Raw genomic sequence first — 288,358 nt, forward strand, 5'->3', positions numbered from 1 at the left:
AGACAATCTTTTATGTTGTTATTTTTCTTCGAATCAAATCAAATCAAACTTTATTTATAAAGCACTTTTCATACAAAAAATATAACACAAATTGCTTTACATTAAAACACAACAAAATATAAAAACAGACAATTTAAAAATAAATAAATAAAAATAAATAAATAAATAGGGCCCCACTCCCCGTACCTCCTTTCACACCTCCCACCCCCTAACTGATGGCAATAGACAAATAGAATTTTTTTTTCAAATTTTCGTCATCTACTGCATTTTATTGAAACAAAAAATAGTGATTCTAAACCCATTTGATGCGTCTCTGACACAGGCTGGGGTTTGATCAGCCTCGGTTCACTGTAGGGTTTCTGACTAGAGATCCACAGCACCCTGTGTGTTCAGGAAACCACACTGATGATGTGTTCAATGTCAAACAATGGCAGATGAACATGTTTTATCTGAAACATTAACTGTTTAATGATCTGCATGTTCAAAACATTATTTTTTATAATTACAATACAACTGTAGCCAGACTGGTCATTGACAATATTTATTTTACTCTTTAACTGTTCTTTTTAAAAAAAAAATTAAAATAAAATACTTAAAAATGGCCATTCATATTATTTAAATATAATTTTCATTCAACAATATGCAAATGTGTTTTTTATTATAAGGAAGTGAAGTGTGAGTGTGTGAGTCAGAAAGACCTCAGTGAGTTCATCTTCAGCATCAACCATGTTCTCTGCAGCTCTGATGCTGCTGCTGACAGCTGGATCCTGTGAGGAGATTTCAGTGGATTCACAGCAATAATCAGATCAGAAACATTTCAGATTCAGATGAATGATGGAGATGATGTTGGTTTGTGTTTCCACAGGTGTGGACAGTATTGATCTCATCCAGCCAGACTCAAAGGTTGTTCAGACTGGACAGTCTTTGACCATCAGCTGTCAGGTTTCTGGATATTCACTGACTGATGGTTATGCAACAGGCTGGATCAGACAGCGAGAAGGAAAACCAATGGACTGGATTTTTTATCAATGGGGGAGTAGTAGTGGGAGCTTCCATCAAAATGATGCTCTGAAAAACAAGTTCAGCTACAGCAGAGACACTTCTGCAGGAACAGTGACAATAACAGGACAGAATCTGCAGCCTGAAGACACAGCTGTGTATTACTGTGTGAGACGCCCCACAGTGATACAAACAAACACAAACCTGGACAAAAACTCAGCAGCTATAATGACGGAAAGTTTACTAATGTCTATTTGAACAGATAAAGACAGTTCAATATTTGTGCACAAATTGACATGAAACACACATTTGTTTACATACAGTAAGCAACAAAAAACACAACTACATGTGAACAATAAAGACAAATTCTAGTGGAATTCTCTGAGATACTAAAGAACCTAATCCTGCTGTAACTGTGACTGCAGAAAGAAAGAAAAGTGGAAAACAACTTGAATCCAAAAACACGACTATAGAGGAATAAACATCCAACTTCTTCACAATTTTAACAAAATATTTAAAGTAAAATCTGAAAAAAACTTCAACACTTCAAAAAATGTCAGATGCTACTGGATCATGTGAGTCTCGTTGAAAAAAATGACAAGTGCTGTATTTTTATGAACTCTGACAGTTGATATATTTATTTCTAAAACACATGTTCATCTTTTTCAGGTGTAAAGTGTGAACAGCTGACACAGCCAGCCTCTGTGAGTCTGCAGCCAGGTGAGAGGCTGACCATCAGCCTCTCAGGTCTCTTATTCTGTGAGCAGCTACTACACAGGTTGGATCAGACAGCCTGTAGGGAAAGGACTGGAATGGATTGGGATGAAACACACTGGAGCTTCTTTGTTTTTTTTTTTTTTTTTTTTTAACTTGTCCTGTCCAACAGCTAGGCAGGCAGATGAGAGCTGAGGGCCTCTTGTGTTGGACATATTTTACTTTAACAAGAGGGGTTATTAATCTTCAGACAAACCAAAGGTATGTCTGGATAAACCCCTTTTGTAATTGAGGCCAAACTTTATTAATTTCAACCATGTTTGATAATTTCTGGTGTTGGACCGGACGGAAAAGGAAAGACGGGAAGAAGAGAGGGATGTTAGAGAGAGAGAGGGGGGGGGGGTGATAGTGAGAGGGGGGGTGGGGGGGATAAGACCATGAAGCAGCATAGAGCAGACAGGTTTACTGGTTGTTTATCATTACGGTAAGGTTAAAATGTAGTACAAAAAGGGCGGGGCCTGTCCACACACACACTGAAATGTTATCAACATACCTGCTAGCTGCAAAAATGTCCACATGTCAACATGTACACAAAACAGATAGTGTTCACACACGCATACCTATGCCTTTAAACCAACTAGTGTGAAATCTTTCATTCATTCAATCATGCAAACTATTAGTGCAAAGGTGAGCTAACACCTGTGCTCAGGTGAGTGTTTATGTTCTTCTAAAATGGATGGTGGAATGTGAAAAGAAGGAAGAGGAGCGCCCAGCCACCCCCACACCCAGACCCCTGCCGCAGCAGCAGCGGCAGCCGGAATCCCCCCAACGCCACACGGGAACGGCAGGGAACAACCGCCCCACAGGCGACAAAGACCGCCACCCGGGCCAGGGGCAGCAGGACCGCCGCGAGGCCCCCAGAGCCAGAGAGCAGGGAGGCGCGGAGGGAAAGAGAGCGCCGCCCCAGCCCAACCAGGAAAGCAGCCCCCCCCAACGCAGGGCCCCACCGGAGAAGGACGCCCACAGCCCCAGACGAGCACCCCACCACCACCAGGAGTTCCGGGCATCCCCCCGCCCCAACCCCAGGTACGAGCCAGGACCCCCCAAGGGAGACCCTCTCCGCGCTCCATGCAGCCACCCACCCGGCCCACGGTTGGTCCAGGAAGGAGCAAGGCAGGGGCCCGCCGCCCCCGCCCAGGAGGGGGGAACCCCGGGGAAAAAAGGGGGCCCACAAGGGGTGTTGTAAATATGGACCGACCAGGCTTGGCAACTATTGGAAGTTTGGCGGGGCCCAGCGCTCAGGGGCAAGGACCAGGACCCACCCCCCAGGGACACGAACACCCCCGGCTCAGGTGTAATGTGAACCCCCCCACCGCGCGGAGAGAGCACCGCCCGGCCCAGGAAGCCGGCACCCAGGGGACACGGCCGCCGTCGCCAAGGGGCCCGCACCCCCCACCAGGGAAGGGGCAGGGGACAGATGGACCCAGGTCCCACCTTCCTTGCAAAACGTGTGTGCGTGTATGAGTGTTTGAGAGGGTGTGTGTGTGAGCTTCTTACTACAAAGATTCACTGAAGAACAAGTTCAGCATTGATTTGGACTCTTCCAACAACAGAGTGACTCTAAATGGACAGAGCATGCAGCCTGAAGACTGTGCCGTGTATTTATGTGCCAGAAGGTCACAGTGACACAAACCATCAGCAGACCTGAACAAAAACCCCTCAGAGCCTGAAAACTTGTAACATAAATTCAGACTGAGCCGCCGCATCCTGACTCCGCTCTGCAGTGTTTTCTTCTTTTGAAGCCCGCGGTGCAGCTGTGTTTGTTAAGGAGAAGAACATAGTCGTAGGCAGTTGTCGCTCTTTTTCTATGGGTTTTAGAGAAACTCCAAATTGCAAGATGATTTGCACGTACGTAATGTAAATTTGAAAAGCTGTTTTACATACGTGTACATATTAAACTGCAACGTTATTGACGCACATGTAGAGAAGAAGCGGAGTGACTTTTTAGCCAATCAGAATGCAGAACACAATGCACGATCCAATCCGTGAAGTAGCGAAACTTTGAAAAGTAAACCGTGTTTTAGCAAGGGATCACTGTACAGACCAAAGGTATGGACATACGTTCTCATGCAAATGAATGGGAAGGAAGGTGTGTCCAAACTTTTGGTCTGTACTGTAAGTCTTAATGAATCTTTTTGTTTGTCTGAAAAACTGATAACAATAAAACAGCCGTTTTTTACAGTTCATTTCCAGAAAAGGTTTCCTGACAAAAACCTAAACTTGTAAGAATCCTGGTAGATTATAAAATCTTAATCTGATCATCTTCTGTACTTTACTCAACTCACTATTTCTTTTCTTAAATTTCCTAAAGAAAATATAGACATTCTGCAAAAAAATATTAGAGTTAGCTTATCTTTGTTTTTGGCATACACTAATTTAAACGATAAAGAAATGAAATATCATAAAAAATGTGACAGGAATTCAATAGAAGATATCACCTACTGCAGTAATCATTTCAGGAACAGCATTTATGTGAAATGATCTCTTCTTAAATGAATTCATAAAAGTTTCTTTTTATAAATAAAAAAAGTGAAATAATTTAATTAGATCAGAAAAAAGTCTTTTCTGATTCAAATGTGAATTCTGATGGAGCTGAATGTCTTCTGTGAGGTGGAGTCAATGCAAACATGGACGTCTTCCTCCTCTATTTATCTGACAGCAGAGATGACAGCAGAGACACTGAACTCAGTTGAACATGATGGACTGTAGGACAGGACTGCTGCTTTTAACTCTCTGTTATGCAGGTGAACATCATCATGCAGATATTGTAGATTTCTGATGTTTTCCTTTTTTAAATCCAGTTTTCTGATTTTCCTTCCCAGTTGTTGATGGACAGACTCTGACTGAGTCTGAATCTGTGGTTAAAAGACCTGGAGAATCCCACAGACTGACCTGTTCAGCCTCTGGATTCACTTTCAGCAGCTATCGCATGAGCTGGATCAGACAGGCTCCTGGAAAAGGACTGGAGTGGATCGCTTATATTAGCACCTACAGTGATCCAATTTATTACTCCCAGTCAGTCCAGGGGCGGTTTTCCATTTCCAGAGATGATTCCAGCAGTAAAGTTTATTTACAGATGAACAGTTTAAGGATGGAGGACACAGCAGTTTATTACTGTGCCAGAACAGACACAGTGAGAGACATTTTGGGGACGGTCCCACAAAAAGTACTTCCTCTTTTATCTGTTTAAATCATCTCATCAATGTCAGACAGATGTTGTTTTTCTGCACAATTCTGCTGAGGCATATTTGGTTTCCCTGTTTTTTTCCTTCCCTGTTTTTGACTTTCAGCTAGAAGCACCAGAATAAAATGAAGTAGAGTTAATGAATTGATTTTCTTGGAAATTTTTGTTCATGTGTGGTATAAAAATGGAAAAATTATAGTTTTAGCAGTCTTATTTTATGCAAATTTCTTTCATAAAAAACTGTGATAAAATTTAGTCAAATCTGATACAAAAAATATTTAGAATGATTTGTTCAATAAATTCCATGAACCTACTTGATCACCTTTACACAAAACAACAGAAAAAGATCAGATTGTGTTCATTTTGAATTATATATGTTTTTTCTAAATTCTTCATCTTATTGACAATTTCTCAAATTTACAGATGACAGAAAGGAACACGTTTTTTAAAGTTGATTACATTTACTTGTTACAGTAATCCTCCACATTTTGTTACTATATCAGAATACTGCAACTGACTTAATTGATCAAAATTGGCACTTTTTGTTAAAACCTATTTAATAAATTGTGTTTATTTGTAAATATTTAACAACGCAAAAGTAAAAGTAAAGCTGATGTAAGATCTAAAAGCTTCAGAACTTGAAACAAGGAATTAAAAAAAGTGACAAATTATTAAGATTTAAATGATTATTTTAAACAAATATTTAATATTGAGGTTACGTTTTTGTCTTAATATAACCATTTGTATTTCAATATAATATAAATTATCAGAGAGCAGACGGCTGATCTGCAGATGCACGGTTTATTCACCAAAATTCAGATGTTTGATCTTCTGCTCCACATGTAAATGTTGATCTGATCTGTCATTTCACTGAAATTTCATTTCCTGACAGCCCCATGTACTGTAAACAAATCAGGCTCTTACATCACCATTCATATTAAAAAGATGAATGTTGTCAGCCAAGTAGAAGCTCCAAATCAGTCATCTTCATCATCATCCTCATCATGTTCTCTGTAGTTCTGCTGCTGCTTCTGGCTGCTGGATCCTGTGAGTTTGACTGAGACAAAGACACTGTTCACTGTTGTTCCACCATTAACCATTAAACTGTTTGTCCTCTTCAGGTGTAAAGTGTGAACAGCTGACACAGCCAGCCTCTGTGAGTCTGCAGCCAGGTCAGAGGCTGACCATCACCTGTCAGGTCTCTTATTCTGTGAGCAGCTACTGGACAGCTTGGATCAGACAGACTGCAGGGAAAGGACTGGAGTGGATTGGGATGAAATACACTGGAGCCTCTTACTACAAAGATTCACTGAAGAACAAGTTCAGCATTGATTTAGACTCTTCCAACAACAGAGTGACTCTAAATGGACAGAACATGCAGCCTGAAGACTCTGCTGTGTATTTCTGTGCCAGAGTCACAGTAACACAAACCATCAGCAGACCTGAACAAAAACCTCTCAGAGCCTGAAAACTCAACATGAATCCACCAGAGGAGGCGCTCTAACACTACTGGATATTTGTTCAGTAAAGGAGAAGATAGTCACAACTTTTATTTGTTTTTGAAGGATGAAATAAATGAAATGTAGTCTGACAATTGTCGAAATTTAAAGAAAATGCTTTATGTAATCTTTAATTTAACATTTGAGTGGACATATAAATTGATTTTTGGTAAATAATGACTATCATTAGAATTGCAAAGGCAAATGCATGAGACTTGGTTTGTGGAACTATAACTTAAAAACAAAGTTACGCTAATTTGACAAAAAATCAATACACATAGACTTAACAAAACTGGACTCTAAAAACCTGAAATTAGGGGAAACATGACTAGTAAACTTTTATTCCAAATATTTTGTTACATTAAAAAAAACCAAGACAGGGCTAATATTTTCTTTTTTTGAGAATATGTGAAGAAATTGGTTTTTATCATTATCATTGTTCAAATGTAGTTGTTTAAATATATTTTAAATGTTAACCTAGATTGACCTTTTTACCTTTTAAAAATACAGTTCTGTGTTTGTTTATCTGCTTCTCTTCCCCAGGATGACACACGACACACTGTCCTTAGCTGATGAGGAATACTGTTTGAACTGAGAATCTTCCCAAATGGTTCATTACATGACTCCCCTTCTCTCTGTTTGGAAATTGTAACCTCCTACTTGAATTCTCACTAAAAGGAGCACTGGGAGAAGCAGACCTTTGAGAAGAGAAGTTACTTGTGCATAAGTAACTTTGATTCTTGTTGTGGTTTGTGGTTTCTTATTGTGTTTTTCTTCAATGTCTAGATGCATTTATCTGACAGAATAGAAACAAGATTTTTCTGTCTGTACAAAAAAAAAAAATTGTTTTCCATTAATAGCATGTTAACAATAAAATGTAACAAAACAGTTTCCTGTGGATTAATTCTTTTATAGCTTCCAGTTATGATCTAACTATACTTGTGGTAAATGTGTCCTGGCCTTTTGTTATAAGTCAGAATCAAAGATTTACAGCTTCTCATTAAAGAGTCATTTCCTCCCTGTCTGTGCCTTTGGGACACCAGCTGAGGCCAAACCACTGAAAGAAAGACTCAACTTTGCAGATGCATAAGATCTTTGTTTCACTGCTCAGTTTGCATGTCAGCAGATGCTCGTGTCTGTTCACATGTTCTGCATATGTTCATCAATTGAAACAAGGTTTTAACATCGTGTATTAAAAAGAAAAGAGTAATTGTTGCAGATTTGTAGATTTGACTGATGTTTGAGTTCCACCTCAAAATATCTATAATAGAAATGTTTTACAGGTTACAACTGACAACTGGTTACACACCAAGAACAGGTTGATGATGCTGCAATGCTCTACTTATCGTTGCCAATGCTTCACTAATGTTGTTACTGAAGCGATAGACTGAAACAAATTAATATTATCATTGAGATGTTGTTGTTTCTCTTTTGGCTTTTCCCATCAGGGGTCGCCACAGCGAGCAAGTTGCATGGTAAGTTTGGCAATGTTTTAACGCTGGATGCCCTTCCTGATGCAACCTTCTCAAAGCAACCAGGCTTGGGACCAGCATAGAAGTAGAGAAGGGAAGAGGGAGCAGCCCGGATTCGAACCCTGGTTTCACGGACGGAAGGCGCCGCAAACCAGCACGAGCTAAACCGGCTCTAATATTATCATTGAGAACATGTGACAAATAATTGAAAGCAAACTCAAGCACAAACAACATTGGAAGACTTAACAATAACTCTATATAGATTTAAAAATAGGTTAAAATTAAAAAAGAAATAAAAATGTGTGTGAACAATGTCAAAAATATATTTTTGCTTCAGTTGTCATTGGAACTGTAGAAAAGTTATTCTTGCTGCTTGATTCTAAATCAAAAGTTATTTATATATATATATTATATATGGGTTATTTCTGTCCAGTCCAGGCTCCTCCCACAATCCACAAACCTAATGCATAGGTTGATTAAGGACTCTAAAATGTCTCTTAGGTTTGATTTAATTTATCAATTTATTGTGTGAAAGTGTGTGAGGTTTTGTTTCTGTGTTGCCCTGCGATGGACTAACAGCTGTCCAGATCTGGGGTGTCAAACTCATTTTGGTTTGGGGGCCACATTCCACCCGTCTGATCTCAAGTGGGCCGGACCAGTACCATAAAAGCAAAAATAACCCATGGTCAGCTTGTTATACCACTGTCATTCAAGTGTGCAAAACACAATAAAATGTCAAAGAATCTTTTCCTGGTTGGCTGCTTAAGTTTTGTGGCAACACCTGCCTTCTTCCTGACCTTTAATGGGGCACCATCAGTGACCAGACTGGCATCACGTGACCACTTCACACCAACATTGTCCACTGCAGTAACTAGAGAGCTGACTGTCATCAGCTGTTGTTGTGTCCATAAACTCAGCAAACTCTGCTGTGACAGTCACTTCAACACCTCTAATAAATATGCACAGTTGTATATACCTGTGATGTCAGTGCTTTCATCATTAGCGACCAAAAAAGCAAAAAAATGACTGGATTCCTTCATTTGGCCGCCCAAATCAGAGATGTTGTATCTGGCATTGTAATACTTGATAGACTTATGTTGGCAAAGGTCGACGTTTTTTTGGAGCACAAGACTTCTGCATGTATTTTTTCATAAACGTACCATCTGAAAATGGATTGGATGTTTGCACCAACCTATTTGCAATAAGACAAAAAAAGACGTGTTGATGACATACCAAGCATGCAGTTTTTACATTCAGCTCCATGATCAAATAAAAATGTCAATTTTTCCCAGAAAGCTTGGCACTCCACTTCAAAATTTTTTTTTGTGACAACATTTCGGTCATTAGGCTGTCACTACTGATCATTCTTATAGCAATGTAACAGCGGTGAGGCTAGCAGGGGAATCAAACTGAATCTTACCCAAAGACAGAGCTGTTTGGTTTCGCAATTGGCACGTGCAGAGATATGCTGTTTCACATGTTTTCCTTTTTCTTTGGTCCCCCTAGTGGCGGAGTTGTGCATTTCGGATATTTCTTTATGGACTTGCTTTGAATTTGCTTTTTTTTAAAAAAAAAAAAAAAACATCCTAAGAATCTGCTCTTCCTGAGTTGGCCGGATTAAACCATCTTGGTGACCGAATACGGCCTGCGGGCCGTATGTTTGACACCCCTGGTCCAGATTGTACCCCACCTTCAGAGGTTGGCTAAGCTCCAGCAACCCCGTGACCCCGTATTGGAACAAGCAGATGTAGAAAAATGATGGATGGACAAAAAAGTCCTTTAAAAAAATAATGATTTCTAAATAACAGCATCTGGGAAAAAAATGTTTACATATAAAAAACACAATATCCATAACTGTTTCTTAAAATCTTAGTATGAAATGACAATCTTGTTTTATATTAAAATAAAATTTATTTTATGAGGTCATTAAAAAATAAAACCTATTGGTTGATTTTACTGTATTTAATTCATTGAAATGTGAATGTTTCAGATCTCTATAACTGTGGGTTGATAACCTTCTGAACTGTTGTTTTTAACAGATAAACAGGTTTTTACTTTGATTTTCATCGTAAAGCTTTTGTAGCCCAAAAGAAAAAAAACTGACAAAATCATGAAAAGTTGTTAAAATCTGATGCTGCACAAAATGCCAAACTTTTAAAACATTTTGTAAAATTTAAACCCTATTTATGTGACATTTTATTCTTCTGGTAAATGTGTATCATTTGTTACACTTTAAAATTTTTATAAGGAGTTAAATAATGAGGATATCTTACATATTTTCACATGCAAGAACCTGTTGGGACCAGTGTTTACTTTCAGAGAGCTGTGTAGTTTTTCCTTTTAAGTAACTAGATGCTTGAATTTACATAAAAGGTCTTCCTTTTAGATTATTTTCTTTATGCAAAGTAAACTTGTAGAGCTTTTTTATATAAGCTTCAAATGTTTCCATTAGCAGCAGAGGAAGAGTTACTCCCATCAGATATTGTTCATCTTCATCATCATGTTCTCTGTAGCTCCTCTGCTGCTGCTTCTGGCTGCTGGATCCTGTGAGTTTGACTGAGACAAAGACACTGTTCACTGTTGTTACACCATTAACCATTAAACTGTTTGTTGTCTTCAGGTGTAAAGTGTGAGCAGCTGACACAGCCAGCCTCTGAGAGTCTGCAGCCAGGTGAGAGGCTGACCATCACCTGTCAGGTCTCTTATTCTGTGAGCAGCTACTACACAGCTTGGATCAGACAGCCTGCAGGGAAAGGACTGGAGTGGATTGGTAGCGAATGTGTTGGATGCACTAAATACTACAAAGATTCACTGAAGAACAAGTTCAGTATGACCTTGGACTCTTCCAACAAGAGAGTGACTCTAAATGGACAGAACATGCAGCCTGAAGACTCTGCTGTGTATTTCTGTGCCAGAGATCCACAGTAACACAAACCATCAGCAGACCTGAACAAAAACCCCTCAGAGACTGAAAGCTTGTAACATGAATCCACCAGAGGAGGCGCTCTAACACTACCAAAGGTTTTTTGCTTTACTTCCAATACTAAAAAATTCTAGTCTTGGAAATACTGAATCCACAAATGAGTATTTTCTATAAAATAAAGTCAAATCTGTCCAGATCATATAAAATAAATTCAAACTTATTCATGAGGCACTTTTCATTAATACAAGAAATATTATACAGAATAAAAACATCTAAAAAAAATGGTATGAGGATCTGTCCACACCAGGGGACCCCCCCCCCCCCCCCTTCCATTCAAAGCAGCCAGATTCCACTGCAACAACACTGTTCACTGAAAAGGCTGAGTCACTGGTGTGGAGTGAATCAGGTTTGGAGTATTTTTTTTTTACTTTTGTTGTTGTTGTTTTTTTTTCCTTCAGATTTTACTGAAATAAATAAAAGCAAAGTACACATGGAATCACAATAAGTGAATAACAAATGATCTAAAAAAATATCATAGAGAAGATTCCACAAAATTCCAAATAGGAATATATTTAATTACTTTAATTGTCAGGACACTTTTTTTATTAAAAATGTCCTAAATTTCTACAATTGTTTATTACATTTATTAAAGTAACATTCTTTTGCTGTGGCCCAATTTCCTAATTTAATTTCAATGTTAAAACAATACCACATGCTTTTGTCATTTCATCTAGTACAAATTAAAATAAAATGTAAACAAAGTGAGAATAAGAGTACATTGTATGTCTAGTACTATTTCTATTTGGTTTATACTTTAATTTTCCTAAAACATTTAAAGATTATTTTAAATATACAAAAGCTTCATTATTTATACTGTGATAAATTCTGTTGGATTATTTGAAAAGAATGTTAAATATTAAAATGATTGTCTATTGTCTTTTACTCAGCTCAGTATTTACTGTATCATGTTGAAACAGAATAAAAACAGTAAAATATATTATGAAAATAAATTCTATGTTTATGAATAATATCTATTGAAACAACAAAGAAATAGTAATAAAATATGATGAAAAAAGTGTGACAGGAATTCAACAAAGGACGTCACAGCAGAATCATGAAAATTTAAGTATAGAGCTCAAACAATGTTCAAATATCCAAATATTCAAGAAAAGCTATAAGGAAATTCTGATTTAATGATGTAAAGATAAGGGAAGTTAAGAATCAACAGGTGTTTGAAAAATTCCAAATACATGTGAACTGGCTGACGAGACTGTGGCAGACCCAGATGCTGAAACCCGGAAGGAATACTTGGCAGGCGAGGCAGACGAGTAGTAAAGGATTTAATGGAGGAATGACAGGGTTCCAAGAGAGGATGTTTTGTGGATGGTTGGAGGGTCTTGGCGGCGAACACCGTGTTTCCAGAAGGATGTCCAGAGGGGCGACGAGGAGGGACCAGAGCGAAGGTGAGTCGGAGTCCAGAACGTGACAGGCGTGATCGTGATCCTAGGCAGGCAGAGACGAGACAAGGTTAGGCGAGGCAGATAATGCATGGACTAGAATAGCGAGCAAGGCCAGAGAGTGCACCGTGGAGTACAACGAACTAGCGTCGAGTAAGGGTCCTGGGGCCTCATTTATAAACGTTGCGTACGCACAAAAGAAGGCGTACGCCACTCTCTACGCAATAGTTGAGATTTATAAAAAGCAAACTTGACGGGAAAATGTGCGGTCCTTCACGCAAGCTCTGACCCAGGCGTACGCACAAAAACGGGTGAAATGAGAAACGGCGACACCGTCGGCAGATGGAAGAAACACGTGAAAGTGACAGTGTGTGCCAAATCGTGCTGGCATGTGCTGTGCTACACAATGTGGCACAGCTTAAAAACGTGCCTCTACCCCCTGGCGCTGATTGCTGTGTTGGCCCTGACCCTGAACCCCATCCCCACGCATTTGAGCCATTTGCTGCTGCTGTGCGCCAGCGTTTGGAAGTGATGCGTCGCTTATAAAGAAAAAGAGGTGTGGAAAATATTATTTATTTAAGAATTCCCTCATCGTGCAGTTTATTTCAGTCAGTGCGGTCTTGATTTCGCCCAACTCCTTGGCCACCTCTCTGATTGAACTACTGACTTCCCTCTGCATTTCAAGGACTGCATCGGTGAGGACGCGCCCACTGCTGGAGGGTTGAGAGCCGCGTGCCGTGGAGACGCTGGGGCCAGACGGCTGCTCAGCTGCAGCATCGTAACCACTGGCCCCGCTGGAACACCCAGCAACTAAAATAAAATTGTTCTATATTAATAATCTGTAATTGTGTAGCCTGCATACATGTGACTTGACTGCATTCATTTTAATTATTTCTCTTACCTGTGTCACCCTGACCCTGGCGCGTCGGCGTCCCCTCCGTCTCAGTCAGGTGACTGAGGCGGAGGAGGACGCCGATAAGGGGGACTTAATAGGGATTCCCCAATAATAGCGGTCAGTTTCTCATCAAGAGGGGTCAGCTCCGGTCCCCACCCCACCCCCCCCACGTGGCGGACACACTCTGCCGATGCAGCGCTAGACGTTTTTTTGCCTCGACTTTGATGTCCGATCATATCTTTCATTTCTTTTTTATTTCGGCCACGGTCCGAGGTTGTGAGGCTACAGCATTTACGGCGTCTGCCACCGTTTGCCGCTCACGTGCCTTTTTGGCATCAGTAATGCCCACACTGTTCCCTCCAAACAACGTTTTCTCCTCTTTTCCACCTCGCCAACGATAACTTCTACTTCACATTGAGTGAAGTTACGTTTTTTTGATTCCCTCTCTGTGTTTGCCATGATTTAGCAAGCCATGAATATTAATTTGTGGGCGTTTCACGGACTATTTATGGGCAACTATGGGCGTGTCATGTAGCCGCAAAAAGCTGCGCTGCATTTAGAATCGGTTGTGATTTATAAAGGGAAAGATGCGTAGGATGTGCGTGCGCACGGTTTAATAAATCCGAATATTTCTGTGCGTACGCACGTCCTATGTTTCATCCGTACGCCACTTCTGACGCAAATCCTACGCAAAGTTTTATAAATGAGGCCCCTGGTTCTCCTTAAGAGTCCCCCGGCTGATGAAGATGATGAAGCGCAGCTGGAGTCCTCAGGTGAACCTGATGAGGAGGCGGGGCCAGCAGGGGGTACCATGACATTGATTGTGGTGAAATATTCGAAGTGATATGGTGCCTCTGTCAGACTCCTCCCCCCTTCCTCTCCGCTTGGTTCCTGATTCAGCCCAGCTGCGACCACTTACCTCATCGCCTCTTCTGCCTTCTTAAGGAGCTCCAGGATCATCATTCCTCGCCAGTCCGTTGCCCCTGATGGAACCCATTGCCACAAGTGGTCGCCTGAAGCTGTCTCAGCCGAGAACCTTTTTTCCTGCCTTCACTCCTCGGTTACACCTCGAGCCTCTGCCATTTCCTCTCTCCCTCCGGACCTCCGCCGACGACAACTCACTCTGTAAGTCTGCGAAGGGATGCACCAGTGACGCCACCGAAGACTACGTTCCGCATTGTGGAAGCCACATATCCTGCTCTCCCTCCATTGCAGACCTCCCTATTAAATCCTCCTGCCTGCCACTCTCGTCCTCGTCTGTGTTTCTTCCGGTGTTCAGCGTCTGGGTCGAAAAGTGTTCTGTAGCCATGACACAAAGCTCTTTTATTTACAACCAATGAGTTTTATATTGTGTCATTTGTAATACTGACTACTAAGATGTTTAAAGTGCAATCAATAAGCTATTGATTTTCTTTAATTGATCTCAAATGTGTTGCAATAATTACTGGTTTAATGTGATGCGTTCTAATGATAATCAATGATACCGTTACTGAAATCATGAATGTTTTCTGAAGATAATCAATCATTGCTAGGCTCTGGATTTTGTAACTTGAACAGAATTTATCTAATCAAAACTGGATTACAAAAACTAAAAACTACAAAAGGAATGAACTAAGGGGTGGGATTATATAATTCCTCTAACTCCTTTTTAAGCGATAAATTAAACTCTACTCGACTTTAGTTATTGATCACTGTTTTTTAATTTAGTAAATGTGATTTAAGTGTCCTTTTTTGTTTGTTTTATTTTCTGTTTTTTTAATCTGTGCATTTCATAATTTCTGTATTGACTTTGATATGTATAAATTGTTTATTGCTTTGACTTCAATATTTGAAATAAATCAATAAATTAAATCAAATCAAACAATATATTCTTAACTAAACTTAAGTTTATGAATAAAAAAGTTAAATCATTTTATTAGACATGACAGTATTTTATTCAAATGTGAATTCTGATGGAGCTGAATGTCTTCTGTGAGGTGGAGTCAATGCAAACATGGACGTCTTCCTCCTCTATTTATCTGACAGCAGAGATGACAGCAGAGACACTGAACTCAGTTGAACATGATGGACTGTAGGACAGGACTGCTGCTTTTAACTCTCTGTTATGCAGGTGAACATCATCATGCAGATATTGTAGATTTATGATGTTTTCCTTTTTTAAATCCAGATTTCTGATTTTCCTTCCCAGTTGTTGATGGACAGACTCTGACTGAGTCTGAATCTGTGGTTAAAAGACCTGGAGAATCCCACAGACTGACCTGTTCAGCCTCTGGATTCACTTTCAGCAGCTATTACATGGCCTGGGTGAGACAGGCTCCTGGAAAAGGACTGGAATGGATTGCTTGGATCAACACTGGCAGCAGCAGCATGTACTACTCAGAGTCAGTGAAAAACCGCTTCACCATCTCCAGAGACAACAGCAGACAGCAGCTGTATCTGCAGATGAACAGTCTGAGAGCTGAGGATTCTGCTGTTTATTACTGCGCCAGAAGAGACACAGTGACTCAAGAGACAGAAACTCTGTACAAAAACACCACATGAAGAATATACCTCTTATCATTTTTTTAATATTATCCTACAGAACAGAGAATGCAAAGAAGGGAAAATTGATATTTTGCTAAGTCCCTTTGAATGGAACAAAATAACAGCTTTAGGAAAAATTAGACATTTTTTGGTCAAATTTTTACGTTTTTGTTGGTATTTTAGTTTGCAGATTTTTACGATTGCTTATACTTTGGCACTTATACTTTGAAGCTATTAAAGGGAGTCGCTGTCCGATGTTCAGTTTGGAAGGAGTTATTGTTTTTCCACTTTAGTTAATTTTTTTCTCCAGCCCTTTTTTGGAGCCAACTTTCACATTATCATTTACTCTAACTTACTCTAGCTGTTTTTTAATCATATTGTGTTATATTTTACTATTTTTACGTTTTTAATGTGATTTTATACATGAAATATTTTATCTTAGCAGCACCACAGTAATTTTTTTAGAAATTCTTTATAATGACTGTTTGAATTTAACTGAATAAACGAAATGTTTTTATTTTCACTCAGTTTTTCAAATCTAAAACCTTTTATGTGTTTGGACATTAAAAATGTGTTTGGACATTAAAAATCTCTCTATATATCTATATATAACTATAAGACTATAAAAAAAACTATAAAACTATAAAAAATTAATCGACTGCAGTTTTAGTAAACTGTTGAACCATAAAGTAGTGATTCTAAACATATTTGATGCCTCTCGGACACAGGCTGGGGTTTGATCAGCCTCAGTTCACTGTAGGGTTTCTGTTTAGTGACCAACAGCATCCTGTGTGTTCAGGAAACCACAATGATGATGTGTTCAAGGTCAAACAATGACAGATTAACATGTTTCACCCGAAACATTAACTGTTTAATGATCTGCATGTTCAAAACATTCGTTTTTTATAATTACAATACAACTGTAGCTAGACTGGTTATTGAAAATATTTTATTTTTCTTTTTTAAAATTCATTGAAACAAAAGTGGCTATTCACATTATTTACATACAATTTTCATTTAACAAATGAAAATTGCAAATGCAAATGTGTTTTTTATTATAAGGAAGTGAAGTGTGAGTGTTTGAGTCAGAAAGACCTCAGTGAGTTCATCTTCAGCATCAACCATGTTCTCTGCAGCTCTGATGCTGCTGCTGACAGCTGGATCCTGTGAGGAGATTTCAGTGGATTCACAGCAATAATCAGATCAGAAACATTTCAGATTCAGATGAATGATGGAGATGATGTTGGTTTGTGTTTCCACAGGTGTGGACAGTATTGATCTCATCCAGCCAGACTCAAAGGTTGTTCAGCCTGGACAGTCTTTGAACATCAGCTGTCAGGTTTCTGGATATTCACTGACTGATGGCAGCTATGCAACAGGCTGGATCAGACAGCGAGAAGGAAAACCAATGTATTGGATTTTTTATCAATGGGGTGGTGGGAGCTTCTATCAATATGATGCTCTGAAAAACAAGTTCAGCCACAGCAGAGACACTTCTGCAGGAACAGTGACAATAACAGGACAGAATCTGCAGCCTGAAGACACAGCTGTGTATTACTGTGTGAGACGCCCCACAGTGATACAAACAAACACAAACCTGGACAAAAACTCAGCAGCTATAAAAACCAAACAAGTTGTGTTTGTGAACAATAATTTAATAGATATTTGTTATTGCTTTAAAAAAATACAGATAGAATTAATAAATGTTTTATGTTCAATAAAAGCAAAGATGTTTTGTACAAAAAGAAAAATAAATCCAGAATGAAAAAGTAAACAATACATACAAGTAATTTTAATCTTTTTAACACGATAAATTTTGTTTTGTACAGTACATCATCATTGGCTATTAAAAGTTTTTTTCACCATCAGTTTCATTTCCTGTTATAAGTTTTTGCATTGAAGCTTTTAAACGGAGGAAAACCTAAGAAGATTTACAAGTAGTTAGTTTTTACCATGAATATTAATAAAGACAGACAGAAAACAAGAGTAGGTTAAATGCTAATAACTAATACATAGAAACAAGTTTTTCAAAGAACAAATTGATCTTGACACATTCTTGAATCCCAAAAGGTGACACACAGGTAAACATTATTTTGTACCGGCAGAAATATTTTCTTACCAACAGCTAAGGGTTTGGTCTACAGGACAGCACAGAAACACTCATCCTGCCGACACAGGAGCAAAGCCTGAGCACCAGAGGAATAGAGATCCAGATCTACCACACCAGATAAGACCCAAAGTGTAGGCTGTGTAAAGAGAAAACTAAACCAATCCAACACAAAACTGCAGGGTGTAAGATGCTGGCAGAGAAAGCATATGGAGCTTCCCAACAAAGTGACTGGAATAGTATATAGAAACATGTGTGCAGAATATGAACTGGAAACCCCAAGATCAAAGTGGGAAACACCTCCTAAAGTGGTGGAGAATGAGAGAGCAAAGATCCTTCCAGTCACAGACTGCATGGTAATGGTGAACCAGCAGACATTTTAGCGGTGGATAAAGAACAGAGGAAAGCCGTTGTGGATGATGTGGTAATAACAAATCAATTCAATTCAATTATTTTTTTATAGTCCAATATGACAACACAGTTGTCTCAACATGCTTCAGGTATAAAATAAAACAGCTGATTACTTAAGCAATCTAAACAGACAAAGCTAAACTGGGCATCGCTGCCCTAAAACCCTCCTTCTTGGTAAGAAATGACTCCTAAAAAAACAGATTTTAAAAAAAGAAATAACCTCAGGGATGTCGACAAGGAGGGCTCCTCTTCCAGGATGGACAGGTGAAGTTACCAAGAGATGGTAAAATCAGGAAGAAGGAACATGAGAAACTGCAGAAAAAAAGGGCCTCAGGGAAGAACTGGTGTCAAATGTTGTCTTTCTTCTATTAAAAGCAACAATTGTTTTTTTTTTAAAAAAGTTATTTTTACATGTCTTTAAATTTCATAAAATAATTAATTTGGCTTCCTGCAGCCAACTAATAAACAGTGTTGTGGGTAATGAATCACAAAGCAATGAATCACTGTAATAGTATTACTTTTGTCGGTAACGAATTACAGTTCAGATTAAATAAACAAAACAAAGGAATTTGTGTAATATATGGAATATTGAATGTTTTGAGTACAGTAAAATATCTTTTAAAATGACAAATGTGTAAAAAATTAAATAAAATAATGTTTATATATGATTTATAAAAACATATTGTGGGTGTTAACAATACCAGACAAATTCCTAGAATAACTTTTTATCATGAAGTTTTTTTTTGAGAAAGTTGTGATCTGAAATAAGAGAAATCATTTGAGCTCATCAGAATATTTTAAGGAGGAGTTTATGCAAACGGACATTTTCAGTTTCTTCTTATATAAAGCAAAGTTCAGTGATTCAATCTGACAAAGAAGCTGCAGACAGAACAAAGACAAATGACTTCAACAATGATCAGACCTGTTTGTTTGCTTGTTTTTCTCTTTTTCTTTTGTGTCTTACCTGGTAAGAAATTGTGCTGAACAAGCAAAATGGTAGAAAGGTCTTCTAACTGCATTAATGTGCTGCTTGTTGCTCTGCAGGTATCAGGGGTCAAACACTTACTGAATCTGAATCAGTGGTTAAAAGACCTGGAGAACCCCACAAACTGACTTGTACATATTCAGGTTTTAGTGGCACTCCCGATATAGCTTGGATCAGACAGCCTGCAGGAAAAGGACTGGAATGGATTGCTTATATCAGCTCTGGCAGCAGCATCTACTACTCAGAGTCAGTGAAAAACCGCTTCACCATCTCCAGAGACAACAGCAGAAAGCAGGTGTATCTGCAGATGAACAGTCTGAGAGCTGAGGATTCTGCTGTTTATTACTGCGCTAGAGACACACAGTGACTCAAGAGACAGAAACTCTGTACAAAAACACCACATGGAGTTCAGTTCAATTGGATTTATCCTTTTCCGTTTTTTTAGAGTGATATCAGTTCTAAACGAGAGCAAACTTTTATATTTCATTTTATTATTCACCATGATATGTATTTTATTATATTATATTATATACAATTTTACTTCACAATATACTTTCTGTGTGGATTTATTTACATGAAACATTTTACAGCAAAAACTGGAGAGTTGAAATATCGGGGTTAAACAAACCAAAGTTTATTACCACTCTTAAAGTGTTATTTTAACACATTGCGATTCAAATGGTGTTTAGTTGGAGTCATGTATCAGAGTTTGCCAAACCAAGCTCATTAACACTGCAGAGAGTTCCTGTTTGCGCCTCAACACCATTAAGGCCCCTGGGCTTCCGCCTAGTAAAACCTGTGCAAAGAAAGTACAAGGTGCTGAGAATTTTCCTTGTGAAGATGAAGTAATTATTGTTGTTAACAAGGGTTTTAACGTCTTCAAAGAACGTTAATGCCGCAGGGACATTGATGCATTTTGGACATGCGACCGGTACAGACTGGATACCTACACCTGCCTTTCATTGCAACTGTGATCAGATTTGTTGAAGAATACACTGAAAAAAAAGACCTGTTGGATTGACATAAAAAAATCATGGACAGCGGTTGCGCGCAAAAAAATCATGTTGAACCAATATAATTATTGCTCATAATAAAATCATGTTCTACTGTAATGAATGCTTCTTTGTTTCTGCACCTAATAATTTTACATAAACAAACAAGATTTTATTATGTCATTTACCATAATTTTTTCAAACATTTAAAACGCTATTATTTGTTTGAAATCACCTACATAGTTCATTTAATTTATAAATTATTTTAATAAAATTTAAATAGAAAAATAAAATTGCAATTGCAGATTATTATTTAAAGCAAATACTTTCTTGTGCATTATGAAAATCCAATGAACATATGACACTGAACACAAATTTCAGATTTAACTTTTTTATTATCTAAACTTGAAAAATATGTTTACAGTGTAGCATAAAATGACAAATCACAATAAATTGGGCTTGCCATTTTTATTAAACAGAAGATAACAGAGCCAAAGCAAACAGCTGGAATCCCTTCTTAGGAAAAAGTTAAACTATTTAAAGGTAATTTTATTCAAAGAGTCGGATCTTTAAGCCTGAAACCTTAGACACCACTTTGCCTTACAACTCTAATACAGTTTTTTTTTGGATTACCTCAAAGGTGTGTGACGGAATGTCCAAGGGAGAGAACCCAAGAGCAGGAAGAACGACCCAAATCCAATAGTTCACTCGAAGGGGCTTTAATGCCAGAGAACCATAACGCCAGAGCGTAGAACGAAGATGCTCCGACACAGAAACAAGATCAGACACTGCATAAATAGACAAACCAATCAACATAATACACAACACCTGTGACCAGCGGGAGAGCTCAAGAAGGGAAGGGCCTCCAGGAGATCATAGCAGGAGCAAAGCCACGGGCCCCATGACAAGGTGTTTCTGAGATGAGGATGGTAATCAGATTTGTGCTGTAAATAAGGCCAAAAAAGCCTTGGCATCTGCCACTCAGACACTTGGTGGGACGACCACCACAGCCTGGGAGATGTGGACCACGAGAATGTCCTCTTCCTCACCACTGCCAGTTTCCATTAGGAGGGAAATTCCCCCCGTGGTGTCCTCGATTGCCTCCTGGATTGCTGCATGGTCTTCATTCTGAAGAACACAGAAGATATTTGTGTGCACAGTTCACATTTGAAGTTTAGTTAAAGCGTCTAGATTACACAACTCACCTATACTTTGAATAAACCCCTGAACTTGCTTATATTGGCGAGAAGTTCAGCAGTCTGAAATACAAAGAGTCAAAAAATTTTAAATTCACATGAAAACTTTGGAAAAATACAATTCTTACTCTTGGCTCATCAATAAATGTTATAGTTACTGTGTTAACAAAATCATTATATCCTTAGTGTCATGTTAACAGAGGTAGTGGGATAACTGATCAACCATCAATTTCATTATTTATTATGTATGTATCTCTCTGCATAAAAGGTGCGTGTAAAGAGTAGGGCTGGCAATCTTGGTTACCTCCCGATTCGATGACAATCCAGGAGACAATAATTCCAATAATATATAGTAAATGCATGGTGACCCACCTGACTCAGTGAAGACTGGAGCATGGACCCCAGCATGATCAGGGAGGAGCAGTTGGAAGTGTTGTGTGATGAGCTCTGTAATCAGGACGGAGGTTTATTAGTTAAATTTCAAATATATATAGAGAGTGAGACTTCCACAGCTTTGTTGTATCATTTTAATAACTAAACATGCATTGGTTTGAAATAAATAGCTGCAAAAATATTCTGAAGAAATTAGACCAGAAAGAACATTAGACACCTCCTCCCCCCACAGGATTCAAACCAGGCTTATGAGAACCCGCGAATTTTGAAATGGAAACTGCAAAACTAAACTAGCAGATCGGGAGTGGATAATCCCCCCCACCCATAAAGGATTCCCATATTAATTTATCACAAATGGGAGGAATATGTGAAGTAGGATTACAGACATTATTATAAGGCTGTAAACTTTTTACTACATATTATACACTTGTTCCAAAAGGACATGAATATTTTCACTCAATTAAACTCTCAAAGCTAAAATAAAAAATATGTTCAGCATCATAGAATGAAAACAAAGCTCTGATTGAAACCAAAGATTTATGTAAACTGGACACACCAAACGCATTCTGTGCACGAGACGCGCACGGAGAATGATTGACAGCTGACTGAGACAGAAGTGCGGTGCTGTTTGCTGGTCAAATAATGCTGTCCTTAAACTAGCTCATGGTGGAACGGTATGGAAAAACTAAATAATGACAATAGTAATGATAGCTTCTCACATTTTCCTTCAATTTCGGTCTCCACAACGCAGAATATAGCAAAAAGAAATCCACTTAGTGACGATGAAAATTCCCCTGGCAGAGTTTCTGCCTGTGGAAAAAAAAAAAGCCGTGCCCACAAGCGCCCACTGCCCTCTGTCAAAAGCGAATTCCTACGGCATAACTACTCACCACTCTTCCCCGTACATCATTTGAAATCACCGCGTTTACAGCTGAATCTGCCTGCGACGTGAAAGTACAATTTACCGCGCACACACACCTCCCCCTACCTGCCGTCCGAGGGCTGCGGCCAGCAGGGACAAAAGTGGCGCGCAGAGCCTTAACTTTGATAACTACGACAAAAGTGGATTACAAAGCTCTTCCCCGTGGAAAAAAATAACACTAATGATACATTTACGCCTTCCACTTTCTTAAATTAATTTGTTAGAGTAAATTAACTTACCTTTTTTAAGTTCCTCCAGCCAGAGCAGGTGCTTGTAGCTTCTCTAAAATGGCTGACTGCAAAGTTTCCCCTCCTGGAATTCTTCTTCACCGATGGGGTTTACTGATCCAAAATTAAGGGGCAAAGGATCAAGCATAACTATTTCATGTTTTGTCAACATGATTTAAATATATAAAAGTAACACAGCAAGAAATGATGTGTGATTTTCAAGATTATATTATGTTTCGAAGGTAAACATAATTTGTTCATATTAAACAAACATGTTTACTATTTGTAAATTGAACAACCCCACTTTTCCCGTTTTTTCAGTGTAGAGGAATGCATGAATAATGGATGTAATGCCTCCGCGTCCCCCCCAGGGAGGCACACCCTATAGTTTCAGGACATACAAAGTGAATGATCCTTTATTTAATTGATTTATACTTTTTATAAAGGATCATTCACCCCCTCTGCCTCGCCAGACAGCGCGGCCTCTCGGCTGTCCTCCGGGCCCGCCTCACAAGGCAGCGCGGTCTCTTGGACGCCCTCTCACCTCGCTGGACTTCGTGGCATCCCGACCATCCTCCAAACGCTTCTTATCTGCCCCGCCAGTGTGCCAAGCCTCCATGGACTCCGTTACCCATAGAAGGTCTTCCTCTGGGTCCCCTCCTCCCTTCCTTGGGTTGACTTTCTGGAATCTCAGAGTGGTTCCTTTAGGTGGGTTACTGTCATGGTTTGGGTTTTTGCCTTAGTTTTTGCTTCCATTTTGTTTCTGTCATTATGAGTTCTGCTTCCTGTTTTTTTTAAAGCTTTTCTTCATGTCATGGTTTTGAGTTTTACTTCCCTGGTCCCTGACCATTTTGACCTGTGTCTGGTCAGTCCTGTTTGAATATAAGTCTTGTCTCTGCCTTCCTCTGTGCTGGTCCATACTGTCTTCTGCCCCCGTTACCTCTTTGCCTGGTTAGCCCACAGTTTGTTTTGTTTTGTTATCCCTACTCAGCAGCGCTTTTTATTCATGAGAAATAAACCCCTTTGCCTTTGAACCGTATGACTCCCGTCTCTGCATTTTGGGTTCTTCATCAAGCCTTGTACCTGATAGTAGGGGTTAAATCTTTTTCGACTTTAATCTCGACATTTCAACTTTTTTTCCTGTGAGGAACAAAAAAAATAAATTCCGTCGTACATCTGTGCTGTGCTGCTGAAGGTATTTTTCAGTGTTGTCAGTGTCACTTTGCAACAAAATACATGGCAAAAATATATTTTTACATGTGGGACACAATTTTAAGTCTAAAGACTCCATTTTCTGCTTGTAATAGTTGGAAGTCACATGATCTAGATGACCCGTGAAACTAAACTGGTGAACACTGTTTTATTTTACTCCTATGTGTTTTAAAAATGCATTTTACAAGCAAAATGCATACATTTATATTTTATGTGTTATTTAGATCTATGGACAATGATTTAAGCTAGCATTTATCAATAAGTTTATATTTATGCATCGTTTAGGACTGAAAGACATGGGCTGTCACTTTATTTTTTTAGTTTTGGAAAGTTACTTAAATTGAATTTTATAAAGCAACCTTGCCTTAATCAATCCCTACAACACATTGTAAAGGTAACTAAATATTAGAATCTAACTCTGGTAGGTCTATCGGTGTTGCTCTTTAGCTTCAGATTGTCTCGGCTGGTAAACCGTGAGTTAAGGAGGTAAGTCTTGATTGTCATGTTAGCAGTGCCAACATGGCCACCCGCTTTTATTTTTCTCTTTTTATTTCTTGTTCTTTTATGGAAGGCTCATCCTAACATATACCAGACTAGGTGTTTACATAGTTGAATGTGTATATTACATGGCTCACACACTACATTCTGGAATCCACGACATGCGTTTTAAATGTTTCAATACTCTGTAGTGTATAGTGTATGGTTGATATCGGTTTATTGTGTTCAAATGACTTTTTAATTTTACCTTGAAATGTTTAAGTTGTATCCTATTAAATGCTTATTATTGGTACTGTCATTATGTTTCCTCTTTTTTGTATGGCTCAGTAAATTACTGCTTCACGTTGTCTACCGTCAACAGCAGAAATATGTAAAGGTGGATGATGTTGAAGGACAGTTTGGTTTCAATGCAATTTCATGAAAAAAAGGTTTTTAAACTTTCGATTGATTGAATTTATTTTGTGTAAGTGGTTTAATCCAAATTAGTTTAATCATTTGTGAAGTGAGAATAATGCTGGCTTAAAAAGGTGCTCTCCGATATGTCATCTTTTCCAGTCATGGAGAGGTTTTGCCTGCCCCCTGACGCAAAAGTAGTATAAAAAGATGCAACAGGGACAAAAGTTGACAAATACATTTTCCATGACCTTGTCAGCCAAGGCAGCATAGTTTTAACAGTTTTCCCAAGTGCTCGTGAGAAATGTAAAAGGGTCAGTCAGGAAGCGATTCAGTGTCAAATGGTGGAACCTGTATTTTTTCCCCTCAAATCTATCAGTCTAAAGAACAAAACATTTGTAGTATAATGTGGAACAACTTTTAGAATACAACAGCAATGCAAATAAGTTTGGTGTTTGTGAACAAAGGTGTCTATATTTTTTATTTCTGGAACTATTTTTTTTGTCCTAGAGTTTACTGATTGCTCCTTGTCCTCTCCATCTAAATGGTCTGACTCGAGCTTTAGTTCAAGTGCAATTGCATCAACTACACCTCTAAATGAGATCCCGAGGATAAAAATCAAGAGTCGAAGGAAAAATCAATGCAGTTTCTGCAAATAAGGTTGCAACAAAGCTCAATTATTGTTAACATTTGTTATTTCCCCCCTAATTACAATATTTGTCTTCCCTAACCCTTGTGCTATCCTAGGCACTTTACCGTTGGGAGTTGGGTCATCTAGACCCACTAGACAGTACTCTGAACCTTTTTTCTTCAATGATTTGTGATCTTCACTTGTGTCCATGGATTACATGAAATCTTTCCACCTTTATCCACCTTTATCATGGTAGGGAGAACACGTCAATGTAAGGGTGGGGTCATCTAAGATAGCACAAGGGTTAAATTGATCGAAGCTGTACTTGGAATAACTTCAGGTGGTGAGGAGATCCTTGAAGAATATCACACATCACAGGCCCTTATAGATTCTACCAGAAGACAGCTGGTCAATATAATAGTGGCCCACATGATTGATATACACGGGTGCCAAGTTTGTGTATACTACAAAAAAACAATAATTGAAATTGTTTAGCTATTATATTAGTAATCCTGATTGAATCTCGTCCCAGACATCTCCCCACCAAAGCTGTTAGAAAAGAATATGTTTTTGGGATCATGACACCTTTTCCATCCCTTAAAGACCCATACTCTGACAAAGGCTACGTATGTATAATCATTATTGTTTGTCGAGATAGTATTTATCTTTTGTATTGTTGGGTTCTGGGTGGACATTTGAATTTCTGATATTCATACAACACATTAAGTGTTAATGTATTTCCATTTCAGGAACACCTCCGTAATGCTGCAAGCAATACAGGATACATTTCTTGGCGACTTAAGACAATCCAGAGAAAGATTCAACAAGAATCTACACCTTTAAATAGCTTCACTGGTCTTTCTCAAGGAGGAGGTAATATATATGCAAACTGGTTACCATAAGAGCTAGCGTAGTAGAAGAGAACAAAGAGAGGTTTAGGTTTGGATGCTGTCACCTCTTTCACAGAAGTATTTTGTATGTCTGACATAAAGAAACAACCTTCTACTAACTAGATTTGTTAAATATATTATTGCACTTGCTGTAATTAGATTATTATTTTTCATTTTTCTATCTGATCAGCAACTAGGGCTTCATTTCTTTAAAGTGTGCATGTTCTTTTATTGAGGGGGGCCTAAATTCCAGAGATCTGTTGTAGTTGAGGAGCAGCTGAATGAAGATGGTTGTCAGGAGTCAATGTATTTGCTCAACCATGTGTGATGAGTGTGATGAATAGGAGACGCCCACCAATTAGGAGGCTGTATATGACATACCCGAGTTAATCGGGAGATTGTGATTTAAAAGCCCTCCTACTCCCCTTTCTGATCTGACCTCTTGTGTTTGCAATACATTGAGTCATCAGGAAGTGGGAACGGGAGTTGGCAGCCAGGTGAGCCAGGCTTTCAATGCTCAGATCGGGACAGGGAGTGGGAACTTACGAGTAGACTAGTTCACATTTCCCTGTACACAAGCAGTTGACTGGGGTTTTGCACATGTACGGCGTGGCGACTAGGGATGTTAAAAAAAATCGATTCGGTAATATATCGCGGTAGTTCATTTGGCGATACTTGCATCGATTCAAAATGTGTCAGGACGATATTTATTTAATTATTTCTGAGCATCTTGCAGTGTCTGTCTCTTGTTTTCCACTTCAACCTCCGACCACTAGTTGGCAGCAGAGCACACAGAGCCTCTTTGAGCAGCTCTCGTCGTCGGCATGCCCGTCTCGAGAGACAATGGTGTAGCTCCTTGTTGAATCTACCTGCACCGCCGGGAATGGCTGTGCAGTCCGATTCTGGAATGGTAGTCCCTGCCACACTTGGTACGGGTGAAGGATGATGGCTCTTGCAGCTGCTGCTGCTTCCTCCTGGTTCTTTTCTGTACAGCATTCTTGTTCCGCTTGGTCTCTGCATCTGTTGTATCCTGCCTGACTGCAAGTCTCCAGATTGGACAACGTATGCTTGACTTTCCCATTTGTTGGGGTTAATGGAGCACCGCCTCATGTCCTTCTTGCAGACGTCTTTGAAGCGCAGTTTTGGACGCCCTCTTGTTCTATAGCCTTTAACTAGTTCGCCGTAGAGGAGGTCTTTAGGAATGCGGCCTGCATCCATTTTCATGACATAGCCAAGTCACCTCAGACATCTCTCACTCAGTGCTGCGTGCATGCTGTTTATGTTGGCTCGTTCCAGCAAAACTCCTTGCAGGCGACTGACAAGCTGCTGAAGGCCGCCTTCAGTGTGTGATGTTAAGGCTGCGTCATCAGTAAAGAGCAACTCACGGATGAGTACTTCTGTGACTTTAGTCTTGGCACGAAGACGGGCTAAACTATAGAGCTTGCCTTCTGACCTGGTGTGGATGAAGACACTCTTGCTACAATCCTTGAAGGCATGTTGAAGGAGCATGGAGAAGAAGATGCCGAAAAGTGTAGGCTTAAGGACACAGCCCTGCTTTACTTACAGGGAAGGCCTCAGATGTTGCACCACTGTAGCAGACCGTGCTGTGCATGTTCTCGTGGAAGGACATGACCACTGCAAACAGGTTGGGGGGCAACCCCGAGCAGCTCTAAACCACAGAAAACAACAGGAACACCTCGACAAGAGGCAGCTTTTTCGTTGTTATAAGACACGAACTACTTAGTTTTTACTTGGGATGGTAACCGAACTGATACTCTGAGCTATGTTGCTGCCATTAACATAAAAAAACGCAGATTGCAGTGCTTTTTTGACTGCAGCTGCACAGCAGCCAAAATGCTATCGGCAAAGCAGGCCAAAATTCTGCAGAATCTCCAAGCAATAGATTCTAGTTAAATTACCCGACAGATCAGACTGATGTGTACAATGCTCTGAAAAAAGGCCAACATCGTGGTGATGACTGTTACTAGTATACTCCGTGTGTGAGAAATCAGGGATGCAACGGTGTGCTCTCCTTCACCCTGCCATCCTATCTCATCATCACACTTTATTTTTTCTGGAAAGAATTTGTGTTTTTTTTACCCCCTTTATTTTTGAAGCATCATTCAGGCTCCTGAACTGTTTAAAAGTACTGGAGAAGCTACATTAAGCAATATTGAAAACAAACAGCACTTTATTAACTTAATCATACTTTTAGAACCTTATTGTTATGGCACATTCATTCCATTTTATTTTTTATACTGAAATATATTTTGTTGTGGAAATCAGACAATGTTGACTGTTCCCTTTCTATATTATAAGTTACCAAAATAAAAGCACTATGGATTTGCCTAGGTAAAAGCAACTTATATATGAAATACAGTTGCAGAGCTTAACACTGTGGTCATTAAATAAACTGAATGTGACAATTCTATTACAATGGAAGACTTATTAAAATTCAGGTAGAGTTTTTTCTAAGTCATACTTTATAAAAAAAAGAAAGAAAATGTGTTCCGGTACAATATCTTGATACGTATCGTATCCTGGGGCGCCCATCGGGATACATATTGTATCGTCAGACTCTTACATATACACACCCCTAGTGGCGACAGTAGGCTGCAAGCATGTCGTGGACTGTTGCACCTAGATCCGGGCAGCTGGCTGGCCGACAGATGGACAACCGCTGCGGTATGGGGTGTTGTACTTTAAGGTCATAAATGAAAATGCAAAATGTTTATTTGCATTGGAAAATGCACGGGTTATCCGAAAATCCTCATTCTCATCCTCAATCCTATTCTCTCAGAGCTCTTCTCTGCTCTCTAGCTAACACAGCTCCGCGGTCTGTGCTTACAGATCCAGTCTGTCGTCACATCTGTTTTCTTTTCACGCCATTACTGTGGCAGCTCCCGAGAGGCGAGCTGGCCAGACAGTGGCCTGAAAGCAGCGCCAGCCTGCCCCGGGCCCCGGGGAAGACCCAGGACACGCTGGAGAGACTGTGTCTCTCGGCTGGCCTGGGAACGCCTTGGGGTCCCCCCAGAGTAGCTGGAGGAAGTGGCTGGGGCGAGGGAAGTCTGGGCATCTCTGCTTAGACTGCTGCCCCCGCGACCCGGTCCCGGATAAGCGGAGAAAGATGGATGGATGGGTTCTGAAAAAAGCCATAAAATTATAGTAATACACAACATGATTACATTTAATATTTTAAAAGGCTGTTTAAAATAATGGACAGGTTTTTAAAATAAAATGAAACATATTGAGTAATATAATGGCTAATCTGTGTACAGGTTTTTCCCAATTTCATGATCTTTTTATATATTTATGATAGATTTATTGGTTGATTGTGTATTTGCAGAGGGTCATATTTCTTTATTTATTTATGTCAATTATAATTAACAGTTTGGGACTCCATAGGATACAGGCTGGGGTTTGATCAAGGTTTTTGGTACACAAAGATAATTAAACATTAAGGTTTATTAAAAAAAAAAGTATTTTCCAAAAGCTTCTTCGAGTTAAATATATCCTGCTTACTAGGCAGTGGCCCCCCCTCCTATGGTTGCCGTATGGAGTGGGCCCCCCCTCTTTCGGTTTTATTTGCACCTTAGACATGTAGGGCCCTTGGTAGGGGGGGGGGGGTGCTTGGACATCACTGCCAGCAAGCAGCAGATGTCCTCCTAGCACCCTACCCGCCAATTTTAACCGCACCTTAGACATTTAGGGCCCCTTGGTGGGGAGGGTGAGGGGACATCACTGTGAGTAATCAGGAGATGTCCCCTTAGTGCCCTACCCGCCAATTTTAACTGCACCCCCCTTAGTACACACACCCCTCCCCCCTCAATATATACATCCCAACATAAACACACACAAATGCACACACACACCCTCTTAAACACACATACACGCACACACATTTTGCAAGGAAGGTGGGACCTAGGACCATCTGTCCCCTGCCTCTTCCCTGGTGGGGGGTACGGGCCCCTTTGCAACGGCAGCCGTGTCCCCGGGGTGCCGGCTTCCTGGGCCCGGCGGTGCTCTCTCCGCGCGGTGGGGGGGTTCACATTACATCTGAGCCAGGGGTGTTGATGTCCCTGGGGGGTGGGTTCTGGTCCTTGCTCCTGAGCGCTGGGCCCCGCCAAATTTCCAACTGTGGCCGAGCCTGGTCGGGCCATATTTACAACACCCCTTGTGGGCCCTCTTTTTTTCCCCGGGGTTCCCCCCTCCTGGGCGGGGGCGGCGGGCCCCTGCCTTGCTCCTCCCTGGACCAACCATGGGCCGGGCGGATGGCTGCCTGGAGTGCGGAGCGGGTCTCCCTTGGGGGGTCCTGGCTCGTACCTGGGGTTGGGGCGGGGGGATACCCAGAACTCCTGGGTGGTGGTGGGGTGCTCGTCTGGGGCTGTGGGCGTCCTTCTCTGGTGGGGCCCTGCGTTGGGTTCTCCCGGCGCGGCGGGGGGGCTGTTCTCCTGGTTGGGCTGGGGCAGCCATCTCTTTCTCTCCGTGCCTCCCTGCTCTCTGGCTCTGGGGGCCTTGCGGCGGTCCTGCTGGCCCTGGCCTGGGTGGCGGGCTTGGTCGCCCGGGCGGCGGTTGTTCCCTGCCGGTTTCCGTGTGGCGTTGGGGGGATTCCGGCTGCCGCTGCTGCTGCGGTGGGGTCTTGGGGTGGGGATGGCTGGGCGCTCTCCCTCCTTCTTTACACATTCCACCATCCATTTTATAAGAACATGAGCACTCACCTGAGCACGGGTGTTGGCTCACCTTTGCACTGGCGGTTTGCGTGACTGAATGACTGAAATGTTTCACACTAGTTGGTTTTAAGGCATAAGTATGCGTGTGAGCACTATCTGTTTTGTGTACATGTCGACAGATGGACATTTTTGCAGTTAGCAGGTGTGTTTGACACTTGGGTGTGTGTGTGGACAGGCTCCGCCCTTTTTGTACTGCATTTGAGCCTTACCATGGTGATTAACAACCAGTAAACTTGTTGCTTTATTCTGCTTCATGGTCTTATCCCCCTTCCCCTCCTACTATCACCCTCCTTCCCCCCCTCTCTCTAACGTCCCTCTCTCTTCTTCCCCTCTTTCCTTTTCCGTCCGGTCCAACACCAAAGATCTTCAAACATGTTTGAAATTAATAAAGTTTGGCCTCAATTACAAAAGGGGTTTATTCAGACATACCTTTGGTTTGTCTGAAGATTAATAACCCCTCTTGTTAAAGTAAAATATGTACAACACAAGAGGCCCTCAGCTCTCATCTGTCTGCCCAGCTGTTGGACAGGACAAGTTAGAAAAAAAATAAATAAATAAATATATATCCTGCTTAGATCTCATATTTTGGATTAATCGATTCTATTGCTCAAAAAAAAAAAAATGCTAATTTCTCATTCCCATAACTTCATTGTGTGACTCATCAGTTTTATTCCTCTGTAGTTTTCCCAACTCTTCATGTCTACCTTCTGTTTAAAAATGGGCACCAGAACACTTATCCACTATTCATTAGACAGCCTCTCATAGTCAAAGATCTTATTAAACAGTCCAGTCAGAAATTCTGCTGCCACTTTTCTTATTACTTTCATACCTTTATAGGTATGTTCTACAAAACCAACTGTATTCCCATTCTTTATCCTCTTCCACCATAAGGGGGCACAATCCAATGCTTTTTATGTGTCAGTCCCATGCCGAGGGTTGTGTCTGACATTAAACCAAAGCCAAATCAGTTATGTCAATCACAAACCCATTTCTAATTTAATTTTAGGAACAAAGGAGACGTGCAGAGCTGTAGAAACAGAGGAAGCTGATGAGTCAAACAATGAAGTTATGGGAAAGAGTAGAAGAAGAGAGGTAGAGGTCAGAAATGAGCATTTGTGAGCAGCAGCATTGATGCATGCGGTGAAGAAATCCATGTTTCACGTTTCATTTCATCTCAGAGACTTTCTTAATTCAATGGGAGGGTGGTTGGTGTTAGTGATGAGGACAAAGGATTAGATGGAGGCAAATGATTGTTATGACTCCTAAAAGACGCAACCAAAAGAAAAAGAAGAATGAATTTACCTTTATCTAAAGTTTTTTTTTCCATTATTATTTTTTTATGTCCTGTGGTGAAATTAGATGGTCTGACAAAAAAAACAAACTAACATGTCAGTAATTTTGATATTTGGTTAATTGCTCGCAAAAGTGCACTGATGCAAAATTACACATAATTCTGTTAAAATTTAAAGCACTTTGTTGTCTTGATGAGAATTTAAGATTTATTAAAGGTCAGAAAAACTATTAAATAGCTTCATGGCATATGTCGCCAACTCGCAACGCTCCATAAAATCTAGGACTCCAGTTAATTTAGCTTCATCTTGAACAGAAAAACAGTGAAGAAAATGTTTTATATAATTGAAATCCGAGTTATGCATAAGGAGGTCAAAGTTTTATCTAGTGAGAAAACTTAGAAACATAACCTAAAAAACACTTTTATTTTACACATTTCCTGACATACTAACATTAACATTCCCTAACTGCAGTTACAGCAAACATAAAAAACATTCAACAGAATCAAAAGATGCATTACAGTTTAGAAAAGAGGACATTTCAGTGCCTTGCAGGGTGGAGTTTTTGTTCAGGGTTGTGTCACCGTGTGGTATAACGGCCACAGTGAAAAACACCATGACAAAAACCTCCAGCCTTTATAAGTCATATGTGACATTTAAATCTACTATTTAAAAAACCACAAACAAAAACAAACATGTAAACAAAATCCTGCATTCAATAAAAGACATTTTACAGGTAAAAATGTATTTATCAGATAGACATAAAATAAACAGCAGTGATGTCAGGAATATAACACCAAGTGTTATATTAAGTAAATATTAAAAAGTAAACATTTTAGGGTCAAAACATAATTTATCAGCATTTTAAGACGTACAGTTTTTTCATTTATTTTAGAATAAAACTGTCTAATATTTGCATCTGTTTTTCTTAAGTTCGTTCTTTTATTAATTTTCTTTAAAATACATTTCCTTGTTTAAGTACAAATGTGTTTTTTTGCAGTCACTCACTTAAAAAATAATTAAGTATAAAATATATTAATTCATTAAAGTCATATCAACCCAAAAAGTCCAAAAGTCCCATCAAGTTTTGTGGGCAGGTTTTTGTAGGACTGTTTCTCACAGTGTATCCTGGGGGGGCCACAGTGATAAATGGCAATACAAAAACCTCTTCTGCTTTCAACTGAAGTCTAAAGCCTTTTTAAATTTCAACCAAATATAAAAATAAAAAGTTTTCATATTTCTGGAACTCCACAGAAATTCACTATTTAACCTTTTTGTTTTACTCTATTTCTCAGTTTTTCTTTCACTACAATAAAAAACATTTACAAGAACTAAGTTTTATTCTCTATTATTAGTTTATACCAACATTATTTCTCATTTTATTTAAATTATATCATAACTTTGTAGCAGAAAAATACTGAGGGATTTGTTACACATAGAAAAAAAGAAACAAATGTATCTAAACACTTTCTTAACAACTCTAAATGTAAAAATTATGTTTTTTTATGTGCAATATTTGTGAGTCACTTTGGGGAAAAATATTTGATAAATGTTCAAAGATCAAAATGTAAAATTAAAGGTATGTTATAATTCTAATAAAAAAGAATCATGCAGCGATCAACAGCATGAGGTTTTTGTAAGGGACTGAGTCACAGTGGAAACTATGGGAACCACAGTGATCCATGCAATGACAAAAACCTACATTTACTGAAAAAGGAAATTGTTTGTATAGAACTACACATAATGACACAAATATGATTCAGAAAAATGTTTATCATAAAGAAGAAAAACCTGTGTAATAATATCAATAAATAAATAAATAAAAATGAATAACATTTTTGGAAGTAATAAGAAAATCAGCTGTATGTTTTTGTATTTTTAAATAAACTAAAGATGATTTTTTACCAAAGTTTTACAATAGAAATTTTAACAATTTTATAGTGAAAACAAAGAACAAACACAAGAAAAAAAAACTAATAATGTAAATGTTGCCTTCTTTGCTTATCAGAAAACCTGGATGAGGTTTTTGTTAGAGCATGTGTCACTGTGGATGGGATGGCAGCCACAGTGTGAAATGGTAATACAAAAACCTAAGCTGAGCTGAAAACCCAAACACTTATTCTGAAAAACAGAACCAGATAAAGAATTATCTGAACATTGAAATAGAATGACATTTGTACAGATCACATGTTTAAATGATTACTAAAAGTCACAGGTTTAGTAATTGGTTTTAGTTTTTAGGGAAATGGTCAAATAAAATAAAAACTCAATGCCAACTATTTCCTATTTTAAAATAATTTTACTGACTTTTATTTTTCTTATGTCTATTAGATATAAATAATATTTCAGTTTATTCCAATTTACTGACAATTTACTGTAAGTCCCTTTGGAAGAGGTCAAACATAATTGGAAATTAAAAATACTGAATAATATGTTTCAAGAAACAGTTTTAAAGAAGAATATTTTGAAAAGAAAATAAACAATTAACAAACAAGAAAAAATGCAGATATGTTTTTGTATGACCATGTATGACTTTGTTGGGTCTTCCCTAATTAAATATCAAGTCCATGTATTAAAAAAAAAAACAGGAGCCCAAACTCATCACAGGCTTTAGGAAAGATTTTCAAATGACCAAAACATTATACATTGTGTTAAAAAACAAACAAAAAAAAAAACAGTTTGGTCATGTTAATAACCTCTGGACAAACAGTTGACTGACTTAACTTTGTTATTTTTTTTTTCTATTGTCCCAAAAACATGTATTTGGTATTATATTGTGAGGAAAAATGTCACTTTTTTCTTACCCTCATACAAATGTGACAAAAATATAATACAACAAATAAACTTTCAAAGTCTTTTCATAAAGTGTATGTACAGTTTTTCACATAGTAACTTATATATCTCATCTCTGTATAAAATAAATAATGTAACAAACAGGAACACCACAGAAACAGATGTTTCCTCATCCTGTTAAGAAACTGAATTTTTGGACTGAAAGACAGAAGCTTAAAAAGAAATGAGTGAAAATGTTGCACGTCGAGGTAGATACATAACATTTTTAATTGATTTAACTGATTTTTAGCATAGAATTAGTTGTAGTTTAGTAGCATTCTTTAACACAGCAAGATGAATACACAAAAAAGAACAACACAAGATTAAAATGTAATAATAATAATAATAAATTGGATTTATCAGCCCTTGTTCAGATGCTTAAAGCGCTTACAATGTATCTCCATTATTCACACTCATTCATACTTGGTGATGGTAAACTGCTGATGTAGCCACAGCTGCCCTGGGGCAGATTGACAGGAGGGTGGCTGCCATTATGCGCCTATGGCCCCTTCTGACCATCACTGGGACATTGATACACATTCACACACCAGTGGAGCAACGCTGGAGGCAGGAGGGTGAAGTGTCTTGTTAAAAAACACAACAACGGTTGACTGGGAATAGCGAGGATTGAACCACTGATCCTTTGATCATTGACCAGCCTGCTCATCCACCTGAGCAACTGCCTCCCCCTACTACAATGTACTAATAGTAACAGCATTGGTGAAGGAAATTATATCTATACATTTCTGTGTCCATTGCCTAACAAGTTATTGTAGTAACACAAAAAGAGAAAACATTTAACTTTATGTAAAATTAGATGCTTAGATTTCCAACATATAATTAAAGCTGTCAAATGTGTGTTTTACTCCTAAACAACCAGATGAATGTATTGCTTGTATATATTCAGAAATACATGCATAGGAATAGCAACAACATTGTCATGGTCCCATGGAATATTCAGACCGACCCAAACGCTGGAACCCAGAAGAACACTTGGAGACGGGAGGTAAGTTAAGGTGGTTTAATTCACAGGAGGTGAGTATAGAACTAGATTCTTGATGCGGCGTGGCGGCTGACTGGAGGTTTGTGGCAGGATGAACCAGAGAGCGTGACTTCGGCTGAGTCCGAGGAGAAGGATGAGGAGCGAGAGCAGAGGACGGCGACCCGAGGTTCCCTTGTGATGAAGACGGTTCCTGAGAGCGGAGCAGAGAGGAACAGTTAGCGAGGCTGAGATCAGACAAGGTACAAAGCATGAGCTGGCCAGACATAAACACCGTGGGAGTAACAACGAACTGGCACCGAAGAAAGGTCCTGGATCTCCTTAAGAAGGCGGGGAAGATGATGAGGTAAGTGGAACCAGCTGGTCGCATCCAAGGCAGAGCAGGAAGGGGGGAGGAGGCAGGTAGCTGACCGAGGCACCATGTCAGTACCCCCCCCTCAACGACCGCCACCAGGCGGTCCAGGACGACGGTCCGGGTGGCCACGGAAGAAGTCGTCGATCAGGGAACGGTCCAGAATCATAGAGCGGGAGATCCATGAGCGCTCTTCCGGACCGTACCCCAACCAGTCCACGAGAAACTGGAAGCCCCTACCACGGCGCCGGACGTCCAGCACACGACTGACCGTAAAGGCAGGCGCACCGTCAATGACCCGGGCGGGCGGAGGGGAAGAGGACGGCGGGCACAAAGGGCTATCGCTGACAGGTTTGATCTGGGAAACGTGGAATGAGGGGTGAACTTTCAGAGCAGCAGGCAGGCGCAGGCGGACACAGGAGGGATTGATGATGCGATCAATCACGTAAGGGCCGATGTATCTGGGAGCCAGCTTACGTGATGACGCCTGAATGGAGATGTTGCGAGACGATAGCCAAACCTTCTGCCCAGGACGGTAATCGGGACTCACCACCCTGTGACGATTAGCGATCTGGCAGTTGCTCTCCCTGGTGCGCAGGAGAGCAGCCCTGGCCTGACGCCAAATGTCCTGGCACCGTTGAAGATGGAGCTGAACCGAGGGCACTGCCAGATCGAATTCCTGAGAAGGAAACAGAGGTGGTGAGTACCCCAATGAGGCTTCGAAGGGAGATAAGCCAGTTGCGGAAGAGGGGTGAATGTTGTGGGCGTACTCAACCCAGATGAGAAACTTGGACCAGTCCGACTCGTTCTGAGCTGCCAAGCACCTGAGAGCCGCCTCCAGCTCTTGGTTAACCCTTTCAGCTTGCCCATTGGACTGGGGATGGTAACCTGAGCTGAGACTGACCGTGGCCCCGAGGGCAGAACAGAACGATTTCCACACTTGGGACGTGAATTGGGGTCCACGGTCAGACACGATGTCACAGGGAATTCCATGGTAGCGAAATACGTGATGGATCAGGATCTCTGCGGTGTCTGTGGCGGAGGGAAGCTGGGCCAAGGGAACAAAATGAACGACTTTGGAAAAACGATCAATGATCGTCAGAATAACAGTGTGCCCTTGGGAAGGAGGCAACCCAGTAACGAAATCCAGAGCGATGTGCGACCAAGGCCGACTGGGTATCGGCAGAGGCCGCAGTAGACCCGAGGGGGGTGAATTAGAGTTCTTAGAGCGGGCACAGATGGTACAAGCTGCCACGTACTCACGAACGTCTTTTTCCAGGGAGGGCCAGAAAAACCTTCGACGAAGCAAATTGATAGTCCGGTGAACCCCTCCATGACAGGCGGTCCGGGAAGCATGCCCCCAAGTGAGCACCTCGGACCTGAGAGAGTCAGGCACATACAAAGTTCCAGGCGGACAGGTAACGTGATTAGGTATCTCACCCTGGGCTTGCTGGATCTTGTTCTCAATCTCCCAGGTGAGAGTACCTATAAAACAGGATTTAGGGAGGATAGCAGAGTCAGAGGGGGTCTCAGAGATTGTGTATTTCCTGGACAAGGCGTCTGGCTTGATGTTGCGGCTGCCTGGACGGTAGGTGATATTGAAATTAAACCGGTCAAAGAACAGGCACCAGCGGGCCTGACATGAATTCAGTCTTTTTGCACTGCGTAGATATACAAGATTCTTATGGTCTGTCCATACAATAAAGGGAAGCTCTGCCCCCTCCAGCCAGTGGCGCCACTCATCCAAAGCCAATTTGATGGCCAGAAGTTCTCGGTTGCCCACATCATAATTCCGCTCCGCACAGGACTCAGTTTGCGGAAAAAATAAGCGCAGGGCTTTAACTTGCCGGAGGATTCTTCACGCTGAGACAGAACGGCGCCAACCCCAGAATCGGAGGCATCCACTTCTACAATGAACTGTTTCGTGATACCGGTTGAATGAGGATGGGAGCTGTGACAAAAAGTTCTTTGAGTTTTCTGAACGCCATATCGGCAGCTGGGGTCCAGACATAGGGTTGTTTAATAGATGTAAGCTGCGTGAGGGGTGCTGCTATGCTGCTGTAGTTACGGATAAACCGCCTGTAAAAGTTTGCGAAACCCAGAAATTGTTGTAGCTTCTTACGGGTCTGTGGAGTTTCCCATTGACTAACCGCTTCAATTTTGGCTGGATCTGGTCGTATGTTGCCAGCTTCAATGATAAACCCCAGAAAAGGAACGGAGGAGGTATGAAATTCGCATTTCTCAGCTTTTACGAATAGTTGGTTTTCTAACAGACGTTCTAGGACGAGACGAACGTGATGCTCATGTTGAGTTAGGTTAGAAGAATAAATCAAGATATCATCAAGATAAACAAAAGCAAACCTATTAAGGAAGTCGCGAAGGACATCATTAACAAGCCGTTGAAAAACAGCGGGAGCATTAGTGAGGCCGAACGGCATGACCAAATATTCATAGTGGCCCAGGGGTGTGTTGAAAGCCGTTTTCCATTCATCTCCCTCACGAATGCGAACCAAATGATAAGCGTTTCTCAGGTCTAACTTAGAGAAGATGGTAGCCTGCTGGACAGAGTCAAAAACCGAATCAATTAATGGGAGAGAATATTTATCCTTAACCGTAATCTGGTTCAACTCACGATAGTCGATGCAGGGCCTCAGGGTTTTGTCTTTTTTCTCCACAAAAAAGAAACCTGCACCGATCGGAGAAGTGGAGGGACGGATGTGACCAAGAGACAAAGCCTCCTGAATGTATTTTTCCATAGCGCCTTTCTCGGGTACGGATAAATTGAATAATTTGCCCTTAGGAAGAGGAGCGCAGTTCAGAAGTTCAATGGCGCAATCATACGGCCTATGGGGGGGTAAAGCACTGGCTTTAAATTTACAAAACACAGCTTTAAGGTCGTGGTAGCACGAGGGCACCTTGGACAGGTCGATTTCTTTAGCTGAAGTGGGAGTAGGGGCAATAGCAGACGGAATAGCAGAGTGAAGGCAATTTGCCATGCAATAAGTACTCCAGTTGGCGATGCGGGGAGCAGTCCAGTCAATTTGAGGGTTGTGAATTTGAAGCCAGGAAAATCCCATAATTATGGGAGTCTGAGAGCAACGAGTGACAAAAAACTGGTGGTATTCTCTGTGATTACCGGAAGTAAGAATGAGGACCGGTTTAGTACGTGATGTGATACGGGTAAGTTGTTTGCCACCTAACCCAGCAACATTAATGGGGGAATCGAGGGGTTCTACAGGTAACGAGAGATGTTTAACCAGATCTAAGTCGATGAGACTATGTTCGGCGCCAGCATCTATAAGTGCATTCAAATCGTGGACTTGATTTTGATGAGCTACTTTGACAGGTACAAACAAGAACTTGGTTTTCTTGACATGAATAACGTTATCCCCCCGTGGCCTGTCATCTAACGGGGGGGTTCTGGAGTTTAAACGTTGTCTGCACTGGGAAACAAGATGACCGGGATGACCACAATAAAAGCATAACCCTTCTTCACGCCGTTTCTGTCGTTCTTCAGCAGTGAGTTTAGAATGACCTACTTGCATTGGTTCGTCTGGTGCGGTAGCTGATGGCTCGTGAGCAGGTAGCGGGACCACATGGTTGGATGAAACAGGGTTTTGAAAAAGGCCCGGAGGTCTAATGCTCCGTTCAGCGTGACGTTCTCGTACCCGGATATCAGATCTGAGGGCTGCGGAGACAAGCTCTTCAAGATTGTTAGCCTCTGGTTGTGAACATAAATGATCCTTAATTTTTTCACTCAGGGATTGGTAGAAAATCCCTTTTAGAGCAGGATCTGGCCAGCCAGCCTCTACAGCTAATATACGGAAGTCAATAAGATGTTCACTTACCGAACGGTTGCCTTGTTTTAGATTGAGCAACCGTCGGGTGGCTTCCTCCTGCTTACGAGGCTGGTCAAATACTAGACGGAACTCTTCTATGAACCGGTCGAAGGGAAGATGAGAGATTGGATGAGCAGCCAAAAAAGCTTGGGCCCACTGGAGTGCTTTGTTTCTGAGAGAATTCACAATTAAAGCAATTCTGCTTTGATCCGTTTGGTAGTGTCTGGGCGCCTGCTGGAATATGAGCTGGCATTGTAGGAGAAACCCTCCGCAGGCCGTGACGTCACCGCTGAATGGTTCCGGTTGAAGGCGGAAGTTTTCTGGAGTGACGGCGGAAGCGGAAGTGAAACTGTTGCCGGAAGCGGGAGCTTGAGTTGTGACTGAGACAGTAGATGCCTGTCCTGTTAGTTCCGTGAGTGTATGGGTAATACAATCGAGACGGCGAAAAAAATCTTGCTGAGCTGCGGACATTTGAGCGAGAGCGTCCGCTTGGCGGCTCAGAAGATTACCTTGGAGGGTAACGTCGTGGCGAAGTCCTTCCGAGTCAGCTGGGTCGGGAATTTGGCCAGTTCGTTCTGTCATGGTCCCATGGAATATTCAGACCGACCCAAACGCTGGAACCCAGAAGAACACTTGGAGACGGGAGGTAAGTTAAGGTGGTTTAATTCACAGGAGGTGAGTATAGAACTAGATTCTTGATGCGGCGTGGCGGCTGACTGGAGGTTTGTGGCAGGATGAATCAGAGAGCGTGACTTCGGCTGAGTCCGAGGAGAAGGATGAGGAGCGAGAGCAGAGGACGGCGACCCGAGGTTCCCTTGTGATGAAGACGGTTCCTGAGAGCGGAGCAGAGAGGAACAGTTAGCGAGGCTGAGATCAGACAAGGTACAAAGCATGAGCTGGCCAGACATAAGCACCGTGGGAGTAACAACGAACTGGCACCGAAGAAAGGTCCTGGATCTCCTTAAGAAGGCGGGGAAGATGATGAGGTAAGTGGGACCAGCTGGTCGCATCCAAGGCAGAGCAGGAAGGGGGGAGGAGGCAGGTAGCTGACCGAGGCACCATGTCAAACATTTGACACACAGACTTAAACTCCTTTTCCTGCTGAGTTTTATAAAATAATTCTGGGAACAACTGGCACCAACATTTTATAAAACGGTCACATCTATCAATGAAAGCCAATCACTACCACCTAACATGAACTCAGCCAACATAATCCTTCTTCTAAAACCAGACAAAGATCCCAATAGTCCTTCAAGCTATCGCCCAATTTCTCTAATCAATGCAGATGTAAAAATTATCTGCAAAGCACTAACACAGAGAATAGAAAAAATCACTCCTCACATAATTGATTTCAACCAAACTGGATTCATCAAAGGCAGACACTCGGATGACAATCTCCGAAGACTTGTTAATATAATAGACTTTGCCACCATTAAAAAGCAGGAAATGACCATATGGATGCTGAAAAAACTTTTGACAGAGTAAACTGGAAGTTCCTTATTGCTGCCCTCCATAAATTTGGTTTTGGAGAATCATTCATCAAATGGATAAAAATATTATATCACAACCCCAATGCATCAGTTAGAACTAATAAACAGACTTCCAACAGATTTTTTCTTGGAAGAGGAACCAGACAGGGTTGCCCACTCTCTCCTTCTCTTTTTGCTATATTTATTGAGCCTCTAGCAGCAGCAATAAGACAGAATGAGAGCATTATAGGAATAAAAACCAAACACAGCCATCATAAAATTAGTCTCTATGCAGATGACATATTACTGTTTTAAGTGATTTACATTCTGTAAATGAAACAGCAACAATCATTGATGAATTCTCCTCTATATCAGACTATTCCATTAATTGGAATAAGTCTGTTTTATTACCACTGAACAGTAATGCAGAGCAAAGACTCACAAAACCAGTTAAATCAGGAAATATCAAATATCTAGGTATCAACTTTTCCCCAAAACTATCAGAACTGGTGCAGCTAAACCACACCCCATTACTGAAAGACATACAGGACGATCTAACACGCTGGACCAACCTGCCTCTGTCCCTTATGGGCAAGGTAGCCACGGTAAAAATGAAAATCTTACCCAAAGTTAATTATCTATTCTCAATGATTCCCACACAACCGCCATTAAAATGGTTCAAAACATTAGACTCATCCATATCAAACTTTTTATGGAACAATAAACCTGCAAGAATCAGTCTAAAAACTTTAAAATCTGCAACAAGCTGTGGAGGATTAGAATTACCTAACTTCCACAATTACTTTCTTGCAAATAGATTACAATACATCTTAAAATGGTTAAAAAATAATCCAGAAACCAACTCATGGTTAGACTTGGAACAGGCGTTATGTGGAAAGATCAACCTGTCAGATCTTCCATTTATTAGCCAAACGGTAAAAAACAGGATTGTTTCAAAAGTATTAATATAAATGCCACTTTAACAGCCTGGTGGGAATTTCTCAAAATATCAAAATCATCAATTCAACCATGCAAAATGACACCCATCTGGAACAACCCAGACATCCTTATAAACAAAAACATGATCCACTTCCCATCTTGGCAAGCAGGGGGCATAAAACAACTAGAGCACATAATTATTGATAGAAGATTCATAGCTCCCCAGGAACTTCAAGACAAACATGGAATAAATAACTTCTTGGAATATCAGCAACTTAAATCAATTATTACTAAAAAGTTTAAATACAGAGACAACGATTTAAAACCACCAGATGTAGTTACCACTCTGATTAATTTCTCAATGAATAAAACTCTCTCCAAAATATACAAACTTTTATGTAATTTAGATAATAATACTTCACTTCCAATAACAAAATGGGATGCAGATTTGAGCATCAGCACAGATGGAAACTTCTGGTCAGAACTTTGTCTAAACACATTTAAACTGACAAAAAGTCCAAATCTGCAGCTAATCCATTTCAAAACTCTTCACAGAATTTACTACACTGGACAGAGGATGTTCAAGATGGGTCTCAGCAACTCAGACATTTGTCAGCACTGTGACAGTAATCTACCCGACAGTTACATGCACGCACTGTGGTTCTGCACACATGTCCAGGCTCTCTGGCAGCAGGTATGTGCCGATCTATCAGTCTGGCTTAAAGTTTCAATCACGGCTTCACCGTCACTTTGTGTGCTTGGTGAAATGAGTGCCATTGATGTAGAAGGAGGATTAGGCTCTATCATTTTCATAAATCTTTGTTTTGCTGTAAAAACGATTTTAATAAATTGGAAAAACAAGAAAAATATAAATATAAGTCAACACAGAAATCTGCTGCTTGATCATATCAGCTTGGAAAAGATGTCAGCCCAAAGTTCAAGTAACTTTGAAAGAATTCAGTCTCTGGTCTCCCATAGCTAACTCCATGACTTAGGGGGTGGGGGGGCCTGGTCGTCACTGCTCCTTGCCCTACTGCCGTGGTTCGGGGTGGGGGTCGGGGCCTCCGGTGCCTGGTGGGGGCTCCGTTGGTCGGGGGGTCGGGTCCGGTGCCGGGATGGGGCGGGCTGGGACCCTGCGTGGTCCTCTGGGCTTGGGTGTGGGGGTGCGTGGTGGGGGGGTGGGGTGGTGGTCTGGCTTGGCTTGGGGGGGTGGTCCCTTTGCCTGTGCTGGGGGTGGTTGGCGGGGGGCCTGCTCGGGGGGGGGGGGCAGCGGCCCTGGATGGGATGCCCATCTGCACCTGGGGCTGGGATCGCCCCTTCCCTGGCTCTGGGACGGGGCGGGACAACCCTCTCGGGGCCCCCGGTCTCTCTGGGTGTCATCAGCTTCAGCTGCGGGGTCTGGGGTGGGGTGGGGTGGGGGTGCTTGTCGGCCCTGTCCTGTGGGGGGGCGTTCTGGGGGGGAGGGGGGGCCCGCTATTGGTACAGGGCGGGGGAGGGGTTGACGGGTCGGGGTCTCCGCTGAGGCAATCGGCGGTTGGCTGCCTTGGTCCCGTCGAGGCCTGACCAGAGCTCTTCTAGGGCCGGCGTTTGGGGGTGGGGCGGGGGGATGCCCGGAACAGACGTGGAAGTCAGACGCGGAAGTCAGACACATCACGAGTTCAAAAATCGGAACTTTTGCAGTCAGCAATCTCGCTACGCTGGACCCCGGTGGTGGAACTCATTACACCGGGCAGCAGAGATTACACCTCTCCTTATATTTTAGAAAAGGTAACAGGTAATAGGTAACATGAGCAGACCCAAACGCTGAAACCGAAAACGACAGACACTGGAAGTGGTGAGAATGGACTTAATCTTTGACAAGACTTTGCTAGTTTGGAGCCTAGTGGCGAAGAAGTCACCAGAGCAGTAGAGGACAGATGCAGAGGAGGATTCTTGGAGCCGAGCTGGAGCGCCGTTTAGGAGGTAACAGGAGCTTGATTTGCGAGGAACGGGCTTAATGGCAGAATGGAGTTAGAGTGCTGGAATTTCAAGGAGCTGGAATACGGACTTGAGGTTGATTGACTTGTGGCTGGACACAGGTCGGCGTGGATGGATGGGAGAATTCTGTAGGCAGATTGAGAGCTTGGATCAGGCAAGAGCAGGGAATGAACAAGAGCGTGAATAATCAAAACAAGAGCTTAGGGAAGACCAAGTAAGCACCATAGAGGGCAAACGAACTGGCGATGAGTACTGGTCCGGAGTCACCTTAAATACAGGTGCAGGTGATGAGGTGAATGCCGACAGCTGGGTCCAATCAAGGAGGAAGTAGAGAAGGGCGGGGGGGCTGGAGAGGTCTCCCGGGGGTACCATGACACCCTAATTTTATTCTTGTCATTATTTTTCTCTCGAGTCACAGCCCTTCAAACAGTGTCACAGAGACGGAAACAAAACAGAAGGGGCCATCATTCAGACACAGCCCCCCCTGCAGGAGTAAACTTCACTCAGACATGGAGACGTGATTACCAACGCTTTTATAGAACTCTTCAAAAGAAATAAATCTGATCTCTAAATATCATCCATGTCTTTCATGCAATGTGAATGAATCACACAGACACCGTTCCATATAGCCATCAGGCTGAAAACATTTGACACTAGCTCCTCCCACACGTGTCTGGGGCGTCAAGCTATTATTACAGTTTTGGACTGGCATTGAGTAGTGAATATGTCGCGCGGTAAAAGAGAGGCGGGTGACGTGAATGTGAACGTAACATTAGAGTATATTTTAGAGCAGAATCCAAATTCTTCCACTACCCCGATGGCTTCACCTTACCCCTAGATTAGCCCACCAAACAGAGAGTTATAGAAAAAGAGTGTCTTTAAATCTGGACGTTACTCCCACTCGATGACGTCATCGATAGTTGCTGGTCGACTATGCTAGATCGGAGCTGCTTGCGCTCAGAAATACATAACTAAATCCTTCCTTGTCCCATCAGGGGTCACCACAGCGAATCAGCCACTACACCGCGGAAGATTTGCATTGTAATCTTGGCAATGTTTTACGCCGGATGCCCTTCCTGATGCAACCCTCTCAAATCAACCGGGCTTGGGACCGGCACAAGCTAAACCGGCTCCCAGAAATACATAACTAAATAAGTTTTATAATTGTAAAAAGCCATGCTATAACTGGCCCAACTCATGACTCCACCACCTCCTTGCTGTCTTAGCAGCATCGTTGGGATATGGTGGCCATCCCCCAACCACCCAATACTTCATCCATTTGGACCATCTAGGGTTGCACAGCACTCATCAGTTAACAAGACTGTTTGAAAATGAGTCTTCATGTACGTCTGGGCCCACTGCAGCTGTTTCTGCTTGTAAGTGTTGATCAGGGGAGGGTGAATAGAGGGTTTATGTATAAATGCAAGCCTTTGGAGGATCCTACACCTTGATGTTGGTGGGACTCCAGAGACACCAGCAGCTTCATATATGTGCTTGCTGTTTTGTAATAGTATTTTAGCATCTACTGTAATTTCCGGACTATAAGCCGCTACTTTTTTCCTGCGCTTACAGCCCTGCGGCTTATTCAGTGACACGGCTAATTTATGGATTTAATTGGCGGCCGCCATGTACGTATTTTCGGACTCAGTGAAAGGTTTGAATTCTCTATCTACCAAAAAGCACAAGTCATTTGTTTTTCAACACACCTCTAAACAGTCAAACAGCATGGACGTCACTTCAGGTCTTAGACACTTCAGTCATGGTTCAACAAAACGAAACACACATGCCCGGCCGCATCCCAGAATCCTTTGGTGCCATTAGACCCAACGTGCACGTGATCGCTGCTACAATATGATGAAGCTTTCAAGTTAAAAGCAATCGTTAAAAGCAGCGTGAAAAAATCCACCATCACCAATGGGTTTGGAAAAGCTGGTCAGCTGCGTGAAGGAGAGAACAGCGCATGGAGTGAATTTACCTCTGAGTCACAGTGACTCGGCTGGCTGCACGTAAATATGTGGGAATAACATCAGCCTTTATTTTGTCGGGACACGACTGGAAACACAAATCGACGTGATCGTTTTCATGGTTTCTAAGGACTGAGCGGAATTTTGCATTGAAAAGCTCACACCGACCCACAGCCGCCATGTGAGCTGGAGACATGTTATGCTGCTAGTTCACATAGAGCTGCGGGGCCGATGGCAGTCTGATGGCTCCCACACGTAACAACGTATCCGCCCCTCATCCACAAAACGTTCAGTATTAAGTCCTATTGCTCTGCACAGAAACGATTTGCTCCGTCCAGCGCAGAATGGGGACGAAGCGTACTTCCCTGGCCAGGGGTGTCGGAGAAAATAGGAAGGGGAGACAAGGAGCGCGCGGGGCGAGCGCGGAGCGCAGAGGCGTCCGCGGAGCAACAGTGTTTGTTGTGGAAGGAAACTTCTGACGCACACGCTGCGCTGAGGCACTGGTATCGCGCTGAGGCGCGCGCTTTTCAGTCCCCGCTGCTTTATTTTACTGGTGTGTTTTTTTAACCAGCCCTGTTACTCCCATAACGCTGCCGCGACACAAGCGGAAGGAGAGCTGTTCCCGTTCACCCCTCCATGCACTGCTGATACTTGCTCATTCTTAAACACGTACAACAGTGTGGCGAGCCGGTTGTTGGCCCCGCCTTTAGCCCCTAAGACTCATGGGAAATGGGGAATCGCGGATATAAATTTCCTCATCATAACTGAGGGATGTAATGTTGACTATATGGTTACTGTTTTTAATTTTATGTATGATACCTAGATTGTCAATAAGTAAAAAAAAACTAAAAAACTAAAATAAAATAAAATAAAAACATAACTGAGGAACTTGTGAACAGAACAGAGGTCCATGCTGTTTTGCAGATGTAGGTGTTCTCAAAGACATGAGGCTGAGGCAAAGCTGACTCCACCCACAGTGTGCTAATGAATCATACTTACTCTGGGAGTCAGGATGTGATTTGTCATGAGGACAATGTTGCCTGATACATGCGGCTTGTACTCCGACGCGGCTTGTGTGTGTATAAAAGTAGTTAAACACGTGAAAATGGGTGGGTGCGGCTAGTATTCGGGTGCGTTTATAGTCTGGAATTTATGGTACTCTCTTAATGGGATGCATTTGTCTGACTGAAACTTTCCTCAGCCTTCCTTTATCTGCATCAACTTGTATCAAATCCACTTCTTGTGAAAAATGATTAACGTAAAAAATAGCAAGATTTAAGTACTATTGATTTGGACTTCATGAAGCAATGGTCCTTTAGTCTATGGTTCATGTCTCCATATTGTCTATTCATTTCTAATATCCCAATGGTATGGTATCCCAATTATGGATACCATAATTGGCCATTGTTACTTATACCATGGTCCAGGTAAATACTCAATTCTGATTGGCTGCTAGTAATAATCCACAGGGATAATACACACCTAAAAAAGAAGTTCCGGTCACATAGCTTAAATTTTCAAAATCACTGTGCTGGATTCTTTAAAACAAACCTTTACGCGCCTCACAGCCTAACAAGAAGTCTGCTTTGTGTGAAAAAAGCAATCGTTCAAAACGTTCAGAAAAGAACGAAAAAAGGTTCTGAACAATCCAATAACTCAAAAAACCGAGACACAAATTTGATTTGATTGAACATTTTAGGAAAGATTAAGGAAGAGCTTGAGTCAGCTGGAGTCATGAAAATGCGGCACACCAAGTATCAAACAGTCAAACAGGAAAAAAAAACTATTTAAGCTTGAAAAGACAACAAGATCGAAGTACCAAGTACCAGTAATGCTTGGGACAATTGACTGCATCTGATTTTGTTGCCAAACTTTGGAGTTTTTTTGCACAAGTGAACGACCCTGAGAGTATTTCGGGCAGGCAACTCGAGCAAATGTGACCCAGTCCACTTGGATATGTGGTCCTGAATCCGATACCTATCAGATCTTTTGAAATGCAACCTCCGTCTAAACGGCCAGGCCACATGTTTCCGATCCGTATGTCATTGATACGCTACAAACGACATAATTATGCATTAAAGTAGGCAGGAACGAGAACATAAACATTAACCATGGTGGACGATGCTGCTGAGACCAGTCAGTGGAAGGGAAGCGAGGTCACCAATTTGATTAATATTTGAGGTGACAGCTCTATTCAGGCCAAACTCGAAATGGCTGAGTGTGGTGTTGAACCTTTACCGCGATTACTTTGTTTCCTTTCCGACCGTGGTCAGAAGTGCGGGGAACAGAAGGCGGATTCTCCTACGGGGTTCACTTCCCTGTTCGGACCCTCAGATTCTCCAGAGCGGGTTAATAAAGAGTCAATGGCATTTATTCTGGGGGAAACCTTCTTTTATTATCATCCTCCTTCCTCCGTAACACACAACATGAATGCGCACCCCCACTTCTGGGTCATTTCAACCGTTCGCATTTAATTGGAAATGTGAATGGCCTTTTAATAAAATCTAATTAAAAAAAAAAAATCTGAATTGAGCACTAAGCCCTGCAGTGTGAACGTAGCCTTAGAGAAGCATCTAAAGCAGTGATCAATTGTCTTGGGGGGACAGACCAGCTAACACCCACTGTTCTTCATATCATAGTTTGGACATTTTTCTGCTCAATAGTTCTGCACAGACGTTACAGCATGATATTAACTATATCAGGTCTATCTGGTGTGAGTCCACACAGAAGGAAGTAGAGTTGACAGTGAGACCCACAAAGAGGAAGTGTGCTTCAACTGTTTCCATGGAGATCTAATTTTATGTGACTGAGACAGGAAAGACAGTTCTCACGGGATTAGGGTATTAAATAGAAGAATGTGGACATTTTTCGCAGTAAACATTTTTATTTTCATTGATGTTAACAAACTTAATATTTTATCATCCAAATGTAGAATATCACTGTGACAGCTATATTGACTATTGAGGGACACCAGTTACATAAGTTCTGGTAAGTCATGATCTAGAATATTTAGTTTTCAAAAATGTATTTATTAATAAATCTATGTATTTGTTAATTCAATTTACTGCAATAACAAAATTAAGATCTCCAGTTTAATATTGGTGATGGTTTAAAGTTTTCTGACAAAGTATTATCATTAACTGTAAGACAAAGGTGTGAGAGACATTTTTGTACTGAAGTGTTGTTGAAATTTATCACTGTGACTATTACTTTGACTACTGGGGAAAAGGAACAACGGTGACTGTAACACCAGGTAAAAATCAAAGATTTTGATACATATTTTGAATTTGTGACTTTTTAACTTTGTATTTTAGAACATTTAGAACTCAGAGGGCACAAGAATTAGTTTAAAAAAAACTGTAGATCTCAAGTATTACTGATCCCGTCTGATAGAATCTGTCAAAACAGGTATACATTTTTCTTAAAACTATGAATTTAACCTTGTTAAAAGACATCTTCTGAGAAATATTGGTATTAATGATGGATTAGAAGTTATTGTATGTCAGATATGTTGGGATGTTACACTGTGACAATGCTTTTGACTACTGGGGTAAAGGCACAACAGTCACGGTTACTTCAGGTAAAAAACAATTATTTTCTACTGATCAGATTGAAATTGAAAAACTGCATTTAACTTTTTTTAATAACAGTTAATTTTTGTACTAAACTACTAACTGGTCAATGATAGACCTGAACAATAATGTGTCTTGGGTCTGTAGAAAACTGAACAGGTTTTAGCATGGAGTAGTTGATAGTTTGTTTTACCGTGACTACGCTTTTGACTACTGGGGTAAAGGCACCACGGTCACCGTCACTTCAGGTAAGACCAATAATCATTTATGATTTAACATTAGTAGTTTAACAATATTTTGCTTTTAAATGTTTGTCTCCACAAACAACTGGCTGTCAATAGGTCAAAAAATATATTTTTATTACTTAAGCGTTTGTGAACATTTACAGTGTTCTTCTGAATCAAAAATGAATATTTAGCAGGGTTTTTTTGGGGGGGCTTTGAATTCTCTACAAATTAAAGTTTCCAAAGAGAAAATCAGTAAAACATAGCAAAGAGGTTTTTGTTGGGGAAGTCACAGACTTGTTTTACTGTGATAACTGGGCTTTTGACTATTGGGGAAAAGGCACAACGGTGACGGTTTCTGCAGGTAAGATTTTTCTGTTTTCTTTAGAATGTGGATTAGGATTAATTTAAATTGTAAAAGTTATTTTATGATTTGTTCTAAAGCTTGTAAATATTTCAATTTTTAGAGAATGTTTTTGCCTAAAATCGAATTTATTGATGTTTTTAAAGTGTGTAAAAGTTTACTTTAAAAAGAGTAGCAGTGCGAATGAGAATGAATCGTAGTCACAATGAGTTTCTACACTAAGAGTCCAGTAGATTCAGCACTATGTAGCTGGTATGCTTTTGACTATTGGGGAAAAGGCACAGTGGTAACAATAACATCAGGTAAGACCTTTTCTTTTATAAATATAAAACATTATGTACTTTAAAAATGTAATATCAAATTGTGTAAAATTGCCCGTTTTTTCCCGAAAATAAAATCTTTTTTTACTGTGATTTAAAATATAGTACAATTTACATTGGTATAAAAGTTTTAATTAAGATCCATAACAATATTTTACTGTTGATTTGAATTGTTTAGATTTTAATTTTTAGAATAATGATAGTTTAGTCTTAAAGAAACTATTCAGTCATTATTGGTAGTGACCTTTTTACACTGAGAGTCAAGCAGATTGAGCACTGTGTTACTACGGAGCTTTTGACTATTGGGGAAAAGGTACAATGGTGACTGTTTCTTCAGGTAAGATCTATTTAAAATGTGCTGCCAGCCCAATATTACACTTTATAATTCTGATTTATTTGATTTTGTATATTTTTGTTTTAAAGAGTTTTAGAGTAAACAGATTCTGAGTATTCTTATTGTCATACAGAAATGAATTTCTGCTTAAAATGATACACACTAAATTTTTTAATGCATTTTAGAGAAAGAGATAGATTTTTCTTAAAATATGATTTTAATGATTGATGAATGCTGCAGTCACCATTAGTAGAGTTGCCTTTTTACTCTGAGAGTCAAGCAGATTGAGCACTGTGTTACTATGAAGCTTTTGACTATTGGGGAAAAGGTACAATGGTGAGATCTGTGTTTCATTTATTACAGAAGTCAAATTAATTAACGTTGAATATTTTACAAGATTTTGATTAAAGATCTTTTCATGGAAGTTTGAGAAACAACAGCAACAAAATATTCTTTAATCTGTATTCAGAGTGAATTAAAAGTGTTAATACAACTCAGGAATAATAACGTAATACATGTCATGAATTGTTGGAGGTATTTTAGGAGGGTGAAATTGTATACAAGAAAAAAGTAGTGTTATTTTAAAGGGGATTTAAAAATATTTAGTTTTTTTTTTGTTTCCATTTGGTCTGCGTGCTGTGCAAAGTCAAATAAATTAATGTAAAAATTCATTTTTATAAGGTTTTGATTAAAATTCTTTTCTTGTTAGTTTTAGAAACAACAATAATAAACGTTTTTTGGTCAGTGTTCAGAGTAAATTACTTGTGTTAATACTAAATGTTGTGAATTGTTGGGAGATTTTTTAGGAGGGTGAAATTACAAAAAAGAAAAAGGGTTCGTTTTTTCCCCCAAACAGGATTTAAAACTATTTTGTTGTTTCTTTGTTTCAGTTTGGTCTGTGTGCTTTGAACAAATTAGATAAATAAAAAAAATGTGTTTCTCTGTCTTGATAGATTAGGAATTGTATATTTTGTTGTTTTAATTCTTCATTCCTTTGTTTTCTTCAGCCACTCCTACTCAGGCTCCAACGGCCGTGATTGGTCTGATGCCATGCGGCCCTCAAAGTAGAGACACGGTCACTCTTGGCTGTCTTGCCACTGGTTTCACCCCCTCTTCATTGACTTTCTCGTGGACTCAGGGCGGCAACAATTTGGAAAATATCACACAGTACCCTTCAATGCTGAAAAATGACAAATATTTTGGAATCAGTCAGGTTCAAGTCAGCCGACAGGACTGGGACGCCAAAAAGACTTTCAAGTGTGTTGCCAATCATGTAGGAGAGAGAACAACGTCTCCTATTACTAAGCCAGGTAATTTTGTTTTATAAGTCGCTATCAGCTTTTGTTAAATAGAGTTACAATTAATGAATACATTTTTACATTTTTATAAAATGTTATGAACAAATTACTGAAAGAAAATTGACAAGTTTTAGAGAAATATTTAAAGGATTAAGATTATAAATGTGAAGAAACAACTGAAGGTTTTGGCAACACTCTTAATGTGAATTCTTTGCTTTCGGTATAATTTAGACCTTAAGAAATAAAAGCTTTAGTAAATGATGTATTAATATTTTAATATTCTTTTATCAAACACATTTTTCAAAGTAATATAGAATTTTGACCATAATTAGAGATAAATAAACCTAGTCTCTCTTTCTCTAGTCATTTTAACTTCCATAAATTTGTTTAATAATTAGCTTTAATTACTGCATCATTACTATATTTTTTATATATATTGATTTTTCAGGACTTATTTGATCATATTCTTGCAACAAACCATTTTCTATAAATGTAAAAATTATTACAGAAATGTAATGAAAGAAAGTAAAAAATGTGTAATTTTTTGTGCAAAAAACTTTAATTGAAAAGAAAAATTGAAATTTCTTTTTGCAAAATTATAGCAAAAAAAAAAAAAAAAAAAAACGGGGAATTCAAAAAGACATTCAGTGTCTGTATTTCCCTTCACAGATAAGCAGTTTGTTTCTGTGTTTTAATGTCTTTGAATAATATTCCTCATAACTGTGACCTTTGTTTCTGTTTCACTGTTTGCTGTTAATTAACATTATTAACAATGACTTTAAATATATGTTTGCTTTCCAGTCATTGTCAGTATATATGCAGAAGTCAGAATCAATGCTCTCCCATGATTTACAAAGTCTCACATTAAAGTCACAACAAAATCATAATAATATAATTAATTTAAAGAGCATCATAATTATCAGTTTGCTGAAAGTCGTGATTAATATTTTTAAAAATCTTCAATATTATAAAAAAAACTGTCATTTTCTGATCATCTGCATATATATTTGCACAAAAAAGTTCTTTGCTTCTGCAAAAATCTGTTTGTGTCTGTGTTTGTTTTTTCAGATGTCCTGTTTAGGTCGCCCAATCTCACAACAAGTTTTTTCCTTGATGAAGAAAAGCAACAGGCTTCTTTCTACTGCTTTGCCAAAGATTTTTCTCCTAGGACCCATGAGATCATTTGGCAGAAAGTTGGCAGTGAAAAAGCCAGCATCCTTGATGAGACCAGTGTTTTCTCAGAGGGAAGAAATGACACAAATGGAGCTAAGCTGTATTCTGCAGCAAGTTTGCTCACAGTAAACCCCACTGAGCTGACTTCTGGAGCAACATTTACATGTGTGTTCAAGGGGAAAGGTGTGAACAATACTGACGTGTTGGAAAAGGCTAATGCCACCTACAAGGAAGAATCTTCTGGAGGTAAGTGGAACATCCAGCTGCAATGATTGAACATCTAGGTTCTGATCGATAACTTTTCATTTGTCCTTCATTCAGGAAGTGCAGGATGTACTCAGGCAGCTGTAGACTTAAAAATCATTGGCCCTACATACAGGGACATTCTTGTAAAACAAAGTGGAAAAATAACATGCCAAATTCAAGTAAATAACGGTCGGCTTGAAAAGATTTTTTGGGAGAATCAAGATAACGTAGAAATGGCTGGAACTGTAAAGACTGAAGGGTTAAAAAAGAAGGAGGAGCTTGTGCTTGACATCACATATGATGAATGGCATCAGGGAGTCGAACGCTACTGTGTTGTCCAACATAAAGACATTCTTTTCCCATTCAAGATCCAATACAAGAGACAAAACAGTACGATCACTTCTTCTACATTTTGACATTCACACATGTTTTGAATCCTTTACAGTCAGAACAAATGATGACAGTTGTGTCAGTCAGTTGTTTATTTCCTCTGTTTTCTGGTACTTGCAGGCGGACCTGTTCAGCGTCCTTCAGTGTTTATGTTGCCTCCTGTAGAACATGCTAAAAACAAAGAGGTGACCCTGACTTGCTCTGTGAAAGACTTCTTCCCTGAGGAGGTATTCGTAGCTTGGCTTGTTGATGATGATGTAGTAGACTCAAAGTACAAGACCAGTACCACCAGTCCAGTAGAGAAAGAAGGATCTTACTTGGTTTACAGCCAGTTAACCCTCACAGATGATCAGTGGAAACAGTCTGGTGTGGTGTACAGCTGTGCTGTTTACCACGAGTCCATTACCAACTCCACCAGATCCATTGTCAGATCCATTGGTTTCAGCACAGCTGATAAAAACAACCTGGTCAACCTCAACCTGAACATCTCTGAAAAGTGCAAGGCGTAGTAGATGTTGTTTGTTGTTGTCTACTTTTTCTTTCCTGTTTGTACTTTGTGATGAGTCATTGTGTTGTGTTTGATTGCAGATTAAAAACTAAAAAAAAAACACAGTTCATGTTTGTTGTCTGTTGTTGTTAAAAGTATAAAAGTTTGACCTTCTATGAAGTCACAGTGCTGTGATGTGAGACACTGTTACACTAGTGTACATTTTGAACACACTGATCTTTCAGCATCACACTTTACTCTCCAGAACACCACAATCTTCCTGAATACAACAATATTGTGTTTTTCTTATTTTCCAGCAGAGTGTTAACAAAGCTTGTGTGTGTCTGTGTGCCTGTGTGTCTTCTACTGGGTCTTGCACCCCCAACTAGACAAATCCTCTAACTCTGGTCTCTCAGTTACTGAACAGACTCACTCTGTGAGTTTACTGACTAACAAGCCAAGTCATGCAAACCAAACCAAGAATGACGTTTCTCAAGAACAAGTCAGGATCATTAGCTGACTGAATGAAGGAGAAAACACTGATCAGGATCATGTAAACACATGCAGGACAGTTGAAGATGATGGGACATTCACAGTAGAGACACTAACTGATGCCATTCCAGATTAAAGCCACTTTGCTCTTTGGGACAGGACAGGTTCTAGTGTTGACTTAGAAAAGGAGCATTCTAGAAATACTGGGAACAGTCTGTGAAGTGTGGATGATCCCAACAGTTCATTGATTTGTTACTTTGCAGTCCCACCAGAGTTTCTGAATGAAACTGTTTGCTCCTGCAAAGAGGAGATGGAAGCAGAGGAAGATCACATGGCAAACACAGCTCTGACCTTCATCTTCCTCTTCATCATGACTTTGTTGTTCTCTGTTGGAACCACATTGTCAAAGGTAAATGCTTCATTTGTTTATAACAGGCTCAGAGTTTTTTTTTGCTCAAAGAGAAAAAAAACTTATTTAAAGATATTTAAAAGAGGTTAAATTATTACAAAGTCAGCATTAAAAAATATTTTTGGTGTTAAAGTATATTCAATAAAACTTAATGTAGAAAATAAACATTTTATGAACTATATTTCCAACATTTATTACTTATATACCTAGCATGATGAGATTGTTTTCTCTAAAGCATCAGGAAATAAAAAATCATGTTTCAGCTTCAGAAGTTTTTATAAATATGTCAACATCATTCCTGAGGCTGAAAACTCAACAAAAGCTAAATAAAAAAATCACGTTAGATATTAGTCTCAAAAATATTTTATTATTTTTGAAGGAAGGAATATGACATACATGATAAATACATGGTAAAAACCGGATAAATATATTTATTTCTCATTTTCATTTTAAAAACGATTTTATTAAAAGTAATAAAATAGTAATTTTTAATGCTATCCTTTCACTTTTTGTTACATTTTTTAATCAGCAATTTAAAATTAGAGACAAAGATGTAATTCACAGCTAAAGATTGTTGAACAAAATTTTTTAGTATCATCATTAAAACGTTTTTTTTTTCTCCTTTTACAGATCAAATGAAAAAAAGGATCAGAAAGATCTTTACAATTTTTTTCCACCATTTTCTTTTCTTCATTGTTTTTCTTTTAAACTGATTTAATCCTGTAAGTAATCTCTTTTTTTATTTTAACTTTTAAGTCTTTGTATCTTTTCCTGATTTAAATAAAATAGTAAAAAATGATTTATTTGCTCCTCCATCTTTTTCTGGTGTTTCATTTTTGTGAAGTTCTTCATGTTTATGCATTTGTAGATAGATTTATAGACAAATGTTGTCAGTGTTTGGTTGATTTCATGTAACATTTTGTGTTTTATCTTTTCTGAAGTTTCATCAAACCACCAACAGCTGGAGTCAGCGGTCCATTACTCAGTTTGCAAATTTTACAGTCGATAACTTTTTCAGTCTAGAATTACTTGACAGTTGAAGTCAAACCTTTGACAAAGCTCATGTAAATGAAGATGAGATATTTGCATCTTCTCTGTTTCTGTTCCTGGCATAACCACACCTCACACCTGCAGTCTGCCATGCTCTGCTGCTCTTTCTGTCCTTTCACTTCTGTCTTTCTGGACTTTTTTGGGAGCTGGGTGTTGAACAAAGCTTCCTCTAACTGAATAACCGGATCTCTCTGTCCTGTCGAGCTCAACGTCTGTGAAACTGACTTTCAGTTGTGTTTTTGCAAACCTCTTTAACACCAAACTGTGTAAAAGTACAACTATGCCGTAAACATAAACACAAAAAAATTACACTTAGAACTGAGACTACAAACTAAAACATGAAGGTTAGTATGAATGAGTTTAAATCAGCTTTTAAATAATCAGTGCTGAAATTCAGAAGGACAAATGCAAAAACATGTCATCTCTTTTCTATCACAGAGCTGCGCGTTGTTTCTCCAAACATCAGCCTGTTTCCTGTTTGGGAAGGTGAATTTGGAGTCTCACAGGTCAGACTCATCTGCACCCTGAACGGTTACTTTCCCAAAAACCTGAGTGTGGAGTGGCAGCAGAACAAGCAGCAGCTGACACAGATCCAGCCCACAGAAAGACATCTGCAGAGTGTGGAGGGGGGAGAGAAGACCTACAGTCTGACCTCTGAGATTGAGCCAAACATGGAAGAGTGGACAAGAGGCTCCAATTTTACCTGCAAGTTCATTCACAAGGAGAACAAGGATGAAAAGACAACAAGTATTTGTCACAGTAAGTGTGAGGAAACACTTGAATCACTATTTTGATCAGTGTTATCAGAAGGTCATTGATATTTGTGAACAAACTCATGATTCCTGCAGTCTTTGGATCCAATCCTCCTTCCATTCATGTGGAGATTCCCAGCTTCAAGACAGTGATGATGACCAACTCTGATGTGAAAGCTAGATGCTTCATCCACAATGTTGATGCTAAGCTGGTCTGGCTGATGGACGGGGAACAACCATCCACTGACAGAGTGAATGAATTCTCAAACAAAACCACTTTAATCAGTGAACTGACAGTTCCATCCAGCAGCTGGAAAAACCTGAAACTTCTGAAATGTAAAGTTCAGCATCACTGCTTTTCTGCTGAGAAGACTGTAGAGATTTCAGGTGAGAAGATCAACTATCATCTGTGTTGTGTAACCAACTTCCTATTTGAAGTACATTGCAGATTACTCGTTACTTTTTTCAGTTAAATCTCTCTTTACAATTTTAACATGTCAGAAATGTAAAGTGTCATTTCACTACTTTCTTACTTTAAAGTCACTTTGATCATAAATCCTATCCAGAACACAACAATATTAAATGACATATTTAGCACTAAACATTTTCAATTTTGTTGAGGGGCGGCATGGTGGAATAAAAACTTCTATGAATAAAGTTTATTTTTGGTAAAGTGGAGCTAAGATCCTAGAGCAAGAAAATATGACAGGTTTAACCACAAACAATTCCAGAATGTCAAAAATACTGTAGATGTAACGTGAATAATTGGTTATTTTACTGATTATTCTGGGTGTTTTATGGTAGATTGGCAGGATTTTTAAAATACAATCCATATCCTTTATATTAGACTATTTATAACTTAACTCTTAATCCAGAAAGTCTAACAAAGTGAACTTGTGACTTTTCAAAGTGTCTATCAATAAATCTTTAATGTTCAAGCTTTGGCTTTACTGAACTATTTCTACCCATTTGAGCTCACTATTTTATGACTGAAACACAATCAGATAACTGGTTAAAAGGTGACTCAATAATGTCTTCTGGTTTACTAGAACACCTCACTTAAATGTTAGTTGTAAACCAGTGATGGAAAAAATCCACTAGTTAGTCACAGTGGTTCTAAATCTTCACAGCTTAACTGGTTAACTGGTGCCCAAAAAGGCTGACGAAAATGTTTTTTAATAAAAACAGGTTCAAAATTCTACACTTGTGTTGAAACAACAAAAAGACTGACAATTACTGGTTTAGTGAAAAAACAGGAACATTTATTAATGATTACAAAGAATGAAGAAAGTATTTGGGTCTACGAAGCCAAACAGGAGATTTGGCTCAATAATTTCATTCTAAAAAACCCAAAGTTACTTAGAACTGATGACTGTTAGCAGCTGTTTTTAATCTATTAAAGCCTCATAGTTTCTATCATCCTTCAGGTTCTGCAGTTTCAGCTCCTCATGTGGACATCAGGAGATCTCTGTCAGACCTGCAGACAGAAAACAATGATGTGAAGCTGCACTGTGACCTTTCACAGCTCTCCTCACAGCACCTCTATGTCACACTTCAGTCCAAAGGAGCTGACATTTCTGACAAACAGTATGTTGATCTTCCTGAAGCTCCAGCCTCACATACAGTCAGTGTCAGCTTCTCTGTTCCTCACATCGACTGGAAGAGTGACCAGAGTTTCACCTGCAAAGTCCATCAAGGCTTTTCCAGCCAGTCTTTTGAGTCCAAAGCTATCAGTGTTTTTGGTGAGAATGGTTCTTTTCTAGAAAAAGCAGAAATCTAACAAAAGTCTTCACTGACTGAATCCTTCATGTGTTTTTCTCTACATTCTAATCAGTGGATCCATCAGTAGAAGTCCTTCAGGTCTCCAGTAAAGAGTCAGGACAACACAAACTCCTGTGTTCTGCATCAGGCTTTAATCCACAAATTAGTTGGTTTTCTGACTCAGAGTCCAAATCAGCATCAAGCACAGACATCAGCATGGATACAAATGGACGTGTGACTGTAATCAGTCGACTGGATGTTCTTCAGACAGAGTGGAAAACAGGGAAGACCTTCACCTGTGAAGTGGTTGACAGGTTTCTAAATAAACGTGACAGAAAGGACATCAGCCTCTGTTCAGGTAAAAACAGAACTGATTTGGAAATGATCAATAAATATTAAAGAATGGACTTTTACTTTTGTCTCCTTCACTCTTTTTAGACCTTAATCCTCCAACTGTGAGGATTGTGGAACCAAGTGCTGCTGAACTCTCCGTGTCTGACATTCTCACACTAACCTGCTTAGTTTCTGGTTATTTCCCATCTAACATCTCGGTGCATTGGAAGGAGAATGGTCAGAAAGTCTCATCTTCTCGTTACATTAACAGTCCTTCATTCAAGGATCCAGACAGCAGCTCTTATTCAATGAGCAGCAGACTGAATGTGTCTCAAACTAATGACAAGAAGTCAACTTATACTTGTGTTGTGAGACATGAATCCTCCAACAGTCCATTTGAAAGCAGTATAAAGGATGTTTTTGGTGAGATTACAGTTCATTTTCAGAATGAACATTCCTAAAAACTCCATTGGTTTCCTCCAAACATTTGATTCTGACCTGTTTCCTCAGCCTCAGTGACCCACAGTGAACCATCAGCCGTCCTGCTCCAGGGTTCAAATGAACTTGTGTGTCTGGTCTTTGGCTTCAGCCCTGCATCCATTAACATCACCTGGATTGCTGATGGAAGCACAGAGCTGTAGAACTACAATAATAGTCATCCCCACAGAGGCCCGGATGGAAAGTTCAGCATCCAAAGCTTCCTCCGTCTGTCTCCAGTTGACTCCTTACCCGGGGTGACCATCACCTGCAGGGTGACACATGGAAACACCACTCTGTCTGTGAATGTCTCCAAAACAGGTCACACTGATGCTCTGTCTTCACCTCTATTAAAAACTACATCCGTCACATGACTTTTGTGGTGGAATCTCTTTGTTCCACTGTAAGAATCAAAGCAACAATGAAGTAACAGATGTGCTTCTGCTTCTTTCACAGACACGGTGGAACTCTGTCATTTCTTTGATGACATCCTGCATGCTGATGTGAGCCAAGACACAGTCATGCAAGCTTGGGGCATGGCTATTTTCTTCCTCCTTTTATTCTTCATCTCCATCATCTTTTCTGCTGTCACCACAGCTTTAAAGGTAAAAATCATCAGCAGTCATTCTGTTCTAGTCTTGTATGAATGTGACTCTAATGAATTTATTAAACAATGAAACATGTTTTTCATCACAGTCTCCAGATGTTTGAAACAATATCTGTGTTTTTCTTTTCAGATTAAATGAAGATGTGAAAGAGACAGATCTCTTTTTCTGCAGGCATCTCAGGATTTTTGATGACATTTGACCTGTTTTTATTCAGTTTCAAAGATTTTATATCTTACATGTATTTTTCTATGTGCTTTATTGTTATGATGAAAGATGACTCAATATTACTTGAATCTCTTTTTTTTCAATTTTGTATTCATTGTCGCTTGTAAAACAAACAAACAAATAAATAAATAAACTTTAAAGAGTTGTCTCATAAATTTATCTTATTTATAAATTTTAAAGATAAATAATATCACACTAAATGTTGCTAATAACATTTAAAGACAATTATCACAGTTAGTATTAACAGTCATAGACAGTCATTTCTTTTTTACATGAAACACCTTTATGTAAGAACAGAATAAGGTGCAAGTTTCAATATTTTCACAAGTCGGAGACAAAAATCCGGAGAAGCTTTTGTATCTGGACACATTTTCATGAAAGGTAAATCTTTGAATCCTTGGTAATTTTTCAGCACATTTTTATGTGAGAATACTACACAATGTAAATAAATTACCATTTTTATGATATCCACATAATTTATATCTGAAGATTTGTGTTTGAGAATAATTATTAAACTAGTTTAGGTTTTGAGATAAGACCACAAGATTCTTGTGTTGTATTTTTCTCATAAAATGGCTTCTTTAAAACACATTTTGAAGACTTTTTTACACAAAAATCCAATCATATAAACAATTGTTGATGATTCTTGAATAGATGCTAAACTATCACCTAGAGAAAGGTCAATCTATTTCAAACAGCAAATATTGAATCATTACCTTTAAAAAAGTTTATAAGAATAAATCCTAATAGAAACCGTTCAGTCATCCATCCATTTTATTTCTTTTTGGAGTCACTGTGTTGCTGCACCCAATTCCAGCTGCTACTGGGTGAAGGTGGGGTACAGCCTGGACAGGTCCATCACAGTTTATGCCAAAGTTTTACAAGAACATTTTATATGACCTAAATGTTTTATAGATTCTTATTTTAATTTTTTTTTTTTTTTACATGAGATTGGAATGAGTCTATACAGTAAATTCAGAAGAATTAAATAAAGACAATCACATTTTTAGACATTGTAATAATAAATTTCACCTTTTATTTTACACAAAAAAGAAATACTTTGATGCACTTTTCTGCTGATTTGAATTAAACATGTTAATAAGTAAACAAAATAAATATCACAATAACAACAATTGACTTTAAACTCCAAAGTTGGAAATAATAAATTGTTGAATACGGTAATCTGAATTGTCAATAGATGTTGTACTTTCTCTTCCTGTAACACCAGGGGGCAGCAGTGTTCTTTCTTCAACACTAACTTGCATTACAGCAGTTGTTCATTTAACTGTCAAATACAATCTTAACCTAATTCAGTTCCTATTTATTCACTGATTTTTTTATTTAAATTTTTTTATTTTATTTTATGTTATTTTAAACAAACTCCCAAATATAAATATTTTTTAACCATTTGGTATTTTCCCTTTTTTTTTGCATTTGTTTAAGTTGAATCAGGATGTGGGAGGAGTTTACTTAAAATATGCCAAGACGCAGATTTGAATGCATATTTAACGAGCATCAATGTTTTTCTAAGCAGACAGTCAACATGGCTCACAGAGAAATCCCTTTGTTTGTGTTTGTTCTGCTTGTTTTGAGCAGTGCTGAAGTTTGGAGCATTACAGCAGTTAAAACACCTGGAGAGTCCCACAGACTCACCTGTACAACATCTGGATTTGACTTTAGAGGCTCAGTGTGGAACTGGATCAGACAGACTCCTGGGAAAGGACTGGAGTGGATCTCTTTGGTGCACACATCCAGCAGCCCTATCTATTACTCAGAGTCAGTGAAGAACAGATTTACCATCTCCAGAGATGACTCCAGCAGTAAAGTCTATCTGCAGATGAGCAATCTGAAGGCAGAAGACACAGCTATGTATTACTGTGCAGAAGAGACACACTGACTGAAGTGTTTGAAGAGTCACACACAAACTATTTCCTCTGTTTACAACTGAAACAGGAGCTGGAGAGTGTCTGTGTTGGTTTAAAAATCACAAACTACAAATGATTGTCAGGAATGGGAGGTGAAGGACTCAAAGAGTAGATCAGGGTTGACTAAAACTTTAATTAATAGGCTTAAAAGAAAAATTAAGCTGACAAAATCAAACTGAAACTCATATAAATGAATGAAGAAACTAAAGGTGACCTGACCAGGATGTACTAAAAACTTTATTAGATGAATTCTGATTATTACAAACAGAAACAGCTCAATAAATGAAAACTTGGTGCAGACAGTGACAGCCTAAAAGTCAAGATTTTGATCCAATCGTTGATTTTTTGGGGTTTGTGATTCATTTCAATCATTAATTGTAGTTAATACAGTAAAATCTCACACTGATTTAAAAAACACAAAGAAATGATGAAATGCATAGATAAAAAACAAACAAAAAAACAAAGACACACTTCAGTCACATTTGCTTAATTAAATATATTTATTATTAACTTAGGTTAAGTAGAGCTTGATTTATTGCTTAAAAAAGATTGGGAAGAATTGAGTTTATATAATCCCAACCTTACTTTTTAAATTGTAGTAATCCGGCTTGATCAGATAGATTCTCTGATTTCTAAGCTTTTATTAACTTTCATGGCTAGCGGGGAAAACAGACCCAGATGCTGGAACCCGGAAGAACACACAGGTGAGTAAGATGGTGAGTTAAGAGTTTTACTATTCAGTTCTTGGTTTTTGTAGATGTTTGGGCGGAGTTGTAACGTTCGAGGGGATCCCACGATGATTATGGAACGTGTCTGCGGCCCATGGCGTCACTGGTGGATTATCTTGAATCGGCAGCGGTTCGTGGTGTGGCTTGAATCGGCAGAGGCTCGTTGGCATGACCGGAGGAATTCTGAGGCTTGGTTCCAGAAGCAAAGATGATTCAGGCGACCACTTGTAAAAATGGAATCCTGAGGATAGACAGAGAACAAAGACTTAGGCAAGAGCTTGAAAACAGTAGCTGCGAGCAAGGTGACCATACTAAGCACCATAGAGTAGCAACGATCTGGCGATGGATACTTTGAAGGCAGGCGGGTGATGAGGTGAGTGGAAGCAGCTGTGAATAGTCAGGAGCCAAGCAGAGAGAGGGGAGGGGGAGGAGTCTGACAGAGGCACCATGACATTAACTTTAGTAAAGTAACATTTATATGTTGTGGCCCAATCTCCACTTCTCAAAGTTTAAAAATAATTAAAAATGAAATAAAAATGCAAAGTTAGTAAAGATGAACTGAGTCATTGTCTTTACATTTGCATTTTCCTAAAAATCAAAAGAGTTTACCAGTTACGTTGTAAAAAATTCTGGTAGATTAAAAAGAAATCCTAATCCGATCATCCTCTGACTTTTATTCAACTCACTATTTCTTTTCTTGTATCACTAAAGAAGATAAAGATGTTCATAAAAAAATATAATTACAGTTAGATTTTCTTTTTTTTTCTATATATCACCCACTGCAGTAATCATTTCTGGAACAGCATTGATGTGAAATGATTTGTTTTTAACTGAACTCATAGAAGTTTCTTTTTATAAATATAAAAGTGAAATCATTTAATTAGATCAGAAAAAGTCTTTTCTGATTCAGATGTGAATTCTGATGGAGCTGAATGTCTTCTGTGAGGTGGAGTCAATGCAAACATGGACGTCTTCCTCCTCTATTTATCTGACAGCAGAGATGACAGCAGAGACACTGAACTCAGTTGAACATGATGGACTGTAGGACAGGACTACTGCTTTTAACTCTCTGTTATGCAGGTGAACATCATCATGCAGATATTGTAGATTTCTGATGTTTTCCTTTTTTAAATCTAGCTTTCTGATTTTCCTTCCCAGTTGTTGATGGACAGACTCTGACTGAGTCTGAATCTGAGGTTAAAAGTCCTGGAGAATCCCACAGACTGACCTGTTCAGCCTCTGGATTCCCTTTCAGCAGCTATCGCATGGCCTGGATCAGACAGGCTCCTGGAAAAGGACTGGAGTGGATCGCTTGGATCAACACAGGCAGCAGCAGCATCTTCTACTCAGAGTCAGTGAAAAACCGCTTCACCATCTCCAGAGACAACAGCAGACAGGAGGTGTATCTGCAGATGAACATTCTGAGAGCTGAGGATTCTGCTGTTTATTACTGCGCTAGATACACACAGTGACTCAAGAGACAGAAACTCTGTACAAAAACACCAAATACAGCAATAAATGACAAAAGCTTCAGGAAAAATTAGATTTGTTGTTATTTTTTTGTCTTCATCAATATTTTACTGTTTTGTCGGTATTTTAGTTTGCAAATTTTTATTTCATTGCTTATACTTTAGAATGAGCTGTTAAATGGAGGGGCTGACTAATTTTCATTTTGGGTGTTTTTTTTGTTTCCCTATAATTAATTTATTTTGTTCAGGCCTTTTTTTGGGCCATACCTATTCTAAACAAGAACAAAGTTTTAGTTTTAGCTATTTTTTTTATCATATTGTGTAAGATTTTACAGTCTTAATGTTTTGTGTGTGATTTTATCTACAAAAATTTTTTTATCTTAGCAGCACCAAATTTTTTTTATGACTTTTTAAATTTAACTGGTAAAAATGAAATATTTTTATTTTCACTCAATTTTTCAAATCTAAAACCCATGTGTTTGGACAATAAAAAAAACTGGAGAACCTGGAGAATCCCACAGACTGACCTGTTCAGCCTCTGGATTCACTTTTAGCGACCATCCCATGAACTGGATCAGACAGGCTCCTGGAAAAGGACTGGAGTGGATCGCTTATATTAGCACCTCCAGTTCTCCAATTTCTTACTGCCAGTCAGTCCAGGGACGGTTTTCCATTACCAGAGATGATTCCAGCAGTAAACTTTATCTACAGATGAACAGTTTAAGGATCAAGGACACAGCAGTTTATTAATGTTATTACAGTGAGAGACATTTTAGGGACGGTCGTACAAAAAGTTCCTTTCTCTTTTATATGTTTAAAAAAAAGTATCTCATGAATGTTAGACAAATGTTTATAGGCTTATTTTGAATAATTCTGTTGAGACATATTTGGTCTTTGTTTTTTAAGGAAATTTCTATCGCTCTTTTTGAATGAAAACAGCTGAATATACCAGAAAAGATGAAGCAATGATGATAACTGCTACTGACAAGGGCTTTATATCTTTTTAGTCCAGGATATTCCAGAATATTAAACTAATTGTTTTCGATTTCTTACGTATATTTTTTTTTTTTATGCAGACATTTTAAATGCATGTGACATTCAAAAAACATTTTTTAAATTGTATTACTAAAATAAAAATTATGACAATGTTTAGCAAGGTAAAGTTTTTGCATCACTTCCGGTGATGCAAAAACTTGATCCCACATCACCCTCAAGACCCCACATCACTTGAGGGTCTTCCCTTTCTGTTAAACTTGAACTTAAAGATAAAGTGCAACTTTAATTCTTACTACTGGATGTGATGCAAACACTTTGCCTTGCTAAACGTTGTTGTAATTTTTATTTTAGTAATACAATTCAAAAAAAGGTTTTTGGACTGTACTGTATTAAAAATGCCCACATAAAAAAAAAACAGTAATAAATAAATGTAAAAAATCATATACGATCTGTTTTATTTCACGTCCCTTTTTTTTGCTGTAATTCCGGTCATCTGCACCCGGATTTGCTATATATGTTGATTTGTTCTGGGATATTGTTGTTGTATCTTAAATGTAAGTGTGTCTTGAATCTCTCGACCACCGTACTTTCCCTATATAAAAAAAATTGAAAATTCTTGATCAAAACGTGCACTCCTTGGTAAACTCTACTAAAATGGTGTTTATTTTTGTCAATTGCTACAAGATAAAAATGTTTTTAAATAAAAATATAAATGAAAATATTGTTATCTGAAAATAGCAATGAAGAAATTAAAACATTAGCAAACTGTGATACAAGAAAGAAAAAGAGGTGATAAACAGATGATCTGACAAAGATGAATTCAACCCATATTTAGAATATACTGAGAATATTTAACTAACAGAAATACTTAGGAGTAGAGAAATGTTTAAAATCAATAAGATGCATTTCAAGGTTGATCACTATTCCCTCACATATGGATGTTTACCATAAGGGCTGGGCCGGCAGACACATTAATCCACACATACATAAAGTATTAGTTTGTTATTATAAGCATTAAGGTTCAATAGAAAACAAAATCTTAGTTTAAAAGTCTCAAATTTCTTTGGTGCTTGCTGCACAAATTTGACCATAAACAGGATTGCAGCTTTTTTGCAGTTAAAAGATAAACATGTAAATGCAGAAACCAAAACAATTTAAATTGTCTTGAGAATTTATTTTTCAAATAGATCATTTTAGGCTTTTATTTTGTAGGATGTTGATGTATCCTGCCACATGCAAAAACAACATCCAACTTTTTTATGCAAATAAAAAAAAGGCCCTAATATTCAATAAAGGCTTGATGTGAAGCCAACAGCTGCATGTGGAAAACCTCAGATCAACATCTTCATCATGTTGTCTGTAGTTTTGTTGCTGCTGGCTGCTGAGTTTGGTGAGTGTCACTGTAACAAAATGAATATGTATATTTATTCAGATTTTTAATGGTTGATAGATGTATTTGTATTAAAACAATTCCCTCCTCTTTAGGTGTAAAGTGTGAACAGCTGACACAGCCAGCCTCTGTGAGTCTGCAGCCAGGTGAGAGGCTGACCATCACCTGTCAGGTCTCTTATTCTGTGAGCAGCTACAGGACAGCTTGGATCAGACAGCCTGCAGGGAAAGGACTGGAGTGGATTGGGATGAGATACACTGGAGACTCTTACTACAAAGATTCACTGAAGAACAAGTTCAGCATTGATTTGGACTCTTCCAACAACAGAGTGACTCTAAATGGACAGAACATGCAGCCTGAAGACTCTGCTGTGTATTTCTGTGCCAGAGAGTCACAGTGACACAAACCATCAGCAGACCTGAACAAAAACCCCTCAGAGCCTGAAAACTTGTAACATGAATCCACCAGAGGAGGCGCTCTAACACAATCAATAATCGTCAATCCATTTGTTTTTGTTTTTGTTTTTAAAGACTTGGAACATTTATTTTTCAAATTAGTCTTTTTATCAAATTAAGTCAAATCAAATTAAATTAAACTTTAAAAGCACATATCATGTATACTTCAGTGCTTTACAGAACAAAAGCATCAATTAATCTTGATAACCAAAAAAAAAAGACCTTCACTCTCACACAATGCTTTAAACGCCATGACCCCCACACTTCCAACATTGTTACATTAAATGACACATGAATAAAGACACAAAATCTGGTTTGATGATGAGTGATGCATTAATGGTACGGGGATCTGTCCACACCAGAGACCCACCATCTTCTATTCAAAGCAACCAGCCAGATTTCACTCCAGCAACACTCCTTCTTCCTCTTTTGGCTTCTCCCATCAGGGGTTGCCACAGTGAACAAGTCGCATGGTAAACTTGGCAATGTTTTTACGCCGGATGCCCTTCCTGATGCAACCTTTTCAAACCGGGCTTGGAACCGGCATAGAGGTAGAGAAGGGAACAGGGAGCAGCCCGGAGTCAAACCCTGGTTTCACGGACGGAAGGTGCCGCAAACCAGCACGAGCTAAACCGGCTCCCTTCACTCCAGCAACACTGTTCACTGAAAAGGCTGAGTGACTGGTGTGGAGAACAAGGGTGACATTGAAAAGTTAAAAACAAAGGTAAATGTAAGTAAAAAGACATAAGACATTTGTAAAATCATTAAAAAAAAAAAAGATATAAAAGATCTCATAAAAAAACGTTATCCTGGATAAAATGCGCAATATAAAAAAAAAAAAAACATCTGACAACACCTGAAAAAAATTGAGCATAATTAGGAATAGGTTTCATAGACTCAAAATTCAGGAAACCAGGAACTAAAACTATAATAAACTTAAACATGAGCAAATTATCAAACTAAGGAGAACCAAAACTGATGACAAATACATGAACAGATCAAACTTAAACCTGCTGTAACTATGACTGCAGCAACAGAGAAAACAAATCAATAAATAAATAACTTGATTTTTTTTCAGTGACTTAGGGCTGCATGGTTGTGTAGTGGTTAGTACGCTCACCACACAACAAGCAGACACTGGTAGAGACACATAAAGGTCTCAGGTGGGACCTCAATGTGTGGAGCTTGCATGTTCTCCTTTGCATGTGTGGGTTTTCTTCCCACAGTCTAAAAACATGCTTCATAGATCAATTGGTCTCTCTAAGTGTCCCTTGGTGTTTGTGTGACTCTGTGACAGGCTCTGGTGACCCCCAAAAGGCAGATAGTGGGCTAAATGTGTTCATCCACACTTATCAAACATTTAGTTTAATAATAAACAATAAATCAACAATTATTTGAAACTAGATAATTATTTAATTTATGAACTAATAAATGATCTTTGATGTATTTCACTGGAGAGGAAGTAATAGTGTACTGATGCTGACATCCTTGTAATATCCGAAACACAAGTCTGTTTTAGAACTATTAGTTTTCAACGACAAAAATCTTTTAATGTAGTTTCCCCCAAAAAGGAGGAGGTGTAGCTTTCTACCTAAAAAAAAACTTTACATCCCAACATTTTGAATTTCTAGCACTAAAGCTTGAAATCTTCAGGGGTCAGCCCCTCACAATAATGGGCATAGATCTCCCTTAGCTTATAGTGAGACTCTCACCTCACTTTAAGACCAGATTTCAGAAATAAATTTGACTGAGCTTTTTTGGTGATAGTTTTAACTTTGACTGGTTGTCTGTCCTTTTTGATGCCTTAAAGTTTGTTTGTGATTTTTATAATCTCTCCCAACTAATGGACAGTCCTTACCATGACCATCACCACACAACTAGAAAAATTGTAACATGAATCCACCAGAGGAGGCGCTCTAACACTACCAGTGACAAAGACCATCTCAATGAAAAATGCAATTTCAATTTATGATCTTTATGATTACAAATGTATGACTGAACAAAGAAAACAATGATGAAATTTGATTGATTAAAAAGTTTAGCTTCACATATTACGGTAAAGAGATACATTAAAAACAAAAAAACAAAAATCTGTGATGACTTTCTGTCAAACGTAATCAAAATATAACCCCACCAAATTCTAAATAATTGCTACTGAAGAAAATGGTTATTTTTACACAAAATGACAGAAGTTTTTGTGATTGTTTTGAATCAGAATTTTTCTCAGAATTTTTAAATCAGAAATTTTTAAAGTCTTTACTGAATCTCATTTCTGTCAACAATGTTCAAAAACTAATTTAAAGGCTGATCTGCAGCTATGGGTTGTTTATGTCATTTATTTCACTTTTGTGTTTTTCATTGACTTGTCATATTTTGGATATTCTGGATTTTAGTTGCCATTCCTTTTCTGTCCTTTCTTTTACAGTTGCTAATGTCCACAAGACCAGTTTCTCTTCAGTGTTTTCTACTTTACTTTAAAACAAGGAAAATATATTAAAAATAAACAAAAAATATTTAAGGGTAAAATAATTGAAAACAGAAAAATACACGAAAAACCAACATCCAAAAATAAAAAAGATTGTGAATACAGAAACTTGAATAACTCAACATAAGTTTTTATTTGAGAGGAAGAGGAGGAGCTGAGGCAAACACAATCTGCCTCCATGTTTCCTTGTGCATTAAAGAGGGTAAGACTCTGAAAATCACTGACAGACTCTCTAGACTGGACACAGAGAAATGACTGCAGCTACAATGAATAAACTTGACTTTGTGGTTACTTTTCTTATTCTGGTCTTTAACTGGACAGGTAGGAAAAATATTTTATAGACTGATGGAAAGAGAAATGATTAGACTGCATTAAGTAAAGAGTTTTGTGTCTGCAGGTACTGAAAGTCAAACACTGACTGAATCTGAATCAGCGGTTAAAAGACCTGGAGAATCCGAAAAACTGACTTGTACATATTCAGGGTTTAGTGGTGTTCCCTATATAGCTTGGATCAGACAGGCTGCAGGAAAACAACTGGAATGGATTGCTTATATCAACCCTGGCAGCAGTGGCATCTACTACTCAGAGTCAGTGAAAAACCGCTTCACAATCTCCAGAGACAACAGCAGAAAGCAGGTGTATCTGCAGATGAACAGTCTGAGAGCTGAGGATTCTGCTGTTTATTACTGCGCTAGAGACACACAGTGACTCAAGAGACAGAAACTCTGTACAAAAACACCACATAAAGCAATTAGCTCTCATCCGTTCTTTTAAATATTATTTTACATAACAGTGAATGCAAAAAAAGGAAAAGTGATATTTTCAAAAACACTTTAAAAGGAGTAAAATAAAAACAGATTTGGAAAAGTAAGACTTGTTGTTTTTTCTTTTTCTTTGTTAAACGTTTAATTTTTTTTTTTTAGCGTGCAGTTTTTTATTTAATATTTTAAACTTTTTGTGAGTTGGTTAAGGAGAGGCGCTGACTTTGACATTTAGTTTGGGTGGATTTGTCATTTTCCTAATTTAGTCAATTTATTTTGGCCAGGCCTTTTGTTGGAGCCATATCTATTTTAAACAAGAACAACATTTTATAACATCCATATTTAATTTACTCTAACTTACTCTAGCTTTATTTCATCATATTGTGTTAGATTTTACAATTTTTACGTTTTGTCTGTAATGTTATACATGAAATATTTTAGTATAGCAGCAGCAAAGTAAGAGTCATTTTTTAAAATGACTGTGAATTTAACTGGCAAAATGAAATGTTTTTATTTTCACTCAGTTCTTTAAATCTAAAACCTCTTATATGTTTTAAAATAAAAAAAATCTCTATGTTCAGAGAAGTAAAAAAGCTAAAAGACAAACTTAAATGTTGCTATTTTACTTCATTAACTTCATTTTTAGTAAACTGTTGAACCATAAAGTAGTGATTCTAAACACATTTGATGCGTCTCGTACACAGACTGGGGTTTGATCAGCCTCTGTTCTCTGTAGGGTTTCTGTTTAGAGACCCACAGCACCCTGTGTGTTCAGGAAACAACACTAAAAATGTGTTTAACCCTTGTGCTATCTTAGATGACTCCACCCTTACATTGATGTGTTCTCCCTACCATGACAAAGGTGGATAAAGGTGGAAAGATTTCATGTAATCCATGGACACCAGTGAAGATCACAAATCATTGAAGAAAAAAGGTTCAGAGCACTGTCTAGTGGATCTAGATGACCCAGCTCCCAACGTTAAAGTGCCTTGGATAGTACAAGGGTTAAAGTCACACATGTCAAATGAACAAGTCTCACCTGAAACATTAACTGTTTTTTGATGTGCATGTTCAAAATATTCTTTTTATAATGACAATACAACTGTAGCCAGACTGGTCATTGACAATATTTATTTTGCTCTTTAAAAGTCATTTTTAAATTAAAATAAAATAATTAAAAATGGCAATTCACATTATTTAAATATAATTTTCATTTAACATTATGTAAATGTGTTTTTGATTATAAGGAAGTGAAGTGTGAGTGTGTGAGTCAGAAAGCCCTTAGTGAGTTCATCTTCAGCATCAACCATGTTCTCTGCAGCTCTGATGCTGCTGCTGACAGCTGGATCCTGTGAGGAGATTTCAGTGGATTCACAACAAAAATCAGATCAGAAACATTTCAGATTCAGATGAATGATGGAGATGATGTTGGTTTGTGTTTCCACAGGTGTGGACAGTATTGATCTCATCCAGCCAGACTCAAAGGTTGTTCAGACTGGACAGTCTTTGAACATCAGCTGTCAGGTTTCTGGATATTCACTGACTGATGGCAGCTATGCAACAGGCTGGATCAGACAGCGAGAAGGAAAATCAATGGACTGGATTTCTCATCAGTGGGGGAGTAGTAGTGGAACCTTAAGACAAAATGATGCTCTGAAAAACAAGTTCAGCACAGCAGAGACACTTCTGCAGGAACAGTGACAATAACAGGACAGAATCTGCAGCCTGAAGACACAGCTGTGTATTACTGTGTGAGATACCCCACAGTGATACAAACAAACACAAACCTGGACAAAAACTCAGCAGCTATAAAAACCTAACAAATTGTATGTCTAATAAAAAAAAAAAAAATTAGAAATTTGCAATTTTCTGTTTAAAAATACAAACATAATTGACATTTGACAATCATACAATAACAGCCTAGTTTGTCCCAAAAAGAAAGAAAATCGAAATATAAAAATATAATAAAATAGGTCATCACTATCTTTGATTTAAAAAAAATATATTTCTTTACAAAATATGATTTCCCAACAGGTGTGTTTATCACCAACAGTTTCTGTTCATTCTAAGAAGTTCTTTCTGTGAAGTTTCTGTTCTGCTCAGTGAGACACAAAATCTGAAAACAAGTTTTTTATTTTGATGTGATTTCATGAAATTTTTGATTGTGAGAATATCCGGTCAGACTAAAGTCAAATCCAGAACTTTGAAACAAATTAACTTTAAAACAACTTTTATCATCTCTGCCACTGGCCTCTCTTGGTTCATATCTTTTTCCAATCAAATATTTCCATCCATCTTCTGAACTTGCTGAATCTCTTTTGGGGTCACAAGATAAAATAATTCTTTTTTATGAATGTTTCAAAACGACTCTGTGGTGGTTAGAGTAAAAGTGATCAAACTGTTATTAAAAAAAAAGAGAAAGAAGGAGGAGTCAATACAAAACTCTTCTAATCTCTTTTAATATGTTTGGTGTCTCACTGTAAGGCTCACAGGTTTTATTCTTTTTTTTTGCTCATTTTACTTCTGAGGAGCCGAGGATTCTGCTTTTTATTATTCCGTTCAATACACACAGAGATTCCAGAGAGAGAAACTCTGTAAAAACACCACAGAAAAACAAAACAGCTACCGTTGCCTTAAAAGACATTTTTATTGGTATAGCTCTCATAAAATATAAATTGTTAATTGTTTCAAAGTCTCATAAAAGCTGCTGCTTAAATGTTGCCTGAAATGGTCCCGCAACTTATTTAGTAGCCAAATGATAAACATGTAAATGCAGAGACCAACACTTTTGTCTCATTTTGCGCTTTTATTTTGTAGGATATTCAAGTAGGCTGGAACCTTCAATTTGCAAATACAACATCCTGCTTTTTATGCAAAGCACGATTTCCTCACATCTATATCTATAAACTCTGTATGTGTTGCTTTCAGCTTCTTGTAAAAACATCAGATTATCATCTTCATCATGTTGTCTGTAGTTTTGTTGCTGCTGGCTGCTGGATCCTGTGAGTCTCGTTGAAGAAAAGCTAACTGCTGTATTTTGAATTTACTCTAACTTATCTAGATTTAGATGAATTCTAAATACAGTGTTTTTCATCTTCCTCAGGTGTAAAGTGTGAACAGCTGACACAGCCAGCTTCTGTGAGTCTGCAGCCAGGTCAGAGGCTGACCATCACCTGTCAGGTCTCTTATTCTCTGGGCTACTACACAGCTTGGATCAGACAGCCTGCAGGGAAAGGACTGGAGTGGATTGGAATGAGATACACTGGAGGCTCTCACTACAAAGATTCACTGAAGAACAAGTTCAGCATTGATTTGGACTCTTCCAACAACAGAGTGACTCTAAATGGACAGAACATGCAGCCTGAAGACTCTGCTGTGTATTTCTGTGCCAGAAGGACACAGTGACACAAACCATCAGCAGACCTGAACAAAAACCCCTCAGAGCCTGAAAACTTGTAACATGAATCCACCAGAGGAGGCGCTCTAACACTGCCAATGATTTTTTGCTTTAGTTCTTATACTAACTACACTGTTTTAAATAAAGTCAAACCAATTCAAACTATATAAAATAAAATCAATCTTTATTTATGAGGCACTTTTCCTAAATACATGAAGTTTCATACAGAATAAAAACTCAAAGAACGATTAGAAAGACATTTATGATACCCTTAAAACCACAACCCACCTCCCACATTGTTAAAGATAAACTGGCATATGACAAAGAAAAGGATAAGAAATCTGGTTTTGATGCTGAGTGATGACATCATGTTATGAGGATCTGTCCACACCAGAGACCCCCCCCCCTCTTCCATTCAAAGCAACCAGCCAGATTCCACTGCAGCAACACTGTTCATTGAAAAGGCTGAGTCAGTTGTGTTGAGTTAAAAAAGCTAAAATAAAAAAAAATAAAAAACCCAAGTAAAAAGAAATAAATAAAAGCACGTACACATGTACACTAGAGCTTTATGGCCATTTTACAATTAATTTTTTTATTACGACTTTTAGGTCTTAAATTTACGAGAAAAACAGTCAACTGTTAAATCTGAGCCAAGCTTGAAGACGACGCTAAAGTTGGCTTCCGATTCACAGCTTCAGATTTGCGAGGGCACTCAGTCGTAGCTTGAAGATGAGAGATGTGGAGAGTTTTGTGAAGCTTTATTTCTGAATAGTTTCAAAAACAAAGAAATTCTGAACCTTTTGGTGACTCAAAATCAGATTATTATCAGTGTAGCTGACTCTCCGGGGTTCGGTGTCAATAAAGAGGAGTTTAATTTGTAAAATAAGGAACTCAGAGATACATTTGGGTAAAAAGGACCGCAACTTTATTTTCCTTTTTATTCACATACACAGAAGTCCATTTGTCACATGATGTCATGAACCTTTTATGCACAGAAGACCAATGCAGAAGTAAACAGTGTTACATACGCCCCCTCCTCCAGATGAAACGTCCCATTTCAACATAAAACAACAAAGATAAAAATCTTCTGTTATAAAAGCAAAAGGACATTGAAAATACCAAAAAGTGCTCCTCCTCAGACAGAATTGTCACACAGACTTAGAAATTTCTTATTTGGTGGAGGTAGAATGATTGAGGTGGACAGCTTCACGTCTTCATTATTGGGCTGCAGAGATCCTGCAAACCACCCATCAATGAATAAAATATTAATAATTCATAAATCAAACAAATGAGCTTGCAAACATTTGGAACGTTATCAATCAACATTCAGCTCACCTGTTCAAAGAAGTTTAGTCGGTCTGCTCTGCTGCTGCGTGGCGTTCACTTGCTGCACTATGCTAACCTCGACTTTAATCTAGTAAATTTATGAGTTTGTTTCTCGTAATTTTACTTTTTTTTGGTGGATCTTAAACTTTGTTGTACACAATAAGTTAATAACAAATGATCTAAAACAATTATCACATGGTTTCTTTTTGTTGGGTTTATATTTGCTTTTTCCTAAAACGAATTTAAATTTTAAAAATACAAAAGCTTTATCATTTGTTCTGTGACAAATTCTGGTGGATTAACTGAAAGAAGTCTTAAATTTGATCATCCATCGTCTTTTACTCAGCTCATGTTTACTGTATTATTATTATTATTAAAGTTTAAAAAACAGAAAAGAAAAGTGGAATAAAAATATTATTATGAATAATAATTAATTATTATTTTATAAAGTATTTTCTTATTCAAATGTGAATTTTGATGGAGCTGAATGTCTTCTGTGAGGTGGAGTCAATGCAAACATGGACGTCTTCCTCCTCTATTTATCTGACAGCAGAGATGACAGCAGAGACACTGAACTCAGTTGAACATGATGGACTGTAGGACAGGACTGCTGCTTTTAACTCTCTGTTATGCAGGTGAACATCATCATGCAGACATAGTACATTTCTGATGTTTTCCTTTTTTTAAACCCAGATTTCTGATTTTCCTTCCCAGTTGTTCATGGACAGACTCTGACTGAGTCTGAATCTGCGGTTAAAAGACCCGGAGAATCCCACAGACTGACCTGTTCAGCCTCTGGATTCTCTTTCAGTGGCTATCACATGGGCTGGATCAGACAGGCTCCTGGAAAAGGACTGGAATGGATCGCTTGGATCAGCACTAGCAGCGGCAGCATCTACTACTCAGAGTCAGTGAAAAACCGCTTCACCATCTCCAGAGACAACAGCAGACAGCAGCTGTATCTGCAGATGAACAGTCTGAGAGCTGAGGATTCTGCTGTTTATTATTGCGCGAGAGACACAGTGACTCAAGAGACTGAAACTCTGTACAAAAACACCACATGAAGAAAATTGCTTTCATTTGTTGCTTTAAATATTATTTTAAAGAACAGTAAATAAAAAAAAGTTAAAATCGATATTTTACAAAACATTTTAAAAGGAGTAAAATAACAACAGCTTCATGAAAAGAGAGATGTGTTTTTTTTATTTATCAAATTTTTCCTTTTTGGTTGTTTTTTTTAGTATGCAGGTTTTATTTCATTGTTTTTACCAGGGGTTCTCAAAGTGTGGCCCGGAGGCTACAAGAAGCCCGTGGGAAGATCTATTGTGGCTTTTATGCACCCTATATCTAGGGGTGTGGGGGCATAACATAAAGATGAATTAAATAAGAAAAATGACCCAATAATGCAATAAGTAAGCCCTAACAAAACCCACCTAATTTAATAAAGCTGCCAAAACCAATTTCCGTACAAATAAGGGTTTATTGTCTTACATGTAAAGGTGACAAAAGGAAAGAAAAAGGAGCATCAAACGTCAGGGTGAACACAGGCCAAAATAATAAACAAAACAGAACTAACTCAAATGTCAAATACTCTATCTGACCTTCCAGAAACCAAAGTAAAAATAAATGACAGAGTCTGACCTGTCTCCCTGAACCTCAACCAAAACAGGAGAAAAACAGTCAAACAAAATGGCAGTTCACCCCTACTGCTCTACAAATAATAACAAAAAAATCCTGATACAAATCACCAATAAGCTAAGCTTCACCAAGAGAGTCTACACAGCCGAAAGGCCTCACACAGATTGGTCGATGGTCAATCTGTACAGACAGCCAAAAACTCCAGCTAAAGATTTCTTTCTTCCCCTCCCCCCATGGGGCAGTGGAGATGTCAGGGTTTTAAAGTCTCATCCTCCAATCATGTGCCGCCATCAATCATCCTCCCTCCAATCCTGAGCAGCAGCACCAGTCACTTGTCCTCCAATCATGGGCAGCCACAAGGCCTTAGTGCAGCAATCCAGGTCACCTGAAAAAAAAGAACAGAACCTACACACACACGACAAGTACTTTCAACCCCTACACAAACTTTCCATAAACAAAACATTAAATGCAAATAAAAAACATACACACATACGACAAGGGTCGTAACACCCTCCCCCTGAACCCCCCCCCTCTACAAAAGAAGTTATCCTATGAATATGCATGAGAGAGAGCGTCAGCCAGGAGATTGTCAGAACCTCTTTTATGAAGGATCTCAATGTTAAAATCCTGCACTAACAAAGACCATTGCATAAGCCGTTGGTTTGCATTCTGGACAGGAAAACTAGGGGGGTTGTGGTCAGTGTAAACAGCAACAGGAAGTGAACTGGAACCAAGATATACCTCAAAGTATTGGAGTGCTAATAGCAGAGACAGTGCCTCCTTCTCAATGGTGCTGTAACAAACCTAATGTTTATTGAATTTGTTTGAGAAATAACAGAGAGGATGGTCAATACCATCATCGTCCTCTTGCAACAAAACAGCTCCTGCTCCAGAGGCACTGGCATCAACCTCCAACTTAAAAGGGCGTTCAAAGTCAGGGGCTGCCAGAACTGGGGCGCAGCTTAGACGAGCTGTCACAGTTTTAAATACATATTGACATTGAGCTGACCAAACAAACGGGATTTTTGTACTGGTTAAACTAGTTAAAGGGCTTACAATGTCTGAAAAATTACAACAAAAACCACGATAGTAGCCAGCCATCCCCAAAAAACTACGAAGTTGTGGCTTTGCGATTTTGGGGGTCAGGAAAACTAACAATGGCATGTACCCTGTATGTGAGAGCACGGAGATGTCCCTGACCAACCTCTTTACCAAGGTAAAACACTGTGGCTTTTCCAAAGTCACATTTAGCCAAATTAAGGGTTAGCGAGGCCTTACACAATCGATCAAAAACTTCCCTTAAGGTGGCCATGTGAGATTCCCATGTAGGTGAAAATACAACGAGATCATCTAGATACACCTCACAGTCACTTACACCTGAAAGAACAGTGTGCATGAGGCACTGAAACGTTGCAGGAGTATTTTTAAGACCAAATGGCATAACTGTATATTGCAAAAACTGATCTGGAGTAACAAATGCAGAGATCTCAGATGCACGAGAGGTTAACAGAACTTGCCAATAACCTTTTAACAAATCCAATTTTGTGACATATTTGGCAGAACCAACCCGGTCAACACAATCTTCCATGCGTGGTAATGGATACGAATCAGTTTTGGTGACCTTGTTCACTTTTCGAAAGTCTTGAAAAACAGAGCCAGAAATAGGGAGAAACACAAGAACTTTGTCTCCAGCCTGAAATTTTCTAGACACAGCTTTTTTGTCAAATTACTTTTTCATTTTTTCCTGAGACACTGAAAGCGCATCACACGCCAGCTGACGAGCATGGTGCAACCGCTCTCTAAAAGAGCTGACATAGTCCAAAACATTTGTTCGTGGATCACAACAATCTGACACAAGTCTGTCCTTCAGTAACTTGATGGTACCCCGAACAGCATGACCAAAAACAAGCTCTGAAGGGCTGAATCCAGTGGATTCATGTTTGCTCTCACGAGATGTCAGCATCAGAAAAGGAAGCCCCTCATCCCATTCCTTTTGAGATTCTAAACAAAATTTTTTAATCATAGACTTCATGGTCTGATGAAAGCGTTCTATGGCTCCTTGTGACTGGGGATGATATGCACTTGACATTCGATGTGTAATGGAGAGCGCTTTGAGGACTTGACTGAAGATGCAAGATGTGAAGTTCGAGCCCTGGTCAGTTTGGATAACCTTTGGCAAGCCAAACGTAGAAAAGAAATTCACAAGGGCTTTCACAATGGTTTTTGCTTTGAGTGTGCTCAAAGGTATTGCTTCAGGATAGCGTGTTGCAGCACACATTAAAGTTAGGATGTACCGATGTCCTGACTTGGTTTTGGGTAAGGGACCAACACAATCTAGTATAAGATGTTAAAAGGGTTCCCCAATCACAGGAATAGGGTGCAGGGGAGCAGGTGGAATGCTTTGATTAGGTTTACCACTCATCTGACACACATGACATGACCAGCAATATGTAAATGCATCAGACTTCAAACCCGGCCAAAAGAAATGACGAAGAATAAGACTAGTCGTTTTTTTAATACCTAAATAATCTGCGGAACCATCATGAGCTAAACTAAGAATTTGACCGAAATTTCTGTGGAACTACCACTTGTTCAACAACATTCCAACTGAGGGAAACCAGGTACACACCAACAGACCATTTTTAATGTGATATGGAAACTTTCTCCCGCTAGAGTTAACAGCAGTAAAACAGTGTGCTAAAGAAAGATCATTTGTTTGAGCTTGCATAAATTCTTCCTTGTCGACAGAAAAAGTTAGTGCAGCGTCCACAAATGACAAGCTATCATTCACATTGTTCTTAGGTTTTTCCCCATTTGATTTAACCATTTGATTTTTGTCATTTTTGCACAAGAAGGTATCGGCCAAATTAAGAACATCACCCAACTTTAGCACCTGTGCACGTGTAACAACACAAGAAGGGAAAACAAATGAGTTGTCAATTATGCCAAATGTCTGATTAGGCCCTGTGTCACGCAGAATTGTGACTGGAACAACATCTTTTTCTGATTCGGTGAGGGAAACCATGCCTTTGAATATGAAAGGTTTGAAAGCCTCACATGTCTCATCTGTGCAACCAGTTGAGTTAGATGAGAGTGCAGGAATAGCTTGAACAAAACTGACACTTTTAGGCATCTCTAGGTTTTTCCCCTGTTCCTTCCTGGCAAGGACAGGACAATTAGAAATAACATGTCCTTTTTCATGACAGTAAAAACACTCACGGCTGTCAGGAGGCATAGTTCCCATGTGCGGCGCAACTTTGGGCCAGGCTTTTGGCTTCCTAACGGCAGCTGAAGAACTGTTAACACGTGTGGGGGGAAACACAGATCGATGAGTCAACACAAATTCATCTGCCAGTACAGCAGCACTGGTCAAAGATGTGACTTTCTGCTCATTCAACTAAATAACAATTCTTTCAGGAAGGCAAGATTTAAATTCCTCCAGCAGCACCAATTCCCGAAGCTGAGCAAAATCCTCCACTTTAAATGCAGCACACCATCTATCAAAAAGGACGCTCTTCTCCCTCGCAAATTCCACATATGTCTGGGTGGCTGATTTTCCACATGCTCTGAACCTTTGTCTGTATGCTTCTGGGACCAATTCATATGCTCTCAATACAGTGGACTTCACAACATCATAATCTAAACTTTCATCAATGGACAAAGTGGCACAAACATCCTGGGCTTTGCCTGTGAGTTTGCATTGTAATAGTAAACTCCACACGTTCCTTGGCCATCCTAATGTAGTGGCAATGCGCTCAAATGCGTTGAAATAAGAGTCAACCTCAGTTTCCCTGAAGGAAGGAACGAGAGCAATGTGTTTACTCACGTCAAACTGAGGTGAAGCACCAGGAGATGTCGGAATCGCAGAGGCATTGGAAAGAACAGGTGGGTCTTTTCCCAGCTCCAGGGCACGCACACGCAGGTGCATAAGCTCAACTTCACGGGATTTAGATTCAAGATCGAATTCCATCATCCGAAGGATGAGTTTGAGATCTTCTGTGTGGATCACCGCGTGAAGAAGCGGGATTGGGTCATAGAAAACACCTGAATGGGTCACAGGAGCATCTACCCCTGCCTTCTTTACATCATCATCCCCCCCTTTATATCAGGCTTGCGTGTCGCAGTCGGAACGTAAATATCAAAGTACTTGGCAACAATTAACGAATCTGCTTTAGTGCAGTCATCCAATTTATGCAGCTGTGGGTCAAGAACAAAGTCATCCAAGTTGAAAGCCATGACTACCAACAAAGACCACCACCAGAAAACAAGCAAATGAATGATATACTCAAATGGATATTCAGATCCTGGACCTCTCGCACCCCAAGCGAGAATCATACACCTAGACACAAACTCTCCATATAAAAAAACATTAAATACAAATAAAAAACATACACAAATACGACAAAGGTCATAACAGTGGCCCTCAATAAAAGAGAGCCAGAGCAGGTTCCTTTTAGGAAAAATGTTGTGTTGGTGAGGACAAAAGCCGCTTTCAATCTAAGTGGACAAATTCTTACTTTATTGTACCTCATGTACTGGACAAAGTCATGTGCCTTATTTGCAAGCAGGTTAATGTAAATGCAATGCTCAAATAATTCAATAGAAATCGTCACTATATTACAAATCATCACATCTATAACAAATTTACCGCAGAGGACCGTAACAGTAAGCTCCAACAGTACAACGAGGCTATGGTACACACCAAATTTTTCTAAACATTTTCAAACATTTCTAAATCCAGTGAAGCTGTGACAGATGCTAGCTATGCTGTGACTTTGGAAATGGCCCTGTGTAGCAAACCCTTAAGTGAGGGGGATTTTGTAAAAGAATGTATGCTGAAAGTAGCTGACATTGTTTTTCAGAAGCAAAAGAAAAAGTTTGAAGAAATGAGTCTGTCAAATGATACAATTACTAGACGAGTAGATCTGGGCAGTAACCTCCGACTGCAACTGGGAAAACATGGAGGGCCTTGTTAATTGTACAGATGACACTTGGTCATTAAAGTTTTTAAAAACAACTTTTTCTGTTTAACCATTTTCCCCCCCAAAAAAATTGGCACCCAGTCTATTTTAGAGTTCCTAATTCGGCCTCCGCAACAAAAAACTTCGACAACCTTTAGTTTCTACTTTCTGTGGGCTGCTTAAGGAGAGGCACTGACTGTAAAAATATAACTACTTCAATAAAATTAAGGGCAGCAAAACCATAGAATGGCTTTTTAATGTAGCAAAAATCTGCATCTCTACAAAGTGTTACAAAAATGTCTAAAAACATTTTATTTCTGCTTTGTAATGCACATGTATTTGTTGATTTAAAGCTGTTTAATTTATTGTGATGAAACTTGGAATAAACTTCTGATTTAACTATCGCTGCATAATTTTCTGTATTTTTTAATCATCCTTTCATTCATCTTTCCATTTCAATTCAATTTTATTTGTATAGCCCAAATTCACAACAACAGTCGTCTCAATGGGCTTCGTGTCGGTAATTGTAAGGTAAACACACAATCAAAAAGGATCATAAACACATATAATTCAATAGGATAGTACTAAACTTTAACTAAACCGACTAAACTAAACTGGCATCCCTGCCCTTAGGAAAAAGTCCTAAAAAAAACGGATTCCGGAAAACACAAAAAAGCCTCAGGGGTTCCCACATGAAGAAGGGATCCTCCCCCAGGAAGGACAGGAGATTTAACAGAACTCATAGAGAAGAATTAACTTATCTAACGCTACAACTACAGATTTAAAATCCTGGTCAAATAAAACCCCTAGGTTTTTAACTTTGGAGATGGAGGCTATACTTACAACATCCAGGGAGACAATCCGATCAGACAGAGCATCTCTGAGGTTTTAGGACCCAGTATAATTACCTTAGTTTTTTCTAGGTTCAGAAGGAGTTAATTAATTGTCATCCAGCTTTTGATATCTCTGATGCAGGCATTCAGTTTCTTTATATGGTCAGTTTCTTCAGGTTTAATAGATAAATACAACTGCGTGTCATCTGCATAACAGTGAAAATGAATGCTGTTTCTGGATTATGTTTCCTAAGGGTAGCATATAAAGCATAAACAGGATGGGTCCCAAAACGGAGCCCTGTGGCACTCCATAGTTAACTCGAGTGCAATTAGAGGACTGTCCATTTACATTAAAAAACTGGTACCTATCAGATAAATAGGATTTAAACCACTGGAGGGCAGATCCTCTGATCCCTATGTCCTTCTCTAATCTATGGAGTAAAATACTGTGGTTGATAGTGTCAAAGGCTGCATTGAGGTCTAACAGGACAGGGATAAAGAGTAGTCCCTTTTCTGAGGCCAGTAATAGGTCATTAGAGGCTCTAACTAGTGCAGTTTCCACTCTGTGGTGAAGTCTAAACCCTGACTGCCGCTTGTGGGTGAAGGCAGAGGGCATCCTGGAAAGGTCGCCAGTCTGTCGCAGGGTAGTATAATCGTTGTGCAAATGTTTTAAGTGGAGGCCCCAATCGTTTTTTCATGCCTCTCTCCCTGAACTGTATTTAATTTTCTTTTCCGTATCTTTTTTTCTTTTTAATTGCGGCAAATCATATTAATCAAATCAAAATCAAATCAGATTGTGGAAATAATTTCAATAAAGGTATTTGTTAACACTGGTATGTCAGTAAATGGTTTTTACTCATCAAGTATTAAACTTTCCCACTTATGATTTCAATGATTTTTTAACAGAAGATTACTTTAACATTAAAAACAAATACACATATTTAATACTGTTTAATGATAAATGTTCGTTGATGTATTTTTATGTAAAAGAAGCATAAAGAGAACAGACAGCTGATCTGCAGATAAACTGTTTTTTTCCCCAAATTCAGCTGTTCGTTCTTCTGCTCCACATGTAAATGTTGATTTGATCTGTCCTTTCACTAAACTGTCATTTCCTGAGACCCAGCGTATGCAAATCAGGCTCTTACATCACCATTCATCTTAAAAAGACCTGATCTCATGTTGTCAGCCAAGTAGAAGCTCCAATCAGTCATCTTCATCATCTTCCTCATCATGTTCTCTGTAGTTTTGCTGCTGTTTCTGGCTGCTGGATCCTGTGAGTTTGACTGAGACAAAGACACTGTTCACTCTTGTTACACCATTAACCATTAAACTGTTTATTCTCTTCAGGTGTAAAGTGTGAACAGCTGACACAGCCAGCCTCTGAGAGTCTGCAGCCAGGTCAGAGGCTGACCATCACCTGTCAGGTCTCTTATTCTGTGAGCAGCTACTGGACAGGTTGGATCAGACAGCCTGCAGGGAAAGGACTGGAGTGGATTGGGATAAAATACACTGGAGGCTCTCACTACAAAGATTCACTGAAGAACAAGTTCAGCATTGATTTGGACTCTTCCAACAACAGAGTGACTCTAAAGGGACAGAACATGCAGGCTGAAGACTCTGCTGTGTATTTCTGTGCCAGAGATCCACAGTGACACAAACCATCAGCAGACCTGAACAAAAACCCCTCAGAGCCTGAAAACTTGTAACATGAATCCACCAGAGGAGGCGCTCTAACACTACCAATGATTTTTTGCTTTACTTCCAATACTAATAAATACTACACTGTCTTAAAGCCTTGGAAATATTGATTCAACAAATGAGTCTTTTTTACTAAATTAAGTCAAATCAAACATAAAATCAAACTTTTTTTATGAGACAATTTTCCTAAATACATGAAGGATCAGAAATCTGGCTTGATGCTGAGTGATGACATCATGTTAAGGATCTTTCCACACCAAAGAACCCCCCCCCCCTTCCATTCAAAGCAACCAGCCAGATTCCACTGCAGCATCACTTTTCATTGAATAGGCTGAGTGACTGGGGTGCAGTAAATTATGATATTTTCAGGCGTAAAGTTTTTCTCCCGTAAATTTAACAAAGAAAAAACACAAAAGTTGTCTGTTTATCAGAGCCTACTTGACGATAAAAGATGTGGAGAGTTTTGTGAAGCTTTATTTCCAAATAGTTTCAAAAACAACGAAATTCTGAACTCTTTGATGTCTCAAAATCAGATCATTGTCAGTGTAGCTGACCTTCCGGGGTTCTGTGTCGTTGAAGTGGAGTTTAATTTGTAAAAAAGGAACTCAGAGACACGTTAGGGTGAAAAGGACCACAACTTTATTTTCCTTTTCATTCACATACACAGAAGTCCATTTGTCACCTGATGTCATGAACCTTTTATGCACAGAAGACCAATGCAGAAGTAAACAGTGTTACATACGCCCCCTCCTCCAGATGAAACGTCCCGTTTCAACATAAAACAACAAAGATAAAAATCTTCTGTTATAAAAGCAAAAGGACGTTGAAAATACCAAAAAATCCACCTCCTCAGACGGAATTGTCACACAGACTTAGAGATCTTTTATTTGGTGGAGGAAGAATGATTGAAGTGGACAGCTTCTTTATCATCGGGCTGCAGAGATCCTGCAAACCACAAATTAATAAATAAAACATTAATAATTCATAAATCAAACAAATGATGCTGCTGCGTGGCGTTCACTTGCTGCACCGTATGTTCACTTCTATTTCACTCTAGTAAGAGTTTGCTTCTCGTAATTTTACGTCTTTAAATTTGTACTTTTTTACTCTGTCGTACACATGGAATCACAATAAGGGAATAACAAATGATGTAAAAAAGATTATTCAAAAATTATTATTTTTTAAAGCTTTTAAAATTGTTCATCAGATTTATTAAACTATCATTCTTTTGCTGTGACCAAATTTCTTATTCTAATTTAAGTGTTACAACAATACCACATGCTTTGTCGTTTTGTCTAGTACTTATGAATACATTCTTAAATTTAAGAAAATGAAAACAAATTGAGGAAAGAGTACTTCTATTTCTATTTAATGGGTAAATATTTGTTCATTCATTTTCTACTGTTTTATCCCTTTTAGGGTCACTGGGCTGCTGGAGCCTATCCTGTCCACTTGTTGGCAAAGGCAGTGGACATCCAGGACTGTTCACCAGTCTGTCGCAGGGCCACAATTACACACCCATTCACTTTCACACCTAAGGACAATTTAGATTACCCAATTAACCTATGAAGCATGTTTTTGGATGGTGGGAGGAAGCTGGAGAGAACCCACACATGCACGGGGAGAACATGCAAACTCCACACAGAAATTATGTTCTGATTCAGGTCCCCCATCCAGGAATTGGACCAGAGGCCTTCTTGCTGTGAGGCAAGAACGCTAACCACTGCACCACCATGTGGCCCGTGCAATATCTGTTGTGAAGTCATGAAATCACACGGTGAATCTTTTAAGACAAACTTTATTAATCCAGTCATTGCAGAACATGTCGGCAATAAAGGCAAAACACTTCCTCCTTTCTCATTTTTCCTTCTTCTCCTCTTTATATCTTACATCTCCCCCTAGTTGCAACATAAAAACACAACAAACTTGTAACAATTTTAAATACAAACACTTTAGTCTAGTCTATTACACACCCCTACACACCCATGGAAGGTGTAGAGTGACCAATTGACCTATGAAGCATGTTTTTTGTCAGTGGGAGTAAACCAGAGTCCCCCATCCCCACTGGGAGAACATGCAAACTCCTGAACTAGGGGCTGTCTTGCCGTGGGGCACAAGTGCGAACCACTGCACCACCGTGCAGCAATCTATAAATAATCTATAAATTTATAAATAATCATTTATGCTTTGACAAATACTGGTGGATTCTCTGAAAAAAATCTTAAATCTGATCATCTATTGTCTTGTACTCAGTTCATTATTTACTGTATTATGTTGACTGAAAAAGAATGAAAAGTTTAGTAAAAATATTACATAAATGACTACTATCGGAGGGAGAGTCCGTCCGATAGTCGAACCTCGGATTCAGGAACAATAGTGTGGTTTCCGTCCTGGTCGTGGAACAGTGGACCAGCTCTACACCCTATCTAGGGTGCTGGAGGGATTGTGGGAGTTCGCTCATCCAGTCCATATGTGTTTTGTGGATCTGGAGAGGGCTAAGGGCTGTCCGGTCTCTGTATGAAGCCGGCAGTAAGTCAGATCTGTTCCCGGTCCATGTTGGACTCCGGCAGGGCTTCCCTTTATCACCGGTTCTGTTCATAGTTTTTATGGACAGGATTTCCTCTCTGCTTTTTGCAGATGATGTTGTCCTGTTGGCTTCATCGAGCCAGGACCTCCAGCGTGCATTGGGGCGGTTTGCGGCCGAGTGTATAGCGGCTGGGATGAGGGTCAGCACCGCTATATCCGAGGCCATGGTTCTTGACCGGAGAAAGGTAGCTTGCCATCTCTAGGTGGGTGGAGTATCCTTACCCCAGGTGGAGAAGTTTAAATATCTGGGGGTCTTGTTCACAAGTGAGATAAGACCGGAGCGTGAGATTGACAGGCGGATCGGAGCGGCGTCCGTACTTATTGGATCGCTGTATCGGTCCGTTGTGGTGAAGAGAGAGCTGAGCCGAAAAGCAAAGCCCTCAATTTACCGGTCGATTTTTGTTCCAATACTCACCTATGGTCATGAGCTATGGGTCATGACCGAAAGAACGAGGTCCCCAATACAAGCGGCTGAAATGAGCTTCCTCCGTAGGGTGGCTGGGCGCTCCCTTAGAGATAGGGTGAGAAACTCGGCCACCCGCGGAGAGCTCGGAGTAGAACCGCTTCTCCTCCACATCGAAAGGAGCCACTTGAGGTGGCTCGGCATCTAGTCCGAATGCCTCCTGGACGCCTCCCTGGAGAGGTGTTCCGGGCATGTCCCACTGGGCGGAGGCCCCGGGGAAGACCCAGGACACGCTGGAGAGACTACGTCTTTCGGCTGGCCTGGGAACGCCTCGGGGTTCCCCCAGAGGAGCTAGAGGAAGTGGCTGGGGTGAGGGAAGTCTGGGCATCTCTGCTTACACTGCTGCCCCCGCCACCCGGTCCCGGATAAGCGGAGGAAGATGGATGGATGGATGAAATGATTATGTAATATGATTTATGAATAATACCTATTTAAACAACAAAGAAATATTAATAAAGATATGATGAAAAACATGTGACAGGAATTCCACAAATGAAGTCACCTACAGCAGCGGTCCCCAACCTTCATAACACCATGGACCCGTATGACGTCAACCAAAGTTTTTACTGACCAGACTTTAAGATGCGGCGGACGATTATTGTAGCAAGACTACGATGAAGGAGAAACAGAGACGTGGCAAGATGAACTCTGAGCTTTTATTTTGACACGCAGGACATTGTACATCATAAAGGTCTCATCATCCTCTCCCCTGCCCACACTCATGGTGCAAAAATGAAGTACTGTCTATTAAATGTAGCTTTCTATTTTTTGGAAGTCGAAGGCTCCTCTTTTGTCTCCTGGCTGGGTGTTTTCCCCTTGGCAAAAAAACTTTCCAAAGACGTTTCATTTTTACTCATTTTGCTGGTTCCTGGGTTTTATTTTAGGGGTAACCTATCACGTGACAGAGAAGAGCGCCTTGACCTGTGACATAGACAGATGTAACAGAGAATCGAGCAATTTTTCAACATCTTTTAGATTCTGAAATAAATAAAACAATAATGTAAGTTATTTTTTCTTTCTGTGCGGCCCGGTTCCACATGACCCACGGATCGGTCTCGGTCCACGGCACGGGGGTTGGGGACCGCTGACCTATTGCATAATCATGAAACAATCTATTTTTAACTAAACTTAAGGTTAAAAAAAAGAGAAAAGAAAAGTGAAATATTTTTATTAGACCTGAAAGAAGTATTTTGTGATTCAAATGTGAATTCTGATGGAGCTGAATGTCTTCTGTGAGGTGGAGTCAATGCAAACATGGACGTCTTCCTCCTCTATTTATCTGACAGCAGAGATGACAGCAGAGACACTGAACTCAGTTGAACATGATGGACTGTAGGACAGGACTGCTGCTTTTAACTCTTTGTTATGCAGGTGAACATCATCATGCATACATTGTAGATTTCTGATGTATTCCTTTTTTAAATCCGGTTTTCTGATTTTCCTTCCCAGTTGTTGATGGACAGACTCTGACTGAGTCTGAATCTGAGGTTAAAAGACCTGGAGAATCCCACAGACTGACCTGTTCAGCCTCTGGATTCAGTTTCAGCAGCTATCCCATGGCCTGGATCAGACAGGCTCCTGGAAAAGGTTTGGAATGGATCGCTTGGATCCACACTGGCAGCAGCAGCATCTACTACTCAGAGTCAGTGAAAAACCGCTTCACGATCTCCAGAGACGACAGCAGACAGCAGGTGTATCTGCAGATGAACAATCTGAGAGCTGAGGATTCTGCTGTTTATTACTGCGCAAGATACACAGTGACTCAAGAGACAGAAACTCTGTACAAAAACACCACATAAAGCAAATAGCTCTCATCCGTTGTTTTAAATAGTATTTGACAGACCTGTGAATGCTAAAAAGGAGAATTGATATTTTGCAGAAACCCTTTTAAAGGAGTAAAATAACAACAGTTTTTTTTTCCTTGTCAAATTTTTTCTTCATTGTTGGTATTTTAGTTTGCAGGTTTTTAGTTGTTGCTTATACTTTCAATGGAGCAGTTAAAGGGAGTCGCTGACCGATTTTTAGTGTGGCAGGATTTGCCGTTTACCTATTTAATTTATTTTGTCTAGCCTTTTTTGGGCCATATCTACAGAAGAGGATTGGGGCCATGGAGAAAGAAAAAAAAAAGGGCATAGAAAATTCTGACTTTAATCTCAGAATTCTGAGTTTAAACTCAGAATTCTGACTTTAAACTCAGAATTCTGACTTTAAACTCAGAATTTTGACTTTAAAGTCAACACGAACATGTGAGCCATATCCTTCAGCACTGCAGAGGCCGAGGAGCTGCAGGAGTGAAACCAACAAAATTGACGTCTGTAAGTGTCTTTTTGCGTGCTCAAGGCTTACCGGAGGAAGTCATTTCGCTAATGGAAGAACAGAAGGTAAGTAAAACAAAGAAAATGTTTTAAACTGGATCTTGTAAATGAACGGGCAACAGGCTATGCAAGCATTTTGCTTCAGCCATGCAGGGCTTTGCATGCATAGCTAGTGCTAAAACCAGGGCTTTGTCTAGATATGTTTAGCACCACCATTGACGTGCCCGTTTGTATCAACAACTACCTTATAATCTCATTTTTTTTGCCTTTAGTCAGAAAATACTCTCTACATATGCCTAAAAGATTGTCGTGTTTTACTCCTATGCATGATGATTGATACATACCAATCTTTACACTAACCCTCCAACACAATAACATTCAGTATTCAGATGCCTTCTCTTCGTGTGAAACGTTCTCTCTTTTTATTATCTCATTGCCAAACAAACACTCTGCATACGATGGTACCCCGTCACTGAATCATACCCTTTCATAACATTTCATAAAGTCTTGATGTCATGTTGTCAGCCAAGTAGAAGCTCCAATCAGTCATCTTCATCATCATCCTCATCATGTTCTCTGTAGTTATGCTGCTGCTTCTGGCTGCTGGATCCTGTGAGTTTGACTGAGACAAAAACACTGTTCACTCTTGTTACACCATTAACCATTAAACTGTTTGTCCTCTTCAGGTGTAAAGTGTGAACAGCTGGCACAGCCAGCCTCTGTGAGTCTGCAGCCAGGTCAGAGGCTGACCATCACCTGTCAGGTCTCTTATTCTGTGAGCAGCTACTACACAGCTTGGATCAGACAGCATGCAGGGAAAGGACTAGAGTGGATTGGTAGCGAACGTGTTGGACAAACGAAATACTACAAAGATTCACTGAAGAACAAGTTTAGCATTGATTTGGACTCTTCCAACAACAGAGTGACTCTAAATGGACAGAACATGCAGCCTGAAGACACTGCTGTGTATTTCTGTGCCAGAGATCCAGAGGCGCTCTAACACTACTGGATAATTGTTCAGTAAAGGAGAAGATACTCAACTTTTACTTGTGTTTAACCCTTGTGCTATCTTAGATGACCCCACCCTTACATTGATGTGTTCTCCCTACCATGACAATGGTGGATGAAGGTGGAAAGATTTCATGTGATCCATGGAAACCAGTGAAGAACACAAATCATTGAAGAAAAAAGGTTCAACACACTGTCTAGTGGGTCTAGATGACCCAACTCCCAACGTTAAATTTCCTAGGATAGCAAAAGGGTTAAAGGATGAAATAAATGTAATCTAGTTGACATGATCTGATCAAGGTGGACCCAGATGCTGCAACCCGGAAGGAAGAGGCAGGTAGATGGAAGGTATGTAACAGGTTTTAATTTGAAGGAGCCAGTGGATCCAGGAGGGGAGAGGGGCGTGGAGCTTGACGAGGAGTCTTCGGCCAACGGTTAGCACGTGAGTCAATGGCGTGACTAGTGTTCTCGACGGTGGCGAGAATAGAGTCTTTGGACAGCGGCGTGGCTGGAGTTCTTGACTGTGGCGTGGCTGGAGTTCTTGTGGAGCGTGGAGGGTTTTAGCTTCTGCTCGAGGTGGATTAGGACTCTGTTGCTCTCGTGGAAAAACGGCAGACCTGAAGCACAGCAAAAACATGATAAGCGAGGCAAAACATGACATAGAGGGCCAGGTGTAGCATGAGGTGAGGTAAGCACCATCAGGGTTAACGGACTGGCAAAGAATGCTTGAGGTGGGTCTCCTTAAATGACGGGTGCGTAGATGAGGAGAGTAGAAACACCTGCGAGTCCTGAGCAGAGTTGGGAGGGGGAGGAGTCTGACAAGCCACCATGACACTAGTCTGACAGTTATCAACATTTAAACAAAAGGCTTTTTGTAATCATCCATTTAACATTTGAGTGGACATATAAATTGATTTTGGTAAATAATGACTGTCATTACAATTGCAAAGACAAATGCATAAGACTTGGTTTGTGGAGCTAAAACTCAAAAACAAAGTTAACCTAATTTGACTAAAAATCAATACACAGACATAACAAAACTGGACTGTAAAAACCTGAAATGAGGGGAAACATGACTGGTAAACTTTTATTCCAAGTATGTTGTTGCATTTCATGAAAAACCCTCAGACAGGGCTAATATTTTCTGCTTTTAAAAACATGTGAAGTATTAAATGTATTTTAAATATTAACCTAAATTATGTCATGGCGTCGTAGACGTAACAGACCCAGATTCTGAAACCCCGGAAGTCACTCACTGCGAGTATGAACTTGAAAAGGTTTATTTTACCAATGGTAAATACAGTTTCTGAGGAAATGTGGAAGTTATTTCCTCCGTGGAAATATCTTGAAGTTCTTTGAGCTGATGAGGGTGAGGGGGGCGACGCGTGGACGCGACGCATGGACGCATCGGACCGTGGAGCCAGAGGGAGCGAGGTTTGGACGCTGAGAACAGCGGGACCAGCTTGAGGTGAGGACGCCGAGGACGACAGGATCAGCGTGGAGCGTGGAACCAGCGTGACCAATGGATGAAAACCTGAAGGTGAATACAAGGCGAGGTAAGTAACATGAACTAAAAAACATGCGCTAAGACTTAAAGGCCAGGCATAAGCATCGGAGTGAGTATAACGGACTGGCGCCGGATACTGGTGAGAAGCTCCCTTATGAAGGCCGGCAGGGTGATGAGAAGATGAAGATCAGCTGGTTCCAATCAGTGGTGAAGAAGAGCTGTGGGAGGGGGAGGTGAACTGCCAGGCACCATGACAAATTGACCTGTTTACCTTTTTTATAATACCGTTCTGTGTTTGTTTATCTGCATCTCACCCTCGGCTAGGATGAGGGGGTTTTACAACACACTGTCCTTAGCTGATGAAGAATACTTTTTGAACTGAGAATCTTCCCAAATGGTTCATTATATGACACCCCCTAATGAACTTTATTCTCTGTTTGGAATTTGTAACCTCCTACTTGAATTCTTACTAAAAGGAGCACTGTAAGAAGCAGACCTTTGAGAAGAGAAGTTACTTGTGCATAAGTAACTTAGATTCTTGTTGTGGTTTCTTATTGTGTTTTTTTTTTTAATGTCTAGATGCATTTATCTGACAGAATAGAAACAAGATTATTCTGTCTGTACTAAATATTATCCATTTTATTTTGTTTTCAGTGGTACATTGGCCTTCAATCTCAAGTTTTAGTCTTTAAAGGTATTTATCGAACTGGAAGATTCCCATTAATAGCATGTTAACAATATCATGTAACAAAAAGTTTTCCTGTGGATTACTTTTTTCAAAGCTTCCAGTTATGATCTAACTATACTTGTGGTAAATGTGTCGTGGTCTTTTGTTTTAAGTCAGCATCAAAGATTTTCAGCTTCTCATGAAAGAGTCATTTCCTCCCTGTCTGTGCCTTTGGGACACCAGCTGAGACCAAATCACTGAAAGAAAGACTAAACTGATGCAAAAGATCTCTGTTTCACTGCTCAGTTTGCATGTCAGCAGATGCTCGTGTCTGTTCACATGTTCTGCATATGTGCATCAATTGAAACAAGGTTTTAACATTGTGTATTAAAAGAAAAGAGTAATTGTTGCAGATTTTTTGACTGTAATGTTTGAGTTCCACCTCAAAAAACCTACAATAGAAATGTTAGACAGGTTACAACTGAACACACCAAGAACAGGTTGATGATGCTGAAATGCTCTACTCATCATTGCTAATGCTTCACTAATTTTTGCCAAAACGATAGAAACAAATTAATATTATAATTGAAAACATGTGACAAACAATTGAAAGCAAACTAAAGCACAGACAGCATTGGAAGGCTAAAAAATAACTCAATATAATTTAAAAAAATAGGAAAAACTCATGGAGAAAATAAAATGTGTGTGGACAATGTCAGAAGTATATGTTTTGCATCCGTTGTCATTGGAACTGTAGACAAGTTATTCTTGCTGCTTGATTCTAAATCAAAAGTTACTGGGGCTGCACTATCGCTTCAAAAAAGTCTTGGTTCAAATCCCAGCAGGGTTGTTTCTGTGTGCAGTTTGCATGTTCTGTGTCTGTGGGTTATTTTTGTCCAGTCAAGGCTCTTCCCACAATCCAAAAACATACATACATTCATTGGTTGATTGGGGACTCTAAAATGTCTCATAGTTTCGAATGTAAGTGTGTGAGGTTTTGTTTCTGTGTTGCCCTGCGATGGACTAACAGCTGTCCAGATCTGGGGTGTCAAACTCATTTAGGTTCGGGGGCCACATTCTGATCGTCTGATCTCAAGTGGGCCGAACCAGTACCATAAAAGCAAAAATAACCCATGGTCAGCTTGTTATACCACTGTCATTCAAGTGTGCAAAACACAATCAAATGTCCAAGAATCTTTTCCTGGTTGGCTGCTTGAATTTTGTGGCAACATCTGCCTTCTTCCTGACCTTTAATGGGGCGCCATCAGTGACCAGACTGGCATCACGTGACCAGTTCACACCAACATTGTCCAGTGCAGTAACTAGAGAGCTGACTGTCATCAGCTGTTTTTGTGTCCATAAACTCAGCAAACTCCGTCACTTCAATACCTCTAATAAATATGCACAGTTGCATATATCTGTGATGTCGGTGCTTTCATCATTAGTGACCAAAAATGCAATAAATGACTGGATTCCTTCATTTGGCCGCCCAAATCAGAGATGTTGTATATGGCATTGTAATACTTGATAGACTTATGTTGGCAAAGGTCGACGTTTTTTTGGAGCAAAAGACTTCTGCATGTATTTTTTCATAAACTTACCATCTGAAAATGGATTGGATGTTTGCACTAAGCTATTTGCAATAAGACAAAAAAAGACGTGTTGATGACATACCAAGCATGCAGTTTTTACATTCAGCTCCATGAACAAATAAAACTGTCCATTTTTCCCGGAAAGCTTGGCACTCCACTTCAACATTTTTTTTGACAACATTTCGGTCATTAGGCTGTCACTACTGATCATTCTTATAGCAATGTAACAGCGGTGAAGCTAGCAGGGAATCAAACTGAATCTTACCCAAAGACAGATCTGTTTGGTTTCGCAATTGGCACGTGCAGAGATATGCCGTTTCACATGTTTTCCTTTATCTTTGGTCCCCCTAGTGGCGGAGTTGTGCATTTCGGTTATTTCTTTAAAACAAAATCATAACCCGCCACAGGAATGGACTTGAAATTTGCTTTTTTTTTAAAAAACACCCTTAGAATTTCTACTCATGAGTTGGCCGGATTAAACCATCTTGGTGACCGAACACTGCCTGCGGGCCGTATGTTTGACATACCTGGTCGAGATTGTACCCCACCTTCAGAGGTTGGCTAAGCTCCAGCAACCCCATGACCCCGTATGGGAACAAGCAGATATAGAAAAATGATAGATGGACAAAAAAGTCTTTTGAAAAAAATAATGATTTCTAAATAACAGCATCTGGGTAAAAAATGTTTACATATAAACTACATAATATGCATAACTGTTTCTTAAAATCCTAGTATGAAATGACATTGTTTTATATCAATATAGCCTTTATTTTATGAGGTCATTAAAAAATAAAACCTATTGGTTGATTTTACTGTATTTAATTCTGTAACGGAGTGGCCAGGAGAGAAACCCAGAAGCAGGAAGGACATGACACAAATCCTCAGTTAGAGTAGGATTTAATACAGGACCAAACTAGAGAAGGTACGAAGACGCTCAGGCACCAAACACAGAACAAGCCACACTTTAAATACAGGCATAATCACTAACTCAGTGCAGCTGTGACTCACACAGGAGGACTCAGCGAGGGGGAGGACATTCAGGAGAAAAATCAGACTGCCAGACAAAACAACAAACAGACATTTTCATGACATAACCCCACCCTCTAAGTCCGGCTACCAGACGGACGACGAGGTTGGTCAGGATGGTCCCGATGGAAACAGGCGTGACGATCCGGGACCCATTGACGATCCGCAGGACCGTAACCCTCCCAGTCGACAAGGTATTGTATGCCCCGACCCACTCGTCTGGAAGCAAGTAGGGCTTTGATCGTGTAGACTGGACCAACATCCACGAAGCGAGGAGCCGGAGGGGGCACTGGAGCAGGTTGAAGAGGGGAGTCTCTAGCTGGCTTTAACTTGCTGACATGGAAAACTGGGTGGATTCGCAGAGAGTGAGGCAATTCCAGTCTAACAGCCACAGGATTTATTATTTGGGTGATAGAGTATGGACCGATGTAGCGGGGAAGCAGCTTCTTGGTTCCTCCTTTCAAAGGAACATCCGCTGAGGAAAGCCACACTTTGTCTCCCACCTTATAGGCTGGAGCAGCAGACCTCTGACGGTTTGCGACAACCGTGAGCCTCTCCTGGTTCCGTAGAAGCTCAAGTCGGTACTTGCTCCAAGTACGACAACAGCGTCTCACGAATGCAGCCGGTCCCGAAGAAGAGGCTACTTGTTCCTGGTGAGGAAATAGAGGTTGTTGATACCAGTAGGCTGCTTGAAAAGGCGAGTACCTGGAGGAATAGCTCAGGGAGTTGTGGGAATACTCAGCCCAGGGAAGCTGAGACGACCAAGGCCTGGGATTCTTGAGACACATAACTCGTAAGGTCGTCTCTAGGTCTTGATTATACCGCTCTACCTGGACATTGGTCTGGGGGTGGAATCCAGAGCTTGGGCTGACCTTGATCCCCAGGAGATTGCAGAACTCCTTCCAAAACGCTGCTATGAACTGTTGACCACGATCAGAGGTAATGTTTAGTGGTGAGTCCAAAAGGCATGACTAAGTACTCGAAATGACCACTGGGAGTGTTAAAAGCTGTTTTCCACTCATCCCCCTCTCGTATGCGAACCAGATGGTATGCATTCCTGAGGTCCAGTTTTGTGAAGACTTGGGACCCACTCAACAGATCAAACGCGGTCTGTAAAAGAGGAAGAGGATAAGTGTTCCGGGTGGTGATGCTATTTAAACCCCTGTAGTCGATGCAAGGCTGCAGGCCTCCATCTTGCTTGGCCACAAAGAAGAACCCAGCTCCAGCCGGAAAGGAGGAGGGTCGAATGATTCCAGCCTGCAAACTCTCCTGCAGATACTCCTTCATAGCCCTGCGTTCAGGTGGAGACAGAGGGTAGATGTGTCCTTTAGGTGGATGTGTTCCTGGTAGGAGGTCAATAGAACAATCGTATGGACGATGGGGAGGCAGAGACTTATCTCGGACTTTACAGAATACTGCATTCAGGTCATGATATACAGAGGGTATAATACTAAGATCTGGTGGATCAGGAGCATGTTGACTACAAACAGAACGCACAGTAGCAGCAGAAAGACAGTTCAACAAACAAAAAGAGCTCCACGACAATACCCGCCCAGAAGACCAGTCAATATGAGGGGCATGTTTGCATAACCAGGGAAAACCTAAAATAACAGTGGGTTTTAAGTCCTCTACAACATAGAACCTCACAAGTTCAGTGTGGTTTCCAGACACAGACACTTTAATGTTCACAATGCGTGAAGTGACCCTGTGAATGACTGAACCATTCAATGCATGAATTTCCAAGGCTGGAGACAAAGTCTCAACAGGAATCATGAGTGTTCTCACCACTTCCTGAGAGATTAAGTCTCCATCAGAACCAGAGTCAATTAATGTCTCAAAATCCTCCTGTACTCCAGCGTGTTCAACCAAAACCTTGGTATGTGGCCTTGAAGGTGGTGAAAAAGAGGAGATACAGCTCACCAGTTCTGCCTTTTCTCTGGAGTTCTTCGAACAGCTTTGCAGGAAATGTCCGGGAGCCCCGCAATACAGACAAAGCTGCTCCCTTATACGCCTCTGGCGCTCTGCCGGAGTGAGTCGACCAGACCTCAGCAGTATAGGCTTGGGGGGAAAGTAAACACCTGACGTGGAGCACCAATGCTGGAATGAAGTGGGGAATCACCCAGGCGATGCGGTGAACAGGAGCCTGAGCCGCTACGTTGCTCCAGGCCCCGCTCTCTCATCCTCCGATCAATGCGCACAGCCAGGTTGATCAGCTCCTCCAGGTCCTCTGGAACCTCCCTCGCTGCCAACTCGTCCTTGAGCACGCTGGAGAGACCTTGAACAAAAACATCCACCAGCGCATCGTCAGACCAGCGGGTGCTGGCAGCTAGAACCCGAAACTCCACAGCGTAATCTCAGACGCTGCAGGCTCCTTGCTGGAGACGGAGGGGCTCAGAAGCGGCAGCTCAGTGAGGTGTGGTCGGGTTGAACACCGTGAGGAGTTGGGTAGAGAAAGCTCGAAACGTGCGAAACAGTTCAGTTCCACGGTCCCACTCTGCCAACCCCCATCGCTTGGCTCGTCCAGTAAGAAAACTCAGAGCGAAAGCCACCTTGCTCTGCTCGGAGGGGAATTCACTTGGGTTGAAGTCAAACTGGAGGCGACAGGAAGTGAGGAACGCCCGGCAGTCCTCAGCTGTCCCATCAAAAGGCTGTGGTGAACCCAACCGGATCATCCGAGATGGAAAAGGAGACTGAATATGGGGAGCCTGCTCCAAATGTGACAGCCGGTCATGAAGCTGCTGAATGCTGGAAACGCAGTCACTCAGATCACAGGGGAAGACAGACATCTACTCAGCGGCAGGCCGTGGTGAGTCTCCCAATTGTGGTCCTTCTGCTGGGTTTGACATGGCCTGAACGTAATGTAACGGAGTGGCCAGGGAAGAAACCCAGAAGCAGGAAGGACATGACAAAAATCCTCAGTTAGAGTAGGATTTAATACAGGACCAAACTAGAGAAGATACGAAGACGCTCAGGCACCAAACACAGAACAAGCCACACTTTAAATACAGGCATAATCACTAACTCAGTGCAGCTGTGACTCACACAGGAGGACTCAGGGAGGGGGAGGACATTCAGGAGAAAATCAGACTGCCAGACAAAACAACAAACAGACATTTTCATGACAAATTCATTGAAATGTGAATGTTTTAGATCTCTATAACTGTGGGTTGATACCCTTCTGAACTGTTTTTTTTTAACAGATAAACAGGTTTTTACTTTGATTTTCATCGTAAAGCTTTTGCAGCCCAAAAGAAAAAAAACTGACAAAATCGTGAAAAATTGTTAAAATCTGATGCTGCACAAAATGCTAAAATTTTAAAACATTTTGTAAAAATTGAAACCCTATTTATGTGACATTTTATTCTTCTGGGAAATGTGTATCATCTGTTACACTTTACAATTTTTATAAGGAGTTAAATAATGAGGATGTCTTACATATTTTCACATGCAAGAGACAAAAACACTGTTCACTCTTGTTCCACCATTAACCATTAAACTGTTTGTCCTCTTCAGGTGTAAAGTGTGAACAGCTGATACAGCCAGCCTCTGTGAGTCTGCAGCCAGGTGAGAGGCTGACCATCACCTGTCAGGTCTCTTATTCTCTGAGCAGCTACTGGACAGGCTGGATCAGACAGCCTGCAGGGAAAGGACTGGAGTGGATTGGTAGCGAATGTGTTGGATGCACTAAATACTACAAAGATTCACTGAAGAAACAAGTTCAGTATGACCTTGGACTCTTCCAACAACAGAGTGACTCTAAATGGACAGAACATGCAGCCTGAAGACTCTGCAGTGTATTTCTGTACCAGAAGGACACAGTAGCTGCGTTTACATGGGCAAAAGTAATCGGAAAGAATGCCTGATCGGAAAGAAAAGGCGTCATGTAAACGCGCCGTTCGGAATACTCTGCCCCGATCAGACTCATTCGGATCAGAATTTCTTTCCGATCGAGATAGGTGGGTTATACCGATCGTTTATCCGATCGTAGAGCATGTAAACGGTCATTCCGATCTTGTGTCACTGTTGCTCTGGTTCACGTCATGCATAGACGGTGTTTCGCTGAGAGAAAGCCTTGGAGCTCATACGGGACCGACCAGCTGCTCTGCGGACGCCCCGTGAAAAGCACCGCTCCGCTCTCGCCCCGCTGGGTCTCTGCCTCTCCCTCCTTCACGAGGGGTATGCAGGGCAGCAGCGCTTTGGACCAAGTGAGCAGAGGAGCCAGATAACTTTGTGTGTGAAGGGAGGGAGGGATGCTTAGTTACGTGTGCGTTTTATTGTTTGTTATGTGTGGGAGAATTCAGACTGCGAGCCGTCCCGCCACTCTGGGTTAGCGGCTGCAGGACTCAGGAGGAACCGTGTTTGGGGCGGTGTGTGAACGTCTCAGAGCAGAAATAAATGTTGCTCCGACCTTTAGAAGCTGTCCCGGCAAAATAAAGGCCGATGTTATTCCCACATATTTACGTGCAGCCAAGATGTAGATTGCCGTGTCTCTCGCACGGTCCTGGATTTTGTGTCCTCAAGCAAGGCTAATGTTGTTAGCGCGTGTTTACAGCCTGTCCTAACTCTTCCAGCTCCGTTCTTCAACATAAAAAGCAATGACCACACGGATTAAAAAAACGATGAGCGAGCAGGCGCTTCATACTATTCATAACATTAATAAAAGCACGTTTGGAAGATCGCCTCGTGTTACGGAGCTGCTGCACAAAAGTCTGTGGCAGCGGTCTGTTTACAACGAGGCGCATCTCTTCTTCCGGGTTTTTTTTTACCACTACTGCGCATGCCCAAACGATTTATTCCGACCAAAGGCGTGAGCCATGGGAACGCTTGTTCTAATCGGAAAAAGGTTTTCTGATCCCATGTGCACGGGTGAATTTTAACCCGACCATTGATCCGATCAAGATATTCTGCCCATGTAACCGCGGCTAGTGACACAAACCATCAGCAGACCTGAACAAAAACCCCTCAGAGACTGAAAGCTTGTAACATGAATCCACCAGAGGAGGCGCTCTAACACTACCAAAGATTTTTTGCTTTAGTTCCAATACTAAAAAATACTAGTCTTGGAAATATTGAATCAACAAATGAGTATTTTCTATAAAATAAAGTCAAATCTATTCTGATCATATAAAATAAATTCAAACTTATTTATGAGGCACTTTTCATTAATACAAGATATTATACAGAATAAAAACATCTAAAAACAAAAAAACAGAAATCTGGCTTGATGCTGAGTGATGACGTCATGGTATGGGGATCTATCCACACCAGGGACCCCCCTTCTTCCATTCAAAGCATCCAGCCAAATTCCACTGCAACAACACTGTTCACTGAAAAGGCTGAGTCACTGGGGTGGAGTGACTCAGGTATGGAATATTTTTTTTTTTCTTTTGTTGTTGTGTTTTTTTTCTCTTCAGTTTTTACTGAAATAAATAAAAGCACACACGGAATCACAATAAGTGAATAAAAAATGATCTAAAAAAAATATCCTACAGAAGATTCCACAAAATTCCAAATAGGAATATATTTAATTACTTTAATACTCAGCACACTTTTTTTATTAAAAATGTTCTAAATTTCTACAATTGTTTATTACATTCATTAAAGTAACATATTGCTGTGGCCTAATTTCCTAATTTAATTTCAAGGTTAAAACAATACCACATGCTTCGTCATTTCATCTAGTACAAATTAAAAGAAAATGTAAACAACGTGAAAATAAGAGTACATTGTACATCTAGTACTATTTCTATTGGGTTTATACTTTAATTTTCCTAAAACCTTTAAAGATTATTTTAAATATACAAAAGCTTTAATATTTATGCTGTGACAAATTCTGTTGGATTATTTGAAAAGAATGTTAAATCTGATCGTCCATTGTCTTTTACTCTGCTCAATATTTACCGTATCATGTTGAAACAGAATAAAAAGCTCGGTAAAATATGTTACGAAAAGAATTTCTATGTTTATGAATAATATCTATTGAAACAACAAAGAAATAGTAATAAAATATGATGAAAAAAGTGTGACAGGAATTCAACAAAGGACGTCACAGCAAAATCATGAAAATTTAAGTATAGAGCTCAAACAATCACTCAAACAATCAATTCAAAGTGATATGGTGCCTCTGTCAGACTCCTCCCCCCTTCCTCTCTGCTTGGTTCCTGATTCAGCCCAGCTGCGACCACTTACCTCATCGCCTCTTCTGCCTTCTTAAGGAGCTCCATGATCATCATTCCTCGCCAGTCCGTTGCCCTTGATGGAACCCATTGCCACAAATGGTCGCCTGAAGCTGTCTCAGCCGAGAACCTTTCTCCTGCCTTAACTCCTCGGTTACACCTCAAGCCTCTGCCATTTCCTCTCTCCCTCCGGACCTCCGCCGACGACAACTCACTCTGTAAAGGCCCGTTCACACTGGGACGAATTTCGTTTAACGCCTCGTGACTAAACAAAGGGCACCACTGTGAGTGTGCACACCGACGCGAAAAAACGCCACGCGTCAAAGCGTCAAAAAAAAAACCCGCCTCGGGTTCGTTTTTTTTTTTCGACGCGTCGCGTCGAAATCTATTCGACCAATGAGAATGCCGCTTTTGCACACGTGTCTGGAGCTTCTGAGGTTACAGTAAAACACAACTTGGGGGCGCTCAAACACAAAACTGCCTTGCTGAGCACACATACCAGCGAAGAAGATAGACGCCAAGTAGCGTCTACACTGCCGCGAAGAAATAATGACGGACATTCTAAAATATCCCCGAACCAAGCACCAGTTGGAGCTACTGGTGCTTGAAATATTCATGTTTTCTTTGTATTATTCTGACTAGCGAGTAAATACTTGCTCTCTTCTTCTGAGTGAAAAGCGACTTTAAGAAGCCTAAAGTTGCGCAGCGCCACCTTGTGTACAGGAGTATTTCTGTTTACATTAAGCGCCATCTAATGTCAGGGAATGAAATTGCATGTTCACTCGGCTCATCGCCAGCGAAAATCGCCTGGGTGTGAACACAAAAAACGTGGCGAAAAACGCTGGCGAATAACGCCTGGCGAATATTCGTCCCGGTGTGTACGGGCCTTAAGCCTGCGAAGGGATGCACCAGTGACGCCACCGAAGACTACGTTCCGCATTGTGGAAGCCACGCGTCCTGCTCTCCCTCCATTGCAGACCTCCTTATTAAATCCTCTTACCTGCCACTCTCGTCCTCCTCTGTGTTTCTTCCGGGTTTCTTCTGCGTCGAAAAGTGTTCTGTAGCCATGACACAAAGCTCTTTTATTTACAACCAATGAGTTTTATATTGTGTCGTTTGTAATACCGACTACTGAGATGTTTAAACGGCAGTCAATCTTTAATTGATCTCAAATGTGTTGCAATAATTACTGGTTTGATGTGATAATATGTTCGAATGATAATCAATGATTATTACATAATGGTTACTGTTACTGAAATCATGAATAAATGTTTTCTGAAGATAATCAATCATTACTAGGCTTTGGATTTTGTAACCTGAACAGAATGTATCTAATCAGAACCGGATTACAAAAACTAAAAACTATAAAAGGAATGAACTCAGTAGGGGTGGTAAATAATTCCTCCTACTCCTTCTCAAGCGATAAATTAAACTCTACTTGACTTTAGTTATTGATCACTAGTTTTTTAATTAAGCAAATGTGAGTTAAGTGTCTTTTTTTGTTTTTATTTTCTGTTTTATTAATCTATGCATTTCATAATTTCTGTGTTGACTTTGATAAATATGTGTAAATGATTTATTGCTTTGACTTCAATATTTGAAATAAATCAATAAATTAAATCAAACAAATCAAACTATATATTCTTAACTAAACTTAAAGTTTATGAATAAAAAAAATTAAATAATTTTATTAAAAAAGTATGAAACTTGAAAGTATTTTTTTATTCAAATGTGAAATCTGATGGAGCTGAATATCTTCTGTGAGGTGGAGTCAATGCAAACATGGACGTCTTCCTCCTCTATTTATCTGACAGCAGAGATGACAGCAGAGACACTGAACTCAGTTGAACATGATGGACTGTAGGACAGGACTGCTGCTTTTAACTCTCTGTTATGCAGGTGAACATCATCATGCAGATATTGTAGATTTCTGATGTTTTCCTTTTTTGTAAATCCAGACTTCTGATTTTCCTTCCCAGTTGTTGATGGACAGACTCTGACTGAGTCTGAATCAGTGGTTAAAAGACCTGGAGAATCCCACAGACTGACCTGTTCAGCCTCTGGATTCACTTTCAGCAGCTATAACATGAACTGGATCAGACAGGCTCCTGGAAAAGGACTGGAGTGGATCGCTTATATTAGCACCTACAGTGATCCAATTTATTACTCCCAGTCAGTCCAGGGACGGTTTTCCATTTCCAGAGATGATTCCAGCAGTAAAGTTTATCTACAGATGAACAGTTTAAGGATGGAGGACACAGCAGTTTATTACTGTGCCAGAACAGACACAGTGAGAGACATTTTGGGGACGGTCGTACAAAAAGTACTTCCTCTTTTATCTGTTAAAATCATCTCATCAATGTCAGACAGATGTTTTTTTGTACAATTCTGCTGAGGCATATTTGGTTTCCCTGTTTTTTTCCTTCCCTGTTTTTGACTCTCAGCTAGAAGCACCAGAATAAAATGAAGTAGAGTTAATGAATTGATTTTCTTGGTTATTTTTGTTCATGTGTGGTATAAAAATGGAAAAATTATAGTTTTAACAGTCATACTTTATGCAAATTTCTTTCATAAAAAACCTTATTAAAATTTAGGCAAATATAATACAAAAAATACCTAGAATGATTTGTTCAATAAATTCCATGAACCTACTTGTTCAGGTTTACACAAAACAACAGAAAAACATCAGATTGCGTTCATTTTGAATTATATATGTTTTTCTAAATTCTTCATCTTATTGATTCTAATCTAATTTTTCAGATTTACAGATGACAGAAAGCAACATGTTAACATATGAATATGTGAAGAAATTGTTTTTTATTAATATCATTGTTCAAATGTAGTTGTTTAAATATATTTTAAATGTTAACCTAGATTGACCTTTTTACCTTTTTAGAATAACGTTCTGTGTTTGTTTATCTGCTTCTCATCCTCAGGTAGGATGAGGGGGTTTTACGACACACTGTCCTTAGCTGATGAAGAATACTGTTTGAACTGAGAATCCTCCCAAATGGTTCATTATATGACTCCCCCTAATGAACTTTACTCTCTGTTTGGAAATTGTAACCTCCTACTTGAATTCTTACTAAAAGCAGCACTGGGAGAAGCAGACCTTTGAGAAGAGAAGTTACTTGTGCATAAGTAACTTAGATTCTTGTTGTGGTTTGTGGTTTCTTATTGTTTTTCTTTAATGTCTAGATGCATTTATCTGACAGAATAGAAACAAGATTTTTCTATCTGTACAAAAAAAAAATATTTTGTTTTCCATTAATAGGATGTTAACAATAAAATGTGACAAAACAGTTTCCTGTGGATTACTTTTTTCAAAGTTTCCAGTTATGATCTAAATATATTTGTGGTAAATGTGTCGTGGTCTTTTGTTTTAAGTCAGCATTAAAGATTTTCAGCTTCTCATGAGAGAGTCATTTCCTCCCTGTCTGTGCCGTTGGGACACCAGCTGAGACCAAATCACTAAAAGAAAGACTAAACTTTGCAAATGCAAAAGATCTCTGTTTCACTGCTCAGTTTGCATGTCAGCAGATGCTCATGTCTGTTCACATGTTCTGCATATGTGCATCAATTGAAACAAGGTTTTAACATTGTGTATTAAAGGAAAAGAGTGATTGCTGCAGATTTGTAGATTTGACTGTGATGTTTTAATTCCACTGTAAAAAAGTTATTCTTGCTGCTTGATTCTAAATCTAAAGTTACAGGGGCTGCACTATCGCTTCAAAAAGGTCTTGGTTCAAATCCCAGCAGGGTGCTTTCTGTGTGCAGTTTGCATGTTCTCTGTCTGTGGGTTATTTTTGTACAGTCCAGGCTCCTCCCACAATCCACAAACATAATGCATAGGTTGATTGCGGACTCTAAAATGTCTCTTAGGTTTGATTTAATTTATTAATTTATTGTGTGAAAGTGTGAGAGGTTTTGTTTCTGTGTTGCCCTGCGATGGACTTAAAAACTGTCCAGATCTGGGGTGTCAAACTCATTTTGGTTCGGGGGCCACATTCCACCCGTCTGATCTCAAGTGGGCCGCCGAACCAGTACCATAAAAGCAAAAATAACCCATGGTCAGCTTGTTATACCACTGTCATTCAAGTGTGCAAAACACAATAAAATGTCCAAGAATCTTTTCCTGGTTGGCTGCTTGAATTTTGTGGCAACACCTGCCTTCTTCCTGACCTTTAATGGGGCGCCATCAGTGACCAGGCATCACGTGACCAGTTCACACCAACATTGTCCAGTGCAGTAACTAGAGAGGTGACTGTCATCAGCTGTTGTTGTGTCCATCAACTCAACAAACTCCGCTGTGACAGTCACTTCAACACCTCTAATAAATATGCACAGTTGCATATATCTGTGATGTCGGTGCTTTCATCAATAGTGACCGAAAATGCAATAAATGACTGGATTCCTTCATTTGGCCGCCCAAATCAGAGATGTTGTATCTGCAATTGTAATATTTGACAGACTTAGGTTGACAAAAGTTGACTGCTTTTTGGGGAAAAAGACTTCTGCATGTATTTTTTCATAAACCTACCATCTGAAAATGGATTGGATGTTTGCACCAACTTATTTGTAATAAGGCAAAAAAAGACGTGTTGATGACATACCAAGCATGCAGTTTTTACATTCAGCTCCATGAACTGTCCATTTTTCTCGGAAAGCTTGGCACTCCACTTCAACATTTTTTTTGTGTGACAACATTTCGGTCATTAGGCTGTCACTACTGATCATTCTAATAGCAATGTAACAGCGGTGAGGCTAGCAGGGAATCAAACTGAATCTTACCCAAAGACAGATCTGTTAAGTTTTGCAATTGGCACGTGCAGAGATATGCTTTTCCTTTGGTCCCCCTAGTGGCGGAATTGTGAATTTTGGTTATTTCTTTAAAACAAAATCATAACCCGCCACAGGAATGGACTTGAAATTTGAAAAAAAAAAAAAAAAAAAAAAAAACTAGAATTTCTGCTCTTCCTGAGTTGGCCGGATTAAACCATCTTGGTGACCGAATACAGCCTGCGGGCCGTATGTTTGACACCCCTGGTCCAGATTGTACCCCACCTTCAGAGGCTGGCTAAGCTCCAGCAACCCCGTGACCCTGTATGGGAACAAGCAGATATAAAAAAATGATATATGGACAAAAAAGTCCTTTAAAAAAATAATGATTTCTAAATAACAGCATCTGGGTAAAAAATGTGTTTACGTATAAAATACACAATATGCATAACTGTTTCTTAAAATGCTTGTATAAAATGGCAATCTTATTTTATATTAAAATAACATTTATTTTATGAGGTCAATTAAAGGAAACCTATTCGTTGATTTTATTGTATTTTATTTACTGACATGTGAACATTTTGGATCTCTATACTTGTAGGTTGATAACCTGAACTGTTGTTTTAACAGATAAACAGGTTTTTACTTTGATTTTCACCATAAAGCTTTTCTGGCCCTAAAGAAAAATACTAAAAAAACCATGAAGTATTGTTAATATCTGATGCTGCACAAAATACCAAACGTTTAAAATGTTTTGTAAAATTGAAACCCTATTTATGTGGCATTTTATTATTCTGGGAAATGTGTATCATCTGTTACACTTTACTAATTGTATATGGAGTTAAATAATGAGAGTAACTTATATATTTTTTACATGCAAGAACCTGTTGGGATCAGTGTGTACTTTCAGAGAGCTGTGTAGTTTTTCCTTTTAAGTAACTGAATGCTTGAATTTACATAACGGTCTACCTCTTAGAATATTTTCTTTATGCAAAGTAAACTTGTAGACCTTTTTTATATAGGCTTCAAATGTTTCCATTAGCAGCAGAGGAAGAGTTACTCCCATCAGATATTGTTCATCTTCACCATCATGTTTCCTGTAGCTCCTCTGCTACTGCTTCTGGCTGCTGGATCCTGTGAGTTTGACTGAGACAAAGACACTGTTCACTGTTGTTCCACCATTAACCATTAAACTGTTTGTCCTCTTCAGGTGTAAAGTGTGAACAGCTGACACAGCCAGCCTCTGTTAGTCTGCAGCCAGGTGAGAGGCTGACCATCACCTGTCAGGTCTCTTATTCTCTGGGCAGCTACTACACAGGTTGGATCAGACAGCCTGCAGGGAAAGGACTGGAGTGGATTGGTAGCGAATGTGTTGGATGCACTAAATACTACAAAGATTCACTGAAGAACAAGTTCAGTATGACCTTGGACTCTTCCAACAAGAGAGTGACTCTAAAGGGACAGAACATGCAGCCTGAAGACTCTGCAGTGTATTTCTGTGCCAGAGATCCACAGTGACACAAACCATCAGCAGACCTGAACAAAAACCCCTCAGAGCCTGAAAACTTGTAACATGAATCCACCAGAGGAGGCGCTCTAACACTACCAAAGATTTTTTGCTTTAGTTCCAATACCAATAAATAATATTTTGTTCCAAAGTCTTGGAAATATTGAATCAACAAATGAGTATTTTCTATAAAATAAAGTCAAATTCCTCCAACTCCTTTTCAAGCAATAAATTGACTTTAGTTATTGATCACTAGTTTTTGTAATTAAGCAAATGTGATTTAAGTGTCTTATTTTGTTTGTTTATTTTCTGTTTTTTTAATCTATGCATTTCATAATTTCTGTATTGACTTTGATAAATATGTGTAAATTATTTATTGCTTTGAATTCAATATTTGAAATAAATCAATAAATTAAATCAAATAAACCAAACTATATATTCTTAACTAAACTTGTGAACTAAACTTAACTAAAAAAGTGAAATAATTTATTAAGATCAGAAGAAAGTATTTTCTGATTCAAATGTGAATTCTGATGGAGCTGAATGTCTTCTGTGAGGTGGAGTCAATGCAAACATGGACGTCTTCCTCCTCTATTTATCTGACAGCAGAGATGACAGCAGAGACACTGAACTCAGTTGAACATGATGGACTGTAGGACAGGACTGCTGCTTTTAACTCTCTGTTATGCAGGTGAACATCATCATGCAGATATTGTAGATTTCTGATGTTTTCCTTTTTTGTAAATCCAGATTTCTGATTTTCCTTCCCAGTTGTTGATGGACAGACTCTGACTGAGTCTGAATCTGAGGTTAAAAGACCTGGAGAATCCCACAGACTGACCTGTTCAGCCTCTGGATTCACTTTCAGCAGCTATTACATGGCCTGGATCAGACAGGCTCCTGGAAAAGGACTGGAATGGATCGCTTATATCAGCTCTGGCAGCAGCAGCATCTACTATTCAGAGTCAGTGAAAAACCGCTTCATCATCTCCAGAGACAACAGCAGACAGCAGCTGTATCTGCAGATGAACAGTCTGAGAGCTGAGGATTCTGCTGTTTATTACTGCGCTAGAGACACACAGTGACTCAAGAGACAGAAACTCTGTACAAAAACACAACATAAAGATAATAGATCTCATCATGTTTTTAATATTATCCTATAGAACAGTGAATGCAAAGAGAGGAAAATTGATATTTTGCTAAGTCCCTTTGAACGGAACAAAATAACAGCTTTAGGAAAAATTAGGCATTTTTTTTGTCAAATTTTTACTTTTTTGTTGGTATTTTAGTTTGCAGATTTTTACGATTGCTAAAACTTTGGCACTTATACTTTGAAGCTGTTAAAGGGAGTCGCTGACCGATGTTCAGTTTGGAAAGAGTTGTTGTTTTCCCACTTTAGTTAATTTTTTTCTCCAGCCCTTTTTTGGAGCCAACTTTCATATTATCATTTACTCTAACTTACTCTAGCTGTATTTTATCATATTGTGTTATATTTTACTATTTTTACGTTTTTAATGTGATTTTATACATGAAATATTTTATCTTAGCAGCACCAAAGTAATTTTGTTAGAAATTCTTTATAATGACTGTTTAAATTTAACTGAATAAATGAAATGTTTTTATTTTCACTCAGTTTTTCAAATCTAAAACCTTTTATGTGTTTGGACATGAAAAATGTATTTGGACATTAAAAATCTCTCTATATCTATATATAACTATAAGACTATAAAAACTATAAAACTATAAAAAATTCATCGACTGCACTTTTAGTAAACTGTTGAACCATAAAGTAGTTTTTCTAAACATATTTGTCTCGGACACAGGCTGGGGTTTGATCAGCCTCAGTTCACTGTAGGGTTTCTGTTTAGAGACCCACATCACATTGTGTTCAGGAAACAACACTGATGATGTGTTTAAGATCAAACAATGACAGATGAACATGTTTCACCTGAAACATTGACTGTTTAATGATCTGCATGTTCAAAACATTCGTTTTTATAATTACAACACAACTGTAGCCAGACTGGTTATTGAAAATATTTTCTTTTTCTTTTTTAAAATTCATTGAATCAAAAGTGGCTATTCACATTATTTACATACAATTTTCATTTAACATTATGCAAATGTGTTTTTGATTATAAGGAAGTGAAGTGTGAGTGTTTGAGTCAGAAAGACCTCAGTGAGTTCATCTTCAGCATCAACCATGTTCTCTGCAGCTCTGATGCTGCTGCTGACAGCTGGATCCTGTGAGGAGATTTCAGTGGATTCACAGCAATAATCAGATCAGAAACATTTCAGATTCAGATGAATGATGGAGATGATGTTGGTTTGTGTTTCCACAGGTGTGGACAGTATTGATCTCATCCAACCAGACTCAAAGGTTGTTCAGCCTGGACAGTCTTTGACCATCAGCTGTCAGGTTTCTGGATATTCACTGACTGATAGCAGCTATGCAACAGGCTGGATCAGACAGCGAGAAGGAAAACCAATGGACTGGATTTCTCATCAGTGGGGAGGTGGAACTTTAAGACAAAATGATGCTCTGAAAAACAAGTTCAGCTACAGCAGAGACACTTCTGCAGGAACAGTGACAATAACAGGACAGAATCTGCAGCCTGAAGACACAGCTGTGTATTACTGTGTGAGACGCCCCACAGTGATACAAACAAACACAAACCTGGACAAAAACTCAGCAGCTATAAAAACCAAACAAGTTGTGTTTGTGAACAATAATTTAATAGATATTTGTTATTGCTTTAAAAAAATACAGATAGAATTAATAAACGTTTTATGTTCAATAAAAACAAAGGTGTTTTGTACAAAAAGAAAAATAAATCCAAAATGAAAAAGTAAACAATACATACAAGTAATTTTAATCTTATCAACACGATAAATTTTGTTTTGTACAGTACATCATCATTGGCTATTAAAAGTTTTTTTCACCATCAGTTTCGTTTCGTGTTATAAGTTTTTGCATTGAAGCTTCTAAACGGAGGTAAACCTAAGAAGATTTACAAGTAGTTAGTTTTTACCATGAATATTAATAAAGACAGACAGAAAACAAGAGTAGATTAAATGCTAATAACTAATACATAGAAACAAGTTTTTCAAAGAATAAATTGATCTTGACACACTCTTGAATCCCAAAAGGTGACACACAGGTAAACATTATTTTGTACCGGCAGAAATATTTTCTTACCAATAGCTGAGGGTTTGGTCTACAGGACAGCACAGAAACACTCATCCTGCCGACACAGGAGCAAAGCCTGAGCACCAGAGGAATAGAGATCCAGATCTACCACACCAGATAAGACCCAAAAGTGTAGGCTGTGTAAAGAGAAAACTAAATCAATCCAGCACAGAACTGCAGGGTGTAAGATGCTGGCAGAGAAAGCATATAGAGCTTCCCAACCAAGTGACTGGAATAGTATACAGGAACATGTGTGCAGAATATGAACTGGAAACCCCAAGATCAAAGTGGGAAACACCTCCTAAAGTGATGGAGAATGAGAGAGCAAAGATCCTTCCAGTCACAGACTGCATGGTAATGGTGAACCAGCAGACATTGTAGCGGTGGATGAAGAACAGAGGAAAGCCGTTGTGGATGATGTGGTAATAACCAATCAATTCAATTAAATTATTTTTTTATAGTCCAATATGACAACACAGTTGTCTCAACATGCTTCAGTTATAAAATACAACAGCTGATAGTTTAACCAATCTAAACAGACAAAGCTAAACTGGGCATCGCTGCCCTTAAACCCTCCTTGGTAAGAAATGACTCCTACAAAAACAGATTTTAAAAAAAGAAATAACCTCAGGGATGTCGACAAGAAGGAGGGATCCTCTTCCAGGATAGACAGGCGATGTTACCAAGAGATGGTAAAATCAGGAAGAAGGAACATGAGAAACTGCAGAAAAAAAGGCCTCAGGGAAGAACTGGTGTCAAATGTTGTCTTTCTTCCATTAAAAGCAACAATTGTTTTTTAAAAAAAGTTATTTTTACATGTCTTTAAATTTCATAAAATAATTAATTTGGCTTCCTGCAGCCAACTAATAAACAGTGTTGTGGGTAATGAATCACAAAGCAATGAATCACTGTAATTGAATTACTTTTGTCGGTAACGAATTACAGTTCAGATTAAATAAACAAAACAAAGGAATTTGTGTAATATATGGAATATTGAATGTTTTGAGTTCAGTGAAATATCTTTTAAAGTGACACATGTGTAAAAAAATAAATAAAATAATGTTTATATATGATTTATAAAAACATGTTGTGGGTGTTAACAATACCAGACAAATTCCTAGAATAACTTTTTATCATGAAGTTTATTTTTGAGAAAGTTGTGATCTGAAATCTAAGAAATAATTTGAGCTCATCCGAATATTTTAAGGAGGAGTTTATGCAAAATGGACTTTTTCAGTTTCTTCTTATATGAAGCAAAGTTCAGTGATTCAATCTGACAAAGAAGCTGCAGACAGAACAAAGACAAATGACTTCAACAATGATCAAACCTGCTTGTTTGCTTGTTTTTCTCTTTTTCTTTTGTGTCTTACCTGGTAAGAAATTGTGCTGAACAAACAAAATGGTAGAAAGTTCTTCTAACTGCATTAATGTGCTGCTTGTTGTTCTGCAGGTATCAGGGGTCAAACACTGACTGAATCTGAATCAGCGGTTAAGAGACCTGGAGAATCCCACAAACTGACTTGTACATATTCAGGGTTTAGTAGTGATCAGCATATAGCTTGGATCAGACAGCCTGCAGGAAAAGGACTGGAATGGTTTGCTTATATCAGCTCTGGCAGCAGCAGCATCTACTACTCAGACTCAGTGAAAAACCGCTTCACCATCTCCAGAGACAACAGCAGAAAGCAGGTGTATCTGCAGATGAACAGTCTGAGAGCTGAGGATTCTGCTGTTTATTACTGCGCTAGAGACACAGTGACTCAAGAGACAGAAACTCTGTACAAAAACACCACATGGAGATCAGTTGAATTGGATTTATCCTTTTCCTTTTTTTTTGGAGTGATATCAGTTCTAAACAAGAGCAAACTTTTATATTTCGTTTTATTATTCATTATGAAATGTATTTTATTTTTATTATATTATATACAATTTTACTTCACAATATACTTTCTGTGTGAATTTATTTACATGAAACATTTTACAGCAAAAACTGGAGAGTTGAAATTTCGGGTTTAAACAAACCAAAGTTTATTACCACTCTTAAGGTGTTATTTTAACACATTGTGATTCAAATGGTGTTTAGTTGGAGTCATGTATCAGAGTTTGCCAAACCAAGCTCATTAACACTGCAGAGAGTTCCTGTTTGCGCCTCAACACCATTAAGGCCCCTGGGCTTCCGCCTAGTAAAACCTGTGCAAAGAAAGTACAAGGTGCTGAGAATTTTCCATGTGAAGATGAAGATGAAGTAATTATTGTTGTTAACAAGGGTTTTAACGTCTTCAAAGAACGTTAATGCCGCAGGGACATTGATGCATTTTGGACATGCGACTGGTACAGACTGGATACCTACACCTGCCTTTCATTGCAACTGTGATCAGATTTGTTAAAGAATAGAGAAATGCATGAATAATGGATGTAATGCCTCCGCGTCCCCCCCAGGGAGGCGCACCCTATAGTTTCAGGACATACAAAGTGAATGATCCTTTACTTAATTGATTTATACTTTTTATAAAGGATCATTCACCCTTTCTGCCTCGCCAGACAGCGCGGCCTCTCGGCTGTCCTCCGGGCCTGCCTCAAAAGGCAGCACAGTCTCTTGGACGCCCTCCTGCCTCGCTGGACTTCGCGGCAATTCGACCGTCCTCCAAACGCTTCTTATCTGCTCTGCCAGTGTGCTAAGCCTCCATGGACTCCGTTATCCATAGAAGGTCCTCCTCTGGGTCCCCTCCTCCCTTCCTTGGGTTGACTTTATGGAATCTCAGAGCGGTTCCTTTAGGGTGGGCTACTGTCATGGTTTGGGTTTTTGCCTTAGTTTTTGCTTCCATTTTGTTTCTGTCATTATAAGTTCTGCTTCCTGTTTTTTTAAAGCTTTCCTTCATGTCATGGTTTTGAGTTTTACTTCCCTGGTCCCTGACCATTTTTAGCTGTGTCTGGTCAGTCCTGTTTGAATATAAGTCTTGTCTCTGCCTTCCTCTGTGCTGGTCTATACTGTCTTCTGCCCCCTTTGCCTGGTTAGCCCACAGTTTGTTTTGTTTTGTTTCCCTGCTCAGCAGCGCTTTTTATTTATGAGAAATAAACCCCTTTGCTTTTGAACCGTGTGACTCCCGTCTCTGCATTTTGGGTTCTTCATCAAACATTTCAACTTTTTTTCCCGTGAGGAACAAAAAATTCCGTCGTACATCTTTGCTGTAATGCTGAAGGAATTTTTCAGTGTTGTCAGTGTCACTTTGCAACAACATACTACATAGCAAAAATAAATTTTTACATGTGGGACACAATTTTAATTCTAAAGACTCCATTTTCTGCTTGTAATAGTTGGAAGTCACATGATCTAGATCAGTGTTTTTCAACCAGTGTGCCGCGGCACACTAGTGTGCCGTGGGAGATGGTCAAGTGTGCCGTGGAAAATTGCCCTCATTAACTGATCTAAAAACATTAACCATCTCCAGGAAATCAGCTCTTTGTTCATCCAAACAGGTCCTGATAAAACACTGAGTAGTTAAGAATATGAAAGATCATAAAATACTTTTTTCTTTGTGTTTAATTGATTCTATTAAAGACATTTTGATAAGAATGACGGCTCCGCGTTTTACCTGCAGCTTTAACTTTTTTCTGAAAAGTCCCGCAGCTCTTACTGTCTCCACGACTCCACCAGTCATTCTTGAAGGATTAATCACATGTCAGCAGTCTGACCAATCAGTAGTGTTAAAAGTCTTCACTTACTTGTTCCAATTTAGCTCATAACTCACTCATTTCCAACAAAAACACCAGCTAAAGCTCGTCTTTAGCGGTGGAGCTTTCCACAGAATCCGGGATCAGACCGTGCAACAGGTGAACAAAACCATGAAGCTCAGAGACGCAAGTCTTTCTGCCGTTTTGTCGCAGTATTCACACTACATCTCCAATGATGCATTGGCTTCCTCAGCGTACAATGAGTCATCCTTGTTACACGGATTGAAACCACAACGAACATACAGTTTGTATGTAACTTAGCTTTTATTACATCTTTTCGAAAAAACATCTGCAACTTCCTGCTTTTTCTGCCACAATTATCACAAAAATGCACGTCAGATTGCCGGGGGGGGGGGGGGGGGGGGGTGTAGATCAAAACAGACTATGAGTTTCTGCTTTTTTTTTTTTTTTTTGGGATGCTGGTGTGCCGCGGGATTTTTGTCAAGGTCAAAGTGTGCCGTGGCTCAAAAAAGGTTGAATAACACTGATCTAGATGACCCGTGAAACTAAACTGGTGAACACTTTTATTTTACTCCTAGGTGTTTTAAAAATGTATTTTACAAGCAAAATGTATACATTTATATTTTATGTTTTATTTAGATCTATGGACAATGATTTAAGCTAGCATTTATCAATAAGTTTATATTTATGCATCGTTTAGGACTGAAAGACGGGCTGTCACTTTATTTTTGGAAAGTTACTTAATTGAATTTTATAAAGCAGCCTTGCTGTCATGACTTGTCAAAGCTAGACAGACCCAGACGCTGAAACCCAGAAGGAAGACAGGAGGTGAGTGAAGGTAAATAATAGATTTAATTTTTCCAGCGGATGAATTTGTCCTGTTGTGGCGGGGAATGGCAGGAACGGCAACTCCAGATGAGAGGGTGGATCTTGACGTGGCTGGAGGTTCGACTGTGGCCCGTGGCGTGGCTGGAGGTTCGGCTGAGGCTAGAGCTGTGGCCTGATGTATGGAGCGTTGAGAGGAGGTAGGTAACTCCGGGGATAACTCCGCTTGGGCTGAAGCTGAAGCTGGCGTCCACTCGTGGGATATGTAGGTCCTGGACATAGAAAGACTAGAGTTTAGACGAGGGTAAAGATACGTAACAGGAAAACTTGAAAGAGACCAGACAAGCACCATCAGGGGCAACGAACTAGCGTTGAATTCTGGTCCTGGCGCTCCTTAAGAAGGTCTGGCAGGTTGATGAGATGAGTGAACGCAGCTGGGACGAATCAGTGGCCAAGCAGAGAGGGGAGGGGGAAGATAGCTGACAGAGGCACCATGACACTTGCTTTAATCAATCCCTACAACACATTATAAAGATAACTAAATATTAGAATCTAACTCCGGTAGGTCTATTGGTGTTGCTCTTCAGCTTCAGATTGTCTCGGCTGGTAAACCTTGAGTGACGGAGGTAAGTCTTGATTGCCATGTTAGCAGTGCCAACATGGCCACCCGCTTTTATTTTTCTCTGTTTATTTCTTGTTCTTTTATGGAAGGCTCGTCCTAACATATACCAGACCAGGTGTTTACATAGTTGAATGTGCATATTACCTGGCTCACACACTATATTCTGGAATCCACAACATGCGTTTTAAATGTTTCAATACTCTGTAGTGTATAGTGTATGGTTGATATCGGTTTATTGTGTTCAAATGACTTTTTAATTTTACCTTGAATTGTTTAAGTTGTATCCTATTAAATGCTTATTATCGGTACTGTCATTATGTTTCCTATTTTTTGTATGGCTCAGTAAATTACTGCTTCACGTTGACTGCAGTCAACAGCAGAAATATGTAAAGGTGGAGGATGTTGAAGGACAGTTTGGTTTCAATGCAATTTCATGAAAAAAAAGGTTTTTAAACTTTCGATTGATTGAATTTATTTTGCGTAAGTGGTTTAATCCAAATGAGTTTAATCATTTGTGAAGTGAGAATAATGCTGGCTTAAAAAGGTGCTCTACGATATGTCATCTTTTCCAGTCATGGAGAGGTTTTGCCTGCCACCTGACGCAAAAGTAGAATAAAAAGATGCAACAGGGACAAAAGTTGACAGAGACATTTTCCATGACCTTGTCAGCCAAGGCAGCATAGTTTTAACAGTTTCCCCAAGTGCTGGTGAGAAATGTAAAAGGGTCAGTCAGGAAGCAATTCAGTGTCAAATGGTGGAAACTGTATTTTTTCCCCTCACATTTATCAGTCTAAAGAACAACACATTTGTAGTATAATGTGGAATGACTTTTAGAATACAACAGCAATGCAACTAAGTGTGCTGCTTGTGAACAATAGTATCTATATTTTTTATTTCTGGAATTCATTTTTTTGTCCTAGAGTTTACTGATATCTCCTTGTCCTCTCCATCTAAATGGTCTGACTCGAGCTTTAGTTCAAGTGCAATTGCATCAACTACACCTGTAGATGAGATCCCGAGGAAAAAATCAAGACTTGAAGGAACAATCAATGCAGTTTCTGCAAAAAAGGTTGCAACAAAGCTCAATTATTGTTAACATTTGTTATTTCTCGCCTAATTAGAACATTTGTCTTCCCTAAGTTGATCGAAGCTGTACTTGGAATCAGTTCAGGTGGTGAGGAAGTCCATGAAGAATATCACACATCACAGACTCTTAAATATTCTACCAGAATACCAGAAGATAACTGGTCAACATAATAGTGGCCCACATGATTGATAAGCACGGGTTCCCAGTTTATGTACACTACAAAAAAATAATAATTGAAATTGTTTAGCTATTATATTAGTAATCCTGATTGAATCTCTTCCCAGACATCTCCCCAACAAAGCGGTTAGAGAAGAATATGTTTTTGGGATCATGACACTGTTTCCATCCCTTAAAGACCCATACTCTGAGAAAGGCTACGTATGTATAATCATTATTGTTTGTCGAGATAGTATTTATGTTTTGTGTTGTTGGGTTCTAGGTGGACATTTTAATTTCTGATATTCAGACAACGCATAAAGTGTTAATGTATTTCCATTTCAGGAACACTTCTATGATGCTGCAAGCAATACAGGATACATTTCTTGGCATCTTAAGACAATCCAGAGAAAGATTCAACAAGAATCTACTCCTTTAAATAGCCTCACTGGTCTTTCTAAAGGAGGAGGTAATACATCTGCAAACTGGTTACCATAAGAGCTAGCGTAGTAGAAGAGAGCAAAGAGAGGTTTAGGTCTGGATGCTGTCACCTCTTTCACAGAAGTAGTTTGTATGTCTGAAATAAAGAAACAACTTTCTACTAACTAGATTTGTTAAATATTTTTTTGGACTTGCTGTAATTATATTATTATTTTCATTTACCTATCTGATCGGCTTAATTTCTTTAAAGTGTGTGTGTTCTTATCTGTAAGGGGCCCTAAATTCCAGAGATCTGTTGTAGTTGAGGAGCAGCTGGATGGAGATGCTTGTCAGGAGTCAATGTATTTGCTCAACCATGTGTGATGAGTGTGATGAGTAGAACACGCCCACTAAATAGGAGGCTGCATATGACACACCCAAATTAATCTGGAGATGGTTCTTTAAAAGCTCTCCTACTCCTCTTTCTGATATGACCTCTTGTTGTTGCAATACATTGAGTCATCAGGAAGTGGGAACGGGAGTTGGCAGGCAGAACAGCCAGGCTTTCAATGCTCAGATCGGGACAGTCTCGTTCCCAGGTCCCTGTACACGAGCAGTCGGCTGGGTTTTTGCGCAGGTGTGGCGACTAGGTATATTAAAAAAAATCGATTCGGCAATCACAATAGTTCATTTGCCGATACTTGCATTGATTCAAAATGCTATCAGGACGATATTTATTTAATTATTTCTGGGCATCCTTTAGTGTCTGTCTCTTGTTTTCCACTTCAACCTCCGTCCACTGGTTGGCAGCAGAGCACACAGAGCCTCTTTGAGCAGCTCTCGTCGTCGGCATGCCCGTCTCGAGAGACTATGGTGTAGCTCCTTGTTGAATCTACCTGCACTGCTGGGAATTGCTCGGATTTCAAAATCAATATTATCCAAAGTAGCTTTGTTTTTATTTCACATTGCTGTTTTTCACAATGACTTGTTTTATTTCATGATAAGCTGTTTCAGCAGAATAAGTCTGTCTGTCAATAAGTGAAAGTGGGTGGGATCTAAACGCACATTGGCTAATCCCCTGAAATCGACTTGTGGTCTTAGATACCCGCTCTGTGGTGTGCTAGTTAAAAAAAATATGACATGTTTCTGCAACATCCTCACGGCTTTGCTGACATTAGAGGATCAAATAGAGACAAACGATCTGTCTGCTGTGGAAGATGCAAACATAGACGCCTTTTTTTGTAGTTTGAGGGTTCGTGTGGACCACAGAGCAGCTTTCTTTAAGCTCGTCATCCACGTCTTAAAGTTCCCGTTAAAATACTCCAGATTCGCTTTCTCTATGCAGGATTGCTAGATAGTGTCCCAGTTTTGCAGGCCAAAAGTCATCTGAAATCGTCAGACCCAACAAAAAAAAATGCCCAATCCTTCTATGACCGCGGACCATAGGGGGTCATAAATGAAAATGCAAAATGGTTTTTTGCATTGGAAAATGCACGGTTTATCCCAAAATTCTTTGAAAAAATGCTACATTTCTCCTTCCCATAACTTCATTCTGTGACTCATCAGTTTTATTCCTCTGTAGTTTTCTCAACTCTTCATGTCTACCTTCTGTTTAAAAATGGGCACCAGAACACTTCTCCTCTATTGATTAGACATCCTCTGATAGTCAAAAATCATGTTTAACAGTCCAGTCAGAAATTCTGCTGCCACTTCTCTTATTACTTTCATACCTTTTCAGGTATGTTTTTCAAGAGCAACTGTATTCGTTGCATTTTTGTTGTGCTGTTGTACAAAGTGTGACTGTACAATGACAATAAAGCTTTATCTTATCTTATCTTATCTTATTTATTCCCATTCTTGATCCTTTTCCACCACAAGGGGGCACAATCCAATGCTTTTTATGTGTCAGTCCCATGCAGAGGGGTTGTGTCTGACATTAAACCAAAGCCAAATCAGTTATGTCAATCACAAACCCATTTCTAATTTAATTTTAGGAACAACGGAGAATCAAAGGAAGCTGATGAGTCAAACAATAAAAGTTATGGGAAAGACTAGAAGAAGAGAGGCATATCCATCCATGGTTCACGTTTCATTTCTCCACTAATAGACTTTCTTAGTTCAATGAAAGGGTGGTTGGTGTTAGTGAGGAGGACAAAGGATTATATGGAGGCAAATAATTGTTATGACTCCTAAATGAAGTAACCAAAGAAAAAAAAAAAAAAATTACCTTTATCTAAAGTTTTTTTCCATTATTATTATTATTATTTTTTGATGTACTGCAGTGAAATTAGATGGTCTGACCAAAAAAACAAACAAACAAACATGTCAATAATTTTGATATTTGAATAATTGTTCACGCTGACGCAAAATTACATTTAAATCTGTTAAAACTTAAAGCACTTTGTTGTCTTGATGATAATTTAAGATTTATTAAAGGTCATAAAAACTATTAAATAGCTTCATGGCGTGTGTCGCTAATTCACAACATTCCATAAAATGTTGGACTCCATTTAATTTAGCTTAATCTTGGACAGAAAAACAGTGAAGAAAATGTTTTATATGATTGAAATCCGGGTCATGTATATAGAGGGTAAAGTTTTAACTGGTAAGAAAGATTAGAAACATTAACTAAAAAACACTTTTATTTTACACATTTCCTGACATACTAACATTAACATTCCCTAACTGCAGTTACAGCAAACATAAAAAACATTCAGCAGAATCAAAAGATGCATTACAGTTTAGAAAAGAGGACATTTCAGTGCCTTGCAGGGTGGAGTTTTTGTTCAGGGTTGTGTCACCGCGTGGTATAACGGCCACAGTGAAAAACGCCATGACAAAAACCTCCTGCCTTTATAAGTCATGTGTAACATTTAAATCTATTATTTAAAAAAGCACAAACAAAAACAAACATGTAAACAAAATCCTGCATTCAATAAAAAACATTTTACAGGTAAAAATGTATTTGTCAGATAGACATAAAATAAACAGCAGTGATGTCAGGAATACAACACCAAGTGTTATATTAAGCAGTGATGAAAGTCAGGCAAGGAAAAAATCCCTGAACTTTTCTTTGAGCGATATGGCGGGCACAGAGCGAAATTTTGGAAAAATACGTGGTCTTAGATGCATTCTGGTGCATTCTGGCAACTAGTTATTCACTTCTTTATCAAGAAACTAAGACTAATTGGAGCATCATGATTTGTCATTCAAACCCCTAGTTTGACTCTCCATTAAGGACTTGCTGGTCCTAAAAAAGAATTTGGAAAATTGCTCAAAGTAACACAATCCTACAATCTACGCTTTTCCTTAAAGCTGCAAAACATACAATTGCTAAAATATAGTAACATCAAAGCCCCAAATGGCAAAAAGAACACCAGTAACTATTATATTCTATGAAAATACCTCAGTTATTTATACATTATTTCTGCTTTAGAAATGACTGATGTACAACATCCACTTGCACTGTTTTCTCAAACTATAACTACATCAAAATATGGGATCTGCTTTAAACTATAATTCTATAACATAATACATCAATTCTTTAACACCAATACTAAGTAATCTGGGAAATATCAAAACAAACATACAAACTAAACTAAACATTGTAAACATTATTTTTTAAGGGAGTGTGGGTCCAAACCATCAAATACTTATAATTAATGTCAACTATACTGAACTAAATCATGGTAATTAGGAAATACAAATAAATTAGAGAAATGTATTCAAAATAAAAACTGAAACTCAAAACTAAAATTGAAATTATTTCAAAATGTGGTTTTGAGATTATTTTACACAAAAAAGTATTTGACCTACACTACCTTAAAAATCTTTTTTTTTTTTTCCAGCCAAGACCACTTCAATTTGTTTTTTATCGTCTTCTCACAACTGAGGTCGTGACCACGCTCAATAATGACGATGCCTGCCATTATTTTAACACAAATTTGATCGCAAACTCTTCAGATGTGTTTGTGAAAATTTAGCGTGGGTCCGCCAGTTTTGGTCTCTAGGGAAGCGAGTCACGCTGACCACGTGGTGCAGACAGAGCCAATCAGACCCGTCGACGCATCCGAAAGCAACTAAAACGTCCCGTCATTGGTCAATTAGGCCGGGAAGACGAGAGATGGCCACGACCATAGAGGAAGCGATCTGCGGAGAAATATAGAAAATAAAGCTAAAATTAGCTGATTTCAGACCTTTTTTTGATCCGGAAAGCGATTTGTCCGTAGAGATCAGGTCTTTATTTCCCGGAAAGTACGTTCGGTTTGCTCAAAAACCCGGATTTCCGGGAATTCCCGGAAGACTTTCATCACTGATTAAGTCAATATTAAAAAGTAAACATTTAGTGTCAAAACATAATTAGCATTTTAAGACGTAGAGTTTTCTCATTTATTTTAGAATAAAACTGTCTAATATTTGCATCTGTATTGCTTAAGTTTGTTCTTTTCTTGATTTTCTTTAAAATACATTTCCTTGTTTAAGTACAAATGTGTTTTTTTGCAGTCACTCACTTAAATAACTAAGTATAAAATATATTAATTCATTAAAGGCATATCAACCCAAAAAGTCCGAAATTCCCATCAGGTTTTGTGGGCAGGTTTTTGTAGGACTGTTTCTCACAGTGTATCCTGGGGGGCCACAGTGATAAATGGCAATACAAAAACCTCTTCTGTTTTCAACTGAAGTCTAAAGCCTTTTTAAATTTCAAACAAATATAAAAATAAAAAGTTTTCATATTTCTGGAACTCCACAGAAATTCACTATTTAACCTTTTTTGTTTTCCTTTTTTTTCTTCTCACTTTACTGTTTTACTTTTCTCAGTTTTTTCTTTCACTACAATAAAAAACATTTGCAAGAATCAAGTCTTAGTTTAGTTTTAGTTTATACCACATTTATTTCTCATTGTATTTAAATTATACCATAACTTTTTAGCAGAAAAATACTGAGGGATTTGTTACACACAAAAAAATAAACACATTTATCTAAATATTTTCTTAAAAGCGCTAAAGATAAAAATTATGTGTTTTTTGTGCCATATTTGTGAGTCACTTTGGGGAAAAATATTTGATGAATGTTCAAAGATCAAAATGTAAAAGTAAAGGTATCCAAGATGTGTTATGATTCTAATAAAAAAGAGTCATGTAGCGATCAACAGCGTGAGGTTTTTGTAAGAGGCTGAGTCACAGTGGAAACTATGGGAACCACAGTGATCCATGCAATGACAAAAACCTACATTTTCTGAAAAACGACATTCTATGTATAAAACTACACATTATGACACTAATATGATTCAAAAAATGTTTATCATAAAGATGAACAAACCTGTGTAATAATATAAATAGGAAATTAAAATAAATAACAATTTTGGAAGTATTAAGAAAATCAGCTGTATCTTTTTGTATTTTTAAATAAACTAAAGATGATTTTTTTTTTTACCACAGTTTTACAATAGAAATTGTACAATTTTATAGCGAAAATAAAGAACAAACACAAGAAAAAAAACTAAAAATGTAAGTGTTTGCCTGTTCTGCTTATCAGAAAACCTGGATGAGGTTTTTGTTAGAGCATGTGTCACTGTGGATGGGATGGCAGCCACAGTGTGAAATGGTAATACAAAAACCTAAGCTGAGCTGAAAACGCAAACACTTATTCTGAAAAACAGAAACAGTTAGAGAATTACCTGAACATTAAAATAAAGTGACATTTGGACAGATCACATATTTAAATGATTACTTAAAGTCACAGGTTTAAGAATTTTTTTTAGTTTTTATGGAAATGCTCAAATAAAATATAAATGCAACGCCAACTATTTCCTTCAGTAGTAGCTAAATAAAATAGCTTCACTTTAGATGTGCTGTTCAGCTTTTATTACAAAGGGACCTCAGGTTCAGAGGTTGAAGAGCACTATTGTACATTTTTATAAGTATTCTGCTGTAATTTCGAACAGAAGCAACATCCAAGATAATATCAGTTTTACTTTTTATTCAACTGTTGACGTAAAACTTTTTTAAAATAATTTTACTGACTTTTATTTTTTTTATGTCTATCAGATTTAAATAATATTTCAGTTTATTCCAATTTACTGACAATTTACTTTAAGTCCCTTTGGAAGAGGTAAAAAATAATTGGAAATTAAAAATACAGAATAATATGTGTCAAGAAACAGTTTTAAAGAAAAATATTTTGAAAAGAAAATAAATTAACAAAAAAATAAATTACAGATATGTTTTTGTATGACCATGTATGACTGTGTTGGGTCTAAGATTAAATCCAATCTAAGATTAAATCCAACATCAAGTCCATGTATTAAAAAAAAAAAAAAACAGGAGCCCAAACTCATCACGGGCTTTAGGAAAGATTTTCAATTGACCAAAACATTATACAATGTATTAAAAAAAAGAGTCTGGTCATGTTAATATCCTCTGGACAAACAGTTGAATAACTTAACTTTGTTATTTTTTTCTCTATTGTTCCAAAAACATGTATTTGGTATTACAGTAAACCCTTGTTTTTTGCGGGGGTTATGTTCCAAAAAGACCCCTTGATAGGCAAAATCCGTGAAGTAGAAACCTTTATTTTTTTTACTATTATTATACAATTTAATACTCTATTTTACATGGAAAAGAAACCATTTTACAGGCTCAAGGATTTGCTTCACAAATAAAATAACTTTAGAAACGTTTTTTTTTCAACAAATAACTTCTGTTCTGTACTGTCAAATAATAATTTTAATCATCAATGTGAACAGAAGACTTCAAATCGCGGAGATTAGCCCCGCCCACTGCGATCCGAGTAATTGGATTAAACGGGAGAAAATTTAAAATGATTGAGAAACATACAAAGTAAAGTGGGACAAATAGTGACTCAGGTGTATTTCACTGTTCTCCAGACTTAGCGACTGAGCCGCTGCAATCTGACTCTGCTCTGCAGTGTTTTCTCCTTTTGAAGCCCACGGTGCAGGTGTGTTTGTTGGGGAGAAGAACATAGTGATTGACAGTTGAAGTCGCTCTATTTCTATGGGTTTTAGAGAAACTCGAAATTGCAAGAGAGTTTGCACTTACGTGTTGTAAATTTGGCACGCTGTTTTACGTACGTGTACATGTTAAACTGCAACGTTATTGACGCACAGGTAGAGATAAAGCGGAGTGACTTTTTAGCCAATCAGAATGCAGAACACAATTCACAATGCAAATCCGTGAAGTAGCAAAACCGTGAAAAGTAAACCGTGTTATAGCGAGGGATCACTGTATATTGTGAGGAAAAATGTCACTTTTTTCTTACCCTCATACAAATGTGACAAAAATATGATACAACAAATAAACTTTCAAAGTCTTTTCATAAAATGTATGCACAGTTTTTCACATATTAACTTATAGATCTCAACTCTGTATAACATAAATAATGTAACAAACAGGAACACCACAGAAACAGATGTTTCCTCATCCTGTTAAGAAACGGAATTTTTGGACTGAAGGACAGAAGCTTCAAAAGAAATGAGTGAAACTGTTGCACGTCAAGGCAGATACATAACATTTTTAATGGATTTAACCGATTTCTAGCATAAAATTTGTTGTAGTTTGACTTAGTAGCTTTTTTTAACACAGCAAGATGAATACACGAAAAAGAACAACACCAGATCAAAAATGTAATAATAATAATAATAAATTGGATTTATCAGCACTTGTTCAGATGCTTAAAGCGCTTACAATGTATCTCCATTATTCACACTCATTCATACTTGGTGATGGTAAACTGCTGATGAAGCCACAGCTGCCCTGGGGCAGACTGACAGGAGGGTGGCTGCCGTTACGCACATGTGGCCCCTCTGACCATCACTGGGACATTCATACACATTTACACACCAGTGGAGCAACGCTGGAGGCAGGAGGGTGAAGTGTCTTGTTAAAAAAAACAATGACGGTTGACTGGGAATAGCGAGGATCAAACCACCGATCCTTTGATCATTGACGAGCCTGCTCAACCACCTGAGCCACTGCCTCCCCCTACTACAAATGTACTAATAGGAACAGCATTGGTGAAGGAAATAATGTCTATACGATTCTGTGTGCATTGCCTAACAAGTTATTGTAGTAACACAAAAAGAGAAAGCATTTAACTTTATGTAAAAGTAACACTAAGATTTCCAACATATAATTAAAGCTGTCAAATGTGTGTTTTACTCCTAGACAACCAGGTCAGAAACACATGCATGGGAATAGCAACACCATTTGACACACAGACATAAACCCCTTTGCTATAGGTGATTTGTGTTATTTCTTGGCTAATAACCAAATTCCTACTGTTGTTTACCTTCAATGACTACCCTCAGCATTGACCTTATACCAGAGATGTTAGTAAAACGTGATTTGGTAAAAAATATTTAACTCTTCATGCTAGACGCAATTTGAGCGTCAGGCAGCAGCGTGTTTTGAGTGCCACACTGTGGTTTGGAAGTCAGACGCGAAAGTCAGAGACATCACAAGTTCAAAAATCGGAAATTTGGCAGTCAGCAATCTCGCTATGGCGGACCCCAGTGGTGGAACTCATTACACTGGGCAGCAGAGCTTACGCCTCGCCCTATTTTTTAGAAAAGGTCCCCCATGTCATGCTTGGTGGTAACATGAGCAGACCCAAATGCTGAAACCCAAAACGACAGACACTGGAAGTGGCGAGAATGGATTTAATCTTTGACAAGACATTGATAGCTTGGAGCCTAGTGGCGAAGAAGTCACCAGAGCAGTAGAGGACAGATACAGAGCAGGGTTTTCGGAGCCGAGCTGGAGCGTCGTCTAGGAGGTAAGTGGAGCTTGATTTGCGAGGAACGGGCTTGATGGCACAATGGAGTTAGAGCGCTGGAATTTCGAGGAGCTGGAATACGGACTTGAGGTTGATGGACTTGTGGCTGGACCCAGGTCGGCGTGGATGGATGCGAGAATTCTGTAGGCAGATCGAGAACTTGGATCAGGCAAGAGCAGGGAATAAACAAGATCATGAGTAATCAAAACGAGAGCTTAGGGAAGACCAAGTAAGCACCATAGAGGGCAAACGAACTGGCGATGAGTACTGGTACAGAGTCGTCTTAAATACAGGTGCAGGGGATGAGGTGAATGCCGACAGCTGGGTCCAATCAAGGAGGAAGTGGAGAAGGGGGGGCAGGAGAGGTCTTCCGGGGGTACCATGACAGTACCCCGCCCTCAACGACCACCCCCAGGTGGTCCAGGATGACGGTCAGGGTGGGCCCAGTAAAAGTCATCGATGAAGGAGGGGTCGACAATGAGCGAGCGAGAGACACACGAATGCTCTTCGGGGCCATACCCCTCCAGTCCACCAAAAAGTGGAAACCCCGACCTCACCGTCGAATGTCCAGAATGCGACTAACCGTGAAAGCGGGGCCACCATCAATGATACGGGCGGGAGGTGACATCGGAAGGCGGGCAAAGGGGACTGTCACTGACTGGCTTAATCTGGGAGACGTGGAACGAAGGGGGAATCTTGAGTGCCGCAGGGAGACGAAGGCGAACGCAGGTGGGATTGATGATCTTTTCAATTTCATAGGGGCCAATGAACCGGGGTGCAAGTTTGCGATGTGTCCGAATTGGAATGTTCCTGGAGGAGAGCCATACCTTTTCAACAGGTTGCTACGTGGGTCCTACCACCCTGTGATGATTGGCGACTCTACAGTTCATGTCCTTAGTACAGAGGAGTGCGTCGCTGGTCTGCCTCCAGATGCGCCTGCATCGGTGAACTGCCACGTAAACTTCCTGAAACGGTAACAAGGGTGGTAGGTACCCAAGGCTTGCTTCGAATGGTGAGATTCCTGTGGCGGAAGATGGAAGAGAGTTGTGAGCATATTCAATCCAGACCAAGTAGGTAGACCAATCAGAAGCGTTCTGGGCAGCGACACATTAAAGAGCAGCTTCCAGTTCTTGGTTGGCCCTTTCCGCCTGTCCATAACTGCATGTGGTAACCTGAGGACAGACTAGTGGTAGCCCCCAACGCAGAACAGAAAGCCTTCCAGACCTGCGAAATGAATTGAGGTCCCCTGTCGGATACAATGTCTGTGGGAATTCCATGGTACTTGAAGACTTGGTTGACAAGGATGTTGGCAGTTTCAGATGTGGTGGGGAGTTCAGGCAGGGGAAATAAAATGAACTGAATTGGAGAACCGATGTACTACAGTGAGTATAACTGTATTGTTATGAGAGGGTGGTAGGCCAGTAAAAAAGTCCAAGGCGATATGCGCCCAGGGTCTACTAGGGGTGGACAAAGGGTGAAGTAGACCAGACGGTGGCGAGGTGCACGACTTAGAACAGGCGCATGTATAGCAGGCTCAAACGTATTCATGCACATCTTTGTCCATCTTTGGTGCATGATTAGGTTCCTCATCCTGGGCTTGTAATACGCGGGTCTCAATTTCCCAGGTGAGGGTACCAATAAGACAGGTGGCGGGTATGATGGGAGAGCTGGAGTCACTCTCGTCGGTGCAACATTTTTGGGACAGGGCGTCAGGCTTGATGTTACGACTGCCAGGTCGATAAGTAATTGTCAAGTCGAACCAATCAAAGAACAGGCACCAACATGCTTGGCAGGAGTTAAGTCTCTTGGCGGAACGTAAATATGCCAAGTTCTTATGATCGGTCCAAACTATTAAGGGGTGAGTAGCTCCCTCCAACCGATACCGCCATTCTTCCAGGGCTAGATTTATGGCTAGCAGTTTGCGGTTACCGATGTCATAATTCTGTTTCTAGACAATTTCTTTCCATTCATCACCATCCTTGATGTGGATGAGGTGATACGCATTTCTAAGGTTGAGCTTGGAAAAAATGCGTGCCCCCTGGACAGAGTCAAAAACGACATTTAACAACGGCAAGGAGTATTTATCCTTAATGGTGATCTGATTGAGCTCTCGATAGTACACAGAGGGACGAAGGAAGTCAATAGCACAATCGTAGGGTCTATGGAGTGGTAATGAGTTGGCTTTGATTTTACTAAACGCGGAGATCATGATAGCAAGTAGGGACCTTAGATAAATCAAGTTCTTCAGGAGGACGGGATGACGGGTTAATGGATGGAACAGCCGATTGGAGACAGTTGGCCATACAAAAGAACCTCCAGTTAACAATTAGTTAACATTGTGTCCAAAACAATTAACAATGTGTCCAGTCTAATTGCGGGTTATGTAATCTAAGCCAAGGGAAACCTAAAACAATGGGATTCTGGGGAGCATTGGTGATGAACAATTGGAGGTGCTCATGATGATTACCAGAAATAAGGAGATGGATGGGCTTAGTACGATGAGTTATCTGGGAGAGAAGTTGACCGCCCAGCCCAGCAGTTTTGACCGCGGTTTCCAATGGCTCAATAGGAATGGATAGTTGGCTGACGAGATCCTGACCCTGTCCCTGCGGCCTGTCTTCTAGCGAGGGGTTCTGCAGTTTAAACGTAGTGGATATTGAGAGACGAAGTGGTCTTGTTCCCACAATCTTCCCTCCCTCCTTCTCTGACATCTTCCTCCGGGGTTAGCTTGGAGCGCCCAATCTGCATAGGTTCCTCAGGAGTCTTCCTGGAGGTGTCTTGCACTGAGGTGGAAGGAAGAGCATTAGATGGAATTGGCAGGTCTCTGTAATTAGTAGGTGGCTTACGTGAGACATATGTTTTCTCCGTATGTCGTTCACTTAGACGGGCGTCCGAGTGGAGTGCTGCAGAGACTAGGTCTTCAAAGGTTAGAGCTTCAGGTTGGGAACAGAGGTGATCCTTAATAGCTTCATTCAATGATTGGTAAAAAATTCCCTTTAGTGCTTTGTCCGGCCACCCTGCTTCAATAGCCAGGATGCTGAAATCAATGATGTGGTCGCTTACTGAGCGGTTACGTTGTTTTAAACTCAGTAATTTGGATGTGGCTTCATCCTCACGACGTGGTTGATCAAAAAAGCAATTTGAATTCTTCTAGTAATTTGTGAAAATTCAAATGACAAATAAGATTGGTGGTTAAATAAGCTTGAGCCCATTGCTTATCTTTGTTGCGTAGAGAGTTTACAATGAGCGTGATCTTGCTGTGATCTGACTGATAATAATTTGGTGCTTGTTGGAAAATGAGTTGACATTGTAACAAACATCCTGCACAATGCTCCACCTCACCGTGGAAGGGTTCAGGTTGTAACCGGAAGTTCTCTGATGACGCGGCGGATGTAGCGGCCACCATGTTGCCTTGGTGCGGATGAGGTGAGGTACTTATGGGAGTGGCAGTCACATGACTAGTAAGGTCCAACAAGGCCTGGGAGATAATGTCCATCAAACAAGGAACAAATCCTGTTGTGCTGTAGCCTTCCGAGAAACAGCGTCTGGATGGCCCAAAAGTGGCCCAAAAGAACTCCTTGTTGGGAAACGGCGAAGCAAAGCCCTTCCGGGTCAGCTGGGTCTGGAGTTTGGCCAGTTCGTTCTGTCATGTTCAGTGGTAACGTGAGCAGACCCAAACGCTGAAACCCAAAACGACAGAAACTGGAAGTGGCGAGAATGGATTTAATCTTTGACAAGACTTTGATAGCTTGGAACATAGTGACAAAGAAGTCACCGGAGCAATAGAGGACAGATGCAGAGGAGGATTTTCAGAGCCGAGTTGGAGCGGCGTCTAGGAGGTAAGAGAAGCTTGATTTGTGAGGAATGGGCTTGATGGGAGAATGGAGTTAGAGCGCTGGAATTTCGAGGAGCTGGAATACGGACTTGAGGTTGATGGACTTGTGGCTGGACCCAGGTCGGCGTGGATGGATGCGAGAATTCTGTAGGCAGATCGAGAACTTGGATCAGGCAAGAGCAGGGAATAAACAAGAGCATGAATAATCAAAACGAGAGCTTAGGGAAGACCAAGTAAGCACCATAGAGGGCAAACGAACTGGCGATGAGTACTGGTCCGAAGTCGTCTTAAATACAGGTAAATGCAGTCGATGCAGTGAATGCCGACAGCTGGGTGCAATCAAGGAGGAAGTGGAGAAGGGGGGGGGGCATGAGAGGTCTCTCGGAGGTACCATGACACCCTAACTTTATTCTTGTTATTATTTTTCTCTCGACTTAATGCGGACAGTGAGCCTTATTGGATAAGGCACATTCATTCCATTTTTTTTCTTATATTGAAATATATTTTGTTGTGGAAATCAGACAATGTTGACTGTTCCCTTTCTATATTTTAATTTACCAAAATAAAAGTACTATGAATTTGCCTGGGTAAAAGCAACATATATATGAAATACAGTTGCAGAGCTTCACACTGTGATCATTAAATAACTAAAAGTGACAATTCTATTACAACGGAAGACATATTGAAATTCAGGACTAGTTTTTTCTAAGTCGTACTTTTTAAAAAAAAGAAAGAAAATGTGTTCCGGTACAATATCGGGATACGGATTGTATCGTGCGACGCATATCTGGATACCTATTGTATTGCCAGACTATTGCCGATACACACCCCTAGTGGCTGCAAGTGTGTCGTGGACTGTTGCATCTAGATCCGGGCAGCTGGCTGGCCGACAGACGGACAACCGCTGTGGTATAGGGCGTTTCACTTTACGGTCGAACAGGAATAATAATATTCGGGGCGTACTGACCTAACTAGTCTTTAATTAACATACTCGTTGGTAGTCACTTTTACCAACATGCATCACACATATCCCATAATGCAGCTTGACCAATCCGCGTGTCACTGTAACCAGGATGCATTCAAATACAACACGATAAGTGTATTTCAAAAATATTTTTTTTTGGGGAAAGAATTATTATTATTATTTTTTACCAACGTAATGTCACAGGCTCTGTATCATCATGTGTTTGAAAACAAACAAAAGCTCAATTTTTTTAATATTACTTTTCTTTACTGTAATATAATCAACTGCGTTTTGCGTAAATTATCGTAACAAAAAGTAGGGATTCTAAACACATGAGAAAGCAGTAAAAGCATACTGGGATACTATGGAGTCCCAAACTGTTCACAAATAAATAAATAAATATGACCCTCTGCAAATACACAATTATCCAATAAATCTCTCATAAATATATAAAAAGATCAGGAAATTGTGAAAAACCTGCACACAGATTTTAAATTATGTTTAATTTTGCTTTAAAAACCTGTCCATCATTTTAACACATCTTTTTAAAATATTAATTTTAAACATGTTGTATATTATTATAATTCTATAGCTTTTTTCAGAACCTCGGATTTTAAAATCAATATTATCCAAAGTAGGTTTGTTTTGTATTTCACATTGCTGATTTTCACAATGACTTGTTTATTTCATGATGAGCTGTTTCAGCAGAATAAGTCTGTCTGTCAATCAGTGAAAGTGGGTGGGATCTAAACGCACATTGGCTAATCCCCTGAAATCGACTTGTGGTCTTAGATACCCGCTCTGTGGTGTGCTAGTTAAAAAAAAGATGACATGTTTCTGCAACATCCTCACGGCTTTGCTGACATTAGAGGATCAAATAGAGACAAACGATCTGTGTGCTGCGGAAGATGCAAACATAGACGACTTTTTTTGTAATTTGAGGGTTCGTGTGGACCACAGAGCAGCTTTCTTTAAGCGCGTCATCCACATCTTAAAGTTCCCGTTGAAATACTCCAGACTCGCGTTCTCTATGCAGGATTGCTAGATAGTTTTGCAGGCCAAAAGTCATCTGAAATCGTCAGACCCAACAAAAAAAATGCCCGATCCTTCTATGACCGCGGACCATAGGGAGTCATAAATGAAAAAGCAAAATGGTTTTTTGCATTGGAAAATGCAGGGATTATCCCAAAATCCTTTGAAAAAATGCTAAATTTCTCCTTCCCATAACTTCATTCTGTGACTCATCCGTTTTATTCTTCTGTAGTTTTCTCAACTCTTCATGTCTACCTTCTGTTTAAAATGGGCACCAGAACACTTCTCCTCTATTGATTAGACATCCTCTGATAGTCAAAAATCATGTTTAACAGTCCAGTCAGAAATTCTGCTGCCACTTCTCTTATTACTTTCATACCTTTTCAGGTATGTTTTTCAGGAGCAACTGTATTCGTTGCAATTTTGTTGTGCTGTTGTACCAACTGTGACTGTACAATGACAATAAAGCTTTATCTTATCTTATCTTATCTTATCTTATCTTATCTTATCTTATCTTATCTTATCTTATCTTATCTTATCTTATCTTATCTTATCTTATCTTATTTATTCCCATTCTTTATCATTTTCCACCACAAGGGGGCACAATCCAATGCTTTTTCTGTGTCAGTCCCATGCAGAGGGGTGTGTCTGACTTTAAACCAAAGCCAAATCAGTTATGTCAATCACAAATTTATTTCTAATTTAATTTTAGGAAAAAAGGAGAAACCGAGGAAGCTGATGAGTCAAACAATGAAGTTATGGGAAAGACTAGAAGAAGAGAGGCTGATCCATCCATGGTTCACGTTTCATTTCTCCACTAATAGACTTTCTTAGTTCAATGAGAGGGTGGTTGGTGTTAATGAGGAGGACAAAGGATTAGATGGAGGCAAATGATTGAGAAAAAAAGAAAAGAAAAAAAGAAAAGAAAAAAGAAAAAAAAGCAAAAGATTACCTTTATCTAAAGTTTTTTTCCATTATTATTATTATTATTATTATTAATATTATTTTTTGATGTCCTGCGGTGAAATTAAATGGTCTGACCAAAAAAAAAAAAGCAAACATGTCAGTAATTTTGATATTTGGTTAATTGTTTGCACTGATGCAAAATTACATTTAAATCTGTTAAAACTTAAAGCACTTTGTTGTCTTGATGATAATTTAAGATTTATTAAAGGTCAGAAAAACCATTAAATAGCTTCATGGCGTATGTCGCTTATTCACAACGTTCCATAAGATGTAGGACTCCATTTAATTTAGCTTAATCCTGGACAGAAAAATATATGATTATATGATTGAAATCCGGGTCATGTATAAAGAGGATAAAGTTTTAAATGGTAAGAAAGATTAGAAACATTTACTAAAAAATACTTTTATTTTACACATTTCCTGACATACTAACATTAACATTCCCTAACTGCAGTTACAGCAAACATAAAAAACATTCAACAGAATCAAAAGATGTATTACAGTTTAGAAAAGAGGACATTTCAGTGACTTGCAGGGTGGAGTTTTTGTTCAGGGTTGTGTCACCGTGTGGTATAGCGGCCACAGTGAAAAACGCCATGACAAAAACCTCCTGCCTTTGTAAGTCATGTGTAACATTTAAATCTATTATTTAAAAAAGCACAAACAAAAACAAACATGTAAACAAAATCCTGCATTGAAAAAGAAACATTTTACAGGTAAAAATGTATTTATCAGATAGACATAAAATAAACAGCAGTGATGTCAGGAATATAACACCAAGTGTTATATTAAGTAAATATTAAAAAGTAAACATTTTAGTGTCAAAACATAATTTATTAGCATTTTAAGACGTAGAGTTTTCTCATTTATTTTAAAATAAAACTGTCTAATATTTGCATCTGTTTTGCTTAAGTTCGTTCTTTTATAAATTTTCTTTAAAATACATTTTCTTGTTTAAGTACAAATGTGTTTTATTTGCAGTCACTCGCTTAAAAAATAATTAAGTATAAAATATATTAATTCATTAAAGGCAGATTAACCCAAAAAGTCCAAAGGTCCCATCACGTTTTGTGGGCAGGTTTTTGTAGGACTGTTTCTCACAGTGTATCCTGGGGTAGCCACAGTGATAAATGGCAATACAAAAACCTCCTCTGCTTTCAACTGAAGTCTAAAGCCTTTTTAAATTTCAAACAAATATAAAAATAAAAAGATTTCATATTTCTGGAACTCCACAGAAATTCACTATTTAACCTTTTTGTTTTACTTTATTTCTCAGTTTTTTCTTTCACTATAATAAAAAAAAAAACATTTAAGAGAACCTAGTCTTATTCTCTGTTATTAGTTTACAGTATACCACATTTATTTCTCATTCTATTTCAATTATACCATAACATTGTAGCAGAAAAATACTGAGGGATTTGTTACAGACAGAACAAAAGAAACAATTTCATGTAAACATTTTCTTAAAAGCGCTAAAGATAAAAATTATGTTTTTTTTATGTGCCATATTTGTGAGACACTTTGGGGAAAAACATTTGATGAATGTTTAAAGATCAAAATGTAAAAGTAAAGGTATCCAAGATGTGTTATAATTCTAATAAAAAAGAATCATGCAGCGATCAACAGCGTGAGGTTTTTGTAAGGGGCTGAGTCACAGTGGATACTATGGGAACCACAGTGATCCATGCAATGACAAAAACCTACATTTTCTGAAAAACGACATTCTATGTATAAAACTACACATTATGACACTAATATGATTCAAAAAATGTTTATCATAAAGATGAACAAACCTGTGTAATAATATAAATAGGAAATTAAAATAAATAACAATTTTGGAAGTATTAAGAAAATCAGCTGTATCTTTTTGTATTTTTAAATAAACTAAAGATGATTTTTTTTACCACAGATTTACAATAGAAATTGTACAATTTTATAGCGAAAATAAAGAACAAACACAAGAAAAAAAACTAAAAATGTAAATGTTTGCCTGTTCTGCTTATCAGAAAACCTGGATGAGGTTTTTGTTAGAGCATGTGTCACTGTGGATGGGATGGCAACCACAGTGTGAAATGGTAATACAAAAACCTAAGCTGAGCTGAACACCCAAACACTTATTCTGAAAAACAGAAACAGTTAGAGAATTACCTGAACATTAAAATAAAGTGACATTTGGACAGATCACATATTTAAATGATTACTTAAAGTCACAGGTTTAAGATTTTTTTTTAGTTTTTATGGAAATGCTCAAATAAAATATAAATGCAACGCCAACTATTTCCTTCAGTAGTAGCTAAATAAAATAGCTTCACTTTAGATGTGCTGTTCAGCTTTTATTACAAAGGGACCTCAGGTTCAGAGGTTGAAGAGCACAATTGTACATTTTTATAAGTATTCTGCTGTAATTTCGAACAGAAGCAACATCCAAGATAATATCAGTTTTACTTTTTATTCAACTGTTGACGTAAAACTTTTTTAAAATAATTTTACTGACTTTTATTTTTTTTATGTCTATCAGATTTAAATAATATTTCAGTTTATTCCAATTTACTGACAATTTATTTTAAGTCCCTTTGGAAGAGGTAAAAAATAATTGGAAATTAAAAATACAGAATAATATGTGTCAAGAAACAGTTTTAAAGAAAAATATTTTGAAAAGAAAATAAATTAACAAAAAAATAAATCACAGATATGTTTTTGTATGACCATGTATGAATGTGTTGGGTCTAAGATTAAATCCAATCTAAGATTAAATCCAACATCAAGTCCATGTATTAAAAAAAAAAAAAAACAGGAGCCCAAACTCATCACGGGCTTTAGGAAAGATTTTCAATTGACCAAAACATTATACAATGTATTAAAAAAAGAGTCTGGTCATGTTAATATCCTCTGGACAAACAGTTGAATAACTTAACTTTGTTATTTTTTTCTCTATTGTTCCAAAAACATGTATTTGGTATTACAGTAAACCCTTGTTTTTTGCGGGGGTTATGTTCCAAGAAGACCCCGTGATAGGCAAAATCCGTGAAGTAGAAACCTTTATTTTTTTTACTATTATTATACAATTTAATACTCTATTTTACATGGAAAAGAAAGAACAAACCATTTTACAGGCTCAAGGATTTGCTTCACAAATAAAATAACTTTAGAAACGTTTTTTTTTCAACAAATAACTTCTGTTCTGTACTGTCAAATAATAATTTTAATCATCAATGTGAACAGAAGACTTCAAATCGCGGAGATTAGCCCCGCCCACTGCGATCCGAGTAATTGGATTAAACGGGAGAAAATTTAAAATGATTGAGAAACATACAAAGTAAAGTGGGACAAATAGTGACTCAGGTGTATTTCACTGTTCTCCAGACTTAGCGACTGAGCCGCTGCAATCTGACTCTGCTCTGCAGTGTTTTCTCCTTTTGAAGCCCACGGTGCAGGTGTGTTTGTTGGGGAGAAGAACATAGTGATTGACAGTTGAAGTCGCTCTATTTCTATGGGTTTTAGAGAAACTCGAAATTGCAAGAGAGTTTGCACTTACGTGTTGTAAATTTGGCACGCTGTTTTACGTACGTGTACATGTTAAACTGCAACGTTATTGACGCACAGGTAGAGATAAAGCTGAGTGACTTTTTAGCCAATCAGAATGCAGAACACAATTCACAATGCAAATCCGTGAAGTAGCAAAACCGTGAAAAGTAAACCGTGTTAAAGCGAGGGATCACTGTATATTGTGAGGAAAAATGTCACTTTTTTCTTACCCTCATACAAATGTGACAAAAATATGATACAACAAATAAACTTTCAAAGTCTTTTCATAAAATGTATGCACAGTTTTTCACATATTAACTTATAGATCTCAACTCTGTATAACATAAATAATGTAACAAACAGGAACACCACAGAAACAGATGTTTCCTCACCCTTTTAAGAAACAGAATTTTTGGACTGAAGGACAGAAGCTTCAAAAGAAATGAGTGAAACTGTTGCACGTCAAGGCAGATACATAACATTTTTAATGGATTTAACCGATTTCTAGCATAAAATTTGTTTTAGTTTGACTTAGTAGCTTTTTTAACACAGCAAGATGAATACATGAAAAAGAACAACACCAGATCAAAAATGTAATAATAATAATAATAAATTGGATTTATCAGCACTTGTTCAGATGCTTAAAGCGCTTACAATGTATCTCCATTATTCACACTCATTCATACTTGGTGATGGTAAACTGCTGATGAAGCCACAGCTGCCCTGGGGCAGACTGACAGGAGGGTGGCTGCCGTTACGCACATGTGGCCCCTCTGACCATCACTGGGACATTCATACACATTTACACACCAGTGGAGCAACGCTGGAGGCAGGAGGGTGAAGTGTCTTGTTAAAAAAAACAATGACGGTTGACTGGGAATAGCGAGGATCAAACCACCGATCCTTTGATCATTGACGAGCCTGCTCAACCACCTGAGCCACTGCCTCCCCCTACTACAAATGTACTAATAGGAACAGCATTGGTGAAGGAAATAATGTCTATACGATTCTGTGTGCATTGCCTAACAAGTTATTGTAGTAACACAAAAAGAGAAAGCATTTAACTTTATGTAAAAGTAACACTAAGATTTCCAACATATAATTAAAGCTGTCAAATGTGTGTTTTACTCCTAGACAACCAGGTCAGAAACACATGCATGGGAATAGCAACACCATTTGACACACAGACATAAACCCCTTTGCTATAGGTGATTTGTGTTTTTTCTTGGCTAATAACCAAATTCCTACTGTTGTTTACCTTCAATGACTACCCTCAGCATTGACCTTATACCAGAGATGTTAGTAAAACGTGATTTGGTAAAAAATATTTAACTCTTCATGCTAGACGCAATTTGAGCGTCAGGCAGCAACGTGTTTTGAGTGCCACACTGTGGTTTGGAAGTCAGACGCGAAAGTCAGAGACATCACAAGTTCAAAAATTGGAAATTTGGCAGTCAGCAATCTCGCTATGGCGGACCCCGGTGGTGGAACTCATTACACTGGGCAGCAGAGCTTACGCCTCGCCCTATTTTTTTAGAAAAGGTCCCCCATGTCATGCTTGGTGGTAACATGAGCAGACCCAAATGCTGAAACCCAAAACGACAGACACTGGAAGTGGCGAGAATGGATTTAATCTTTGACAAGACTTTGATAGCTTGGAGCCTAGTGGCGAAGAAGTCACCAGAGGAGTAGAGGACAGATACAGAGCAGGGTTTTCGGAGCCGAGCTGGAGCGGCGTCTAGGAGGTAAGTGGAGCTTGATTTGCGAGGAACGGGCTTGATGGCAGAATGGAGTTAGAGCGCTGGAATTTCGAGGAGCTGGAATACGGACTTGAGGTTGATGGACTTGTGGCTGGACCCAGGTGGATGTATGCGAGATGGATGGATGCGAGAATTCTGTAGGCAGATTGAGAACTTGGATCAGGCAAGAGCAGGGAATAAACAAGATCATGAGTAATCAAAACGAGAGCTTAGGGAAGACCAAGTAAGCACCATAGAGGGCAAACGAACTGGCGATGAGTACTGGTACAGAGTCGTCTTAAATACAGGTGCAGGGGATGAGGTGAATGCCGACAGCTGGGTCCAATCAAGGAGGAAGTGGAGAAGGGGGGGGCATGAGAGGTCTCTCGGGGGTACCATGACACCCTAACTTTATTCTTGTTATTATTTTTCCCTTGACTTAATGCGGACAGTGAGCCTTCAAACAGTCACAGAGACGGAAACAAAACAGAAGGGGCCATCATTCAGACACAGCCCCCCCTGCTGGAGTAAACCTCAGTCAGACATGGAAACATGATTACCAACACTTTTATAGAACTCTTCAAAAGAAATAAATCTGATCTCTAAATATCATTTATATCTTTCATTTAATGTGAATGAATCACACAGACACTGTTCCATATAGCGATCAGGCTGAAAACATTTGACACTAGCTCCTCCCACACATGTCTGGGGCGTCAAGCTATTATTACAGTTTTGGACTGGCGTTGAATAGTGAATATGTCGCGCGGTAACAGAGAGGCAGATGACGTGAACGTGAACGTAACATTAGAGTATATTTTAGAGCAGAATCCGAATTCTTCCACGACCCCTATGGCTTCACCTTCCCCCCAGATTTAGCCCACCAAACAGAGAGTTATAGAAAAAGAGTGTCTTTAAATCTGGACGTTACTCCCACTCGATGACGTCATTGATAGTTGCTGGTCGGCTATGCTAAAGCGGAGCTGCTTGTGCTCAGAAATACATGACTAAATCAGTTTTATAATTGTAAAAAGCCAGGCTAAAACTGGCCCAAATCATGACTCCACCACCTCCTTGCTGTCTTTGCAGCCTTGTTGGGTCATGGTGGCCATCCCCCAACCACCCAATACTTCATCCATTTGGACCATCCAGGGTTGCACAGCACTCATCAGTTAACAAGACTGCTTGAAAATGATTCTTCATGTACGTCTGGGCCCACTGCAGTTGTTTCTGCTTGTCACTGTTAATCAGGGGAGGGCGAATAGAAGGTTTATGTATAAATGCAAGCCTTTGGGGGATCCTACACCTTGATGTTGGTGGGACTCCAGAGACACCAGCAGCTTCAAATATGTGCTTGTTGTTTTGTAATAGTATTTTAGCATCTACTCTCTTAATGGGATTCGTCTGACTGAAACCTTCCTCAGCCTTCCTTTATCTGCATCAACTTGTATCAAATCCACTTCTTGTGAAAAATGATTAACGTAAAAAATAGCAAGATTTAAGTACTATTGATTTGGACTTCATGAAGCAATGGTCCTCTAGTCTATGGTTCATGTCTCCATATTTTCTATTAATTTCTGATATCCCAATGGTATGGTATCCCAATTATGGATACCATAATTGGCCATTGTTACTTATACCATGGTCCAGGTAAATACTCAATTGTGATTGGCTGCTGGGTGTGGATTAAAAAGTGATAATCCACAGTGATAATACACACTTTAAGGAGAGCTGGAAAACAGGCAGGGGTGGAGATCTCTATGTTTGGGACAATTGACTGCATCTGATTTTGTTGCCAAACTTTGGAGTTATTTTTCAAAAGGGGACGACCCTGGGAGTATTTCGGGCAGGCAACTCGAGCAAATGTGACCCAGTCCACTTGGGTATGTGGTCCTGAATCCGATACGTATCAGATCTTTTGAAATGCAACCTCCGTCTAAACGGCCAGGACACATGTTTTCGACCCGTGTATCATTGATACGCTACAAACGACATAATTATGCATTGAAGTAGGCAGAAACGAGAACATAAACATTAACCATGGTGGACGATGCTGCTGAGACCAGTCAGTGGAAGGGAAGCGAGGTCACCAATTTGATTAATAATTGAGGTGACAGCTCTATTCAGGCCAAACTCGAAATGGCTGAGCGTGGTGTTGAACCTTTCCTGCAATTACTTTGTCTCCTTTCCGACCATGGTCAGAAGCACGGGGAACAAAAGGCGGATTCACCTACGGGGTTCACCTCCCTGTTCAGATTCTCCAGAGCGGGTTAATAAAGAGTCAATGGCATTTATTCGGGGGGAAACCTTCTTTTATTATCATTCTCCTTCCTCTGTAACACACAACATGAATGCGCACCCCCACTTCTGGGTCATTTCAAAAGTTTGCATTTAATTGTAAATGTGAACTGCCTTGTAATAAAATCTAATTTAAAAAAAAAAATCGGAATTGAGCATTAAGCCCTGCAGTGTGAACATAGCCTTTGAGAAGCATCCACAGCAGTGATCAATTGTCTTGGGGGGACAGACCAGCTAACACCCACTGTTCTTCATATCATAGTTTGGACATTTTTCTGCTCAATAGTTTTGCACAGACGTTACAGCATGATATTAACTATATCAGGTCTATCTGGTGTGAGTCCACACAGAAGGAAGTAGAGTTGACAGTGTGACCCACAAAGAGGAAGTGTGCTCCAACTGTTACCATGGAGATCTAATTTTATGTGACTGAGACAGGAAAGACAGTTCTCAAGGGATTAGGGTATTAAATAGAAGAATGTGGACATTTTTCGCAGTAAACATTTTTACTCTCATTGATGTTAAGAAACAATATTTTATCATCAGAATGTAGAATATCACTGTGAAAGCTATATTGACTATTGAGGGACACCAGTTACATAAGTTCTGGTAAGTCATGATCTAGAATATTTAGTTTTCAAAAATGTATTTATTAATAAATGTATGTATTTGTTTATTCAATTTACTGCAATAACAAAATTAAGATCTCCAGTTTAATATTGGTGATGGTTTAAGGTTTTCTGACAAAGTATTATCATTAACTGTAATGCAAAGGTGTGAGAGACATTTTTGTACTGAAGTGTTGTTGAAATTAATCACTGTGACTACTACGGCTACGGCTACTTTGACTACTGGGGAAAAGGAACAACGGTGACTGTAACATCAGGTGAAAATCAAAGATTTTGATACATATTTTGAATTTGTGACTTTTTAACTTTGTATTTTAGAATATTTAGAACTCAGAGGGCACAAGAATTAGTTTAAAAAAAAACCTGTAGATCTCAAGTATTACTGATCACCTCTGAAAGAATCTGTCAAAACAGGTATACATTTTTCTTAAAACTATAAATTTAACCTTGTTAAAAGACATCTTCTGGACAATATTGGTATTATTGATGCATTAGAAGTTATTGTATGTCAGATATGTTGGGATGTTACACTGTGACATTGCTTTTGACTACTGGGGTAAAGGCACAACAGTCACGGTTACTTCAGGTAAAAAAACAATTATTTTCTACTGATCAGATTGAAATTGAAAAACTGCATTTTACTTTTTTTAATAACAGTTAATTTTTGTACTAAATTACTTACTGGTCAATGATAGACCTGAACAATAATGTGTCTTGGGTCTGTAGAAAGCTGAAGAGGTTTTAGCATGGAGTAGTTAATAGTTTGTTTTACTGTGACTACGCTTTTGACTACTGGGGTAAAGGCACCACGGTCACCGTCACTTCAGGTAAGACCAATAATCATTTACGATTTAACATTAGTAGTTTAACAATATTTTGTTTTTAAATGTTTGTCTCCACAAACAACTGGCTGTCAATAGGTCAAAAAATATATTTTTATTACTTAAGCGTTTGTAAACATTTACAGTTTTCTTCTGAATCAAAGATGAATATTTAGCAGGGTTTTTTGGGGGGGCTTTGAATTATCTACAAATCAAAGTTTCCAAAGAGAAAATCAGGATAAAATAGTAAAGAGGTTTTTTTTGGGGAAGTCACAGACTTGTTTTACTGTGACAACTGGGCTTTTGACTATTGGGGAAAAGGCACAACGGTGACGGTTTCTGCAGGTAAGATTGTTCTGTTTTCTTTAGAATGTGGATTAGGATTAATTTAAATTGTAAAAGTTATTTTATGATTTGTTGTAACGCTTGTAAATATTTCAATTTTTAGAGAATAATTTTACCTAAAATCGAATTTAGTGATGTTTTTAAAGTGTGTAAAAGTTTACTTTAAAGACAGTAGCAGTGAGAATAAGAATAAATCATAGTCAGAATGAGTTTTTACACTAAGAGTCCAGTAGATTCAGCACTGTGTGGCTGGTATGCTTTTGACTATTGGGGAAAAGGCACAGTGGTAACAGTGACACCAGGTAAGATCTTTTATTTTAAAAAATATAAAACATTATGTACTTTAAAAATGTAAAATCAAATTATGTTAAATTGCCAGTTTTTTCCCCCAGAATAAACTCTTTCTTTATTGTGATTTCAAATATAGTACAATTTACATTGGTATAAAAGTTTTCATTAAGATCCATAACAATATTTTACTGTTGATTTGAATTGTTTAGATTTAAATTTTTAGAATAATGATGGTTTAGTCTTAAAGAAACTATTCAGTCATCATTGGTAGTGACCGTTTTTACACTGAGAGTCAAGCAGATTGAGCACTGTGTTACTACGGAGCTTTTGACTATTGGGGAAAAGGTACAATGGTGACTGTTTCTTCAGGTAAGATCTGTTTAAAATGTGCTGCCAGCCCAATATTACATTTTATAATTCTGATTTATTTAATTCTGTATATTTTTGTTTTAAAGAGTTTTAGAGTAAACAGATTATTCTGAGTATTTTTATTGTCATACAGAAATGAATTCCTGTTTAAAATGATACACACTACATTTTTTAATGCATTTTAGAGAAAGAGATAGATTTTTCTTAAAATAGGATTTTAATGATTGATGAATGCTGCAGTCACCATTAGTAGAGTTGCCTTTTTACTCTGAGGGTCAAGCAGATTGAGCACTTTGTTACAACGATTCTTTTGACTATTGGGGAAAAGGTACAATGGTGACTGTTTCTTAAGGTAAGATCAGTGTTTCATTTATTACAGAAGTCAAATTAATTAACGTAAAATATTTTAAAAGATTTTGATTAAAGATCTTTTCATGGAAGTTTGAGAAACAACAGCAACAAAATATTCTTTAATCTGTATTCAGAGTGAATTAAAAGTGTTAATACAACTCAGGAATAATAACGTAATACATGTCATGAATTGTTGGAGGTATTTTAGGAGGGTGAAATTGCATACAAGAAAAAAGTAGTGTTATTTTAAAGGGGATTTAAAAATATTTAGTTTTTTTTTGTTTCCATTTGGTCTGCGTGCTGTGCAAAGTCAAATTAATTAATGTAAAAATTCATTTTTATAAGGTTTTGATTAAAATTCTTTTCTTGTCAGTTTTAGAAACAACAATAATAAACGTTTCTTTGGTCAGTGTTCAGAGTAAATTACTAGTGTTAATACTAAATGTTGTGAATTGTTGGAGATTTTTTAGGAGGGTGAAATTACAAAAAAAAAATGGTTCGTTTTTTTCCCCAAACAGGATTTAAAACTATTTTGTTGTTTCTTTGTTTCAGTTTGGTCTGCGTGCTGTGAACAAATTAGATCAATAAAAAAATGTCTTTCTCTGTCTTGATAGATTAGGAATTGTATATTTTGTTGTTTTAATTCTTCATTCCTTTGTCTCCTTCAGACACTCCTGCTCAGGCTCCAACGCACGTGATTGGTCTGATGCCATGCGGCCCTCAAAGTAGAGACACGGTCACTCTTGGCTGTCTTGCCACCGGTTTCACCCCCTCTTCATTGACTTTCTCGTGGACTCAGGGCTCCAACAATTTGGAAAACATCACCCAGTACCCTTCAATACTGAAAAATGACAAATATTGGGGAATCAGTCAGGTTCAAGTCAGCCGACAGGACTGGGACGCCAAAAAGACTTTCAAGTGTGTTGCCAATCATGTTGGAGACCAAACAACGTCTCCTATTACTAAGCCAGGTAATTTTGTTTTATAAGTCGCTATCAGCTTTTGTTAAATAGAGTTACAATTAATGAATAAATCTTTACATTTTTATAAAATGTTATGAACAAATTACTGAAAGAAAATTGACAAGTTTTAGAGAAATATTTAAAGGATTAAGATTATAAATGTGAAGAAACAACTGAAGGTTTAGGCAACACTCTTAATGTGAATTCTTTGCTTTTGGTATAATTTAGACCTTAAGAAATAAAAGCTTTAGTAAATGATGTATTAATATTTTAATATTCTTTTATCAAACACATTTTTCAAAGTAATATAGAATTTTGACCATAATTAGAGATAAATAAACCTAGTCTCTCTTTTAATGCATTAGTCATTTTAACTTCTATAAATTTGTATAATAATTATCTTTAATTACTGCATCATTACTATATTTTTTATATATATTGATTTTTCAGGACTTATTTGATTATATTCTTGCCACAAACCATTTTCTATAAATGTAAAAAGTATTACAGAAATGTAATGAAAGAAAGTACAAATGTGTATTTTTTTGTGCAAAAAACTTTTATTTAAAAAAAAAATCGAAATTTCTTTTTGCAAAATTGTAGCAAAAAAAAAAAAAACGGAATTCAAAAAGACATTCGGTGTCTGTATTTCCCTTCACAGATAAGCAGTTTGTTTCTGTGTTTTTATGTCTTTGAATAATCTTCCTCATAACTGTGACCTTTGTTTCTGTTTCACTGTTTGCTGTTAATTAACATTATTAACAATTATTTTAAATATATGTTTGCTTTCCAGTCATTGTCAGTATATATGCAGAAGTCAGTACCATGATTTACAAAGCCTCACATTAAAGTAACAACAAAATCATTATAATATAATTTATTTAAAGAGCATCATAATTATCAGTTTCCTGAAAGTCTTTATTAATATTTTTAAAAATCATCAATATTATAAAAACTGTCATTTTCTGAGCTTCTGCATATATATTTGCACAAAAAAGTTCTTTGCTTCTGCAAAAATCTGTTTGTGTGTGTGTTTGTTTTTCAGATGTGCTGTTTAGGTCGCCCAATCTCACAACAAGTTTTTTCCTTGATGAGGAAAAGCAACAGGCTTCTTTCTACTGCTTTGCCAAAGATTTTTCTCCTAGGACCCATGAGATCATTTGGCAGAAAGTTGGCAGCGAAAAAGCCAGCATCCTTGATGAGACCAGTGTTTTCTCAGAGGGAAGAAATGACACAAATGGAGCTAAGCTGTATTCTGCAGCAAGTTTGCTCACAGTAAACCCCACTGAGCTGACTTCTGGAGCAACATTTACATGTGTGTTCAAGGGGAAAGGTGTGAACAATACTGACGTGTTGGAAAAGGCTAATGCCACCTACAAGGAAGAATCTTCTGGAGGTAAGTGGAACATCCAGCTGCAATGATTGAACATCTAGGTTCTGATCGATAACTTTTCATTTGTCCTTCATTCAGGAAGTGCAGGATGTATTCAGGCAGCTGTAGACATAAATATCATTGGCCCTACATACAGGGACATTCTTGTAAAGCAAAGTGGAAAAATAACATGCCAAATTCAAGTAAATAACGGTCAGCTTGAAAAGATTTTTTGGGAGAATCAAGATAACGTAGAAATGGCTGGAACTGTAAAGACTGAAGGGTTAAAAAAGAAGGAGGAGCTTGTGCTTGACATCACATATGATGAATGGCATCAGGGAGTCGAACGCTACTGTGTTGTCCAACATAAAGACATTCTTTTCCCATTCAAGATCCAATACAAGAGACAAAACAGTACGATCACTTCTTCTACATTTTGACATTCACAGATGTTTTGAATCCTTTACAGTCAGAACAAATGATGACAGTTGTGTCAGTCAGTTGTTTATTTCCTCTGTTTTCTGGTACTTGCAGGCGGACCTGTTCAGCGTCCTTCAGTGTTTATGTTGCCTCCTGTAGAACATGCTAAAAACAAAGAGGTGACCCTGACTTGCTCTGTGAAAGACTTCTTCCCTGAGGAGGTTTACGTAGCTTGGCTTGTTGATGATGATGTAGTAGACTCAAAGTACAAGACCAGTACCACCAGTCCAGTAGAGAAAGAAGGATCTTACTTGGTTTACAGCCAGTTAACCCTCACAGATGATCAGTGGAAACAGTCTGGTGTGGTGTACAGCTGTGCTGTTTACCACGAGTCCATTACCAACTCCACCAGATCCATTGTCAGATCCATTGGTTTCAGCACAGCTGATAAAAACAACCTGGTCAACCTCAACCTGAACATCTCTGAAAAGTGCAAGGCGTAGTAGATGTTGTTTGTTGTTGTCTACTTTTTCTTTCTTGTTTGTACTTTGTGATGAGTCATTGTGTTGTGTTTAATTGCAGATTAAAAACAAAAAAAAAACACAGTTCATGTTTGTTGTTTGCTCTTCCTGTTGAGGTTCAAATTACATTTTGACTTTCTATGAAGTCACAGTGCTGTGATGTGAGACACTGTTACACTAGTGTACATTTTGAACACACTGATCTTTCAGCATCACACTTTACTCTCCAGAACACCACAATCTTCCTGATTACAACAATATTGTGTTTGTCTTATTTTCAGAAGAGTGTTAACAAAGCATGTGTGTGTCTGTGTGCCTGTGTGTCTTCTATTGGGTCTTGCACCCCTAACAAGACAAATCCTGTAACTCTGGTCTCTTAGTTACTGAACAGACTCACTCTGTGAGTTTACTGACTAACAAGCCAAGTCATGCAAACCAAACCAAGAATGATGTTTCTCAAGAACAAGTCAGGATCATTAGCTGACTGAATGAAGGAGAAAACACTGATCAGGATCATGTAAACACATGCAGGACAGTTGAAGATGATGGGACATTCACAGTAGAGACACTAACTGATGCCATTCCAGATTAAAGCCACTTTGCTCTTTGGGACAGGACAGGTTCTAGTGTTGACTTAGAAAAGGAGCATTCTAGAAATACTGGGAACAGTCTGTGAAGTGTGGATGATCCCAACAGTTCATTGATTTGTTACTTTGCAGTCCCTCCAGAGTTTCTGAATGAAACTGTTTGCTCCTGCAAAGAGGAGATGGAAGCAGAGGAAGATCACATGGCAAACACAGCCCTGACCTTCATCTTCCTTTTCATCATGACTTTGTTGTTCAGTGTTGGAACCACATTGTCAAAGGTAAATGCTTCATTTGTTTACAATGGGCTCTGATTTCAGCTGAAAGAGAAAAATAACTTTTTAAAGAGAATTGAAAGAGGTTAAATTATTACAAAGTCAGCATTAAACTATATTTTTAGGAGTTGAAGTATAAAAAGTATAAAGATACACGTTTTAAGAACTTTATTTACAACATTTATTATTTATATGCTTAGCATGATGAGATTGTTTTCTCTAAAGGATCAGGAAATAAAAAATCATGTTTCAGCTTCAGAGGGTTTTTAGAAATATGTCAACATCATTCATGAGGCTGAAAACTCAACAAAAGCCAAATAAAAAAAATCACAATAGATATTTGTCTAAAAGTATTTTTTTCTGAGATTATTTTTAAAGCAAGGAATATGACATACATGATAAATGCATGATAAATATATATTTATTTCACATTTTTGTTTAATTTTTTGATCAGCCTTTTATAATTCGAGACAAAGATGAAATTCACACATAAACATTGTTGAACAGAACTTGTATTATTATCATTAAAAAAAATTCTCTCTTTTTACAGATCAAATGAAAAAAGGATCAGAAAGATCTTTACAATTTTTTCCACCATTTTTCCTTTTCTTTATTTTTTCTCTTAAACTGATTTCATCCTGTAAGTAATCCCTTTTTTTTAAATTTTGAACTTTAAATCTTTGTATCTTTTCCTGATTTAAATAAAAAAGTGAAAATAAGAATTTATTTGCTCCTCCATCTTTTTCTGGTGTTTCATTTTTGTGAAGTTCTTCATGTTTATGCATTTGTAGATAGATTTATACACAAATGCTGTCAGTGTTTGGTTGATGTCATGTAACATTTTATGTTTTATCTTTTCTGAAGTTTTCATCAAACCACCAACAGCTGGAATCAGCGGTCCATTACTCAGTGTGCAAATTTTACAGTCGATAACTTTTTCAGTCTAGAATTACTTGACGGTTGAAGTCAAACCTTTGACAAAGCTTATGTAAATGAAGATGCGATATTTCCATCTTCTCTGTTTCTGTTCCTGGCATAACCACACCTCACACCTGCAGTCTGCCATGCTCTGCTGCTCTTTCTGTCCTTTCACTTCTGTCTTTCTGGACTTTTTTGGGAGCTGGGTGTTGAACAAAGCTTCCTCTAACTGAATAACCGGATCACTCTGTCCTGTCGAGCTCAACGTCTGTGAAACTGACTTTCAGTGGCGTTTTTGCAAACCTCTTCAACACCAAACTGTGTAAAAGTACAACTATGCCGTAAACATAAACACTAAAAAATGACAATTAGAACTGAGACTACAAACTAAAACATGAAGGTTAGTATGAATGAGCTTAAATCAGCTTTTAAATAATCAGTGCTGAAATTCAGAAGGACAAATGCAAAAACATGTCATCTCTTTTCTATCACAGAGCTGCGCGTTGTTTCTCCAAACATCAGCCTGTTTCCTGTCTGGGAAGGTGAATTTGGAGTCTCACAGGTCAGACTCATCTGCACCCTGAACGGTTACTTTCCCAAAAACCTGAGTGTGGAGTGGCAGCAGAACAAGCAGCAGCTGACACAGATCCAGCCCACAGAAAGACATCTGCAGAGTGTGGAGGGGGGAGAGAAGACCTACAGTCTGACCTCTGAGATTGAGCCAAACATGGAAGAGTGGACAAGAGGCTCCAATTTTACCTGCAAGTTCATTCACAAGGAGAACAAAGATGAAAAGACAACAAGTATTTGTCACAGTAAGTGTGAGGAAACACTTGAATCACTATTTTGATCAGTGTTATCAGAAGGTCATTGATATTTGATTCCTGCAGTCTTTGGATTCAATCCTCCTTCCATTCATGTGGAGATTCCCAGCTTCAAGACAGTGATGATGACCAACTCTGATGTGAAAGCTAGATGCTTCATCCACAATGTTGCTGCTAAGCTGGTCTGGCTGATGGACGGGGAACAACCATCCACTGACAGAGTGAATGAATTCTCAAACAAAACCACTTTAATCAGTGAACTGACAGTTCCATCCAGCAGCTGGAAAAACCTGAAACTTCTGAAATGTAAAGTTCAGCATCACTGCTTTTCTGCTGAGAAGACTGTAGAGATTTCAGGTGAGAAGATCAACTATCATCTGTGTTGTAACTTCCTATTTGAAGTACATTACAGATTACTCATTACTTTTTGTCAGTTACAATTTTAACATGTCAGAAATGTAAAGTGTCATTTCACTACTTTCTTACTTTAAAGTCACTTTGATCATAAAACCTATTGTAGCAGAATACAACAATATTAAATGACATATTTAGCACTGAAAATTTTCAATTTTGTTGAGGGGCGACATGGTGGAATAAAAACTTCTATTAATAAAGTTTATTTTTGGTAAAGTGGAGCTAAGATCCTAAAGCAAGAAAATATGACAGGTTTAACCACAAACAATCCCACAATGTCAAAAGTATGGTAGATGTAACGTGAATAATTGGTTATTTTAGTGATTATTCTGGGTGTTTTTATGGTAGATTGGCAGGATTTTTATAAAACACAAAATCCATATCCTTTATATTAGACTATTTATAGCTTAACTCTTAATCCAGAAAGTCTAACAAAGTTAACTTGTGACTTTCCAAAGTGTCTATCAATAAATCTTTAATGTTCAAGCTTTGGCTTTACTGAACTATTTCTACCCATTTGAGCTCACTATTTTATGACTGAAACACGATCAGACAACTAGTTAAAAAGTGACTCAATAATGTCTTCTGGTTTACTAGAACACCTCACTTAAATGTTAGTTGTAAACCAGTGAGGGAAAAAATCCACTAGTTAGTCACAGTGGTTCAAAATCTTCACAGCTTAACTGGTCAATTGGTGCCCAAAAAGGCTGAAGAAAATGTTTTCTCATAAAAACAGGTTCAAATTTCTCCACTTTTGTTGAAACAACAAAAAGACTGACAGCTACTGGTTCAGTGAAAAAACAGGACTAGAAACATTTATTAATGATTACAAAGAATGAAGAAAGTGTTTGGGTCTACGAAGCCAAACAGGAGATTTGGCTCAATAATTTCATTCTAAAAAACCCAAAGTTACTTAGAACTGATGACTGTTAGCAGCTGTTTTTAATCTATTAAAGCCTCATAGTTTCTATCATCCTTCAGGTTCTGCAGTTTCAGCTCCTCATGTGGACATCAGGAGATCTCTGTCAGACCTGCCGACAGAAAACAATGATGTGAAGCTGCACTGTGACCTTTCACAGCTCTCCTCACAGCACCTCTATGTCACACTTCAGTCCAAAGGAGCTGACATTTCTGACAAACAGTATGTTGATCTTCCTGAAGCTCCAGCCTCACATACAGTCAGTGTCAGCTTCTCTGTTCCTCACATCTACTGGAAGAGTGACCAGAGTTTCACCTGCAAAGTCCATCAAGGCTTTTCCAGCCAGTCTTTTGAGTCCAAAGCTATCAGTGTTTTTGGTGAGAATGGTTCTTTTCTAGAAAAAGGAGAAATCTAACAAATGTCTTCACTGACTGAATCCTTCATGTGTTTTTCTCTACATTCTAATCAGTGGATCCATCAGTGGAAGTCCTTCAGGTCTCCAGTAAAGAGTCAGGACAACAGAAACTCCTGTGTTCTGCATCAGGCTTTAATCCACAAATTAGTTGGTTTTCTGACTCAGAGTCCAAATCAGCATCAAGCACAGACATCAGCATGGATACAAATGGACGTGTGACTGTAATCAGTCGACTGGAGGTTCTTCAGACAGAGTGGAAAACAGGGAAGACCTTCACCTGTGAAGTCTTTGACAGGTTTCTACATAAACGTGACAGAAAGGACATCAGCCTCTGTTCAGGTAAAAACAGAACTGATTTGGAAATGATCAATAAATATTAAAGAATGGACTTTTACTTTTGTCTCCTTCACTCTTTTTAGACCTTAATCCTCCAACTGTGAGGATTGTGGAACCAAGTGCTGCTGAACTCTCCGTGTCTGACATTCTCACACTAACCTGCTTAGTTTCTGGTTATTTCCCATCTAACATCTCGGTGCATTGGAAGGAGAATGGTCAGAAAGTCTCATCTTCTCGTTACATTAACAGTCCTTCATTCAAGGATCCAGACAGCAGCTCTTATTCAATGAGCAGCAGACTGAATGTGTCTCAAACTAATGACAAGAAGTCAACTTATACTTGTGTTGTGAGACATGAATCCTCCAACAGTCCATTTGAAAGCAGTATAAAGGATGTTTTTGGTGAGATTACAGTTCATTTTCAGAATGAACATTCCTAAAAACTCCATTGGTTTCCTCCAAACATTTGATTCTGACCTGTTTCCTCAGCCTCAGTGACCCACAGTGAACCATCAGCCGTCCTGCTCCAGGGTTCAAATGAACTTGTGTGTCTGGTCTTTGGCTTCAGCCCTGCATCCATTAACATCACCTGGATTGCTGATGGAAGCACAGAGCTGTGGAACTACAATAATAGTCATCCCCACAGAGGCCCGGATGGAAAGTTCAGCATCCAAAGCTTCCTCCGTCTGTCTCCAGTTGACTCCTTACCCGGGGTGACCATCACCTGCAGGGTGACACATGGAAACACCACTCTGTCTGTGAATGTCTCCAAAACAGGTCACACTGATGCTCTGTCTTCACATCTATTAAAAACTACATCCGTCACATCACTTTTGTGGTGGAATCTCTTTGTTCCACTGTAAGAATCAAAGCAACAATGAAGTAACAGATGTGCTTCTGCTTCTTTCACAGACACGTTGGAACTCTGTCATTTCTTTGATGACATCCTGCATGCTGATGTGAGCCAAGACACAGTCATGCAAGCTTGGGGCATGGCCATTTTCTTCCTCCTTTTATTCTTCATCTCCATCATCTTTTCTGCTGTCACCACAGCTTTAAAGGTCAAAATCATCAACAGTCATTCTGTTCTTGTCTTAAATTTAACTCGTCTTATTTTCTAAAGTTTTGTGACTTTAATGCATTTATTAATAAATGAAACATGTTTTTCATCACAGACTCCAGATGTTTAAAACATTATCTGTGTTTTTCTTTTCAGATTAAATGAAGATGTGAAAGAGACAGATCTCTTTTTCTTCAGGCATCTCAGGATTTTTGATGACATTTGACCTGTTTTTATTCATTTTTAAAGATTTTATATCTTATTTGTCTGTTTTTCTTTGCTTTATTGTTATTATGAAAGATGACTCAATATTACTTGAATCTCTTTTTTTAAATTTTGTATTCAATTTCGCTTGTAAAATAAATAAACAAATAAATAAAGTATAGAGAACTGTCTTATAAATTTAACTTCTTTATAATTTCGAAGATAAATAACATCACAATAAATGTTGCTAATAATATTAAAAGACAATTAATACAGTTAGTATTAACAGTCATAGAAAGTCATTTCTTTATTACATGAAACACCTTTATGTAAGAACAGAATAAGGTGCAAGTTTCAATATTTTCACAAGTGGGAGACAAAAATACAGAGAAGCTTTTGTATCTGGATACATTTTAATGAAATGTAAATCTTTGAATCTTTGGTAATTTTCAGCACATTTCTATGTGAGAATACTACACAATGTAAATAAATTACAATTTTTATGATATCCACATAATTTAAATCTGGATATTTATTTGGAGAAATATCACAATAACAACAATTGACTTTAAATTCCAAATCCAGTTCGAAATAACAAAATGGTAAATAATCTGAATTGTCAACAGATGTTGTACTCTCTCTTCCTGTAACACCAGGGGGCAGCAGTGTTGTTTCTTCAACACAAACTTGCATTAGATGTTCATTTACCTGTCAGTCAAATCCAATTTACTTTCTTTTCTTTTTTTTTACTGATTATTTTATTTTATGTTATTTTAAATCTACGACGGAGTATTAAGGCCACCAAAAAAAAAAGTAAAATTACGAGATTTTATCTCGTAAATTTAGGAGATAAAAACTCGTAAATTTACGACTTTTTATCTCATAAATTTACGACTTAAAATCTCATAGATTTACGAGAAAAAAGTCGTAGATTAAGGAAAAAACACCGAAGTTGTCCGTTTATCGGAACCTAGCGTGAAGATGAAGTATGTGGAGCCTTTTGTGAAGCTTCATTTCTGGATTATTATAGGTTTAAAACAAAGAGATTCTGAGTCTTTTGGCGACTCAAAATCAGAATATTTCCCGTTTTAGCAGTCTTTCCGGGGTTCAGTGTCAGTAAAGCGGAGTTTAATATGTAAAATAAGGAGCTCAGAGACACGTTTGGGTGTAGACAATCGCTGCAGCCTTTATTCTCCTTTTCATTCACATATCCTGAAGTTCATTTGTCTCATTACGTCATGAACCTGTCATCCCAACACCAATGCTGAAGTAAACAGTGTTACATACGCCCACTCCTGCAGATGAAATGTCCCGTTTCAGCATAAAACAATAAAGAGGAATGAAAATAGTGTTTTATATTAGTTTTGGAATGTTGAAAATGCCAAAAAAAGTGCTCCTCCTTTTGTGTGACGGAAGCGTCACACAGACGTAGAGTCTTGTCTTTGGTGGAGGAAGAAAGGATTCAAGCGAACAGCTGCAGGGACACCGACGACGGCTTCATCGGGCTGCAGAGATCCTGCAAACCAACCATCAATAAATAAAACTTTAATGAATCGTAAATCAAACAAATGAGCTTCCAGACATTTGGAACGTTATCAATAAACATTCAGCTCACCTGTTCAACAAAGTTTAGTCGGTCTGCTCTGCTGCTGCACGGCGTTCACCTGCTGCTCTGCATGCTAACTTCCACTGTAATCTCCTAAAATTACGACTTTGTATCTCCTAAATTTACGAGTTTTTATCTCCTAAATTTACGAGATAAAATCTCGTAATTTTACTTTTTTTTTTTTGCTGGCTCTAAATTTTTTTTTTTTTTGGTGGCCCTAATACTCCGTCGTATAAATCAAATCCACAATAAAAATATTTTTTATCATTTAATATTTTCCCTTTTTTTTGCATTTGTTTAAGTTGAATCAGGATGTGGGAGGAGTTTACTTAAAATATGCCAAGAAGCAGATTTGAATTCATATTTAAGGAGCATCAATGTTTTTCTAAGCAGACAGTTAACATGGCTCACAGAGAAATACCTTTGTGTTTGTTCTGCTTGGTTTGAGCAGTGCTGAATGTTGGAGCATAACAGAATCTGAAGCAGCAGTTAAAACACCTGGAGAGTCCCACAGACTCACCTGTACAACATCTGGATTTGACTTTAGAGGCTCAGTGTGGAACTGGATCAGACAGACTCCTGGGAGTCTGTCTGATCCAGGACTGAAGTGGATCTCTTTGGTGCACACATCCAGCAGCCCAATCTATTACTCAGAGTCAGTGAAGAACAGATTTACCATCTCCAGAGATGACTCCAGCAGTAAAGTCTATCTGCAGATGAGCAATCTGAAGCCAGAAGACACAGCAATGTATTACTTTGCAGTAAATATTTCCTCTGTTTCCCACTGAAACGGGAGCTGTATCTGTGTTAGTTTAAAAAACACAAACTACAAATGATTGTCAGGAATGGGAGGTGAAGGAATCAAAGAGTAGATCTGGGTTGACTAATACTTTAATTAAAAAGCTTAAAAGAAAAATTAAGATGACAAAATAAAACTGAAACTCATATGAAAGAATGAATAAACTAAAGGTGACCTGACCAGGATGTACTAAAAACTTTATTAGATAAATTCTGATTATTACAAACAGAAACAGCTCAATACCTGAAAACTTGGAGCAGACAGTGACATCCTAAAAGTCAAAATTTTGATACAATTATTGTTTATTTTTTTATTTATTTCAAGCATTAATTGTAGTTAATACAGTGAAATTACACACTGATTTTTAAAACTCAAAAAAAGAAAAGATGAAATCCATAGATAAAAAACAAAAAAATAAACAAAAACAATGACACACTTAAGACACATTTGCTTAATAAAGATGTTTATTAATAACTTAGGTAAAGTAGAGCTTGATTTTTTGCTTAAAAAGGAGTGGGAAGACGTGAGTTTATATAATCCCTCCCCTACTTTTTTAGTGTTAGTAATCCGGTCCCGATCAGATAGATTCTGTGATTTCTACGCTTTTTAAAATGTTTATTAACTTAATGTAATATTTATGTGTTGTGGCCTAATCTCCGCTTCTGAACTCAAAGTTTAAAATAATTCAAAATGAAATAAAAAATGCAAAGTAAGTAAAGATGAACTGAATTGTTGTCTTTATAATTGCATTTTCCTGAAAATCAAAAGAGTTTTACCAGTTATGTTGTAAATATTCTAAAGAAAATCCTAATCTGATGATCTCTGTCTTTTACTCAACTCACCATTTCCTTTTTTGTATAACAGAAAGAAGATAAAGAAATTCATAAAAAAAATAATATTACGGTTAGATTTTATTTTTTTATCAAAACAATACATAAATATTGATCAGGAAAGTATGATAAAAATGTGACAGGAATTCAATAGAATATATCACCTATTGAAGTAATCATTTCAGGAACAGCATTGATGTGAAATGATTTCTTTTTAACTAAACTCATAGAAGTTTCTTTTTATAAATAAAAAAAAGTAAAATCATTTAATTAGATCAGAAAAACAAATATTTTCTGATTCAAATATCAATTCTGATGGAGCTGAATGTCTTCTGTGAGGTGGAGTCAATGCAAACATGGACGTCTTCCTCCTCTATTTATCTGACAGCAGAGATGACAGCAGAGACACTGAACTCAGTTGAACATGATGGACTGTAGGACAGGACTGCTGCTTTTAACTCTCTGTTATGCAGGTGAACATCATCATGCAGATATTGTAGATTTATGATGCATTCCTTTTTTAAATCCAGATTTCTGATTTTCCTTCCCAGTTGTTGATGGACAGACTCTGACTGAGTCTGAATCTGTGGTTAAAAGACCTGGAGAATCCCACAGACTGACCTGTTCACCCTCTGGATTTACTTTCAGCAGCTATGGCATGGCCTGGATCAGACAGGCTCCTGGAAAAGGACTGGAATGGATTGCTTATATTGGCACCTCCAGTTCTCCAATTTCTTACTCCCAGTCAGTCCAGGGACGGTTTTCCATTTCCAGAGATGATTCCTGCAGTAAAGTTTATCCACAGATGAACAGTTTAAGGATGGAGGACACAGCAGTTTATTACTGTGCCAGAAGACACACAGTGAGAGATATTTTAGGGATAGTCGTAGAAAAAGTACTTCCTCTTTTATATGTTTAAATCATCTCATCAATGTCAGACAAATGTTTATTTTGAACAATTATTTTGAGACACATTTGGTCTTTGTGTTTTGTAAGGTAATTTCTTCCCTGGTTTTGACTATCAACTGAAAGCACCAGCATAACATGAAGTAAAGTTATAAATTATTGATTTTCTTGCCACTTTATTATAAAGATGGAGAAATGATAGTTTTAACATTCATATTTCATGGTAATTTCTCTTCATAAAACATGTGATAAAATTTGACAAACATATGATTAAAAAACTCCCCACAACTCGTTTGGTCAATAAATTCCATTAACCTACTTGTTCAGCTTTACACAAAATAACAGAAGTACATCAAGTTGTGTTGATTTTTAATTATATATTTTAATTAAATTCTTCATCATCTTATTGACAGTTTCTCAGATTTACAGAGATGACAAAAAGCAACATTTTTTTTACGTTGATTATGTTTACTTGTTACAGTAATGCTCCACATTTCTTCACTATATAAGAATACTGCAATCAATTTATGTGATCAAAACCAGCAATCTTTGTTAAATTCTGTTAGTAAATCATGTTTATTTCTTGTCAAATGCTAACAAGATAAATGTGTTTTAATGTAAATATTTAACATTGTAATAGTAAAAGTAAAGTTAATATAGGATCTTCATTAATAAATTGATCAGTCCTGTTTTTCTTTTTCCTTTCTTGAATGAATGTGGGTCAAAGAGACACGGAAGTTACCGCTGAATGCGGCTTTTGCACTAGAACAGAGAGCATATCCTGTTTATGAATGACTTATCACTTGAATAATTATTTCGTTTGCACAAATTAATTATTTCGTTTGCACAAATTAATAATTTCGAGGGACTGAAATAGTGGGATAATATTAATAATAATAATAATAATACGTATCATGTAGCTTACTAGCCTTCAGATGTAAAATGACTGCTAACGAAAATTATGCTTTTTTAGAGTTTTTTAAAACAAAGACCTTTGATCTATAAACATCGTCTGTGTCTTCCGTTTAATGTAATCAGACACACAAAGACAGAAATGTGTAGGTATCTGCTGTAAATCCTAATATTGCTCACATCCATATTTATGAATGGGAACAAAATATTATTTAATTTGCATCAATTAATAATTGCTTGGGAACAAGATAATATTTTGTGGGAAAAATATATTAACTTGTTGAAACAAGATATGAATTTGTGGGAACAAGACATTTATTATTTTACCCATGTTAGGTCACGGGCTCCGTAACAAGACAAATGTGTTTTAATGTAAATATTTAACGATGTAAAAGTAAATGAAAAGATGATGTGGTATCTAAAGGCTTGAGGAAGGAACTCAAACTTTTGTAAATAACCTTAAACATGAGCAAACTGTGAAACAAGGAAGATAAAAAATTGACAAATGATCAAGATTTAAATATATTTAGTAAATTAATATTTAACACAAATATTCCTCCCACCGTCCAAAAACATGCTTCATAGGTTATATTCAGGTTTATTCACCAAAATATAGATATTTGTTCTTCTGCCCCACATGTAAATGTTGATCTGATCTGTCATTTTACTAACATATCATTTCCTGACAGCCCACATATGCTGTAAGGAAATCAGGCTCTTACATCACCATTCATCTTAAAAAGACCTGGTGTCATGTTGTCAGCCAAGTAGAAGCTCCAATCAGTCATCTTCATCATCATCCTCATCATGTTCTCTGTAGTTCTGCTGCTGCTTCTGGCTGCTGGATCCTGTGAGTTTGACTGAGACAAAGACACTGTTCACTGTTGTTACACCATTAACCATGAAACTGTTTGTCCTCTTCAGGTGTAAAGTGTGAACAGCTGACACAGCCAGACTCTGTGAGTCTGCAGCCAGGTGAGAGGCTGACCATCACCTGTCAGGTCTCTTATTCTCTGAGCAGCTACTACACAGGTTGGATCAGACAGCCTGCAGGGAAAGGACTGGAGTGGATTGGGATAAAACACACTGGAGCCTCTCACTACAAAGATTCACTGAAGAACAAGTTCAGCATTGATTTGGACTCTTCCAACAAGAGAGTGACTCTAAATGGAAAGAACATGCAGCCTGAAGACTCTGCTGTGTATTTCTGTGCCAGAAGGTCACAGTGACACAAACCATCAGCAGACCTGAACAAAAACCCCTCAGAGCCTGAAAACTTGTAACATGAATCCACCAGAGGAGGCGCTCTAACACTACCAATGACAAAGATCTGCTCAAAGAAAAATGTAATTTCAATCTAAATGACACTGCACATAGAATAAGATAATATTATATCACTGATTGATTGAACATATCTATCTATCGATCTATCTATCTATATATATATATATCTATATATATCTATATATATATATATATATATCTATATCTATCTATATATATATATATATATATATATATATATATATATGAATGAATTCCATTAACTTGTCATTTTTCATTATTCAGAATTTTAGTTGTTGACTATTTTCTCTTCTTTTTACTGTTCTGTCTGTCAACAAGTTTGCTTACATTCTTTTTACAATTTACTCAAAAAGGAAATTTTAAAAACAAATATTTTTCAAGAAATTTTCAGGGTAATTTATATTAAAAACAGGAAAATACACCAATAATCATATCAAATATTTAAATAATCCTGTTTACATGTCCACTTAGAGTCAGTCTATCGTTGGAAGAGTTTATATCAATGCTGAACTTGTTTTTCAGTGAAATTTGTAGTAAAAAGCTCCAGTGTAAACTCACTGGCCACTTTATTGGGTCCAACTGCTCGTTAAAGCAAATTTGTCATCATGTAGATATGTTCAAGAAGATCTGCTGCAGTTCAGATCGAGCACCAGAATGGGGAAAAACTGTAATTTTAGAGACTTTGAACATGACAGTACAGTGGTTAGTGCTCTCACCTCACTGTGAGAAGGCCCTGATTCAAATCCTGACAGGGAGCTTTCTGCGTGGAGTTTTCATATTTTCCCTTTGTTTTTTGCAGGCACTCTGGCTTTCTCTCATGTTCCAAGAACGTGCTTCATTGGTTGATTGGTAACTCTAAAATGTCCCTAGGTGTGAATGTGTGAGTGTGGGAGTTATTGTTTGACCCTACGACAGACTGGTGATCTGTCCAACAGGTGCCAGGACAGGATTCAGTGCCAGATGGGCTGTTCTGAGTATTTCAGAAAATGTCGATCTACTGGCGTTTTCTCTCACAACCATCTCTAGGGTTTACAGAGAAAGGTCTGAAAAAGAGAACATTTCCAGTGACCAGCAGTTGGATTGAAATGTGTTGTTAAAGCCAGAGGTCGAAGGAGAATGGCCAGGCTGGGTCCAGATGATAGAAAGGCAACAGTAACTCAAATAGCCAGTGGTTACAAAAGAGGTCTGCAAAACAGCATCTCTGACCGGACAACACATCCAACCTTAAGGCAGATGGGCCACATCAGCAGAAGACCACACTCTGTGCCACTCATGTCAGCTTACTACAGGAAACTGAGGCTACAATTTACACAAAGTTACAAAATATGGACAAAAGAAGATTGGAAAAATGTTTCTTGGTCTGATAAGTCTCGATTTCTGCTGTGACATTCGAATGGTAGCGTCAGAAGTTTGCACCACATTTAGGCAAAACAGTTGCAACTTTCCGCTTTTTCTGCCTCAATTATTACAAAAAAGTGTATTCAAGATCACGGAGAGACTGTATATCAATACAGACTATGGAGCTTCTTTTTGTGTTACATTTATAGATGCTGGTGTGCCGGAAGATTTTTGTCAAGAAAAAAGTGCTGAAAACAATGCTCTAATGGCATCCACAGTCACCAGATCTTAATTTAGCACAGCACCTTTGGGATAATGGAACGGGAGATTGGCATCATGGATGTGTAGCCGGCAAATCTGCAGCAACTGCGTGATGCTTTCATGTCAATATGGACCAAACTCTCTGAGGAAAGTTTCCAGTACCTTGTTGCAACTATGTCATCAAGGATCAAGGCAGTTCTAAAGACAAAAGACGGTCCAACCTGGTACTAGAAAGGTGTACCTAAGAAAGTAGCCAGTGAGTGTATATCATCCCAATCCAGTGCAGTCCTTTTGCTGCAAACTGCCTGAAACTTGAATGTCATGACATAGTCACATAGGTTTCTGTTTGAGAGGAAGAGGAGGAGCTGAGGCAAACACAATCTGCCTCCTTGTGTATTAAAGAGGATAAGAAACTGAAAATCACTGACAGACTCTCTAGACTGGACACAGAGAAATGACTGCAGCTACAATGAATAAACTTCACTTTGTGGTTACTTTTCTCTTCCTGGTCTTTAATTGGACAGGTAGGAAAAATATTTTTTTAGACTGATGGAAATAGAAATGATTAGACTGCATTAAATAATGAGTTTTGTGTCTGCAGGTATCAGGGGTCAAACACTGACTGAATCTGAATCAGTGGTTAGAAGACCTGGAGAACCCCACAAACTGACTTGTACATATTCAGGGTTTAGTGGTGATTACTGGAACGCTTGGATCAGACAGCCTGCAGGAAAAGGACTGGAATGGATTGCTACTATCAGCCCTGACAGCAGTGGCATCTACTATTCAGAGTCAATGAAAAACCGCTTCACCATCTCCAGAGACAACAGCAGAAAGCAGGTGTATCTGCAGATGAACAGTCTGAGAGCTGAAGATTCTGCTGTTTATTACTGTGCTAGAGACACAGTGACTCAAGAGACAGAAACTCTGTACAAAAACACCAAACAGAAACAAAACAGATAACCTTGTCAGTAAAATAAGAAATGGTTTGATTTGAAATGGTTTATTTCAAGCAATCAAATAGGAATAATACACAAAAACAATACAATCATCAGTTATACATTCATACAATAACTAATCAAACTTAGAATAATTAGACATAAAATTAAATATTGCTCGAAAGGGAGTGGAAGGAAACGAATTTATTTAATCCCACCCCTGTTTTACTGTAACCATTTTATTACATGATTTATCAATATCCGGTTCCTAGAAAGCACATGACAAAGATGAATTACTTAAATTATTTTGTAAAAAATAATTTTTAGAAATCAACATGGCAAAGAAGTATCCAAAATATTTGCAGATTATGTTACTTATAAAAGTCATTGATATGATTAAGAAATAATATTCTATAAGTAAAATAGACATTACCCTGTTTCAGGACTTTTCATAGCAAAATTATGTCAAGTATCAAAAGTTAATAATATGTGTAAAATTATGTTACATTAGGAAAAAATCATGAATCAGCTTATCAATTTTTTGGAGCAAATGAAGTTATATCATTAAAAGTCAATCAATTTGACAATTTTCAATAATTGATTAATCATTTGTTTTATTATTTTTTTGCATTTTTATTTATCTTTTTTTCTTCTTTTTTTATGATAAAGTAATGCTATGAAGTAAAATAAAAATAAAAATGGGTCCATGTTTGTTGAAAGACCAAGGCTGGTATTTCTTCTTCTTCTGCTGATTAACAGCCGTTCTTCTCGGTTTAAAACAAAGCTTATAGTTCTCTTCGCTGTTGAGTCTGCAGACATTAGACAGAGGTCCATATCCTTCTTCAGTTGATATCACCTTCGCTTTGTAAAGTGTCCTTGGGTTTCATGAAAGGCGATTTAAATAAAATGTATTATTATTATTATTAAATTCACAAAAATTTACCAGTTATGCCATGACTAATCCAGGTACATTTCTTTAAAAAAATCCTAATCTGATCATGTCTTGTTTTTCACTTAAATAAATATTTCCAGTACTGTATTGCCTAAGAAGATTTAGAAGTTCAGTGAAAAATATAAAGTTAAGATTTTCTATGTTTATGAAGAACACTTCAGTAGTCTTGAACAGTGAGTTTTTCAGTCACTTCAGCTGTTTCCAATGATGCAGGAATTACACAGAGCCCCCTAATTAGCAGTGCTTTCAATCAAAATCTAATGTGAAACGCTTCATAAAAATGTTTTAAATTTGTCATTTTTGGTTTGAAACTAACATAAAAAGAGTTATGACATATAATTGTGATTTTCCTTGGAAGAAATCCTTGGAAATCTGTATTTCAGTGGAGCGTTGTGTTTTTTCTTAGACATTATTCACCTTGTTTTGACCTTGGCTTTGCTTTGTTTTTAGATTTACTCATTCGTGTTTTGTCTCTGCATAAATGACTTTTCTTTATGAATCATGAAAACTGATCTCGACGGTTATGATTTTTGCAGTAAAAAAATGACAAACTTTACCACTCCGAATAGAGATTTTTGGGCAGTTTCAGGTTCATTTTGTGTAATATATTCAAATCTATATATATAAAAGAAGAAGATGGATATTAAGCATTGCCACAAAAACTATTTTAAAAATAAATTAATAGATTAATTTCCAAAGCAGTAAAATGAGCTCTTCTAAAGGTTAAAACAACAAAGAAATATTCATGAAAAATAATAAAAGGAAAGACTGTTGCAGATTTTCAACAGATGAAGTCAACAACTGCAGTTGTCATTCCAGAAACAATACTGACAAACATGAAATGAGTTTTTTTTCTAATAAATATCTATTAAAAAATGGAATGATTTTATTGTATCAGAAAAAGGTCTTTTCTGATTCACATGTGAATTCTGATGGAGCTGAATGTCTTCTGTGAGGTGGAGTCAATGCAAACATGGACGTCTTCCTCCTCTATTTATCTGACAGCAGAGATGACAGCAGAGACACTGAACTCAGTTGAACATGATGGACTGTAGGACAGGACTGCTGCTTTTAACTCTCTGTTATGCAGGTGAACATCATCATGCAGATATTGTAGATTTATGATGTTTTCCTTTTTCTAAATCCAGATATCTGATTTCCCTTCCCAGTTGTTGATGGACAGACTCTGACTGAGTCTGAATCTGTGGTTAAAAGACCTGGAGAATCCCACAGACTGACCTGTTCAGCCTCTGGATTCACTTTCAGCAGCTATGGCATGAACTGGGTCAGACAGGCTCCTGGAAAAGGACTGGAGTGGATCGCTTATATTTGCACCTCCAGTTCTCCAATTTATTACTCCCAGTCAGTCCAGGGACGGTTTTCCATTTCCAGAGATGATTCCAGCAGTAAACTTTATCTACAGATGAACAGTTTAAGGATGGAGGACACAGCAGTTTATTACTGTGCCAGAAGAGACACAGTGAGAGACATTTTAGGGACGGACGTACAAAAAGTACTTCCTGTTTTATCTGTTTAAATCATCTTATCAATGTCAGACAGATGTTGTTTTTCTGCACAATTCTGCTGAGACATATTTGGTCTTTGTATTTATAAAAGTAATTAAATCCCTGTTTTTTAACTGTCAGCTAAAAACACCAGAATAACATGAAGTAAAGTTAATAAATCATTGAATTTCTTGCCACTTTTGGTTAAAAGGTATTATAAAGATGGAGAAATTATAATTTTAACAATCATATTTCATGGTAATTTCTGTTCATAAAAAAATGTGATCAAATTTAATCAAATATAAAATAAAATACCCACGACTCATTTGGTCGATAAATTCCATTGAATTACTTGTTCAGCTTTACACATGATAAAAGAAGTACATCAGATTGTTTTGATTTTAAATTATATGTTCTAGTTAAATTCTTCTTCATCTTATTGACGGTTTCTCAGATTTACAGAGATGACAGAAAGCAACATATTTGTTTACGTTGATTATATTTACTTATTACAGTAATCCTCCACATTTTGTTACTATATAAGAATACTGTAACTGATTTATTTGATCAAAACCAGCACTCTTTGTTAACCTCTACTAACTAATCATGTTTATTTTTTGTCAAATGCAAACAAGATAAATGTGTTTTTAATGTAAGTATTTCACATTGTAAAGTAAAAGTAAAGGCTTGAGGAAAGAACTTAAACTTTAGTAAATAACCTTAAATATGAGTAAACCGTGAAACAAGGAAGATAAAAATCGACATATAGTTAAGATTTAAATAATTATTCTACATAAAATATATATGATGGAGGTTACATTTTTTGTCCTAAAACTATTTGTTTTTCAATATAAAATAAATTATGAGAGAACAGACAGCTGATCTGCAAATACATGGTTTATTCACCAAAATATAGATATTTGTTCTTCTGCCCCACATGTAAATGTTGATCTGATCTGTCATTTTACTAAAATATCATTTCCTGACAGCCCACATATGCTGTAAGGAAATCAGGCTCTTACATCACCATTCATCTTAAAAAGACCAGATGTCATGTTGTCAGCCAAGTAGAAGCTCCAATCAGTCATCTTCATCCTCATCATCCTCATCATGTTCTCTGTAGTTCTGCTACTGCTTCTGGCTGCTGGATCCTGTGAGTTTGACTGAGGCAAAGACACTGTTCACTGTTGTTACACCATTAACCATTAAACTGTTTGTCCTCTTCAGGTGTAAAGTGTGAACAGCTGACACAGCCAGACTCTGTGAGTCTGCAGCCAGGTCAGAGGCTGACCATCACCTGTCAGGTCTCTTATTCTGTGAGCAGCTACTGGACAGGTTGGATCAGACAGCCTGCAGGGAAAGGATTGGAATGGATTGGTAGCGAACGTGTTGGATATGCTAAATACTACAAAGATTCACTGAAGAACAAGTTCAGCATTGATTTGGACTCTTCCAACAACAGAGTGACTCTAAAGGGACAGAACATGCAGGCTGAAGACTCTGCTGTGTATTTCTGTGCCAGACATCCACAGTGACACAAACCATCAGCAGACCTGAACAAAAACCCCTCAGAGCCTGAAAACTTGTAACATGAATCCACCAGAGGAGGCGCTCTAACACTACTGGATAATTGGTTTGTAAAGTAGAAGATAGTTACTCCTAAACTTTTATTTGTGCTTGAACAATGATTTAAACGAAATGTAGTTTGACAATTGTAAACATTTAAACAAAATGCGTTTTGTTATCATCCATTTAACATTTGAGTTGACATTAAAATTGATTTTTGGTTAACAATGACTATCCTTTGAATTATCAAGGCAAATGCATGAGAGGTGGTTTTTGGAACTAAAACCTAAAAAATAAAATTAGACTGACTTGACTAAAAATCACTACACATGAACATAACAAAACAAAACTGAACTGTAAAAACCTGAATTGTGGAAAAAAAAAGACTGGTAACTTTTATTCCAAGTATTTTATTGCATTACATAAAACCCCTCAGACACCCCTAATATTTTCTGTTTTTGAGAATCAAAACAAGATTATTCTGTCTGTACTAAATAATATCTAATTTATTTTATTTTGTAAGTTGGCCTTGAAACTCAATTTTTAGTCTTTAATGGTATTTAAACTGGAAGATGCCCATTAATAGCATGTTGACAATAAAATTTAACAAAAAGGTTTCCTGTGAATTACTTTTTTCAAAGCTTCCAGTTATGCTCTAACTATCTTCTTCTTCCACTTTCGGCTTCTCCCATCAGGGGTCGCCACAGCGAACAAGTCGCATGGTAAATTTGGCAATGTTTTACGCCGGATGCCCTTCCTGACGCAACCTTCTCAAACCGGGCTTGGAACCGGCAGAGGTAGAGAAGGGAACAGGGAGCAGCCCGGAGTCGAACCCAGGTTTCACGGATGGAAGGCGGCGCAAACCAGCACGAGCTAAACTGGCGCTACTTGTGGTAAATGTGTCATGGTCTTTTGTTTTAAGTCAGCATCAAAGATTTGCAGCTTCTCATGAAAGAGTCATTTCCTCCCTGTCTGTGCCTTTGGGACACCAGCTGAGGCCAAATCACTAAAAGAAAGACTAACATTTGCAGATGAAAAAGATCAGTTTCACTGCTCAGTTTGCATGTCAGCAGATGCTCATGTCTGTTCAAATTTTCTGCATATGTGCATCAACTGAAACAAGGTTTTAACATCATGCATTAAAAGAAAAGAGTGATTGCTGCCGATTTGTAGATTTGACTGTGATGTTTGAGTTCCACCTCAAAAAAACCTATAATAGAAATTTTAAACCGGGTTGTTGTAGTAGGTTTAGGGGCTGTCATCTGGACTTAGTTTTAAAGTTAGAAGACGTTTCACCTCTTATCCAAGAGGCCTTGTCAATTCTAAATAGCTGGTCGCAGAGCTGGTATATATAGTATATATATATATATATATATATATATATATATATATATATATATATATATATATATATATATATATATATATATATATATATGCGCTCATGTGGGATGAGTCAGACCTGAAACTGGATGGTATTGTCAACTTAGCCTTCATGGTTTCGGGTCGTTAAGTGTCCTTTGTCCTCAGCTGGGGGTTGGGGAGCCAGTGACTCCCTCCCCAAGCTGGTCATCTCTTTCAGCTGTTAACGACCCTGGTGGAACTGGTTCGGTTTGTTTGGGTTTCAGAACACTGCCATAGATGGATGGAAGAATAAACCTGAGACCACCATTCTTATTAAGAGAAGGCTTATCCTTCTTGACAAAGATGGCTTTTTTTCACTCCTCCCTCAAACCATCCTTTCTCTCTGGCTAGAATTCAGACTTCACTGTCCTCCAATGAGTGGTTTGTGGCCTTCAGGTGGAGGTGCACTGCAGACTCAGGTCCACTTGGGTTGGCTCTGCGATGTTGGTAAAGCCGCTTGTGTAGTGGTTGTTTGGTTTCCCCTATATACTGTTCATTGCAGTTCTCTTTGGAGTGGATAGAGTACACAACATTACTCTGTTTGTAGCTAGGAATTTTGTCCTTTGGATGAACCAGTTTTTGTCTGAGAGTATTAACTGGTTTGAGATGAACTGGGATGTTATGTTATCTGAAAATCCTTTTTAGTTTTTCAGACAGGCCTGAGATATAGGGAATTGAAATACTGTTCCCTTTCGTCTCTTGTTCCGTCTTGTCTTGTTTTCCTGTATGTTGGGATCTGGTGAATGCCTAGTTGGAATATCAACAGGTTTGGAGGGCTTGACGGATATGCTGCTCTTCTTTCTTCTTTCCGTCAGAGCTTGTGGGGACCTCCTGGGCTCTGTCTTGTAATGTTCTGATAACGCTTAGTTTGTGCTGTAAAGGGTGGTTTGAATTAAATAGAAGGTATTGATCTGTGTGAGTAGGCTTCCTGTACACATCAACCTGGAGCTGTCTGTCAATGGAACCAAACTGGATGAATGAGAGTCTTCATAGACTTAGTTATACAGTTTAAAACTAACACACCAAGAACAGGTTGATGATGCTACAATGCTCTACTTATCTTTGCTAATGCTTTACTAATGTTTTTGCCAAAGCGATAATACTGAAACAAATTTATATATATATATATATATATATATATATATATATATATATATATATATATATATATATATATATATATATATATATATATATATATATATATATATATATATATATAGAGGGTAATATTGATATTATAATTGAGAACATGTGACAAATAATGGAAAGCAAACTAAAGTACAGACATCTGGAAGGTGGTGTGACAATCAACACCACCTTCCAGATGTGTCAGCAGCTCTCCCCCTTCTGTTAATATCCCTGTCATCATCAGGCCTCGCTACCATTACCAACCTATTTCCAGAGGATTCCATCTTGCCTGCCTCATCACCCTCCCCCTGCAGACCCTCTCTGTGCAAAGTACTCAGGATGTGTTCTGTTGCCCCACCTGGTTGCCACTGAACAGCAGAAACCTTCAACCCTTTGCAAAGGTTTGCGCTTCTGAATGCACGCTCAATCTCGAACAAAGCTTATAATTTTGGTGACTTGTTCTCATCTGAAAATCTTGACTTCTTGAATTTTTATCCACTCTTATCAAAATTAAGAAGGTTTTAATTCTTGGTGATTATTATTTGCATGTGGATGACCCACCTTCTAAAGAGGCTTTGGAATTTTTAACACTCAACTTAGCCTTCATGGTTTCGGGTCGTTAAGTTTGCACTGACTCCCGATCAAGTGGTGTATTAGTTTTAACCTATATAGAGCTTTAAATAAACAGACCCCCAAATACTTATCAGACTTTGCTTTGTCCCAAAGGTGAACGGTCATACCAGGCAATAGCCCGCAGACTCTGGAATGCCTTCCCTCTGTCCCTTTGTATGGCCGACACTGTCGATTCTTTCAAAAGTTAACTAAAGAAACTTTTATTCAATTAGGCTTTTAGCTGACTGGTTTTATTGTTATTTCTATTCTATGTTTATTTTATTCTATTGAGTTTTGTTTGACATCATTTTTAATAGGATTGTTTCTATGTTTTTTTTATTGTATTGTATTGTGTTGTTTTATTGTTAAGTGCTTTGGGATTTTATCTGTGAAAGGCGCTATATTAATAAAACGTACCTACTTAAAACATTGGAAGACTAAACAATAATTCAATATAATTAAAAAAAATAGGTAAAACTCAGAGAAATAAAAATGTGTGTGGACAATGTCAAAAGTATATTTTTGTATCAGTTGTCATTAGAACTGTAAAAAAGTTATTCTTGCTGCTTGATTCTAAATTTAAAAAAAAAATACGTAATATGCATAATTGTTTTTTAAAATGCAACAAAACGATGAGCTTATTTTATAGTAATATAACATTTATTCCATGAGGTCAATAAAAATGAAACCTATTGGTTGATTTTACTGTATTTTATTTTTAAAAATGAGAACATTTTGGATCTCTATACTTGTACAGTTGATAACCTGAACTGCTGTTTTCATGCATTGAGAGTTTTTGATTTTCATCGTAAAGCTTTTATAGCCTAAAGAAAAACAATTAAAATTCTATCATATAAAATAAAACTTTATTTATGAGGCACTTTTCATAAATACATGAAGGTTCAACAAAATAAAAACATCTTTTAAACTAAAAAAACAATATAAAGACATTCACACATATGATGCGCTTAAATCCACAAACCACTTCCCACATTGTTAAAGATAAAATGTCACATGACTAAGAAAAGGATCAGAAATCTGGCTTGATGCTGAGTGATGATACCATGGTATGAGGATCTGTCCAAACCTCTTCCATTCAAAGCAACCAGCCAGATTCCACTGCAACAACACTGATTACTGAAAAGGCTGAGTCACTGGTGTGGAGTAAAAAATTGAAGTAAAAAAACAAAAAAAGAAAGTAAAAGAATAAATAAATAAAAGCACACTACACATAGAATAACAATAAGTGAATACCAAATAATCTAAAAAAAATATCGGTAACGCTTCCTTTTACAGTACAGTACTTACAGTGTACTTAAGTGGTATTTACATGGTACTTATAGTGTAACTACTGGGTACTTTCAGGGTACTTACATGGTACTTTTTATGGAATTTACTGGGTACTTACAGTGTGTTTACATGGTACTTTCTATGGGACTTTACTGGGTACTTACATGGTACTTTTTGTGTCTACTCTGTACTTACATGGTATTTTTGTGTCTACTCTGTACTTACCGTGTATTTATATGGTACTATTTGGTTCATACCTATGTGGTACATACTGGGTATTGTTGGAAAATATAATCTGTCGCTTTGAGATTACTTTCCTTTGTTGCATGTTCAATAAAGTCGAGAAGAAGAAAACCACGGGATTCGTCCGGATTAAAGATTAACAAATTTATTCCCTAACAATATTTCTAAAAAACAGAGTAAAAACAGAGTAAAATAAAAACAGATCGATCTGGGTGTCCAAAATCAAGGCCTGCAATACGCAAGAGGTTACATTCCGAATTCACATGCAGCTTGTCTGGAGACACAGGAAAATTCCTTGAGTTCAGACTTTTAAGCATGTGGGCAGAACATCCTCCCCCGGGAGCAAGATGGCCGCCGAATCTCCGCCTCTGGTCGCTAGAGATTGGCTGGCAGGGAGCCTGCCCACTTCTGTCAGTCCATGTTAGGAGTCAGCATCCGTTTTCCCGCGTCTGAAGTCACCTCCCAGACTGACATGGTCCCGCAACCAAATGGCTCCCTAGGTGGCCCCCACGTGTGGCCGGATCTTCTTAACATACAGTAGACAATACACCTTTGTTCCCCACACGGGAGCAGATGCCTGTGGCGGTTCCCAGGGATTGAGATGATTGATTTATGATCCAAGTCAGACCTACAACCAAATGGCCCCAGAAGATCAAAGACCGTTTTCTCCTGAAGGGGTTGGAGGTTGGAGCTGCATTCCTGAAACCTCTTTACATATGCAATTATCAGGAAGTCCCTTTTAATTGAAATGACTGAAACCCACACACAGTAAACCTGAAAGAAAACCTTCAAAGAAATAAAGATAAGATAAAAACCTAGGAGAAATAAGAACCACAAAAATAAATTCCTTCAGTTTTTATAATATTCTTACTGGGTATTTACATGTTGTGCAAAGGTGTCTTTTATGGTACTTACCACATGTAAGAACAAGGTAAGTACAAATAAAGTACTTTGACCTTTAGGTCTGCACTCGCTGCATGTTTCATGGTATTTACCATGAATTTACCACAGAAACTACCCCTTAAGTACACTGAAACTGTAACTGTAAAAGAAAGTCAGCCCTATTTCCACTCAACTACATGGTACTTTCATCACGAAATACTGGGTATGTTCACTTGAATATTACTTGGTACTTACCCCTTAAGTACAATGAAACTGTAACTGTAAAAGAAAGTCAGCCCTATTTCCACTCTATTACATGGTACTTTCAGTAGTAAATGCTGGGTATGTACACGTATTACCTTCCTGTGCAGTGTACATACACACTTGGTCTTCTGACCTCACCAAATGAGACAATGCTAACTTGTTGGTAAAGGTCAAATAACTACATTGTAAAAACATATTCTGGCCTGATTACTTCTTGTAACATGAGGCAAGTTTAAAAAGAAACAAGACAGCAGTGAAAAGAACAATCTTTAATATGATACATGTCTGCAGCATACAAAGTGTCATCACAATGAAATAGGTTTTAAGTACAAAACAGTACAAAGGAGCATTCCAAAAAACACATTATTGGCCTGAGGGTCGTGCTTTTTGTCCGTCAAAATTCTTTCAGCAGAGTTTGGTAACGGTGCAGGACTTCTTCAAGGTTTGTAACTGCAAGAAAATTCACAATATGAGATCAAGTGAACATAAAAAGCATAACGACTTTGATGAAATACAAAATAAATTTTACTTATTTAATCATTTCTGTAATGAGTTTGATACATTTCTGTGAATTCTTTTTCGCTTTGACTGTAATGCTTGAAATTAATCAATTATCCTCATTTATGAACATGATAGATTATTCACAACTTTATATTTTAGTTACATAAACAAGAACAACAAAAAAGAAATCAAAGAAAAAAAATCAAAATTGCCATAAAAAATCTAATTTGTTTAGACAAAGAATGACAAAAGCAATGTTTTAATTGGCAATTGCTGTGTGTATTTCTTCTTTATAAATATTATTCGCACCTACAATTTGCATTAGCATGAAAAACATTGCAGTGTAAAAGAAAAGGAAAAAAGAAATAAATAGGCAATTTCAAATTCAACACAGTTATTCACAAAAATATGTTTTACATTTTCAAACAGTTACATTCACTGTTGGGTGGTATTGTTGTCTCTATCTCATATTTGAAAATAAATAAATAAATAAAAATAAAATAAAAACGGCGAAAGAAAAGAAAATGGGGAAAAGGCAGTTAAACTCTTCATTAATGTAAATAATATGTCCACTTGGTGGATTTAACTTACTTTAGCTTACTCTCCTGTGGATTCGTCTGGAATGTCTTCTTCACCACAGCTGATCTAAAGCGGTAAAAAGACGGAAGTACGTCATCATTATTTTAAATAAACGCCTTTCTTTGATTTTCCCAGAAAGACGTGCGCTCAGTCAAACGAGCACAGAACAACAGACTTTATCATTTAGTCTACGTGCTTGTTTTACAGGTGCCACTCTCCTGGTAAGTAACAACAATGTTTGTAGATTTTCATTACAAACTTTGAAAATGTATACATGAAATAACTGAAATTATTGGAGTAAGGTAGACATGCTCTTACGTCACGTTTCAAACACAGAGATAGTGGCTTGAAATCACGAGGTTAGCTTCTTTATAAAGTTTGATCAGTTTAAATATTTACATGTAATTTAACCAATATTTAAAAAAAACAAAAACACTATAAAGTTTGATCAGTTTAAATATTTACATGTAATTTAACCAATATTTAAAAAAAACAAAAACACTGGCTTACCTGCCAGATGAAGAGAAATTCAAACTGTTGCGCGCGCCTCGAGGCTCTCCGGATTAATGCACGTTCACTTTGGGGGTAGTTGTGCTGCATTCAAGTGCGCTGGGAATTTGCAACTTTACTTGCCCCGACCTAGTTAACAAAAACACACACTCGGGGTGTTTTTAGTATTAAAAGTAAATATTTAGCCTTGTTGTTTTACATATTTTCCTGACATTATATAATATATATTAAAACAAGTTCATTTTTACAACAATATTTTAAAAAAGTTAAGTTTTGAATAATTTATTATCATGTTTTTAAATGAGGATAATTGATTAATTTCAAGCATTACAGTCAAAGCGATAAAAAAATCATAGAGATTTATCAAACTCATTACAGAAATGATTAAATAAGTAAAATTTATTTTGTATTTCATCAAAGTCGTTCTGCTTTTTATGTTCACTTGAGCTCATATTGTGAATTTCCTTGCAGTTACAAACCTTGAAGAAGTCCTGCACCGTTACCAAACTCTGCTGAAAGAATTTTGATGGACAAAAAGCACGACCCTCAGGCCAATAATGTGTTTTTTAGAATTCTCCTTTGCACTGTTTTGTACTTAAAACCTATTTCATTGTGATGACACTTTGTATGCTGCAGACATGTATCATATTAAAGATTGTTGTTTTCACTGCTGTCTTGTTTCTCTTTAAACTTGCCTCATGTTACAAGAAGTAATCAGGCCAGAATATGTTTTTACAATGTAGTTATTTGACCTTTACCAACAGGTTAGCATTGTCTCATTTGGTGAGGTCAGAAGACCAAGTGTGTATGTACACTGCACAGGAAGGTAATATGTGTACATACCCAGCATTTACTACTGAAAGTACCATGTAATAGAGTGGAAATAGGGCTGACTTTCTTTTACAGTTACAGTTTCATTGTACTTAAGGGGTAAGTACCAAGTAATATTCAAGTGAACATACCCAGTATTTCGTGATGAAAGTACCATGTAGTTGAGTGGAAATAGGGCTGACTTTCTTTTACAGTTACAGTTTCAGTGTAATTAAGGGGTAGTTTCTGTGGTAAATTCATGGTAAATACCATGAAACATGAAGCGAGTGCAGACCTAAAGGTCAAGGTACTTTATTTGTACTTACCTTGTTCTTACATGTGGTAAGTACCATAAAAGACACCTTTGCACAACATGTAAATACCCAGTAAGAATATTATAAATACCCAGTATGTAACACATAGGTATGAACCAAATAGTACCATATAAATACACAGTATGTACCATGTAAGTACAGAGTAGACACAAAAAGTACCATGTAAGTACCTAGTAAAGTCCCATAGAAAGTACCATGTAAACACACTGTAAGTACCCAGTAAATTCCATAAAAAGTACCATGTAAGTACCCAGTAGTTACACTATAAGTACCATGTAAATACCACTTAAGTACACTGTAAGTACTATACTGTAAAAGAGAGCGTTACCAACATATCCTAGAAAAATATGCCATCAAATTAAAATAATGAATTACATCGAATTATATTAACAGTCAAGACACTTTTTTTCAAAGCTTTTAAAATTGTTTATAACATTTATTAAAGTCACATCCTCTTGCTGTGGCTCAATTTCCTATTTTTACTTTCACTGTTCATAAATTAAAGAAAATGTTAACAAGTTGAGGAAAAGAGTATTTGTTTTTTTATTTATTGGGTTTATATTTGCATTTTCCTAAAATCTACTAAGATTTTAAATATACAAAAGCTTTATTCTTTTATGCTGTTACACATTCTGGTGGATTATCTGAAAAAAAAAAAAAAAAACTTAAATCTGATCATCGATTGTCTTTTACTCAGTTCAATATTTACTGTATTATGTTGACTGAAAAAGTTTTTAAAAAAAGTAAAATAAGTAAAAAAAATATTACATAAAGAATTTCTATGTTTATGAGTAATACCTTTTGAGACAACAAAGACACTTAATAAAGAAATATAAAAAGAAAATGGTGCAGGAATTCAACATAGGAAGCCACCTACAGAATAATTGTGAACATTTATTTTTAACTAAACTTAAAGATAAAAAGAAAGAGAAAACAAAAGTGGAATGATTTTATTAGATCAGAAAAAAAGTATTTTCTGATTCAAATGTGAATTCTGATGGAGCTGAATGTCTTCTGTGAGGTGGAGTCAATGCAAACATGGACGTCTTCCTCCTCTATTTATCTGACAGCAGAGATGACAGCAGAGACACTGAACTCAGTTGAACATGATGGACTGTAGGACAGGACTGCTGCTTTTAACTCTCTGTTATGCAGGTGAACATCATCAGGCAGATATTGTAGATTTATCATGTTTTCCTTTTTTTAAATCCAGATTTTTAATTTTCCTTCCCAGTTGTTGATGGACAGACTCTGACTGAGTCTGAATCTGTGGTTAAAAGACCTGGAGAGTCCCACAGACTGACCTGTTCAGCCTCTGGATTCACTTTCAGCAGCTATCAAATGAGCTGGATCAGACAGGCTCCTGGAGAAGGACTAGAATGGATCGCTTTTATCGACGTCACCAGCATCTACTACTCAGAGTCAGTGAAAAACCGCTTCACCATCTCCAGAGACAACAGCAGACAGCAGCTGTATTTGCAGATGAACAGTCTGAGAGTTGAGGATTCTGCTGTTTATTACTGCGCCAGAAGAGACACAGTGACTCAAGAGACAGAAACTCTGTACAAAAACAACACATGAAGCAAAAAGCTGTCCAATCTTTCTTTAAAATATTATTCTACAGAACAGTGAATGCAAAAAAGGGGAAAACGGATATTTGCAAAAACCCTTTTAAAGAAGTAAAATAAAAACAGCTTCAGAGAAAATGAGATGTGTTTTTTCTTGTCTTGTCAATATTTTACTTCATTGTTGCTATTTTTGTTGTGTAGGTTTTCAGGATGAAGAAGCTCAGATAATACTTTTTTCACCGTGAGAGGATGATAAGATCACATATGGATGTTGGAAAATTAAACTTTTTTACTTTGATCTAACTTAATTATTTGCTTCAGTTAAGATAAATCATTTGTTTGTTAAGTCAGTTTAAAAATAACACACAGTTTTCAGACAGTTATTTTACTTTCATTCAAATTAATTAAATTAAGTAGGTGTAACTTTGGTGCTGCTGTTAGATCGGCACCGCAAAGGATTGTGGGATACCATTTCCTTTGCCTGTCTGGACGGATTTTTGTTTAAGTGTGGGTTTTTGACCAAATGTGTTTAGTTGTTTAGCTGTTTTATTGTGTTGTGCCATGTTTTGCTGAATTGTTTATTCCTACTGTGCTTATGTCTCTGCACCATGAGTAAGAGTGAAGGAGAGGATGATTAGTTTATATCGCACCCCTACCGGTGCTTATTGTAATGATATTATGGAAAATTCTTTAATGAAGTTTTGCGCAACGTGCTTTTTTTTCCCCCCGTCCTTTTTTATTGTTATAAAAATGAGCATATCTGCCGGCTCATACTTAGACATATGAGAGATCAAGAAATATAAATAATTAAGATGGAAAAGATCTTAATTGAATTGGAGTAATATGACATTTAGTTAGATAAATACATAAATTTGAGTTGTATGAACAATTATTTAGTTTTATAGACGTAAGAAATTAGGTTGATTAAATTTTACTCAATTAATTGTTACCAATAGAGGTAATTCATTTAAGGTGGCAAAATTGGATAAGTTATATATTTATGCGTCACAAGGAAAATGGAAATAAGATCAGAAACTTGTGCGTTTACTTTGTCTGTTCTTACTACAAGCAGAAACTCTTTCTTTTGATGATGCAGCCATATTACTTTTTTTATGGACGTATAATCTTCATACGCCATCATTAAAACCTCAGACTCCGTCTCACCGAAGTATAGCGCTTTCTTTTTTCCACGTGTTTCCATGGTGACTCCAGAAATCGGCGATCCATTGAGAATGTCTTTATGTACTTGACATGCACGTGCATTAACCCAGGGTTACCAAGTCGAGCGTAATTACGCCAACTCATATCCGGTCTTTTGGAACCGACATACCCAGAGTAAGCAAGTTCAGGCGGATTTCAGCCAGAGTTCAGGCTTAAAGTCAGGCTAGTTTAAACATGCTTCCTGGAATACCCCACTGGTCTGTGGGTTGAGTTTGATTGTTCTCACCATCCTTAGCTTCTACCTATCTGAGATTTTTCTGGGCCGGCCACTCCGGGCCTTTGCTTGAACTGTGCCTGTGGTCTTCCATTTTCTCACTATATTCCTCAAAGTGGAAATTGACAGCTGAAGTCTCTCAGCAAACTTTTTGTATCCTTCACCTAAACAATGATGTTGAAAAATCTTTGTTTTCAGGTCATCTGACAGCTGTTTTGAGGTTCCCATGTTGACGTTCTTCAGAGAAGATGCAAAGAGGAGAAAAACTTGCTCTTGGCCACCTTAAACACCTCTTCTCATGATTGGCTTTACATGTGTGTGTAAGTCAAGGGTCAATGAGCTTATAAAATAAATTTTGTGTTCCACCAATTATTGCTAAAGGTAGTCAAATCAATAAAACAACAAGGGTGCTCAAATTTACGCACCTGCCTATTTTTGTTTAAGTAACTATAGCACAGTTTCTTTAAACCCAATAAACTTAATTTCACTTCTCAAATATCATTGTGTTCATCTGCTATATGATATATTTAACTGAAATTGATGATTCAAACAACCAATGATTTATGAAGAAAATCTTGAAAATTATCAGGGGTGCCCAAATTTTCTCATACCACTGTATTCTAAACAAGAACAAAGTTTTATAACATCCATATATAATTTACTAAAACTTACTCCACTTTAGTATTTTATCATATTGTGTTAGATTTTACAGTCTTTAAGGTTTGTGTGTGATTTTATCTACACAAAATATTTTATTTTAGCAGCATGTAATTTTGTTAGAAATGTTTTTATGATGACGTTTGAATTTAACTGGCAAAATGAAAAGGTTTTTTTTCAATCAGTTCTTTAAATCTAAAACCTCTTATGTGTTTAGACATTGAAACATCTCTAAGTTTAGAGAAGCAAAAAAAATATTAGACAATTTTTATGTTATTTTTCTTTATCAACCTTATTTTTAGTAAACTATTGAAACAAAAAGTAATGATTCTAAACATATTTGATGCCTCTCAAACAGAGGCTGGGGTTTGATCAGCCTCGGTTCCCTGTAGGGTTTCTGTTGAAAGATCCGCAGCTCCCTGTGTGATCAGGAAACAACAATGATGATGTGTTCAAGGTCAAACAATGGCTGCGTAATAAGTCTCACCTGAAACATTAAATGTTCCATGATCTGCATGCCCAAAACATTCTACAATACCCCTTGTGCTATCTTAGATGACCCCACTCTTACATTGACGTGTTTTCCCTACCATGATAAAGGTGGAAAGATTTCATGTAATCCATGGACACCAGTGAAGATCACAAATCATTGAAGAAAAAAGGTTCAGAGCACTGTCTAGTGGGTCTAGATGACCCAACTCCCAACGTTAAAGTGCCTAGGATAGCACAAGGGTTACAGCTGCATCCAGACTGGTTATTGAAAATATTTACTTTTCTCTTTTAAAATTAATTGAATCAAAAGTTCATTAAAATAAAATACTTAAAAATGGTTATTCACATTATTTAAATATTATTTTCATGTAACATTATGCAAATGTGTTTTTGATTATAAGGAAGTGAAGTGTGAGTGTGTGAGTCAGAAAGACCTCAGTGAGTTCATCTTCAGCATCAACCATGTTCTCTGCAGCTCTGATGCTGCTGCTGACAGCTGGATCCTGTGAGGAGATTTCAGTGGATTCACAGCAATAATCAGATCAGAACCATTTCAGATTCAGATGAATGATGGAGATGATGTTGGTTTGTGTTTCCACAGGTGTGGACAGTATTGATCTCATCCAGCCAGACTCAAAGGTTGTTCAGCCTGGACAGTCTTTGACCATCAGCTGTCAGGTTTCTGGATATTCACTGACTGATGGCAGCTATGGAACAGGCTGGATAAAGACAGCGAGAAGGAAAACCAATGGACTGGATTTTTCATCAGTGGGGAGGTGGAACTTTAAGACAAAATAATGCTCTTGGTCAGACTGTAGGAAAATGACTGGAATGTATTACTTTGATCAGCACTGAAAGCAGCATCATCTACTACTCAGAGTCAGTGAAAAACCGCTTCATCATCTCCAGAGACAACAGCAGACAGCAGCTGTATCTGCAGATGAACAGTCTGAGAGCTGAGGATTCTGCTGTTTATTACTGAGCTAGAGTCAAGAGACAGAAACTCTGACAAATCCTGACAAAAAAATGTCTGGATTTTTTTTTCTTTAGCTCATCTTACTATTTAGAGTACATTTTTATCATCAAAAAAATGAGAAAAAGTCCTACATCAAATAAAGTTTACTCATGGAACACTTTTATTTAATTATTTTTTATTTTTTAACTTGTCATGTCCAACAGCTGAGGAAACAGATCAGAGCTGAAAGCCTCTCGTGTCAGACATATTTTACTGCTACAACAGGGATTATGAGTCTTTTGACACACTGAATTTGAATTTACCCTTTTGTAATTTTGGCTAAACCTTTTTCATCTTAATTTGTTTTGATACAATGTACACAATACAACTCATGTTCACACACACATACTTATGCCTTCAGACCAACACATGTGAAACATTTCATTCAGTCACACAAACTATTTGTGCAAAGGTGTATGAGGTTCCATTTGTGCCAAAAATATCAAAATGTGTTTTTGCGTATACTGTTATGTCTTTGGTCCATTGTCTATGTCTACTGATCGTGTTTTTGCGTCCACTGTCTATGCTTTGGGCTCATTGTCTATGTCTATTGAACGAGTTCATTTTACATTGGTTCATGTCTATGTATTACTAAGCAATATCTTCTGCATGCCCATGATTCTTTGATTATTACTTTGTATTAACTTTGTGATGTATATGCTTGCTTTATCCTTAAACTTTATCTTTGTCATTGTCCTTATCCCATGTCGTCTAACTACGACGTCAGGAAGATCCTTAGCAACCGTTGCTAGTGTCGTTTGCTATGTCGTCTCATCATGTCGTCAGGAAGATCCTTAGCAACCGTTGCTAGTGTCGTTTGCCAAGTCGTTTCACGTGTCGTCAGGAAGATCCTTAGCAACCGTTGCTAGTGTCGTATGCTACGTTCTCTCACCATGTCGTGTCCTTACATCTTGTTGTATTTCAAATTTTGCAAAGGTCGTCAGAGAAGTCTTTTGTACGGTCGATAAATTGTTTCCCGTATTATCACGGAACAAAACACTTAAAAAAAAAAAAACCTTTATTGACAATCCTGCAAACGCGCACTCCCAGAAAGGGGGGGGGGGGGGGTGCATGCGTACAACGGTTTCACGTTCCCGTTTAAAGTTATTTAGAGTGTGGCTTTAATTTAATCTTGTGATGAAACGATTATTTAAAATTATTTTGAAAAATGACTGATCTTTATAAAATATGTTGTTACAAATCTGATGGATAAACGAGGATCAGACGGACTAATAAGCCTTATACTGGTCCCGAGTGCGCCATCTCATGGTCACATAAATAGATTAAAAAGAAAAGCTCAAAAAACAGTCAGTTTTCGACTGTTATATTCATAATTAGTGACTCGACCCACTAAAATTTGAGAAGGTAACTCATCGAAGATATTTTAAAGGCCTCCTTGCAAGGCCCCCGTAAATCGTTCAGCGGCAAAAAAATAAATATTGCCATGGACTAATGACTTGAGGGTTTATTTCTGAACAAATACATTAAATCAACACCAATGTGTTTGTAATTTTATTATTAATAAATCAGCCACGTTTTTCATGATCAGAACACAGAACATTCATAAATAGTCTTCGTAAAATGTTCATATTTATTATGTGTCATTCTCCGCGTTAAATAGAAGTAGTTCGCCTCCAGATCAGATGGTGGCGGTAATGCGCCACTTTGTTTTCGTGTCAAGCGTTGTATGCATGCCCCCCCCCCCCCCCCCCCCCACCCTTTCTGGCAATACGCGTTTGAGGGAATATCAAAATAAAGTTCATCTTAAAAACGTGTTGTCATGGTTAACCCTGACGTCTGCTTTGATAAACATTTCTTTTTCGTTCCGTGGTAGTACAGGAAAAAATTTACCGGCCGTACAAAGGACTTTTCTGACGACTTTGGCAAAATTTGAAAAACGAGAACATCTAACGACAAAACACGGGGAAACGTCGTAGCTAACGACAGTAGCAAACACCGTAGCTAACGACAGTAGCTATCGACAGTAGCAAACACCGTAGCTATCGACAGTAGCTAACGACCGGAGCTATCGACAGTAGCAACGGTTGCTAAGTCCTGACGACAAAGTGAGACGACCAAAGACATAGACAGTGGACACAAAAACAGATTTTTGGCACAAATGGAACCTCATAAAGGTGTGCTCGATGAGTGTTTATGTTCTTCCTTACTGCCCGACAATGTTCCCAGTCGAAGTCAACAGCTCCCCACCTGCACTGAAAACGGTGCCTGTAGAAAACTGCTTTCCCCTCCTGAAGCGCCGGATGGTTAGCCAGAATCTCTTCGAGGCCAACTGATAGTCTTTCTCCATGGACTCACTGAACTCCTCCCAGGATATAGTTTTTGCCTCCACAACAGTCCAGGCCACAGCTGGCTTAGACTGCTGGTATTGAATTCCATTGAATTCAATTTAATTTATTTGAATTCAATTCAGTTTTATTTTTATTTCTCAAGTTATAAAATTATAAAGTTATAACATACAACAGCTGATTGCTAAAAAAAACAAACAGACAAAGCTAACCTGGGCATCCCTGCCCTTAGACCCTATTCTTGGTTAGAAAAGACTCCTAAGAAAAACAGATTTCACAAAACAAAAAGAAAAAGCATCAGGGATGTCCAAATGAAGGAGGGATCCTCTTCCAGGACGGACAGGCAACATAACAGGACTGTTAAAGAAAAATTACCTTATCTGATGTTACCAAGAGATGGTAACATTAGGAAGAAGAAACATGAGAAACTGGAGAAAACAAGGGCCTCAGGGAAGAACTGGAGAAGACCTGTAAGGTGAAGGTGACAGTGGTGCCTGTGGTGATCAGAACACCGCAGGTCAGTAAATTGTACAACTACAGCAGATCTCTGGAAAAACGTCAAACATCTCTTTCCAGAAAAGCACAGTTCAGGGAACAGCTAGGATATTGAACAGGACCCTGAATCTCCCAGACCTTTGGTATTAGGATCCAAGCTTGGGTGAGAAACTACGGGTGGGTAGAAGTCATGAAATACCCATTACAGTATTTTAAAACTGTATTGAATTTTTTAAATTAAGTTTACAAGAAAAGTGTTAAATTGTGTCTTTCTTCCATTAAAAGCAGCAATTGTTTTAAAAATAGTTATTTTTACATGTCTTTATACTTTAAAAAATAATTAATTTGGCTTCATCCAGCCAACTAATAAGCAGTGTTGTGGGAAATGAATTACAAAGCAATGAATCACTGTAATTTAATGACTTTTGTCAGTTAGGGATTAATGATCTACAGTTCAAATTTAAGTAATAAATTAAATAACTACACTACAAAGACCCTCATTACTTCATTTCTCATATTTTGGTCCAGTAAACCATTGGGGACTAAAAAAACAAAGTAATTTGTGTAACCTCCTTCTTTTTTTTTTCAACCAAATATTAAATGTGCAGTGAAATATCTTTAATATTTAAAAAAAAGCATAGTAAACATTTATATATGATTTATAAAAACATGTGGGTGTTAACAATACCAGACAAATTCCTAAAATAACTTTTTAATATGAATTTTGTTTTTCAGAAGTTTGTGATCTGAAATAAGAGAAATCATTTGAGCTCATCAGAATATTTTAAGGAGGAGTTTATGCAAAATGGACTTTTTCAGTTTCTTCTTATATGAAGCAAAGTTCAGTGATTCAATCTGACAAAGAAGCTGCAGACAGAACAAAGACAAATGACTTCAAAAATGATCAGACCTGTTTGTTTGCTTGTTTTTCTCTTTTTCTTTTGTGTCTTACCTGGTAAGAAATTGTGCTGAACAAACAAAATGGTAGAAAGTTCTTCTAACTGCATTAATATGCTGCTTGTTGTTCTGCAGGTATCAGGGGTCAAACACTGACTGAATCTGAATCAGTGGTTAAAAGTCCTGGAGAACCCCACAAACTGACTTGTACATATTCAGGGTTTAGTAGTGATCCCTATATAGCCTGGATCAGACAGGCTGCAGGAAAAGGACTGGAATGGATCGCTTATATCAGCTCTGGCAGCAGCAGCATCTACTACTCAGAGTCAGTGAAAAACCGCTTCACCATCTCCAGAGACAACAGCAGACAGCAGGTGTATCTGCAGATGAACAGTCTGAGAGCTGAGGATTCTGCTGTTTATTACTGCGCTCAACAACAGTGACAGAAGAAACCTGAGCAGCTTTACAATATCCCTCTGGACCAACTCCATTTTTTTGCCACATTCTTTTCATTACATTTTCAATGCAATAAAAAATTAGAAACAGTTTTTACATTTCACTCGATTCAGCCATTACAAAAATTGCAACTTTTATTAACAGTATGTAGGTAATGCTTTTTCTTATTCACAGTCTTATTTTAACAACCCCCCACCCCAAGAACAAGAGTGCCTCTCCTTAGACATTGACAAAATTAAGAATATAAATATAACAAACTACAAATTAAGAAAGTAAAAAAGTAATAACAGAGGTCTAATATACCATCCAAAAATAACAATCAACATTCTATTCTACAGGATCCATATTCTTCACAAAATGTATGAAAGGTTGCCATATATTTTCAAATTATTTTACTTTGTCTTTTAAAATATAAGTAATTCTTTTAATTCTTTCCTGACAGCATTTGTTGGAACCATTGGGTTATGCTTGGACTGTAAGTGTTTTTCCAGCTGGATCAGACAGTGTTTAATTTATAAACGCCCTCTCACCTTTGTTGTAGATATGTACTTTTGGAAATATACCTAATAATTTTTTTTGGCTCAAGTGGGATCTGTTTTAAAGCAATTTTCTCTATTGTGACTTTCAAATCTAATTTTTTTTCTTTTTTATCTTTTCAGTGTTTGAAAAATTAGGTAAATCAACAAATTTTCAAAAAATATGAAGTCACATTTGATTTTTTATCTGTATAACCCTCAGCAGATCTGAGCAAAAACACTCAGAACTGATGACTTGACAACAGATCACAGGGGGCGCTCTCACATCAAAAATCACTTTCTTATAAAACTGAAAAAAAGAGTCAGTGCAAATTATTCATCTTTTCAAAAGTGAAAGTTCAGAATTGAGATTCAGTTTAGCTTGTGGTCACAAACTGTCAGTCAGATCATCTGCAGTAATGAAGAAACTTCTGTCTCTGTTTCACTGATTTGCTTTAGTTAACCAACAGCTCAACACTGTGCTCAAAGTTGTTAAGACTCATTTAGAAAATGTTAAATCAACTAAAAACATTTTATGAAACTTTAATAAAACCAATTCAAGAAAATCAGAGAATAACAAGTGCTGCAATGTTTTACTTATTAAATGAATGAAGAGGACTCCAGCAAGCACTGGGACTTAAGAAAATCTAGAAAGAGGAACTTGTAAAATAAACAAAAGCATAAAAAAATAAAAACTGTGACATTAATCAAATAATCGATAGTGTCTTTTCAAAATGTCAAAGAAAAGCAATTTTATTTTATTTTCGGAGTGAGAATGAGTTAATCTATATGATGTAAATACTTATGTCATTGTGTTTAGCAAAACCTGAAAATAAAAATTTATCAAAAAAAATTGTAACTGACACTTTATGCTTGTGACTTTGTAACACATATGATGTATTTGCTTTTTTTTTTTAAATAAAGAAGGAGGTTAAATACAAGACATGACGTTTAAAATGATCTTATTTTCCTTAGTTTTGTTCTGTTTCTACACTAAATTAAAACTTTTCAATCTAATATTTGCACAAAAGACTTGAATGAAATATTCAAAGCTCTTTCTAAAAATGTTCGTTGTAACTGATTATTCACAGATTCAAGTAAAACAATTTGATTCATAGTGTTGTAGATTCTATGCAAATACAGCATTTATAACGTTCATAAAGCTGCATGTAAAAACATCAGATGATCATCATCAGGTTGTCTGTAGTTTTGTTGCTGCTGGATCCTGTGAGTCTCATTAAAGAAAATATAATTGCTGTATTCTGAACTCACTTTACCTTAGCTAGATTTAGATTAATTCTAATAAGAACGTAGTCATGTTTCTACATCGACTCTCTGGCCTTGTGGTTAGGGTGACTGCCCTGTAACTGGAATGTTGTGATTTCAAGTCCAGGCTGACTCATACCGAATACTTTAAAATTAGGACCCAATGGACTCTTGTCTTTTACTCAACCCAATATTTATTGTGAAATATTGACTAAAAAAGCATAAAAAGTTCATTAAAAAATATTACCTAAAGAATTTCTACTATAATGAATAATACCTATTGAAACAACAAAGAAATATTGATAAAGATATGATGAAAAAAATGTGACAAGAATTCAACAAAGGAAGTCACCTACAGCATGATCATCTTCATCTACTTCTTATGTTTTCGGGGTCTTGGGGCTGCTGGAGCCTATCCCGGCCACTTATGGGCGAAGGCAGGGGACATCCTGGACAGGTCGCCAGTCTGTCGCAGGGTAGCATGATCATGAAACGATTTGAACTAAACTTAAAGTAAAAAAAAAAAAAGAAAAGGAAAAAGAAAAGTCAAATCATTTAATTAGATCTGAAGAAAGTATTTTCTGATTCAAATGTGAATTCTGATGGAGCTGAATGTCTTCTGTGAGGTGGAGTCAATGCAAACATGGACGTCTTCCTCCTCTATTTATCTGACAGCAGAGATGACAGCAGAGACACTGAACTCAGTTGAACATGATGGACTGTAGGACAGGACTGCTGCTTTTAACTCTCTGTTATGCAGGTGAACATCATCATGCAGATATTGTAGATTTCTGATGTTTTCCTTTTTTTAAATCCAGTTTTCTGATTTTCTTTCCCAGTTATTGATGGACAGACTCTGATTCAGTCTGAATCTGTGGTTAAAAGACCTGGAGAATCCAACAGACTGACCTGTTCACCCTCTGGAATTGATTTCAGCAGCTATGCCATGAGCTGGATCAGACAGGCTCCTGGAAAAGGACTGGAATGGATCGCTTATATCAGCTCTGGCAGCGGCAGCATCTACTACTCAGAGTCAGTGAAAAACCGCTTCACCATCTCCAGAGACAACAGCAGACAGCAGCTGTATCTGCAGATGAACAGTCTGAGAGCTGAGGATTCTGCTGTTTATTACTGCGCTAGACACACACAGTGACTCAAGAGACAGAAACTCTGTACAAAAACACAACATGAACAAAATAGAGCTCACCCGTTCTTTTAAATATTATCCAGTGAATGCAAAAAAGGGAAAATTGATATTTTCCAAAAACCCTTTCAAAGGAGTAAAATAACAACAGCTTTAGGAAAAATGAGATGTGTTTTTTTTCTGTCTCTGTCAATATTTTATTTAATTGTTGTTGTTTTTTTGTTTTAAGTTTTTTATTTAATACTTGATACTTTTTGTGGGCTTGTTAAAGAGAGGCGCTGATTCTGACATTTAGTTTGGGTGGATTTGTCATTTTCCTACTTTAGTCAATTTATTTTGGCCAGGCCTTTTGTTGGGCTATACCTATTCTAAACAAGAACAAAGTTTTATAACATCCATATATTATTTACTCTAACTTACTCTAGCAGTATTTTATCATATTGTGTAAGATCTAAGCCAGACATTGATAATTACAGTGTATATGTTTTGTGTGTGATTTTATCTGTATGAAATATTTCATCTTAGCAGCAACAAAGTAATTTGGTTGGAATTTTTATTTTCCTTACTCTTTGAATTTAATTGGCAAAAAAACTGTATTTTTTTTCACTCAGTTCTTTAAATCTAAAACCTCTTCTGTGTTTGGACATTAAAACATCTCTAACTTTAGAGAAGCAAAATAACCCTAAAGCAATCTTTTTTTTCTTTCTCTACCTTTTTTCAGTAAACTAGTTAAGCAAAAAGTAATGATTCTAAACATATTTGATTCCTCTCTGACACAGACTGGGTTTTGATCAGCCTCGGTTCCCTGTAGGGTTTCTGTTTAGAGATCCATAGCACCCTGATCTGTTCAAGGTCAAACAATGGCTGCGTAATAAGTCTCACCTGAAACATTAAATATTCTGCATGCCCAAAACATTTTGTCTTTTATAACTACAATAGAGCTGTGTCCAGACTGGTTCTTGAAATTATTTTCTTTTCCTTTTTTTACATTCATTGAATCTAAGGTTCACTAAAATAAAAGACCTCAAAATGGCCATTCACATTATTTAAATACAATTTTCATTAAACACTATGCAAATCAAATACAGTGTTCATATAAGGAAGTGAAGTGTGAGTGTGTGAGTTGGAAAGCCCTCAGTGAGTTCATCTTCAGCATCAACCATGTTCTCTGCAGCTCTGATGCTGCTGCTGACAGCTGGATCCTGTGAGGAGATTTCAGTGGATTCACAGCAATAATCAGATCAGAAACATTTCAGATTCAGATGAATGATGGAGATGATGTTGGTTTGTGTTTCCACAGGTGTGGACAGTATTGATCTCATCCAGCCAGACTCAAAGGTTGTTCAGCCTGGACAGTCTTTGACCATCAGCTGTCAGGTTTCTGGATATTCACTGACTGATAGCACCTATGGCTATGCAACAGGCTGGATCAGACAGCGAGAAGGAAAACCAATGGACTGGATTTTTCATATTTACTATGATGGGAGCTCAAATCAAAATGATGCTCTGAAAAACAAAATCAGCCACAGCAGAGACACTTCTGCAGGAACAGTGACAATAACAGGACAGAATCTGCAGCCTGAAGACACAGCTGTGTATTACTGTGTGAGGATGCACCACAGTGATACAAACAAACACAAACCTGGACAAAAACTCAGCAGCTATAAAAACCAAACAAGTTGTCTTTGTAAAAAATACATAGAAGTAATTTTAATAATGTCAACGGGATAATTTTTTTTGTACAGTACATCATAATTGGCTAAAAAGGTTTATTCACCATCAGTTTCATTTTCTGTAAAAAGTTTTTGCATTGAAGCTTCTAAACGGAGGTAAAGATAAGATTAGCAAGTAGTTAATTTATACATGAAAATTAATAAACTTAAAACAGAAACAAAGATTAAATTAATTCAAATAAATAGAACAAAGTTATTCAAAGAATAAATTGATCTCGACACACTCTTTAATCCCCAGAGGTGGGTAAACATTACACAGGTAAACATAATATTATACCTGCAGAAATATTTTAATCGGTCCTACCAACAGCTAAAGGGCTTGTCTACAGGACAGCACAGAAACACTCATCCTGTCAACACAGGAGGGAAGCCTGAGCACCAGAGGAATAGAGATCCTGATCTACCACACCAGATAAGACCCAAAAGTGTAGGCTGTGTGAAGAGAGAACTAAATCAATCCAACACAAAACTGCAGGGTGTAAGATGCTGGCAGAGAAAGCATATGGAGCATCTCAACCAAGTGACTGGAATAGTATACAGGAACATGTGTGCAGAATATGAACTGAAAACCCCAAGATCAAAGTGGGAAACACCTCCTAAAGTGGTGGAGAATGAGAGAGCAAAGATCCTTCCAGTCACAGACTGCATGGTAATGGTGAACCAGCAGACATTGTAGCGGTGGATAAAGAACAGAGGAAAGCCGTTGTGGATGATGTGGTAATACCAATTCAATTCAATTCATTTACATTTTTATTGTCCAATATGACAACACAGTTGTCTCAACATGCTTCAGTTATAAAATACAACAGCTGACTGCCTAACCAATCTAAACAGACAAAGACAAACTGGGCATCGCTGCCCTTAGACCCTCCTTCTTGGTAAGAAAAAACTCCTAAAAAAAACAGATAAAAAAAAAAGAAGAAACCTCAGGGATGTCGACAGGAAGGAGGGATCCTCTTCCAGGATGGACAGGCGATGTTACCAAGAGATGTTAAAATCAGGAAGAAGGAACATGAGAAACTGCAAGAAAAAAGGACCTCAGGGAAGAACTGGTGGCAAATGTTGTCTTTCTTCCATTAAAAGCAACAATTGTTTTTAAAAAAAAAGATATTTTTACATGTCTTTAAATTTCATAAAATAATTAATTTGGCTTCCTGCATGCAGCCAACTAATAAACAGTGTTGTGGGTAATGAATTACAAAGCAATGAATCACAGTAATTGAATTACTTTTGTCAGTAACGGATTACAGTTCAGATTAAAAAAACAAACAAAGGAATTTGTGTAATATATGGAATATTGAATGTTTCGAGTTCAGTGAAATATCTTTTAAAATGACAAATGTGTAAAAAAATAAATAAATAAAATAACGTTTATACATGATTTATAAAAACATGTTGTGGGTGTTAACAATACCATACAAACTCCTAGAATAACCTTTAAACATGACGTTTATTTTTCACAAAGTTGTGATCTGAAATAAGAGAAATCATTTGAGTTCATCTGAATATTTTAAGGAGGAGTTTATGCAAAATGGACATTTTCAGTTTCTTCTTATATAAAGCAAAGTTCAGTGATTCAATCTGACAAAGAAGCTACAGACAGAACAAAGACAAATGACTTCAACAATGATCAAACCTGCTTGTTTGCTTGTTTTTCTCTTTTTCTTTTGTGTCTTACCTGGTAAGAAATTGTGCTGAACAAACAAAATGGTAGAAAGTTCTTCTAACTGCATTAATATGCTGCTTGTTGTTCTGCAGGTATCAGGGGTCAAACACTGACTGAATCTGAATCAGTGGTTAAAAGACCTGGAGAACCCCACAAACTGACTTGTACATATTCAGGGTTTAGTGGTGATCCCTCTATAGCTTGGATCAGACAGCCTGCAGGAAAAGGACTGGAATGGATTGCTTATATCAACTCTGGCAGCAACTACATCTACTACTCAGAGTCAGTGAAAAACCGCTTCACCATCTCCAGAGACAACGGCAGAAAGCAGGTGTATCTGCAGATGAACAGTCTGAGAGCTGAGGATTCTGCTGTTTATTACTGCGCTAGACACACAGTGACTCAAGAGACAGAAACTCTGTACAAAAACACAACAAGAAGTTCAGTTGAATTGGCTTTGTCATTTTCCTTTTTTTTGGAGTGATATCAGTTCTAAACGAGAGCAAACTTTTATATTTCATTTTATTATTCACCATGATATGTATTTTATTATATTATATTATATACAATTTTACTTCACAATATACTTTCTGTGTGGATTTATTTACATGAAACATTTTACAGCAAAAACTGGAGAGTTGAAATTTCGGGTTTAAACAAACCAAAGTTTATTACCACTCTTAAAGTGTTATTTTAACACATTGTGATTCAAATGGTGTTTAGGTGGAATCATGTATCAGAGTTTGCCAAACCAAGCTCATTAACACTGCAGAGAGTTCCTGTTTGCACCTCAACACCATTAAGGCCCCTGGGCTTCCGTCTAGTAAACCCTGTGCAAATAAAGTACAAGGTGCTGAGAATTTTCCATGTGAAGACAAAGTAATTATTGTTGTTAACAAGGGTTTTAACGTCTTCAAAGAATGGTAATGCCGCAGGGGACATTGATGCATTTTGGATTTGCGACCAGTACAGACTGGATACCTACACCTGTCTTTCATTGCAACTGTGATCAGATTTGTTGAAGAATAGAGAAATGCATGAATAATGGATGTAATGCCTCCGCGTCCCCTCCAGGGAGGCGCGCCCCACAGTTTGAGAACATACAAAGTGAATGTTCCTTTATTTAATTGATTTATACTTTTTATAAAGGATCATTCACCCTTTCTGCCTCGCTGTACAGCACGGCCTCTCAGCTGTCCTCCGGGCCCGCCTCACCAGGCAGCGCGGTCTCTTGGACGCCCTCTCGCCTCGATGGACTTCGCTGCATCCTAACCGTCCTCCAAACGGTTCTTATCTGCCCCGCCAGTGTGCCAGCCTCCATGGACTCCGTTACCCATAGAAGGTTTTCCTCTGGGTCCCCTTCTCTCTTCCTTGGGTTGACTTTATGGAATCTCAGAGTGGTTCCTTTAGGTGGGCTACTGTCATGGTTTGGGTTTTTGCCTTAGTTTTTGCTTCCATTTTGTTTCTGTCATTATGAGTTCTGCTTCCTGTTTTTTTTAAAGCTTTTCTTCATGTCATGGCTTTGAGTTTTACTTCCCTGGTCCCTGACCATTTTGACCTGTGTCTGGTCAGTTCTGTTTGAATATAAGTCTTGTCTCTGCCTTCCTCTGTGCTGGTCCATACTGTCTTCTGCCCCCTTTGCCTGTTTCCACAGTTTGTTTTGTTTTGTTTCCCTGCTCAGCAGCGCTTTTTATTTATGAGAAATGAAACCCTTTGCCTTTGAACCGTGTGACTCCCGTCTCTGCATTTTGGGTTCTTCATCAAATCTTGTAGCTGATAGTAGGGCTTAAATCTATTTCGACTTTAATCTCGACATTTCAACTTTTTTTCCTGTGAGGAACAAAAAACAAAAAAATTCTGTCGTACATCTGTGCTGTGCTGCTGAAGGAATTTTTCAGTGTTGTCAGTGTCACTTTGCAACAAATAACTACATAGTAAAAACACATTTTTACATCTGGGACATCATTCATTTTTACATGTGGGACACAATTTTAAGTCTAAAGACTCCATTTTCTGCTTGTAATAGTTGGAAGGCACATGATCTAGATGACCCGTGAAACTAAACCGGTGAACACTGTTTTTTTACCAGACTAGGTGTTTACATAGTTGAATGTGTATGTTACATGGCTCACACACTACATTCTGGAATCCACGACATGCGTTTTAAATGTAGTGTATAGTGTATGGTTGATGTTGGTTTATTGTGTTCAAATGAATTTTTAATTTTCCATTTAATTGTTTAAGTTGTATCCTATTAAATGCTTATTACCAGTACTGATATGGTTCCTCTGTCAGACTCCTCCCCCTCTCCTCTCCGTTTGGCTGCTGATTCTCCCCACCTGCGACCACTTACCTCATCATCTCATCCGCCTTCATAAGGAGCCACAGGATCATCAGTCTTCGCCAGTCCGTTGCCCCTGATGGAATCCAGTACCACGAGTGGTCGCCAGAATCAGTTTCCAGCCGGTCTCACCAATCTGTCCTCTCCTGCTGACCCACCACGAGCCTCTGCCTCTTCAAGTCTCCCATCCTCCACCAACATCTGCCTACGGAGAAATCCACCAGTGACGCCGCTAACTTCTGCCTCTAGTTTGGAACCGACATCCAGTCCTGCTCACGCTCTGTTTCCTGCTCCACGTATTAAACCTCTTACCTGCCACGCTTGCCTCCCGCTGTGTTCCTTCTGGGTTTCAGCATCTGGGTTCGAAAAGTGTTCTGTAGCCATGACAGAACGGACTGGCCATAACTCCAACCCAGCTGACCCAGAAGGACTCAGATTAGCCGTTTCCCAACAAGGCATTATGCTGGGACGTCAAGCGGACGCTCTGTCACAAATGGCTGCGGCCCAGCAGGATCTCTTTCATCGCCTAGATGGTATGTCTCAGACCTTACATGAACTAACCAGCCAGTTTTCCCAGGTTTCGCCTGCCACAGCCCATACTCCTGTCATCCCAGTTTCTTCCGCTTCCGGATCGCCGTCCGCACCCGAAAACATCCGACTCCAACCGGAACCTTTCTTCGGGGATGTGGAAGCCTGCGGAGGATTTTTGCTGCAGTGCCAGTTAATCTGTCAACAAGCTCCCCGATTCTATCAGACCGACCACAGTAAAATCAGACTCATCATCATTTCTCTGCGAAGTAAAGCTCTCCAGTGGGCCCAAGCCTTTCTCTCTGCCAATCCCATCTCTCACCTGTCTTATGAGCGTTTCCTCGACGAATTCCGCCCGATATTCGACCAACCTCGTAAACAGGAAGAGGCGACCCGGCGGCTGCTTGCACTCAAACAGCGGAGCCGTCCTATTAGCGATCACGTCATCGATTTCCGCATTCTAGCGGTTGAAGCTGGCTGGCCCGATCTGGCCCTCAAAGGTGTTTTCTACCAGTCCTTGAATGAACAAATTAAAGACCACCTTTGTTCTCAACCGGAAGCACGATCCTTTGAGGAGTTAGTTTCCGCCGCTCTCAGGTCGGACGTTAGGATACGGGAACGCCAAAAAGAACGAAGTCATCCACCCTCACGTCTCCCGACTAAGTCAGTCCACGCTCCACCGATCGATCCAGGCCCGTATGCTGAGTGTCCTGTCCCCTCCAAGACTATGGATGAACCCATGCAGATCGGTCACTCAAGGCTGTCAGAAGAGGAGCGGCGCAAAAGACGCGAAGCTGGTGCCTGTTTCTTGGCGGGGCTAAAGGCCATTTAGTCTCAGGGTGCCCAGTACGTTTAAACTCCCAAGCCCCTCGCTTTTGCCTGTCAAGTTATGCCTCGATCTCCAAGTTCATGATCTTAGGGCCCTCGTAGATTCTGGGGCGGAACAGAGCCTTATTGACTTTCATGTAGTTAACCACTTGTCTATCCCCACAGAGCCCCTAGAGACCCTCATTGAAGCCTCTGGCCTCGGGGGACAACACCTGTCTGGTATCACCCACCGTACCAAGCCCATTCTACTCGTCACGTCAGCTAATCATAGGGAATCAGTTCAGTTTTACCTGATCTTGCTAAGTTAGAAGCCGTCACCAACTGGGCGCCTCCAGACACTCGGAAAAAACTCCAACAGTTTCTAGGCTTCGCCAATTTTTACAGGCGCTTTATCCGTAATTACAGCAGCATAGCTTCTCCCCTCACGCGCCTTATTTCTACTTCTCACCCCTTTGTCTGGTCCACTGAAGCCCAACAAGCCTTTGACAAATTGAAAGAACTGTTCGTATCCGCACCCATCCTCATCCAACCTGACCCATCTCGCCAATTCATCGTCGAGGTCGACGCTTCTGATACCGGTGTGGGGGCCGTCCTCTCCCAAAAGGAAGACTCAACAGGCAAAATGAAACCTTGTGCCTTTTTTTCTCGCAAATTATCACCGGCAGAACAGAACTACGATGTCGGCAACCGGGAACTACTTGCCATCAAGCTGGCATTGGAGGAATGGCGTCACTGGTTGGAGGGAGCAGAACAGCCATTCATCGTATGGACCGATCACAAGAACCTGGCTTATCTCCGCTCAGCCAAACGGATCAACTCCAGGCAAGCTCGTTGGTGTCTCTTTTTTGACCGCTTCAATTTTGTAATCACCTACAAACCCGCGGATCCCGAAATGTCAAGCCTGACGCCCTGTCCCGAAAGTACAGTCCTTCAAAACGCGCCCCAGCCACTATCCTTCCCTCCACCTGCGTCATCGGAGCCCTCACGTGGGACGTCGAAAACAAGGTACTCCAAGCCCTGAGAGACAATAACGACCACCCTCCTGTCCCCAGGGGTACCTTGTTCGTTCCTGCTGATCTCCGGTCCGAGGTCATCACATGGGGGCATACATCCCGCTTGGCTTGCCATGGGGGAATTCACCGGACTCTTAACCTTGTTCGCAAAAGGTTCCATTGGCCTGCCATGGAAAAGGACGTGGGGGAGTATGTAGCAGCCTGCTCCACGTGCGCCCGATCAAAATCTTCATCCTCTGCTCCGGCAGGTCTGCTTCATCCACTCCCCACTCCCAATCAACCCTGGTCCCATCTTGCCATGGATTTTGTCACCGGTCTCCCCCCGTCACATGGTAACACAACTATCCTCACTGTTGTTGATCGTTTTTCGAAAATGGCTCACTTCATTCCCCTTCCTCAACTCCCTACGGCCACTGAAACTGCTGACCTAATGGTCAACCACGTTTTTCGCCACCATGGCATCCCTATGGACATTGTCTCCGACCGTGGCCCCCAATTCACGTCACAAGTGTGGAAGGCCTTCTGCTCGGCCTTGGGGGCCACGGTCAGTCTCTCGTCCGGCTATCATCCCCAGTCAAATGGCCAAGCGGAGAGAGCGAACCAGGAGCTGGAGGCAGCTCTCCGCTGTCTGGCGGCACAGAATGAAAAGGACTGGTCCACCTTCCTGGTATAGATAGAGTATGCCCATAACACTCATCCTTCATCTGCCACCGGGATCTCTCCTTTTGAGGCCGCCCTAGGGTACTCACCACCTCTGTTTCCATCCCAGGAGTTGGATCTGGCAGTGCCTTCCATCCACCATCACATCCAGCGTTGCCAACGCGTCTGGACTCAGATGAAGGCCGCTCTCCTCCGCACCAAGGAGAGCAACTGCCGGATCGCCAACCGTCGCAGGGTGGTGGGACCCGGCTATCAGCCTGGTCAGCGGGTTTGGCTCTCCACTCGCAATATACCCATTCAGGCATCCTCCAAGAAACTGGCTCCTCGATTCATCGGTCCTTACGTCATTGACAAACTCATCAACCCTACCTGTGTCCGTCTTCGTCTACCCAAAGCCCTGAAGGTCCACCCGTCATTCCACGTCTCTCAGATCAAGCCAGTCCAGGACAGTCCTCTGTGCCCGCCGTCCACTTCCCCACCGCCCGCCAGGGTCATCGACGGCGCTCCGGCCTATGACGTCAGCCGGATTTTGGATGTCCGTCGTAGGGGTCGTGGATTCCAGTTCCTGGTCGACTGGGTGGGCTACGGTCCGGAGGAGCGCTCCTGGATTCCCCGCTCGTTTATTTTGGACCCCTCGCTCATTGAGGATTTCTTCCGTGCCCACCCTGATCGCCGCCCTTGACCGCCTGGAGGCGGTCGTTGAGGGGGGGGTACTGATATGGTGCCTCTGTCAGACTCCTCCCCCTCTCCTCTCCGCTTGGCTGCTGATTCTCCCCACCTGCGACCACTTACCTCATCATCTCATCCGCCTTCATAAGGAGCCACAGGATCATCAGTCTTCGCCAGTCCGTTGCCCCTGATGGAATCCAGTACCACGAGTGGTCGCCAGAATCAGTTTCCAGCCGGTCTCACCAATCTGTCCTCTCCTGCGGACCCACCACGAGCTTCTGCCTCTTCAAGTCTCCCATCCTCCATCAACATCTGCCTACGGAGAAATCCACCAGTGACGCCGCTAACTTCTGCCTCTAGTTTGGAACCGACATCCAGTCCTGCTCACGCTCTGTTTCCTGCTCCACGTATTAAACCTCTTACCTGCCACGCTTGCCTCCCGCTGTGTTCCTTCTGGATTTCAGCATCTGGGTTCGAAAAGTGTTCTGTAGCCATGACAAGTACTGTCATTATGTTTCCTCTTTTTTGTACGGCTCAGTAAATTACTGGTTCAAGTTGTCTACCGTCAACAGCAGAAATATGTAAAGGTGGATGATGTTGAAGGACAGTTTGGTTTCAATGCAATTTCATGAAAAAAATGTTTTTAAACTTTCGATTGATTGAATTTATTTTGTGTAAGTGGTTTAATCCAAATGAGTTTAATCATTTGTGAAGTGAGAATAATGCTGGCTTAAAAAGGTGATCTCCGATATGTCATCTTTTCCAGTCATGGAGAGGTTTTGCCTGCCACCTGACACAAAGGTAGTATAAAAAGATGCAACAGGGACAAAAGTTGACAGAGACATTTTCCATGACCTTGTCAGCTAAGGCAGCATAGTTTTAACAGTTTCCCCAAGTGCTGGTGAGAAATGTAAAAGGGTCAGTCAGGAAGCAATTCAGTGTCAAATGGTGGAACCTGTACTTTTTCCCCTCACATTTATCAGTCTAAAGTACGGAGCCTGTGTCCTGACATTAAGATATCAAAATATGTCTTGTTCCCACAGATTAATATCTTGTTCCCGCAGATTATTATCTCGTTCGCACGAAATACTATTCCGTTCCCACAAGATACTATTCCGTTCCCACAAGATACTATTGCGTTCCTTCAAAATACTATTCCGTTCCCTCAAAATGATTAACTCGTGCGAACGCAATAATTATGTCGTTTGAACGCAATAATTAATCTGTTCGAACGCAATAATTATTCACGTCATAAGTCATTCACGCAGAGATGCTCTCTCTGTACCGTGTCTCTGTGACCCATATTCGTTCAAAAAAGGAACATGAAAAACAAAAATGATCACTTTATTACTGTCTCAATGAATATAAGAAAATATCAAAAGATTTATGATAACTAGGCTGCTTTGTCATACGATAGCTCCTGCTAGGCTACTACTAGCGCCGCCGCAGAGCTCTTTAATCTATGCCGGTATTTGGGCAACTGGCTGGTCGGTTGACAGACAGCTTATATTGTAGTTTAGGGTCGAATAGGAATTATAATAATCAGGACTTGTCTTTTATTAACTTTAGCAGTCAGTCGCTTTACATTCGAAGGCTATTAGGCTACATCACGCTAACTGACTAGCCGATCATATCCTGTTATTAATTTACGTAGATTTACAGCAGATACCTTCACATTACTGTCTGTGTGTGTCTCATTACATTGCATTGAAGACACGGAGGATGTTTAGAGAACAGATTTATTTATTTTAAAAAGCACAAAAGCATCCATCATATTCACGTTCATTCACATGATGATGATCTGGTACCCCCTCAGTCATCTTGCTGCAAAAGCCGCTTCCTGCCGCTATTCCCGTGTCTCTGTGAGCATTCAATAGGGGTAAAAATAAAAGCAAGAATGGTCGATCTGTTATTGTCTCGATGAAAATCTGGAAAATATCATAATTAGCTGGCCTCATTCGCTTAAAGCACTTACCTTTAGCTCGTAGCATAACAACAATAGCAGTACGTCACGTTTCCCAGAATGCTTTGCGGCCAATCATTGGTCTTGTTGTTACACCTTGGTTACAGGGACACGGTGATTGGTCACATGCATTTTGGGAAATGGCCTCCGTTCTTGCGCACGCAATGTGGACCCGCAACGTGGACAGGTACATGTGAAAGCAAAGCTCTACAGTAAGTAATGGCATCCTTCGCTCATTGACTGTATAGGCTAAATGTATGGTGTATAGGCAACAATTTGAGATTCACTCACATTTTAAGTGATAGTCCAAAACTTCCTCAGGAAGTTCCTGTTACCCGGGAGAGGGAAAAAAATAAAAGAAGAGGAGGAAAGACTCAACAAAGACAGAGATATATCAAGTAAATATGATTTAACAGTCAATCATATCGTTGCTGTTGCAGAACTAATGCTAGCATCGTTAGCTTAACGTCAATTAGCTAGCGCGAGTGCTCGAAGCTTTAACTTAAACTTTAACGTCTGTATTCTGGTCATGTTAAGTGATCCTTGTTGTTATGGAAAGGTTTTGTAACAACGCCTACCTTACATTCCCCCACACTAGGTGTTATGCTAATTGCTTTAAGTGCTTTTCTTATGTTGTCCCACCTTGGCTTGTTGGACCAGTCAATCAAAATCGTGTACATCGTTATGTCATAATGTCATCATAAAATTCACACATGCTATATTTTACTGTTATTGCATTCCTTATTGCAATTACTGTAATGACGGCATCATTGAAATTACATATGAATGACTAATATAATTTGCAAATTAGAGAAAATTCATTGAATATGATAGTCTAGTCAACATAGCACATGCATCTCCATGTTATTTTTAAATTTATACTATTTCATTTAATTTGATTCTTAGACCATTATGTCTTATAAATTGTGTTTCACATAATCCTCTTCTGTCCTCAGATGCGCTCCTGTGATTTCTCAGTCCTTCCTCTCCAATTCCTTGTCGCCTACACATCAGCATCACATCTCAGCATTGATGCTGTAGCATCAAACGCTGCTCCTCCAATAGACCTAGCTTACTGGCTTATTTCATGTGCCATGTATTTACAGAAACTTTTTATTTTTATGTGACCTATTTTGAGATTGTTTCTGTGTTTTCATCATAATTTGAACGTTTTTTTCTTCTTCTTAAAACTCCAGAAGAATTACATGTTTCCAAATGTTAATATATTAATGAATTAACATTTTTACCAAAACATATAATAAATCATAGCAAAAAACTATTTCCCTGATATCTCATAAGTATTACATGCTTGCTGGCCCACCTTCCCTCAAGTGGCTTCTTTTGGTTAGACCTTAACCTCAGAGAGAAAATTTGATCGAGACAAGAACAGCTACACTGGAATAGTAATACAAAAATGAATACTGTAAAACTGAACCTCGAATTGAGCTTTGACACTTTAATGAAGCATTGAAAATAATTACCAGTATTTACATTTTATTATTTAACTTGATGAGTATTTATTCATCAAATTATCTCATAAATCTCTTTTAAAAGCTACTTTTATAAGTATTCATTGTGTGTGGGGTCATGTGTCGTATTTGTTAACGGAGGGGAGTGGGAAAGGTGAACGGTGGATTGGTTTCTTATTGTAATATTGTGTTGTTTTTTTGTATGAATGTTTTATCGTTTCTAGTTGCGCATGGTATGACGAGTGCTTTTTTCAACAAAAAAATAAATATATATATGTTGATTTGATCACACTTCAAAGACTAATATTATGCCAGTTTGTGGCATATAAGGTTGAAAGCTACAGTGTTAGACCTTGAGTCTGGCACATTGACTTTTCATCAAAGTCTGAAATTTTATTTCAGGCAGTACACTCTGAAAAAAAGCTAAATGCATACAAAAGTAATATTTGGAGAGGTACATTCATGTGCTATGTTTCAAGCCTGCTATTCATTTGAATGTTCTTTGTAGAAATCAACCCAAAATGGAGACACAGCTGCGGGAATTCCTGATGGAGCGCAACATAGCTGACGAACTGATTAAGAAACTTGAAAATGAAAACGTAAATTACTATTTTATGTATTTGTGAAATCAAGCTCTTATATTGACCTACCGGTACACTGCTTTAAATATGGCACAAAATGTGTTAGAAGGAAATCATTTTCCAAGTACTATAGGTTTTTTCCCACCAACACTGTAGCCTTTTTTTGAGCCGGGAATCAATTTAATAAAAAAACAAAAGGACAAATTAGCTGGATATCTGAAAATTTAATTGCGATGATTTGCTATTACAAAAATATATAACAATAACTCAATTCAACTCAGTCATGTAAACATAATAACCCAAACAATCATTTAATTGAGTTACACCAACACATTTCAGAAATTAGGAGGCTTTATCAAATCGCATCTAGATTGCACTCCAAACCAAAAATAATTCCAAGTTTTGTAAGTATGAGCTAACCATGATGCTTGTTGCTAATGCTACGATAAATTAAAAATGAAGGAAAAACAGTGTTTTACCACACCAGTATATCATAAAATTTTGGGCAAATTAAAATGTAATCAAGGAAATAGCATAACATGTAAAATACACGCACATTTCATGAACATGGTGGGGCTAATTATGTAAAGGTTGTGACTTTCCAGAATATTTTGCAAAAGCTTAAACTAACATATACCATCACAATATACAGTGATCCCTTGTTTTTCGCGGGGGTTACGTTCCAAATAGAACCCGTGATAAGCAAAACCCGTGAAGTAGAAACCTTTATTTTTTTTACAATTATTATACAATGAAATTCACTATTATACATTGAAAAGAAAGAACAAACCATTTAACAGGCTAAATCAATTGTTTTTTTAAAGAATAAAAGTACTTTAGAAACGTTTTTTCAACAAATAACTTCTGTAGTGTGCTGTCAAGTAATAATTTCAATCATCGATAAGAACAGAAGGCTTTAAATTGCGGAGATTAGCCCCGCCCACCGCGACCCGAGTGGATTAAACGGAAGAAAATTTAAAATGATTATGAAAAAAATAAAAAAGTACAGTGGGACAGATAGTGACTCCGGTCTTCTTTTTCACTGCTCTTCATACTGAGCCGCTGCATCCTCTGCAGCGTTTTTTTCCTTTTGAAGCCCGCGGTGCAGCTGCAGGTGTGTTTGTTCGGGAGAGGAACATAGTGATAGGCAGTTGTTGTCGCTCTTTTTTCTTCTTTGCTAAAGATCCTTATACACCGACATGCCCCCATCGATTATGTTGGAGAACTGTAATGAACGGCTCATCAAAGATCATCTTGAGCTACTCGCCGAAGGACTTTTTAGCCAATCAGAATGCAGAACACAATGCACAATCCAAATCCGTGAAGTAGCGAAACCGTGAAAAGTAAACCGTGATATAGCAAGGGATCACTGTAACTCAATGCAATAACCATTGATGTGATGCACACCAGTCTCAATAGCCCAGATAAACCATGTGACTCTCTGATTTCTGCAACTACCCCTGGCTGCGGCCTGGTGAATGCTTAACGTCGTGGAATGCTCGATCACTGTGGAATGCTAACCCCGCCCACGTTGAGCCCGTCTTTTTCTTCGCATTTTAAAAGTTTCCATGTGCTATGTTAGGGAGTTAATAAAATTAAGACTCCAAAGCGCTGCTTTTTTGCTTGGCCTCACTGAGCCTGAGGAAGTATGTGTGTCCGACTTTTATCCTTGAACGCACTTAAAATGCATGCAGGCAATGGAGCAATGTGCATCTTGGCTGCATGTGTTGCGTGCGACCAATGTGGATTTCCATTGGTGTTTGATCGCATGTACATAAATGCAATTAACCGCCTTTAGGAACTTTTTTTTTTTTTTAATTGTTGTGTATTTCAGCTCAGTTCACACACAACTCAAGTAGTGCACAGTCTCTGTTGGCTCTCCAGCAACGGTTGTCTCTCTTGCTGCTCGGGAATATCTTTAATTTACAAACATCCTTGATTTCTGTGCAAAATGCTTCACAGTCGCTTCTAATAAAAAAATTAAAAAAACAAAAGTTTCCCTCAGTTCCATGACTCTTGTAACTCATAAGGGAACCATTTTGGAGCTCTTTCAGAATTTCCTTCTGTTCCCTTTTATTACCTTCAGACCATCAGGCAGGGAATATCTTCCTTGAAACGACAGAAAAAACACACATGACATTTGAAAATACGAAATTGTTTTGGAAAAGCGAGCAATAATCACAATAAAATAATTCATTACACAAAAAAAACCGACAGCAAAAAAAGTCAAGGACCACCTAAACTTTCCAGAGGAAATGACAGCAGACCAATCAGTGATTGCTCGTTATCTGAAAAGGTTCATAGGGGAAACCGATTCCAACATTCTTCCTCTCGTTTTACGTTTCTGCACTGGATCAGATGTTTTGGACAACTCAATAACTGTTCAGTTTGTAGAAACCTCTGAGTTCCTCCGGAGGCCACAGTCTCACACATGTGGATGTATTTTAAAACTACCGATGGGTTACCACAGCTATCCTGATTTCCGCAGCGACTTCAACAGCATACTTACCAGTGCCATGTGGGTAATGGATGTTATTTAAGCAGAAACAAATTCTAAGAACATCCAGCTGTTATATTAGTGTTTAAAGTTTGATAATGTTTTTGTTTGCCTTTTGGAAAGCAGACAATTCAGTTAATGTTTGAAGTACAGTTTTTTCCTACAGCTCTTCTAAGGATTGTTTAAGGTGGCTGTATTTTTTCCCCAGAAAAGCCAAAACCTAATTGTGGTTTGCACGAATGTGTAAAGGAAAATTTGTTATTAATTTAATAATTGTAATAATTTTATTATTTTGATGAGCACTTATGTTTACATTTTGAATGTAGGCAATTCTTTTAAACATTATTTTGCAGATTTCTTTGATTATTTACAATCTCAATAAGTGTTGTGCTTGTTTTTTTTGTATTTTGCAAACAAAAAGACAATAAACACTTATGCTATGGTTTGCACAAAGGTGTGATTATTTTTTTAATTTATTTTTTTATAACACATTTTAATATTGAGTAAACACTTAAGTTTTGGTATTTGAAACACACAATTTTGATTAATTAAATGTAGCTGCATTTGTTTTTGCAGAAATTACATTTACACTGTTACCTACAACGGATTTTTAGTGCCACCCACCCGTAACGTGGTCTGTTCACTCTCCTTCCCTCGGGATGAAGGTACAGGAGTTGAAGTGCAGGACCACCATGTTTGGTATGAATGTTTCAGATATCCTGTATACATCCTACTCCATCTATAGTTTTTTATTTAACAAAAAGTCAGTCAGCTTTATTGTCAAGTATTCTGCATACACATGACAAACAGCACATATGAAATTACTTTCTTCTTGACCCATAGTGCAAGCAGCATATAAAATAATAAAAATAAAAGCAATCTAAATTGTGAAAAAGAGCAATGAGATCGTGAAGTGACAATTCTCAGCACAAGTTTGCAACATGGAGTGGAGGGGGAAGAGGGGGTATGGCAGGGAGATAGTTGAGTTTCCTTATTGCCTGATGGAGGAAACTGTCCTTGAGTCTGCTGGTTCTGGCCTGGAGACTTGGCAGTCTCCTGATGGCAGCAGGCTGAAGTGGTTCTGGGATGGATGTGATGGATTACCTGCAGTCCTGATGGCTTTGCAGGTGAGACGAGAATGATAAATGTAGGCCAATGAGAGGGACACCGATGATCTTCTCAGCTGTTTTTACAACCTTTACCCTTTAGGCATTTAGAGCAGACGGCAAAGTAAGCATCTCATTGTACAGGGAAAACTGTTTCCTTACTTTGCATATGACAATAAACCCCTTTGAATCCTTTAAGTTTAGTCTGTCTGCTTTGCTGCTGCGTGGCATTCACTTGCTGCACTTAATGGTCACTTCAACTCTAATCTTGTAAATGTATGTAGAAACAGTAGGAAATGTAAAACTTTAAATCTTGTAATGTTTATTCATTCATTCATCTTCTAAACCTATTATGTCCCTTTCAGGGTTGTGGGGCTACCAGAGTCTATCCCGGCCACTCGTGAGCGAGGGCAGCAGACATCATGGACGTGTTGTCACTGTCGCAGGGCCACAATCATACTAATAAATACCCTCACTTTCAGACCAGGGACCATTTAGAGTAACCAATTAATCTATAAAGAATGTTTTTAGATCTCGTAATATAACTTTTTTGGAGTGGCCCTAAAGTCTGTTGTAGTTACCAAACACAAAACTTATGCATTAAAAAGAACAACTACAGATATATTTTCTACAATTAAACAACACCATTGCCAGTCTTCAATGTGATGCTGATTTGTTTTAATTTTAGTTGTAAGCAAAACATGTTTCAATACAAAATCTTAGTATGTTATCCAGTCCTTAAACACCCTCAGCCAACTCTGAACGAATATTTTCCCTCAGATTAAGATATAAATCAAGCGACTGAGACATGGTGGATGGGAACTCTAAGTGTGACTCTTGCATTGTTATTGTAAAAAGTTCGAACAAATCCATTTCACATGGGACGGAACTTAAAAACGTGCAGCTGCTTTTGCAGATGGTCAGATCGTCGTTCAGTGGAACAAGGAAGTCTTCTGCGTCCCAGAGGTGTGGAGCCATGTACATGATATTTGGTATCCCACAGGGCACATGCTGGTTCTTAGAAGGCCTTACGCGGTGTGCATTGCAGACATTCTTGATGTCATTTAGCACCTCCTGTTGTAAAAAATGAATACAAAATTTAGGAACATGGGGTACATATTATAACCAATGATCATCTTTGGTTTTCAAATTTATCTTAGATAAAAGAGTGCAGATGAAAATAAAAGAGATAGGAAAATTACATCAAATTATATTGTTGTGATGTGTTTGAGAAACAGTCACAAATTTATTAAAAAATTATTAGAATTCATTTTTCTTTTCTTTCTTTTTGTTTACCTGAATGACTGGCATGAAGCAAATCTGAGACAAAGCCTTATCCAACAAGTCTCCAGAGAAGGAGCCCTCATCCTTCAGCTCGGACAGCATCGCGATCCACTGTTCGATTCCTTCATTTCTCATCAATCCCCACCAACTTTCAATCCTCTGGTTGGCTGTACTCGCCCCTGTGATGTGACTTCTCTCTGCTGCTCTATCATCCTCGTTGTTTCTTCTGAGATACTGCTGAATGTCTCTCACCACAACATTTTCTTTTCCCAAGTCTGTTCGTGTGATCCTAGGGCATCCCTCACTGCACTCCACTGCCTCCAGGAAGTATCCCCCGATGACTTTGGGATCGCTATTGGTGAAGGCAGCCCACAGCCAGAATATTTTACGGGAGAAACCGTCAATGCAGCCATTAATGCATATTCCATATGGCTTTAACTTGTCATATGAGTCTATGTGCCACACATAGTTTGGACCTTTAGCAAAATATTGTCTTCTTCTGAGCCTTCTTCTCTGGCGAACATGACAGCCAACCGGGTCAAGAAGATAAAGAAGAATCCTCACGTCTTCTTTTCGGACTCGGATACCCCGTTGTTTACACTTCGTATACATCCACCTGTATCCGTGATCCTGTCCATCGCCTTGGAGTTGCTCAGCTATGAAATCGATGGCTTCATCCAAGTCATAACTCCGCCTTTCTAATCCCATTCCTCTCAAAAGTCGGTATAAATGTCTCTCCGAAATGATGATTCCTTGTATTGCCAGGCTCTGCAAAATGCCTTTATAATGCATTCCCATTTGGAAATACACCTTAATTAGATTATCCCTGTCCATCGTGTGACGGGGTCCCGCCGAGAAAGGATGCAGAGGAGCCAAGGTGAGGAGGATCTGTGTTTATTTCAGATCACGAGCACCACAATTGCTCCATGCAGGGCCACAACAGGTTGTCACCTCCGTCTCACTCCTTCATTCTCACTACCTGTGATGCACCCTTTTAAATGATGAGCCCCTCCCATTGGGCGTGGCTCTTCATCATCTTCCAGGTGGGACCACAGGTAGATATTTCATTCATAAAATATACACAAATACACAAAATAAAAACAGTGTGGGCCCCCTCGCCATCTGACGGTGCCACACCAAAAGGAAAATTGTGGGCAAAGTGGGATGTGAGGTGAAAAAGGGTAATATGCTAAATGCTACGTATCCCATGCACCACACATATCCCAGAATGCATCTGACCAATCACCGTGTCCCTGTAACTGAAGTGTAACAACAAGACCAATAATTGGCTGGTCGAAGTGTATGCTGGGTATTCGTGATGCATGACGGGTTATTCTATGTGTGTTATGCTAGGACCTAAAAGCTAAGTGCGGTAAGTAATTTTCATCGAGACAATAATAGATCGACCGTTCTTGCTTTTATTTTTAACCCTATTGAATGTTCACAGAGACACAGAAGTAGTGGCAGGAAGCGGCTTTTGCAGTAAGATGGACGGGTACCAGAGGATGATCATCATCATCGTGTGCATGAACGTGAATCATACCAATGGATGCTTTTGTGCTTTTTAAAATAAATAAATCTGATCTCTAAACATCCTCCGTGTGTTCATTTCAATGTAATGAGACACACACAGACAGAAATGTGAAGTTATCTGATGTAAATCTATGACGTGAATAACAGGTTAAATGATCGGCTAGTTAGCATGTAGCCTACTAGCCTTCGAATGTAAAGCGACTGACTGCTAAAGAGTATGTAAATAAAAGACAAGTCCTGAATAATAAAAGACAAGTCCTGAATATTATTATTCCTATTCGACCCTAAAATGCAATATCTGCTGGCTGTCTGTCTACGATCGGCCAGCCAGTTGCCCAAATGCCGGCATACATCGAAGAGCTCTGCGGCGGAGCTAGTAGTAGCCTAGCAGAAGCTATCGTATGACAAAGCAGCCTAGTTATCATAAATCTTTTGATATTTTTCTTATATTCATTGAGACAGTAATAAAGTGATCATTTTTGTTTTTCATGTTCCTTTTTTGAACGAATGTGGGTCACAGAGACACGGAAGTTACCACTGAAAGTGGCTTTTGCGGCCGGACGGAGATCATATCGTGTGAATGACTTATGACGTGAATAATTATTGCATTCGAACGGATTAATTATTGCGTTCGCACAAGTTAATTATTGCGTTCGCACAAGGTAATTATTTCCAGGGAACGGGATAGTATTTCGAGGGAACACAATAGTATCTTGTGGGAACGGAATAGTATTTCGTACGAACGAGATATTAATCTGTGGGAACAAGATATATTTTAATATCTTAATGTCAGGACACGGGCTCAGTACTAAAGAACAACACATTTGTAATATAATGTGGAATGACTTTTAGAATACAACAGCAATGCAAATAATTTTGCTGATTGTGAACAATGGTATCTACATTTTTTATTTCTGGAATTCATTTTTTTGTCCTAGAGTTTACTGATATCTCCTTGTCCTCTCCATCTAAATGGTCTGACTCTGGCTTTAGTTCAAGTGCAATTGCATCAACTACTCCTCTAAATGAGATCCCGAGGATAAAAATCAAGAGTTGAAGGAAAAATCAATGCAGTTTCTGCAAAAAAGGTTGCAACAAAGCTCAATCATTGTTAACATTTGTTATTTCTCGCCTAATTACAATATTTCTCTTCCCTAAGTTGATCGAAGCTGTACTTGGAATCAGTTCAGGTGGTGAAGAGGTCCATGAAGAATATGACACATCACAGACTCTTAAATATTCTACCAGATGATAACTGGTCAACATAATAGTGGCCCACATTATTGATAAACACGGGTGCCCAGTTTGTGTACACTACAAAAAAATAATAATTGAAATTGTTTAGCTATTATATTAGTAATCCTGATTGAATCTCTTCCCAAGACCTCTTGTTGTTGCAATACATTGAGTCATCAGGAAGTGGAAACGGGAGTTGGCAGGCAGATCAGCCAGGCTTTCAATGCTCAGATCGGGACAGACTCGTTCCCAGTTCCCTGTAAACACGCAGTCGGCTGGGTTTTTGCGCATGTGCGGCATGGCGACTAAGGATGTTAAAAAAATCGATTCAGCAATCTCAATAGTACATTTGCCGATACTTGTATCGATTCAAAATGCTATCAGGACAATATTTATTTAATTATTTCTGAGCATCCTTCAGTGTCTGTCTCTTGTTTTCCACTTCAACCTCCGTCCACTGGTTGGCAGCAGAGCACACAGAGCCTCTTTGAGCAGCTCTCATTGTCGGCATGCCCGTCTCGAGAGACTATGGTGTAGCTCCTTGTTGAATCTACCTGCACCGCTGGGAATTGCTGTGCATTTGGATTCTGGAATGGCAGTCCCTGCCACACTTGGTACAGGTGAAGGATGATGGCTCTTGCAGCTGCTGCTGCCGCTGCTGAACTGAAACTCTGAGCTATATTGCTGCTAGATTGCAGTGCTTTTTAGCAGGCTCAGATAAGAACGAATGAAACACTGCAGCTGCACAGTGGCCAAAATGCTATCGGCAAAGCAGGCCAAAATTCTGCAGAACCTCCAAGCAATAGATTCCAGTTTAAAAGTACTGGAGAAGCTACATTAAGCAAAATTGAAAATAAACAGCACTTTGTTAACTTAATCATACTTTTAGAACCTTATTGGATAAGGCACATTCATTCCATTTTTTTTCTTATATTGAAATATATTTTGTTGTGGAAATCAGACAATGTTGACTGTTCCCTTTCTATATTTTAATTTACCAAAATAAAAGTACTATGAATTTGCCTGGGTAAAAGCAACATATATATGAAATACAGTTGCAGAGCTTCACACTGTGATCATTAAATAACTAAAAGTGACAATTCTATTACAACGGAAGACATATTGAAATTCAGGACTAGTTTTTTCTAAGTCGTACTTTTTAAAAAAAAGAAAGAAAATGTGTTCCGGTACAATATCGGGATACGGATTGTATCGTGCGACGCATATCTGGATACCTATTGTATTGCCAGACTATTGCCGATACACACCCCTAGTGGCTGCAAGTGTGTCGTGGACTGTTGCATCTAGATCCGGGCAGCTGGCTGGCCGACAGACGGACAACCGCTGTGGTATAGGGCGTTTTACTTTACGGTCGAACAGGAATAATAATATTCGGGGCGTACTGACCTAACTAGTCTTTAATTAACATACTCGTTGGTAGTCACTTTTACCAACATGCATCACACATATCCCATAATGCAGCTTGACCAATCCGCGTGTCACTGTAACCAGGATGCATTCAAATACAACACGATAAGTGTATTTCAAAAATATTTTTTTTTGGGGAAAGAATTATTATTATTATTTTTTACCAACGTAATGTCACAGGCTCTGTATCATCATGTGTTTGAAAACAAACAAAAGCTCAATTTTTTTAATATTACTTTTCTTTACTGTAATATAATCAACTGCGTTTTGCGTAAATTATCGTAACAAAAAGTAGGGATTCTAAACACATGAGAAAGCAGTAAAAGCATACTGGGATACTATGGAGTCCCAAACTGTTCACAAATAAATAAATAAATATGACCCTCTGCAAATACACAATTATCCAATAAATCTCTCATAAATATATAAAAAGATCAGGAAATTGTGAAAAACCTGCACACAGATTTTAAATTATGTTTAATTTTGCTTTAAAAACCTGTCCATCATTTTAACACATCTTTTTAAAATATTAATTTTAAACATGTTGTATATTATTATAATTCTATAGCTTTTTTCAGAACCTCGGATTTTAAAATCAATATTATCCAAAGTAGGTTTGTTTTGTATTTCACATTGCTGATTTTCACAATGACTTGTTTATTTCATGATGAGCTGTTTCAGCAGAATAAGTCTGTCTGTCAATCAGTGAAAGTGGGTGGGATCTAAACGCACATTGGCTAATCCCCTGAAATCGACTTGTGGTCTTAGATACCCGCTCTGTGGTGTGCTAGTTAAAAAAAAGATGACATGTTTCTGCAACATCCTCACGGCTTTGCTGACATTAGAGGATCAAATAGAGACAAACGATCTGTGTGCTGCGGAAGATGCAAACATAGACGACTTTTTTTTGTAATTTGAGGGTTCGTGTGGACCACAGAGCAGCTTTCTTTAAGCGCGTCATCCACATCTTAAAGTTCCCGTTGAAATACTCCAGACTCGCGTTCTCTATGCAGGATTGCTAGATAGTTTTGCAGGCCAAAAGTCATCTGAAATCGTCAGACCCAACAAAAAAAATGCCCGATCCTTCTATGACCGCGGACCATAGGGAGTCATAAATGAAAAAGCAAAATGGTTTTTTGCATTGGAAAATGCAGGGATTATCCCAAAATCCTTTGAAAAAATGCTAAATTTCTCCTTCCCATAACTTCATTCTGTGACTCATCCGTTTTATTCTTCTGTAGTTTTCTCAACTCTTCATGTCTACCTTCTGTTTAAAAATGGGCACCAGAACACTTCTCCTCTATTGATTAGACATCCTCTGATAGTCAAAAATCATGTTTAACAGTCCAGTCAGAAATTCTGCTGCCACTTCTCTTATTACTTTCATACCTTTTCAGGTATGTTTTTCAGGAGCAACTGTATTCGTTGCAATTTTGTTGTGCTGTTGTACCAACTGTGACTGTACAATGACGATAAAGCTTTATCTTATCTTATCTTATCTTATCTTATCTTATCTTATCTTATCTTATCTTATCTTATCTTATCTTATCTTATTTATTCCCATTCTTTATCATTTTCCACCACAAGGGGGCACAATCCAATGCTTTTTCTGTGCTTTTTCCCATGCAGAGGGGTGTGTCTGACTTTAAACCAAAGCCAAATCAGTTATGTCAATCACAAATTTATTTCTAATTTAATTTTAGGAAAAAAGGAGAAACCGAGGAAGCTGATGAGTCAAACAATGAAGTTATGGGAAAGACTAGAAGAAGAGAGGCTGATCCATCCATGGTTCACGTTTCATTTCTCCACTAATAGACTTTCTTAGTTCAATGAGAGGGTGGTTGGTGTTAATGAGGAGGACAAAGGATTAGATGGAGGCAAATGATTGAGAAAAAAAGAAAAGAAAAAAAGAAAAGAAAAAAGAAAAAAAAGAAAAAGATTACCTTTATCTAAAGTTTTTTTCCATTATTATTATTATTATTATTATTATTATTAATATTATTTTTTGATGTCCTGCGGTGAAATTAAATGGTCTGACCAAAAAAAAAAAGCAAACATGTCAGTAATTTTGATATTTGGTTAATTGTTTGCACTGATGCAAAATTACATTTAAATCTGTTAAAGCTTAAAGCACTTTGTTGTCTTGATGATAATTTAAGATTTATTAAAGGTCAGAAAAACCATTAAATAGCTTCATGGCGTATGTCGCTTATTCACAACGTTCCATAAGATGTAGGACTCCATTTAATTTAGCTTAATCCTGGACAGAAAAACAGTGAAGAAAATTTTTTATATGATTGAAATCCGGGTCATGTATAAAGAGGGTAAAGTTTTAAATGGTAAGAAAGATTAGAAACATTTACTAAAAAATACTTTTATTTTACACATTTCCTGACATACTAACATTAACATTCCCTAACTGCAGTTACAGCAAACATAAAAAACATGTTTGAACAGAATCAACAGAATCAAAAGATGTATTACAGTTTAGAAAAGAGGACATTTCAGTGACTTGCAGGGTGGAGTTTTTGTTCAGGGTTGTGTCACCGTGTGGTATAGCGGCCACAGTGAAAAACGCCATGACAAAAACCTCCTGCCTTTGTAAGTCATGTGTAACATTTAAATCTATTATTTAAAAAAGCACAAACAAAAACAAACATGTAAACAAAATCCTGCATTGAAAAAGAAACATTTTACAGGTAAAAATGTATTTATCAGAGAAACATAAAATAAACAGCAGTGATGTCAGGAATATAACACCAAGTGTTATATTAAGTAAATATTAAAAAGTAAACATTTTAGTGTCAAAACATAATTTATTAGCATTTTAAGACGTAGAGTTTTCTCATTTATTTTAAAATAAAACTGTCTAATATTTGCATCTGTTTTGCTTAAGTTCGTTCTTTTATAAATTTTCTTTAAAATACATTTTCTTGTTTAAGTACAAATGTGTTTTATTTGCAGTCACTCGCTTAAAAAATAATTAAGTATAAAATATATTAATTCATTAAAGGCAGATTAACCCAAAAAGTCCAAAGGTCCCATCACGTTTTGTGGGCAGGTTTTTGTAGGACTGTTTCTCACAGTGTATCTGGGGGGGCCACAGTGATAAATGGCAATACAAAAACCTCCTCTGCTTTCAACTGAAGTCTAAAGCCTTTTTAAATTTCAAACAAATATAAAAATAAAAAGATTTCATATTTCTGGAACTCCACAGAAATTCACTATTTAACCTTTTTGTTTTACTTTATTTCTCAGTTTTTTCTTTCACTATAATAAAAAAAAAAACATTTAAGAGAACCTAGTCTTATTCTCTGTTATTAGTTTACAGTATACCACATTTATTTCTCATTCTATTTCAATTATACCATAACATTGTAGCAGAAAAATACTGAGGGATTTGTTACAGACAGAACAAAAGAAACAATTTCATGTAAACATTTTCTTAAAAGCGCTAAAGATAAAAATTATGTTTTTTTTATGTGCCATATTTGTGAGACACTTTGGGGAAAAACATTTGATGAATGTTTAAAGATCAAAATGTAAAAGTAAAGGTATCCAAGATGTGTTATAATTCTAATAAAAAAGAATCATGCAGCGATCAACAGCGTGAGGTTTTTGTAAGGGGCTGAGTCACAGTGGATACTATGGGAACCACAGTGATCCATGCAATGACAAAAACCTACATTCCCCAAAAAAGGACATTCTTTGTATAAAACTACACATAATGACACTAATAGGATTCACAAAAATGTTTATCATAAAGAAGAAGAAACCTGTGTAATAATATCAAATAGATAAATAAAATAAAAATAAATAATATTTTTGGAAGTATTAAGAAAATCAGCTGTATGTGTTTGTATTTTTAAATAAACTATAGATGATTTTTTTTACCAAAGTTTTACAGTAAAAATTTTAACAATTTTATAGTGAAAACAAAGAACAAATATTAGAAAAAAAACTAAAAATGTAAATGTTTGCCTGTTCTGCTTATCAGAAAACCTGGATGAGGTTTTTGTTAGAGCATGTGTCACTGTGGATGGGATGGCAACCACAGTGTGAAATGGTAATACAAAAACCTAAGCTGAGCTGAAAACCCAAACACTTATTCTGAAAAACAGAACCAGTTAGAGAATTACCTGAACATTGAAATAGAATGACATTTGTGCAGATCACATGTTTAAATGATTACTAAAAGTCGCAGGTTTAAGATTTTTGTTTAGTTTTGATGGAAAAGCTCACATAAAATAAAAACTCAATGCCAACTATTTCCTTCAATAGTAGATAAATAAAATAGCTTCACTTTAGATGTACTGTTCAGCTTTTATTACAAAGGGACCACAGGTTCAGATGTTGAAGAGCACAATTGTACATTTTTGTAAGTATTCTGCTGTAATTTCAAACAGAAGCAACATCCAAGAAAATATCAATTTTACTTTTTATTCAACTATTGACGTAAAACTATTTTAAAATAATTTTACTGACTTTTATTTTTTTATGTCTATCAGATATAAATAATATTTCAGTTTATTCCAATTTACTGACAATTTACTTTAGGTCCCTTTGGAAGAGGTAAAAAATAATTGGAAATTAAAAATACTGAATAATATGTTTCAAGAAACAGTTTTATAGGAATAATATTTTGAAAAAGAAATAAACAAACAATTAACAAAAGAAAAAAAAATACAGATATGTTTTTGTATGACCATTAATGACTGTGTTGGGTCTGCCCTAAGATTAAATCAAACATCAAGGCCATGTCTTCAAAAAAACCAGGAGCCCAAACTCATCACAGGCTTTCGGAAAGATTTTTAAATGACTAAAACATTATGCAATGTGTTAAAAAAAAAGTCTGGTCATGTTTATATCCTCTGGACAAACAGTTGACTAACTTATCTTTGTTATTTTTTTCTCTATTGTCCCAAAAACATGTATTTGGTTTAATATTGTGAGGGAAAATGTCACTTTTTTCTTACCCTCATACAAATGTGACAAAAATATTATACGACAAATAAACTTTCAAAGTCTTTTCATAAAATGTATGTACAGTTTTTCAAATATTACCTTATAGATCTCAACTCTGTATAACATAAATAATGTAACAAACAGGAAGACCACAAAAACAGATGTTTCCTCATCCTGTTAAGAAACTGAATTTTTGGACTGAAAGACAGAAGCTCAAAAAGAAACGAGTGACAATATTGCACATCAATATATACATAACATACTTTTTAATGGGTTTAACCAATTTCAACTACAACAAAACTTGTTGTAGTTTAGCTTAGTAGCATTTTTTAACACAGCAAGATGAATACACAAAAAAGAACAACACCAGATTAAAAATGTAATAATAATAATAATAAATTGGATTTATCAGCACTTGTTCAGATGCTTAAAGCGCTTACAATGTATCTCCATTATTCACACTCATTCATACTTGGTGATGGTAAACTGCTGATGTAGCCACAGCTGCCCTGGGACAGACTGACAGGAGGGTGGCTGCCATTATGCGCCTATGGCCCCTCTGACCATCACTAGCCACGGTTACATGGGCAGAATATCTTGATCGGATCAATGGTCGGGTTAAAATTCACCTGTGCACATGGGATCAGAAAACCTTTTTCCGATTAGAACAAACGTTCCCATGGCTCACACTTTCGGTCGGAATGAATCATTTGGGCATGCGCAGTAGTATTAAAACTCCCGGATAAGGAAATAGGTCCCGTTCAAAACAAACAGCTGCCACAGAAATTTATTTTATGCAGCAGCTCGGTAATATACGAGACGATCTTCCAAACATGCTTTTAATAATGTCATGAATAGTATGAAGCGCCTGTTCGCTTATCGTTTTATTTCATCCGTGTGGACAGTGCTTTTTATTGTGGAAGAACAGAGCTGGAAGCAGCTGGTCGGTCCCGTATGCGCTCCAAAGCGTTCTCTCAACGTAACACCATCTATGCATGATGTAAACCAGAGCAGTAGTGACACACGATCGGAATGACCGTTTACATGCTCCACGATCGGATAAACGATCGGTATAACCCACCTATCTCGATTGGAAAGAAATTTTGATCCGAACGAGTCTGACCGGGGCAGAGTATGCCGAATGGCGCATTTACATGACGCATTTTCTTTCCGATCAGGCGTTCTTTCCGATTACTTTTGCCCATGGAAACGCGGCTACTGGGACATTCATACACATTTACACACCAGTGGAGCAACGCTGGAGGCAGGAGGGTGAAGTGTCTTGTTAAAAAAAAAAATGAAAATTGACTGGGAATAGCGAGGATCGAACCACCGATCCTTTGATCATTGACGAGCCTGCTCAACCACATGAGGAACTGCCTCCCCCTACTACAATGTACTAATAGTAACAGCATTGGTAAAGGAAATAATATCTATACATTTCTGTGTCCATTGCCTAACAAGTTATTGTAGTAACACAAAAAGAGAAAACATTTAACTTTATGTAAAAGTACATGCTTAGATTTCCAACATATAATTAAAGCTGTCAAATGTGTGTTTAACTCCTAGACAACCAGGTGAATCTATTGAGTGCCACACTGTGGTTTGGAAGTCAGACGAGGAAGTCAGACGTGGAAGTCAGACACATCACGAGTTCAAAAATCGGACCTTTTGCAGTCAGCAATCTCGCTATGCTTGACCCCGGTGGTGGAACTCATTACACTGGGCAGCAGAGCTTACACATCTCCTTATTTTTTAGAAAAGTCATGCTCAGTGGTAACATGACCAGACCCAAACGCTGAAACCCAAAACGACAGACACTGGAAGTGGTGAGAATGGATTTAATCTTTGACAAGACTTAACTAGCTTGGAGCCTAGTGGCGAAGAAGTCACCAGAGCAGTAGAGGACAGATGCAGAGGAGGATTTTCGGAGCCGAGCTGGAGCGGCGTCTAGGAGGTAACAGGAGCTTGATTTGCGAGGAACGGGCTTAATGGCAGAATGCAGTTAGAGCACTGGAATTTCAAGGAGACTTGAGGTTGATGGACTTGTGGCTGGACACAGGTCGGCGTGAATGGATGGGAGAATTCTCTAGGCAGATTGAAAGCTTGGATCAGGCAAGAGCAGGGAATAAACAAGAGCGTGAATAATCAAAACGAGAGCTTAGGGAAGACCAAGTAAGCACCATAGAGGGCAAACGAACTGGCTAAGAGTACTGGTCCAGAGTCATCTTAAATATAGGTGCAGGTGATGAGGTGAATGCCGACAGCTGGGTCCAATCAAGGATGAAGTGGAGAAGGGCGGGGGGGCAGGAGAGGTTTCCCGGGGGTAGTATGACACCCTAATTTTATTCTTGTTGTTATTTTTCTCTCGAGTTAATGCGGGTCACAGCCCTTCAAACAGGGTCACAGAGAGGGAAACAAAACAGAAGGGGCCATCATTCAGACACAGCCCCCCCTGCAGGAGTAAACCTCACTCAGACATGGAGACGTGATTACCAACGCTTTTATAGAACTCTTCAAAAGGAATAAATTTGATATCTAAATATCATCCATGTCTTTCATGCAATGTGAATGAATCACACAGACACCGTTCCATATAGCCATCAGGCTGAAAACATTTGACACTAGCTCCTCCCACACGTGTCTGGGGCGTCAAGCTATTATCACAGTTTTGGACTGGCGTTGAGTAGTGAATATGTCGCGCGGTAAAAGAGAGGCGGGTGACGTGAACGTGAACGTAACATTAGAGTATATTTTAGAGCAGAATCCAAATTCTTCCACTACCCCTATGGCTTCACCTTACCCCTAGACATAGCCCACCAAACAGAGAGTTATAGAAAAAGAGTGTCTTTAAATCTGGACGTTACTCCCACTCGATGACGTCAACGATAGTTGCTGGTCGACTATGCTAGATCGGAGCTGCTTGCACTCAGAAATACATAATTAAATCCTTCCTTCACTTTCGGCTTGTCGCATCAGGGGTCGCCACAGCGAATAAGCCACTACACCGCAGAAGATTCGCATGGTAATCTTGGCAATGTTTTACGCCGGATGCCATTCCCGACGCAACCCTCTCAAATCAACCGGGCTTGGGACCGGCACGAGCTAAACCGGCTCCCAGAAATACTGTTATATCCCACCCAGAGGGAGGGAGAAAATAGGTAACATAAGGAAATAATATTAAGCCGGTAAGGGTTGAATGGCTGTCAGTGCGGCCGTTTATTTTAAATGAGAGCTGCAAAAGTAAAGAAGGTAACAAACTTAAAGGCTCAGGCACTAATGCATTAAATAGCCAAAAGAAAACTTAACTAGATGGACATCACTAACATACAAAACATAGTCCAAAAACACAGATCACAACCAGAGGGAGGGAGAAAATAGGTAACATAAGGAAATAATATTAAGCCGGTAAGGGTTGAATGGCTGTCAGTGCGGCCGTTTATTTTAAATGAGAGCTGCAAAAGTAAAGAAGGTAACAAACTTAAAGGCTCAGGCACTAATGCATTAAATAGCCAAAAGAAAACTTAACTAGATGGACATCACTAACATACAAAACATAGTCCAAAAACACAGATCACAACCAGAGGGAGGGAGAAAATAGGTAACATAAGGAAATAATATTAAGCCGGTAAGGGTTGAATGGCTGTCAGTGCGGCCGTTTATTTTAAATGAGAGCTGCAAAAGTAAAGAAGGTAACAAACTTAAAGGCTCAGGCACTAATGCATTAAATAGCCAAAAGAAAACTTAACTAGATGGACATCACTAACATACAAAACATAGTCCAAAAACACAGATCACAACCAGAGGGGAAAACCAGGCCGTTTCCAACAGTCTCTAACCCCAAGTCCAACAACAGGGATCAGCTGATCAAACAGATTCCTCCAATGAATTCAGCTGCCCAGTGGATCATAGGCTTCTCCAGGCTTTTATGCTTCCCGCCCAGCCTGGTGATTGGAGGAGGGAAAAAGCTGCAATCATCTCCTGCAGGAGGTGAAGTCAACTGATGTGGTGGAGGCTTCTGCAAAAGACACACAACCACACACACAACACACACATACACACAACACACACATACACACACCAAAAGGCCTGGGGCCGTAACAAATACATAACTAAATAAGTTTTATAATTGTAAAAAGCCATGCTAAAACTGGCCCAAATCATGACTCCACCACCTCCTTGCTGTCTTAGCAGCATCGTTGGGACATAGTGGCCATCCCCCAACCACCCAATACTTCATCCATCTGGACCATCCAGGGTTCCACAGCACTCATCAGTTAGCAAGACTGTTTGAGAATGAGTCTTCATTTACGTCTGGGTCCACTCCAGCTGTTTCTGCTTGTAACTGTTGTTTAGGGAAGGCAAATAGAAGGTTTATGTATAACTGCAAGCCTTTGGAGGATCCTAAACCTTGATGTTGGTGGGACTCCAGAGACACCAGCAGCTTCAAATATGTGCTTGCTGTTTTGTAATGGTATTGTAGCATCTGCTCTCTTAATGGGATGCATTTGTCTGACTGAAACCTTCCTCAGCCTTCCTTTATCTGCATCAACTTGTATCAAATCCACTTCTTGTGAAAAATTATTAACGTAAAAAATAGCAAGATTTAAGTATTGGGCTGCACGGTGGAGCAGTGGTTTGCGCTCTTCCCTCACAGCAAGAAGGCCCCCGGTTCAAGTCCCGGCTGGGGGACATGAAACATCAATGGGGGACCTTTCTGTGTGGAGTTTGCATGTTCTCCCCATGTATGCGTGGGTTTTCTCCGGGATCTCCAGCTTCCTCCCACCGTCCAAAACATGCTCATAGGTTGATTGACAACTCTAAATTGTCCATAGGTGTGAGCATGAGAGTGAATGGATGTGTGATTGAGGATATTCTACCCTGCGACAGACTGGCGACCAGTCCAGGGCATCCCTTGCCTACGCCCAAGTGGCCGGGATAGGCTCTGGCAACCCCGTGACCCTGAAAGGGAAAAACAATAAAGAAGATGAATGAAAAAAAAAAAAAAAGGATTTAAGTACTATTAATTTGGACTTCATGAAGCAATGGTCCTCTAGTCTATAGTTCATGTCTCCATATTGTCTATCAATTTCTGATATCCCAATGGTATGGTATCCCAATTATGGATACCATAATTGGGCATTGTTACTTATACCATGGTCCAGGTAAATACTCAATTCTGATTGGCTGCTGGGTGTGGATTAAAAAGTGATACACCACAGGGATAATACACACCTAAAAGAGAAGTTCCGGTCACATAGCTTAAATTTTCAATATCACTGTGCTGGATTCTTTAAAACAAACCTTGACACACCTCACAGCCTAACAAGAAGTCTGCCTTGTGTGAAAAAAGCAATCATTCAAAACATTCTGAAGAGAACAATTTGAAAGGTTCTGAAAAAAAGTTCTGAAAAGCCCAATAACTCATAAAACCCAGACGCAAAATTGATTTGATTGAATATTTTAGGAAAGATTAAGGAAGAGCTGGAGTCATGAAAATGCGGCACACCAAGTATCAAACAGTCCTCTTTTTGAGAAAAACTATTTAAGCTTAAAAAGACAAAAAGATTAAAGTACCAAATAATTAATCGGACAGTTCAGATCTCCATTTTATTTTCTTGTGGGACATTATCTCTTATAGTAAGGAGAGCTGGAAAACAGGCAGGGGTGGAGATCTCTATGTTTGGGACAATTGACTGCATCTGATTTTGTTGCCAAACTTTGGAGTTTTTTGCACAAGTGAACGACCCTGGGAGCATTTCAGGCAGGCAACTCGAGCAGTGCGTTTACCTGGTTACTCCTCCCTGCGGGCGGTTCAGTCTAATCAACGCAACTATTCAGCTTCCTACTTAAGTTCCAGGTGCGGTCCAATCCTCTTCTTCCATTTCCGCGAGCTCTGCATTCGTCACCGCACCCTCCTCCCCGACTTCCATCTGTGAGCTCCATTAGGGGTAGTTTAATACCCAAAGTTTTCTATAGAGTTCTTTTTATTTATCTGAACAGAGCCTAATGTCAAACTAAAAGAAATATGGAAAAAAATATTCTTTACTGCATGAGTTGTCTTTCTGAAATAGAAAAATTACCATCATTAGAGAAAGTAAGACTGTTCTTAGGCTTCGTTCACACTGCAGGCTGAAACGACACAATTCCGATTTGTTTTGCCCCTATGCGACCTGTATCTGATCTTTTCTTGAGAGTCTGAACGACACAGATCAGATCTTTTCAAATGTGACCCAGTCCACTTGGGTATGTGGTCCTGAATCCGATACGTATCAGATCTTTTGAAATGCAACCTCCGTCTAAACGGCCAGGCCACGTTTCCTACCCCTATGTCATTGATACGCTACAAATGACATAATTATGCATTGAAGTAGGCAGGAACAAGAAAATAAACATTAACCATGGTGGACAATGCTGCTGAGACCAGTCAGTGGAAGGGAAGCAAGGTCACCAATTTGATTAACATTTGGGGTGACAGCTCTATTCAGGCCAAACTCGAGGGCTAATATCGCAACCGGCCGGTTTTGAAAAGAATTCCAGCGAAATGGCTGAGCGTGGTGTTGAACCTTTCCAGCGATTACTTTGTTTCCTTACTGACCGTGGTCAGAAGCGCGTGGAACAGGAGGCGGATTCTCCTTCGGGGTTCACTTCCCTGTTCGGACCCACAGATTCTCCAGAGCGGGTTAATAAAGAGTCAATGGCATTTATTCTGGGGGAAACCTTCTTTTATTATCATTCTCCTTCCTATAACACACAACATGAATGCGCACCCCCACTTCTGGGTCAATTCAAAAGTTTGCATTTAATTGGAAATTTGAACGGCCTTGTAATAAAATCTCATTTGTAAAAAAAATTGGAACTGAGCATTAAGCCCTGCAGTGTGAACGTAGCCTTAGAAAAGCATCTAAAGCAGTGATCAATTGTGTTGGGGGGACAGACCAATTAACACCGACTGTTCTTCATATCATAGTTCGGATATTTTTTTGCTCAATAGTTCTGCACAGACGTTACAGCATGATATTAACTATATCAGGTCTATCTGGTGTGAGTCCACACTGAAGGAAGTAGAGTTGACAGTGAGACCCACAAAGAGGAAGTGTGCTCCAACTGTTACCATGGAGATCTAATTTTATGTGACTGAGACAGGAAAGACAGTTCTCAAGGGATTAGGGTATAAAATAGAAGCATGTGGACATTTTTCGCAGTAAACATTTTTATTTTCATTGATGTTAAGAAACTTAATATTTTATCATCCAAATGTAGAATTAAACTGTGACAGCTATATTGACTATTGAGGGACACAAGTTACATAAGTTCTGGTAAGACATCATTTAGAATATTTAGTTTTCAAAAATGTATTTATTAATAAATGTATGTATTTGTATGTTCAATTTACTGCAATAACAAAATTAAGATATCCAGTTTAATATTGGTGATGGTTTAATGTTTTCTGTCAAAGTATTATCATTAACTGTAAGACAAAGGTGTGAGAGACATTTTTGTACAGAAGTGCTGTTGAAATTTATCACTGTGACCATTACTTTGACTACTGGGGAAAAGGAACAACGGTGACTGTAACACCAGGTAAAAATCAAAGATTTGATCCTAATTTTGAATTTGTGACTTTTTAACTTTGTATTTTAGAACATTTAGGACTCAGATGGCACAAGAATTAGTTTAAAAAAACTGTAGATCTCAAGTATTACTGATCAAGTCTGATAGAATCTGTCAAAACAGGTATACATTTTTCTTAAAACTATGAATTTAACCTTGTTAAAAGACATCTTCTGGACAATATTGGTATCATTGATGATTAGAAGTTTTTGTATGTCAGATATGTTGGGATGTTACACTGTGACAATGCTTTTGACTACTGGGGTAAAGGCACAACAGTCACGGTTACTTCAGGTAAAAAACAATTATTTTCTACTGATCAGATTGAAATTGAAAAACTGCATTTAACTTTTTCTTAATAACAGTTAATTTTTGTACTAAACTACTAACTGGTCAATGATAGACCTGAACAATAATGTGTCTTGGGTCTGTAGAAAGCTGAACAGGTTTTAGCATGGAGTAGTTGATAGTTTGTTTTACTGTGACTACGCTTTTGACTACTGGGGTAAAGGCACCACGGTCACCGTCACTTCAGGTAAGACCAATAATCATTTATGATTTAACATTAGTAGTTTAACAATATTTTGTTTTTAAATGTTTGTCTCCACAAACAACTGGCTGTCAATAGGTCAAAAATATATTTTTATTACTTAAACATTTGTGGACATTTACAGTTTTCTTCTGTATCAAAGATAAATATTTAACAGGTTTAATTTGGCTTTGAATTCTCTACAAATCAAAGTTTCCAAAGAGAAAATCAGGAAAACATAGCAAAGAGGTTTTTGTTGGGGAAGTCACAGACTTGTTTTACTGTGATAACTGGGCTTTTGACTATTGGGGAAAAGGCACAACGGTGACGGTTTCTGCAGGTAAGATGTTTCTGTTTTCTTTAGAATGTGGATAAGGATTAATTTAAATTGTAAAAGTTATTTTTATGATTTGTTCTAAAGCTTGTAAATATTTCAATTTTTAGAGAATGTTTTTGCCTAAAATCGAATTTAGTGATGTTTTTAAAGTGTTTAAAAGTTTACTTTAAAAACAGTAGCAAAGAAAATGAGAATGAATCGTAGTCAGAATGAGTTTTTATACTAAGAGTCCAGTAGATTCAGCACTGTGTAGCTGGTATGCTTTTGACTATTGGGGAAAAGGCACAGTGGTAACAGTGACACCAGGTAAGACCTTTTCTTTTTAAAAAATATAAAACATTATGTACTTTAAAAATTTAAACTCAAATTGTGTTAAATTGCCAGTTTTTCCCCCAGAACAAACTCTTTCTTTACTGTGATTTCAAATATAGATCAATTTACATTGGTATAAAAGTTTAATTAAGATCCAAAACAATATTTTACTGTTGATTTGAATTGTTTAGATTTAAATTTTTAGAATAATGATAGTTTAGTCTTAAAGAAACTATTCAGTCATCATTGGTAGTGACCTTTTTTACACTGAGAGTCAAGCAGATTGAGCACTGTGTTACTACGGAGCTTTTGACTATTGGGGAAAAGGTACAATGGTGACTGTTTCTTCAGGTAAGATCTATTTAAAATGTGCTGCCAGCCCAATATTACATTTTAAAAGTCTGATTTATTTAATTATGTATATTTTTGTTTTAAAGAGTTTTAGAGTAAACAGATTATTTGGGGTATTTTATTGTCATACAGAAATGAATTCTTGTTTAAAATGATACACACTAACGTTTTTAATGCATTTTAGAAAAAGAGATAGATTTTTCTTAAAATATGATTTTAATGACTGATGAAAGCCCCAGTAGTTAGTGTAGTTAGTAGAGTTGCCTTTTTTCCCTGAGAGTCAAGCAGATTGAGCACTGTGTTACTATGAAGCTTTTGACTATTGGGGAAAAGGTACAATGGTGACTGTTTCTTCAGGTAAGATCTGTGTTTCATTTATTACAGAAGTCAAATTAATTAATGTAAAAATTCATTTTTATGAGATAAGATTTTGATTGAAATTATTTTCTTGTCAGTTTTAGAAACAACAATGATAAAAGTTTCTTTGGTCAGTGTTCAGAGTAAATTACTAGTGTTAATACTAAATGTTGTGAATTGTTTTTTAGGAGATTTTTTAGGAGGGTGAAATTACAAAAAAGAAAAAGGGTTTGTTTTTTTCCCCAAACAGGATTTAAAACTATTTTGTTGTTTCTTTGTTTCAGTTTGGTCTGTGTGCTGTGAACAAATTAGATCAATAAAAAAATGTGTTTCTCTGTATTGATAGATTAGGAATTGTATATTTTGTTGTTTTAATTCTTCATTCCTTTGTCTTCTTCAGACACTCCTGCTCAGGCTCCAACAGCCGTGTTTGGTCTGATGCCATGCGGCCCTCAAAGTAGAGACACGGTCACTCTTGGCTGTCTTGCCGTTGATTTCACCCCCTCTTCATTAACTTTCTCGTGGAAACAGGGCACCAACAATTTGGAAAATATCACCCAGTACCCTTCAATACTGAAAAATGACAAATATTTAGGAATCAGTCAGGTTCAAGTCAGCCGACAGGACTGGGACGCCAAAAAGACTTTCAAGTGTGTTGCCAATCATCCAAAACAGGAAGTTACGTCTCCCTTAACTAAACCAGGTAAGTTTGTTTTATAAGTTGCTTTTAGCTTTTGTTAAATAAAGTTCCTATTGATGAAAAAATGTTTACATTTTTGTAAAATTTTACGAACAAATTGCTGAAAGAAAATTTAAAAGTTTTAAAGACATATTTGAATGATTAAGATTATAAATGTAAAGAAACAACTGAAGGTTTTGGCAACACTTTAATGTGAATTCTTTGCTTTTGGTATAATTTAGACCGTAAGACATTAAAGCTTTAGTAAATGATGTATTTATATTTTAATATTCTTTTATCAAACACATTTTTCAAAGCAATATAGAATTTTGACCATAATTACAGATAAATAAACCTATTCTCTCTTTTAATGCATTAGTCAGCTTAACTTCTATAAATTTGTATAATAATTAGCTTTAATTACTGCATCATTACTAAAAAAAATTATATATTGATTTTTCAGGACGTATTTGATCATATTCTTGCAACAAACCATTTTCAATGTATGTAAAAATTATTACATAAATGTAATGAAAGAAAGTAAAAAATGTGTAATTTTTTGTTAAAAAAACTGTAATTTAAAAGAAAAATTGAAATTTCTTTTTGCCAAATTATAGCAAAACAAAAAACAAAAACGGGGAATTCAAAAAAACATTCAGTGTCTGTATTTCCCTTCACAGATAATCAGTTTGTTTCTGTGTTTCATGTCTCTGAATAATCTTCCTCATAACTGTGACCTTTGTTTCTGTTTGCTGTTAATTAACATTATTAACAATGACTTTAAATATATGTTTGCTTTCCAGTCATTGTCAGTGTATATGCAGAAGTCAGTATCAATGCTCTCCCATGATTTACAAAGCCATGATTATAAGTTTTCTGAAAGTCTTTATTAATATTTTTAAAAATCTTCAATATTTAAAAAAAATCCTTTTCTGAGCTTCTGCATATATATTTGCACAAAAAAAGTTCTTTGCTTCTGCAAAAATCTGTTTGTGTATGTGTCTGTTTTTCAGATGTGCTGTTTAGGTCGCCCAATCTCACAACAAGTTTTTTCCTTGATGAGGAAAAGCAACAGGCTTCTTTCTACTGCTTTGCCAAAGATTTTTCTCCTAGGACCCATGAGATCATTTGGCAGAAAGTTGGCAGCGAAAAAGCCAGCATCCTTGATGAGACCAGTGTTTTCTCAGAGGGAAGAAATGACACAAATGGAGCTAAGCTGTATTCTGCAGCAAGTTTGCTCACAGTAAACCCCACTGAGCTGACTTCTGGAGCAACATTTACATGTGTGTTCAAGGGGAAAGGTGTGAACAATACTGACGTGTTGGAAAAGGCTAATGCCACCTACAAGGAAGAATCTTCTGGAGGTAAGTGGAACATCCAGCTGCAATGATTGAACATCTAGGTTCTGATCGATAACTTTTCATTTGTCCTTCATTCAGGAAGTGCAGGATGTACTCAGGCAGCTGTAGACATAAATATCATTGGCCCTACATACAGGGACATTCTTGTAAAGCAAAGTGGAAAAATAACATGCCAAATTCAAGTAAATAACGGTCAGCTTGAAAGGATTTTTTGGGAGAATGAAAATGAAGTAGAAATGGCTGGAACTGTAAAGACTGAAGGGTTAAAAAAGAAGGAGGAGCTTGTGCTTGACATCACATATGATGAATGGCATCAGGGAGTCGAACGCTACTGTGTTGTCCAACATAAAGACATTCTTTTCCCATTCAAGATCCAATACAAGAGACAAAACAGTACGATTACTTCTTCTACATTTTGACATTCACATTTGTTTTGAATCCTTTACAGTCAGAACAAATGATGACAGTTGTGTCAGTCAGTTGTTTATTTCCTCTGTTTTCTGGTACTTGCAGGCGGACCTGCTCAGCGTCCTTCAGTGTTTATGTTGCCTCCTGTAGAACATGCTAAAAACAAAGAGGTGACCCTGACTTGCTCTGTGAAAGACTTCTTCCCTGAGGAGGTTTTCGTAGCTTGGCTTGTTGATGATGATGTAGTAGACTCAAAGTACAAGACCAGTACCACCAGTCCAGTAGACAAAGAAGGATCTTACTTGGTTTACAGCCAGTTAACCCTCACAGATGATCAGTGGAAACAGTCTGGTGTGGTGTACAGCTGTGCTGTTTACCACGAGTCCATTACCAACTCCACCAGATCCATTGTCAGATCCATTGGTTTCAGCACAGCTGATAAAAACAACCTGGTCAACCTCAACCTGAACATCTCTGAAAAGTGCAAGGCGTAGTAGATGTTGTTTGTTGTTGTCTACTTTTTCTTTCTTGTTTGTACTTTGTGATGAGTCATTGTGTTGTGTTTGATTGCAGATTAAAAACTAAAAAAAAAGCACAGTTCATGTTTGTTGTTTGCTCTTTCTGTTGTTGTTAAAAGTATAAAAGTTTGACTTTCTATGAAGTCACAGTGCTGTGATGTGAGACACTGTTACACTAGTGTACATTTTGAACACACTGATCTTTCAGCATCACACTTTACTCTCCAGAACACCACAATCTTTCTGATAACAACAATATTGTGTTTGTCTTATTTTCCAGCAGAGTGTTAACAAAGCTTGTGTGTGTCTGTGTGTCTTCTACTGGGTCTTGCACCCCCAACAAGACAAATCCTCTAACTCTGGTCTCTCAGTTACTGAACAGACTCACTCTGTGAGTTTACTGACTAACAAGCCAAGTCATGCAAACCAAACCAAGAATGACGTTTATCAAGAACAAGTCAGGATCATTAGCTGACTGAATGAAGGAGAAAACACTGATCAGGATCATGTAAACACATGCAGGACAGTTGAAGATGATGGGACATTCACAGTAGAGACACTAACTGATGCCATTCCAGATTAAAGCCACTTTGCTCTTTGGGACAGGACAGGTTCTAGTGTTGACTTAGAAAAGGAGCATTCTAGAAATACTGGGAACATTCTGTGAAGTGTGGATGATCCCAACAGTTCATTGATTTGTTACTTTGCAGTCCCACCAGAGTTTCTGAATGAAACTGTTTGCTCCTGCAAAGAGGAGATGGAAGCAGAGGAAGATCACATGGCAAACACAGCTCTGACCTTCATCTTCCTCTTCATCATGACTTTGTTGTTCTCTGTTGGAACCACATTGTCAAAGGTAAATGCTTCATTTGTTTATAACGGGCTCAGAGTTTTTTTTGCTCAAAGAGAAAAAAAACTTATTTAAAGATATTTAAAAGAGGTTAAATTATTACAAAGTCAGCATTAAAAAATATTTTTGGAGTTAAAGTATATTCAATAAAACTTAATGTAGAAAATAAACATTTTATGAACTATATTTCCAACATTTATTACTTATATAGGTAGCATGATGAGATTGTTTTCTCTAAAGCATCAGGAAATAAAAAATCATGTTTCAGCTTCAGAAGTTTTTATAAATATGTCAACATCATTCCTGAGGCTGAAAACTCAACAAAAGCTAAATAAAAAAATCACGTTAGATATTAGTCTCAAAAATATTTTATTATTTTATTATTTTTGAAGGAATGAATATGACATACATGATAAATACATGATAAAAACCGGATAAATATATTTATTTCTCATTTTCATTTTAAAAACGATTTTATTAAAAGTAATAAAATAGTAATTTTTAATGCTATCCTTTCACTTTTTGTTACATTTTTTAATCAGCAATTTAAAATTAGAGACAAAGATGTAATTCACAGCTAAAGATTGTTGAACAAAATTTTTAGTATCATCATTAAAACGTTTTTTTTTCTCCTTTTACAGATCAAATGAAAAAAAGGATCAGAAAGATCATTCTTTACAATTTTTTCCACCATTTTTCCTTTTTGTTTTTTATTCTATTAAACTGATTTAATCCTGTAAGTAATCTCTTTTTTTATTTTAACTTTTAAGTCTTTGTATCTTTTCCTGATTTAAATAAAATAGTAAAAAATGATTTATTTGCTCGTCCATCTTTTTCTGGTGTTTCATTTTTGTGAAGTTCTTCATGTTTATGCATTTGTAGATAGATTTATACACAAATGTTGTCAGTGTTTGGTTGATTTCATGTAACATTTTGTGTTTTATCTTTTCTGAAGTTTCATCAAACCACCAACAGCTGGAGTCAGCGGTCCATTACTCAGTGTGCAAATTTTACAGTCGATAACTTTTTCAGTCTATAATTATTTGACGGTTGAAGTCAAACCTTTGGCAAAGCTCATGTAAATGAAGATGAGATATTTCCATCTTCTCTGTTTCTGTTCCTGGCATAACCACACCTCACACCTGCAGTCTGCCATGCTCTGCTGCTCTTTCTGTCCTTTCACTTCTGTCTTTCTGGACTTTTTTGGGAGCTGGGTGTTGAACAAAGCTTCCTCTAACTGAATAACCGGATCACTCTGTCCTGTCGAGCTCAACGTCTGTGAAACTGACTTTCAGTTGTGTTTTTGCAAACCTCTTTAACACCAAACTGTGTAAAAGTACAACTATGCCGTAAACATAAACACAAAAAAATTACACTTAGAACTGAGGCTACAAACTAAAACATGAAGGTTAGTATGAATGAGCTTAAATCAGCTTTTAAATAATCAGTGCTGAAATTCAGAAGGACAAATGCAAAAACATGTCATCTCTTTTCTATCACAGAGCTGCGCGTTGTTTCTCCAAACATCAGCCTGTTTCCTGTCTGGGAAGGTGAATTTGGAGTCTCACAGGTCAGACTCATCTGCACCCTGAACGGTTACTTTCCCAAAAACCTGAGTGTGGAGTGGCAGCAGAACAAGCAGCAGCTGACACAGATCCAGCCCACAGAAAGACATCTGCAGAGTGTGGAGGGGGGAGAGAAGACCTACAGTCTGACCTCTGAGATTGAGCCAAACATGGAAGAGTGGACAAGAGGCTCCAATTTTACCTGCAAGTTCATTCACAAGGAGAACAAAGATGAAAAGACAACAAGTATTTGTCACAGTAAGTGTGAGGAAACACTTGAATCACTATTTTCATCAGTGTTATCAGAAGGTCATTGATATTTGATTCCTGCAGTCTTTGGATCCAATCCTCCTTCCATTCGTGTGGAGATTCCCAGCTTCAAGACAGTGATGATGACCAACTCTGATGTGAAAGCTAGATGCTTCATCCACAATGTTGATGCTAAGCTGGTCTGGCTGATGGACGGGGAACAACCATCCACTGACAGAGTGAATGAATTCTCAAACAAAACCACTTTAATCAGTGAACTGACAGTTCCATCCAGCAGCTGGAAAAACCTGAAACTTCTGAAATGTAAAGTTCAGCATCACTGCTTTTCTGCTGAGAAGACTGTAGAGATTTCAGGTGAAAAGATCAACTATCATCTGTGTTGTGTAACCAACTTCCTATTTGAAGTACATTGCAGATTACTCGTTACTTTTTTCAGTTAAATCTCTCTTTACAATTTTAATATGTCAGAAATGTAAAGTGTCATTTCACTACTTTCTTACTTTAAAGTCACTTTGATCATAAATCCTATCCAGAACACAACAATATTAAATGACATATTTAGCACTAAACATTTTCAATTTTGTTGAGGGGCGACATGGTGGAATAAAAACTTCTATCAATAAAGTTTATTTTTGGTAAAGTGGAGCTAAGATCCTAGAGCAAGAAAATATGACAGGTTTAACCACAAACAATCCCAGAATGTCAAAAATACTGTAGATGTAACGTAAATAATTGGTTATTTTACTGATTATTCTGGGTGTTTTATGGTAGATTGGCAGGATTTTTAAAATACAATCCATATCCTTTATATTAGACTATTTATAGCTTAACTCTTAATCCAGAAAGTCTAACAAAGTTAACTTGTGACTTTCCAAAGTGTCTATCAATAAATCTTTAATGTTCAAGCTTTGGCTTTACTGAACTATTTCTACCCATTTGAGCTCACTATTAATGACTGAAACACAATCAGACAACTAGTTAAAAGGTGATTCAATAATGTCTTCTAGTTTACTAGTAAACCTCACTTTAATGTTAGTTGTAAACCAGTGATGGAAAAAATCCACTAGTTAGTCACAGTGGTTCTAAATCTTCACAGCTTAACTGGTTAACTGGTGCCCAAAAAGGCTAAAGAAAATGTTTTCTCATAAAAACAGGTTCAAAATTCTACACTTGTGTTGAAACAACAAAAAGACTGACAGCTACTGGTTTAGTGAAAAAACAGGAACATTTATTAATGATTACAAAGAATGAAGAAAGTGTTTGGGTCTACGAAGCCAAACAGGAGATTTGGCTCAATAATTTCATTCTAAAAAACCCAAAGTTACTTAGAACTGATGACTGTTAGCAGCTGTTTTTAATCTATTAAAGCCTCATAGTTTCTATCATCCTTCAGGTTCTGCAGTTTCAGCTCCTCATGTGGACATCAGGAGATCTCTGTCAGACCTGCAGACAGAAAACAATGATGTGAAGCTGCACTGTGACCTTTCACAGCTCTCCTCACAGCACCTCTATGTCACACTTCAGTCCAAAGGAGCTGACATTTCTGACAAACAGTATGTTGATCTTCCTGAAGCTCCAGCCTCACATACAGTCAGTGTCAGCTTCTCTGTTCCTCACATCTACTGGAAGAGTGACCAGAGTTTCACCTGCAAAGTCCATCAAGGCTTTTCCAGCCAGTCTTTTGAGTCCAAAGCTATCAGTGTTTTTGGTGAGAATGGTTCTTTTCTAGAAAAAGCAGAAATCTAACAAAAGTCTTCACTGACTGAATCCTTCATGTGTTTTTCTCTACATTCTAATCAGTGGATCCATCAGTGGAAGTCCTTCAGGTCTCCAGTAAAGAGTCAGGACAACACAAACTCCTGTGTTCTGCATCAGGCTTTAATCCACAAATTAGTTGGTTTTCTGACTCAGTTTCCAAATCAGCATCAAGCACAGACATCAGCATGGATACAAATGGACGTGTGACTGTAATCAGTCGACTGGAGGTTCTTCAGACAGAGTGGAAAACAGGGAAGACCTTCACCTGTGAAGTGTTTGACAAGTTTCTAAATAAACGTGACAGAAAGGACATCAGCCTCTGTTCAGGTAAAAACAGAACTGATTTGGAAATGATCAATAAATATTAAAGAATGGACTTTTACTTTTGTCTCCTTCACTCTTTTTAGACCTTAATCCTCCAACTGTGAGGATTGTGGAACCAAGTGCTGCTGAACTCTCCGTGTCTGACATTCTCCCACTAACCTGCTTAGTTTCTGGTTATTTCCCATCTAACATCTCGGTGCATTGGAAGGAGAATGGTCAGAAAGTCTCATCTTCTCGTTACATTAACAGTCCTTCATTCAAGGATCCAGACAGCAGCTCTTATTCAATGAGCAGCAGACTGAATGTGTCTCAAACTAATGACAAGAAGTCAACTTATACTTGTGTTGTGAGACATGAATCCTCCAACAGTCCATTTGAAAGCAGTATAAAGGATGTTTTTGGTGAGATTCCAGTTCATTTTCAGAGTCAATATTCCTAAAAGCTCCATTGGTTTCCTCCAAACATTTGATTCTGACCTGTTTCCTCAGCCTCAGTGACCCACAGTGAACCATCAGCCGTCCTGCTCCAGGGTTCAAATGAACTTGTGTGTCTGGTCTTTGGCTTCAGCCCTGCATCCATTAACATCACCTGGATTGCTGATGGAAGCACAGAGCTGTGGAACTACAATAATAGTCATCCCCACAGAGGCCCGGATGGAAAGTTCAGCATCCAAAGCTTCCTGCGTCTGTCTCCAGTTGACTCCTTACCCGGGGTGACCATCACCTGCAGGGTGACACATGGAAACACCACTCTGTCTGTGAATGTCTCCAAAACAGGTCACACTGATGCTCTGTCTTCACCTCTATTAAAAACTACATCCGTCACATCACTTTTGTGGTGGAATCTCTTTGTTCCACTGTAAGAATCAAAGCAACAATGAAGTAACAGATGTGCTTCTGCTTCTTTCACAGACACGGTGGAACTCTGTCATTTCTTTGATGACATCCTGCATGCTGATGTGAGCCAAGACACAGTCATGCAAGCTTGGGGCATGGCCATTTTCTTCCTCCTTTTATTCTTCATCTCCATCATCTTTTCTGCTGTCACCACAGCTTTAAAGGTAAAAATCATCAGTCATTCTGTTCTTGTCTTGTATGAATGTGACTCTAATGAATTTATTAAACATTGAAACATGTTTTTCATCACAGTCTCCAGATGTTTGAAACAATATCTGTGTTTTTCTTTTCAGATTAAATGAAGATGTGAAAGAGACAGATCTCTTTTTCTTCAGGCATCTCAGGATTTTTGATGACATTTGACCTGTTTTTATTCAGTTTCAAAGATTTTATATCTTACATGTATTTTTCTATGTGCTTTATTGTTATGATGAAAGATGACTCAATATTACTTGAATCTCTTTTTTTCAATTTTGTATTCATTGTCGCTTGTAAAACAAACAAACAAATAAATAAATAAACTTTAAAGAGTTGTCTCATAAATTTATCTTATTTATAAATTTTAAAGATAAATAATATCACACTAAATGTTGCTAATAACATTTAAAGACAATTATCACAGTTAGTATTAACAGTCATAGACAGTCATCTCTTTTTTACATGAAACACCTTTATGTAAGAACAGAATAAGGTGCAAGTTTCAATATTTTCACAAGTCGGAGACAAAAATCCGGAGAAGCTTTTGTATCTGGACACATTTTCATGAAAGGTAAATCTTTGAATCCTTTGTAATTTTTCAGCACATTTTTATGTGAGAATACTACACAATGTAAATAAATTACCATTTTTATGATATCCACATAATTTATATCTGAAGATTTGTGTTTGAGAATAATTATTAAACTAGTTTAGGTTTTGAGATAAGACCACAAGATTCTTGTGTTGTATTTTTCTCATAAAATGGCTCCTTTAAAACACATTTTGAAGACTTTTTTACACAAAAATCCAATCATATAAACAATTGTTGATGATTCTTGAATAGATGCTAAACTATCACCTAGAGAAAGGTCAATCTATTTCAAACAGCAAATATTGAATCATTACCTTTAAAAAAGTTTATAAGAATAAATCCTAATAGAAACCGTTCAGTCATCCATCCATTTTATTTCTTTTTGGAGTCACTGTGTTGCTGCACCCAATTCCAGCTGCTACTGGGTGAAGGTGGGGTACAGCCATGGCAGGCCCATCACAGTTTATGCCAAAGTTTTACAAGAACATTTTATATGACCTAAATGTTTTATAGATTCTTATTTTAATTTTTTTTTTTTTTTACATGAGATTGGAATGAGTCTATACAGTAAATTCAGAAGAATTAAATAAAGACAATCACATTTTTAGACATTGTAATAATAAATTTCACCTTTTATTTTACACAAAAAAGAAATACTTTGATGCACTTTTCTGCTGATTTGAATTAAACATGTTAATAAGTAAACAAAATAAATATCACAATAACAACAATTGACTTTAAACTCCAAAGTTGGAAATAATAAATTGTTGAATACGGTAATCTGAATTGTCAATAGATGTTGTACTTTCTCTTCCTGTAACACCAGGGGGCAGCAGTGTTCTTTCTTCGACACTAACTTGCATTACAGCAGTTGTTCATTTAACTGTCAAATACAATCTTAACCTAATTCAGTTCCTATTTATTCACTGAATTTTTTATTTAATTTTTTTTATTTTATTTTATGTTATTTTAAACAAACTCCCAAATATAAATATTTTTTAACCATTTGGTATTTTCCCTTTTTTTTTTGCATTTGTTTAAGTTGAATCAGGATGTGGGAGGAGTTTACTTAAAATATGCCAAGACGCAGATTTGAATGCATATTTAACGAGCATCAATGTTTTTCTAAGCAGACAGTCAACATGGCTCACAGAGAAATCCCTTTGTTTGTGTTTGTTCTGCTTGTTTTGAGCAGTGCTGAAGTTTGGAGCATTACAGAATCTGAAGCAGCAGTTAAAACACCTGGAGAGTCCCACAGACTCACCTGTACAACATCTGGATTTGACTTTAGAGGCTCAGTGTGGAACTGGATCAGACAGACTCCTGGGAAAGGACTGGAGTGGATCTCTTTGGTGCACACATCCAGCAGCCCAATCTATTACTCAGAGTCAGTGAAGAACAGATTTACCATCTTCAGAGATGACTCCAGCAGTAAAGTCTATCTGCAGATGAGCAATCTGAAGGCAGAAGACACAGCAATGTATTACTGTGCAGAAGAGACATACTGACTGAAGTGTTTGAAGAGTCACGCACAAACTATTTCCTCTGTTTACAACTGAAACAGGAGCTGGAGAGTGTCTGTGTTAGTTTAAAAACACAAACTACAAATGATTGTCAGGAATGGGAGGTGAAGGACTCAAAGAGTAGATCAGGGTTGACTAAAACTTTAATTAATAGGCTTAAAAGAAAAATTAAGCTGACAAAATCAAACTGAAACTCATATAAATGAATCAAGAAACTAAAGGTGACCTGACCAGGATGTACTAAAAACTTTATTAGATGAATTCTGATTATTACAAACAGAAACAGCTCAATAAATGAAAACTTGGTGCAGACAGTGACAGCCTAAAAGTCAAGATTTTGATCCAATCATTGATTTTTTGGGGTTTGTGATTCATTTCAAGCATTAATTGCAGTTAATACAGTAAAATCTCACACTGATTTAAAAAACACAAAGAAATGATGAAATGCATAGATAAAAAACAAACAAAAAAAACAAAGACACACTTCAGTCACATTTGCTTAATTAAATATATTTATTATTAACTTAGGTTAAGTAGAGCTTGATTTATTGCTTAAAAAAGAGTGGGAAGAATTGAGTTTATATAATCCCAACCTTACTTTTTAAATTGTAGTAATCCGGTCTTGATCAGATAGATTCTCTGATTTCTAAGCTTTTATTAACTTTCATGGCTAGCGTGGAAAACAGACCCAGATGCTGGAACCCGGAAGAACACACAAGTGAGTAAGATTGTGAGTTAAGAGTTTTACTATTCAGTTCTTGGTTTTTGTAGATGTTTGGGCGGAGTTGTAACGTTCGAGGGGATCCCACCATGATTATGGAACGTGTCTGCGGCCCATGGCGTCACTGGAGGATTATCTTGAATCGGCAGCGGTTCGTGGTGTGGCTTGAATCGGCAGAGGCTCGTTGGCATGACCGGAGGAATTCTGAGGCTTGGTTCCAGAAGCAAAGATGATTCAGGCGACCACTCGTAAAAATGGAATCCTGAGGATAGACGGAGAACAAAGACTTAGGCAAGAGCTTGAAAACAGTAGCTGCGAGCAAGGTGAACATACTAAGCACCATAGAGTAGCAACGATCTGGCGATGGATACTTTGAAGGCAGGCGGGTGATGAGGTGAGTGGAAGCAGCTGTGAATAGTCAGGAGCCAAGCAGAGAGAGGGGAGGGGGAGGAGTCTGACAGAGGCACCATGACATTAACTTTAGTAAAGTAACATTTATATGTTGTGGCCCAATCTCCACTTCTCAAAGTTTAAAAATAATTAAAAATGAAATAAAAATGCAAAGTTAGTAAAGATGAACTGAGTCATTGTCTTTACATTTGCATTTTCCTAAAAATCAAAAGAGTTTACCAGTTACGTTGTAAAAACTTCTGGTAGATTAAAAAGAAATCCTAATCCGATCATCCTCTGACTTTTATTCAACTCACTATTTATTTTCTTGTATCACTAAAGAAGATAAAGATGTTCATAAAAAAATATAATTACAGTTAGATTTTCTTTTTTTTTCTATATATCACCCACTGCAGTAATCATTTCTGGAACAGCATTGATGTGAAATGATTTGTTTTTAACTGAACTCATAGAAGTTTCTTTTTATAAATATAAAAGTGAAATCATTTAATTAGATCAGAAAAAGTCTTTTCTGATTCAGATGTGAATTCTGATGGAGCTGAATGTCTTCTGTGAGGTGGAGTCAATGCAAACATGGACGTCTTCCTCCTCTATTTATCTGACAGCAGAGATGACAGCAGAGACACTGAACTCAGTTGAACATGATGGACTGTAGGACAGGACTGCTGCTTTTTACTCTCTGTTATGCAGGTGAACATCATCATGCAGATATTGTAGATTTATGATGTTTTCTTTTTTTAAATCCAGATTTCTGATTTTTCCTCCCTAGTCTTTGTTGGACAGACTCTGACTGAGTCTGAATCTGCAGTTAGAAAACCTGGAGAATCCCACAGACTGACCTGTTCAGCCTCTGGATTCACTTTCAGCAGCTATGAGATGAGCTGGATCAGACAGGCTCCTGGAAAAGGACTGGAGTGGATCGCTTATATTGGCACCTCCAGTTCTCCTATTTATTACTCCCAGTCAGTCCAGGGACGGTTTTCCATTTCCAGCAGTAAAGTTTATCTACAGATGAACAGTTTAAGGATGGAGGACACAGCAGTTTATTCCTGTGCCAGAAGAGACACAGTGACAGAGACACATTGTGAGGACGGTCGTACAAAAAGTACTTTGTCAGGTACACCCTAGAGGTTGAATACATCTCTGTTAAAAGACCAAGAATTTATTCAAATCTTTAAAAAAGACAGGGCAACCTTCCTAGAATTCAGCAATACTCCTGAAATCTCACCATGTCTTCTTTGGGAAACAGCAAAAGCAGTGATGAGATGGAAAATCCTTTCTTACTCAATACATAAAAAACACAACAAGGAAGCAGATTTATTAGAACTAGAAAAGAAAATTAAAACTCTGGATGCTGTTTCTGCACAGGATCACATTCTGGGAGATCTGAAAAAATATTTTAATGACAGTTAAATGACATTATCAATAAACAAACACAATTTCAAATACAAAGACTATGACTTGAAAGATTTGAAAACTCAAATAAATCTGACAAATTTCCAGATAATCAGCTTAAAATAAATAAATAAATAAATAAATAAATAAATAAAATTAGTAATAAAAAAATAAATTAAGAATCACATCTATTATGGACCAGACAGGAAATGTCACCCATAACCCGGTCAAAATTAATAATGAGTTTAAAGTCTTTTATTAAAACTTATACACGTCACCGATCATTCCATCAGAGCACAGCATCAACTCATTTCTTAATATTGTAAACCTACCCAGGTTAAATGAGGATCAAATTACAAACTTAGACTCACCGCTCTCATTGTCTGAACTTCATGAAGCCTAATAGCAAAGCTCCAGGCTCTGACGGCTTTACTGCTGAGTTTTATAAAGAATTTTAGGAGCAGCTGGCACCAACGCTTTATAAAAAGGTTACATTCATCAAAGAAAGCCAATCACTACCACCTAACATGACCTGATGAACATAATTGTTCTCATAAAACCAGACAAAGATCCCACAAGTCCTTCAAGCTATCGCTCCATTTCTTTATTTAATGCAGACGGAAAAATTATTTGTTATATCAAACTGGATTAATCAAAGGTAAATATGCGTTGCCATGTCTGCAGACTTGTTAACATAATAGACTTTGCCACTATTAAAACCAGGAAAGGACCATTCTCTCGTTGGATGCTGAAAAAGCTTTTGACAGAGTAAACTGGAAGTTCCTCATTGCTGCCTCCAAAAGTTTGGGTTTGGGGAATCATTCATTAACTGGATTAAAATATTATATCACAACCCCAATGCATCAGTCAGAACTAATAAACAGACTTCCAACAGATTTTTTCTGGAAAGAATCAGACAGCGTTTCCCACTCTCCATCTCTCTTTTTGCTATATTTATTGGACCTCTAGCTGCAGCATTAAGACAGAATTAGAGCATTAAAGGGATTAAAAAAAACAGAGCCATCATAAAATGAGTCTCTATGCAGATGGGGGGGTCATACTGCGATGCACCTTGGGGGGAGGAGCTACTTGGCAGTGATCCCACTCCCATAGTTGCCATAGGGCAGTGCTCCTCAAAAATTACAATATATTTACAATTGAGGTTACTTTTTTGGTGTAATTTGTTGTCACGATTTGTTATTCAATATACATAAATAATAATCAGAGAGCAGACAGTTGATCTGCAGATACATGGTTTATTCACTAAAATTCAGCTGTTTGTTCTTCTGCTCCACATGTAAATGTTGATCTGATCTGTCATTTTACTAAAATATCATTTCCTGACAGCCCCATATACTGTAAACAAATCAGGTTCTTACATCATCATTCATCTTAAATAGACCTGATGTCATGTTGTCAGCCAAGTAGAAGCTCCAATCAGTCATCTTCATCATCATCATCATCATCATCATGTTCTCTGTAGTTCTGCTGCTTCTGGCTGCTGGATCCTGTGAGTTTGACTGAGAAAAAGACACTGTTCACTGTTGTTCCACCATTAACTATTAAACTGTTTGTCCTCTTCAGGTGTAAAGTGTGAACAGCTGACACAGCCAGCCTCTGTGAGTCTGCAGCCAGGTGAGAGGCTGACCATCACCTGTCAGGTCTCTTATTCTGTGAGCGGCTACTACACAGGTTGGATCAGACAGCCTGCAGGGAAAGGACTGGAATGGATTGGGATGAAATACACTGGAGGCTCTCACTACAAAGATTCACTGAAGAACAAGTTCAGCATTGATGTAGACTCTTCCAACAACAGAGTGACTCTAAATGGACAGAACATGCAGCCTGAAGACTCTGCTGTGTATTTCTGTGCCAGAAGGTCACAGTGATACAAACCATCAGCAGACCTGAACAAAAACCCCTCAGAGCCTGAAAACTTGTAACATGAATCCACCAGAGGAGGCGCTCTAACACTACCAAGGATTTTTTGCTTTAGTTCCAATACTAATAAAAACAATGTATTTTTTAAAGTATTGGAAAAATGGATTAAACAAATGAGTCTTTGTAAAAAATCAAGTAACACAAATTCAAATCAAACTTTATTTATGAGGCACTTTTCTTAAATACATGGAGTGTTGTACAGAATCTTCTTCTTCCACTTTCGGCTTCTCCCATCAGGGGTCGCCACAGCGAACAAGTCGCATGGTAAATTTGGCAATGTTTTACGCCGGATGCCCTTCCTGACGCAACCTTCTCTAACCGGGCTTGGAACCGGCAGAGGTAGAGAAGGGAACAGGGAGCAGCCTGGAGTCGAACCCGGGTTTCACGGACGGAAGGCGCCGCAAACCAGCACGAGCTAAACTGGAGTGTTGTACAGAATAAAAACACCTAAAAAAACTCGGTGCCCACGCCTCACCTTACGTCCGTCTCAAGAACTAGAAGTCTCCTTCCAAAGAGGATTCTCTTCTAAAATCTCTTCTAACCCACCTCTCGGATCGTGAGTTACTTCCGGGTTTCAGCGTCTGGGTCAGTCACGTCTACGACGTCAGCCATGACATGTTTTTGTTTTTATGTACAGCACCTTGAGCTGTCTTTCTCGTCATGAAAGGTGCTATATAAATAAAATTAATTTAATTTAATTAATCTAAGAAAAGAATCAGAAATTTGGCTTGATGCTGAGTGATGACATCATGGTATGAGGATCTGTCCACACCAGAGACCCCCCCCCCCTCTTCTATTTCAAACAACCAGCCAGATTTCACTGCAGTAACACTGTTCACTGAAAAGGCTGAATCACTGGTGTGAAGTAAAAAAAAAAAGAAAAAAGAAATAACTGAATAAAAGCACAATACACATGGAATCACAACAAGTGAATAACAGATGATCTAAAAAAATTATCCTAGAAAAGATGCCACACAATTAAAATATGAATAAATTTCATTATTTTAATAGTCAGGACACTTTTTTATTAAAATGTTTCAAAGCTTTTAAGTTGTTTATCAGATTTACTAAAGTAACATTATTTTGCTGTGGCCCAATTTCCTTTTTAAATTTAATTGTTAAAACAATACCACATGCTTTGTCATTTCATCTAGTACTAATGAATACATTCATAAATTAAAGCAAATAGACAAACAAATTCAGTACATAATAATTCTAGTACTTCTATTTGATGGGCTTATATTTGAATCTTCCTTAAACTCATAAAGATTTTAAAATTACAAAAGCTTTATCATTTATGCTTTGACAAATTCTTGTTTATTATCTGAATAATAAACTAATAATTATCTGTTATATTTTAAAAATATAACATAAAGAATTTCTTTGTTAATGAATAATACCTATTGAAACAACATTGAACTGTTAAGAAAGATATGATAAAAAATGTGACAGGAATTCAACAAAGAAAGTCTTGTTTTTAATTTTATCTTCAACCAGACTCAAAGTCTTGAAAAATAAAGTGAAATCATTTAATTAGATCAAAAAGAAGTATTTCCTGATTCAAATGTGAATTCTGATGGAGCTGAATGTCTTCTGTGAGGTGGAGTCAATGCAAACATGGACGTCTTCCTCCTCTATTTATCTGACAGCAGAGATGACAGCAGAGACACTGAACTCAGTTGAACATGATGGACTGTAGGACAGGACTGCTGCTTTTTACTCTCTGTTATGCAGGTGAACATCATCATGCAGATATTGTAGATTTCTGATGTATTCCTTTTTTAAATCAAGATCTGTGATTTTCCTTCCCAGTTGTTGATGGACAGACTCTGACTGAGTCTGAATCTGTGGTTAAAAGACCTGGAGAATCCCACAGACTGACCTGTTCAGCCTCTGGATTCACTTTCAGCAGCTATAACATGAACTGGATCAGACAGGCTCCAGGAAAAGGACTGGAATGGATCGCTTATATCGGCTCTGGCAGCATCAGCATCTACTATTCAGAGTCAGTGAAAAACCGCTTCACCATCTCCAGAGACAACAGCAGACAGCAGCTGTATCTGCAGATGAACAGTCTGAGAGCTGAGGATTCTGCTGTTTATTACTGCGCCAGAGACACACAGTGACTCAAGAGACAGAAACTCTGTACAAAAACACAACATGAAGCAAAAAGCTGTCATCTGTTCTTTTAAATGTCATTTTACAGAACAGTGAATGCAAAAAAGGGAAAAGTGATATTTTCCAAAAACCCTTTCAAAGGAGTAAAATAAAAAAAGATTTAGGAAAAGTAAGACCTGTTGTTTTTTTTTTTTTCTTTGTTAAACGTTACTTTTTTTTTAGTGTGCAGGTTTTTATTTTATATTTTAAACATTTATGGGCTGGTGAAGAAGAGGCGCTGACTCTGAAATCTAGTTTGGGTGGATTTGTCATTTTCCTACTTTAGTTAATTTATTTTGGCCAGGCCTTTTGTTGGAGCCATATATATTCTAAACAAGAACAACGTTTTATAACATCCATATATCATTTACTCTAACTTACTCTAGCTTTATTTTATCATATTGTGTTAGATTTTACAATTTTTATGTTTTGTCTGTATGTTATACATGAAATATTTTAGTATAGCAGCAGCAAAGTAAGAGTCATTTTTTATAATGACTCTTTGAATTTAACTGGCAAAATGAAATGTTTTTATTTTCACTCAGTTCTTTAAATCTAAAACCTCTTATATGTTTTGAAATAAAAAAAATCTCTATGTTTAGAGAAGCAAAAAAGCTAAAAGACAAACTTAAATGTTATTTTTCTTCATTAACTTCATTTTTAGTAAACTGTTGAAATATAAAGTAATGATTATAAACACATTTGATGCCTCTCTGACACCCTGTGTGTTCAGGAAACAACACTAATAATGTGTTTAAAGTCACACATGACAAATGAACAAGTCTCACCTGAAACATTGACTGTTTATTGATCTGCATGTTCAAAATATTATTTTTTATATTTACAATACAACTGTAGCCAGACTGGTCATTGACAATATTTATTTTGCTCTTTAACAGTCCTTTTTAAATTAAAATAAAATACTTTAAAAATGGCTATTCACATTATGTAAATGCAATTTTCATTCAACATTATGCAAATGTGTTTTTGGTTATAAGGAAGTGAAGTGTGAGTGTGTGAGTCAGAAAGACCTCAGTGAGTTCATCTTCAGCATCAACCATGTTCTCTGCAGCTCTGATGCTGCTGCTGACAGCTGGATCCTGTGAGGAGATTTCAGTGGATTCACAGCAATAATCAGATCAGAAACATTTAAGATTCAGATGAATGATGGAGATGATGTTGGTTTGTGTTTCCACAGGTGTGGACAGTATTGATCTCATCCAGCCAGACTCAAAGGTTGTTCAGCCTGGACAGTCTTTGACCATCAGCTGTCAGGTTTCTGGATATTCACTGACTGATGGTTATGGAACAGGCTGGATCAGACAGCGAGAAGGAAAACCAATGGACTGGATTTTTCATATTTACTATGATGGGAGCTCAAATCAAAATGATGCTCTGAAAAACAAGTTCAGCTACAGCAGAGACACTTCTGCAGGAACAGTGACAATAACAGGACAGAATCTGCAGCCTGAAGACACAGCTGTGTATTACTGTGTGAGATACCCCACAGTGATACAAACAAACACAAACCTGGACAAAAACTCAGCAGCTATAAAAACCTAAAAAATTGTATGTCTAATAAAAAAAAAAACATTAGAAATTTGCAATTTTCTGTTTAAAAATACAAACATAATTGACATTTGACAATCATACAATAACAGTCTAGTTTGTCCCAAAAACAATGAAAATCTAAATATAAACATCTAATAAAATAGGTCATCATTATCTTTTGTTTAGAACAATTATTTTTCTTTACAATATAATTTCCTAAAAGGTGTGTTTATCACCAACAGTTTCTGTTCATTTAAGAATTTCTTTCCGTGAAGATTTTGTTCTGCTCAGTGAGACACAAAAACAGAAAACAAGTATTTTATTTCATGTGATATCATGACATTTTCTGATTGTGAGAATATCCAGTCAGACTAAAGTCACAACCAGAACTTTGAAACAAAATAACTTTAAAACAACTTTTATCATCTCTGCCACTGGCCTCTCTTGGTTCATATCTTTTTCCAATCAAATATTTCCATCCATCTTCTGAACTTGCTGAATCTCTTTTTGGGTCACAAGATAAAATAATTATTTTTTATGAATGTTTCAAAATGACTCTGTGGTGGTTAGAGTAAAAGTGATCAAACTGTTATTAAAACAAAAGAGAAAGAAGGAGGAGTCAATACAAAACTCTTCTAATGTCTTTTAATATGTTTGGTGTCTCACTGTAAGGCTCACAGGTTTTATTCTTTTTTTTGCTCATTTTACTTCTGAGGAGCCGAGGATTCTGCTTTTTATTATTCCGTTCAATACACACAGAGATTCCAGAGAGAGAAACTCTGTAAAAACACCAGAAAAAAAAAAAAACAATAAAATACATTTTTACTGGTATAGCTCTCATTAAATATAAATTGTTAATTGTTTCAAAATCTCATAAAACCTGCTGCTTAAATGTTGCCTGAAATGGTCCTGCAACTTATTTAGTAGCCACATGATAAACATGTAAATGCAGAGACCAACACTTTTGTCTCATTTTGCGCTTTTATTTTGTAGGATATTCAAGTAGGCTGGAACCTTCAATTTGCAAATACAACATCTTGCTTTTTATGCAAAGCACGATTTCCTCACATCTATATCTATAAACTCTTTATGTGTTGCTGTCAGCTGCATGTAAAAACATCAGATTATCATCTTCATCATGTTGTCTGTAGTTTTGTTGCTGCTGGCTGCTGGATCCTGTGAGTCTCATTGAAGAAAAGACAATTGCTGTATTTTGAATGAACTCTAACTTATCTAGATTTAGATGAATTCTAAATACAGCATTTTCATCTTCTTCAGGTGTAAAGTGTGAACAGCTGACACAGCCAGCCTCTGTGAGTCTGCAGCCAGGTGAGAGGCTGACCATCACCTGTCAGGTCTCTTATTCTGTGAGCGGCTACTACACAGGTTGGATCAGACAGCCTGCAGGGAAAGGACTGGAGTGGATTGGAATGAAATACACTGGAGGCTCTCACTACAAAGATTCACTGAAGAACAAGTTCAGCATTGATTTGGACTCTTCCAACAACAGAGTGACTCTAAATGGACAGAACATGCAGCCTGAAGACTCTGCTGTGTATTTCTGTGCCAGAAGGTCACAGTGACACAAACCATCAGCAGACCTGAACAAAAACCCCTCAGAGCCTGAAAACCTGTAACATGAATCCACCAGAGGAGGCGCTCTAACACTACCAATGATTTTTGCTTTAGTCCTTATACTAACTACACTGTTTTAAATAAAGTCAAACCAATTCAAATTATATAAAATAAAATCAAACTTTTATTTATGAGGCACTTTTCCTAAATACATGAAGTGTCATACAGAATAAAAACTCAAAGAACAATTAGACAAACATGTATAATGCCCTAAAATCCACAACCCACCTCCCACATTTTTAAAGATAAACTGACATATGACAAAGAAAAGTATCAGAAATCTGGTTTTGATGCTGAGTGATGACATCATGTTACGAGGATCTGTCCACACCAGAGACCCCCCCCCCTCTTCCATTCAAAGCAACCAGCCAGATTCCACTGCTACAACACTGTTCACTGAAAAGGCTTAGTCGCTCGTGTGTTGTAAAAAAAGCTAAAATTAAATAAAATAAAAAAAAACCATGTAAAAAGATAAAAATAAAAGCACAGTACACATGTACACTAGAGTTTTAGGGCCATTTTACAATTTCTTTTTTTATTACAACTTTTAAGTCTTAAATTTACGAGAAAAACAGTCAACTGTTTAATCTGAGCCAAGCTTGAAGACAACGATAAAGTTGGCTTCCGATTCACAGCGTCCGATTCGCCAGGGCACTCAATCATAGCTTGAAGATGAGAGATGTGGAGTATTTTGTGAAGCTTTATTCCTGAATAGTTTCAGAAACAAAGAAATTCTGAATCTTTTGGTGACTCAAAATCCGATTATGGTCAGTGTAGCTGACTCTCCGGGGTTAGTTGTCAACAAAGAGAAGTTTCATTTGTAAAATAAGGAACTCAGAGACACGTTAGGGTGAAGAGGACAGCAACTTTATTTTCCTTTTCATTCACACAGAAGTCAATTTGTCACCTGATGTCATGAACCTTTCATGCACAGAAGACCAATGCAGAAGTAAACAGTCCTACATACGCCTACTCCTCCAGATGAAACATCCCTTTTAAACATAAAACAACAAAGATGAAAATCTGTTATAAAAGTATAAGAACGTTGAAAATACCAAAAAGTGCTCCTCCTCAGACAGAGTTGTCACACAGATTTAGAGATCTTTTATTTGGTGAAGGAAGAATGATTGAAGTGGACAGCTTCATGTCTTCATCAACGGACAAACATGCAAACCACCCATTAATGACTAAAATATGAATAATTCATAAATCAAACAAATGAGCTTCCAAACATTTGGAACATTATCAATAAACATTCAGCTCACCTGTTCAACTAAGTTTAGTCGGTCTGCTCTGCTGCTGCGTGGCGTTCACCTGCTGCTCTGTATGCTCACTTCTATTTAAATCTAGTAAAAGAGTTTGTTTCTCGTAATTTTACATTTTTTTTGGTGGATCTTAAACTCTGTTGTACACATAAGTACACAATAATTTACTAACAAATGATCTAAAAAAATTATCACATGGTTTCTTTTTGTTGGGTTTAAATTTCCAAATTTCCTAAAATGCATTTAGATTTTAAAAATACAAAAGTTTTTATCATTTGTTCTGTGACAAATTCTGGTGGATTATCTGAAAGAAGTCTTAAATCTTATCATCTATTGTCTTTTACTCAGCTCAATATTTTGACAAAAAAAGAATAAAAAGCTCAATAAAATAATTTACATAACATTTTTCTATGTTTATAATTAATATCTATTGAAACAACAAAGAAATGTTAATAAAGATATGATAAAGGAATGTGACAGGAATCAACAAAAGAAGTGACCTACAGCGTAATCATGAACGTTTATTTGTAACTAAACTTTTGAACTTGAAGTTTAAAAAAAAGAGAAAAGAAAAGTGGAATAAAAATATTATCATGAATAATAATAATTATTATTTTATAAAGTCTTTTCTGATTCAAATGTGAATTCTGATGGAGCTGAATGTCTTCTGTGAGGTGGAGTCAATGCAAACATGGACGTCTTCCTCCTCTATTTATCTGACAGCAGAGATGACAGCAGAGACACTGAACTCAGTTGAACATGATGGACTGTAGGACAGGACTGCTGCTTTTGACTCTCTGTTATGCAGGTGAACATCATCATGCAGATATTGTAGATTTCTGATGTTTTCCTTTTTTAAATCAAGCTTTCTGATTATCCTTCCCAGTTGTTGATGGACAGACTCTGACTGAGTCTGAATCTGAGGTTAAAAGACCTGGAGAATCCCACAGACTGACCTGTTCAGCCTCTGGATTCACTTTCAGCAGCTATCACATGGGCTGGGTCAGACAGGCTCCTGGAAAAAAAACGTTTCACCATCTCCAGAGACAACAGCAGACTGCAGCTGTATCTGTAGATGAACAGTCTGAGAGTTGAGGATTCTGCTGTTTATTACTGTGCGAGAGACACACAGTGACTCAAGAGACAGAATCTCCGTACAAAAACACCACATGAAGCAAAAAGCTGTCATCTGTTGCTTTAAATATTATTTTAAAGAACAGTAAATACAAAAAAGGTAAAATCGATATTTTACAAAACCTTTTCAAAGGAGTAAAATAACAACAGCTTTATGAGAAGTGAGATGTGTTTTTTTCTTCATTTATCAAATTTTTCCTTTTTAGTTGTTTTTTAAGTATGCAGGTGTTATTCGATTGGGTACCACTTTATATTAAGATTCCTTAACAAGCTTTGTTAACACATTAACAAGCATTATAAAGGAATTTATAGGGTGTTAGTAAGACATTTATTAGTACAATAAGTCTAATTAGGTTTATTAAATTACTTAGTTAACACATTTACAAGCATTATCATTAGGATGTTTTCAAGATGCTAATGATTCATTTTTGAAGAACGAAGACAATAAACCCACAGGAGCCATGCTAAAGCTTACACGCTAACGACAGACCGGTACAGAATCAAAGATGGGCGGGGCTTTTTTCGTCACCTGTGTGAAAGCAAAGTCTAAGAGGCCATTCAATTGGCTGAAAGTGAGCACCATGTTTTGCTGATGAGTTTGATTGACGGATTCATTAGCCAATGGGGACATTAGTTAACCTGCCCATCTTTGATTCCTTTCATAATCAAAGGTGGGCAGGTTAGCGTGTTAGCTTTAGCATGGCTCCTGTAGGTTTATTGTCTTCGTTCTTCAAATATGACTGGCTTGTGCAACTTTCTTGTGGACTTTGAACTAAGGCAACAGTGGTTGAATGCAGTTGGCATTGAATCCAGAGAACTGTCTCCTGGTGATGGGATTTGCAATGAATGTTTCACTCAGGATAGATGCTAATACTTTATCCTATTACTAGCTATGATGCTAGAGTCAACCAATACCAGTCTATATGTTTTTTAATATTTTTTATTTGTCTGAATTAAATTATTATATATCTTTTAAAGAACGATTTGTGTATGTTTAGTCTGTTTTAATGTCATAAAGTTCTTTTTACAATCTTTATGCTTTGTGGTTGTTTGTGCTACAAAACGTCCACACTTTAGATGAGGTGCTGCAAAACAATTAATAAACTATTAACAAAGTTAATTAATACATTTGTAAAGCTTATGAGCAGTTTAGTAATATGGACTTAGAAGACAATGGTCTGACTTTAGATGTTAATAAATATTATTAACACTTTCAGGTATTTGCAAGACATCTATTATGCTAATAAATATCTTACTAGCATCTGACACATTAATAAAGCCTATTAATTTGTTAAGTTAGTTAATAAAACTTTTTAAGCTTATGAACACTTAGGCTTGTGTCAGGCATCTATAATGCTAATAAATATCTTACGAGAACCCCAAACAATAATAATACTTCTTAATTTGTTAACAAAGGTTGCTAATAAATCTTATTAAGCTTATTAACACTGACACATTTGTTAGGCACCTATAATATCAGTAAATGCATCATAAGCATCTTGAAAACATCCTAATGATAATGCTTGTAAATGTGTTAACTAAGTAATTTAATAAACCTAATTAGACTTATTGTACTAATAAATGTCTTACTAACACCCTATAAATTCCTTTATAATGCTTGTTAATGTGTTAACAAAGCTTGTTAAGGAATCTTAATATAAAGTGTTACCTTTGATGGTTTTTACCAGGGGTTTTTCAAAGTGCGACCCGGAGGCTACTGGAAGCCCGTCGGAAGATTTATTGTGGCCCTCAATTAAAGAGAGCCAGAGCAGGTTCCTTTTAGGAAAAATTTTGTGTTGGTTAGGACAAAAGCCGCTTTCAAGCTAAGTGGACAAATTCTCACTTTATTGTACCTCATTGACTGGATAAAGTCATGTGCCTTATTTGCAAGCAGGTTAATGTAAATGCAATGCTCAAATAATTCAATAGAAATCGTCACTGTGTTACAAATCATCACATCTATAACAAATTTACTGTAGAGGTCCGTAACAGTAAGCTCCAACGACTACAACGAGGCTACACACCAAATGTTTCTAAACATTTCCAAACATTTCTAAATCCAGTGAAGCTGTGACAGAAGCTAGCAATGCTGTGACTTTGGAAATGGCCCTGTGTAGCAAACCCTTAAGTGAGGGGGAGTTTGTAATAGAATGTATGCTGAAAGTAGCTGACATTGTTGGTCAGAAGCAAAAGAAAAAGTTTGAAGAAATAAGTCTGTCGAATGATACAATTACTAGACGAGTAGATCTGGGCAGTAACCTCCAACTGCAACTGGGAAAACATGGAGGGCCTTGTTAATTGTACAATTGACACTTGGTCATTAAAGTTTTTAAAAACAACTTTTTCTGTTTGTCCTATTGCTCCCCCAAATAAATTGGCACCCAGTCTATTTTCGAGTTCCTAATTTGGCCTCCGCAACAAAAAACTTTGAGAACCTTTAGTTTCTACTCTCTGCTGGCTGGTTAAGGAGAGGCACTGACTGTAAAAACATAACTACTTCAATAAGATTAAGGGAAGCAAAACCATAGAATGGCTTTTTAATGTAGCAAAAATCTGCATCTCTACAAAGTGTTACAAAAATGTCTAAAAAACATTTTATTTCTGTATTGTAATGCACATGTATTTGTTGATGTAAAGCTGTTTAATTTATTGTGATGAAACTTGGGATAAACTTCTGATTTAACTATCGCTGCATAATTTTCTGCATTTATTTTATCATCCTTTCATTCATCTTTCCATTTCAATTCAGTTTTATATGTATAGCCCAAATTCACAACAACAGTTGTCTCAATGGGCTTGTGTCGGTAATTGTAAGGTAAACACACAATCAAAAAGGATCATAAATGCATAGAATTCAATAGGATAGTACTAAACTTTAAATTAATAGACTAAACTAAACTGGCATCCCTGCCCTTAGGAAAAACTCCTAAAAAAAACGGATTCCGGAAAAAACTAAAAAGCCTCAGGGGTGCCCACATGAAGAAGGGATCCTCCCCCAGGAAGGACAGGAGATTTAACAGAACTCATAGAGAAGAATTAACTTATCTAACGCTACAACTACAGATTTAAAATCCTGGTCAAATAAAACAGCTTTTTAACTTTGGAATTGGAGGCTATACTTACAACATCCAGGGAGACAATCCGATCAGACAGAGCATCTCTGAGGTTTTAGGACCTAGTATAATTACCTCAGTTTTTTCTGGGTTCAGGAGGAGTTCATTAATTGTCATCCAGCTCTTGATGTCTCTGATGCAGGCATTCAGTTTCTTTATATGGTCAGTTTCTTCAGGTTTAATAGATAAATACAACTGCGTATCATCTGCATAACAGTGAAAATTAATGCTGTTTCCGGATCATGTTTCCTAAGGGTAGCATATAAAGCATAAACAGGATGGGTCCCAAAACTCAGCCCTGTGGGACTCCATAGCTAACTCGAGTGCAATGAGAGGACTGTCCATTTACATTAAAAAACTGGTACCTATCGGATGAATAGGATTTAAACCACTGGAGGGCAGATCCTCTGATCCCTATGTCATGCTCTAACCTTTGGAGTAAAATACTGTGGTCGATAGTGTCAAAGGCTGCATTGAGGTCTAACAGGACAGGGATAAAGAGTAGTCGCTTTTTTGAGGCCAGTAATAAGTCATTAGAGACTCTAACTAGTGCAGTTTCCGTACTGTGGTGAGGTCTGAACCCTGACTGAAAATCTTCAAAGTGGCACATGTCTTGTAGGTGGCGGTAAAGCTGCTTCACTCCAACTCTTTCTAGAATTTTTGAAATAAAGGGAGGTTTGATATTGGTCTATAGTTGACAACTGCATATTTAAAAGACTGTGGCACACAACCTGTTTCCAGAGAGGCATTTATTATCATTAGTATGGATATAATCTTCCTCTGTTTATTCCCTTTCGGGGTCACGGGGCCCTCACTTGTGGGTGAAGGCAGAGGGCACCCTGGAAAGGTCGCCAGTCTGTCACAGGGTAGTATCGTTGTGCAAATGTTTTAAGTGAAGGCCCCAATCTTTTTTTCGTGCCTCTCCCTGAACTGTATTTAAATTGTATTTTAAATGCGGCAAATCATATTAATCAAATCAAAATCAAATCAGATTGTGGAAATAATGTGAATAAAGGTATTTGTTAACACTGGTATGTCATTAAATGGTGTTACTCATCAAGTATAAACTTTCGCACTTATGATTTCAATGATTTTTTAAAACAGAAGATTTCTTTAACATTAAAAACAAATACACATATTAAATATTGTTTAATGATAAATGTTCGTTGATGCATTTTTATGTAAAAGAAGCATAAAGAGAACAGACAGCTGATCTGCAGATAAACAGTTTTTTTCCCCAATTCAGCTGTTTGTTCTTCTGCTCCACATGTAAATGTTGATCTGATCTGTCCTTTCACTAAACTGTCATTTCCTGACAGCCCACATATGCAAATCAGGCTCTTACATCACCATTCATCATAAAAAGACCTGATGTCATGTTGACAGCCAAGTAGAAGCTCCAATCAGTCATCTTCATCATCATCCTCATCATGTTCTCTGTAGTTCTGCTGCTGCTTCTGGCTGCTGGATCCTGTGAGTTTGACTGAGACAAGGACACTGTTCACTGTTGTTACACCATTGACAATTAAACTTTTTGTCCTCTTCAGGTGTAAAGTGTGAACAGCTGACACAGCCAGCCTCTTTGAGTCTGCAGCCAGGTGAAAGGCTGACCATCACCTGTCAGGTCTCTTAGGCTACGTTCACACTGCAGGCTGAAACGACCCAATTCCGAATTTTTTGCCCCTAAGCGGCCCAATTCCGATCTTTTCATGACAGTCTGAATGACACAGATCCGATCTTTTCAAATGCGACCCAGGCCCCGTGGGTTTGCCGGCCTGATTCCGAATTGTAGCCGTTCTTTTCAATTGCGACCGCCGTCTGACCGGCCAGGCGACTTGATTCCGAACTGTACGTCATCGACACGCAACAAACGTCATCATTTTGCGTTAAAGTAGGCGGGAACGAGAACGTAAACATCAACCATGGTGGACGATGCTGCTGAGACCAGTCAGTGGAAGGGAAGCGAGATCCCCGATTGGATTAATATTTGGGCTGATCGCTCTTTTCAGGCCAAACTCCAGGGCTCTTATTGCAACTGGGCGGTTTTTGAAAAAATTTCCAGATAAATGGCAGAGCCTGGTGTTGAACCTTTCCCGCGATAACTTTTTTTTCTTTCTCCCCTTTGACCGTGCTCAAGCGCGGGGGACCCGAGGCGATCCTCCTCCTCCTCCCTGTTCTGATCCTTAGATTCTCCAGAACGGGTTAATAAAAAGTCCATAGCATTTATTTTGGGGGAAACCTTCTTTTATTACCGTCCTCCGTAACACACAACATGAATGCGCGCACACACTGCCCCCCCCCCCTATTCTCTATCGCGGCACGCGCTTGCACACACGCGGGCGAGCGGCTCCAACACATACACATTTCCATTCCACTACAGTGGGTACAGACGATCCAGACTCCATTGCCTTCTTAAAATGAGAATATTGTAATTGTGCTGCTCCTTCGTGAAAATAAATTTAATATATTACAAAAAGAGCTCCGCTTTTGACAACACTGCTGTTGACATCTGCTCCGCAAACAAGTGACGTCGTTCACCGTTGAGTCTTCTTCTGGCTTCTGCGCATGCGGGTCTCGTTTGGGTCGTGTCACGGTCACACTGGAGATCACAAAAGTTCGGATTTACTTGGAAATGTGAACGGTCTAGCAAACAATTCGGATTTTTTCAAAAAATCCGAATTGAGCATTAAGCCCTGCAGTGTGAACGTAGCCTTATTCTATGAGCAGCTACTACACAGGTTGGATCAGACAGCCTGCAGGGAAAGGACTGGAGTGGATTGGTATCGAACGTGTTGGACAAACTAAATACTACAAAGATTCACTGAAGAACAAGTTCAGTATGACCTTGGACTCTTCCAACAACAGAGTGACTCTAAATGGACAGAACATGCAGCCTGAAGACTCTGCAGTGTATTTCTGTGCCAGATGGACACAGTGACAAAAACCATCAGCAGACCTGAACAAAAATCCCTCAGAGACTGAAAGCTTGTAACATGATTCCACCATTTATTGCTTTGATTTCAATATTTGAAATAAATCAATAGATTCAATCAAATCAATTAAACAAAAAAATATTCTTAACTAAACTTAAAGTTGATGAAAAAAAAGTGAAATAATATTATTAGACTTGAAAAAAGTATTTTCTGATTCAAATGTGAATACTGATGGAGCTGAATGTCTTCTGTGAGGTGGAGTCAATGCAAACATGGACATCTTCCTCCTCTATTTATCTGACAGCAGAGATGACAGCAGAGACACTGAACTCAGTTGAACATGATGGACTGTAGGACAGGACTGCTGCTTTTGACTCTCTGTTATGCAGGTGAACATCATCATGCAGATATTGTAGATTTCTGATGTTTTGCTTTTCTCAAACCTAGATTTCTGATTTTCCTTTCCAGTTGTTGATGGACAGAGTCTGATTCAGTCTAAATCTGTGATTAAAAGACCTGGAGAATCCCACAGACTGACCTGTTCAGCCTCTGGATTCACTTTCAGCAGCTATGGCATGAGCTGGATCAGACAGGCTCCTGGAAAAGGACTGGAATGGATTGCTTATATCTATGACAGCAGCGGCATCTACCCAGAGTCAGTGAAAAACCGCTTCACCATCTCCAGAGACAACAGCAGACAACAGGTGTATCTGCAGATGAACAGTCTGAGAGCTGAGGATTCTGCTGTTTATTACTGCGCTAGATACACACAGTGACTCAAGAGACAGAAACACTGTACAAAAACACCACATAAAGCAAAGAGTTGTCATCCGTTCTTTTAAATTTCATTCTACAGAACAGTGAATGCAAAAAAGGGAAAATTGATATTTGCAAAAACCTTATAAAAGGAATAAAATAACAACAGCTTCAGGAAAAAGAGATGTGTTTTTTCTGTCTTTGTCAGTATGTTACTTTTTGTTGGTTTTTTAGTTTGAAGGGTTTTATTTGATTGCTTATACTTCTTGTGGGCCAGTTAAGGATAGGCGCTGACTCTGACATTTAGTTTGGGTGGATTTGTCATTTTCCTACTTTAGTTAATTTATTTTGTCCAGCCCTTTAATTGGGCCATACCTACACCTATATTCTAAACAAGAACAGCGTTTTATAACATCCATATGTCATTTACTTTAACTTACTCTGGCTGTATTTTATCATATTGTGAAAATTTCCACAGGCTTCATGTTTTGTGTGCGAGCTCTCCGTGGGTGACCTCTGAGGGACCACCCAGCCACCCAACGGAGGAAGTTCATTTCAGCCGCTTGTATTCGGGACCTCGTTCTTTCGGTCATGACCCATAGCTAATGAACGGTGAGTATTGGAACGAAAATTGACCGGTAAATTGAGAGCTTTGCTTTTCGGCTCAGCTCTCTCTTCACCACAATGGACCAGAAACTATGGACCCTGCTCTGATCCGCCTGTCAATCTCACACCCCAGTCTTTCACCAAGACTCATACCTGACAGTAGGGGTTAAATCTTTTTCTACTTTCATCTCGACATTTCAACTTTTTTTTCCCTGTAAATGAGGAACAAAAAACAGAAAAATTCTCTCGTACATCTGTGCTGTGGTGCTGAAGCAATTTTTCAGTGTTTTCAGTGTCAGTTTGCAACAAATTACTACATACTTAAAACACATTTTTACATGTGGGACATAATTTTAAGTCTAGAGACATTCTTTCTGCTTGTAAGAATTGTCATCTCTTCACGTGATCAAGATGACCCAAGAAATTAAAATGGTGGACACTGTAAACCTGTTAAGTGCAACGGAGTATTAGGGCCACCAAAAAAAAGTAAATTTACGAGTTTTTATCTCGTAAATTTAGGAGATAAAAAGTTGTAAATTTATGAGTTAAAAAGTCGTAAATTTATGAAAAAAAAAACTTGTAAATTTACAAGATTTTAAGTCGTAAATTTACGACTTAAAATCTCATATATTTAGCAGATAAAAAGTCATAAATTAAGGAAGAAAGCACCACAGTTGTCTGTTTATCCGAGCCGTGGTCGAAGATGAGAGACATGGATCTTTTCGTGAAGCTATATTTTTGGATAGGTTTCACAAACAAAGAAATTATTAACCTTTTGGCAACTCAAAATCAAATTATTATTAGCATTAGGACATTGAAAAGAATATGCTGAAAACTGGGCCTCTTCCGGCGGAAGCATCACACAGACTTGGAGGAGATCTTGACTTTCGTGGAAGAAGAAATGATTGGAAGTGGACAGCTGCAGAGATATCTATGGCTTCATCAACGGGCACTGCAGAGAGGTTTTGTTGTTTCTCAAGTGACAATTAGAGCTCTGATAAAGATTTTGGATCCTGAAGGGGTAGATTTGCGTCGGGCACGCCGTCTGCGGCGTCGGCAGTATACATGCAGGGGTCCGAAAGCATTATGGCATGTGGACTCCTATGACAAACTAAAGCCTTATGGAATTGCAATAAACGGCTGCATCGATGGATTTAGTCGTCACGTAATGTGGATGGAAGCATATACCACCAACGGCGACCTCAAAGTTATTGCTGATTATTACATCAACACAGTGACGCGGGTTGGAGGATGCCCTCAGCGCCTGCGAGCTGATCCTGGGACAGAAAATGCGCATATCAGAGAAATGCAAATGTTCCTCCGCAGACATCATGCGGACCATCACGCCGGACAACAAAGCTTCATTCTATGGTTCCAGCACCGCCAATCAACGAATTGAATCATGGTGGAGGATCCTTCGGAAGCAGTGTGCTCAGTTTTGGATGGACATTTTTCAAACCCTCAAAGATGATGGTCAATTTACGGGCGACCCCTTGGACAAGAATCTGTTGCTGTTCTGCTTCCTCAATTTAATTCAGGTATTAATGAGATATATCTTTAACACCTTTCTCATCTTTCCCTGACAATAACTTGTTTTAGATAACACTTTAGATGAGGAGTAGTTTGAGCTAAAACCAGCAATTTTACAAATGAATTTGGAGTACAAAATATGACATGAAGCTATATCTCCTGTATATGTTTCTACTAGGTTCCTAATATTACATGAAGTCATATTTAAATAAACATTTTTAGCTGAATCTAAAGGTTATTATTATTAATATTTTCAGATTTAACAATGTAAAATGTGTAAATGACTTTGTCTTTTCAGGAAGAATTGGGGGAGGTTGTGAGAACGTGGAATTTGCACCAGCTAATGACCAGGCCTTCACAGAGTTTACTCAGAGGGCGCCCCATCCTTCTCTACTCCATGCCACAACTCTATGGCGCAGAAGACAAGCTCCAGCTGGTGAACACAGATGACATTGCTGTGTGTAAGGAAGAATGCACACCAAAACGACAATACCCTTGTGATGAAACGATCTTTGAACTCTGCATACAACTGGAATGCTCCTGAAGATGCCTACAGTGCTGTGGAACTGTATTCCCACCTAAGAAATGAAATACTTGATCATCTTTAATTAAGTCTTTATGTCAGACATATTTACGTTTCAGATTCTTAAAATATATGACTTAATTCCAACAAAGCAAAGTAATAGTTCCACCAATGCAATTTAATGTTCTGTTTAACGATGTAAAGTTCTGTTTGTCTAAAAAGATTAGTAAATGTTACACTAAGTCCTAAAGCCAACTCTTTTACCTCGAAGATTTTGTTATGAGCCGGGTGACGGTCAAAAAATGTATTTTATATATATATATATTTTTTTTGTTTTTGTATAAAAAATTGTAAGCTTCCCTGTAGCAAGTGAAAGTCTTGAATTTGAATTATTGTGGGGGCTAGAAGGAGCTCAGCAGAATACCCCCAGAGATGACTTAACATACGCTTACAATAAAAGACAAAGCTCTACTGCTGTATGTACAGGCAATTTTATTGTTAAACTTTACAAGAACTTTTTCATGTAAATAAATTACATAACAAAGTAAAATGAAGAACATGTGCTTTTTCTCAAAACTTTAAGACACTTCCCAGGTGACTGTACTTGTCTCCTTCAGGATGCAGAATGAGACCAAAAAATACTCATAACAGTCATGAGTTTTGCAGGCACACAATACATTTTGATTGCAGTAATATTAGATGTTTTGGTTCTCTTAAAATAACAAAAATAAACTTCCTCACATGTTTTGATAAGCTTTCTTTCCTTGTATGAACAGGTAAAGTAAAATTCTATAAAAGTAGAAATGTTTTTAAAATAAACATAAAATTACAAGAGAGCAGTCTGAATTTTTATTTTTTTAACTTCAAGAACAATATTTGAAAACAGTCAAAAATGTTAATTTTACAGCTGCCAGAATACTGAGATGTAACTTTACTTTTGTCAAAGCTATGTGGGATGATTTGTTTGAAACACCAGGTCTGATTACACAATATCCATTATCCAGATGTTGCTCTCGAGAATTCAGTTAAATTCACTCTGAAAGTCAGGAAAATGGTCATAGTTGTCAGAGAGTTCCAGGACCATCCCACAGGTATGTGCAATCGGCCTTCTTGTGTAAGTAGTTTGACTGGTAAAATCAACTTTGATATTGTTTCTACATAACACATCTGAGCCAGTGCAAAATCTTAAGAACATGCCAAGCTTTTCTTCATTCAGCTCTCTGATATATCTTTTCAGGTGTTGTGCCACCTCTGTTTGTTTTTGGTGTCATCACAGAAGCGAAGTTTAAGAGGGCAACAACTTTTTTTGCCGTTGGTTGGAGCTCCTTGTATGTTTTGGTCAACTCCCCAGGGCTTAGGTTCACATGTGCTTTTGTGACCTCTTGCCAGCAGTCTATGACAAACATGGGTTTCTGGACAAGTTCCTTGTGTGAAATTTCATCCAAAATTCCTGCTATATTAATTGCAGTGACCATTTTTCTGCATTCATACGTGCTCAAGACTTCCATTAGTTCATCAGTATCAGCAGATGAAAAATCATGCAATGCATTCCTTAGAATTTCCTGTTCTTGTGTGCTTACAAATTGCAGAAATGTTTTTTTTAAGTCACTGTACACCTCCCCATACAGCATTTGTTCTAAAAATGGTGGGGCAAGTCGGATTGGCAAATACTGACAGTCTCAAAATCCTTTCAGAAAAATTCTTCCGATTGCTTTCCATTTAGCTTCACAGAAGTCATGCCTGAGGAAAGGAACTTTCAGAGTTGTTCCTAGGGTGCACCGTTCATAAAACTCTGTCCAAAAACTACTGTAGACATCCCTGACTACACCTGAGCCAGTTGCTTTTTCAACTGAATTGTCAGGGAGCAAACGTCAGATGTTTAAGTTTTTGTGCAGGATGTTTGTGTCAGTAAAAGCCCCAATCATTTCATTGAAGCTGTTTGCATGGTGTAGAACCAAGGTTACTTCAGGTATTACAGCCTGAGGGTTTTGCAAGATGTCATCTGGATCAAAGATAATTTTGTCACTGAGAGAAGTAAAATCAATCTCTGATGAATGCTGTGCACCTATTATTATTTCAGGGTCAGAAGTCTGAGATTCATTGACTTCAGTGAGATCCACTAGAACTGCAAAGCTTGGTAAAAAATGTGACATTTTGGATTTCATTGTCAAATGTGCTTGATTGTGAATGATCGTGGTTCGAAGAAGAGTGAAAACTGCTTCTTGTAGAAACATTGCGCAAATCTTGCATAGAGGTTCGATGTAGTTCTGCAAAATGTGACTTCTCATCTGTGTTCATGTTTAAATTTCGACTAGAACTTTCCTCTGAAGTAAGTGATTCAACATCACTGGGATCTCCATCACAACTATTTGCATCTTTGCTATTGTCATCAATATCATCATCATTTTCAAGTTCTTTAAATTGAGTTGCAATGTAGAAACGCAAGACTGGTAGCTTCACAGTGTTATATATCTTTTCAATTGACACATCTCTGGGGAAGCAATTTTGTCCAAAATCCCAAACATCAAATTCAAATTCGGATTCCAGCCCTTTGCTAGATTTCCCCCCTGGAAAAAATATTGCCTTTCCTTCTTTTAGTATATCATGAAAACCTGCTTTAATGTTTACTTTCACCTTCCTTGTCCCTCCACCTCGTTTTGTCCTAATCTGCTTTGAAACTCCATTTTCACTGTGAATCCATCCAATTTCAGTGTTTCTCATGACCTGTTTTGATCAACTTACTGACTGGTTGACTGTTTCTGGCATTTCTTGGGACTGGTCCCTTTCCCTTCTAAGTTTCAGGTTTTGTCTTAATTTCTCAAAAAGACCATGTTTTCTTTTTGATGATGTCGTTTGACGCCTGCAAAAGTTAACTAAAGCAACTCGATCTCCATATGATGGTAGATGATCTGCAAGCTGAGCCTCCTCCATGAGCAGCACAACTTCTCTGTCAATCTGTGAAAATAAAAGACAATAATTTAGCAAGGTCAAGATACTAATTTAGGACTTCAAGGCTACTTCAGGATTCCATCAGCACTTGAGTCACTTTCCTTAAATCTGTGATTAGCTTCACCAGTCAACAGCAGTTATCAATCTCCCAAAAAAAAAAAGACACCAGTTTCATGATAGAGGGCTTTTCACCAAAGACTGTGTGTTTAGAGCAGTGTTTTTCAACCTTTTTTGAGCCACGGCACACTTTAACCTTGACAAAAACCCCGCGGCACACTAGCATCTCTGTACCGGCACGGTCTGTATTGATCGACAGCCCCCCCCCCCCCCCCCCCCCGCAATCTCACGTGCATTTTGTGATAATTGTGGCCGAAAAAGCAGGAAGTTGCGCTGTTTTTTCTAAGACATGAAATAAAAGTTAAATTAGAAAATTTAGAAACTGTTTGTTTGTTCGTTGAAGTTTCTAGACATTTCACGCGGATTACTCATTGTGCGCTGGGACACTGGCCCTTTAAGCCAATGCATCATGGGAGATGTAGTGTGAAAACTGCCCAAAAAGGGCAGAAAGACTTGCGTCTCTAAGCTTCATAGTTTTGTTCACGGTCTGACACCGGACTCTGTGGAAAGCTACACCGCTAAAGACGAGCTTTAGCTGGTATTTTTGTTGGAACTGAGAGACTTTATGCGCAGAATTAAGAACAAGGAAGTGAAGACTTTAACCACTTCTGATTGGTCAGACTGATGACATGTGATTAAGCCTTCAACAATCATTGGCGGAGACAGTTAAAGGGGCGGGACTTTTCCGCAAACCGCTATAGCTGCAGGTAAATCGTGGTACCGTAATTCTTATCAAAATGTCTTTAATAGAATCAAATAAACACAAAGAAAAAGTTATTTTAAGATCTTTTATATTCGTAACTACTCAGTGTTTTATCAGGGCCTGTTTGGATGAACAAAGAGCTGATTTCCTGGAGATGGAAAATGTTTTTAGATCAGTTAATGATTAATGAGGGCAATTTCCCACGGCACACTTGACCATCTCCCACGGCACACTAGTGTGCCGCGGCACACTGGTTGAAAAACACTGGTTTAGAGAAGACAACTGGCAGCTGGTTACCCTCATTATAATCCACAGGACCTATTGGCAAAGCTGAGGCTTTATGGAAAGATTCTCAAAGGTCTTTCCCAACTTTTGTGTCTTTTCTTCTAATGGAAATATATTTAATTTCAATAGGCATATTTTCTAAACTTAAACATGTTAACTACATAAAACATTCTAAAGATTCGTCTTCATTAAACGTACAATAACTTACCTTTTGTTCTTCAAAGAAAGAAATGGTTTCTTCTGAGACACCTCAAGTTTTCAAAGAATTTAGGAAGTCTGATGATTTGGCTGCCATCATGCATCTAGAGAAAACAGCTATATATTCTGTGGGCCCATATTGTCAGCAATATGGGCCCACAGACACCTTATTCTCAAAATAGGAATTTGAACCTGCGTCCTTACTCAATATGTTATGGCAGATTTAGAATGTATGTTTCAATGTGTGTTCATATATTGTGTTTTACGGTAATCCGATGACAGCGAGGAGCCTGGTGCTGCTGCTGAGCTGTGCATGTGCAATTTTTGTAAACAAATATGGCGGACTCCCTGATCCGAGGAGTAGGCATCGGAATTATTCTGTTATGAAGAAATGTGCCGACTATGCATGCACAAAAGTAAAGTGGCTCTGAATAACTCCATCACGCTAAGAGGACACAGATGTCATGATCTGATCACGTGACGAACCCAGATGCTGAAACCCGGAAGGATGAGGCAGGTTAATAATAATAATAATAATAATGAATTTTATTTATATGGCGCCTTTCTAGACACCCAAGGTCGCCTTACAGATAGAGAACAATAAAATACAGTTAAAAGAAAGACACATTAGTTAAAAACAAACAAGACATTGTAATCATAAAATTAATTAGGGTGGGTATGCTTTTCTGAAGAGGTGGGTTTTCAGATTTTTAGCAAACTGTGGGAGTGAGTTCATGTTCCGCAAACCTGAGGGAAGTGAGTTCCAGAGCTGGGGGGCAGAGCGGCTGAATGCTCTGCCCCCCATAGTGACGAGCCGAGCGGTGGGTGTAGCAAGCTGGAGTGAAGAGGCAGACCTAAGGGAGCGGGTGGGAATGGCAACATGGATAAGGTCAGACAGATATGGGGGGGCGAGGTTATGGAGGGCTTTGTAGGTCAAGGTAAGGATTTTATAGTTAATCCGGAAAGACACTGGTAGCCAGTGAAGTTTGATAGAAGGTAGGTAATCAGTTTTATTTTGTAGGAGCCAGCGGATCTTGCAGCGTGAGATGGCAGGAAGCTTGACAGAGCGGAGCCGGACCGTAATGACAGCAGCGGAGCTGGGATTACTTCGGCGCCAGCGAAAACAGAGATCTTATCTGCAGCGAGGCTGGAGTTCTTGGCTGTTGCGGCGATGAGATGAGTGGTCACAGCTGTGAGTCAGGAGCAGAGCTGGTGGGGGAGGAGTCTGACAGGCCACCCTGACAGTACCCGCCCCTCAACGACCGCCTCCAGGCGGTCCAGGACGCCGATCCCGGTGGGCACGGTAAAAGTCAGTGATGAGGAAGGGGTCGAGGATGAGAGAGCGGGAGACCCACGAGCGCTCCTCAGGACCGTACCCCTGGACTGAGGGTGGTAACCTGAGGACAGGCTCACCGTGGCTCCCAGCGCAGAACAGAAAGCCCTCCACACTTGGGATACAAATTGGGGCCCCCGGTCGGAAACGATGTCTGCGGGGATGCCATGGTGTGGGAACACCTGATTGACGAGAATCTTGGCGGTCTCGGTGGCAGATGTAAGCTGGGGAAGGGGAATGAAATGCACTGCCTTAGAGAATCGATCAATGACCGTGTGGATCACCGTATTGCCTTGGGATGGCGGCAGCCCAGTAACTAAATCCACTGCAAGGTGGGACCAAGGACGGTGCGGAGTAGGCAGGGGGTGGAGCAACCCAGCGGGTGGAGTGTTGCCGGACTTGGAACGAGCACAAACGGAACAAGCAGCAATAAACTCACGAACATCCTTGTCCATGTGAGGCCAGAAAAATAATTTACGGAGGAGGGAAAGAGTCCTGTGAACTCCTCCGTGGCAGGCGATCCGGGAACTGTGCTCCCAGGCGATGACATCGGATCTGAGGGACGTAGGGACAAAGAGAGTTCCATCAGGACAGGGTGTATTACAGGCTTCCTCATCTTGGGCATTCCTGATGCGAGTTTTGATGTTCCAAGTAAGGTTGCCCACGATGCAGGTAGCAGGAATGATGGTGGCCGAAGGTGAAGCGTCATCAGGGCTATATTTTCTGGAGAGGGCATCAGGCTTGGTATTGCGGCTTCCTGGTCTGTAGGTGATAGTAAAGTTGAACCGGTCAAAGAAAAGACACCACCGAGCTTGTCTAGAGTTGAGCCTCTTAGCTGTGCGTAAATAGGCTAGGTTTTTGTGGTCGGTCCAAACTATGAACGGGTGAGTAGCTCCCTCCAGCCAGTCGCGCCACTCCTCAAGAGCCAACTTGATGGCGAGTAGTTCGCGGTTACCAACATCGTAGTTGCGTTCGGCCTGGGATAGCTTGCGAGAATAGTAAGCGCAAGGTTTCATTTTACCGGAGGATTCCTCTCTTTGGGAGAGGACGGCACCGACACCTGTGTCGGAGGCGTCAACTTCGATGATGAATTGTTTCGTGATGTCAGGTTGAATGAGGATGGGGGCAGAGATGAAAAGAGATTTTAGGTGGTCGAAGGCTTCCTGGGCTTTAGGATTCCATGAAAAGGGCTTGGAGATGGAGGTGAGCTGAGTGAGAGGAGCGGCTATGGTGCTATAGTTGCGAATGAACCGTCGGTAGAAGTTAGCGAACCCCAGAAATTGTTGAAGCTTCTTGCGAGAGTTAGAAGGATCCCACTGGGGGACGGCTTCGAGTTTGGCAGGATCAGGACGAATCTCATCGGCCTCGATAATATAACCCAAAAACTGGATGGACGAAGTGTGGAATTGGCATTTTTCAGCCTTGACGTATTATTGATTTTCCAGCAATCTGGATAAAACAAGACGGACATGGTTTTCGTGTTGTATGGGGTCACGAGAAAATATGAGAATGTCGTCAAGGTAAACGAACACGAAACGGTTCAAGAAGTCCCAAAGGACGTTATTGACTAGTCTCTGAAACACCACGGGAGCGTTGGTCAGGCCGAACGGCATAACTAGGTATTCATAGTAACCCAGGGGTGTATTAAAAGCCGTCTTCCACTCATCGCCTTCCTTGATGCGCACAAAGTGGTAAGCGTTGTGCAGGTCTAATTTAGAAAAAAATCTGGGCACCCGAGACAGAGTCAAAGACTGAACTGAGGAGGGGGAGAGAGTACTTGTCTTTTACGGTAATTTGGTTGAGCTCACGATAATCGATACAGGGGCGAACAGACTTATCTTTCTTCTCAACAAAGAAGAAACCGGCGCCAACGGGGGAAGAAGAGGGACGAATGTGACCGGAGGCAAGAGCATCATGGATATAAGTTTCCATGGCTGTTTTTTCAGGGCCCGAGAGATTATATAAGTGACCCTTAGGGAGCGTGGCGCCTGGAAGAAGTTCAATGGCACAGTCATAAGGGCGGTGCTGGGGTAGAGACCCCGCTTTACTCTTACGAAAGACAGCTTTGAACTCATGGTAACAAGGCGGAACGGACGAGATATCGATGTCCTCAAGCATGGGAGTACTAGAAGGTGAGACGGGTGGAATAGCGGACTGCAGACAATTAGCCAAGCAGAACCCACTGCAATTAGTTATACGTTGTTTGGCCCAGTCAAACTGGGGGTTATGGGTTTGGAGCCAAGAATAACCCAGGACCACAGGACTATGGGGTGAAGAGGTGACGTGAAAACGAACGTATTCGTGATGGTTACCTGACGTGATGAGTAACAATGGTTTAGTGTGCTGGGTGATGAATGAGAGATGTTGACCCCCCCAAGCCGGCAGCTTTGATGGGGTTCTCGAGCGATTCTACAGGGAGAGAGAGACGTAGGACCAGGGAACGATCAATGAGACTCTGTTCAGCGCCAGAGTCAACCAGAGCTAGAGGGTCAGAAAATTTAGATTTAAAACATAGTTTGACAAGAACATAACAGAAGTCATAGTGAACAGAGACAACTGACTTACCCACCCGTCGCCTCTCTTCTAACGGGGGGTTCGGGAGTTTAAACGACGAGGACATTGTGAAACTTGATGATCATCATCCCCGCAGTAGAAACAAAGACCTTCCTCTCTACGCTTTTGCGTTCCTCTGCGGAGAGGCGAGAGTGACCTATCTGCATAGGTTCGTCAGGGGTTTTACGTGGGGAAAACTGCGGTGGAATGCCCTGAGACATAGGTCGGGTCACCATGGCTGGGGTGGTCTTCCATGCAGGAAGCGGGCGTTCACGTTGACGTTCTTTGAGTCGGATTTCTGCACGTAAGGCTGCTGCTTCTAGTTCATCAAAAGAGGAGGCTTCGGGTTGTGAGCATAAATGGTCTTTTATAGACTCATTAAGCGATTGATAAAAGACGCCTCGCAGGGGGGGTCCATCCGTCCATCCGGCTTCTACTGCCAGGAAACGAAAGTCTACCACGTGATCGCTGAACGATCGGTTGTTCTGTTTAAGTTTTAGAAGCCGGCGGGTGGCGTCCTCCTGTTTACGAGGTAGATCGAACACAAGTCGGAACTCACCGATGAAACGTTCAAACGGCAAGTGGCTGATGGGGCTGGCAGACAAAAAGGCTTGGGCCCACTGTAGAGCCTTACTTCTCAGAGGGTTAACTGCCATGGTAATTTTGCTATGGTCTGTGTGGTAGTATCTGGGAGCTTGCTGGAATAATAGCCGACATTGAAGGAGAAAACCCCCACAATTTTCCACATCATAAAAAACGGCTCTGGCTGAAGGCGATAGTTTTCGTGATTAGAGGTGGGAATGGGGGGTCCCAGGTCTCCGGAAGGTGGAGGGGAAGCGGGAGATGCGGATCCAGAAAATTGTCCAGTTAGTTCCAATAAAGTCTGTGTCATACCGTCAAGGCGGCGGAAAAGTTCATTCTGAGCAGAAGCCATTTGGGAAAGAGTGTCAGCTTGGCGTCCTAGCATTATGCACTGTTGATTGACAGCAAGGCAGAGCCCTTCCGGGTCAGCTGGGTCGGGGTTTTGGCCAGTCCGTTCTGTCATGATCTGATCACGTGACGAACCCAGAAAGACCTGAGGCACAGCAAAACAAGGTAAGTAGAGACACTTGGGCAAGGATGGCCAGACGTAGCTAGAGGTGAGGTTAAGCACCATCAGTGTTAACGGACTGGCGAAGACTGCTTGCCGTGAGTCTCCTTAAGTAACAGGTGCGGCGATGAGATGAGTGGTCACAGCTGCAAGTCAGGAGCAGAGCTGGGGGGGGGGGAGTCTCACAGGCCACCATGACAACAGACGCCTTACCCTTCTCTCCATCTCTCTTAACCTCAGTCATTCACTACTATTTTAGCTCTGCCACGGCCACTGCTGAGTTCATTTAAATAAATAAAAAAGCCAAATAAATAAATAAAGTGGTAGCATGTACATACTGAGCTGTCGTTTTCGTGTCAACAATGTTTTAGTTTGTCACAGTATCAAAACAAATGTATCGCAGCAACATATCAAAAGTGACGCGAGTGACATGCGTTAGTACCAACCAGTTTCGGCCTGCAGCCCACGGCTTGGAGAGCGCTGGTGAATAGGGTGGGATAAGGGGGGATAAATGCACCTTCCTCTTGCCAAAGCTCTGCAGTTTGTGCTCTAGCAACTGTTAACAGGCATTTAATACATGATCCATGGATCATAATTTGCAGCCACTCATCAATTAATGAAGCATTAATAAACCGTATATCCAACAAAAAAGCTTCAAAATACGTGCAACGTTCTATAAACATTCAGCCTACGTGAGAAGTCGGTCTGCTGCTGCACATGGCGTTCGCATGCTGGACTGTATATTTCTTCGATTTAAATCTCGTAGATTTACGAGAAATTATCTCGTAGATTTACGAGAAATTATCTCGTAGATTTACGAGAAATTATCTCGTAGATTTACGACAAAAAAACTCGTAAATCTACAAGATTTTTACGCGTAAATTTACGACTTAAAATCTCATAATTTAATTTTTTTTTTTTTGGTGGCCCTAGTTAACATCACTCAGTGAGGGTCCTTAGGCAAGGCCCTTAACGCTACCGCCTTCCGAGCGCAGTTCAGTTGCAGCTCACCGCTCCCCCAGGGGATGGGTCAAATGCGGAGAAGAATTTCCCCATTGAGGAGGGGGGGGGGCACTATTGGTACGGGGCAGGGGGGGTTGACGGGTCGGGGTCTCCGCTGAGGCCATCGGCGGTTTCCCCGGCCGGTTGGCTGCCTCGGTCCCGTCGAGGCCTGACCAGAGCTCTTCTAGGGCCGGCGTTTGGGGGTGGGGGCCTGGGCTTGCTCCGCGGGGGGCCGGCGCTTTCTGGCTCCCCTCTCTCTGTGTGGGGGTGGTGGTGCTGGGCCTGGGGTGTCTGCGCCTCCGGGGGTGGGGCCCCGGGGCGGGGTGGGCCTGGCCCCCTTGCTGGGGGGGGGGGGGGGCCGGGGACGGCTGTTTGACCACCGGGGGACAGTCTATCATCTGTCCCCAACTTACCCCCTTCCTCATATAACCTCATAATAGGGTGAGGGGGTGGGGGGCTTAGCCTGCGATGAGCCTTGGGGGGGGGGGGGGGTTTACTAAGCAGTGGCCCCCCTCCTGTGGTTGCCGTATGGAGTGGGCCCCCCCTCTTTGGGTTTTATTTGCACCTTAGACATGTAGGGCCCTTGGTAAGGGGGGGTGCTTGGACATCACTGCCAGCAAGCAGCGGATGTCCTCCTAGAACCCTACCCGCCAATTTTAACCGCACCTTAGACATTTAGGGCCCCTTGGTGGGGAGGGTGAGGGGACGTCACTGTGAGTAATCAGGAGATCCCCTTAGTGCCCTACCCGCCAATTTTAACCGCACCCCCCTTAGTACACACACCCCTCCCCCCTCAATATATACATCCCAACATAAAAACACACACATGCACACACACACTCTCTCAAACACATACACGCACACACATTTTGCAAGGAAGGTGGGACCTAGGACCATCTGTCCCCTGCCTCTTCCCTGGTGGGGGGTACGGGCCCCTTTGCAACGGCGGCTGTGTCCCCGGGGTGCCGGCTTCCTGGGCCCGGCGGTGCTCTCTCCGCGCGGTGGGGGGGTTCACATTACATCTGAGCCGGAGGTGTTCGTGTCCCTGGGGGGTGGGTTCTGGTCCTTGCTCCTGAGTGCTGGGCCCCGCCAAATTTCCAACTGTGGCCGAGCCTGGTCGGGCCATATTTACAACACCCCTTGTGGGCCCTCTTTTTTCCCCGGGGTTCCCCCCTCCTGGGCGGGGGCGGCGGGCCCCTGCCTCACTCCTCCCTGGACCAACCGTGGGCCGGGCGGATGGCTGCCTGGAGTGCGGAGTGGGTCTCCCTTGGGGGGTCCTGGCTCGTACCTGGGGTTGGGGCGGGGGGATGCCCGGAACTCCTGGGTGGTGGTGGGGTGCTCGTCTGGGGCTGTGGGCGTCCTTCTCCGGTGGGGCCCTGCGTTGGGTTCTCCCGGCGCGGCGGGGGGGCTGCTCTCCTGGTTGGCCTTGCGGTGGCCCTGCTGGCCCTGGCCTGGGTGGCGGGCTTGGTCGCCCGGGCGGCGGTTGTTCCCTGCCGGTTCCCGTGTGGCGTTGGGGGGATTCCGGCTGCTGGTGCGGTGGGGGTCTTGGGGTGGGGATGGCTGGGCACTCTCCCTCCTTCTTTTCACGTTCCACCATCCATTTTAGAAGAACATAAACACTCACCTGAGCACAGGTGTTAGCTCAACAGACTGAATGACTGAAATATTTCACACTAGTTGGTTTTAAGGCATAAGTATGCGTGTGAACACTATCTGTTTTGTGTACATGTCGACAGGTGGACATTTTTGCAACTAACAGGTGTGTTTAAAACATTTGAGTGTGTGTGTGGACAGGCTCCGCCCTTTTTTTTTTTTTTTTACATTTAAACCTTACCATAATGATTAACAACCAGTAAACTTGTTGCTTTATGCTGCTTCATGGTCTTATCCCCCTTCCCCTCCTATTATCACCCCCTACCCCCCCTCTCTCTAACGTCCCTCTCTCTTCTTCCCCTCTTTCCTTTTCCGTCCGGTCCAACACCAAAGATTTTCAGACATGTTTGAAATTAATAAAGTTTGGCCTCAATTACAAAAGGGGTTTATTCAGACATACCTTTGGTTTGTCTGAAGATTAATAACCCCTCTTGTTAAAGTAAAATATGTCCAACCCAAGAGGCCGTCAGCTCTCATCTGACTGCCCAGCTGTTGGACAGGACAAGTTAAAAAAAAAAAAAAAAAAAAGAATTTCCCCATTGAGGGATAAATAAAGTATACGAAAAAAAAAAAAAAAAAATAATAATACTCCGTCGTAGTTAAGAACGGTTTACTGTGTTCAAGTGGCTTTTTCATTTTAGCTTGAGTTGTTTAAGTTGTATCCTATAAAATGGTTATTACCGGCACTGTCATTATGTTTCCTTTTTTTTGTATGGCTCAGTAAATTGCTGGTTCACGTTCGCTACCGTCAACAGCAGAAATATGTAAAGGTGGATGACGCTGAACAGTTTGATTTCATTGCAATTTAATAAATAAAAAAAGGTTTTTAAAATTTTGAGTTTAAGTTTGCCGCTTGTGAACAAAGGTGTCTATTTTTTTATTTTTGGAATTTATTTTTTGTCCTAAACTTTACGGATTGCTCGTTGTACTCTTTATCTAAATGGTCTGACTCTAGCTTTGGTTGTAATTGCATCAACTAAACCTCTAGATCAGTGTTTTTCAACCTTTTTTGAGCCGTGGCACACTTTAACCTTGACAAAAATCCTGCAGCACACCAGCATAAAAAAAAAAAAGGGAGAAACTCATAGTCTGTATGGATCTACAGCCCCTCCACAATCTCAAATGCATTTTTGTGAAAATTGTGGCAGAAAAAGCTGGAAGTTGCAGCTGTTTTTTCTAAAAGATGTAATAACAGTTAAGTTAGAAGATTTAAAAACGGTTTGACGTGTGTTCGTTGTGGTTTCAAGACGTTTAACAACAGATCTCATTGTGCTCTGAGACGCTGTAAATTTAACCCAATGCATCATGGGAGATGTAGTGCGCAAACGGCCGGAGATCGCTTCTCTGAGCTTCATTATTTTGTGCCCTGTTCCACGGTCTGACACCGGATTCTGTGGAAAGCTACACCGCTAATGACGAGCTTTAGCTAGTATTTTTGTTGGAACTGAGAGACTTTACGAGCAGAACAGAACCAGGAAGTGAGGACTTTAACCACATCTGATTGGTCAGACTGATGACATGTGATTAAGCCTACAAGAATAATTGGTGGAGACAGTTAAAGGGGCGGTACTTTTCCAAAAAACAGCTGAAGCTGCAGCTAAATCGTGGTACCGTCATTCTTATCAAAGTGTCTTTAATAAAATAACATAAACACAAAGAAAAAAGTATTTTATGATCTTTCATATTCCAAACTACTCAGTGTTTTATCAGGACCTGTTTGGATGAACACAGAGCTGATATCCGGGAGATGGTAAATGATTTTAGATCAGTTAATGAGGGCAATTTCCCATGGCACACTTGACCATCTCCCACGGCACACTAGTGTGCCGCGGCACACTGGTTGAAAAACACTGCTCTAGATGACATCCCAAAGAAAAAAATCAAGAGTTGAAGGAACAATCAACGCAGTTTCTGCAAAAAAGGTTGCAACAAAGCTCAATTATCTTTAACTGTTAACATTTGTTATTTCCCGCTTAATTACAATTTTTGTTGATCAAAGCCGTACTTGGAACCAGTTCAGGTGGTGAGGAGGTCTTTGAAGAATATCACACATCACAAGCTCTTATAGATGCTACCAGAAGATAGCTGGTCAATATGATAGTGGCCCACATGATTGAAAAACACAGGTAAATTTTCCCAATTTGTGTACACTACAAAAAAAAGAATCGTTGGAATTGTTTAGCTATTACATTGGTAATCCCAATTGAATCTGTTCCCAGACATCTCCCCACCAAAGCTTTTAGAGAAGAATGTTTTTGGGATCGTGACACTGTTTCCATTTCTTAAAGAACCATATTCTGTGAAAGGCTATGTATGTATAATCATTATCGTAATATTTGTTGAGATTGTTGGATTCTGGGTGGACATTTTAATTTCTGAGATTCAGACAATGCATTAAGTGTTAATGTATTTCCATTTCAGGAACACTTCCGTGATGCTGCAAGCAATACAGGATACATTTCTCGGCGTCGTAGGACAATCCAGAGAAAGATTCAACAAGAATCTACACCTTCAAATAGCCTCACTGGCCTTTTTTCAAGGAGGAGGTAATACATCTGCAAACTGGTTACCATAAGAGCTAGTGTAGAAAATGAGAACAAAGAGAGGTTTAGGTTTGGATGCTGTCACCTCTTTCACAAAAGTAGTTTGTATGTCTGACATAAAGAAACAACCTTCCACTGACTAGATTTGTTAAATATTTTATTGGACTTACTGTAATGATATTATTATTTTTCATTTTTCTATCTGATCAGCAACTAGGGCTTAATTTCTTTAAAGTGTGTGTTCTTTTATTTAGGGGGCCCTAAATTCCAGAGATCTGTTGTAGTTGAGGAGCAGCTGGATGGAGATGCTTGTCAGGAGTCAATGTATTTGCTCAACCATGTGTGATGAGTAGGACACGCCCACTAATTATAAGGCTGCATACGACACACCTGAATTAATCGGGAGATGGTGCTTTAAACGCCCTCATACTCCCCTTTTTGATAAGAACTCTTGTTGTTGCCGTACATCGAGTCATCAGGAAGTGGGAATGGGCATTGGCAGGAAAGTAAGCCAGGCTACCTGCCAGGCTTTCATGCGTAGGTAAGCTTTGCAGGTAGCCTGGCTTACCTGGCTGCCAACTGATTGGGACAGGGTTCTTATGAGTAGACTTGTTCACAGTTGCCCGAACACGAGCAGTCGGGTTTTGGCAGATCTGCGGCGTGGCGACTGTAGCCTGCAAGCGTGACGTGGACTTTTGCATCTAGATTCGCCCTTACACTCAGTGACTGGTATGTTGTCAAGGTGGCCTTCCTGCACTTAACAATCAACACTCCTGCAACTTATTAATTTCTTTTCTGCAGAAACGTATTTTGGCTGCACGCTTTCCTTGTCTCCCCAGAAATAGTGGATTAAAGTTGCTGCTTTGCCTTTGCTGTTTTAAATTTGTGATTTCTTTACAGGTCCCCATGAGACCTCTTTTTGCTGGGGCCTCTCAAAGGACTGTGGACGGTCCCCACCAGCTGATCGGCGAGAGTCGGGCGGCTTGTGTGGGTTTTACTCTGTGTTAATTTTACTGCTTCTGTTTCAGGGGGTGGGAGGCTGAGGTGGTCGACTGCTGTCTGGTGGTGGGTTCCAGTGTGCTCTTTGGTTTTCCTCATCTCGTTTGCAGTGCTTCACGACATATGGTGCTGGTTGCTTGTGTTTTCATGTAGATTTAACCACCTCAGTAAGCTCCCACTCCAGAATATTTTAACTGATTTTTTTAAGGATTGTCTTAATGTTGTTTTTTAACTAAGGTCTAATAAATTAATTTTTAAAGCAAACCACAGCCTCTGCCTTGATTCAAAGTAGGACCTACACCTGCCTTCTTCTTATCTTTTCCTGGGGGGGAGATGCCCCAGGTGGCATTGTTGGAACCTCTTTTGTCCATGTTGCCACACATGCCAAAGTCGCTCCGTTAATTTTCGAAAGATGAGAGAGACATTTTAGCATCAGCAAAAACTCATAAAAGACGCAGACAAAAGGCTTGACATCCTGTCGATCTTTCCTAGATTCCTGGATACCAAAGGATTGGTAAGTATGCATAGTTATGTTGAGAATTACTTGAAATATTGTGCTGAATGTGGCGGTAGTATATTTTCTTTCTCCTAGGTGAATCAAGACTTTGTTCTCTTGTTTAATGATGAGGTATCCACTCGGCTGCTTCAGAAATGGGACCCGATTTTCAGATGCAACGTTATCAAAGAGGCCAACCAGCTCACTTCAACACTTGGCTTTAAGTTTGGTATGAATGCTTAAGGTCACCCATTACTAGATAAATAGTAAAATACACATAATTAACATGACCATGGGATCATGTAAATGCAGGTTTATTAAATGTGATTATAGGGGCATATTTAAGTTTCTCAGCCATTTCTTCACTGCCAACTTAATTTAGCTCTTTTGCTTGTCATGCAGTCATCTGGGCAGCTAGCTGAGCGGCTGTCCGAGAGACGAACAGCCGCTGTGGTTTGGGGTGTTGTACTTTAGGGTCAAACAGGAATAAGAATATTCAGGGCGTGCGGAGGTAACTTGTCTTTTGATAACATACTCGTTAGTAGTCTACATTCTACATATCCTATCATGCATCACACATATCCCATAGTGCAGCTTGACCAATCTGCGTGTCCCTGTAACTGAGGTGCATTCAAATTAGGGATGGGTACCGAGCCCCGGTACTGAACAAGCCCCGGGGCAATATTCTTCAAGACCGCAGTATCGTTAAGATCTGACCTCAACGGTTCTGCTATCGGTACTGGAGAAGTCGCATTTTTTTGTGTCCGACAAGATATAAACCTTATCTGCTATATTTAACCCATGTCAGTCAATTAATTAATGATTTTATTAATTATGCTATTCTCGCTGAAGAAGAGAGGTCTGTGTGCATGGGGTTGTTCAGACAGCACGCGGCGCGCGCACACACAGGACAAGACAAGGAAGAGCACGCAGAAACGCTAGCAAAGATATACGATGGTGGAAAGGGCTACACGGTCCAAAATGCTGCGGCTCTCTGTGTTTTTGTAAAATAATTATCATGTTCTAAGATTTTCGTGGTGCCTTTAACACCGCCAGAGCAGGCAGGAGGAAGAGAGCAGCGTTAGTGCACGTGGAGGGGGCCTGTCTGCAGCGTCAACGCCGACCAGTGTGTCATGGGATGGAATGTTTTTCCTGGAAAGACAGTCAGTGGCGGTCTCGTATGGGACACGTGAGCGCCAAAAAAAGAAAAAAGAAAGTTATTTTATCCCTCTAGACAAAAACCACCCATTTCCGCGTAAAATGAATTAAATTTGCGTCAGGTCGCCCCTGCTATCCTAGGCGGTGGCGGGGCTTAGACACACTGCTTATGATTCCAGACCTGCAACAAACTAACACCTGCTTCTTAATAATTAATAATAATTAATAACTAATGATAGTTGTCATCCATAAAATTTATATAATTTATTGGGTCTACTGGATTTAAAGAAAAATAAATAAATAGAAGGGAGTCTGCATCAAAGTGAATTTCTTTCCATCATCTCACTCATCGTAACTCTGAGTGTTTAAAAGGAATATCACGTTCATAAAGAATAAAAATAATTACAATAAATAATTAAATTAATATCCTGAGAACATTTTGAATTAAATGAACTATTGCCATATATCGGCAAAAAAACGTTTTTCTAACAGGCCTAGTCTTGCGGCTCCCTGTGCTTTCATCTCAGTGGGAAACTGATCCCATTGGCTCTTTGAGAGGTTCAGGTTACCGACCCCTGGTCTAGCACATTCACGTGCATTCCAGGTTTGTATTGTAACATTATCATGTATGAAGTAAAAATGTTTCGTCAAAAAAACAACATTGCTGCATAAAGAGGAAAAAAAACACTTTATGTTCTTAATTTGTTATTTATTTATTTATTTTTCATCCTCAAAGTATCGATAAGGTTATCGTTAAAATACCAGGTCGATAAGCAATATCAATAAGAGTAGGAATACCATTAAAACCTTAACAATACCCATCCCTAATTCAAACACAACAGGATAAATGTATATAAGAATATTATTGTGTGGGAAGGAATTAAGTATTTCGTAGGAACAAAATATTATTTCGTGGGAACAAGTTTATTTATTTATTTATTTTTTTTACCCATGTCAGGCCACGGGCTCTGTATTATTATGTGTTTAAAAAAAAAAAGCTCAATTTTTATATCTTTTTCTTCACTGTAAAATAATCAACTGCATTTTCTGTAAATTATTGAACAAAAAGTAGGGATTCTAAACACAGGTGAAATAAGTAGAATGCTACTGAGATACAGGCTGGCGTTTGATCAGGTTTTTGGTATCCAAAAAATGTTATATAATGAGGTTTATTAAAAAAGATATTTATTTCCAAAAGCTTCCTCGGTTCTCCTCTTTTAGATTAATCCATTCTATTGCTCAAAAATGCAAAAATGCTCATTTCTCTTTCTCATAACTTCATAGTGTGACTAATCAGTTTTATTCCTCTGTAGTTTTCTCTACTCTTCATGTCTTTTGTTTAAAAATGGGCACCAGAACACTTCTCCTCTATTCATTAGACATCCTCTCACAGTCAAACATCTTGTTAACCAGTCCAGTCAGAAATTCTGCTCCCACTTTTCTTTATTACTTCCATATCTTTATTGGGATGTTTTTCAAGACCAACTGTATTCCCATTCTTTATCCTCTTCTACCACAAAGGGGCACAATCCAGTGCTTTTTATGTGTCAGTCCCATGCAGAGGGCGGTGTCTGACATTAAACCAAAGCCAAATCTGTTATGTCAATCACAAACCCATTTCTAATTTAATTTTAGGAACAAAAGAGACGTGCAGAACTGTAGAAACGGAGGAAGCTGATGAGTCAAACAATGAAGTTATGGGAAAGAGTAGAAGAAGAGAGGCTGATGTCAGAAATGAGCATTTGGTGGCTGGCTGGCCCCTGTCTCGCTCTCTCCTGGACCAATGATGGGCTGGGTGGGTGGCTGCCTGGAGTGTGGAGCAGGTCTCCGTTGGGGGGCCCCCGTGCCTGGAGTCAGGGTGGGGGGAATGCTCAAAACACCTGGGTGGTGGTGGGCTGCTTGTCTGAGGCTGTGGGTGCTCTCCGGGGGCAGGGCCCCGTGTTGGGCCAGGCGCAGCGGGGGGGTCTGCTCCTCTGGATGGACTAGAGCTTGCACTCTCTGTCCCCCATGCCTCCCTGCTCACTGGCATTAGGGTACCCTGTGGCGGTCCTCCTGGTCTGGCGTGGGTGGCGGATGCGATTTCCCGGCGGGCGGTTGTTCTTTGTCTGCTACCGTGCGAGTGTTGGGGGATCATGGCTGTTGTTGCTGCTGTGGCAGGGGTCTTGCTGAGGGGATGACTGGGCACTCTCCCTCCTTCCTTTTACAGTCCATCATCCACCATAGAAAAACATAAACACCCCCTCGAGCACAGTTGTTAGCTCACCTTTGCACAAATAGTTTGTGTGACTGAATAAAATGTTTCACATGTGTTGGTTTGAAGGCATAAGTATGCGTGTGTGTGAACATGAGTTGTATTGTGTACATGTTGACATGTCTGTATGTGAACATTTTTGGAGCCAACAGCTATGTTTAGAACATTTGAGTGTGTGTGTGTGGACAGCCCCCCACCTCTTCTAGATTTTTATTACTTCTGAACCTGACCGTAATGATTATAAACATGCAGCAAGTTGTTGCTCAATGCTGCTTCATGGTTTTACCCCCCCCCCCCCCCCTTCTATTATCACCCTCCTACCCAACCCCACCCCCAACATCCCTCTCTCTCTCTTATTTTCCATCTGGTCCAACACAAAAGTGTTACAAATATAAGTAAGATGAATAAAAGTTTTGCCTAAATTACAAAAGGGGTTAATTCAAATACACATATGGTGTGGTGATTCATAACCCCTGTTGTAAACGTAAAATATGTCTAACGCAAGAGGCTTTCAGCTCTCATTTGTTTGCTCAGCTGTTGGAAAGGACAAGTTAAAAAAAATGAAAAAAAAGAAATGAGCATTTGTGAGCAACAGTATGGATTCATGCAGTGAAGAAATCCATGTTTCACTTTTCATTTCTCCACTAAGAAACCTTCTTAATGCAATGAGAGGGTGGTTGGTGTAAGTGAGAAATACAAAAGATTAGATGGAGGCAAACGATTCACTGTTATGACTCCTAAAGGAAGCAGCTATAAGAACAAAAGGAGAGTTAAATTACCTTTATTTAAAGGTTTTTTTATTTTCATTTTTTTTACATCCTGTGGTGAAATTCAATGGTCTGACAAAAAAACAACAATAAGTAATTTTGATATTTAGTTCAAAATTGTAAAATGATGCAAAATTGTATGTACCGGTAATTCTGATGAAACTTAAAACATTTATACAGTAGTCTTGATGTGAAGTTAAGATTCATTAAAGAGTTAGAGTTAAAGGTCAGAAACAATATTAAATAGCTTAATGGCATATGTCGCAATTTCGCAACATTGCATAAACTCCAGGCCTCCCTTTATCTAACCAATAAGTAAACATTTTAGTTTCAAATTAATATTTATTTACATATTAAGAGGTACAGATTTCTCATTTGTTTTATAATAATACTGTATTTTTCCCTGGTTTGCTAAAGTTCTTTCTTGTATTATCCTTAAAATACACTTTTCAAGTACATATGTTTATTTAAAGGAAGAATTTCCATAAAAAAAAGTAAGTTTCAAATAAGGTATATCATGAAGACAAATTAACCCAAAAGGTTCAAAAAGTCCCATCAGGTTTTGTGGGAAGGTTTTTGTAGGACTGTTTCTCATAGTGTAGACTGATGGGCCACAGTGATAAATGGCAATACAAAAACCTCTTCTGCTTTCAACTGAAGTCTAGAGCCTTTTTAAATTTCTAACAAATATAAAATTAAAAAGTTGTCATCTTTCTGGAACTCCACAGAAATTAAACATTTAACATGAATTAAATGTACAATTTAAAAAAAAAAATTATTTCACTACATTAAAAACATTTAATTTTATAAGAAGGCAAAATTTCACTTTTTCTTACCCTCTTACAAATGGGACAAAAACTTGATACAATAACTTAATTTTCAAAGTCTTTTAATAAAATGTATGTACAGTTATTCACATATGACCTTGTAGACCTCAACTCTGTATAACATAAATAATGTAACAAACAGGAAGACCACAGAAACAGATGTTTCCTCATCCTGTTAAGAAACTGAATTTTTGGACTGAAAGACATGAAGCTTCAAAAGGAATAAGAGAAAATGTTGCGTGCCAAGGCAGATATATAACATTTTTAATTGATTTAACTGATTTTTTTCAGCAAAAAATAGTTATGGTTTAACTTAGTAGCATTTTTTAACACAGATAGATGAATAAATGAAAAAGAACAACACCAGATTAAAAATGCAATAATAATATTAAATTGGATTGATCTGAACTTTTCCAGATGCTTAAAACGCTTCCAATGTATCTCCATTATTCACACTCATTCATACTTGGTGATGGTAAACTACTGATGAAGCCACAGCTGCCCTGGGACAGATTAACAGGAGGGTGGCTGCCATCACGCGCCTATGACCCCTCTTGCCATCACTGGGACATTCATACATATTTACACACCAGTGGAGCAACGCTGGAGGCAGGAGGGTGAAGTGTCTTATTATAAAACACAACAACGCTTGACTGGGAATAGCGAGGATATAACCACTGATCCTTTGATCATTGACCACCCTGCTCAACCACCTGAGCCACTGCCTCCCCCTACTACAAATGTACTAATAGGAACAGCATTGGTGAAGAAAAAAGTATCTATACGTTTTTGTGTGCATTGTGTGCCAAACAAGTTATTGCAGTAACACAAAAAGAGAAAAACATTTGACTTCATATAAAAGTAGACGCTAAGATTTCTAACATAAAATTAAAGCTGTAAAATGTGTTTTTACTCCTAAACAATCTAGTGAATGTATTGCCTGTATATATTCAGAAACACATGCATAGGAATAGCGACATCATTTGACACACATATTTAAACTTAGCTGTTGATAGACCATCTGTCCCCTGCCTCTTCCCTGGTGCGGGGTACGGGCCCCTTTGCAACGGCGGCCGTGTCCCCGGGGTGCCGGCTTCCTGGGCCCGGCGGTGCTCTCTCCGCGCGGTGGGGGGGTTCACATTACATCTGAGCCGGGGGTGTTGGTGTCCCTGGGGGGTGGGTTCTGGTCCTTGCTCCTGAGCGCTGGGCCCCGCCAAATTTCCAACTGTGGCCGAGCCTGGTCGGGCCATATTTACAACACCCCTTGTGGGCCCTCTTTTTTTCCCCGGGCTTCCCCCCTCCTGGGCGGGGGCGGCGGGCCCCTGCCTTGCTCCTCCCTGGACCAACCATGGGCCGGGCGGATGGCTGCCTGGAGTGCGGAGCGGGTCTCCCTTGGGGGGTCCTGGCTCGTACCTGGGGTTGGGGCGGGGGGATGCCCAGAACTCCTGGGTGGTGGTGGGGTGCTCGTCTGGGGCTGTGGGCGTCCTTCTCCGGTGGGGCCCTGCGTTGGGTTCTCCCGGCGCGGCGGGGGGGGCTGTTCTCCTGGTTGGGCTGGGGCGGCCCTCTCTTTCCCTCCGTGCCTCCCTGCTCTCTGGCTCTGGGGGCCTTGCGGCGGTCCTGCTGGCCCTAGCCTGGGTGGCGGGCTTGGTCGCCCGGGGGGCGGTTGTTCCCTGACGGTTTCCGTGTGGCGTTGGGGGGTTTCCGGCTGCCGCTGCTGCTGCGGTGGGGGTCTTGGGGTGGGGATGGCTGGGCGCTCTCCCTCCTTCTTTACACATTCCACCATCCATTTTAGAAGAACATGAGCACTCACCTGAGCACGGGTGTTGGCTCACCTTTGCACTGGCGGTTTGCGTGACTGAATTACTGAAATGTTTCACACTAGTTGGTTTTAAGGCATAAGTATGCGTGTGAGCACTATCTGTTTTGTGTACATGTCGACAGATGGACATTTTTGCAGCTAGCAGGTGTGTTTGACACTTGGGTGTGTGTGTGGACAGGCTCTGCCCTTTTTGTACTGCATTTGAGCCTTATCATGGTGATTAACAACCAGTAAACTTGTTGCTTTATGCTGCTTCATGGTCTTATCCCCCTTCCCCTCCTACTATCACCCTCCTCCCCCCCCTCTCTCTAACGTCCCTCTCTCTTCTTCCCCTCTTTCCTTTTCCGTCCGGTCCAACACCAAAGATCTTCAAACATGTTTGAAATTAATAAAGTTTGGCCTCAATTACAAAAGGGGTTTATTCAGACATACCTTTGGTTTGTCTGAAGATTAATAACCCCTCTTGTTAAAGTAAAATATGTCCAACACAAGAGGCCCTCAGCTCTCATCTGTTTGCCCAGCTGTTGGACAGGACAAGTTTAAAAAAAAAATAAAAATAAATAAATAAACTTAGCTGTTGATGATTTGTGTTGTCATTTCTTGGCTGATAACCAAATTCCTTCTGTTGTTTACCTTCAATGACTAACCTCACCATTGAGCTTATACTAGAGATGTTAGTAAAACATGATTTGGTCAAATTAATTTAACTTTTCACGCAAGACCCATTTTGATCATCAGGCATGGCTCGTTAATCCGGCAGCAGTGTGTTTTGAGCATCACAGAACTTGGGAGTCAGACGCAGCACATCACGAGTTCAAAAAAATGAACTTTGGCAATCTGCAATCTTGCGACACTGGACCCCGGTGGTGGAACTCATTACACTGAGCAGGGGAGCTTGCTACGCCTCTCTTTAATTTTGAGAAAAGGTCTCCTAATTTTGTTCTTGTTTTTATATTTCCACTCGTTATTGTGGGACAGTGAGCCTTTAAACCAGGTCACAGGGAGACGGAAACACAGCAGAACACAACCCCCCCTGCAGGAGTGAACCTCACTCAGACATGGAGACGTGATTCCCAACACTTTTGTAGAACTCTTCAAAAGAAATAAACCTTATCTCTAAATATAATCCATGTCTTTCATGCAATGTGAATAAATCAAACACAGACATCGATCAGGTTGAAAACATTTGACACTAGCTCCTCCCACACGTGTCTGGGGCGTCAAGCTATTATCAGCGTTTTGGTGAGTAGGGAATTTGTCACGCAGTAAAAGAGAGGTGGGTGACGCGAATGTGAACGTAACATTAAAGTATATTTTAGGGCAGAATCCAAATTCTTCCCATACCCCTATGGCTTCTCCTTTGTCATGGCTAGCTATGCTAGGCAGACCCAGATGCTGGAACCCGGAAGGAGGACAGGAGGTGAGTAAAGGTAATTAATGGATTTTATTTGCTCCAGTGACGTAGTAGTTGTGTTGTGGCAGGAATGTGGCGAGACTGAAGAGTCGTCGTGGTTCCGGAGCGAGACTTGAGGTTCGGCCGTGGCTCGTGTCGTAGCTGGAGGTTTGGCAGTGGCTTTTGACGTGGCTGGAGGTTTGGCAGTGGCTCTTGACGTGGATGGAGGTTCGGCAGTGGCTCGAGCTGAGGCGTGAAGTTAGGACGAAGCTTCGTGAAGAGGTAGGTGGCTTCGGATGATTGTCCGCTTGGGTAGTAACTGATTCGGGGCGTCCTGGAGACAAGATAGCGAGCATAAGGCGAGAGCATAAAGATACATAACAAGAAACTGTGATAAGACCAGACTAGCACCATCAGGGGCAACGAACTGGCAATGAATCCTGGTCCTGGAGCTCCTTGTGAAGGTCTGGCGGGGTGATGAGATGAGTGGACGCAGCTGGAGTAAATCAGTGGCCTAGCAGAGAGGGGAGGGGGAGGAGAGCTGACAGAGGCACCATGACATCTTTACCCCTACATTTAGCCCACCAAACAGAGAGTTATAGAAAAATGCTGTCTTTAAATCTGGACGTTACTCCCACTCGATGACGTCATTGATAGTTGCTGGTCAGATATGCTAGCGTGGAGCTGCTTGCGCTCAGAAATACATAACTAAATCAGTTTTATAGCTGTAAAAGGTCATGTTTAAACTGGCCCAAATCATGACTCCACCACCTCCTTGCTGTCTTTGCAGCCTTGTTTGGACATGGTGGCCATCCCCCAACCATCCAGGGTTGCACGGCACTCATCAGTAAAAAAACTGTTTGAAAATCAGTCTTCATGTACGTCTGGGGCCACTTGTGACTGTTGTTTAGGGGGAGTGAATAGAAGTTTTATGTATAACAGCAAGCCTTTGGACGATCCTACACTTTGATGTTGGCCCAGAGACACCAGCAGCTTCAAATATGTGCTTGATGTTTTGTTATGGTATTTTAGCATCTGCTCTCTTAATGTGATGCATTTGTCAGACAGAAACCTTGCTCATTCTTCATTTATCTGCATCAACTTGTATCAAATAGTCCACTTCTTGTGAAAAATGATAGCAAGAAAAAAATAGCAAGATTTAAGAACTAGTATTTGATTTGGCCGTCATGAAGCTGTCACGGTTGAGACGGGACACAAATGCAGGACAGCAAAAGAGCTTCAAAAGCAAACAAGGTTTAATCACAATTTGTACTCGAAATGACTGAAGGGAACTTACAGAACGACCCAGTGACAAGAAACAAACAGACCAGGGTTTAAATACACAAAAGGAAATGACAAACAGGTGAGCAGACAGGTGCCGGTGATGACTGGTGAAGTTACCTAGTGAAACAAGTGGGCGCTGAACGGAAGTAGCAAAATAAAAGCCCAAAACCGGAAGTGAGAAAACACCCACCAAACCTGCCCTGGCTCCTGCTCCTGACAATACCCTTCCCTCAAGGGGCACCTCTGGGCGCACCACCAGGCTTGTCAGGGTGCCGCTTGTGGAAGTCCTTAAGCATGCCCTTATCCAAGATCCTTGACGTAGGCTCCCAGGACCTCTCCTTAGGTCCGTAACCCTTCCAATCCACTAGGTACTGAAGGCCCCGACGTCTGACGTCCATAATGCGCTTGATCGTCCAAGCAGGCAAACCGTCGATGATGCGGGGTGGTGGTGGTTGGGCGGGCGCGGGCTGGAGTGGACTCGTGATGTAGGGCTTGACCTGGGAAACATGAAACACAGGATGCACTCGTATGGTTCGTGGCAGACGTAAGCGGACTGCCACAGGGTTGATGACCTTCTCCACCACAAATGGCCCGATGAACTTGGGCGCGAGTTTCCTTGACTCCGTCCGCAGCTTGATGTTGGAGGTGGATAGGAGAACCGACTGACCCGGCGTGTAGGTGGGTGCCGGTAGCCGGTGCCGATCAGCCAGTCTCTTGTTTGCTGCAAACGAGAGTTGGAGTCCTGCACGAGCCTCCCTCCAGATGCGTCGACAGCGTCGGTAAAGGTGTTGCACCGAGGGCACGGCCACCTCCCTCTCCTGCTCAGGGAATAATGGTGGTTGGTAGCCCAGGGAACCCTCAAACGGGGACATACCCGAAGCTGATGACGTCAAGGCATTATGGGCATACTCCACCCAGGGCAGGAGGGTGCTCCACGACGACTGGTGACGGGAGCAGACGCACCGGAGGGCCACCTCAAGGTCCTGGTTAGTCCTCTCCGCCTGCCCGTTGGTCTGGGGATGGAACCCTGAGGAGAGACTGGCCGAAGGACCAAAGGCCGCACAGAAAGCCTTCCAAACCTGTGACACGAACTGTGGCCCACGCTCAGAAACAATTTCCACTGGTATTCCATGCAGTCTGAAAACATGTATGATAATGAGCCTGGCTGTTTCAGAGGCAGACGGCAGTTTCCTCAGAGGCACGAAGTGGGCTGCCTTAGAGAAACGATCCACCACAGTCATGACCACCGTCTTGCCGGCGGATGGAGGCAGTCCCATAACGAAGTCCAACGCTACATGTGACCAAGGACGACTCGGGACAGGTAAGGGATGTAACAACCCAGGTGGTGGTTGAGTGCTGACCTTATTTTGGGCGCAGATCATACAGGCCGAAACAAATTCCTTGGCATCCCTAGCCAAACCTGGCCACCAGAAACTGCGACGCAGGAAGGTGATAGTCCTGTGCACTCCGGGATGACAGGTGAACCGTGTAGCATGGCCCCACTGGAGGGCCTGGCTCCTCATGGCCCTAGGGACATAAAGTCTGTTAGGAGGGCCCCCTCCAGGGTCTGGCTCGTGGTTCTGAGCGTCCTTAATGTCCTTCTCTAACCGCCAGGAGAGAGCACCTAGAACACAAGCGGTGGGTATCGTCTGAGGGGGCTGCACCTCAACTAAGGGCTCCGACTGTCGGGAAAGGGCATCAGGTTTCACGTTCTTTGAGCCAGGGCGATAGGACACCACAGAATCAAAACGAGCAAAGAAAAGTGACCACCGTGCCTGTCTTGGGTTCAGCCGTTTTGCGGTCCGGATATAAGACAAGTTTTTATGATCCGTCCAGACCACAAAAGGCTGACCCGCCCCCTCTAACCAATGCCGCCACTCCTCCAGCGCCAGTTTAATGGCCAAAAGTTTCTTATCCCCGACATCATAACCCATCTCCGCAGGAGTAAGCCTGCGGGAAAAAAAAGCACAGGGGTGCAGTTTGTTGTCCTCTTTATGTAGCTGGGACAATACCGCACCAACCCCCACGTCCGAGGCGTCGACCTCCACAATAAATTGGATGGAAGGATCCGGCTGAACGAGCACCGGCACCGTAATGAACAGGTGTTTGACAGAGGTCAGGTGAGGGCGGCTGCCCTACCGGGTCGGCGGAGTCAGCCCCTGGATACCGAGCTGAACGCAGACAGACTCCATGACAGTCATCACTCCAACTCACAATACGGTTAGTAGGCCAATCTATATGGGGAAGAAGCCAAGAAAAACCTAATACTACAGGATTATGGGAGGACTCGAAAAGATAGAACTCTGTGTGCTCGTGATGATTTCCAGACAGAATGAGGTGAACGGGCTCCGTAATCTGGTTAACAGTAGCAACTGACTCACCATTAAGGGAAATAACCTTTAATGGATGGGAAAGGGACCTGGTCCTGAGACCGATCTGTCTGGCCAGCTCAGCATCCATAAGGTTCCGTTCAGACCCAGAATCTAATAACGCCAGAATGGAAAACCCCTTACCCCCAAAAGAATTTGACCCTTCAAAATACAGGAAGTGGATGTAGCACTAGTGGGCGCTTGACCCCCGCTCGTCAGTGTGCCCACTCTTAAGGACGAGCAGAGGCCTTTGGGCAATCCTTACAGAAATGACCCCGCCGACCACAGTAAAGACACTCACCCGCCGTCGTCTGCGTTCAGTGGGAGATAACCGACCACGCCCTAGCTGCATGGGCTCCTCCGATGGTGCTGCCGGAACGGCTGTGGAGGTGACAGAAGACAAGTGAGTGGTAATACGACCATGGTCGACTGGGGACACCCTGTACGGGGTAACCCGTGAGACGGTCCTGCAGCCGATTGTCAATACGAATGGCCAAAGCAATGAGCGGCTCCCGAGAAGAGGGCAACTCCAAAGGAGCCAAATGGTCCTTTAACTCCTCCGATAATCCCTCCAAAAACGCGTCTGTTAGCGCTGCGGGGTTCCACCCGCTCTCAGCAGCTAGAGTCCGGAACTCGATGGCATACTCTGCCACCTGGCGGTTCCCCTGAGTCAGCCGCATCAGTGCCCGCGCCGCCTACCTGCCGGGTTTCGTATGTTGAAAAACCAGGGAAAATGCCTCTGGGTTTCAGTAGGGGTGGGATTATATAAGCTTGCTTCTTCCCACTCCTTTTCAAGCAATAAATCAAACTCTACTCTGTAATGAGTTTGATAAATATGTGTAAATTCTTTATTGCTTTGACTACAATGCTTGAAATAAATCAATAAAATCAAAAATCAAAATCAAGACTCGTCAGCATGTTCATGCTACAATCTATATTTTGTGAGAAGTCCATCTTTGTTTTGTTATGTGCAAAATTAAGTGTTGTGTTGTGACCCTTCTTGGCCACTGTACAGACTGGTTTACACCCATTGTTCATATCATAGTTTGGACACTCAATAGTTCTGCACAGAAGTTACAGCATGATATTAACTGCATCAAGTCTATCTGGTGTGAGTCCCCACTGAAGGAAGTGGAGTTGACAATGAGACCCACAAAGAGGAAGTGTGCTCCAACTGTTACCATGGAGATTTAATTTTATGTTACTGAGACAGGAAAGACAGTTCTCAAGGGATTAGGGCAGGGGTCGGGAACCTTTTTGGCCAAGAGAGCCATAAACGCCACATATTTTGAAATGTAATTTCGAAAGAGCCATACAATAATGTAGTGTCCCTTTCCCACACTGAGGCACGGAGACTTAACCTCTTTTAAGGTTCTTAATTCTGGTTACTGCAGACCGCAACAAACGCCGAACAATTAATTCAGCAGCTTCTGAATCTCTCCCGCCGAGACGAGACGAGAGCGCGTCTCCCAACTTTATATTCACCTGCTCCCGCTGCAGCCCTCCCCTTTCCCTTATTCGGCCCATAGCTGAACCCCATTGGTCCAAACTACCTAACAACAGGCTGAGCGACAGAACTGAGGGCCAATCAGATCTCTGCATGATCGATGCGTTCCATGAACTCCAGAACTTTTAAAGCGGCCCAACAGCCACCCAACTCAGTCCGCGACAATATGTTTAAAACTAAAATACAAGTGAATGTGTGCATTTGATGTAATTTCAACATTTTTAAAGTACAATAAGTCTGTGGATTCTTTTTAATAACATTGTTATGCTGTTTCTAATAAATGATGAGTATTTCTCGTGGTAGTTTTGCTGATGGTCTAGTCTGGTTTACGTGGTGAGTTTCTGCTTCATGCAGGCGTTGAGACTTTAAACGTGATCTTAGGTTGGTCTGAATGTTTTGTAGATGTGAGACAGACTGCTCACATGCGGACCTGGAGCCAAACACACACTCACACGCTGCAGTGAGTGACAGGCAGTGGGTTTTACCTATTTACAATCCCTGCGCGATTCACCTGCTGCCGGTCCCCACAACACCTCAGCCCCACCCTCTGCTTTCTCCCTCACACATCCCGTCCCCGCAACTGCGCGCTCTTTCTCAGAGACGGGAGCGCGCAGTTTTAGGCAAGGCAATTCACAGGTTTCCGGGTGGTACAAACTCTGTGAATTAATAGACAATTTTAAACTTGTACTAGTGCTGGCGCAGATTTGTCTCTCTAAGCACCGCTACTACTGCGCGCCTCTGCCATCGCATCGCGCACGAGAAGGACTGGTCTAATGAAGAAAAAAAATTTGAATTAAAGATTTGTCTGCGAGCCACATGTGACCATCAAAAGAGCCATATATGGCTCGCGAGCCATAGGTTCCCGACCCCTGGATTAGGGTATTAAATAGAAGAATGTGGACATTTTTAGCAGTAAACAATTCTATTCTCATTGATGTTAAGAAACTTAATATTTTATCATCCAAATGTAGAATATCACTGTGACAGCTATATTGACTATTGAGGGACACAAGTCACAGTAAGTTCTGGTAAGTCATCATCTAGAATATTTAGTTTTCCAAAATGTCTTTTTTAATAAATGCATGTAGTTGTTTATTTAATTTACTACAATTACATAATTAGGATCTCCAGTTAAATGTTGGTGATGATAATGTATTGATATTGTTTTCTGACAAATTATTATCATTAAATGTTAGACAGAGGTGTGAGAGACATTTTTGTATTGAAGTGCTGTTGAAATTGATCACTGTGAGATCTACGGGTACGGCTACAGCTACAGCTATGGCTACTTTGACTACTGGGGAAAAGGAACAACGGTGACTGTAACTTCAGGTGAAAAACTAAGATTTTGATCCTTATTTTGAATT

The 288,358-nt window shown here is 38.9% G+C and overlaps 4 protein-coding genes, 5 long non-coding RNA genes and 13 gene segments (V, D, J or C); 16 read left to right on the plus strand and 6 right to left on the minus strand.

The window, feature by feature from the left end:
* Positions 1-5,961: 5,961 nt before the first annotated feature.
* Positions 5,962-7,299, plus strand: LOC105353582. The segment is given in 2 exon segments: positions 5,962-6,004; positions 6,079-7,299. Coding segments are annotated over 2 exon segments (390 nt in total).
* A 3,094-nt stretch (positions 7,300-10,393) lies between these two features.
* LOC105354605 (Ig heavy chain V region XIG14) lies at positions 10,394-10,873 on the plus strand. The gene is made up of 2 exons (XM_023957665.1): positions 10,394-10,474; positions 10,549-10,873. Exons 1-2 carry the CDS (start codon positions 10,429-10,431, stop codon positions 10,854-10,856), a joined length of 354 nt encoding a protein of 117 aa, XP_023813433.1. The 5' UTR covers positions 10,394-10,428; the 3' UTR covers positions 10,857-10,873.
* A 1,301-nt stretch (positions 10,874-12,174) lies between these two features.
* Positions 12,175-12,474, minus strand: LOC110015494. The gene is made up of 2 exons (XR_002290699.1): positions 12,436-12,474; positions 12,175-12,354 (listed from the first exon to the last, which is right to left on the minus strand). It is a non-coding gene; the product is annotated as an uncharacterized LOC110015494 (long non-coding RNA).
* A 6,638-nt stretch (positions 12,475-19,112) lies between these two features.
* On the plus strand, positions 19,113-154,543 carry LOC101158331. Its single transcript, XM_023957940.1, has 17 exons — positions 19,113-19,211; positions 19,289-19,587; positions 45,351-45,357; positions 50,504-50,554; positions 145,803-146,105; positions 147,142-147,492; positions 147,568-147,882; positions 148,003-148,390; positions 150,474-150,527; positions 150,625-151,001; positions 151,077-151,367; positions 152,406-152,720; positions 152,813-153,097; positions 153,178-153,495; positions 153,583-153,870; positions 154,006-154,154; positions 154,310-154,543. Exons 1-17 carry the CDS (start codon positions 19,145-19,147, stop codon positions 154,316-154,318), a joined length of 3,867 nt encoding a protein of 1,288 aa, XP_023813708.1. The 5' UTR covers positions 19,113-19,144; the 3' UTR covers positions 154,319-154,543.
* LOC111947767 lies at positions 20,675-23,275 on the minus strand. Its single transcript, XR_002873695.1, has 4 exons — positions 22,972-23,275; positions 21,790-21,864; positions 21,427-21,480; positions 20,675-21,349 (listed from the first exon to the last, which is right to left on the minus strand). It is a non-coding gene; the product is annotated as an uncharacterized LOC111947767 (long non-coding RNA).
* Positions 36,441-41,106, minus strand: LOC111947761. 2 transcript variants are annotated; one of them, XM_023957662.1, is made up of 3 exons: positions 40,635-41,106; positions 40,326-40,474; positions 36,441-36,627 (listed from the first exon to the last, which is right to left on the minus strand). In XM_023957662.1, the coding sequence occupies exons 1-3, from the start codon at positions 41,094-41,096 to the stop codon at positions 36,456-36,458; spliced, it is 783 nt and encodes a 260-aa protein (XP_023813430.1). In that variant the 5' UTR covers positions 41,097-41,106; the 3' UTR covers positions 36,441-36,455. The 2 variants fall into 2 exon arrangements, with proteins under 2 accessions (XP_023813430.1, XP_023813429.1); XM_023957661.1 differs by having other exon boundaries at positions 40,326-40,489.
* On the minus strand, positions 41,272-41,652 carry LOC111947769. The gene is made up of 2 exons (XR_002873697.1): positions 41,540-41,652; positions 41,272-41,458 (listed from the first exon to the last, which is right to left on the minus strand). It is a non-coding gene; the product is annotated as an uncharacterized LOC111947769 (long non-coding RNA).
* Positions 49,788-55,464, plus strand: LOC111947760. The segment is given in 5 exon segments: positions 49,788-49,962; positions 52,796-53,098; positions 54,155-54,505; positions 54,581-54,895; positions 55,016-55,463. Coding segments are annotated over 4 exon segments (1,320 nt in total).
* On the plus strand, positions 65,054-65,685 carry LOC101156659. The segment is given in 2 exon segments: positions 65,054-65,222; positions 65,301-65,685. Coding segments are annotated over 2 exon segments (363 nt in total).
* Positions 68,102-74,912, minus strand: LOC111947770. Its single transcript, XR_002873698.1, has 3 exons — positions 74,900-74,912; positions 74,752-74,755; positions 68,102-68,189 (listed from the first exon to the last, which is right to left on the minus strand). It is a non-coding gene; the product is annotated as an uncharacterized LOC111947770 (long non-coding RNA).
* On the plus strand, positions 76,906-90,408 carry LOC111947762. The segment is given in 2 exon segments: positions 76,906-77,056; positions 90,053-90,408. Coding segments are annotated over 2 exon segments (399 nt in total).
* Positions 85,051-85,508, plus strand: LOC111947766. The segment is given in 2 exon segments: positions 85,051-85,129; positions 85,204-85,508. Coding segments are annotated over 2 exon segments (348 nt in total).
* LOC101168520 lies at positions 108,729-109,191 on the plus strand. The segment is given in 2 exon segments: positions 108,729-108,809; positions 108,884-109,191. Coding segments are annotated over 2 exon segments (354 nt in total).
* LOC110013907 lies at positions 116,898-118,278 on the minus strand. The gene is made up of 2 exons (XR_002289070.1): positions 117,238-118,278; positions 116,898-117,160 (listed from the first exon to the last, which is right to left on the minus strand). It is a non-coding gene; the product is annotated as an uncharacterized LOC110013907 (long non-coding RNA).
* Positions 154,544-160,150: 5,607 nt separating the features above from the next.
* On the plus strand, positions 160,151-160,654 carry LOC101158528. The segment is given in 2 exon segments: positions 160,151-160,260; positions 160,335-160,654. Coding segments are annotated over 2 exon segments (348 nt in total).
* A 6,112-nt stretch (positions 160,655-166,766) lies between these two features.
* LOC111947765 lies at positions 166,767-167,244 on the plus strand. The segment is given in 2 exon segments: positions 166,767-166,862; positions 166,937-167,244. Coding segments are annotated over 2 exon segments (351 nt in total).
* Positions 167,245-176,815: 9,571 nt separating this feature from the next.
* LOC101175165 lies at positions 176,816-177,432 on the plus strand. The segment is given in 2 exon segments: positions 176,816-176,991; positions 177,071-177,432. Coding segments are annotated over 2 exon segments (396 nt in total).
* Positions 177,433-187,634: 10,202 nt separating this feature from the next.
* Positions 187,635-228,125, plus strand: LOC101175656 (immunoglobulin mu heavy chain-like). Of its 2 annotated transcripts, none has more exons than XM_023957660.1 (8): positions 187,635-187,698; positions 187,778-188,078; positions 212,245-212,252; positions 223,440-223,490; positions 225,483-225,785; positions 226,775-227,125; positions 227,201-227,515; positions 227,636-228,125. In XM_023957660.1, the coding sequence occupies exons 1-8, from the start codon at positions 187,650-187,652 to the stop codon at positions 228,022-228,024; spliced, it is 1,767 nt and encodes a 588-aa protein (XP_023813428.1). In that variant the 5' UTR covers positions 187,635-187,649; the 3' UTR covers positions 228,025-228,125. The 2 variants fall into 2 exon arrangements, with proteins under 2 accessions (XP_023813428.1, XP_023813427.1); XM_023957659.1 differs by lacking the exons at positions 187,635-187,698; positions 187,778-188,078; positions 212,245-212,252; positions 223,440-223,490 and adding exons at positions 191,415-191,496; positions 191,574-191,874; positions 194,675-194,680; positions 224,313-224,368.
* A 2,175-nt stretch (positions 228,126-230,300) lies between these two features.
* LOC111947800 overlaps positions 230,301-288,358 on the plus strand; it is a 69,374-nt gene continuing 11,316 nt past the window's right edge. The window contains 6 exon segments of the C gene segment in view: positions 230,301-230,306; positions 230,469-230,721; positions 230,797-231,087; positions 232,127-232,441; positions 232,534-232,818; positions 232,899-233,216. Coding sequence covers positions 230,301-230,306; positions 230,469-230,721; positions 230,797-231,087; positions 232,127-232,441; positions 232,534-232,818; positions 232,899-233,216 — 1,468 coding nt within the window.
* LOC101171472 lies at positions 239,926-240,455 on the plus strand. The segment is given in 2 exon segments: positions 239,926-240,061; positions 240,136-240,455. Coding segments are annotated over 2 exon segments (345 nt in total).
* On the plus strand, positions 242,087-242,649 carry LOC111947764. The segment is given in 2 exon segments: positions 242,087-242,226; positions 242,305-242,649. Coding segments are annotated over 2 exon segments (363 nt in total).
* On the plus strand, positions 245,316-245,814 carry LOC101171728. The segment is given in 2 exon segments: positions 245,316-245,378; positions 245,479-245,814. Coding segments are annotated over 2 exon segments (345 nt in total).

This window comes from Oryzias latipes, chromosome 8 (assembly GCF_002234675.1).
Source record: "Oryzias latipes chromosome 8, ASM223467v1".
Classification (NCBI taxonomy): Eukaryota; Metazoa; Chordata; class Actinopteri; order Beloniformes; family Adrianichthyidae; genus Oryzias; species Oryzias latipes.

Coding starts and splice junctions, on each gene's coding strand:
- LOC111947761 (XM_023957661.1), bottom strand. CDS start 41,096: ATGTCCGCAGCTCAGCAAGATTTTTTTCGCCGTCTCGATTGTATTACC. Junction 40,490..40,634: donor TAAAACAAGGCAACCGTTCG/GTAAGTGAACAT, acceptor ACAATCTTGAAG/AGCTTGTCTCCGCAGCCCTC. Junction 36,628..40,325: donor CACCAGACGAACCAATGCAA/GTAGGTCATTCT, acceptor CTCCGCTCTCAG/GAACCGTCTTCATCACAAGG.
- LOC105354605 (XM_023957665.1), top strand. CDS start 10,429: ATGTTCTCTGTAGCTCCTCTGCTGCTGCTTCTGGCTGCTGGATCCT. Junction 10,475..10,548: donor GCTTCTGGCTGCTGGATCCT/GTGAGTTTGACT, acceptor TGTTGTCTTCAG/GTGTAAAGTGTGAGCAGCTG.
- LOC101158331 (XM_023957940.1), top strand. CDS start 19,145: ATGACTTCAACAATGATCAGACCTGTTTGTTTGCTTGTTTTTCTCTTT. Junction 50,555..145,802: donor AACAGTCACGGTTACTTCAG/GTAAAAAACAAT, acceptor TGTCTCCTTCAG/ACACTCCTGCTCAGGCTCCA. Junction 151,002..151,076: donor GACAACAAGTATTTGTCACA/GTAAGTGTGAGG, acceptor TGATTCCTGCAG/TCTTTGGATTCAATCCTCCT.
- LOC101175656 (XM_023957659.1), top strand. CDS start 191,430: ATGACTTCAACAATGATCAAACCTGCTTGTTTGCTTGTTTTTCTCTTT. Junction 227,126..227,200: donor CAAGGAAGAATCTTCTGGAG/GTAAGTGGAACA, acceptor TCCTTCATTCAG/GAAGTGCAGGATGTACTCAG. Junction 227,516..227,635: donor CCAATACAAGAGACAAAACA/GTACGATTACTT, acceptor TGGTACTTGCAG/GCGGACCTGCTCAGCGTCCT.